Below are 288,358 nucleotides of genomic sequence, written 5' to 3' on the forward strand. Positions count from 1 at the left end.
CAAATTTAAAAATTTTTAATGTAGTCAAATCTATGGATCTTTGTTTTTATGCCTGGAAAATCCTTTTAAAACCAAAGATCAGATCAATATTCACTTACATTTCTCCTGATATTTTTTACTATTTGAATTTTTAGATTTAAGTCTTTAATAATCTGGAAGTTATTTTGAGAAGCTCTAAACTGATTTCCCCCCACCCAAATACCTAAATTTTTTTTCTAATATCCAAATAGCCAATTTTCCTGACATCATTACTGAACAGATATCCTTTTCCCACTAATCTCTGATGACAAATACATTATGTATTAAGCTCTTTTATAACCTAGGCTATATTGGGTCCTCTATTTTCTTTCATTCATCTGCCATTGGATTACCTTTGCCTTTGGATTTTTAACAGCAAATGGGTAATTCTCCACCAAAATTCACTCTTTCCAAATATTCAAAATATTTATGTTTTCAGATGAAATTTATTAACTACTTATTATAAAAGTAATGCATTATGAAGACAAGTTGTGGAAACTTTGAGAAAACATGAAAAAATATAAAGAATGAAACAAAACCCATACCAAATTCTATGACCATTAACATTTTGGAGTATAACTTCCCATCTTCTCTGTGTGTTTATGTATATATTATTTCTACAAATATTACTAAGCATACTGTTTTGTAAACTGCTGTTTAATCATCATATATGAGCATTTCACCATGTCATTAAATATTCCTTTGAAATATGATTTTTAATGACACATTAGCCGAGGCTTCTAGCATAAGGGTCGATGGCAGAGTGTCAGCAGGCAGCTCTCACAACCTCCTAGACTCAGTCATATCCTTTACTCAGTCATAGCAAACTAGCATTGAGGTCACCAATTGTTGTCACATGGATCAACATTGCATGCCTGCCACTGTCATACCTCCCAGCTTGAAATCAGCTGTTGGAAACTTGAAATTGGTTTTGACTGTAATTCACTGGATTATGAGTTTTGGAGCATTTGCCACCTATACCTCATCTATTAAGCATGTGTAAAAATGACTCAACCATCAGATATTAGGTAGCTAACAGATAGGCAAAAATGTAGGTTACTCACACAAGAACTAAATTTGAATTGATTTAGTTGTAAGAGATTCCTAGCACCATATTGCACAATCTTATTTTTGTGTTCCTTTAAAACTCACTAACTAGGGCTTCCCCAGTGGCGCAGTGGTTAAGAACCTGCCTGCCAATGCAGGAGACACAAGTTCGAGCCCTCGTCCGGGAAGATCCCACATGCTGTGGAGCAACTAAGCCCGTGCGCCACAACTACTGAGCCCACATGCCCTAGAGCCCGTGCTCTGCAAAAAGAGAAGCCACCACAATAAATGCGTGCACCGCAACGAAGAGTAGCCCCAGCTTGACACAACTAGAGAAAGCCTGCGTGCAGCCACAAAGACCCAATGCAGCCAAAAATAAATAAATAAATAAATTTTTAAAAATCATTAACTAATATAACTCGTTTATACTTTCCTTAGAAAAGGCTGAACAACTCTCATGAAAACAAAGCATATCCATGATTTTCTTAAAGATTTGGGGGAAGAATCCTTAACATTTGTGATAGAATATTTAAAACTCCTTGAGTTTTTCTTAAATTGCAGTGCAAATTTACTAAACTATATAAACTAGGGAGCTTTGAGCGTGGTATTGAGGGCTACATGTAGCTGAGATCCCAAGAAAGCAAAGGGTAAATTTCTAGAACAAGTCATGCAGATATATTTATAAGCACTTTCCAAGGTATGGGAACATAGGCTTATCTCTAACAAAGTTTCACCAGGCCTGAGTGTTTATCTTTACTCTCTCACACCCTATACACACAAACACATACACACGTAGTACATATACTTAAAACTTCATAAAATAGGAATTATCTTTTTTTTTCACTTACCTTTCCACAGAAGTGTTGCTTACTGAATTCCAAGATGTAAAATATAATAAATGCCAAAGCCTTGAAGTATATGGTTACTTAGGATCTGAGTTTCCCTCTGTTTCAAGGGAATTAAAAGCTGGAATCTGAGAGCAAAAAGCTCAGGGAAGGGACTCTGGATGGACTTCCCCTGTGCTTCATCTGAACAATTTTTTAGTAAACTGCCCAGCCCAGCCCCTACTGATTAGGTGTAGAATTCTCTGCCATTCAGTACAAAGTTTTTCCTCTGGAACAAGCATATTATCAATGAGTCATTTCCTCCAATTGTTAGACTTTCCTCAATATTTTCTTGTTTACTTAAGCCATCCATGGAAGACCCTAAAATCAACTTATGTTGGAGACTCCCTGATACTCTTTAGTTTGTAAAACAATTTCCTGCATATTTTGTTATCTTGAATATTTATATCCTCATTGCTTATTCCTTTTGTGTATTTTGCTTTGGAATACATTTGCCTAGTTTATTTTTAGAACTGCTAATTTTGTAATCTATCTTTTGGATATTACATGGTAAGTGTGAATATGACACTAATTTCATAGGGAAAAGTGCATTAAAATTCTTTAAACTTCTTAGGCATTCAAAAATAGAACTTTAAGAAGCTTGTTTAAAACATCTAATATGCAGAATCAAATTCTTTCCCCAAACCACACCCTCCATACCTCATGTTATCAAATTATTCTGGTAAAAACTTAAGCCAGGGCTTCCCTGGTGGCGCAGTGGTTAGGAATCTCCTGCCAATGCAGGGGACACGGGTTCGAGCCCTGGTCGGGGAAGATCCCATGTGCCGTGGAGCAACTAAGCCCGTACGCCACAACTACTGAGCCTGCGCTCTAGAGCCCACGTGCCACAACTACTGAAGCCCGCGTGCCTAGAGTCCATGCTCTGCAACAAGAGAAGCCACCACAATGAGAAACCCGCACACTGCAACAAAGAGTAGCCCCTGCTTGTCACAACTAGAGAAAGGCCACGTGCAGCAACAAAGATCCAACGCAGCCAAAAATAAATAAATAAATATTAAAAACCCCACAAAACTTAAGCCAGCAAGAGACTGGAAAGGCAAGAGGAGACAAGAAGTAGGTTTCTCATATGCAAATTATACTGTGTTTTTATTTAGTTAAGTAACTTTCTTCTATGATACATAAAGTTCATCATTATTTAGGTAATCTTAGGAGACAAATATATTTTGCTAATGGGGTTGTACTATTACTCCTAACACCTCACAACTTAAAAATAATTTTAGCTTTCATAATGTCTTCACAGATATTGAACTTTTGATCCTAAATGCTTTTCACAAGTTTTTTCTTACAGAATGTACTGACACTGAAATGTTTACTGAAATGTTTGCTTATTGTGATTAATTTCGAGTTTCCACAAATGAAATGTTATAAATGGGAAGAAAACATTGGAAAATTAGAAAGAACATATACTTGTCTCCTGTTTTTGTTGTTGTTGTTCACAGTTCTTTTTTTTTTAAACATTTAAAAAAAATACATATTTATTTATTTATTTTGGCTGCCCGGGTCTTTGTTGTGGCATGCGGACTTCTTAATTTCGGCATGCTTGCAGGATCTAGTTCCCTGACCATGGATCGAACCCGGGTCCCCTGCATTGGGAGTGAGGGGTCTTAACTACTGGACCACCAGGGAAGTCCCAGTTCTTTTCGTCATAGATATTTTTCCTCTCCTTTTTTCACAAGAAAAGTTAAATATATTACCTGACATATACAGTTAAATTTTATCTTGGAAATAGCAACAAATGTGGTTCAGCTGATGCTTCTGTGAGGACCAATGAGTTAAATGAAAGTTGCAGACTATTGCTTGACACCAAGATGAGGAAAAGGATGCTAATTCCCAGTCACCATGCACTTCTCCACTGACATTTCTGGTCTCCTGCCCACCATCCCTTTAGATAGTCTTATCTCCTGGGTGATTACGGAGGTTTTGTCCGCAACATACTCCAGGGTCTAGGAGGAGATGAGTGTACCGCAGCAGCTGTCTCTCATTTGTTGTTGTTGAAGTCACAACTTGAAAAAAAGCAATCTTTGATGTTACCATTTACCATAAATTTTTCGTCAGCTGCAAATTATTTCCTACCTCATCCCTGAATCTTAAAAACACATATGAAACATTGTTGGCTTGCCTTGCACTGTCTTTTCGTTTTAAGTGAGTATTTTGCTCCTAAATATAGGCAGAAATTTTACAAATTTCGATTGATCTTACCACTAATAACATAGGATGTGTTGTTTTGGTTTTTTAATTTAGGATTTGGAGGCCAGGGTCTCAAAGGAGGGTTACTGAGCATTGCAGCTGCACAGAACACTGATATTCACATTTTCTCTTTCCTTACCCTCTATCTTTATCTTCCATTGGGAAAGTGAACATAGCATTAAGCATAGTAACAAGCCTCACCAACCAAACACCAGAACAATACAAAAGTGACTCTGAAAAGGACTCAAAGTCTTCCCATATGAGTGGAAAAGCATACTGTTTCGACAGTCATTTGATTTTATTTCTCCTCCTCCAAAGAAATAGACATGCAAATAGACATTTGTACTATTATTATGTACCAAGGTTTACATTTTTTGAAAATACAGAGCTTTATAATATCAATGTTATATCTTATGCTGTGTATGTAAGAGTTATGCATGTATTTTAATTTTAATTATTAAGGACACAGTTTTGCATGCAAAATCAAGCAATGTATGAAAGTTTTTTTGTAAGAAATCTGTTTTGGAGGCACTACCTTATGGAAAAACGTAAGCCTTTCAATCTTCTTTGATGCAATACATTCATCACCTGGTGGCAACTTACTAGAAACCCAGTGCATGTAGTAAAGAAAAAACTCACCCCAAAAGTATTTTGAGAATTATCTATAAAGAAAAATGTGGTAGGTTTTGTGTAATTTTTTAAAAAATAAACTTATTTTATTTATTTATTTTTGGCTGCGTTGGGTCTTTGTTGCTGTGCGCAGGATTTCTCTAGTTGTGGCGAGCGGGGGCTACTCTTTGTTGCGGTGCGTGGGCTTCTCATTGCAGTGGCTTCTCTTGTGGAGCACAGGCTCTAGGTGCACAGGCTTCAGTAGTTGTGGCACGCAGGCTCAGTAGTTGTGGCGTGTGGGCTTAGTTGCTCCGCAGCATGTGTGATCTTCCCTGACCAGGGATCGAACCTGTGTGCCTGCATTGGCAGGCAATTCTTAACCACTGCGCCACCAGGGAAGCCCTGTAATATTTTTTATGTCCTTAAAAATCACTTTTATTTTTGTTACAAAACAATTATTTACTCTCAAGAGAAACAATAGAAAATATAAATAATAATAGAGAAGTAATGAGTCTCCCCTATTTCCACCACCAGCCAAGGATAACTGCTGCTAACATTTTGGGTATATATTCGTTTAGAATGTTTCTATGCATACACATACACATTTTTTTCTAACAGAAACCATCTTTGTTTTTGAAATTTCCTATTTTATTAATGCTCCTATCTTTATCAACTGTTCTTTGAATCAGTACACTGGGCATGGATACTGGTTGATGATCTGAGAAAGAACCCATCATTGCCTGCCAAACCCACCTAATCTTGGAACTCATAAACATCCCCAGTATCCAAATAGATGGTTAAACCCCAGGACCTCATGATCCAAGGTGACCCATTTATAGCTCAAAAAAGTTAAACCAGGCTAATCAGATTGTTATGCTGAGTTCAGAAAATGAGAAACAGATGGGCCAGTTAGTAAGTTTGACAAAAGCAAAATGAATAAGTAAATAAATAATGATTTAAAAGCGATATTGTGAGATGCTGTCACGAAGTAGAGTTGGGCTCAAACAAACCAAGGCAAGTCAAAACCTCTTAAAAGTCAAGTTAGTAGGAAGGTGTAGAAAAGATATAGGAAAGGATGTGGGGAGCCAGACAAACTGGCCATGTTTCAAAGTGATACTGATAGAATTAAAATCTGATTTTGTCATGTTTCTGCTTAAATACCCGTAAGGTAGCTTCATAGACCCTTTGTGATCTGATACCATCCTGTCACTCCTTGCCACTATCAGAATGCTGGAGTCATGTTTTGTTTCATCTGTGCAGAGTTTTCCTATATCTAGAACAGTCAGTTCTTCTGAGTAGCCTTCTCTGATTCCTAGACGATGACAGGTGGTCCTGCTATGTGCTTCCATAGCACCATGTAACCTCCAAGGCTGCAGGGCCCAACACCTAACATAGCACCTGGATCATAATAGGCCTTCAGTGACTATATAAAGCACCAAGAGAGAAGCAGACATTCCACAAGTCTGTGTGAGATTCCATGTGACCAAAGAAAGAAGGCAATGAAAAGAAAGAGCACCCAGATGTGGCTCATATGTAATCAATATTTAAAAGAAAATTTTTTTAAAAGTACTGGTTCAGTTGTTAAATTTAAATTAAAAATAATTCAGTTCCTCAGTTGTACTAGACACATTTGAAGTGCTCGATAGTCACTTGTGTCTGATGTTGAACAATATAGCTATAGACAACTGTGAGAGTTTTTAGCAGCTAAATAAAAAGTCAAAAGTGGCATCCTAGGAAGATTTGTTATCAGTAAAATACAGAGTGAATTGAAGGATGTGAGAGAGAAGAGAGAGAGAGGCTAGATCTGGAATGAATTACATGTGGGTACTAGAATGGTAGCAGCGGGGTGTTAAGAGGAGTGGGCAAATCTGAGAGATGTTTCAAAGAAATAATTGGTATGCCTCGATGACTGATTGGCAATGAGAGAAGAAAAAACTATTCAAGAGTGGTAGCCAGGGACTTCCCTGGTGGCACAGTGGTTGAGAATCCGTGTGCCAATGCAGGGGACACAGGTTCAATCCCTGGTCTGGGAAGATCCCACATGCTGTGGAGCAACAAAGCCCACACACCACAACTTCTGAGCCTGCACTCTAGAGCCCACGAGCTACAACTACTGAGCCCGCTTACCCTAGAGCCCGTGCTCCACAAAAAGAGAAGCCACCGCAATAAACCTGCACACCACAACGAAGAGTAGCCCCCGCTTGCCTCAACTAGAGAAAGCCCGTGTGCAGCAACGAAGACCCAATGCAGCCAAAAAAAAAAAAAAAGAGTGGTAGCCAGCCTCCAAACTGCCCTCAATGATCCTTGCCTCCTAGTATTCACACCCTGGTGGGTGTAGTCCCCTCCCACACTGTACTGGGGTAGTATGTGTGACCTATAGAATAAGGCAGTAGTGATGGTACATCACTTCCAAGATTAAGTTATAAGCGATATGGTGGCTTCCATCTTGGTGGTTCTCTCTTTTGGATCACTTACTCTGGAAGAAGCCAGCTGCTATATTGTGAGCAGCCCTATGGAGAAGCCCCTATGGCGAGGGACTGAAGGCTGCCAACAAGCTTGTCAGTGAGTTTGGAACTGGGTCCTTCTGCCCCAGTTGAGCATTCAGATGACCACGGTCCCAGCCAACACCTTGACTGCAACCTCAGCAAAGACTCTAAGCCAGAACCACCAAGCTAAGCCTCTCTCTGATTCCTGAGTCTCAGAATCAGAGAGATAAGAAATGTTTGTTGTTTTAAGCTGCTAAACTTGGGGTAATTTGTAACAGCAATTGATAATTATTGCATCAAACCTTAATAAAAAGATGACCCAATTTAAAAATGAGCAAGAGATTTGAACAGCCACTTTACAAAAGAAGATAATAAGTATACGAAAAAGTGCTCAATATCATTAGATACAAGGGAAATGTAAATGAAAACCACAATGAGATAATACTATACACACACCAGCAAGATAAAATTAAAAAGACTGACAGCACAAAACTGTCTCTATACATTTGCTTATTCTAGACTTATTCCATTATTAATGGAATCATACAAAATATGGTTGATTGTGGCTAGCTTCTTTTCACTTTGCAGGGTTTTCAAAGTTCATCCATGTGGTAGCTTGTATCAGCAGTTCATTTCTTTTTATTGTCAAATAATATTTTATTGTGTGGCTATATCACTTAAAAAAATCCACCAGTTAGACATATGGGCCAACTTTTTAGTGATTATGAATAATGCTTCTATAAAGATTTGTGTGGATTATGTCTTCATTTCCTTTGGGTGTATATCCAGGAGAGGAATTGCTAGGTCTCATGGTAACTCTATGTTTAACCATTTGAGGGACTGTCAGACTTTTTTTCTGAAATGGCCATAGCATTTTACATTCCTACCAGCAGTGTATTCAGGATTCCAAATTCTCCACCAACACCTGTTATTCTCTGTCTTTTTGATAGCCATCCTAGTAGGTGCGAAGTCATATCTTATCTTGGTCTTGATTTGCACTTCCCTGATGGCCAAGCATGTTGAGCACCTTGTCATATGATTATTGATCATTTGTACATCTTCTTTGGAGAACTGTCATTTTTTTTTCATAAATTTATTTATTTATTTTTGGCTGTGTTGGGTCTTTGTTGCTGCACGTGGGCTTTCTCTAGTTGTGGCGAGTGGGGGCTACTCTTTGTTGCGGTGCACGGGCTTCTCGTTGCGGTGGCTTCTCTTGCTGCGGAGCACAGGCTCTAGGCGCACGGGCTTCAGTAGTTGTGGTGCAGGGGCTTAGTTGCTCTGCAGCATGTGGGATCTCCCCAGACCAGGGATTGAACACGTGCCCCAGCATTGGCAGGCAGATTCTTACCCAATGTGCCACCAGGGAAGTCCCAGGAGAACTGTCTTTTCAATCCATCGTCCATCTAAAAAATAGGGCTATTTGCCGTTTTTTATTATTGAGTTGTAATAGTTCTTTACATATTGTAGATACTGGCTCCTTATCAAATATATCATTTGCAGATTTGTTTCCCATTCTATGGATTGTCTGCAACTAGAATCCTTAGTCCAAAATAATACAAACATTTTTGAGAAAGGTCCTGGGTTACATAATTTGCCCAAATTCACTAAACTATTCACTAAACTAGCACACTAAATGAGTGTGCTAAAGGCAGGTCAGGACCGACATAACTTGTGGGGCTTAGTGCAAAATGAAAATGCAGAGTCCCTTGTTCAAAATTTATTACAAGCAGAGCATTAAACCAAAGGCAGATTCCGTCTAAGCATGGGGCCTTGTGAGACACAGGTTACACACACATGAAGCTAGGGGCACAGGGAAGATTTGAATCTTGGGCTTGCAGGAAAGCCCTTGGTCTTTCCAGTAAACCATGCTGATGATTGTTCATTTTTTGTGCACACTGAATGAGGGTGATGTCAAAAAGCAATTTCCCACAGCAGGTTAAAAACTGAATTGTAGGTCAGGAGTTCTTTCTGTGATGCCAGTTTGCCCTCTGTTCAATGGGTATTTGGATAATTATATTTGACTAGGTAGAAAGGTAATTTTTGACCAAAGGCTTGACAGTATATTCTCAGATGTTAACTTGCTAAGGCTAACTCCTTTAAATTCCCTCTCTCTGAAATTCTTCCCTGAATTCCTCCTTCCTGATAAATGTGTCAGTGGTTCAGTGGTGATGAAATGTTTGCTGCTGGACATCTGGGTGTATCTGGACGCAGAGAAACATTCTTCTGTATCTATATAATAGTTGATACTAGTGGTTGAGTTAAATTTTAGTTTCATTGAAGAGTAGGCTACTTTCTAGATGCAATTTTATGCTTTTGCTGATAACAGTAATTTTTAGTTTAGTTGAAGACATATATATCACCTCTTAAGGAGACAATTCTTGTCTGTCATTAAGGAAGATTGGGGAACTATAACTTTTCCAAAAAACCGGAAATATCTCAATACTAATATGAAAGAAATTCTGCTATGTTAGGCTAGGAATAAATTACAGTAAATGTCCTCCTCTTATCACGTGTATTTCATCTGCTTGATTCTCAGAATAGAATACTAATCTTAGGGACTTCCCTGGCGGTCCAGTGGTTCGATCCCTGGTTGGGGAACTAAGATCCCGCAAGCCGCACACCACAGCCAAAAAAAAAAAAGAATACTAAGTTTACTTTTTAAATGTTGTTTGGCCGCACCGTAGGGCATGCGGGATCTTAGTTCCTCAACCAGGGATGCAACCCCTGCCCCTTGCAGTGGAAGAGCGGAGTCTTAACCACTGGACCGCCAGGGAAGTCCCAAGTTTACATTTTCAGTTTTAAAAAAATCTTAAGATTCCAGAAAAGTATTTCCTGTCAGTCTCTGCTAGTCAAACTAAGCTGTCTAGGTCACTTGGGTTTTTCCCAGGAGAGCCCCAAGCGAGCACACTCTACCCTCCGGTTCAGCCCGCCTCTGCTCTCTGACCTCTCCTTCAGCCCTGCCCCGCCTCGCCCACCGCCTACACCCCGGCCCCGCCCCTCCCCAGGCCACGCCCCTTCCCACCTCCCATCTCCCGCAACCATTTCCTCAGTAGGTGGCTCTCGCCCCGCCCCTCAGCGACGCGCCGCGGTAAAGTCGTGCCCTAGGCCTCTCTAGCCCTCTGGAGGACTTGCAGTCTGTGTCCGGCGGCGCCGGGCGGCGGTGGGCGGGTCTGACGTGTGGCGTGAAGAGCCAAGCGAGCGGGCTGCCAGGTCGGGATTGTTTTAGGCTCGAGTGTTTTGGCGATGGGGCTGCGGGAGATGTGGAGACTCATGTCGAGGTGAGTGAGCGAGCGGTCTAGGGCAGGTTCATCGGCTGCGCTCGCCCGGGTGGAAAAGGTCAGGGCGGTGGGGACTGGCTGGCCTTGACGTTTCGAGTCGCCCTTGGAGGCGCAGCTCTCAGACCCGAGTCCCGACCCGCCTGGACCACCCTCAGCCCTCTTCTGGGTCTCGGTGTCACTCCTTCTAGCACCTTCTTTGCAGCATCACCTTCGTTTTCTGCCTCTCTGGCCCTTAATGCAGACTTGACCCCCGTTTCTTTCCTTTTTCAAAGTTGAGTAAGTTTGGGGGACACGCAGGGTTTCACCTTGGGGGAATTTTGTGGCATGTTTTGTGCTGCTAACAAACGCTCGTGCTTTGCCAGTTGTTATCTGTGCTTGTGGTGTGATTGTTGTTCAGCTGTGTCGCGTAGTTCCAGCGTTAGTGCAGCTGTCTGGAACTTTGAGGCGAGTGTTGCGGCCGCACAGCTTGGCTTGGGGGAGTATGTGTGCAAACGTGTTTAACTTTTGAAAGTGCTACTCAATGCAGCTTGAGCTCAGCTGAGGCAATCTGGTATCAATCACTGTAGGAAGTTAGGCTGGAGCAGTCTTGAGGCCTACCGCCTGCCCCCGTGCATTACCAGGTTTCAGCTCAGGCTGCTTGAAGGGAGAACCGGCTAATTGCCTCACAGCTGAAATTCCTGGGGGGTTTTAGTCTTGGATTTTTCTTTAGGGCAAAGGGATGGGAGTGGTTTTTTGATTTAAGAATACTTTCAGTTTTAGGGCAATGTGTCTAGTTGTTTTAACCTTGTATCCATGCACTTGGTTATTCAGTATTTGAAGAAAAATCGAAGAGTTGCTTTCCTTCTTCGTTGTTTTTTTTTTTTTAATACCTTGAAATTAGTTGTCTCTGTGCCTCTAACCAGCTCACAGAGGAACTTGGCAGATATAAAGAAAATCGGTACATATAATCAGTGCTGATGCTTTTTTGAAGCTGTGAGCAAATACCGCGTTAATTGAGAAACAAATTGGGAAGACATGTTAACTTTGTTAACAAAGTTAACAAAATTAACTGACTTGGGAAAGAATCTGTCATTCCCAGAGTTCAGATTGGCTTTGTTGCACGCGCAGTTGCAAGGTGCAGACTGATTAGGCGAGTCCTGGCCTGGTTTGGGGGCTTTGATCGGAGCTGCCTTTTCCAGGGCCAGCCCTGGAGTGGGTATTACCCTGGCAAAGCAGAGACCTGAGGCCAGTATCATCCAGTCTTGACAGCCTAATTACAAATGTACTAAGGAACAGGGTGCCACAGTTTTCTGAGAGGAACTAGGGCCCCTGTGCTGTGGTTGACATTGTTGGGCAGTCCTTGAACCCTGGCTTCCCTTGGCTTTTCTGTCACTGTCTTGCTTTCCTACTACCGCTCCCCACTACTTATCTTGCCCTAGTGCCAATACAGCCCTTGGAATTTTTTGTTATTGTTGTAGTTCCCCAGTAAAGTACCTCTCTCTGAAGATAGCTCTCAAATTTGTATGTCTAACCTTGATTTATCCTGAGCTCTAGTACTAGTCACAACCACCTGAATGTCTCTTTTGCACCTCAAATATACATTTGCACATAAGTGCAACCCTTATTCCTCCTCTGCACTTTCAACTTCATAGCATTATCTATTCTTCTAGATTCCTAAAGTTATCTAAGTTCTCGCACACTCCCAATCCTTATCTCTTCCTGCTGATTTGAATTTGAACATTCCTCTCATTTATCACTTGTTCTTTTTGCAGAAACTTGATTAATGGACTTATCTCTTCCCAATTTGAATAGGTTCTGCACATGACTGCCAGATTAATCTTGCTGAAGTTTACTTAAGTGCCTTCCATTCCTCTGCTCAAAAGCTCTTAGAGGTGTTCTCCTACCTATGGAATTAAATAAAAAGTTCCCAGCCTGGGTTTCAAAGATTAGGCCCCAGTTTAGTTCATGAATTCAACAATACTTACTGTCCTGTTATAGCTCCTGGGAGATAGTGTTCTAGGCACATCTGTTATCCTGTAGCCAACCTGGACTACTTGTTCTTTTTTTTTTTTTTAAAGATTTTTTTGATGTAGACCATTTTTAAAGTCTTTATTGAATTTGTTACAATATTGCTTCTGTTTTATGTTTTGATTTTTTGGCTGTGAGGCATGTGGGATCTTAGCTCCCCCACCAGGGATCCCAAGGGTCGAACCCACATCCCCTGCATTGGAAGGCGAATTCTTAACCACTGGACTGCCAGGGAAGTCCCTGGACTACTTGTTCTTATTGTTTTTAACTTCAGGTCATTGAAGTTCGAGGAGATCAGATGAGAAACAAATATTTAAACAAAAGTAATATCTAGTTATCAAGTCTGTTAAGTGTCTTAAAGGAAAAGAGAGCCAGGTTTAGAAAGGAAGAGGGGCTCAGGGAGCCTCTTCAAAGAGACTGATCTTTAAGCTGTTAATAGTGTTTATTCCCTTCTTCATCTCCTCTGTGTTGTGCTGAACTATATTGTTTTGGTTTGCTTCTTGGGCTGCCTGTCTTCTCTTTCTTTTACTTCTGTGTAGTTGTTTCTGAAGGCTCAATATTTGATTCTCTGTTATTTTTATTATTTTTTAGTCGAACAGTCACAAACCCAAATGCAGATGCCCAGAAGGAATGGTGCTGGCTAGGTGGCAGCAGTGGGGATTAGTGGGGAGCTAGTGAGCAATAGAGAACGCTCTCTCTAAAGGCAGCTTTTCAGCCTGTGTGTCGTTGTAGAGTGTAGACCCAGGGTTTCCAGAACTACCAGTTTGTCTGGAAAAGCTGGAAAGCTGCGTTTTTAAGTGAAATCTCTTGATTTTAAAGTGTCTGTCATTTTAAAACACTGCTAACCAAACACATTTGTAGGCTCAAGCAGCCTTCAGGCCATAGTTTTCAACTGTAGCTTTCTCACTTATTCCTCATAGAGAGCTTAAAGGTTCTTAGGCCTCAGTGATTGTCTATACATGTGACTTCCTGAAATGTCTTTAGTTCTAACTTTTCTTTCAAACTCCAGTCTTTCTTCTCTACTCACTGTTGAATATTTCTACTTAGGTCATTACAACCTCAAATTCAAAATGGAATTCATATTTCATCCTACAAACTAGCTAGTTTCCTTCCCAAGCTTTTCAGTACCTATTTCTCCTAGCTCCCCTGGCATGAAATCTTGTCGTTTTTGGCATAATTCTTTTTCTTTTCCATTGAATTTTTACTTCTTAATAACTCACTAAATCATTGCCTTGTTTCCACAGCTGGTGTTCATCAGTTCATGCCTGAGTTACTTGGCCTTGGACTTGATTTTCTGTTCTATTCACATTCTACCATGCCTAGTTCTGCTGTAATAATCTTCATTAAGTACTATTTTTATTATATCGTCATCTGAAACAGTTTCATGAAAAGTTAATTTTGTAAGCCCATGTGTGCTTTATTGGATAATCAGAAATCTTCTAAACGGTAAGGTTCTCATCCTTCTAAGACAGTCGTTTTTAGCAAGTATGAGGATCACCTGGAGGGTTTGTTAAAAATAGATTTATGAGCCTTACCCCACAGTGTCTGATTCAGTAGGTGTGGAATGGGGCAAAGCATTTGCATTTCTGACAGGTTCCCAGGTAAACTGATTGTGTAGGTCCAGGAACCACACTTTCAGAACAACTGCTGCAAGCAGCCAAGTTGACCATCACCTGAAGGAAATAAGCCTGATAAAGTGAATTAGTAAATTAGTAGTAGCTGTAATGTGCATGTCTCTTCCCTTCCACCAGATGGCACTTTGGGAGTCAAAAGGAAGGAAAGAGACCATAAATTCAGAATTACTTAGAGAGTCTGAACATGCAAATAAATTTCTGAGATATAAAAGTTAATACCAGATTTTAAATAATAGCTGAGCATAAATCGGAACATATAGAAGGAATATGATTGTATAGAATCTGGCAGGGAACTTAGTTGTACTTAGGTTTGTTTTCTATTTTGCTTTATAGTAACTGGTCCAGAGGTTTTTTTTGACCTGTAAATGCCATACACAGTGGTTCAAACTTGCGTTTGGTAGGTTTACATTAACTTTTCTGAGTGAAATAAAATTCTATCTCATATATAAAACTGGGACTTGAAGCCAGGCCTTGTGTTTCTCTTTGTTTATTCTTTATGCTGCAGGTAGTACTTAAACTGTTACATGAAACCTGCCAATCTGGCAGCATCCTCATTAGCCTTGAACTGGCATTTGGGTATTGGCCATTAAGGAATTCAAAGTTATTCTGGATCTAAAGAAATTAGTGCTTAAATTTTTTGATACTTAATTTTTCTTTTAGGAAGTTTTTTGAGTTAAGTTGAAAAAAATTTTAGAAGTGGTGCTTTAGGGTAAGTATAGTGCAGATTTTAAAAGTCTATATGAAATCTCTATTTTAAAAATACCCCTAAATAAGAATCTGTCACTTCAGGTTAACTTTTTTTTTTTTGAAGTGGATCATTTTTAAAGTCTTTATTGAATTTGTTACAATATTGCTTCTGTTTTATGTTTTGGTTTTTTGGCCGAGAAGCATGTGGGATCTTAGCTCCCTGACCAGAAATTGAACCCACACCCGCTGCTTTGGAAGGCGAAGTCTTAACCACTGGACCACCAGGGAAGCCCTCCAGGTTAATTTTTATAAAGTATTGATTTTAATGACAACTTGTCTGAACTTTGGAATCTTTTGGGGAGCTTCAAACAAAATATCTATGTCTGTGTCCCATCTCCAGAGTTTGATAATTGGTCTTGGATGTGACTGGGGCTTTGGAATGTTTACAGTAGTCCCAAGTGATTCTACTGTGCAGACTAGTTGTGGAATTACTGGCTTAGGATAAGAATATTTTACTTGTGGTAACGCAAATTCAAAATACGCTAGTCCAGGAATGTGAAGTGTGACTGACTTAAATTAGTGATTTTCCTCTTTTTTTGTAGTAGTATTCAATTTGAATGTAATAGAAAATGAAAGTAATACAAATTCTGAAAAGTTAGATTACAAATATTTTTATGAATTCAGTCAACTAGAATGTGGTTACAAGTGGTAACACTGGTCATATTGCCCTTTTTCCTAATGTCTCAGCTAAACTTTTGTCCTTCAAATAATCTCAAGGTATCCTTGAAAAATTAATAAGTTGGCAGTTTATCAGGTCCATCAGATAGTATCTGTGTCTTTGCATATGTACAGCTCCTGTCAGGCTGCTGCTGCTACTACTGATCTCAGCTTTGACCTCTCTCCAGATATCTTAAATCTAACTTCTTGTATCCCAGTACAGGTTTCCCCTGCTATCTGAAAGTAGAGCATTTCTGTGAAACCTCGCATAAGCCGAAATGGTGTAAAGTGAAAAGCAGTTATCTTATGACACATCTTGCTAATGGATGTACAAAACAAATTGAGATAAAGCACAGAGGCTCCCACAGTTCAAGTCTTTGGTCACTTGGTGCTGAGATGCAGAGTGCAGTTACTGCGGAAGGAGCTCAGTGGTGCCACTCTCACTGCTCGGGGTGCATGCTGCCTCTGTAACATCTCGCTTCAAAACAAACACTGAACGCTCTTTTTGCTCTTCACCTTTTTTCATAAAAGTGATAATCCTCTTTGGATTTCTTTGGATTAGTGAAAACAGGTGCTGATGTAGGTCTTTGGAAAAAGCAAAGTGGTGTAAAGCGAACTTTTTTTTTTCTTCTGTATGTGGGCCTTTCACTGTTGCGCCCTCTCCCGCTGCGGAGCATAGGCTCTGGACGCGCAGGCCCAGTGGCCATGGCTCATGGACCCAGCCGCTCCGCGGCATGTGGGATCTTCCTGGACCGGGGCACGAACCCATGTCCCCTGTATCGGCAGGCGGACTCTCAACCACTGCGCCACCAGGGAAGCCTTGTAAAGCGAACTTTTGAAAAGCAGGAGATGCCTGTATCTTCCTAATTATGGTATTTTTATATGCATCTCTCTCACTAAACTTTGAGTTCCTCAAAGGCAAGAACAATGACTTTTGGGGAACTTTTTTAAAGACCCAAAGCTTAAAGATACAATTTGATGGATTTTCATGAACATACTCATTTCAGTGGCACCTGGATCAAGAAACAAGATAGTACCAGCATCTAGAAGCCCTCTTTATGCCCTCTCCAGTCACTACCCTCCCCCATGTTGCTTTACTTTTACTTTTACTTTAATTAGAAAGTATCAATACACGAAGTACTTAAATGTACTATATTTTGAAGTCTAAAGTGAACTTTTATATATGTGAACAGTCCTGTAACCATCATGATAGAGACAACTTCCAACACTCCATGTTTCCTCATGCCCCTTCCCAGCTTCCCCCACCCTCCACCATTCTTCTGTTATTATCGATCACTTTTGCTAAGTTGTATCTTAAGCTTTGTATTCCTAGGCTAGCAAACACTTTTAAAATAACAGACTTAGAGTTGTATTGTATTTGTTTTGTAGCCAGTTTTCTTTTCGTAACTTCTGTCATGACTGTTTTTCTATGTCATAACTATTATTTAAATATTTTTAAATACATATATATTTTTGGCTATGTAATGGTTTTGTATAGATGACAGTTTTAAAAATATTACTAAATTGTTAGATACTTTGTTTCCAGTTTTTTCCTTATGTAAATAATTGTTGCAGACATCTTTGTAAATCAAACTTTGATCGTGTCTGAAGTTTCCTTAATACAAATGCCTGTGAAATTACTAGGTCTAAGGGTATGATCATTTTAAAGATTGTGGGTCCGTATTTCCAGTGTGCCTACTGGAAAGGCATTACCGATTTATATGTCTCACAGCAATGTCTGAGAATGCCTATTGCATCCTTATCAAACTTCTTTTAAACTAGCAGTTTTCTTTAACTTCTTTTATTTTTATTTTTTTTAATTATTTATTTTATTTTTGGCTGCGTTGGGTCTTCGTTGCTGTGCGTGGGCTTTCTCTAGTTGCGGCGAGCGGGGCTACTGTTCGTTGTGGTGTGCAGGCTTCTCATTGCGGTGGCTTCTCTTGTTGTGGAGCACAGGCTCTAGGTGCACAGGCTTCAGTAGTTGTGGCTCGCGGGTTCTAGAGTGCAGGCTCAGTATTTGTGGCACACGGGCTTAGTTGCTCTGTGGCATGTGAGATCTTCCCGGACCAGGGCTTGAACCCATGTCCCCTGCATTGGCAGGCGGATTCTTAACCACTGCGCTGCCAGGGAAGCCCTTAACTTTTTTAAAAAAAGCAGTTTTAGGTTTACAGAGAAAATTAGCAGAAAATTTTGACCAATGTATAATGACAAGTCTCTGCGATTACAACCGTACAGATTAGTTTTACTGCCCTAAACATCCCACGTGCTCCACTTGTTCTTTCCTTTCTTCCTCCCTCCCCTAAACCTGTGATATCCACTGATCTTTTTCCTGTCTCCATAGTTTTCACAATGTTCTGTGGTTGGAATCATACAGTATATAGCCTTTTCAGATTGACTGCTTTTGCTTAGCAGTGTGCATTTAAGGTTCCTCTTTTTTTTTTTTTTTTGTGGAAAGATAGCTTGTTTCTTTTTATTGCTGAGTAATATTTCATTGTATAGATGTACCACAGTTTGTTTATCCATTCAGCTATTGAAGGACCTCTTGGTTACTTCCACATTTGGGCTATTATGAATAAAGCTACCATAAACATTCATGTGTAGGTGGACATAAGTTTTCAACTACTTTGGGTAAATACCAAGGAGTGCAGTTGCTGGGTCATATGGTAGAAGCGTATGTTTAGTTTTGTAAGAAACTGCCAGATTTTCTTTCAAAGTGGCTGTACCATTCTGTGTTCCTACCACAATGCATGAGAATTAAACTTTTTTAAAAAATACTTTTTGTTTTAATAACTTTTCAAAGAAGCTAAAGCAAACAAAAGGGAATGTAGTATTTATACAGTGAAACATGACTACCCACATTACTGTGTTCATTGTATTCTACATTTGTTTCAGGTTTAATTCATCTAAAAGGACTAATATCATACTGCAGCATTTGGTAAGTTTGGACTTTGTTTTGCTGGCATTATTAGATTATAATGTGCAATTTAAAATGTTGTTCTTAGGGAAGTAGAGAAATACTGGCAGATTTCATTGATCTTGGTACACTTTGGTTTCCAATTTTATAGTGTCAAAACTTGACTCATACAACTTGTTGGAGGTGGCATAGGTTATGGATAAGAGGATGGATCTTCAAGTCAGAATGCCTGGGTTTAAATAATGGGTCCACTACTTAATCTTGGGCAGATTACTTGGTCTCTTTCAGCCTCCTTTTTTGATATATAAAAAATGGGGATAATAGTATCCATCTTAGAGTGCTTATGAATAATAAATAATTCATTAAAAAATCTAGCATAGTGCTTGGCATATAATAATCATCTTATACATGTTAGCTACTATTGTACTAGTAGTACCATTCCAAAGCTTAGATGGTATTAGTTGATCACACTGCAAGGAAGAAATGATTTTTATTCATTTTTCTGTATCTTTGCTACAGATTGAATGTGTCCCCCTGAAATTCATATGTTGAAATCTAATTGCCAGTGTGTTGATATTTGGAGGTGGGGCCTTTAAGAGGTGATTGGGTCAGGAAGGCAGAGCTCTCATGAGTGGGATCAGTGCCTTTATAAAAGAGACACCAGAGAAATCCCTCACCTTTTCTGCCTTCTGAGGGAGGATGCAGCGAGTAGACAGCCATCTATGAACTGGGAAATTGGACTTAACCAGACACTGAATCTGCAGACGTGTTTTTTTCTTTTCTTTTCTTTTCTTTTTTTTTTTTTTTTTGCGGTACGCGGGCCTCTCACTGTTGTGGCCTCTCCCATTGCGGAGCACAGGCTCCGGATGCGCAGGCTCAGCGGCCATGGCTTATGGGCCCAGCCGCTCCGCGGTATGTGGGATCTTCCCGGACTCGGGCACGAACCTGTGTCCCTGCATCGGCAGGTGGACTCTCAACCACTGTGCCGTCAGGGAAGCCCTCTGCAGACGTCTTGATCTTGACTTCCCAGCCTCCAGAATTGTGAGAATTAAATGTTGTATAAGTTACCCAGTCTGTGGTATTTTTGTTATAGCAGCCTGAACGGACTAAGACACCCTCATCTATGCAGTAGGTCCTTATTACTTATCTAGTTTATATATAGTGGTGTATATGTGTCAATCCCAATCTCCCAATCTATCCCTCCCCCCCGTACCCCCTGGTAACCATAAGTTTGCCAAACAACTTACTTTTATTTCAAAACTTCAGTAAAGTCAGAGCAAAATATTAACGTAAAGTCTAAAATTTTTCATTCCTATGGTCAGAAAAATTGTATTTTACCCATAAATGGTAATAATGTCAGTAACGGCATAAGTCTCTCTGTGTCTCTTCTTACATATTTTAGAATTCAAGTCTACAATACTAAAAATTTGTAAGCATTTACCTGCATCTCTTACTCCCTGGGCAAATTTCTGAGACAGTAGACTTAAAGTCTGATACCGAGATGTGAATGTGGTCCCTAAAGGATTAGAACAATGGCCTGGATATCATAGAATCATGTTATTGTACGATAATTCAGAAATTTCTTGGTTTAGCGTTTCTCAACAGTGTTTCTGTTAAGTGCTTTCAATAAAAGAGTTGTATAGTCAAAAAAAAAGACACTCTCATGCAGCCTGACGAGTACCTTGCATGTAAAAAGGACAAGTCACTCAGATACAGCACTTATGGTATTATGCCAGGTGCTATTCTAAGTATTAGCTCAGTTGATTCTCATAGTCTTACAGAGCAGATACTACAGGTCCTTTATCTGCAATTCTGAAACCTCAAAATCATAAGTTTGTGTTTGGTTTGGGGTTAGTTTGTGGTAAATGCATTTGATGGCAAAATATGATCTGAACATACTTGTGAAACTCTTTTTGTCCATATCCTAACTAGTGTTTAATACTCATGGTTTGGTGCAGAAGTAGTAAAGCATTTGGTTACAGTGTACTGAACCAGCCTCCACTTAGGATGTTTTATATACTTTGCAATATGTACTGTGTTACCTTTCCAAAATCTAGAAAATTTTCTGAATTCTGAAATGCATCTGGACCCAAGGGGTTTGGGTAAGGGGGTTATGGTCTTATCCCTATTTAATGGATCAGAATTTAAGGGACAGAGAGGCTAAGTAGTATGCCCCAGTGTCACACATCTGGTAAACAGGAGGTGGGATTTGAATCCAGGTTATCTGGCTCCATAGACTACCTACTGCACTCTACAGCCTGTGGCAGAGTGAACACTAAGTAACTATTGCATAGTGTTTCTCAGTTCAGCCTACACAGAGATGGGCATATGAAAACTGGAATATCTTACCCTTATTTATTTTAGTCAGCTGATATACATGGGAGCTGAGGAATTTCCTGGAAAAAGAACTTAGAACAATGTTATTGTTCATATTTAGATTCATATTTAGATATGCGCACAAGTGGAATAGAAAGACATGACAGTCCAGATTCCATGGGGCTGTGTGACCTGGGGCATAAACCACATTGAAGAAAGGAAGGTAAACTGGACTCTCATCAGGGCCTGAAGACTGAATGGTTCTAGCTCCCAATGTTGGCTTTTACATGTGCTTCAGAGATTGAGAAGTTGTACCCCAAGAATTCCTCCTGTGACCCTTCTAAGAGAGCTGATAGAGCAAGAGACTTTTTTACTTCATAGCGGAGTGATGGAAATATGCCATTGATGGCAGAACTGTAGGCAGCGTTATGAGAAATGGATAGGACTGACTTGTGATAGTAGTGTGACATTCCTTGTGACCCTTCAAAGATATTAGATGGACCTGAACCTGGAAAGGAGGCAAAAGTTCTGCATTTCTGCAGATAGTTTGTCAAGCTAATGCAAGCTAGTAGGACCTATTAATGAAGTCTCCTTTATATTCATAGGCTGATTTGGACATATTTTTACAACAAAAATATTCATAGAAAAATTTTTTTTCTTTTTCCATAATGTTTAACACTCTTACACAGCGTTTAATTTAATATGCAGAAGCTCATTTTTTCCATATAATTTTGACCTGGACATGGAGAAGACTTTTTTCCATCAGAAAGTAGTTCTTTTCAGTATGAAGGTATACTGGTTGGACTGCATGAACTGAAACTGCACATGTCATTTCATGACAGCAATCATATTCATATTCTGTATGTGCAGATGATCTAGAATCAATATCAACCAATTTATAATCTATGCCTTTTGAACAGACATACATTAAGTGCTTGCTTTGTATATGCAAAGAACTTGACTGATGTCGACTTTGTAACCAGTGAAAGCTTACTGGAGCACAGTCATTTATTTGATCTGGGCCTTGAAGCATGATTAGGGTTTCAATAGGTAGAGATGGGAAGTAGTGAGAGTTCATATAGTAACGCTAAATGTGATTCTTTTATCTCCATTTTGTAAACACAGTAGTTGAGGCTCTGAGACTAGCTTGTCTGAGGGTGTATAGTAGTAGTGAGTGGCAAAACTAATGTTTGAGTCCATCTGACTCCAAAATCTGTTTTCTTTGTATTATGCAATATGTTTATTCCTGTGGCAAGAGCTGTGAGGTAGGAGAATGGAGGCTACACTCGGCTTTCTGAGTCTCCATTGTAAGGAGTGCTGTGCAATGGTGGGTCTGGAGAGTTTACCTGGGATCAGATGTGGACAGACTTGAAGGCCATGTCAAGAAAAGTTGGATGTTTTTGAAATTAATGGCGAGTCATGGAACATTTTTGAATGGGATTAACAAGATTAGAATTGGGCTTTAGCAAAATTTCTCTGAACGCAGTGTGAAGGATAAACCGTCTGGCAAAAATTCTGGAAATCTGCCGAAAAGGAAAATTATAATAATGCCATATGGCTAGGGCAATGAGAGTAGAAAGTAATGGATAGAATCATTTTAGAACTAGTTTCTCTGGTATTTGGTAACTACTTCAAGTTGTTGGCAGAGACGTGAGGAGAACAGTTAGGAATCAACACCAACATTTTGTGCTTGGTTGACTGAGAAAATGGTGATACCTTTACCTGATGTAGGGAACAGAGGAGGAGAGACAGATTTGTTGGAGAGAAATTTCTTGGTAAATTTGGTTTTTAACAAGTTGAGTTTGGGGTGCCACGTAGGTACTCCTGTAATTGTAGCAGGCATTTGGAATAAGGGCCTGGGCTTCTGGAAAATAAAGGTATAGATGCAGGTTTGAGCCAGCTGTTTAGAGGTAATAATTGAAGATGGGAAGTAGCTGATATCACAGAATGTGGGAGCTAGAGCACAGCTGAGGACAGTTTGAGAAATTCTCTATAAACCATTTCCATATGGACGAATTTACTGACCCAGTTTGAAATCAGGAAGGATTGAGTGAAGCTTGAGTAATCAGCATTTATTAAATGGTTTTTGATCCTATGAATCGTACTTATATTGTGCTTTGGTGTCATATTTGTGTTATAATAATTTAAATTTAATGGCATTCTTTAATATTGGCTGGAAATGGATGACATGTCAAAATAAATCATATTCTGCAAAAGTTAGGATGTTTCCCTGGGTATGTCTTTCAGTTGTTACTTAGTTCAGTGGCAGTGAATGTCACATATAGTGAAAGGTATGTGCTTGAGATTGGGATTTGGGTATCCACAGTGTGAAGCTTATTTTAGGCTTGTGTTACAGCAGGACTGCATTAGTAGAATGAAGGATTATTCATTCAGCTTATTAAACATTTTTTGGATACCTGCTATGTGTCACGCACTTGATTTTCCTCAGAGGAAAGGCTTATTTCTCTCAATGTTTGTGAAGTCTCTGACTGTGTTTTCCAAAATGTAACCTGAAAAATACAAGTCCCAAGAGATAGCTGTTCCATGAAAAATAAAAAGTTCTTTAATCAAGTGAGAACTATGCTGCTCATTGTATTTTAAAAGTTTACATTGCGTATTTGCCTATTAAAGACTGAAAAGTCTTATAGGAATTAAACTTTATATTGGTTTAAGTTTTTCCCAAGCTTATTTAACCATGGGCCATTTTCTCCTTCAACATAGATGCAATAAACATCTCTTTGCACACTTTAGGAAATATTGCTACTATGGATTTTGCCAGAATAGTTCCATATTCCAGCAGAGTGGATGTTCTAAGTTATTTTATTTATTTTTAAAATTTATTTATTTTTGGCTGCGTTGGGTCTTCGTTGCTGTGTGCGGGCTTTCTCTAGTTGCGGTGAGTGGGGGCTACTCTTTGTTGTAGTGCATGGGCTTCTCATTGCGTTGGCTTCTGTTGCAGAGCACGGGCCTTAGAGCATGCGGGCTTCAGTAGTTGTGGCTCGCGGGCTCAGTAGTTGTGGCTCATGGAGTCTAGAGGGCAGGCTCAGTAGTTGTGGCGCATGGGCTTAGTTGCTCTGTGGCATGTGGAATCTTCCCAGATCAGGGCTCGAACCCGTGTCCCCTGCATTGGCAGGTGGATTCTTAACCACTGCACCACCAGGGAAGTCCTCTAAGTTATTTTTGTCTCAGGGATATTATTTTGGCAGACTTCATGCATTCAATTCAGCACAGGGCTGTGTGTTGATGGTTTCCATGCATTTTAGCAAGTTTCCTTCACATATATGCATTGAATGGATGTTCTCCTTACCCCTTCTGTCCCACCCCCCCACCTCCAAATTTGGGTTGTATGAGAAGTTCATTTCTGACTCTAGTCTCTGTAATCTTTCCTAATATGAGAAATTTCTCTTCATAGAAGCCTTTTCTAGGTTTTAACTAAAAGTTCATGATATTTTTGGAAAAGAGATTTTTTTCTGCAGAATTAATTAACATACATAAATGACACTAATACTGCAGACTTCATCTTTTTCCCTTCTGCTCTTTTGCGTGAATTTTTTTTTTTTTTTTTTTTTTTTTTTGCGGTACGCGGGCCTCTCACTGCTGCGGCCTCTCCCGCCGCAGAGCACAGGCTCCGGACGCGCAGGCCCAGCGACCATGGCTCACGGGCCCAGCCGCTCCGTGGCACGTGGGGTCCTCCCAGACCGGGGCACGAACCCGTGCCCCCCGCATCGGCAGGCGGACTCCCAACCACTGCGCCACCAGGGAAGCCCTGCGTGAATGTTTTTGATTAATGCACCAATAGTTGTTTTCAGGTTTTAAGAAGGCCATGAAATTTTCAGGTGGGGGAAAAAAGATCCTTTGTTCATTAATTTTACCATTCTAGTGGCTTTTTTTTTGGCCATGCTGGGTGGCATGAGGGATCCTAGTTCCACACCAGGGATGGAACCCGCACCCCTTGCAGTGGAAGTGTGGCATCTTAACCACTGAACTGCCGGGGTAGTCCCTCTAGTGGCTTTTAACAGACGATTATGTAATATTCTTTGCTCAAAGTCTGACCCTCTGTAAATGTCCTGCAAAAATACTTCACCTAAGTGCTGGAAAGTCGATGCTTAAAGATATTCCTGCATCCATTGTAATAGCAAAAATTGTAAATTACCCAGTGCTAATCAGTAGGGGACTGATTAAATTGATATCGAAGAATGAACAGCTGTTAAAAATAAGTGGGTAGGATGAGTGTGCAATCGGCAAAATCCGTACTAGGGAACTCTATAGGTTAAAAGGCCTGGTTTTTTTCAACGAATTGTGAAGAAAAGAAAGGAATGGAGGCAGAACCTTTAGATTTTAAAAGACTTGAAAGATATATCCATTTAAAAAAAATGGATAGATGATGTTTATGGATGTACACTTTGTGTTTATCATAAAAACCAAGACAGTTGTTACTTTTGAAGGGAGGGTGAGGGCTATGATCGGAATGGGGCAAGTGAAGGGCTTTCGGTCTGGCTAGACAACGTTGGGTCTGGGATAGGATTTTACCCCAATAACAAGTTAGTAGTTAGCTTGTTACTATTCCATGGATGCTGGCAAAAGATATGCAACCCTTGAGTTAGAGACAAAGGACATCATTATTAGTTACCCAATTAGCAGCATTGAGCTTCAGGTTTGTATTGGTTCCCTTGCTCCCACAGGGGTGACAGAAGGCCCAAATGAATGCATTCATATGCAGTGGGTTGCACTACAGGACAGCAGTACTGAATGGGGAACCTGCCGGTTTGTAACACACTGTAAGCAAGCCTGCTCTCTGTCCCGGAGGGAGACTTTACATTTTCTTCAAAGTTTCTCGCAGCAAATACAGTCCTGAAAAATGACCCAGGTGAAGAGCATTCAGGCCCTTGGATCCATGAAATACACAGCAGTAAAGTGCAGGGAAGCCTCAGGACCCATGGTAGATGGTTTCTCCCTACAGCCAGTCAGCTCATTGCAGATGTAATTAGTTAAGATGAGGTCGTACTGAAGTAGGAATTACTGGGGTAATTCAATATAATTTATCCTTATATAAAGGGAAAATTTGGAGACATATATACATGGAGAATGCCGTGTGAATATTGCAGTTATGCTGCAACAAGTCAAGGAATTATCAGAAACTAGGAGAGAGGCCTGGAACAGAACCCTCCCCTAGTGCCTTCAGAGAGAGTGTGGTCCTGCTGACACCTTGATCTCAGACTTCTAGCCTCCAGAACTGAGACAATAACTTTCTGTTTAAGCCTAAGCGTAGTTTGTGGTACTTTGTTGTGATAGCCCTAGCAAAGAAATACAGTTATCATGTTACATTTGTCAAAATTAAGAACATTGCTATATTAGTATTAACTTTATACTTTTTGGATTTCACCAGTTTTTCCATCAATTTTCTGTTCCAAAATCCAATCCAGGATACCACATGGCATTTCTTTGTCATGTCTTCTTAGTTTCTTCTGGTCTGTGACAGTTTATCAGTCTTTCCTTATTTTTCATGACCTTGGCAGTTTGGAGGAACACTGGCCAAGTAGCCTGCAGAATAGCCTCTAATCTGGGCTTGTGTCTGTTTTTTGTTGTTGTTGTTCTGTTTTTTCTTTTTTTTTTTGATGACTAGCCTGTAGTTAAAAGGTTTCTGGAGAGAATATCACAAAGGAAAAGCCCCTTCTCATCGCATATCAGGGAGTATCTGTGGGTTTTGACATATGCCTTAGGGAGTACATGACATCCTCATGACACAGCTGGTGATGCTGACCTTTATCATGTGGTTAAGGTGGTGTTTGTTGGGTTTCTCCTCTCTAAAGTTACCATTTTTCCCTTTTCTACTCTGTTCTTTGGAAGCATGTCAGTAAGTTCAGCCCACAGTCAGACGGTGAGGGGGCTAAGCTTTACCTCCTGGAAGGGGGATTTCTACATAAATTATTTTGAATTCTTTTGTGGGTAAGATCATCTCATCTCCCCCATTGACTTATTCAGTTATATATATCAGTGTGGACTCGTGGATATTTATTTTATTCTTTGGATTATAATTGAACAGCACATTACTTATTCTGTTACTCACATTGTTTCAACTTTGGCCATTAGGAATTCCTTCATTTTGGCTTCTTGTGTCCCTTTGATATGACCTTTTCCTTTTAATTTTCAATTTTTTATAAATTGAAAATTACTACTTTCTGATACTGGAAGATGATCTCTGGCTCTGGAATCAGCCATTTCTCCAAGGAGCTCTGGTTGCCTTTATTGGAAAATTGCATTTAGAAATCAAGATCTGAGTCTGGGAATGCCCCTAGCTACTGGAGTGTCACGGTTTTCTCTTGGGGATAGAACTACAGTAATGTATATATCTGTAGTAGAATACATATGCTGTATACTGTTTACTGTCCCATGTATACATAAATAGCGATAATGTATACATAAATAGCGATAATGTATACATAAATAGCGATGTGTTTCTGTGTTTATCCTCTGTTATATTAATATATATCCTCTTAATATATATTAAGAAAACATGTTCATACTGCTGTCTCTGACTTTAATCCAGTACCACAGGGCAGGCTTCATTCTAGCCTTCCCTTCTTGCTTGTCTCTAACTCTCCTCCTGACCAGTGAGAGCCTGGTTCTCACTGACCACCCTCCATTACTTGTTTTTTTTTAAATTTTTAAAATACAGTATGTACCTTTTTTTAAAAAAAATATTTATTTTTGGCCGTGTTGGGTCTTCATTGCTGCGCGTGGGCTTTCTCTAGTTGCGGCGAGTGGGGGCTACTCTTTGTTGTGGTGCACGGGCTTCTCATTGTGGTGGCTTCTCTTGTTGTGGAGCACGGGGTTCTAGGTGCATGGGCTTCGGTAGTTGCAGCACACGGGCTCGGTAGTTGCAGCACATGGGCTCGGTAGTTGCAGCACATGGACTCAGTAGTTGCGGCACGCAGGCCCTAGAGGGCATGGGCTTAAGTAGTTGTGGAGCGTGGGCTCAGTAGTTGCAGTGCGTGGGCTCTAGGGCGCACGGGCTTCAGTAGTTGTGGCACGCGGGCATCAGTAGCTGTGGCTCGTGGGCTCTAGAGTACAGGGTCAGTAGTTGTGGCACACAGGCTTAGTTGCTCCACGGCATGTGGGATCTTCCCAGACCAGGGCTTGAACCTGTGTCCCCTGCATTGGCAGGTAGATTCTTAACCACTGGACCACCAGGGAAGTCCACATTACTTGCTTAACCTCAGTATACATGCAAAGCAGTTTCGAACAAATTTACTAACTAGAGCATTGGTTGACATACAGGTTTTTTTGTATATTTCCTTACAGCTTGCAATCAAATGACTGTTTTCTAAAGTTACTTAGGTCAGCTTTCCTGCCACCATCCTCACGATTTCACTTCAGTGTGCTTGTCATACGTGTGTGGTTTGGTTACATTTATTTGCCACAGTCTGCATTCCATGTTGGAATCCCCTGACACTGGGTGATTTTTAAAAAATATATATAGTTTGTATACATTCAGATTCACTCTCTGTACATTTCTTTGGGTTTTGACAGATGCATAAATCATGCATTCATTACCCAAAGTCCATGCAGAACAGCCCCATCCCCCTAAAACTTCTGCTGTCCTTCCCCTCTGTAGGCAGTCACTTCGCCTGCTCCCCAACACTGACCTTTGTTATGCCCCTATAGTTTTGTTTTCTACAGAACATCATATGAATGGAATCATACAATATATAGGCTTTTGTGTCTGCATTCTTTCACTTGGCAAAACGCATTTAAGATTCACCTGTGCTGTTGCATGAACTGATAACGTAGTCCTTATCACTGAATAGTATTCCATTGTTTGGATATACCACAGTTTATTCATTTCCCTGTTGAAGAGCATCTTGGTTGCCTTCAGGTTTTAGTGAGTAAGAATAAAACTGCTACACCTGTTTGTGTACAGGTTTTTGTGTGAACATAAGTTTTTAATTCACTTGGGTAAATATCTAAGGGTATGATAGCTGGGTTTTATGGTAAGTCCATGTGTAACTTTATACAAGTTTACCAAATTATCTTCTGTAGTGGCTGTACCATTTTGCAATTCCACCAACGAAGAACGAGTGTTCCTGTTGTTCTGCATCCTTGGCAACGTGTTATTGTCTGTTTTTGGATTTTAGCCATTTTAATATGTATGTAGTGGTAGCTTATTGTGGTTTTAAATTGCATTTTCCTAATGAGAAATGATGTTGAGCATTTCATGTGTTTTTTTGCCATTCCTATATTTTCCTTGAAGCTCTTCAGTTTTTTTTTTGCCCATTTTAATATTGGGTTGTTTGTTTTCTTATTGAGTTTTAAGAGTTTTTTATACAGTTGACCCTTGAGCAAGGTGGGGGTTAGGGTCACTGATTTTCTGTGGAGTTGAAAAATCCGAGTATAATTTTATAATCAGCCCTCTACAACTGAGGTTCCTTCTCTGCACCTGTGGATTTAACCAGCTGGGGATCATGTAGTACTATAGTATTTACTATTGAAAAACATTTGAGTGTAAGTGGACCTGCACAGTTCAAATCTGTGTTGTTCAAGGGTCAGCTGTATATTTTGTATGCAAATTCTTTATCAGATATGTGATAGGCAAATATTTTCTTCTAATTTCTGGTTTGTCTTTTCGTTCACTTTATCTTTTGCAGAGCAGAAGTTTTAAATATGATGAAATTCAGTTTATCAATGTTTTCTTTTGTGGATCATGCTTTTGGTGTTGTATCCCATTAATCCTTAATGTATGGAAGGCACTGTGAACCAGAGTCCAGGGGTGTGGCCCTCATAAGTGTTCCTGTCCCTTCTCTGGGGGTGGGCTGCCTTTTTCCCCCCCTTTTCCTTTGTCCCCTGTTCCTTTTCTCCAGCTGTGATTGGTAAACACTAAGGTCAGTAGGCTATGGTTTTGAAGTACTTCTCCCTTGGGATTAAGGGTCTTATTTTATAGGCCTCCATCCCATTTCCCCACTGTGTTGGGCCTCCACCAGAACCCTATGCTACCAGCTTTGAAGGCTCTCTCTCCCATGAAGATTTAGCCTTTTGTTCTGTGTGGAAGATGAGGGGAAAGGCTTTAGTTGTGCCTGCTGTTTCCCTCCCCCAGCCAGCACCACACGGGGGAGCTTTCTCCAGTCTTCCCTGGGAGAACCTGCTTGGGTTCCAGGAGGAAAAGCCAGCAAGAATGGGAGCTCCCCCCATGACTGTGACACCTGCCACCCCCAGGAGCTCCACACTATCACACTTGCCCACACTTGACCTCTAGCAAGTCATTAAACATTCTAGTTAATCTTCCTTAGGGCTTCTGCCTGAGCTAAGCAAATATACTGGTCCTGCATCTCCCTGAAGGCACCTGTCTCTCCAGATTTTATTACGGGGCTGTTTGCCCTGTGACCTCCTGTCTCTGAGTTCACCAAAGCCATTAATTTTCAGTCTGTTCACCTTTTTTTCTTGTTACAAGGTCAGGAGACGCATCTTTTCAGCTCTCAACATCTCTGAGCTGAAACCAAATAATAGAGTTTTAAAGGATTGTCTCTGATATTAGGTGGTAATTTATGTGAAGTTGTTCAGTGGAAACAGTCATGAAACTTTTTGTGGTTTTTTTGGGGGTGCTGGCAAATCTGACTTGGTTCAAGCAAAAAAGAAATTTAGTTAGTATGGAGAGAGATGAAAGTTTATTAATACTTGTGTGTAACATGTTTGTATAATATGAAATCTGTTTTACTTTAAAATTTAGAATGATGTACGTATCTGAAAAGTACAGCTTTTTAGTCTATCATCTGTCTTTTCATATGAGTAAGGGTTTAATCAAGGAAGTAGAACCACTGAGTATTGAAGGGGAGCAAAATAAGCCACTCCAAAATATGCCCCTTGCCTCACTCACCATGGTGCGTGAGGCCCTAAGAACTGTATAGACAAGTTCTTTACAAGTATATGCTTTTGTAAGCTCATTCTATAATCTGGCCTTAAACTACTTATTCTGCCTACTTTCCTATCACTCATTTTCTCAATCAGCCTTTATTCCACTCATGTTTAACATCTTAACATTTCCAGATATTCACTGTTCATGTTTTAGAATGTGTTACTCTCCAGGATTTTCACCCCTCTTTTTCTTGGCATATATCAAGGCCTAGCTCAAATATCACCTTTCTTTCCCCCAAGTTGTTGGTAGCTATTGTAGTCAGAATTATTTGCCCTCTCTATTCATCTTTGATTTCCAAGTACCTAACATATTGCTTGGTATACAGTAATAAAGATTTAGGAGTATTTCATAGTCCAAGAAATTCTAGGACTGGGTTCTATGTTATTTTTATTTTTTTAGAAACAAATTTTTAAATTTATTTTTGGCTGCGTTGGGTCTTCGTTGCTGTGCGAGGGCCTTCTCTAGTTGTGGCGAGCGAGGGCTACTCTTTGTTGCAGTGTGCGGGCTTCTCATTGCGGTGGCTTTACTTGTAGCGGAGCACGGGTTCTAGGCACGCCCGGGCTTCAGTAGTTGTGGCACACGGGCTCAGTAGTTGTGGCATACGGGCTTAGTTGCTCCGTGGCATGTGGGATCTTCCCAGACCAGGGATTGAACCCATGTCCCCTGCATTGGCAGATGGATTCTGAACCACTGCGCCACCAGGGAAGTCCCATGGACTGGGTTCTATTTTAAATCAGTTGACTAAGTTCACTCAGAAATAAAAATTAAGAGATTTAAGAGGTATATGTAGTTTGCTTTGGAATTGTCTATCTACAGAGTCCAAATAACTTTAGAAAACTTTGTCAGATGTACTGAGTTATCCATTCGATTAGCCAACCTAAACATTGTGTGAAAGATTTGCATTTAATATATGTTTTGTTGTTGACTTGTGACAAAAACTTAATGAATTTTTTCCTAAAGTTTATTCTTTGTTTACACAGAGAATGTCTAAGCACACAGATGTAGCAGCAGAAGTCCTATTGGAAAGAAAAGGTTGTGCAGGAGTGATAACACTAAACAGACCAAAGTTCCTAAATGCACTGAATCTTAGTATGATTCGGCAGATTTATCCACAGCTAAAGGTTTGTAATTTTCTTAAAGCAATCATATGGATCCTTCTGAAAGTATGTCCTTAGAGAATATTTCTGATATTCTCTCCCATAGAATCACTTGGCTGTCTGGGATCAGCGCCCAAGCCCCATTGCTTATAGAGTCCTCAGCGCTTTCCTAAGTAGTTTTCCTGGAGCACCCCTACTGACAGGGAGTTCACTGCCTCAGAAGACAGCCTCTTCCACTTTCACAAGGCTCCAAGTTTCTTCTTATGTTCTGCCCCTCTTTATTTTATTTTTCCAACCTGACGATATATTAGGCCCATATTTTTTCACCTTGGTCTCAAAGTTGTCGTGGCAAAGATTTCAGTTGCCATCATCAAACTTGGATCACAGAATGCACTCATGTAGCAACTTTGTTGGGATAGCCTCTAATTTATGTCAGAAAAGAAAATGAAGTTGGGATCCATTCTTCTGGATGTTTTATAAAGCTTATGCCTTATGCTTTGTATGTATCCACATACATCTATATATACACATGTGTTTATGTGCATGTGGATATATCATTAATGAGTTTGTATTTATGATATGCTTATACCATCTTCTTTTACATTTGGATAGAAGTGGGAACAAGATCCGGAAACTTTCCTGATCATCATAAAGGGAGCTGGTGGAAAGGCTTTCTGTGCTGGAGGTGATATCAGAGGTAAAAACTTTTTTCCCTTCTCACCTAAATGCTTTTGTCCCCCAATAAAACTGATAAGGTATTAGCAAATTTTTGTGGTACTTTGCTTTACTTTCTAGAATTGTTTTTTGTTAAACTGTTATACATTTTTAGTGTGGTTAGCTTAGAAAAAGAAAACATTTAAAGACTTACCTCTTGTAGTTAATAGAAAAATGAGAATAGCAGCTGTTTTTTTTTTTTAACTACATACGTGCCCTTCAGGTATCTTGTCTCTTTCCCTGAATCATCCTGAACAAAATGTCCAGTTATGGTACGTGATTCTGCTTTTTATTTTAGAATAGCTGTTATTAAGCAATTGTTTATCACATAAGCCTGACAACCTGGCCATGTTGAGTGACTTGCCATTCTCCAAACATGACATGCTCTCACGTATTTCCATGACTTTGTGCTTTCCCATTGTTCATCATCCCAAAGCAAGAATGCACTTAATTGTAGTATTTATCCTATTATATTATCAATATTTTTTGTGTGTTTAAATTAACATGCTGAGATAAATAAAAAGATTAATTCTCCTTATCTTTCTAATTATTTAGGTCAATCTGTACATATTTAACTATTAAAAACAAAAGGTAAAAGAGAGAAGAAATGTTATTACCACTGGTTGTCAGTATTTTATATATACTGAAAACTTTTCAGTATTTATATATACTGAAAACATTTTGAGTTTTGTTTCTTATGGAATTGGTAGGTTCCTGGGATGGTTTTTTTCTTTGTGTTTTTTTTTTTATATTTTTTGTATTGTGTTAAGATGATAATGTTCAGGTTGATCTATTTACCATATTTATAATCTTATGTAAACCATTACATTTGAAATAGGAAGAAACAAACTTGATTCAGGACATAATTTCAAATATCTATTAAATTTAAAATAACTGAGTTTTAAAATTTCACTTTAAAATTTTCAGTTGCTTCGACTGACTTGTTAACTGAATCGTTTTATGAATTTGTTTTGCCCACTACTTAAATATTTTTAAAACATTGTTTTTCAGCCTGGAATTAATCTTTCCTCAAGAGCTGGGCTTTTGATCTTGTCAGTTTGCAGATGGGCAGAGCCTTATGTATTGATTTTAGCTTCTTCTGACTGTGAGCTATTTTTGCATATAGGCCTAACTTTACATTACTGTTTGGAAATACAGTTAAAAATTCTAGAATTATTCTAGTTCACATGTATAAGCAACAGATTTCAATTCTAGGAAATTTAGTTTCTTTTAAACATCATAGTCCAAGACAGTAAGTGGACACTCTGAAAAATAAATTTTTTTTTGTAATTTATTTATTTTATTTTTGGCTGTCTTGGGTCTTCAGTGCTGCCCACGGGCTTTCTCTAGTTGTGGTGAGCGGGGGGGCTACTCTTTGTTGCAGTGCGCGGGCTCCTCATCGTGGTGGCTTCCCTTGTTGCAGAGAACAGGCTCTAGGCTCACGGGCTTCAGTAATTGTGGCTCATGGGCTCCAGTAATTGTGGCTCATGGGCTTTATAGCGCAGGCTCAGTAGTTGTGGCACATGGGATTAGCTGCATGTGGGATCTTCCCAGACCAGGGCCCAAACCCATGTCCCCTGCATTGCCAGGTGGATTCCCAACCACTGCGCCACCAGGGAAGCCCTGACAAAAAATTTTTAAATGATGTTACTAAACATCATTTAATTTATATGGAACTGATTGGTTAGAATAAGATTAGAAGGAAATCTCAGAAGATTTCTGAGATAAAAGAGATTTATTCCACAGGCAGTGCAATTTACGCTCCTTTTCTTTTAGTATTGGGGAGAAATGAAAGATAATAGATGAGGGTTTTAGGGGTTTTATCGGTGAAAGCCTCAGAATGACAAAACTAGATATCAAACCTTTTTTTATTTTTAAAATATTTATTTATTTGGCCACCCCATGTGGCTTGCAGGATCTTAGTTCCCCAACCAGGGCCTGAACCTGGGCCACGGCAGTGAAAGCACTGAGTCCTAACCACTGGACCACCCAGGAATTCCCCAAACCTTTTTTTTTAAAAACCAAGAAAAAAAGTCAATATTTGGTTGGAACATTTTGAAGGAAGCTATATCAGAGTTCTGAAGTTAGTCTAAAAATCTATTAATAGTCAACAATTTTTATGTAACTCTTTCCCATAAAAGAAGTAAATGTATATATTATATATTTAATTTGTATTTTAGTAGGTAATTGTCATAGGACTTAGACAAGAAAAGCATATGAGCTTGAAGTGTATGGAAGAGAGGTTTGATGGTGGTTTTGACATTGACTATAGTAGGAGTATAGTAGATTGGACTGTGGAACTCTGGATAATAGAAAATTGCAACAGAAATGAAACCATTTGATTGTTATTTATTATCAAGATATTTACTGAGCACCTGCTTATGAAGACAGGCATTTGTATGCTGTAGCAATATCTTTGAGAGGTTATATTTCCATTGATATTAATAAATAAGGATATTACTGTCTCATTTACCTTTTTAGCCTCACCTTTTACCATTCGCCTTTAGTCTTTTAAAACTACTTATTTTTTAATTTTATTCTTTCTTGCCTGTGTGCCTTTGTAGGTACTCCTTTCTCTACTCAGAACTTTTCACTTTTCAGAACTTTTCACATTTAGGAAATCCTTACCTGTTGTTCACATTTGGCTCAGGGTTCTCTCTTCTGGGAAGCCTTTTTTTTTTTTTAATTATTTTTTTTGGGGGTGCATCGTGTGCCATGCAGGATCTTAGTTCCCTGACCAGAGATCGAACCTGTGGCCCCTGCAGTGGAAGCATGGAGTCCTAACCACTGGACTGCCAGGGAAGTCCCTGGGAAGGCTTCTTTTAATTACATCTCTTATGCTCACATTCCCACGGCACCCCAACCTTAGAGTGGGCATGACACAAGGAGTGTAGCTCAGTAGTCTGTCTTATAGTCTGAACTCCAGGGCAGCCGTCTTATATTGCTGTCTTGTTATCTACAGCACTGAAAACAGTGTGTGGTACCTGGTAGATGCTCAGCAAATGTTCCATGGTGAAATGAATGTGGCAGAAGTATTTAACTAGATGGAATATATAGAACTCTGTGTGTGTGTGCATGCACATGTGCATATATCTCTTTGTGTGTATATGTATAATGTACTTTGTGTTAAGATATATTACCAAAGGAAACATGTATCCAGCAAACATTCATTTAGGTGCTACAGAAAATAGTCAAAAGAAAATGCATTTTGTACCAATATGTAACTTATAAGTTAAGTATAACACTTTGTAAGAAGTTCTGAATAAGAATTTTTGCCTTGAAGTTTTGACATTGGACTATGGATTTGAGGCTAACTATAGTATGTCCGTGGCATAGGTGACTTCAGAACCTTAACAAACCATTCTAGACTTTCCCCCTGGTACTTACTATCACATTATTTAAAATTTTTCTATTTGACTGTATTGACTGGAAAACACTTTTTGTGATTTGTAATCCTTCTTTTTTCTTTTTTTATTGTAGTGATCTCAGAAGCTAGAAAGGCAAATCAGAAGATAGCTCAAGATTTCTTCAGAGAAGAATATATGCTGAACAATGCTATTGGTATGTGTGCTCTGCTGAGAGCTTTGAAAATGGAGTCAAGGCATAAGCTGCACAGTATGGATTGTTAAAATGTAATCAACAGACACTCTTGTTTAATCTTTTATATACTTTGTGCCAGGAATAAACTTGATTAAAGTAGTCTGACTGCTCATTCCAGAACAATTCATACTTGATTATTAAATAGGGTATACTTAACTACTATTTGCCATATAATCAATATGGAAACATGGATTCTGATCATATGGTTGGCTTTCTTGGAAAACAAAAAGCTTGGGTGCCAGTTTTCTCTATAAAATGAAGTGTCATTTTTCTGAATTCTTGAGGAACTCTGGGATGAAATTTCTTTATAGTCATCATTCCAGATTTCATTGGAAGTGACACAGTAGTTCCATTTATCAAGCATGTGTTTCAAATGTTAAATTACAGGGAATAATATAATAAATACTTGTGTACCCACCAGCCCAGAATGAATAGACCACTATATTTTATTTTTGCTTGATGTTTTGAAATTTATTTAAATTAAATAGAATACTATGAGTTTTAAAATTATTGTTCAGTCTACTTCATTGCTTGCTTCAGTGCCATTTCTTTCTCTCTCCAGAAGCAACCAGTATCCCTCCTCAGAAGCAACCATTGTCATTAGTTTTTAGCACATCCAGTTAGACTGTACTTTATATTTTTACTACATATTTATGAACAAAAGTAGTATTACTTTATGTTTTTGAAAGTTGCATAAGTACTTTCTTACTGTATATACCATTCCATAAGTTTTTGATAACATGGAATGTAACTGTTCTTATATTATTCAATTATCCCATATTACTTAATCTGTTCTATATTAGTGGTTATTTTAGATTATTTCAGCTTTTTACTAATACAGATTCTTACACCCTTATATGTACACCCTTAGTGCCCATGTGCAAAAATTTCTAGAAATAATAGAAGTCGAATGGATGGATCATAGAGTTTATGTATCTTCAGTGTGTTTCCAAATTCTTCTCTAAAGTATAAGACTTTATTTTCTACATGTCCTTTCTATCACTTTTTGTTTTTAAACTTTGCATGCTTTATATCTTATTGTGGTTTTAATTTGTACTTCATTGGACGCAGGTAAAGTAGAAGGTGTTTATGTTAATCATTTATATTTTCTTTTCAGTTTCATGCTTTGTTTATCTTTCTTTTGGATTGTCTTTTTCTTACTGATTTTATAGGTCTTTATGTATTCTGATGCTTCACTTTTGTAGATCATATATATTATAAATACACTTCTCTCAGTCTGCTACTTTATCTTTTGATATATACAAGTTTTTGTTTGAGATGAAATGTATTCTTTTCCTTTATGATTTCTGCTATTTGCATTTTAAAAACGCTTAATAACATGGAGGTCTTTAAGATGTTCTTTTATATTTTCTTTTAATAGTTTGTTTCTTTATACTCTAAGTCTTTAAAGTGCTTGGAATTTTTTTGCATGTGACATCATCTAACTTTTACTTTTCAGCTAGAAAGCCAGAAGTTGTAATGCCTTTGATTGAATAGGCCTTGTTTTCCTCACTGGTTTTAATGATACTTCTATCATATATCAAGTTCTTATATGTGACCGGGTCTGTTTCTGGGCAACTTTGTTCATTGGCCTATTTGTCTGTACATATGGTAAAACTACAGTGTCAAAATTATTATAGCTTTAAGATATGTCTCTCTCTGATAGGACAAGTTACCCTTGTTTTCTTTCAAGATTTTCTTGGCTACTCTTGGACTTTTGATTTTTCAAATGAATTTTTTTTTTTTTTTTTTAAATTCAAATGAATTTTAAAATTATTTTGATATTTAATAAGCTTATGCAGTCATCGCCATTAATCTGTTTTAGAACATTTTCATCAGATTGACTTTCATGTCCTTTCATAATGTTTTATAATTTTCTCCATAAAGAAAAAAAATATTTTTTAATTGTTATTTTTAGACAGCTTATTTTTTTGTTACTACATTTAATAGAAATTTTTCTTATTACATTTTCTAATTGACTATTTCTAGCATGTAGAAATGCTTTTGATTTTAGTATTTTGTTCTTACATCCAGCAACCTTGCTGAAATTTATTATCAGTTCTAATGATGTTTCTGTAGGTTCTCTTGGCTTTTCTACATTGGTAATTCTACCATCTACACATAATTTTTTTCATCTCTTTCCAGTCTGTATACTTATGACTTTTCTTGTTATACTTTGGCTAGGACCTCTATTATAATGCTGAATGATTGCAGTGTTGTCTTATTTCTGATGTCCATGGGAAAGCTTTTAAAATTTCATTCTTTAGTATATAATCATTTTATAGACACTTTTTACCAAGTTACAGATGTTACTTCTATTCCAAATTTGTTAGGGGTATTTTCTTTTGTTTGTTCAGTTGTAGTGGTCCAGTGCTTAAGCATCCACTTTTCTGACTTTTTCTCTTCCTCTCATGGGTAGGAGCTTACTGAGTTTTAGGATCAGCAGATAGAGTTTTTCTAGCTATGTTTTACAAATCATATAGCTCTTCCTACCGTGAGGCTTTATGCAGGTATTAACTCATAGCATGTTATGTGTGGCCCATGTTATTCCTGACTCAGAACAGATACACACACACACACTCACTCATAATCTTTGGCTGTAGCTTCCACACAGCTATTAGCTCTGAGTTTATTTGTTTCTGGGACCTGAAGATTTCCCTTGTTTGGCTTTGAACTTGGATATACATTGACAAAAAAATTTTTCTCTAGAATTTTTATGTCTTTGAGGTAGGAGTGGGGAGACGAGGCTGTTTCCCAATTTAACTCAGTGAGCCACATTGAATGGAGAGCTCTCATTTCTTTGAGTCCATAATTCTACAGATCAGGTTTTACTTAGGATGTTTTATTCATTCTAAAAATTCACACCAGCGCTGTCCAATAGTACTTTCTGTAATGATAAAAGTATTCTGTTTCTGTGCTGTGCAATATGTCACTACTAGCCACACATGGCTAATGAGCACTTGAAATGGGGCTACTGTGATCAGTAAACTGAATTTTACCTTTGTTTAATGGTAATTAATTATAATCTAAATAACTACATTTGGCTATTGGCTACTATATTAGACAGTGCAGTTCTATACTGAATAAAAGGAGAGGGGAGAAAATCTCTAAGCAGTTTGAGAAGAATTTGGTAAAATGGTAATATACAGAGAGAAAGCCTTCCAGATATAATCTCTATACATTGTAATGACATATTTTAGTCGTTAAGGAATTTGACAGATTCTGGCCTTGTGTACCTGCATCAATTAGCTTCTGATATTTCATATCTAAAATATATGTATCTGTAGCTGAAATGGTATATTTGTATGCATGTCTACTCCAATCAATAGAGATATTTGTTTCCATTGTTTCTAGGGAATTATAGTTAAAAATTGAGGGCTGTGGAAGTCCTTGTTAAATTAGAATTGTACTTCAGTGGCTCATTTGGCAGATTGGGAATATTTATAGAATTGCTAGATGGATCAAAACTATACTTTTATATTGGTCTTTGGTAAGGAAGTTATATTTGCAACAAGCTGTAATAGAAGTACAGTGATTTATATTATGTTGTGTGCAACTTCCTCTTCAGAGGGAAAGGAACCGAGTAAAAGTTTACAGGATTTTTGAGCTGGAAGGAACTTCCGAGGCAAGTCTCATCATTTAATAGATAGGGAAACTTATCTATATATTATATACATGATAGACACATGTATGGTAGGCATATATACGTATAACTTACATGCGTATATGTGTATACACATATATATATTGAGTTGCCAGTATATAAGCATCTAATGCCAGTATATATATTAAATATAGTTGAATTGCCAGTTAATGACAAAGCTGAGACTAAAATTTGGGTCTTTTAACTCCCAGTCCTTGCTTTTTCCTGTATGCTGCACTTCTCTTTGTATCCAGATACTTCTTTAGATGTATAGAAGACAAATTATGTTCTTTAAAATACAACTGTGTTACATAAACATCAGTGGCTTATAAGGCAAATATTGTTTTTCTCAATAGTTGAGTTATATAGGCCTTCATCTGTTTCAAATTGAGGTGTTGAGTTTTTCATAATAATGAATAGATGATCAGGATTGTGTATGGACTGATGTTTTAAAAAGAACATATTTTATAAGCCATATGTTTAGTCTACTTTGATATTTCTTGCAAAAATTTCTTAGGGAAAATACTCAGAGTTCATGTAACATGTGATTTTTGGAAAAATAAAATGTATTTTAAGCATTGTAACTAATTACAGCTCTGTTTCTTTTAGATTCTTGCCAGAAACCATATATTGCACTTATTCATGGAATTACAATGGGTGGGGTAAGTAGACTGTTTACTCTTATCATTGTTATGTGAGCTATATTAAAAATAAGTTAATTATTAAACAGAAGTGAGACAATGAATGTAATACAATAGAAGTTGAAATGAATCATGTTTGGAGCTTTGCAGGTTTGGGATATAATATTTGCTTCACCCAAAAAAATACATTCTTAATTATGTTCTATGCTATTTCAGCTTCTTGAATTAGTAAGCTTTCTTAACTAACAAAATTGATTCTTTTTTTTCTTATGTAGAGGCCTTTTTCTACTTATAAGTAAACAGATTGCTTTCAACAGCTTCAGAAAAGAAACTGGAATGTTGAGGGTTTTTTAGACTCTGAATAGTGGAGATGTGGTTCCTAAGTTGTATCTACTGCACAAAATCTCACTTTAGTGAAAGTGTTTGGATACTTTTTGAAGTTCTCTGCAAGTGCATTTCTATCAGTTGACAAATCTTTGTAATAGCACAGATGCAAAATAAATAAATCTTAGATTTCACTGGCTTTGAATAGTTTTATAGGGAGTTGGAGAGAACATGAAATAATTACAGAAAAAGTGTTCCAATGTGTGGCACTGGCTACAACAAAGACAAGCCTTTAAAGAAGTGAGAGGTCAGAATAGGTCTTCATGGCAGGAAGAGGTAGGATTGAAGAAGGTAGTAGGAAGCTGAAGGGTGGAATTTCAAAGATTGAACTTGTTAAGTATTTCAAACATTTAGTCATTGGGAGATGTCCCCCTCTTTCTAGGAAAACCACACACTAGATGAAGTCTCTTGGGCACTTGGAATTGCTTAGATCTTTCTTTTTGAGTTTGTTTTATTGAAGTATAGTTGATTTACAATATTGTGTTAATTTCTGCTATACAGCCAAGTGATTCAGTTATACATATATATATATTCTTTTTCATATTCTTTTCCCTTATGGTTTATGACAGGATATTGAATACAGTTCCCTGTGCTATACAGTGGGACCTTGTTGTTTATCCATTCTGCACATAATAGTTTGCATCTGTTAATCCCACACACCCTATCCATCAGAACTGCTTAGATCCTGCACATCATTTTGGGAAAGGGCTTCCATTAGCACCTGTGGTTAGGAGCAGGATCAAGGGCAGTCTGTACCTCTCAGCTTGTGGCAGATACTGAGCGTGAGTTGATTGTGCTTTCTTTGTCAATAAAGTGCTAAGATGGGAAAAATAAGAGCTCCCTGAAAAAATTCTGCAGAACAAAAGGAAGGAACATAATCTGAAGCTTTGAAGGAAGAGCCCCCTGTGAATGTGAAAGGAACCAGAAAAAAATGAAAACAAACAAAAAAACATTGGGCATACTTAATAAACATGTAAAATGATGTGGCTCCAATGAAATAGGAAAGACAGCCCATAATTAGACAACAAGCTTAGATGAAAGGGCAGCAGGTTACAAGGGGGAACAGGCAACATAGGAAGGATGACTGGAAACTAAAATGCAATAGCAGAACCTGACATTCCACTTTGAAGGTCATAGATAAGAAGGAGTTGAATTTCATATTACAGTTAATGAACTTGTGTCTGTGGAGGACAAACTTGAGAAGCTCTCACCAAGAAAGGACAAGGATAAAAATGATGAGAACAAACATTAGTCAAACTCTAAGGGTGGAGCCCAGTAGTATGTGTTTTAATAAGTCCTCCAAGTGATTGAGTCATGTTAAGTGGGAACTAGTGCCCAAGACATCGATTGTATGTAATGAATTAACTGCATTCATATTTCTGCCCTGTGATTCTAGAATGGTACCAGTTATATACCATGCTTGGAAAAACTGAGAAAATAGTTAAGTCTTTTGCAGTGATCTCTGGTTCAGATGACGAGCCCCTCAGTGAGAAAGGTTCTTTTATATTACATATTGTCAGCCCTGCCCCTAAAAAAAAAAAACAAACCTATGTGTCTTTTCTTCTATCAGGTCTGCCACCTACAACTCCCCATATGTAGTCTACATCTAATTCATCTTTAAAGACTGAAAGTTCTACCCTATATTTTTTAACAGTCTTAAATACCACTATGATTAGGTGTGATTTTTTTTCCTTCATTGACTCAGTGCATTCAATCTTTACTCCAAATTTGGCATTTATTCTTTATTGTCAGTTATTATGAAATATGCCCAAGTATATTAGATGGTCTATAAAGGTGAGGACTACTCTTTTTTTTTTAGCATGCTCATAACAACTAGGGAATGCACAGTATATATTTAATAAATTGTTTATTTAAAAAACTCTGCTTTAAAAAACATTTTTGTAGCCTTTGAAGGAGTAAAATTTACAGACTGGAAGTGAATCAGTTCTTTTTTCTTGTAATGGGATTTTATATGTATCTTGGTTTTGAAGACTAACTTTTCATGTCTCATTTACAAACGTTGCTTAATATAAGACTCAGTGAACTCTAGCTTTTGAACATGTAAGCCTCTAGATCTTTAGCTCTCAACCTTGGCTGCATTTTCAATCACTTGAGAGTCTTTCAGAAATCCTGGTGCCCAGGCTTTACTTACCTCCTGAACCATTAACCACATATTAGAGCAGGACTCGGGTATTTTTAAAGCTCCCTTGTAATCCCAATATGAAACTAAGGTTAGGAACTGCTGAACTTACTAGCAATTCCCAACTAGTGTATAGTTCAGTGTTAGCTGTGGACCTTTTTCAAAAAGGCAGTGGTTCTCACAGGTTAGCTCATATCAAAATCCAAGAGCTGGAAGGCAGTGGTTCTCCCAGGTTAGTTTGTATCAGAATCCAAGAGCTTGTTAAAAGGCAGAGTCGGGACTTCGCTGGTGGTGCAGTGGTTAAGAATCCACTTGCTAATGCTGGGGACACGGGTTTGATCCCTGGTCCGGGAAGATCCCACATGCCGCAGAGCAACTAAGCACGTGCACCACAACTGCGGAGCCTGCGCTCTAGAGCCCACGCGCTGCAACTACTGAAGCTGTGTGCTCTAGGGCCCACATGCTGCAACTACTGAAGCCCACGTGCCTAGAGCCCACGCTCCACAACAAGAGAAGACACTTCAATGAGAACCCCGCGCACCACAATGAAGAGTAGCTCTCGCTCACCGCAACTAGAGAAAGCCCGTGCGCAGCAACAAAGACCCAACACAGCCAAAAATAAATATAAAAAATAAATAAATAAATAAAGATGGACTTAAAAAAAAAAAGGCTGACTTCTCTCACCCCCCCAGTTCCAGTTTAGTCAGTTTGAAGTGTGGCCTAAGAATTTGCATTTCTAAAAGTTCCCAGATGATGTTGATGATGCTCGTGATAGTGGGGGTGCCTCACTTTAGGAACCACTGCCATAAAGTGTTGAGAACATGCAGTTTGTTAATTCAAAAGGCCTTTATTTTCAGAATTTTTAGTAGAATTTTAGTATTATAGGTAATTGTTTTATGGATACGTTTTAAATCCTAATATAAAAGTATGAGACTAAGATAGGGCAAATATAGCTTACAAAAAGGTAGCCAAATAGTTTTGTCTCTGTCTTTATCTTGATTCTGATCAATGAATTGTTTCTTATAAGAAAGAATTATAAGAAAACTTGAACAATCCAAAAGATGGCGCCATAGAGCTTGATTTTTATTTAATTTTATTTTTTCTTTTTTACTATGGAAAAAAATATTTTTCCAGCAATGAAAATGACAGTTTTACTGTCTCTTGTTGTTTACCATGAAGAGTAACACAGCACTTTGTAGAGGGGATAACTAAATTCTATTATGTTTTAGATTTCAGAAATTCAAATGTTTACTTGATATTTTGGTATACAGTAAAATAAAAATGTTTCTGAGTTGTTGTCCACTTGGTTAATTAAAAGTATGTAAGATTATGTCATTACAATGTTTTTGAAAGAGACGAAAAATTTTTTGAATAGCAATTTGAAAGAATAGTTCATTGTTTCCTAAAAAGGAAGAATTTTAATTTCCTTTACCCTTTATTTTAAAAATCTAGTCATATTTTCTCAAGTTAATATATAACGGAAAGGCAAATTTGCTTTAAAAGTTAAAATTAATTTTAAGTAGATATAGAACAGAAAAAATCCTTATTTTTATTCTGTATGTGTAGTACTGCCTACATTTCCCTCCCAATTGAATTGGATTTAAAAAACTTTTACGTTTCTTTCCTTTTCCTTCTTCCCTTTCTTTGTCCCTTCCTCTCTCCCTTCCTCCCTTTTCTCTTCCCACCAATGCATTTTACAGTAGAAACAAAATTAGCTCCCCCAAGCCAACTCAAAATACGTTTACAATATGGTATTGTTTTTGTGTTTCTCAAAGTGTCCTAAAGATGCTGCAAGCAAAAGAGTTTTGTGATCAATATAATGGAAAATTAAAAGTTTTAAGGCATACTTTAGAAGGGATATACTCTAATGAATAGAGAAGGAGTGGGAACTGGATTGGAAACAGTGAGCATATACAATCTCCAAACGACTTTTTGGGATACAAACCAGCCACGTGGAAAACTGACTAGTGCTCAGTTAGATGGGAGCTACTGAATCAGATTGAGTTTAGCCACAATTAATGTCACTGAGACATGTTCTTATGAGAAGAATTACTACAAAATGATGTAGTATTTGCATATAACCTATGCATATCCTCCTATATACTTTAAATCATCTCTAGGTTACTTATACGGTGTAAATGCTGTGAAAATACAATGTAAATAGTTCCTGTTGCACAGCAAAATTCAAATCTTGCTTTTCGGAACTTTCTGGAGTTTTTTTCTCAATATTTTGAATTCACAGTTGGTTAAATCTGTGGGTGTGGAGGGCTGAGTGTATTTTGGATATTAACCCCTGATCAGTTATATGGTTTGCAGATATTTTCTCCCATGTCATAGGTTGCCTTTTCATTTGTTGATGATTTCCTTTGCTGTGTAGAAGCTTCTATTTGATACAGTTCACGTTTATTTTTGCTTTTTTGCCTTTGCATTTGGTGTCAATCCCCCAAATCATTGCCAAGACCAGTATGAAGGAGCTTATTCCTTATGTTTTCTTCTAGGAGTTTTATGATTTCAGGTCTTACATTCAAGTCTAATCCATTTTGAGCTGGTTTTTGTGTATAAAGTGAGGTTTAGTTTCATTTTTTTCCGTGTGGATATCTGGTTTTCCCAACACCATTTATTGAAGAGATAGTCCTTTCCCCATTGTATATTCTTGACTCCTTTGTTGAAAATTAATTGACTGTATTGTGTAGTTTTATTTTGGGGTGCATTCTCTCTCTCTCTATTTTTTTTTTTTTGGTTCCACTGGTCTATGTGTCTGTTTTTATGCCAATACCATAGTGTTTTGATGACTGTAGCTTTATAATATGATTTGAAGTCAGGAAGTGTGATGCTTCCAGCTTTGTTTTTCTTTCTCAAAGTTTCTTTGGCTATTTGAGGTCTTGATTATTCTGTATCTGTGAAAAATGCCATTGGAATTTTGACAGAGATTACATTGAGTTTGTAGATTGCTTTGGGTAATATGGACATTTAAACAATATTCATCCGATCAGTGAGCACAGAATATCTTTCCATAATATGTGTCTTCTTCAGTTTCTTTCATCAATGTCTTAGAGTTGTGAGTGTATAGCTCTTTCACCTCCTTGGTTAAATTTATTCTTAGGTATTTTATTCTTTTTGATCCAGTTGTAAATGGGATTGTTTTCTTAATTTCTCTCTCTGAAAGTTATTTGTGTACAGAAACACAACTGATTTTTGTGTATTAATTTTGTATCCTGCAACTTTACTGAATTTGTTTACTAGTTTTTAACATTTTTTTTGTGGCATCTTTAGGGTTTCCTATATATAATATCATGTCATCTTCAGATAGTTTTACTTCCTTTCTGATTTTGATCCTTTTATTTATTCTTCTTGCCAAATTGCTCTGGCTAGGACTTTCTGTGGTGAATAAAAGTGGTGAGAGTGGGCATCCTTGTCTTACTTCTGATCATAGAGGAAAAGCATTCAGCTTTTCACTGTTGAGTATGATGTTAGCTGTGGGCTTGTCATATATGGACTTTATTATGTTGAGGTACATTCCATCTATACCTAGTTTGTTGAGGATTTTTATCATAAAAGAATGTTGAATTTCATCAAATGCTTTTTCTGCATCTATTGAGATGATCATATGATTTTTATCCTTCATTTTGTTAATGTGGTGCATCACGTTGATTTCACATACGTTGAACCATTCTTGCATCTCAGGAGTAAATCCTACTTAATCATGGTATATGATCCTTTTAATGTATTGTTGAATTCAGTTTCCTGATATGTTGTTAAGGATTTTTCCATCTGTGTTCATCAGGAATATTGTCCTGTAATTTTCTTTCCTTACAGTGTTTTTGTCTAATAAGAATGGTAGACATTCTTACTGCTAAGGCTGCTTGTGTAGATCAAGGTTACTTGATTTCAGATACATGAATATGAGACAGGTATGCATTGAACCTCTGATTCTTATTTGTTCTTTGTCGGTTTAAGGTGGAAGCAGCCAGTTGTTAACTGTGATGAAACTAGACCTGAAGCAAATGTGCAAAGATAAAGGATGATCAGTCAGGGACTTCCCTGGCAGTCTAGTGATTAAGAATTTGCCTTCCAATGCAGGGGGTGCGGGTTTGATCCCTGGTCGGGGAGCTAGGATCCCACGTGCCACCCAGTCAAAAAACCAAAACGTAAAACAGAAGCAATATTGCAACAAATTCAATGAAGACTTTAAAAATGATCCACATCAAAAAAATCTTAAAAAAAAAAAAAGAAAAGAAAAAGGTTGATCAGTCAGAGACTAAAGGAAGGTACTGCAGTGCAGTTGCCCTGGGAACTAAAACTAAAAGGACTATACTGACAGGCAAAGTTGTGTTGTGGAGAAAGCAATAAAATATATTAAGAGAGGAAGAATAATCAAATAAAAAGGATATGGGGAATTCCCTGGCGGTTACAGTGGTTAGGACTTGGTGCTTTCACTGCCAGGGTCCAGGTTAGATCCCTGGTCAGGGAACTAAGATCCCGTGGCGTGGCCAAAAAATAAGATATGAAAAAGAGCCTCCTTTAAGACTGAAGATTAATAACACGGCAGGATCTGTGAAAGGAAGAATAGAGAAGAAATTTCCCTTGGATTTCTAAGTGTTCAGAATATGTACTTATGTGCATTCATTTTCAGTTGTGTTCACTGTCGGCATTTCTCCAAGCCTGGATGGAGATCTTTTTCTTGATAGAGAAAGGGAGGTGCCTCCCTTTCCCCCATGGGATTCTCTCTACTTAGATTTCCTTCTGCTTTATTAGGGGAGAGTAAGGGTTGCTTTTAGTTGCAGAATTTCTCATAATAGATTTTTAGGGTTATTTAGTTTCTCAGTGAGCCTTTTTCACAGGTAAGCATTGGGTTTTATTTTTCAATACACAGTGGATTACCCTTTAACAAATGTTCCTATGCTGTTTAACTGCATCTCATCTCTTGTCTGTCTTACTAGATAGAGCCCTTTATTCTCTCCTTGCCTCTACTCTTTTAACCCTGGCTTTTAGCCCAAACATATCTAAGTAGAGAATCGGAAAGTGCTTCCATTTACTAACCAGGAACTTGGCTTTACTGCCTGCCCCTGCCCCACCTCCATCCCCATTTTAAGGTATTGATTTCTGGGAAGTAGAACGTTTACTTTCCAGGAGTGTGGGTATTCTGGGCAACTTTCACAGACTTGCAGATTCTCAGATCTACAGGGAGTTCTTTTCCATTTCCTTGGCCATTTCCTGTGGGCATATTGGTCAGGTTTTTGGTTCATTTCCTTTTTAAATGTGAAAGCACCCTAGGTTCTTGGTCAAGTGACAGGCACCTTTCCTCTGTGCCATTCTCATCCTGCCTCCATTTTATCCCCACTATGTTGGGTTGGATGATTTGTGGTCTAGAGGGCTCTGTGTCTTATTGAGGAGGCATCAGATTATTTCACAGAGAAGAAAGGGGCAGAGGAGCTCCTTTTGCCCATAAAATGAGCTCATTCTCTTAAGGATATATGGAGGTAGGAGATTTGAGACTAACTAGACGTTCATTATGATTTTAGCAATAATATGAGGTTGTTATCAGCTATTTCACCCAACCAGCAAAAAGTACTGGATGTCTGCTATGTACTACATACTGGTTAGGCTCTAGGGATAGAATAGTGAGCAAGATAGATATATTTTCTTTCCTTATGGACCTTACTGTCTTGTGAGGCAGGTACAGAGTTGCTGGGAATACATAAGAGTACCGGCCTCAACTGTGTGGGTATGTCTGAGTACTTTAGTGATGGAGATGGTGTAGGGAAAGCACCCTGGAGGAAGTTTTATTTAAGCTGAGACTTAAAGAGGAATCAGCCAGGGACAAACAAGGTGGGATAGTGGAGGAATGCGCTATGGTTGGTACAAGCGTGTTAAGGGGTTGATGCAGTGTAGAAGAATAGTGTGTGAGTGAGAAGATAATAGTATATGTGAAGATGAGAGAATTCATGTTTGGGAAAGTTAAGTGTGCCTAGATTTGGGAGTATGAAGGAGATAGCGGTTCAGTTCTGAGGTTAGAGAGGTAAGCAAGAAGCCAGATCAGTCCTCTTAGACATAAGTTGTTTATCCTGAGATCAAGAGGGAGAGCCTTTTTTTTTTTTTTTTTTTTTGCGGTACGCGGGCCTCTCACTGTTGTGGCCTCTCCTGTTGCGGAGCACAGGCTCCGGACGTGCAGGCTCAGCGGCCATGGCTCACGGGCCTAGCCTCTCCGCGGCATGTGGGATCTTCCCGGACCGGGGCACGAACCCGTGTCCCCTGCATTGGCAGGTGGACTCCCAACCACTGCGCCACCAGGGAAGCCCAGGGAGAGCCATTTTAAAGTGCTTTTAGCCAGGAAAATGGCTTGAATGGTGCATTTTAGACAGAGAACTCCCTTGTGGGAGGAACAGGTTGTAGGGAGGTTAGGATTGGTTGTAAAGAGATTATTCAGGAAGCTCTTGCAGGGTTCCAGGTGGGAGATTATGGTGATTTTGAACTAGCATGGAGATTATGAAGGGGGGCGGAAATTAGATAGATTTAACGGAGTTACTTAGGAGGAGACTTGGTGGGATTTGATGATGTATTGGATGTGAGAGAGAAAGGGGAGAAGGAGGCAAGGATGACTTCCAGGTTTCTATACTGGGCAGTGGGATGAATGGTGGACTGTTTACTTAAGATTCGGGAGAAAGTGTGGCTGGGGAGTGGGTTGGGAAGAGTGAAGGGAGATGAGTTTAATTTGTTAGGTGTGAAATACCTGTGGCCTTATCCACGTGGGAGTGTTTTGTCTGAACAAAAGTGTTTTGTCGGTTATGCACATCTGGAACTCAGGGTGCTGCTTGGGCAGGAAGTATAACTTTAGGACTTACAGAGGCACAGTATGCTCCAAAGTGTGTGCTTCTGCAACATGAATTAGCTCATAAGTGATTGGTAAATGGGAAAATGATGTTAAGATAATGCAAAAATTATATTGATTCATATACAGTTTTTTTTCTAGGCAAGGGGAGATAGGATAGTGGCAGTAGATATATAATCATCTAGACAGGAAAAGAGTGCTTAATTACCTCAGTTGCTGTACTGTGAATAGGCATTCTCTTGTCTGTATTTTAAGAAAATTAAAAAAAAAAAACCCACACAAACAAATGCCTGTTTCTGGGTGGACCTCCACCGTAAGGTGAACCCTCAGCTCTTGGCACTTGGTGTTTAATGGCGGTCCCACTGGCTTATAGCTGCACTTACACTGCTTTGTCTCAGCATGTGCCAGTTCTGCTCTGATTAAAGTATTGCCATTCTTTCCACTTTATTGTTGTGCATTTTAAATATCTGCACTGGCATTCTCTGTTCATATTGAGCTGGTGCTCCTAATCAAGTCCCTGGCCTGCGACCATTTATTCTTTCTGTTAGCACTCAGAATACAAAGTTGCATAGGTTTTGAGCGGACTGCCGAAACTCTATTTTTCTTATAAGCTCTGTGCAGTTTTGTAGAGCCTGAGGATTTTTTTCAGTAACTCATCATGTTATAGCAGAGAAACTTGTATTGAAAATTGGTCAGTAGAAAAGATAATGCAAGGAAATGTGACAGAAATAGAGTGACAACCAAAGTAAGTCCAGAATGGAATACACAAAAATGTTTATTGGCCAGAGGCAGAACAAGGAACCTATAAAAGACATTGAAAAAGGGGGGCCCAGAGGGGCAAACCAGAAGAGTGGACTTGTCATGGGAACCTTCAAGTTGGCTTTTGTGCCCCAGAAATCTTTGAGAGTTTCTTTGCTTTGTGGCAAAGAACCATATTCCAGGTTTGTTTTGTACATTTTATTCAACAGACCTAAAATAGGGTGTTTTTCCAAGGCAGCCCTGGTTACTTTTAGTAGGAAATGATGGTTAGCAATAATAACCTGGGCACTAGTTAAGTTGGTAATTGTTTATAGGCCTTTTTGAAGAGAACTAAGAATATGTGTTTTATTTTTAAGAGAAAATAGGTCCTAGATCCTGAATTCAGTACTTCCTATTCAAATTTAGATTCTTACTTCTTTGATATTTGTAACTTTCTTCTCATGTATGTTGAAAATCTTTATTTAAAAAAAATAATATTAAGATTGTGACAAATTTGCTTTGTCCTAATGTGTATAATAGTTTCAGAATAACAATAAATGTTATTATGAAGAATAGTCACTTGAAATACTGTCTTTGCCCTATACCAAAATTTTTTAGTAACTTAGCTTTTTCATACTTTTCCAGAGTATTCAACTTGGTTCTCATGAAATAACTCTTTATTTATGACTGACGTTTGGTAAACTCTGAACTCAACAGATCAGAGAAGTATCAGGTATATCAAAAAGTAGCCAGAAGGCTTCCCTGGTGGCACAGTGGTTGAGAATCCACCTGCCAATGCAGGGGACACGGGTTTGAGCCCTGGTCCGGGAAGATCCCACATGCCATGCAATGTGACTAAGCCCGTGTGCCACAACTACTGAGCCTGTGCTCTAGAGCCCATGCTCCGTAACAAGAGAAGCCACTGCAATGAGAAACCCGTGGGCACCGCAACGAAGAGTAGCCCCTGCTTGCCCAAAGACCCAATGCAGCCAAAAATAAAATAAATAAATTTATATATAAAAAAAGTAGCCAGAGAGTAGCTTTCAGGATGCTAGTTAATACAGATATTAGTTTTACAGAGTTAAGGGAAATTGTTGGTAAATCTGAGGTCAATTAAGAGTACTCCTGTTATAATAGTTCTTCTTGTTTGAATATATGATATAAGGCAGTGGTTTCTTAGAGCTTCTCTTTTTAAACATCTATTAAATATGATTGGGATTGACATACACACTAATCTGTATAAAATAGGTAACTAATAAGAACCTGCTGTATAAAAATAAAATTCAAAAAAATAAATATAATAGACATTTAAAATATAATATGTGGTATGTTATAATATATTGGGGGAATGTGCTTATTTAGGCAAAAACCTTGAGCAGGAATCCAGGAGGTACGTAAGAGTTATTTCTAATTTATGTTTTGTTTTTTTAATTAATTAATTAATTTATGGCTGCGTTCGGGCTGTGTTGGGTCTTTATTGCTGCGCGGGCTACTCTCGTTGTGGTGCACTGGCTTCTTATTGCGGTGGCTTCTTTGTTGCAGAGCACGGGCTCTAGGCACGTGGGCTCAGTAGTTGCAGTGTGTGGGCTTCAGTAGTTGTGCCTTGCGGGCTCTAGAGCGCAGGCTCAGTAGTTGTGGCGCACGGGCTTCGTTGCTCCACAGCCTGTGGGATTTTCCTGGACCAGGGCTCGAACCCGTGTCCCCTGCATTGGCAGGCGGATTCTTAACCACTGCGCCACCAGGGAAGCCCTCTAATTTATGTTTTAATGTATGATGTACCAGAATTATATTTCTGCTCACTGGCTTTTTTAAAAATTGAGGTATAATTGACATATAATGTTTTAGGTGACAACATAATGATTTGATGTATGTATATGTTGTGAAACCATAAGTTAACACTCATCACTACACATATTTGAAAACAATTTTTTTCATATAACTTTTAAGATTTACTCTCAGCAGTTTTCAAATATCTCTCTGATATTTCTGTTTAAAGTAAAACTGTACCTCCAAGGATGGTAGACTGTTAATTCATAAATAAATTAAATATTTCTACCGCAATTATTTGTTTCTGCTGAATATAATTTTTGTCCAAAAATAACATGAATTATATGAATCCAAAGCAGGATAATGTAAATGCTCTCTGTAGTCTATCAGAATACATTAATAGGGCTTCCCTGGTGGTGCAGTGGTTGAGAGTCGGCCTGCTGATGCAGGGGACACGGGTTCGTGCCCCGGTCTGGGAAGATCCCACATGCCGCGGAACAGCTAGGCCTGTGAGCCATGGCTGCTGAGCCTGCGTGTCCGGAGCCTGTGCTCCGCAACGGGAGAGGCCATGACAGTGAGAGGCCCGCGTACCGAAAATACAAAAAACATTAATATTATGTAATCGGTATGTTAATACTATTAATATGCAATATTAGTCTGTTAATATTAATGTGAGAAGCATAATAAAAATAACTGTTTTTACTGGGTAGGCTGCTAATCTAAGGCATGTGGTCCCAGAGATACATTATGAAACTTATTTTATGATTATGATATTAACTTTTATACCATAGTGACATAATGTGTGATGAAAATCTATTTGAATTTCTAACAGAAATATATACCTAATTTCAAAGAACCATTTATAATCTTGAATGATGGTGAGAGAAGACTCTCATGTACTCACTGATACTGAGATGCAGTGTTCATTCTGGACAGGAGCTTACTCATTCTCTCTGATTAGAATTTAAATTCGTGACTCTTTGTGTGAGCATTTGTCACATCACCCCATTGTATGCCTTTCTGAGTTTGTTTTCTTTACTGTGGTTGTTGGCGCTGGTTACTCTGGAACATTTATTTTTATTTTCATTTGGCTCAAAAAGACTATTGTGAAACAATTTCAATTAGTAATATAGTACAGAGAACTCCAGTGTATCCTTCATCCACATTCCCTATTATTTCCGCATTTGTTTTATTTTCTCTTCTTCTCTCCCACATGTGTCTATGGATAATTTTTTTCTGAACCATTTGAAAGTTGAAGACATGATAATTCTTTATTGCTAAATTTTTCAGTGTGTATTACTTAAGAATAAGACACCAAAATCAGGGAATTTAACACTGATGTATTATTATCTGGAACATTTCTTTTTCAGGCACCAAATTAAATTGTTCTACATGTGTTTTTGTTTTTGTGTTGGGGGATTAATCTTGCCATTAGTATAAATCATGGAGTAATGGACTATATATTAAATTAACTTTAAAAATCTGTATAATTATCAATTTTTTAAAATGTGCTTTTTGTCTAGAATAGTAATATTATCTGGAAATATAGAAGTGATACTCATTTCTAGTTACTGATAAGCATATTTGCATTTTGAAGGATTTAATTGTGCTTTTTAAGTAATTATAATGAGATCTTCTTTAAAAGCTTTAAAGCTATACCAGCCTTTTTCCTTTGTTGAACAGTGAAAACTCATCTGGCTCTAGTCTCTTAATTAAAAAAAAAAAGTCTTAGATTGCCTGAGTTTTGCATTTAAGAATGCCAAACTTTAAACAAGTAGGATACGAGTTTGACTGCATTCATATGTTCAGTTACTTATGCTTATCCATATTAATATTCTCTGTACTAGATTATAAATATGGGTCAGATTCATTTTACTTTATCTTCACAGTATCAGTATAGTACTGCAATGAAGATTGTTTAATAATAATCCAAGTAAAAAACAATGTCGGAATGCTTGAGACACCATAACTATAAGGCACAGAAGGATTAAATGTAAGATAATAGAAAAAGTGTTTACCAACGCTAAAATAACTGATGCAGCTATTTTAATATCAAATAAGGTACTATGGCAAAAGCTTTTACTTGATATAGGACATTTCATAGTTATAATAAACAGGTATGACAAATCAAAATTTGTATGTCCTGTGAATCTTTCTGTTGTGTATTTTTTCTCTTAGGCTTTAGTCATGTGGTCTTATGTCAGATTATTTCTAATTGAGCGCTGGTTATTTCTAATTGAGTTATTTCTACTTGAGTATTATTTGAGCCCTGATATGGCGTAATCTTCCTACCATCGTTTCTAGTAGGAACCTAGGCTAAGGGCACTAGCAATCCCAGATCATCTCAATCCCGTCAGGAATGGGAGTATTTGAAGCTGAGCATTTGAATCCAGGCCACCCTAACTTCTAATGTGTAACATTTTGGGGCCCAGTTCAGCAAGCCCTCAATTTCGGTTCTTATTCTCTTAGCAGATAGGGCTTAGTTCAGTCTGTTGAAAGCTATTCAGCTTTTCACCTTCTTAAGTTCAGTGTAGTCAGATCCTGAAAGTAATTTTATTGACTCTAATCAGCTATAGAAAGATATTTTATAAATGCTTGTCTAAAACTCTCAATTTATAGCTATATGAAGCTGAACAGAATTGCTTAATGAGTTTCATAATGTACAGTATTACACTGAGAAACAATGGGAACAAACCTCTGCCTCTGTGAAATAACTCTACTGGTGTGATATTTTCAAACATTTAAAAATGTTTAATCTTGCAAAAAAGTAGAAAGCCCTTAAAGGGGAAATAGACAAAACCACAATCCTAGGAGAAGATTTGAACATACTTCTTTCAATGACAGATGAAGCAGAGACATAAACAGTATATGTACATATATACACATACATTTTACATGCATGCACATGGTTTGAACATGGTCCAATAAACAATCCAATTAACATGGACTCAGTAACTGTAGATTTCATGTTCAATTCATGTATGCATGGAACATTTACCAAAATTGGCCATAGAGTTAGTCTCAGCATATTCCAAAGGATTAATCTTACAGACTGTTCTCTGGCCTCAGTGGAATTAAGCTAGTAATCAATAATAGACAGAAAATCCTGAATGTTTGGAACATGTTTCTGCTACACTTTGAGGGTATGGAAGGATTACTTAAATTACACTAAATGGATTACACTAAATGTACCATAAACAAACGTAACCGATTCGATTGTGCTAAAATTAAGAAGCTCTGTTCATTCCAAGACATCATTAAGAGAGTGAAAAGGCGAGCCACAGACTGGAAAATAGGTATTTGGAATACAGTCCCTTGTTCTCAGCAGGGGATTGGTTCCAGGACCCCCATCCGATGCTAAAACCCAAGGATGCTCAAGTCCATTGTATAAAATAGCATAGTATTTGCATGTAACATACACACATCCTCCCATATATTTTAAATCATCCCTAGATTACTTACAATACCTAACACAGTGTAAATGCTATGTAAGTAGTTGTAGACGGTGTAAATGCTATGTAAATAGGTGTTGGTATGCAGCAAATTCCAGTTTTGTTTTTTGGAACTTTTTGTTGGAATTTTTTAGAAAATAGTTTTGGTCTGTGGTTAGTTGAATCTGCAGATGAGGAGCCATGAATATGGAGGGCTGACTATACATATATTTGACAAGAAATCACATGAAGGATGTAGAAAGAATTTCTACCTATCAATAAGAAAGTCCAATGGAAAAATGAGCAATAGATTAGACATTTCATAAAGAGAATATGCAGATGACCAAAACATGACAAAGCACTCAATTGCATTAATCAGCAAGAAAAGGAGAACTGAAACCACAATGAAATACTAACATATACTCACTAGAATGGCTAAAATATTTTCTATGTGAGTCTGTTTCTGTTTTGTAAATAAATTTATTCGTATTATTTTTTTAGATTTCATATGTAAGTGATGTATGATATTTGTCTTTCTCTGTCTCACTTCACTTAGAATGATAATCTCTAGGTCCATCCGTGTTTCTGCAAATGGCATTTCATTCTTTTTTATGGCTGGGTAGTATTCTATTGTATATATATACCACATCTTTATCCATTCATCTGTTGAGGGACATTTAGGTTGCTACCATGTCTTGGCTATTGTAAATAATGCTGCTTTGAACATTGGGGTGTATGTACCTTTTTGAATTAGAGTTTTTGTCTTTTCCGGATATATGCCCAGAAGTGGAATTGCTGGATCATATGGTAACTCTATTTTTAGTTTTTTAAGGAACCTCCATCTGTCCTCTGTAGTGTTTGAACCAATTTACATTCCCACCAACAGTGTATAAGGGTTCCATTTTCTCCACACCCTCTCCAGCATTTATTATTCGTAGACTTTTTCATGATGGCCATTCTGACTGGTGTGAGGTGATACCTCATGGTAGTTTTGATTTGCATTTCTCTAATAATTAGTGATGTTGAGCATATTTTCATGTGCCTGTTGGCCATCTGTATAGAATGGCTAAAATGTGAAAGACAATTTCAAGCATTGGTGAAGATATGGAATACAAACTCATATTGCTACTGGAGTAGAAATTGGTATGACTGCTTTGGAAAATTGTTTGATCTCGTCTTTTAAATTTGATTGAATTAATACTCTGACCCAACAGTTTTACAACCCAACCAAAATGTATGTACTTATGCCCCAAAAGACATGTGTAAGAATGGTCATTGAATCGTTATTTGCAGTAGCCCCAAACTGAAAAACCTAACTAGCTATTCACAGTAGAATGAAAATAGTTTATTCATACAAAGGAATGCTGTACAATGAAAGAAATTATTGCTACACACATGAATAAATCTTGCAAACATAACATTGACTGAAGTCAAATAAATAATACTCTATGGCTCTATTTATATCAAGATCAAAACCTGAAAAAGTTAATCTCATTTTGTTAGAAGTCAAGATAGTAGTTACCTGAAGGATGGGGAGGGAGTAGTGGCTGACAGGGTGCATAAAAGAATTTCTGATAATTTTTATCTGGGTTTTGGTTACAAGGATGTGTTCATTTTGGGATAATTCACTGGACCTGTGTGCTAGCTGTTTGTACTATTTGTGTACTTTCGATTGTATATTATATGTCAATTAAGAGGAAAAAAAAAGCCGGTGTGGCTGACAAGAGTGAAAGTGAGGAAAGTGGAGAATGGTAGACCATAAGATCAGGGAGATAGAAAGGGACCAGATCACGTAGGGCCTTATCAGCCAGGATGAGGAATTTCAGTAATATTTTAATGGGATGGGGAGTCACTGGAGAGTTTTGGGCAGGAGAATGACATGAACTGATTTACATTTAATAAGTTTACTTGGCTGTTGTGCAGAGGATGGATTGTGGCAAAAACAGAAGCAAGAGAGACTAACCCAGGCACGAGATGATAGTGACTTCACCTAGGGTTGCAACAGTGGCGATGAAGTGGCTCAATCCAAGATATATTTTGAAGTTAGTGCTATCAAGACTGATTCATAGGGCTTCCCTGGTGGCGCAGTGGTTGAGAGTCCGCCTGCCGATGCAGGAGACACGGGTTCGTGCCCCGGTCCAGGAAGATCCCACATGCCGCGGAGCGGCTGGGCCCGTGAGCCATGGCCGCTGAGCCTGCGCGTCCGGAGCTTGTGCTCCGCAACGGGAGAGGCCACAACAGTGAGTGGCCCGCGTACCGCAAAAAAAAAAAAAAAAAAAGGAAAAAAAGGTTCGTAGATTAGATTGTAAGATCAGAAAGAAAGGATGATGCTGAAATTTTTGGCCTGAGCAGCTAGGTGAATGATGGTGCTATTTGCTGAGATGGAAAAGACTGAGGGAGCAGCATGTTCAAAGAGAAATCAAGAGGTTTACTTGTGATGCATGAACATTGAGATACATATTAGATGTTTAGGTGGAGATGTTAAGTAAACAGCTAGATATAAAATTCTAGAGAAATCAGGGGTGGGAAAACAATTTGTCGTTAATGTTACAGTGCTTAAAATCTTGGGGCTCTTGGAAGAGATCACCTGGGGAATGAATAGAAAGAACAGAGTACAGGTGAAGTGGAGTAGAGGGATGATATCTGATCATTGGGGCAGATCAACATTTTGATGTCAGGGAGAAGAGAAAGAACAACTAATGAGTTAGAAGGAAAACCAGGAGAGTGTAGTGTCTCAAAGCCAAGTCAGGTGTTTCCTGAAGTAGAGAGTGAGCCACTGTCAAATGCTACAGAGATTTATAATTATGTGATAAATGAAATTTGACTGCTGGGTTGGGTAGGATGCAGGGAGAGTATTTGAGGAGAGTTAGGAATTGGAATAAATTTTACATTTGGGGAATGAATCTGTATAACCGGTTGTTAATATAATAAAACTTGAAGACTGAAGCCTTTTTAGTCTAGCAAAGGAGTATCTGCTAAGATTAATGGTTAATAGTATGTAATGGTAAATTTTGGAAATTTCAAGGGGGATTTAATATAAGCAACCTATAATGGATTCTTTTATATAAGATACAAAAATTAGATATGAATCTGCCATGAGAGTGCTACACCCCTTTCAACGTGGATCAGTATTTATGTCCTTAGTATCTCCAAGTCAGGTGGCTTGAATTTTCCCAGTCTTCATTTCATCTTAATTGAAAGGCATTTTAAATTGGCTCCTGATGGTACTGGTGTCAATGACCTCTTATTTGGAAAGCTTTTCATTAATAACTTCTTACTAAAATTTTGAAGTCTTTGACTTTGTTCATTATTTTATCAGCCATGGCTGAAACAAAATAACTGAATCAATGAATATGGGATCTATAGCTTCTACATGAAAGAGTACAGGGCTTATAAATTTCTTTCTTTCTTGAATTTAGGGGGTAGGGAGGGCCCTCTGTAGAGAATTTGGGCTGTTAGTGGTTCTTTTGCAAAGGAGTGAGGGTTCCAGAAGATAGAATGGGAATGACTATCAGGGAGAGCAGTGTTAGGAAAAAGCACACAGCAGTATTGGGATGAATTTATTAGAGGCCAAAGGCCTAAGACAGCTATTGTGTGATGCTGAATCATGACAGAATCTGGGTCTGGTTCTAACTGAAAATGTGGTGAAGAGACATTTTTAATTGAAAAGAACAGGCACTCACCCAAACAGATCCAGAAAAGAGAAGGGAGCAGTTAAGAGACAAGTGCAGGGAACAAATGGGAATCCAAAGACAAAAACGCAACCTAGCTTGTCTTCCTGAAAATTGAACTGCAAGTGTGGGCTTAAGGCAAGTTTGAGTAGTGCATTTGCCTGTTTTTCTCTCTCCAGCTATTCCTGTTTGCTTTGTTCTCTGTGTTGTACAGGCTACATGCACTAAACAATCTAATAGAAGTTCTGAATAATGTGAAAAACATAACATAGGAAATGTATGTCACAATGTGAGCACAGACAAACTTGGATACTTTGTAAACACATGTATACCTCTTATTTTATTCAAATATATCTGTTGATTCAGAGATGACTGTTAAGTTTGTCATTTTCAGTGACATTCAACAAGTCAGAAACAGACTTTCAGCCAAATCTTTTTATTTTGTAACTTGTGTTTAGTAATGGATTTTTAAGAGTTAAATAGTTACTAAGTGTTGTATCTGAGAAAAATGATGTTGCTAATTTTATTTGATGAACTATGTGAATAAATAAAATGTGTTAATATCCTATTTAAGGCTACTGAAATTTGCTAGAATAGCTTGGTTATGCTTTTTTGATGATTGGTTCCACTAAGAATACTCAGTGGTTCTGGGAAGAGTCAGTATTCTATAATGCTGCATCTAGTTTGAAATAAGAGGTAATTGGGGAAGAGGACCTGAAGCATAACACAGGATACTAATCAAAAACATTTTAGCTAAAACAAATCTGTTCCAGATATCAGGGATACCCATGTACTTTTCACCCAGAAAGTTCTTCTGAAATTGTGTGGTTTAGGGTTTCCCTCCCGTCTATCTCCTGAAATTCCTTTAAAGAAATTCTTTATGAAGAATTATATATAATATATATTATGTATATCTTTGTATATGATATAATTTACTTGCTTTATAATGTTTGTGAATGTGAGGTTTTTTTTTTAATGCCCGCAGTATTTTTAAAACAATTTTTTGCCTTTTCCCTAGGGAGTTGGTCTCTCAGTTCATGGGCTATTCCGAGTGGCTACTGAAAAGTCTCTTTTTGCAATGCCAGAAACAGCAATAGGTAAAAAAAAAACAAAAAAAAAAAACCCAAATTTTTCATAATTACTTTTACAATTATCGCCTTTTGATACATTTCAGATTACAGTTATTGAAGGAATTGATGGAATCTTGTATGAAAGAACTTTTAAAAATAAATTATAATAGGAAGATACCTAAAAGTTTATATTAGCTCATACTTGTATCTGAAAACACAAAGGCAAGCATATTTAAACTGGAGACACTAGCGCACTGTAGTCGATTTTATTTATTTATTCTTATTGAAGTATAGTTGATTTACAATGTTGTGTTAATTTCTGCTGTACATGTCTTTAATTTTAGATGAAAGATTATTAGAGGAAATATCTTGCATTCAGATCTGTGCTCCATTTTGAGTTAACTTTTGTGTGTGGTGAGAGGTATGGATCAAAGGTATAGATCAAAGTTTATTATTTTGCATAGGGAGATAAAATCATTCCCACATCATTTTTTGGGAAAAGCTACTATTTCTCCACTGATTGCCTTTGCACCTTTGTATGTGCTGATCTTGGTGCCAACACCACACTGTCTTGATTACTGTTGCTTTATAGTAAGTCTTGATCAAGTAATGATAATCCGCTAATTTTGTTCTTTGTTTTTCTTTCAAGTTGTTTTGGCTCTATAGATCCTTTGTATTTCTATGTGAATTTTAGAGTGATTTTGTAAGTTTCAACAAAAAGGCCTGTTAGAATTTTTATTTGGATTGTCTAGGATCTATCAATTTAGGGAGAATTGATATCTTAACAATGTTGAGTCTTCAGACCTGTGAGCAAGGTATATCTTTCCATTTATTTAGGTCTTCTTTAATTTCCCTAAGCCATGTTTTGTAGTTTTCAGTTTCTTATACATCTTTTGTCAGATTTTTCCTTAAGTATTTCATATTTTTCAATGATATTATAAATGATATTTTTAAAATCTAGTTCTGATGTTAGTTATCAATATATAGAAATATAATTGAGTTTTGAACTTTGTATCCTGCAAACTTGATAAACTAACTTATTCTAGTAGATTTTTTGTAGATTGAATTGGATTTTCTAAATAGATAATTATGTTGTTTACAAATAAAGTACATTTTACTTTTTTCTTTCCCATCTGGATACTTTTTATTTTTATTTTTTCTTGCCTTATTCCACTGGGTAGAACCTCCAATACAATGTTGAACAAATACGTTGAGAGTGGGCCTTCTTGCCTTGTTTGGGATCTTAGGGGGAAAACATTCAGTCCTTCACCAATTAAGTATGATATTAGGTATAAGTTTTCATAGGTGCCCCTTATCAGGATGAGGAACTTTCCTTCTGTTCCTAGATTTCTGAGGGGTTTTATTAGGAATGGACTTTGGATTTTGTAATTTTTTTCAGCATGTGTTGAGATGATCATTGGTTTTTCTTTTTTAGTTTGTTAAGTGAGGATTACTTTGATTGGTTTTTTAACATTAAAGTAACCCTGCTTTGCTGGAATAAATCTCACTCTTGTATGATGTGTCCTACTTTTTATATGGTGTTGGGTTTGATACACAAAAATTTTATTTGGAATTTTTGCATCTATGTTCATGAGGGATATTGGTCTGTAGTTTTCTGGTAACATCATTTTGATTGCTTCATTTTGGTATCTGTGTAATGCTGGGTTCATTTCTGGAAAAGTTCAGGTAGAATTGATTCTTTTTTTTCTTTTTTCTTTTTTTTCATGTGTTTGGTAGAATTCACCAGTGAAGCCATCTAGGCCTAGAGTTTTCTTTGTGGAGAGGTTTTTAACTACAAATTCAAAATCTTTAATAGATGTAGGCTATTCAAGTTATCTGGGTTTTTTTGCACAAACTTTAGTAATTTGGGTCTTTTAAGGAGTTTGTCCATTTATTAGCATAAAATTCATTTCCTTATTATCTTTTTAGTATCTGTAGAATCTATAGTAATACCTGGCTCTCTCATCCTTTTTTTTTTGGTCATGCCATGCAGCATTTGGGATCTTAGTTCCCTGACCAGGGATCAAACCCGTGCCCCCTGCATTGGGAGCGTGGAGTTTTAACCACTGGACTGCCAGGGAAGTCCCTCTCTCATTCTTTTTTTTTTTTTTTTTTTTTTTTTTGCAGTATGCGGGCCTCTCACTGTTGTGGCCTCTCCCATTGCGGAGCACAGGCTCCGGATGCGCAGGCTCAGCGGCCATGGCTTATGGGCCCAGCCGCTCCGCGGTATGTGGGATCTTCCCGTACCGGGCACGAGCCCATGTCCCCTGCGTCGGCAGGCGGACTCTCAACCACTGCGCCACCAGGGAAGCCCTCTCATTCTTGATATTAGTAATTTGTCTTCTCTTTTTTTTTCTGATCACTCTAATTAGAGGTTTATTAATTGATCTCAAAAGAAGTTTTTTGATTTTCTGTTTTATTGATTTCTGCTCTGATATTTATTACTTCCTTCTACTTACTTGAAGTTTTATCTCCTTTCTCTAGTCTCCTAAGGTGAAACCTGAGGTCATTGATATGAGACCCAGGTATAGAATTCTATTCTGATGTTTAAATGTCAGTACTTTAAAGATTTTGCTACACCATCTCATTTATGTTGTTTTCCATGAGAAATCTGCTCTTATCCTTATCTTCGTTCCTCTGTAAATAAGTGTCTTTTTTTTTTTTTTCTTTTTTACTTTCTCTGGCTGCTCTTAAGATTTTCTGCTGATCACTTGTTTTGGTGTGCTTTGATCCCTTGATTATGACGTACCTTTTTGTAGCTTTCTTCCTGTTTCTTATGATTGTATTTATTGGGCTAGTTAGGTTTATAGTTTTTGTCAGATTTGGAAATTTTGACATTATTTCTTCAGATATTTTTCTGTCCCCCCCATTTCCTTTTCAGGAACTCCATTTAAACTTTCGTTAAGCTCACTCATGTATTGTTGATTTTTTTTTTATTTCTTTTTTTTATTTTAGATATTTGCTATTCATGTGTTTTCAAGTTTGCTAATCCTTTCTTTTGCAAAGTCAAAACTGCCCTTAATCCCATTCAGGTATTTTTTACTTATACATTCATCTTAGTTTTCATCTATAGTAGTATCATTTGGGTCTTCTTAAAAATATATTTTATTTTTTAAATTTTATTTATTTTATTGATTTATTTTTGGCTGTGTTTGGGTCTTTGTTGCTGTGCGTCGGCTTTCTCTAGTTGCGGAGAGTGGAGGCTACTCTTCATTGCGGTGTGTGGGCTTCTCATTGCAGTGGCTTCTCTTGTTGTGGAGCACGGGCTCTAGGCACATGGGCTTCAGTAGTTGTGGCATGTGGACTCAGAGTTTGTGGCTTGTGGGCTGTAGAGTGCAGGCTCAGTAGTTGTGGCTCACAGGCTTAGTTGCTCCGCGGCATGTGGATCTTCCCAGGCCAGGGCTCGAACCTGTGTCCCCTGCATTGGCAGGCGGATTCTTAACCACTGCGCCACCAGGGAAACCCCTCTTATTTGCTTTTATTTAACTTTTTGAACATATGGTATATGTTTATTATAACTGTGTTGATGTCCTTGTTTGCTAATTTTTATGTTTATGTCAGTTCTGGGTCAGTTTTTCTCATTTTGTTTTTTTGTTTTGTTTTATTTGTCTTTATAGATAATGTTACAACATTTCAAACTTTATTCAAACACACCAGTGGTGGCAAAGAGCACAAACAAGTGACAGGCACGATTGCTAACGCCAGGATCAAAGGCCAGGAAGGAGCTCGAGAGAGCCTGTTGGTCCCTGCCTTCCCCACACCTTGCTGTCACTTTCGGGTTTTTTTTTTTTTTTTTACTGGCGTATAGTTGCTTTACACTGCTGTGTCAATTTCTGCTGTACAGCAAAGTGAATCAGCCATATGTATATATATGACCCTTCTTGTTTGTATTTCCTGCCCATTTTGGTCACCACAGAGCACTGAGTAGAGTGCTGTGCTATACAGTAGGTCCTCATTAGTTATCTATTTTATACATAATAGTGTATATATGTCAATCCCAGTCTCCCAATTCATCCCCCCCACCTTTTCCCCCTTGGTGTCCATACGTTTGTTCTCTACATCTGTGTCTCTATTTCTGCTTTGCAAGTAAGATTATCTATACCATTTTTCTAGATTCCACATATATGTGTTGATATACGATATTTGTTTTTCTCTTTCTGACTTACTTTACTCCAAATGACAGTCTCTAGGTTTTTCCACATCTCTGCAACAGTTCTGGATCAATTTTGATTGATTGTTTTATCATGTCATCATGGGTGGCAATTTCTTGCTTTTTTAGATTCCTGGTAATTTTTGACTGGATTCTAGACATTGTAAGTTTTACTTTGTTGAGTGCTGGATATTTTTGTATAGATGGTTCCCAACTTATGGTGGTCTGACTTACAATTTTTTGATTTTATGATTTTACAATGGTGCAAAAGCAATATACATGTAGTAGAAACTGTACTTTGAATTTTGACCTTTTCTTTGGCCGGCCATATCCGGTACCATACTCTCATGTGATGCTGGGCAGTGGCAGCAAGCCATAGCTCCTATGCAGCCACACAATCACAAGGATAAATAACTGATACTTAGAACCTTTTCTTTTTCACTTTTAGCATAACAGTCAATAAATTATATGAGATATTCAGCACTTTATTATAAAATAGGTCTTGTGTTAGATGATCTTGCCCAACTTTAGGCTAATGCAAGTGTTCTGAGCACATTTAAGATAGGCTAGGCTAAGCTATGATGTTTGGAAGTTAGGTGTATTAAATGCATTTTTGTCTTATGGTATTTTCAACTTATGATTTGTGATGGATTTATCAGGATGTAACCCCAATGTAAATTGAGGAAGATCTATATTCTTATAAATATTCTTGAGCTTGCTTCTGGGATGAGGTTATGTTACTTGGAAACAGTTTGTTCCTTTCAGGTCTTTTAGGTTTTTTTAAATTTTTTATTATTATTTTTTTTAGATGCAAGGTTGGAGCAGTGCTCAGGCTAGGGCTAATTATTTCCTACTACTGAAATGAGACCCTTCTTTGCCTTCTACTCAGTGCCCCCACGAATCCTGAGTTCTCACAGTCTGATTGGTGGGAACAGGCACTATTCTCAGCCCCGTGTAGGTTCCCAGTACTGTTCTCTATAATCCTTTCCTGTGGTTCTTTCCATAACCTCAGGCAGTTTCTTCATACACATGTACTGATCAGTACCAAGCTGAGGACTTAAGGGAGACACTCTGCAGATCTCCAGAGTTTTCTCTCTGTGCAGCTCTCTCCTCTCTGGTACTCTCTTCTGGGAATTCTGTCTGCCTCAGTCTCCCTGGATTCTTAGCTTTATTCCCCTCAAATCAAGGGCTGTTCTGGGCCTGGACATTCTCTCAAGGCTTTAAGCTGGAGCTTTTGTAGAGTTTACCTCACTTGTTTTCAGATATTCACAGATCACTTACCTTTATTCCCTGATGGTCCAGTTTGTTGAAAACTGATATTTCGTATATTTTCTATAGTTATTTCAAGTAGGAGAGTAAAGTTAGTCCCTCTTACTCCATCTTACCCAAAGTGTAATTCTCCTGGATGGCTACTTTAGATTAGATGGTTAAAGAGGTTTTCCAAGGAGATGTCCTTTAGGTTGAGATTTGAATGACAAGAGGGAAGGAGCTATATTAATATCTTAGAACAGAACACTGTGGTGTTAAGAAGTTAGTCTAAAGCAAGAATAAAGCTTTACCGGCTCAAGAAACCACATAGAGTCAACTATCTGAATCAAGGGCAGGAGTGTTATACTGTGCTCTTCAAGAGGTACACAGGGACCTCTGGTGAAGAGTTTGGATTTAAACCTAAACATTACGGGAAACTGTGGGAGAGTTTAAAGCAGGGAGTGGCATGGTCTGGTTTACATTTTAATGCCGTCATTCTGGCTGCTTTAAGGATAATGGATTGTATGGGGTGCAAGAGTAGAGAGGCTTGTTAGGAGGTCATTACATTAATCTAGAGCTCTGCTGTCTGATACTGTAGCCACTAACCACAGATGGCTACTTAATATAAATTAAATTTAAATAAATTCAGTTCCTCAGTTGCAAAGTGTTTAATAGCCACATCTGGTTAGTGGCAGCATAGATTATAGAACATTTTCATCATCATAGAAAATTCTGTTGGATAGCACAGGTCTAGAGAGAGATAATTTTAAGCTTGGAGTAATATGGAGCTATAGAGTTGGAATAGAGTGGATAGATTTAGAAAATGTTTTGGAGTTAACTTGCTTGCTGATATAATGAATCAGGAATAACTCCAAGGTGTTTAGGTAGTGCTACTAGGTGGATGAGGCCAATTAGGGAAGGAACAGTATGGTTGGAGGGATGAGAATCAGGAGTTGTGTTTTTGCCATGTTGTATCTGGGATGCTTATTATCTATGTGGCTAAATCTAGAATGCAGATTTGAGAGTTTGTATTCAAGGGAAAAAGGCATAACTAGATAGACAGATTTGGGACTGTATTGGTCTGCTAGGGCTGCCATAACAAAATACCAAGACTGGGTAGCTTAAACAACATTTATTTCTCCCAGTCCTGGAAGCTGGAAGTCCAACATCAAGGTATTGGCAGGTTTGGTTTCACCCAGGGCCCCTGTCCTTGGCTTGTAGACAGCTGCCTTCTCTCTGTACTCACATGGCCTTTCCTCTGTGTGTGCCCTCAGTGTCTCTTCCTCTTACAAGGACACCAGGCCTATTAGATAAGGCCCCCACTCTTATAACCTCACTTAACCTTAATTACCTCTTTAGAGGTCCTTTTCTCCAAATTGTCACATTGTGGGGTTAGGACTTCAGCTTAAGAATTTTGGGACACAATTCCATCCCTAACCGGGACTGATCTGCATATAGATATTATCTAAAGCTATAAGAGCTAAGGAAATGCGTGTGTGGGGTATCGGAGAGCCTCAGATGAGGCCTAGGCACAGCAGTGGGCACAGGTCCAGCAAGGGAGGTGGAGCCAGTAAGGGGAACTGGAAAGAAGCAGCCATTGAGGCAAAGGGCGAAGAGGGAGAATGTGGGGCCCTGGAACACACAGAAGTGTTTTCACTTGGGCAGAGTGCTCCTGAGGTTCAGCAGCAGGTAGGAATGGATATTGAGGAACAGAAAGACGACCAGAGTGGCTGGAGTATAGTGAGTGAGTAGTAAGAGATGTAATTGAAAAAGTGGTCAGGGGCCTTGATGTTAGTTAGTGTGTTAGTTTTTTTTTTTAATTAATTAATTAATTTATTTATTTTTTTCGGTATGCGGGCCTCTCACTGTTGTGGCCTCTCCTGTTGCGGAGCACAGGCTCCAGACGCGCAGGCTCAGGGGCCTTGATGTTAGTTAGTGTGTTAGTTTTTTTTTTTAATTAATTAATTAATTTTATTTATTTATTTATTTATTTAATTTATTTATTTATTTATTTTAGTTAGGGTGTTAGGTTTTTTTTTTAATTAATTAATTAATTTATTTATTTTTTTCGGTATGCGGGCCTCTCACTGTTGTGGCCTCTCCCGTTGCGAAGCACAGGCTCCAGACGCGCAGGCTCAGCGGCCATGGCTCACGGGCCCAGCCGCTCCGCAGCATGTGGGATCTTCCTGGACCGGGGCACGAACCTGCGTCCCCTGCATCAGCAGGCGGACTCTCAACCACTGCACCACCAGGGGAGCCCCCTAGGAACTTTTTGACAAGTAGAACTGGGAAGAATTTGAATGCTTCTATTTTTATCTGAATTAATTGAAGCAATTTTCAAATAGATAGGTGGATTATAAACCTAGAGGGTCACAATTGTTTAAGGAGCTCTTAAACACCAAAAAGTAGTGTACTGGCAAGTATTTGCATATATGCTATTTTTAGTTGTTGCCGGTAGAGAGAATAAGGGAATTTAAAAAATACTCATGGTTAAGAGTAAGTGCAAGTGATTTAATTAGGTACAAACTTGTTCATTTAGTAGGACTAATGGTTATCACATCACTTTAAGTATCTTGAATATTAGATAATTGACTGTTTGGACATTGATTAAATGGTAATAATAATTTATCACATAATAGCCTTAGATTACATATATTTTTTCCTGTGCTTATCATTTGGAAAGAAAATATTGTTTCAGTCTTTACCTACATTGGAGACTCTTAAAAAGTAGTAGTAGAGATGAGTAATTTAAGTAATATTTATCAAGTAGTTATATCCAGAACATTGTGTCGTCATATCCTTTATTGAGTTCTATAGAAATGAAACATGAAAAATTTGAAAAGTACCCCAATTAAGTTAGCACGATTTATAGCAAGTCTTTTGTGACATTGATTGCATTGTGTAGTACGTTGTAGTACTGTGGTATAGTAATAATATTTTTACTGTAGAGTCAGACTCCAGAGAAAAATGGCTCTTTGATCTCAAGTAAAGAGAGCTGAATTTATCTTTTTCATTTGAATCATTGTCTCTTTTTGTTTTTAATTACAGGGCTATTCCCTGATGTGGGTGGAGGTTATTTCTTGCCACGTCTTCAAGGAAAACTTGGGTGCTTCCTTGCATTAACAGGATTCAGGCTGAAAGGAAGAGATGTGTATGCAGCAGGAATTGCTACACACTTTGTAGATTCTGAAAAGGTAATTACTTGGATGATTGCATTTTGTGTTGTTTGGAATAGCTCATGGGGAGGCAGTATGAGTGGTTGAGATTACAGGCTTTGGTCTACATGGGTCTGAACCCTACATGTACCTTTAAAGCTGTGTGACCCTGGGTAAGCTCTCCAATCCTCATTTCCTCATATGCAAAATGGAAATAATTATATCTGGATCCAGGGCTGTTTTGCCTGGTACCTTCAGTGAATATTTTTTAATGAATAATTATAGTCTGTGTAAAAAAAAAAGTAATATTTTAAGAAAGTCTAATATATAAAAATCTGAATTTATGTATTAAAAAATAGGCTTTTATAAAGATATTTTTGAAAGATTCTTTTGTTAGTTTCCCTAGTGCATTTAAAAGTTTGTAAAATATGGTCTTAAAAACTCTTCTGAAGGGTATCTGTTGTAAGGGACACATATTACTTACCTTGGTCTTAAAACATTTTTCTTAAACAGCACGGTCAGTTTTCTTAGCCCAGGATAGCACAGTGGCAAAGGATGTGCAGATGGACAGCCTGGTTTTAAATCTTAGCTTGAATTTATCCTCTTTAGCCCCAGTTTTCTCATATCCACGTTGAGGACGGCAGTTTTATCATAGCAGTTGAAAGTCATTGTGTTAAATGTAACAGAAGGGCCAGTTCAAGGTGGTTTTGCCTTAGAACTCCCAGCAAGAGATTTGGGATTTTTCTGCTTCAGCTGGCTTAGCTCAGTCTTATTGGACTGGCTTGTGCCTGAACCACATGGGTGGGTGGAATACACTGGCTAATCTATCCTAGCTAATGTGCTCCATCCCTGGAACTGTGGGATAAAGTCAGTTTCCCAGGAAACCCATGGATTTCTGATCTTGAGGTAGGGGTGTTATGGGATAGGGGAAGGAATGCTATTAAAATGTATGAAGTATACAAAGTTGAAAGTTGTCCCCTTAACACTGTTACGAGGGCCTTCCATCACATTTGCCTGAATTTTCAGATATTTCTCTTTTTTAGATCTTTATGGGCATCCTTGGTCACATTGAGTAGGTGGCTGTCTCATTCTTCCCTTGAGCTGTAACAGGAAGCAAACATGGGCACTCCATTATTTGCCCTTGATTATAGTGGAATTTGGTTAAGGATGGGCGAGAGAGCTGATCCACAGCCCTTTCCTCTCTTAGTCAGATTGCCCAGTAATACATGCAGTGCATAGCCTACCATTTACAGGGCCTGTAGTGCATAACAGAAATGAATAATACACATTGGGAATGGGGCTAGAGGTGGGTACAAAAGATAAAAAACCATCTGTATCATCTGACAGAGTAAAGTATGGAAAGTGTACAAACAGAATACAAAGAAAGGATTCAACGCATTGAATCCATTGAAGGAAGAGCTTACTTATAAGAAAGGACTGGAAGTTTTCTCATAGAGGTTGCAGTTCAGCTGGGCCTTAAGATAAGTATTGTCAGGAGAAGTTTTTCTGGATAGAGGAGACTTTAATGAGCAAGCCCCATAGGGGTAGGAAAGCATTAGCTGTGTTTTAGAAACAGTAAAAAGTCCAATTGGCTGAGTGTAGGAAGAGGTATATGAGGGATATAGGGAAAAGCTGTTGGAGGACAGAGGGAACGAAAAGTACCCACTGAACTGAGAAGGTATCTTGAGACCAAAAAATGAGGCAGGCGGCTCCATATAATCAGTGGATCAGTCTGTTAGAGGGTCACTTATGCTCAGGGTGGCATTGGGTGCACAGTGATCTGGCAGCATTCGCAACTGCACTCTGCACTGCTGAGGGGCCACTGGGATAGTTTTATAGTTGACCTTCGGGTATGGGGATATGTGCTTGGAAACAGGACATGCATTCCTAAATTGGGATTTATGAATGGGTAACTCGTCTCTTGGGCACTGGGAATACATACGTCAGTGAGAGTCTTCATCATTGTTTGGGGACTAACAGAGCATGGAGGCCACTTGGTCCTAATGAATATTAAACAATGTCTATTAACTATTGATACAAAGCCCTTGATGACAGAGAAGTGATTTACCACACAGTACAGTCCTGGGAAGGGTTAGTGGAAGGACAGGAGGAACTGTATGGGCCCAAGATGGTGTCAGTTATGCTAATAGCCATACAAGAGTTAAGTGTGGCTATATTATAGACCTGTGCATTGACTATAGTAGCCATTAGTCACATGTGGCAATTTTCGTTAAAGTTAATTAAAATAAAATTTATAATTGGGATCTTTAGTTACAACACTACATTTCAAGTGCTCAATAGCTAGAGGGAAACAAAGATGAATGTCTCTATTTCTCCTCTTCAATTTCTTTTGTATTTATCCATTCCTTGTAAGGCAGCATTTACTTTATGGGAATGTGTGTGCCTTCAACTTCAGTGAAAATTGCCTTCATTGATTCAGCTGAAGGGAGAGCATCATAATTTTAAGACAAGGATTTTTAAAAAGAATATAAGATTTCTAAAGAAAAAAAATTCTGTGTTGCTGTGGTGTTTTAAATGTTTTCCTTTTCCCCCCCCCGTAGTTGGGCATGTTAGAAGAAGATTTGTTAGCCCTGAAATCTCCTTCGAAAGAAAATATTGCAGATGTCTTAGAAACTTACCATGCAAAGGTAATCTTGTCAGTATTCTAACCTCAGATTTTAATTCATGGGGAAGGGGAAGTGACTGAAAAATTAGCAGTTGGTGAATATTATAGTTTGTGGATATAAATAAATGTACTGGGATTTATTTACTTTAAAGCTTGTTGGGAGTATCAGTGCTTCACAATCATTAGGATGGCCATCTGAGAAGATGATTTCTTTACATGCAACTACACAGCTTGTTTTCTCATTGCTGGTGAATTTCAGTGCATAGCCTTGTGGTTGGCCCTTGCAAGGGCTTTTTACAACACACTGTGACATTTGTGTAATGGAGGTTCAGTGTTGATGCTATTTGTGGAGCTGCTAAAGTGAAACTCTGGTCTATATCAAAATATTATAACATACAATGCAGTGTTTTCTTTTAATTCCTTTTGTTGTCTAACTTAAATTCTCTTTTAAGAGCCAAGAATCTATAAAAATGCTACATGGCTTCTAGTTAAACATGTTAGATGCCATATATGCTCCCTCCTGAAACCCCACTAAAATTGTAGGAAAGGAATAAGAAAGGCAGGAATCCACAAAGAGAAATAGAACAGAAAAGGAGACAGTGGCAGGCATGAGATGTCAGGATTTTGGAAGCTTGAAAGTGGAATGATGAGGGCAACTACTTTAGACCTGAGAACACCGAACTCAGTGGGGGAAGCCAATAAGAAATAAGCCAGTTCTTTCTGTAGACTCTTTGTAGGGTGTCAGCTCCCTTTGACAGGCCTCGCTGGCTAAGGGCAGGGATAGGTGAGGTGCTCTACTGAAAAGAGGCAGAACATATTAAATGGGAAGAATTTTGGCCTCTTTTCCTAGTTGGTTTCCAGAACTCTTACGTACCATCTATCTAAGTTTGGGCAGCCATAACAAAAATACCGTAGGCTTGGTGGCTTAAACAGCAGAAATTTCTCACAGTTCTGGAGGCTGGAAGGTCCAAGATCAAGGTGCCAGCCTATTAGGTTCCTGGTGAGGAACCTCTTCCTGTTTTGCAGATGAATGCCTTCCTGCTGTGTCCTCACATAGCAGAGAGAGAAAGTGAGCTCTCTCAGGTCTCTGCTTATAAGGGTGCTAATCCCATCCTGAGGGCTCCATCCTTTTGACTTAATTACCTCCCAAAGGCGTCACCCCCAGATACTATCACATTGGGATTAAGATTTCAACATGAATTTTGTGGGGGCACAAACATTGAGTCAGTAGCACCATCCTACTCCCAAGCAGTTCATTAGAAGCAAAAGAAAACCTGTAGCTATTGACATTCGAGCACCCCTCTATGAAAAAAACATCCAGGCCTGATCATCTCATAATGCATCAGACAATTGATAGTCCCATAACTGCAATTGACATTACACACAAAGCTTCCTAATTTTAGTGCTTCACATAGAATAACAAGGATTGCCAGGCATTAAAAACTGGAGATTGGCTAAAATAAAGAATGTACTTGAAGGAAGTAGGCAGTGCAAGGAGAAGAAGGAACCCTAACAATTATAGGTTTGGTTTTTTTTTTTATCTTCAGATAAGAGGAAAATATTTCATCTGTGAAATAAGAACAGATGTTACGAAGAGAAATAGTTAAAGACTAAAAAGAAATTTAAAATGTGACAGCGAAATGGGGGAAAACCTCACAACAGCTTAGATTAAAATTGATGGATGAGGAAGACTCTAAGAGGATAATAAGGTGGAAAATGGAGAGAAAAGAAAACTTGGTATTATTCCAGGACGTCCAAACCTGTTAGGAATTTGTAACAGAGGAGAGGAAATATTTAGAGAAATGGTAACCGCCCCCTGACAAAATTACCCAGAACAGAAGAACGTGAGTACAGATTCATGGGCCCTGAATAGTTAGTGTATGAATATGAATACAGAGCATGTGAGCATTTCATCAGATTTTGTCAAAGCATCTGATAGTCTCTTACGTTGTCAAATTGGGTAAACGTGGGATGGATTATAGCGTGGGGGGGTTGAGGCGCCTTCCCAAGGAGTTCTGTTAAATGTTTGGGTATTAGGCTGTAAGTGAAGCCGTCTTGGCCTTCTCTTAGTCAGTGTTTTCCTCAGTGATTTGGATGAGAATGTTGATGGTGTTTTGATCAGACTGATTTGAAACTAAGAAACTAAGTTAAATTAGGTAAACATGTTTGTGAAAAAAAAAACCAAGTTCAGAGTGATCTGTTTAATAGTAAAAATGTGAAATTTGATAGATGTGTTGGGAAACCCTCCATGTGTTTTCCTTTCCTTCTCACTACTACGACATTCACAACACTCCTGACTCCAGACGTTGTTGGTTTTCCACACATCAGGCAGTTCTCCACGACACAAGCTGGGTGTCTTGTGATTCCTTTCAATGCTGACACTGTCTACCTGAGGTTTGCATCAGATCCCACAACTTAACGGGCCCAGTCCCACAAGTTGGACCCTACTTTACACACCAGTCACAAATCCCAGGTTGTCACCTGTACTTCTCACTGACTGGCAATAAATTGGGGTTCTCGTGACCCCCTCCTTGGGTTTGATAATTTGCTAGAATGACTCACAGATCTCAGGGAAACACTTAACATTCATTGGTTTATTATGAAGGATACGAATGCACAGCTTGATGAAGAGATACATAGGGTGGGGTCCAGAGGGCCCTCAAGCCCAGGAGCTTCTGTCCCCATGAAGTTGGGGTGAGCCACTCACTCTCCCTGCATGTTCATTAACCTAGAAACTCTCCAAACCCCATCCTTCGGAGTTTTTATGACAGCTTCATTATGTAGGCACGATTGATTAAATCATTGACATTGGTGATCGAACTCAACCTCCAGCCCTTTCCGCCTCACTGGAGGTGGAGATGGGGGAGGTGTGGGATTAGATAGTGGAGTATGGCACTGCAACTTCCCTTGGTTGGTTCCCCTGGCAACCAGCCCCCATCCTTAGGGCTTTCCTATAGTCACCTCAGTAACAAACAAAGGTGTGATTGAAAGGGGGCTTGTTGTGAATAACAAAAGACAGCCATTTCACCTTTATTTCAGGAACCAAAGACAAAAGACCATATACTATAACAAAAGGTGATCTACTTAGAGATTTTCATGGGTTTTTGGGAGCTGTGAGCCTGGAACAAAAGGCCAAATATATGGACGGAGACCAAATACATATTTTTTATTTTAAATCACAGTATCACAATAGAGGTAATTGTATTTCAGTCCAGGGTACCAAATTCATAAGTACAGGATGGGAGAAATGTAGCCTACAATGGCACCAGTTTTAAAAAAGTTTTAACTGCCCAGTGTCAATCACAGCATAATAGGACTGCCCCCAAACTAACCTAGAGTTAGGCCTGTTATTAAAAGCATTGTATCCAAAACAAGGGTATGCGGAACCTTGTTGTACTTTGCTATGATTCAGCCACGTCTGCAGCTAAGGTACATGTACCACACTTTAAGAATGACCTTGATAAACTGGAATTTGTACATAAGAAGGACCTGGATTGTGAGGGGACTCAAAACTGCACTGTGTGAGAAAAGATTAACTCAAGGGGGATTAACTAGAACTATAAACACGAAAGGGCTGATTTTTGGTTCAAAAAAATTTTTTTTTAATCCTAATTATAGTTGTTCAAGCACTTATGAGTTCTTTTCTGAGGTAGTGTTTTTTTTCCCCTGGAGGTCAGTGCTGTGGGGATATCGGGGATATAAGCCTGTGTTTAGACTCATTGCTATCATGGAAAGAAGAAATCGCTTACACATTGTAGTGTTTTTTTTTCCCCCTGGAGATCAGTGCTGCGGGGATATCGGGGATGTGGTAGGGATTTCTATATCAGACAGAAATTGGGGCAGGATGACTTCTTAGGTCCCTTGAAATCCTTAAATTCATTGACACACTTTAATGATGACATAATAATATATAATGGCATACAAATAAAAATACAAGAACATTTTTTGCTGTTGATAGTTTTAAGAGCTATTCTGGAATAATACATAGTGTCTGAATTTTGAACATATGGTAGTAGTTATTTATGAGACTGGATGTAATTTGAGTGAAAGTTGCAATCTGCCACAAAATACATCATTAAATATGGTGAAAATTTTAAGAATTTTTAAGATTTGAGTTGCATCAAATTAATTAAAGGTTTTTATTTTCAAACAGTCCAAGATTGATCAAGACAAGTCTTTTATACTTGAGGAACACATGGACAAAATAAACAGGTACTTAAAGAGAGGTGTCAATTATATGTTCCTTTGGAAAGACTATATTAAATTGAATTTACTACTGATGCTGTAATTGTGCTGTGTTTGAGAATGCACCAAATTCTGAGATCAGATAACACAGTGTTTTTTTTTAGTTACCTTTGAAAGTAGCTTCCTGCCCACTCCTTCAGGGGGAAATAAACTCATTAAATTTAAGTAATCTATCATGCTGATTCATTTTAGTGCAAAACATTTCGTTAATGGGGAAGAGAGTGTAGAAAATAACAATTGAATTAACTTATCTTTTATCATTGTAAAGTCATCTTCTCTGAAGGTCTTATCAAGCTGATCAGCAAAAGGTTTTGTGCAATGATTTGAGAGACTGACAGACTGACTTAAACACAACAAGAGGAGAAAAACTGTTGGAAAATAAGGCAACTATCATTACGTTTTAGAAGCATCAGTTTTTGACAGTTAAGACATCATTTACTTATGTATGATAGATGCAAGAAAGCAGAAGAGAAAATGTAAGCTTTATTTCCCATTAGTGAAGGTAGACTGCAAATACCCAGAGAAACAATATTCTATTTCATCATCCTGTAATATAGGTTGGAAATTTTTTCATTCTTGAAATAGGGTTTAGGGGAAGCCTGTGTTTAGACTCATTGCTATCATGGAAAGAAGAAATCACTTACACATTGTTGAAATCTTATGTTTCCTTTTCTTTCATAGTTGGTTCTCAGCCAATACTGTGGAACAGATTATTGAAAATTTACAGCAAGATGGTTCATCTTTTGCCCTAGAGCAGCTGAAGGTAATGTATAGATTGTTTCCGCCATGAGCGTGGTGAATTCTTGTGATAGGGAAGCCTCTGAGGGGTGTCAGAGCTCCGTGATGGTGACATAGTGCACTGCACAGTTTTTTTTTTGAACTCAGTTGAGCTCCAGAAAGTAGTTCCACAAAACCTTTACCTAAACCCAAATGCCTTGTCTACCTGCTGGATATTGATAACAAAGCTAAGCTGTTTTTAGGTCTTTTTGACTATAACAGAGAAGGACTTCATAAGCATGCTTCATCTCCAGTAGTCCTCCTTGTCTTGAGGGAGAAATGTTCAGGGGTGTTTTTATTAGAAGGGTTGGATCAATGGGGAACAGTCACCTTATAATATATTGCAGTTGTGACATTAGTCTGTAAGTTCTATTTAATGTGCAACACATCAGTATATGGTCTTTTTAGCAGTAGATTTAATAAGAAAGTGATCCTTTCTAAACTAACAAGAGGCTCCATCTACAGCCATAGGCAAGTCCTAAGCAGTGTTTCTCAGTGTTAGGTACACTTTGATCTTTCTTCAACATGACTCAACTGGTAACAGCGGAAGAAAAGCTGTTTTTGTGTAAATGAGTGCATATTGGATACTGACATTCATGGAACTATCATGTGACTGTGAAACTTGGGGTACTTTAGACTTCTAGACAAAGGAAAGAAAATGTATGTTTCCTTTTACTAGAAAGAAAAGGTGGTTTCTCTTTATCTGGTAGTATTTTTCAATTTACAGGTATAGTTATAGCATTTCAGTTGTCAGGTAACTTACTGACAAAAAATTTAAATTAAATCTTACCTGTGAAGATGGAAACATTTCCTCATTCTTAAGGGAATATTAATTTGTCTCTTAGGATCTTATTTAGTATTGGAATTCTATTAACTTTCAAGGATAGGCATAAATTAGAGTAAGAAGACCAGCCATATATTTCCCTAACTCACAAAAGTAATGTTACTGTTTCAGGAATGTTTGCATAAATGTAGATAACCATTTTATATTTCAAGGATTCTGACTTGAAAGTTGGTTCTCTTGTTTTCAGAGCAATATAGAAACCAGCATTCCTGTTTGTTTGTTTGTTTTTTCAGCAATAGGGTTAAGTATGCACTTAGCAATTTCATTTGAAAATAGTCATGCAGCACATTACCTCATAGGCTATATATTGAATACGATAAAAGCAGTACAGATAAGCAACTAACCATATTATTTTAAAACCACTGGCCTACCCCAAAACTGAGGGATAGGACTCAGATGGTCTTCCAGTTTTCCTCCCATTTCTCTGGCGATATGTTTATTCTGCATTCAGAAGAGGGTACTTGGCAAGCCACCTATCACAGCTAGGATCAGCATAAGCACCCTCACTGGAAGGACCGATTTTCATTTTTATTCAGTTGACCTGCTCTGTTGAATGAATGTGGCTCCACAGTATTAGTATCTGCTGGGAGTAACATGATGTGGGGATCAGAAATTCCCACTGAGGCTTCCCTGACAGAGACTTAGAAATAGGGCTTCTTTTAATTATGTCAGCCAGAAACACACACCAAGAAACAACCCTGAAGGAGAAGACAGTTGTTAGTGCTTCAGTGACAGGTTTGCAGATCACATGTTTGAACAACTTTTAAAGAAGATTCTAACACTTGTGTCAGTAAACCTCAAGGATTGCTCCTGACCCTGTGGACTCTTCAGGGATTCCTGTCTTCCTTCTGCAGGTCCCAATGATCTAGTCTGTATTGATGTTTGAAGTTGCAACCATCTACTCCATGTCTTAGGGGTTCCTTTCTCTCTAGGATTGTCCATCGGGAAGGACCTAATCTTTTCAACATACTTGCTTATCATTAAATAAAAACATACAGTTTTTCTTTAATCCTTTCTTTAGATTTTTAACTACCAGTCACTATAGGATAACATACGGGCTAAAAAAACTGACAAATATGGGGAAGTTGTAAAGAAGTTCCATCTTTACAACTGATGGAATTTTCGTAGTACCTTATTTTATGGCTTCTAATGTCCTTTCTTAGATTTTCCTCCTAAGTTCCAATACACTTTTTTTTTTCTTTTTTTAAATAATGCTGTGGGTTGGAATTCATCAAATCTCCTTTTAATCACTCTTTTGGTGTAGGTTGTTCATGGTGCCAAGCAATCCATGTAAACTAATGGGCTATTTAAATGCCCTGATGGGTAACCTGTATTAGAGAAACCTTAACCAAAGACTCCCATTGCGGTATTCTTGTGTGTGTGTATGTGTGTGTGTTGTGGTCAAATACATGTAACGTAAAACTTAACATCCGAACCATTTTAAAGTGTATATTTCAGTATTGTTAAGTATATTCACGTTGTTGTGCAATCAGTCTCCAGAATATTTTCAACTTGCATAACTGAAACTTTATACCCATTAAACAGTAACTCCCTATTTCCTTCTCCTCCCAGTCTCTGGCAGCCACCATTCTGCTTTCCTTTTCTGTAGATTTGACTACAATGGACAGCTTGCATAGGTGGAATCATACAGCATTTTTCCTATTGTGACTAGCTTATTTCACTTAACCATGACGTTTCAGGTTTCACCCATGTTGTAGCAGGTACCAGAATTTCATTTTTTTTTAAGGCTCAGTAATATTCCATTGTATGTTTATGCCACATTTTATTTATCCATCCATCTGTTGATGGGCATTTGGGTTGCTTCTACCTTTTAGGTCTTGTTAATATCACTGCTATGAACATGGGTTTACAAATATCTGCTTTTAATTCTTTGAATACATACTCAGAAGTGGAATTGCTGCATCACATGGTAATTCTATTTTTAATGTGTTGAGGACTTCCACACTCTTTTCCATAGCAGATGCGCCATTTTATGTTCCCACTGACAGCAGTGCACAGAGGTTCCAGTTTTTCTGCATCCTTGCCAACACTTGTTATTTTCTGTCTTTAAAAGAAAAAAAAAAGCCATCCTAATGGCTGGGGGGTGATAGCTCATTGTGGGTTTTTTTTGTTTTTGTTTTTTGGCCACGCCACGCGGCTTGCAGGATCTTAGTTCCCTTACCAGAGATTGAACCCGTGCCCTTGGCAGTGAAAGCGTGGAGTCCTAACCACTGGACCACCAGGGAATTCCCTCATTGTGGTTTTAATTTTCATTTCCCTAATGGTTGGTGATATTAAACATCTTTGCATATGCTGATTGGCCATTTATATTTTCTTTGGAGATATGTTTAAGTTCTTTGCTCACTTTTTAATTGAGTTTTTTGTTGTTGTTGTTGACTTGTAGGAAGTGCTCTCCTGTTTCAATCTCCCTTTTCTGGTAATGAGACTAGCAAGCTTGCCAAAGTACAGAAGGTTCTTCAGGGCCAATGAGAGAAGTATTTCTTTTCCAGAATTACAAGTGATGTCAGTAATCAAAGGAATCATGGTTAGAAGCGGTTGAGACGACCTCCCTTGCCTCAACTCTCAGCAAGGATACTAATCCAAGGAAGGAATTTAAATGGGTCACCAGTCCTTAGGAGGTCTGGGGAATGAAGTCCACGGCCCAGAGAGGCAGAGAAACAAGAGCAGAGAGCAGTGAGTCAAATTAGTGTCCAGGGAGGTGGTCCTGAGCAAATGGCCAGGGAAACCAGTGCTGCTTTTGACTTGTCTTCTAGGTGTTTTCTTGTTATTGATGTAGGATATCCTGCTGTGTTAAAGGCTTAGAGAGAGGGTGTATACTTTGCTTTTCCAGTACTAGAAAACTCTTATTAGATTTTTTGGGATTTCTTCTTTCTAATCACTAATGTGAGATTTATGTATTTTTTTATTTTAAAATGCTCGTTTCATGAAGAGTAAATGAAACTCAGTTTTTACTTGAAGAAGTTAACATACAAGACTATGACAGGCCTCTATAAAGAATTCATGCACTGAAAAATTGGAGGAAAAATAGGAAAACTAAGAAAGATAACCAGGGCATAGATTTTAAGAAAGAGGAGCAGCAAAGTATTAAAACGAGAAATTAAACTTAAAAGATTACTAATCTTTCTGTAAGCTTTGAGAATTACCTGTATACTGTACTATTTAAAAATAAAGTGACCGATATTCAAGAAAATTGCTACAGGAATTGTTCTGCTGTAAACAACTAGAAAACTGGACAAAACGTATGAAACAAGTATTTGTAGACATTGGACAATGCAGGCAGCACATGTGATTCCTGAGAGAAGGGAAACAAACAAGAGAGGCCTAAGATTGACTCAGCTTTCTTCCTGCAGGAGTTTCCAGAATATTGATCTGTACGTGTTATGGGTAAAACTCCACAAGAGCAGGGAAAGAGTCACAGGAAAGCAATAGTCTGAACAGTTAGCAAGTCTCACACAGGTCTGGGAAGTGTTCATATTCCCATCAGCCAGAAGATTTACATTTTAGTAGTGGGCATAAATTAATACTAGAGTAATACTTGCTCTGAACGCCCAAGGTAATTCAGTGGGGAAAAGATAGTCTTTTCAACAAATGGTTCTGGAACAATTGGATATCCATATGCAAGGAAAAAAAAAGTTATTGACTCTTACCTTGCCCTTGTAGGAGAGAAAAAAATTCTCTATCCTCTTAGGTTCTCTGGCTGGGCCTAAGAATCAAACTGACATAGATTAACAGGAGAAGAGTATACAAATTTTATTAAATTTTTACATGTACATGGCTGTCTGTGCAAGAGAATGAAAACCTGAAGAATGACCAGAGCAGGAAGCTTGTATACCTTTTAGACAAAGAAACAATAAATTTGTTAAGAATTGACAAGGCAAATAACTTTTGGCTAGGAGTAGTAAATGGTGAAGAAGTAACTAGGAAGATAAGGGTTAATTTAAGAAGGTTAGTCTGTACAGATTTCTTGGCCCCAAATTCCCTATCTCTGGTGATCAGAATGGCTTCCTTCCTCCTGGCACAGGGAGGGTACCTTTCACGTGGGGGTTGTATCTCCTGCTTTCAGGAAGAAAAGGAGGGTCAGAGTGCCCTTCTTACACCTATTGTTTCCCAGGTGCCTTTAACTCAAAATAATCAATATGACAACATGGCGTTATCTTGGGGTGACATGCTTTGAGCTCCTTCACACTATATGCAATTCAAAATGTATTATGAACTTAAATGTAAGCACTAAAACTATACCACTCTAAAGGAAAACATAGGAGAAAATCTTGGTGACCTTGGGCTAGCTAAGATTTTCTTTTTAATGCAAAAAGCTGGAACTGCAGAAGAAAAAAATTGATAAATCTTTATTATAATTAAACACTTTTCCTCTTTGAAAGACACTATCAGAAAAATGAGGAAGCAACAGATTGGGAGGAAGTATTTGTAAAACATGTATCTGATAACAGGACTTTAATCCACCACATATACAATATAAGAATGTAAACAGCACAACTAAAAATGGGAAATCTAGACATGTCACCGAAGAAGATACATGAATGGCCAGGAAGCACATGAAAAAATGCTCAAGATCTTTAATCTTTAGGAAAAGGCAAATTAAAACCACAGTGAGATATTGCTTTGCATCCATTAGAGTGGCTGAGATTTAAAAGGTTGACAGTACCAACACCAAATGTTGGTAAAGATGTGTAGCACTTACAACTTGCATATTGCTGGCAGGAACGCAGTTTGGCAGTTTCTTATAAAGTTAAATGTACACTTACTGTAAGATCCAACAATCCCACTTCTAGGGATTTACCCAAGAAAAATGTAAACTTTTGTCCACACCGTTGCTTTACTCACATGTCCATAGTGACTTTATAATAGCCCCAAACTGGAAACAATCTGATCCCTAATTGAATGAGTAAACAGATTGTGGTATATTCATACAGTAGAATATTATACTCAGCTATAAGAAGGGATGAGCTGATACATTAAACAGCTTGGATGAATCTCAGAAGCATTATGCCAAGTGAAAGGAGGCAGACACAAGGACTACCTACTGTGTGATTTTATTTTTATGAAATTCTGGAAAAGGCAAAACTGTAGGCCCAGAAAACAAATCAGCTGCCCAGGGATAGAACTGAGGGAAGTAGAACTCTTTGGGGTGATGGAAATGTTCTAGATCTTGATTGTGGGGTAGTTGTACAACTGTATACATCTATCAAAATTTATGGACCTATGCACTTAAAATGAGTGAATTTTATCATATGTAAATTACATCTCAGTAAAACTAATTATTTAAAAAATAAAATGATATGCCAAATTATGTTTAAAAAACAGTTTGACCTGTAGAAGTGGGCATTATATTTGCTGAAGGTACCTATTACACTGTGCAGTTAATTGCTATTAATAAGAGTAACTGAATGGCAGTGTTGATGGATGCATTGTTCCTTTGGGAAAGAGTACAATAAACCTTAAGGGGAAAATACATCCATCTATGTAGACAGGAAGAGAAAACAGTTTCCAGTCCACTGATGGAGCTTAGTGACCCTTAAGTGCTATCATGAACATTTAGGATATCATCAAACAGGAGTACCTGCATCTTTAGATACTGTCTTTACATTTTTTTTTAATTGTTAATGCTTTTAAGAAATTACCGGAAAAATCTTAAGGTTGCAAAAAGCACTCTTCTTGGACTGGTTCTAAGCCTTTTATAAGAGGAAAGAAATATTAGTGCCCATTTCTTTAAAACAATATGACCCTCCAGAATGGTGAAAAAATATTTAAAAACAAAAATATGTCTGTGAAGCTGCAGTATTCGGTGAAGTAGACCAACTCGTTTAGGTATTTTGTGTTTCTATTGTATTTTTGGTCAATCTGAACATTTCTGGAAAAGATTTATAGATATAAGTGCATAATGTATAAGATGATTATTTAGAAAAATATTCACAATTCATAGCAAAACATAACTCTTAACTACAGTTGATATAAACTAGTTAAAAAAATCAAAGACCTGTTTAACAGACAGGATATAACAGGGGCTTATGCCGCTTGGTTTTAAAATAACAGATGATGTGATTTACTGTGGCTTAAATTCTACCTTCTACTTAATTTCATTCAATCCCAAGGACAAATGCTAAGAAATAGTTCCCTTTTAAGCCTTAAAACAGCACAACAAAGCTTCGGGTATTTAGTGGCAGTGTTGAACACCATAGAAATGACAGTGTTATTCCATAAAGACCTCTACCTGCTTGTCCCTGTCCCCATTATGTGTCCTTTTCTCTCTACTGCTCCTGTCTTTTTGCTCTATTGAGTGCCATCTACAGCAGACTATAAGCTGCTGAGAAGCTTGCTTACTCCTGTATTTCCAGACACCTGTCACAGAGCATTTCACATGGTAGGTATGATGAATGAATGGGTAAGGTGCTGTGCTGCCACTGAGTTTCAAAAGTGAAAATTCAGTACCTGTTCTCAGAGGGAGTTCACAATTCAGTGGAATAGACACATAAACAAAATACGGTAAGTGCTACTAAGCTAGAGGCTTGCACAAATTATTGTGGGTGTCCAGAAAATGATGGAAGGAGTCTTAAAGGCTTCACAGAGGAGACCTCTGAGCAGAGAATTAAAGATGGGAATGAGTTGTCAAGTGGCAAAGGGTATATCAGACAGAACAAAGCACATACTCAAAGGACAAATGTTAGGAGAATGCAGAGCTGGGAACAAGGAGTAAAGTGTCAGAAAATACGGCCAAAAAGATGATTGCAACCAGACTGTGAGGAGCCTTATGTTAAACTAAAGAGCTTGAATTCAGTGAATTTTTTTCTGAGTGTGTATGTATTTTAAGAATTCATTGTTTTTTGAAGTACAGGAAAGTTATAATGTATAGCTGAAAAATTTTTACAACATAAACATAAGGAACACCCAGAATAAATTAGGCACTCGATATGTCTTATTGAGTCCCATCCCAGTCACTACCTCTCCCTAGGCTAACCATATACTGATTTTTAACACCATAGATTTTGTTTTGAGTTATATATAAAATCATAGTTTTCTGTCTGTCTTTTGCTCAGCATTGTATTTGTGAGGTTCACCAGTGTTGTATGTAGCAGTGGTTTGTTTTCATTGCTTTAAGTTATTCCATGGTGTGATATATCACATTTTATTTATTTATTTCTACTGTTCGTGGACATTTGGGGTTGTTTGTAGGTTTTTACTGTTAGAAATAATGCTGCTATGAACAATTTTGTCTGTGTCTTTTGTTAACAAAGATATGGATTTCTGTATATACCCAGGAGTAGTACTGCAAAGTCATCACATGTTGTTAAAAGATACACTAAAGCATATTAAGAATTTTGATAGGGCTTCCTTGGTGGCACAGTGGTTGAGAGTCCGCCTGCTGATGCAGGGGACACGGGTTCGTGCCCCGGTCCGGGAAGATCCCGCATGACACGGAGCGGCTGGGCCCGTGAGCCATGGCCCCTGAGCCTGCGCGTCCGGACCCTGTGCTCCGCAACGGGAGAGGCCACAACAGTGAGAGGCCCGTGTACCGCCAAAAAAAAAAAAAATTTGATAGTTTTTTTGAGCAAAAATTGATCTAAATCAGGCAGCACCAAAGCAGAAGTGGTAAGAAAAGCTCTACTGATATGAGCTTAGGGGAAGCCTTTTATGCAGAGGAGGTGGAAGCAAAGCAAGGAAATATTGATTGGCTGTAGCTTAAGCAGTTGCTTTAGTTGGGAAAGGCTAATTGGCTATTTATGATTGGCTGTCCTTAGGTTTCGATTTTTAACCTTGAGGCATTACAGGCTTAGATTTTGATTTGCTTACAGTCTACTAAAGCAGTAAGGGCACCTCAGTTAGATGGCCTCTGTTTAATTTAAAGCATGTACATTGATCTTAGTAGTTACTGTCAAAAAGTTTTCCAATATGGTTGTACAAATTTACATTGGATAATAAGTTGCTCTACATTCTCACCAACACTTGATATTATCTGTCTTTTTCATATTCGTCATTCTGGTGTATGTAAAATAGCATTGCATAGTGGTTTTAATTTGCATCCATGATTACTAATGGGGTTGAGCATCAATTCATACCTTTATTGGCTGTGGTATCCTTCCTTGCGAAGTGCCTATTAAATCTTTTTTATTATTACTGTTAGTTTGTAGGAATTATTTCTATCTTCTGCTAATTAAGTCCTTTATCCAGTACATGTACTACATATATCTTCCTCCTATCTGTTACTTGCCTTTTTTCTATCTTAATGGTGGCATTTATTGAACAGAAATTTTCTGTTCAAAATGTGGAGAAGATGTCCTGAAGATCTGGGGCAGATCCATAACGGTCCATAAATGAGAGATTTCATTACAAACTCTTTACATTAACCAACTATAATGTAGAACAGGAGTTTGTTATTTTGGGCTTTTGAGATCTGTTGTTTTAACTATGTTTATGTTCTTAACGGCCTTTTTAAAAAGTGATTGGATATACTATTTTAGATTTTTCTTAAGTTAAAAATCCAACTGTATAAAGTGTTTCTAATTATAGTATTCCTTAGTTTTTTATTTTCTAAGTGTCATTTGCCCTCGTAGAAAACATTGTTTCTACTCAAAATTGTTTTCTACATGCTTTCAAATAATTTGTTTTGACCTGTTTTGCACTGATTTATTTCTCTTGTGCCTTGCAAGTATTTTAAAGTATCAGCTATTCAAATTAAATAATTTTCTATAGTATAATATGAGCAAATGATTTATCCTTCTCCTCTGACCTCTATAATGTACATTGAACACTTCTTAAGTGGTTACTGTCTGTGGCTTACTTAAACTTTTATCTTGACGGCATTTTTAACGGTTCAACGAAGTTTTTACACGTAGTGAATTTGGTTTTTTAATGGAATGATTAGAAAGTTCATCTCATAATATATTAATAGATTGGAAATATGCTGTAGCCATTTTTCAGAGGAGAGTAAAATTACACCCATTTGTATTTTTCCTATACTTTATGTATTCTTTTGAGTTAAATGAAGAATAAGCTAATTTGTTGCCTTTAATTAGCTTCTTAAGCTCTCATTTCCTGTTCATTGTCTTTACCCTGTATGTAATGTAAGTCAGTATCAGCTCTATTTTTTATTGCATTTTTAAAAAGTAAAATGATCTAAATTTACTTGAATTCCTGTTAGTGTTCCTTCTTTTGAGATTAAAACTGGCAGAGCCTAGACTTTTAAAGAATGTTATACATGATATCCTTTTTTATAAAGGAAAGAACTCAAGAGATCATTTTCTAAGATCACTTAGTGAATCAGAGAAATAGTTGTTATAGCCCTTGAGTCAACTCTGAGTCCACTTGGTAGAAGTTTTCTAATTGTAATCAGTAGGCTTGCTGAATACTGTTTTTCTCTTGATAATTCATGTCAGACTGTATATTATCGAGTGTTCTGGCACTCCTGAGGAGAGGGTGAGCGGCATTATCCTGAGTTTTCCTTTTGTGGCAAATTTCCTAGGACTTAATAAATAAAACTTAACCAAAAGAAGCGTTCCTAGGATTCTTACCCAAAAGGCAGTGATTATAGTGCTTATAATGCTTAGAGTGCAAGGACCGTGTGCTGTTGATTATTCTCTCCCCTGAAGTGTCTAATGCATAATACATGCTCAGTAATATTGTTGAATTGAGATGAGAATGTGAATCATTTGATAAAAATAAAGGAAAAAAGAAGTTGGCTATTTGATATACAGGAGACAACTAATCTTCAAAGGGTCAGATAAATTGGTTAGAACACTGACCAGTGTTCCTCTAATACGCAGAAATGTGTCCATTCAGTTAGTTGTATGGGTGGGTGCAGGGCTGTATCCATACACATTTCTGGCTTAGCTAAAGATCCAAGTCCTAATCATTATCAAAATTTCCAAAACAGTCTGTGTTCCCTTTATCATGAATGAAGCTATGTTAGCTCCTTTAATGCTCTTCCATCATCCCTTCTTTGATTCCTCTAACACGGGGGTCCCAAAGCCCTGGGCTGCTGACTGGTACCAGTCCTCGGCCTGTTAGGAACCGGGCCGCACAGCAGGAGGTGAGCGGCGGGCGAGCCAGCGAAGCTTCATCTGCCGCCTTCCATCATCCCCCCATCCTTGGTGTTACTGCCTGAACATCCCCCCCACCCCGTCGTGGAAAAATTGTCTTCCACGAAGCCAGTCCCTGGTGCCAAAAGGGTTGGGTACCACTGCTCTAATATGTCCCACTTCCTTGTCAAGGGAAACATCCCCATCTGTGGTCTTATTTCATCCTTTTCTGCCTACTCTAGGAACTAATTGCATCAGCCATCTCCCTCTTTCAGTATCTTCAGTTTTACCTTCTTGAGTTAGTGGCATATTTTCTTCTATCATTTTCAAAGCTTTCCTAGCCTTACAAAAAAGCCTTCCCTTGACTCTGTTTTTCCTCAAGCTACTCTCCTGACTTTGTCTTCCTCTTTGCCATTGAAATTACACAAACAAGGTTTTTTTAATAAATAAATTTATTTATTTTTTATTTATTTATTTTTGGCTTCATTGGGTCTTCGTTGCCACGTGGGCTTTCTCTAGTTGCTGAGAGCGGGGGCTCCTCTTCGTTGCAGTGGCTTCTCGTGTTGTGGAGCATGGGCTCTAGGCGCGTGGGCTTCAGTAGTGTGGCTCGTGGGCTTCAGTAGTTGTGGCTCGCGTGCTCTAGAGTGCAGGCCCAGCAGTTGTGGCACACGGGCTTAGTTGCTTCGCAGCATGTGGGATCTTCCCGGACCAAGGCTCGAACCCATGTCCCCTGCATTGGCAGGAAGATTCTTAACCACTGAGCCACCAGGGAAGTCCCCACAAAAAAGTTTTTATTCACTTCTTCACCTGACACAATGTCCTCTCCTCCATCTTTGTTCTTTTTGACGTTTCTTCAGCCTTTGACCTTCTTAACTACTTTTATAGCCTCATATAGTATGAGGAGGTAGGCTTTGGAGCTGGCTGGCTTAGGTTTGGATTCCTGCTCTGTGTGACCTTGGACAGATTCATGAGTCTGGTTTCCTCATTTGTAAAATGTGCATATGTGTGAACATACTTGCCTGAGAGCTAAGGAAAATGTGCTCAATTCCTTCCCTTCCTTGATTTGCTTGCTTTCTGACACGTTGCACTATCCTGTATTGCCATGCCATTTATGAAGTGGGTAATATTTATCATCTTCATTTCGCAAATGAGGAAACTAAGGTCAATCATGTAGGAGGCAGCGGAGCTGAGATTCCACCTCAGAGCTGTCTCACTCTGGAGTCCAAAACCTTAGCCTCTGTGCTGAAGTGCCAGCATATTGAGTGGTTGGAGACGACAGTTTCTTCTTCTGTTATCTGTCTTATGAAAACATCTTTTAATATTTCATGAAATGTCTGAACCAACGGAGCCTTTGTAATGAAATTTTCTTCCCATTTTTTTTCTAGTTTGTGTATATGGCACAAGCACAACTGGGGACCTTAAGTGGCCTTTCTTATGAAATTAGTTGGTAGCCAGGTGAGGAAGTATGGTGAGAGACAGAGTTTTGTGTCTAGATGGCACATAAAGTACCAAACTAAGAATTGAGGACACAGGCAGTTAATCATAACAGTAGTACTGAGTGAGGTGCGTAATTGTGAGCTTGCACACCGCAGCCCTGTTGGAAAGGGAATTGTAGCTTCATTGTTTTTGCAGACCAGAAAAGATAGAAGGTAGCTGTGTCCCTCCCTGAAGTACACCTTTTAGCATTGTGAATGAAGTTCTTCTAGATCTTCATTGTGATAACATGAGCATTGCTCTGACCAGAGAAAACTACTGGGTTTGGAAATGAAATGGACGCATTACCTACTTGGCTATGGAAAGGATGGGCCCCCAGCACAGTATGTGGACTGCTGCAGGGTGCCATCATCCTCGTGGCCTGCACCCAGAAAGGTGAGAACATGGAGTAGGAGCTCTGTCAGGGCATTGAGTGGGATCGTGTCCATACAGCACTGAGGGCAGAAGCATGAGTTCCTGCGAATATGAACTAGATTCATAAAAGACTTAATTGTTTCTCTCTCCTTCTCATCTTCTCTTCAGCATTGTGGCTGTAGGTAGGGTACTGATCTTCCCTCAACTTTTCCTGTACAGTAGTCATCTATTTAAGCTCTGGCAACTGCTTGGTAAGATACTGCCCTACCCTCTCAGTCTGTTCTCTGAATCTGTTGCCAGACTTGAGGATGATACAGAGAACCTGGAATCTTGATGTGGGGAGAGTTCTTTGAACTCAAAAAGTGAAATTCATACCTTTGAGACAGTCGCTCAAAAACATGCCTGCAAACTATATATTGCAATTACAAAGGAAAGGGCAGGCCTCAGATTTATACGCATGTAATGGGACCTCCTGCAGCAGCTGTTGCATTCACAGCCATACACATGTATTGGAACATCAGTAATAACATCTTTAAATTCAGAAGGAGGTGGCATAGCACTGTAGCCAAGGAGTCAGGCCTATATTTCTTATTTTATCAAATATTTAAGTACTAGAGAAGACCACGTCACAATACCTTGAATTATTGTCTCTCTCTTTACTTCCAAGGTAAGTGGATTTATTTTTAGGTGAAGACTATAGTTAAGACACTTTTCTAGAGTCACAAAGTGGGAAGGAGGAGCTACTGTATTTCTACTCTTTCACTTTCTTTATATTAGAAAGTGAAATGTCTGTCCTCTGATACATTAGTGCTTTGTGAGATGTGTATTAGTTTTATTTAGGCCTAATCACTGCTTGCTTATTATGTAGTTGAGATGATAATTTATGTCAGGCAGGCTACAAAATGTCGATGTACTTTATTACTTCAGTTATGGATATAGGATTTCTTCCACTTGCAGAATGATCTGTTTTGTTGTACCGGATTAGAAAATTTTGTTTGGTGCTTTGGCAGGATTAGGCTAAGGCATAATCTTATTTTTATGAGACTTTGTTGTATGAAAGTATTGTTAAGGAGCAAATTTTAATATGATTTATATCAAAACTCAGCTAGTTTATCATAAGCAGGAAAGGAACTATTGGGCTAAAACTAGTAAATTTTTTCTCTAATAGGTAATTAATAAAATGTCTCCAACATCCCTAAAGATCACACTAAGGCAACTCATGGAGGGGTCTTCCAAGACCTTGCAGGAAGTATTAACTATGGAATATCGGCTGAGTCAAGCTTGTATGGTAAGAATTTTTCTTTGAAGTATTGTCATTTTCTAGTTATGAAAGTCATATATGTTCACTGTAAAGCATGTAAAATATAGAAAATTTATAAACAAGAAAATTGAAACTATCTATAAATCGACTCTATGAAAATACAACAGGCCAGTTAGCTTAAGGCACGTGGGAATATTGCTCACAGATTGTTAATAAGCCTTTATGAAACAGCAGTTACCTTTGCATGTAATTGTAAGAAGGACTCTAACCTCATGTGAAATTCAGAATAGAAATTTTAACCATTTTACAGGCATAGTCTCTGACCTTGGGCAAGAAGCATAAATTCTCTAAATCTAAATGCACAAAGAGAAGTTATTAGTCTTTTATATGTTTTAATTAATAGATTAGCATTGAAAATACCATTATAGATACACTTAAAATAGGCAATAATCACATAGAATATTATTGATTTCATGAAATATTTCAGAGTCATACTGATTTATTCTTACAGATGAAGTCTTTTTTTTAATTTTTTTTTTAATTTTCTGTGGTACGTGGGCCTCTCACTGTTGCAGTCTCTCCCATTGTGGAGCACAGGCTCCGGACACACAGGCCCAGCGGCCATGGCCCACGGGCCCAGCCACTCCGCGGCATGTGGGATCCTCCCGGACGGGGGCACGAACCCATGTCCCCTGCATCGGCAGGTGGACTGTCAACCACTGTGCCACCAGGGAAGCCCCCCCAGATAAACTCTAAAAAAAAAAAAAAAAAAAAATTATTTATTTATTTAGGCTGTGCCGGGTCTTTGTTGCGGCATGTGGGATCTTTCAGTTGCGGCATGCCGACTTATTAGTTGCAGCATGTGGACACTCAGTTGCGGCATGCAAACTCTTCAGTTGCAGCATGCACGTGGGATCTAGTACCCTCACCAGGGATCAAACACAGGCCCCCTGCATTGGGAGCACAGAGTCTTACCTGGTGGACCACCAGGGGAGTCCCCAGATAAACTCTTTTAAAGCAGAATTATCTCTTTTGTGTTATGTGTAGAGGACCCTTAGATTAATACGCTCATGGCCTAAAGGAAACATTATGTTTAATAACTAGAAAGCAGACATACCTAATGGTCTTCGATGTCCTGAAATAGTGAAGATATTCAAAATAGTTCATCCAACCATAAATTAAGCTCTATTAGTCATATATTGAGGTCACTCCATAGGATGTAAATGGCAGCTGAGGTCTTTTGTTTATTATGAGTAGGTACTATGCTAGGCACTTTACGTGCATTCTCTCAGTTAAATATTACACTGTCTGTAGAAGGCAGGTACTATTATTGTTTCCACTTTACAGATGAGGAAACAGTGGCATAGAAAAGTAAAGTAACCCGCCTAAGGTGGTGCATCTGTTAAGTGGCAGAGACATGGCGTGTGAAACCAGATGGTCACGCTCCTGACCCCTACCCAGTACACTTCACCCAGTCCCTGTTTTTCACTGTACATTTAGTGTACTGCCTGGATTGATTGAGTCCTTCCTTCCTTCATTCTCTCAGCAAATATGTTTAGCTATGTGCCAGGCACTGTGCTAAGTATTATGCTGTTGTATGTCCTTGTTCTCATGGGATTTATAGCCTCCTGAGACTATAAAGAACAAGTAAACAAAATAAGTAAAATAATTACAAATTGTGGTAAGTGCTGTAGAGGAAACCTACAGGGTTGGTGATAGAATGATGTGAGGACAAGAGGGAATGGGGGAAGCAAAGGGAAAGCTTTAAATAAGTAGGTCCAGGAAGACATCTTTGAGATGTCAGCTCATCAGTGACCTGAAGGGTGAGAAATGAGAATGTTGAAAAGCCTCGTGGGTTTCAGCAGGGGGTGATTTGGTTTTAGGAAGGTAATTATTGCTACTGAATGATGATGGAGTTGGGGAGAGGATTCAGAGTGGATGTAGAGATCAGATATGAGTTTACTGCAGTAATCCAGGTGCAGAATAGTAGTGGCTTAGACTAGAGTGGCAGTGGAGAGAAGTAAATGGATTTGAGACAAATGTAGGAGATAGAATTGATAGGCCTTGATGGATATGAAGGAAAGAACACATTTAGGAGTTGGAACTTAGAGGTGTGGGTTACAGATTTAAGTCTGAGAGACATTAACGCCAATTTAAAAAAAGAACACTTTGGAGATTTATTTACTTAACAAATAAGAGTGCTTACCATGTGCTAGGCACTAATATATAGGTAAACAAAACAGAGACATCCCTGCCCTCCTGGAACTTACTTTATAGTGGGGGAGATAGACTATAAACAGATAAATTTGTAAAATATGTAGTATATTATTACAGGTGCTAAGGAGCACAAGTTAATCGGGAAGGAGGGTATGGAATACAGGGGGACAGGAGTTGAACTTGTAGATAGGAAGACCAGAGAAGACCTCACTGAGATGATGTTCTTTGAGTGAAAACCTGAAAGAAGTGTGGGAGCGAGCCATGCACTATCTGGAGGGCATCTGACGTACAGAGCTCTGAGGTGAGGGGTGGCCTTCCTGTTCTAGGAACTGCAGTGGGGCCTTGCTGATGGAGTGGGGCAGGGGTGGTCGGGGAGTGAGAAAGAAAGGAGGTCAGGGCGGACAGCATAGGGAAGGGCTGTGCAGAGCATACATGGCCGTGGAGGTCTTTATAAGACTTTGGCTTTTGTTCTGAGTAAAATGGGAAGGCACTGGATGTTTTCTGAGCAGAGGAGGGACAGGATCTTATTTTTAACAGAATTGATCACTCAGGCACTGATGTGTTGAGTTTAGAGTGGATAAGATCATATAGAAGGAAAATGAGCAGTGGAAGAGAAAATGGACAGAGGTGGGAGAACCAGGAGAGCGTGGTGTCATGAAAGCAGGAGAGGAGTGTTTCAAGGAGGAGGGAACACTGCCAGAGCCTCTAGTAGACGAGGATAAAGGCATGCTTTGCGTTTGGCAATACTGAAGTTACAGATGATTTTGGCAAGCCATCTCAGGGGTGTGTGGAGGCAGAAGTTGCAGTGTGGTAAGCTGGAGGGGAAGTGAGTAAATGGGATGTGAAGAATTGAAGACTGTGCACAACCCTTTCTTCTTGAAACAGAAATAGGGTAGAAGCTGGGACTGTGGAATCAAGTGAGATTTCCTTTGGAAGATACTAGAACATGTTTGTAAATGATTGGGAATGAGCCAATAGGGAAAAAGGATTATGTTGATGATACTAATAATAGTTAACATTTACTGAACACTTAACTGTGTGTCAGATGCTGTGCTGGAATGTGGATTAAGATAATTTTAGGATGGATGTGTTGATATTACCATTTCATATAAGGAAACTGGGAGTTAGAGAAATTACTAGCCCAAGGTCACATAGTTACTGTGTAGTAGAGCCAGGAGGTGAACCCAGGACATTTGAACTGCATGCACTCAACCACTAAGTTATACTGCCTACATTGATGATGGCAGGAAAAGAGAGACAGGTGACCTTCTCAGGCTTAGTCCTTGAGAAGAGGGCATATGAATGGGAAGGCAGGGGAGGATTGGCCTTTGGCAGGGGTGGGTCCCTTCCTCCTTAGACGGGAAAGGGAAGGCATGTGCAGATGGCTGTAGTTGGGCTGCAGATGTTTTGGTGGGAAGAAGAGAATGTTCTGTCTTAGGGCGTCTTTTTTCCTTTTTTTAAAATAAAGTAGAAGGTTAACTCATTAGCTGGAGAATATAGTGTAAAGAGTAGAACTTGCTAGGGGAAGAGGTTGAGGGGACAGAAGACAGTTGAAGTCATTATCTTGCATTGGGGAAGAGAACATGGATTGTGAGGCAGTTTTCCATGCCTGTTTGAGATTTGTGATCATGAATTTTAAACGAAGCCAGTCACAGTTGTATGATTTTTCTGCAGTAAGATTTTAGCTGCTCGAACACAGGCAGAGGTAAATAGTAGGGTTCAGCTGGTGCTGAGATTTTGCCAAGATAGAATAAAGGGCGGGGGGAAAGGCTTGAGGGAGATAAGGGCGTTTTCAAGAAAAAAAAAAAATGACCGCATTAATGAACTGGGGAAACTGGGCTGGATGAAGAGCAGAGTGAAGCCAAAACAAATGGTGAGAAAGTCGCGTAGATCAGTGCAGCTCAGTTAAATCAGGGATTTGTAGCAGTGGAGATATTTGAGTAAATAAGAAAAGGAGGAGGTGATCAGAGTGGGTTCTCAGAGGTGGTCCAGTCTCTGAATGTCATGGCTCAGGGTGTGGCCACGGAATGGGGGCTAAAGTGGCTGGAAGAGAGGAGATGATCAGGAATGAAGATGCCCAGAAATTCTGCATTTAATCTTGATTTTCTTTCAGAGAGGCCATGACTTTCATGAAGGTGTTAGGGCAGGTAAGTGACAGTTGTTTCCTTCCTGGCTATTATGGAAATAGGATTTTTGAGCAGATACTGTTAAAGAAAAAAAAAAGATGATGGTTGTTTGATTAGTGAAAATCAAACTTTTATAAAAATTGCAAAGTGTTTTTTTTGAATATTACCAACTGGCATATGAGGGAAGACCAGTCTTTGAAACCAGTATTGTTTAAAAAATTCCAATAATGTGGCCACCGCTCCCTAATGTATATATAAGAGGTAATCATTCTCCTACAGTCACATGGACTCCCTCTGCTAAGTGCAGCATGAGTTTGTAAATTAATTCTGCTGCTGAAGCCTTTGCAAGGTACGTTTATTCTCCTGCAGAAAGGCCTGAAGTCCCCTCTAAAATCCCAGCTGTGTTGGACCCTACCATCCACCTCTTTGCCTGAACCTAGCAGTTAAACATTGACATTGAGAAAAAAACATGGCATAATTAGTAACATATGCTACTATTATTAATTTCTATTTTTGCTTATCATCTTCAAAGTAAGAATATTAAGAAAAAGCTAGTGAAGTAGTTGATTTTTTTTGTTCCTAGCAAATCTGCAACCATTTCTTTTTGTGTATAAGTCCATATGCCTATAAATAGTAGCTGTCATTTATGTTGTATAAAATGAGTTGTTTCACTCTGCTTGTATTTTACATATCTAATTTTCTTATGTTTTTATTTATCACTTTAATATAGTACAGACTCTAGATATACTTTATCTGAATAAAAGGTTATGCTCTCTGAGCTGTAAGCTTCAATAAACACTGGTCACTGTGGTAGAATTCTCTTCATTTCTGGCATGATATAGTATAAGAAAGAAACAAATCCTTTCAGAGGACACGTGGAGTTGAGTCAGAGGAAATGGCTATATGTTTTATAGAAAACATGCATTCATCCTACTAATTCCCTGCAAATTCTTGCTGCATGTGGATCAGAGCTTAGACCTCTGATATTAGGAGGACCTGTGTGCTACTTGGATTATGTTGCTAAAGTATTCATTCATTATATGTTATAGCAGCCCTTCTTAAACTTAGAAAAGAAAGGTATTATCTTTTAGATATCCTGTCAATTATTTTAAGGAAAAAGAGCTGAAACCAAGCAGCACCGAAGTTCTGATTCATAGCCCAGGTGCTTATCAAGCTACTTTTTAATTAAGAGAAAGTATGTACCCTCATCTTTCAGCATAACGTCTTTATTCAGAAAGCAGTATCTATTCTGGGTAAAACTGTTAAGATGTTCTTACATAACCAAATGTTTGCTACAATTTACTAATTATAAAGTATGTTACCGAATTAGATAAAATAAACTATCAAATTAGGGGAATGGCTGGAAAAAATTCTTACTTTTAACATCTAGAATAAACTTCTTCCTTTAGAAGAATTTACAGGAAAAAATTTTTTAAAGGATTATCTCAGAAGAGCTAGAGAGCTACCAACTGGAATTTGAGTGGGTGCCTCATGAAACCTGAAAAACCTGAGTTGTCTACACGGCAAGAACTTGTTTTATCTATGCTAGAATAAAAATTTTGTTAGTTTGAAATTAAATAACATGCAAATTTGATTAATATTCTCTTTCCATTTGACCTTCAGTGGACTGTCAAGGAGGTAGATAGCATTGACCCAGAGAGCTTTTAGGGAAGAGATTCTTGTAGAAAGAATGCTCCAGGATTGTTTTTATTTACTCTGTCCAGGGAATGTAAAACTTTCAAACTGGCAGGGATCATAACATCAGTGTTCAGTATCACCACTTATCTGACGCTGGAATCCTATAGTTAGGCAGCCAAACCTTGAGAACCTCCAGTATCCACATTTTAATTATGCATAAAGCCCCCTTCCCTCTACCTTCTGAGGCAGCCTACTGCCTTTGGTTCCCAGATTGCTTCTTTAACTATTTCGCCTTTTAGTGATTAACTCATTTTTTAAGGTTTTGTAGGCTTTGTATGTTTAAATACTTTAATTCCCCACAAGAATTACGCACATTTTAAGCATGGCTGAAATTCCTTACCACAGCCAGACTAGGTACAGCCCCGTTCTCTTTCTTGTTTTTAATTTTTTGAGATAATTGTAGATTCAAATGCAGTGTAAAAAATAATATGGAGAGATCCTGCATACCCCCCACCCAGTTTCCCAAATGGTAACATTTGTATAACTGTAGTATACTATCACAACCAGGAAATTGACATTCTCCTCCCTTTTTAAAGGAGGTTATGGATTGATTGCCTCATACTTAAAATCCTGTGGGGATACTGTGTGGCTACACCAAGTGATGACTACACTGAAATAAGAGAAGCAGAGCTTCTCATGATAACCTGAAGGTGGTCTGGTATTTTAATTCAGTGTGAGCTAGAAGATTCAGCAAAACAGTTGTATCCACATTTAATTATGTATAAAGTCCCTTTCCCTGTACCTCAAGTAAGTTTCCTCTCAGTTCAATGTGGAGGAGGTTAGAAGACAGATCTGGGCCCTACCCACTCTCCTGCCTTACCTTTAAGCCACACCAACTCTGGTTTTACCTCTTTTATAAAGAGCTAAAGAGAGATTTCATTTATTATATTATTAGAAAAACAAAAAAGAGTTCTAAGGCTTAAACCACTGGATTAGTTCAGCAGACTGTATTCAAGCTAGAGACATCAGGCCTAGCAGGTGAGGTCATCATCCAATCTGTGAGGGCTTAATTTAAGGGGAAAAAGAAAAAGGGACACATACAAAAATTTCAACTTTGCAGAAAAAGATGTGCTATAGAAAAATATGCCTAGTCCAAGGTAGTTTGTGTCAATTCAGTAATTAAAATCTGGTAATAACCAAAGAGAATACTAACGTTTCTTATGTCTTGACAGTTTTAATAGATAAAGACCAGAGTCCGAAGTGGAAACCAGCTGATCTAAAAGAAGTTACTGATGAAGCTTTGAATAATCACTTCAAATCTCTGGGAAGTAATGATTTGAAATTTTGAAGAGACTGGATTTTTAAAGTATTATTTTGGAGCAGAGTTGGCAAACTATGGCACATGGGCCAAAGCCAACCTGCTGCCTTTTTTTTTTTTCATATATCCCTCAGCTAAGAATGGTTTCTGCATTTTTAAATGGTTGGAGAAAGAAATCAAAGACCAGTATTGTGTGGCATGTGAAAATTACATGAAATTCAAATATCATTGTCCATAAATAAAACTTTATGGGAACATGGCTTTACTCATCTGTTGACATATCTGTGGCTGCTTTGAGTAGTTGCAGTAGAGATTATAAGGCCTGCAAAGCCTAAAATATTTACTGTCTGGTCCTTTTCAGAAAAATGTTGCCAGCCCTATTTTAAAAGATGGGAAAATTTGAAGGTCTTAGATTCTTGAGTTAGTATATCTAATGGAAATGGGAACTTTATGTTTTGGCTTAGGGTATTGGTTTTTAATGTTGATTAAGTAAACTTATGTATAGGTTATAAAAAATAAGAACTGAAATTTTTTTGCATACTGTGTTAACACTTCATAGAATTTTCTCCATATATAAATCTGTTTTAAAATAATTATGAGTTTCTGTAGCTGAAGTGTTCCTTTTATAATGATAGAAATCTCAGGCAGAGGAAAGCTTATTATGAGGTTGTCTTTCCAGTATTATTGACTCAGCCTTGGCTTTTTCTGAAGTTAACCAGAATCTCTTCCTATGGGGAAAGTAAAAGCATTATTTCTTGTTGTTTAGAGTATTTGCTAATCTGGCAGAATGAGGCATTAGAAAACTCTAATCTCTAAGATAGAGACACTCTGCCTTCTGCAATTTACATCAGACTTTTGTGTGATAACAGTAATTTGTTCTTACACAGTTCAAATCAGGAGAAGGACTTGAAAACAAGAGGACTTCTGTTCAAAATAGAAGTACCTTCAGTAATTGGTGCTGTTGACAAAATAAGTTTTTTTAAGGTACACAACTGTGGATGTTCCAGACTTGGAACATTAATGTCTAGGTAAGAATTATTTTTAAATTAAAGATCAGCTTATGATTTACTTTATAGCTTGGTACAATTTTTCCATAATTCCAAACCCCTCAGAAACTAAGAGAACTTTAGTTCTCTTAGTTTAGAATGAAAAGCAGGCAGAACTGGAAAAGACATCAAAGATTATATCCTGCACCCTTCTCATAGATGAGGAAATTGCAGTCCAGAAGGTATTGCTTTAAATTTTCTGTTCTCAATATACTTAACATGAAGCATTTTTCTTCCCCCCAAAATTAGGAACATATTTGGAAAAAAGATGCCATGATAATGAACATGTTTACATTTATATTCTTAAAGCTTCTAAATGTGGATGTGAATGATCTAAGAAAATACTTGTGTAAATGGACTTTTATTTTCTTTGTATTTGCTAGAAATGCAGAAAATGTTAAGTCCTTTATGTTAAAAAATTTGAAATCACACAATGGTGAAAAGCATTTGCTTGCTTCAATTAAATAAGGACTCATAACTAGTTAATTGCAACTAGACTTTTATTGAACAGTTAGGAAAAATGTTTTCACAAAAATATTTGGGAAAAAATATACCATTTCATAGCTAAGTCTTACAGTGAAGAGATTTGCTAACAAAAGTTGTGTTTTGCCAAGTAAGATGTAGGGAATACATCTGAGCCTGTGCCCACTGCTCCAAGGAAGACATGTCCAGTTTGGTCACACAAATACAGGATGGGGGCATTATGATTAAGCAAACAATTTATTTGTTAGAACTTTGTTTTTAAATTACTGTTCCTTGACATTATTTATAATTTGTCTCTAACTTTTGATTTCTCAAACTATATAATTACAGAAGTATAGTTCCCCCATCTCATACAATGCCAGTGATACTGAGTAAGATATATGAGTGTCATCTACTTCATTCAACATGTCTCTTTTTAATACTTATAAGGCAGTTTGACACAAATGATTCCTTTGGGACTAAGATAATTTTTATCCCCTTCAAAATTGTGCTTTAAGTGCTAATAACCATAGGTAGTTTGCAAAGAACTGATAAGGCAATGGAAAGTGGAGAACTGTCAGGTCAAAGGCCTGTGACTGAAAGGTAATAACTAGCTTTCAAAAGACACTGAACTGGGAAGGGAGCAGTGAAGCACATGTGTGGGGTTATGTGAGTTTTCTTAATGAGGAATCAGCACATTTCTCTCTGCTAATCTGCTGCTTCCAGAGTTGCCCCCTGCAGGTTCTTTGTCATGCTGGTGGCACTCATCTGCCCCTCTACTGGATGTTCTTGAGGGAGAAGATTCAGTGGTTGGGCACATGTGAGCGTGGTAAAGAACGGAACGGAACTTGGCTACTGTGTCCTTCCCCTCAGATGAAAACACTGGAAACTTGTTTTTGGAGCCTGACGTGAGTGTTGTTTCTTGGGCCCTCTTTTCCCCATTTTCTTTTCCCTTATAATTTGGCCACTATTCTTATTTCTTCTGTGTTTGTGATCTAAGTTGGAACAAATGTTTCCCATTCCAGTAGCTAATAATTCTTTCAGTCTTCTGTTCTCCTTCCTTCTCAAGCAGCCCTTCTACTCTTTCTTCATGAAAGACCTTCAAAATGAAGTAAATCCAATATTTAAAGATGAAGGTATGTAAGAAGTTGAATTATCGTATCAAAGATGTTCTCATTTATCTTGTCATCTAGGCCAAACTATATCTTGATAACAATCATACGCAGTATATTTGTTGATCCAGCTCTTTCCTGCCTGCCCCCAACTTGGTTTATCCACTAACTCACTGATTATGCAAGCCTTTGTAGTTCCGTGTCCATGGTTTGACATATTATACAGCATACGTCTCCGTAAGTGTCTGTATGTCACAAGATACTACACTGTTAAAGTGAGTCAGGGACAAAGGGGTGGTGCTCAGTGACAAAACCCTATTGCCATAGTATCAGAGAGGGTGGCAACAGAGATTAGACCCTTAGATACGGGTCTGGCAGGCCTGCCTGTATTTTACCCCTAGAAAATAGAGGCCCAGGGCAAAGGAGGAACCTGAGATCAAAATATTTAGATATAATCAAAGCCTACTAGTCTATGTCCCTATGTATGCTGAAAAATTTAGTGTGATGCGCTGCTTTTATATGGCTTTGTGTTCTCACCGTAGTATGTATTATCTTATATACTTACTTATATCTTTTAAACAGCAGTGACCTTGCAGCAAAAGTACCTGATGTAAAATATAAAATGAATGAAAAACGGCAACATCTAGGCTTTTGTCTGAGTCATTAGTATAAGCACTCATAAACCTAAATTTTTCTTCATGAGCTGGAAATATGTTTTGCACTTTTTGGAAACTTTCTGTTCTTAGCCTTGTAACTTCAGATCCTTGTATAAACAGGGGTGGTAGGTTTTCTATTTTGTAAAGTTGCTAGATTGTAAGTACAACAGGACAGTACAAACCCTGGGATTAGGTGAAAGTTAAATGACCAGTTGTCCAAAGGCACCTGAAAAGTGGCACACCACTTACTTCAAAAGAATTTTCTTTGCCAATTTACCTTGGAGAATTCAGTCTATTTGATTGTGGGTTTCAGAGTATAACTGCTAAAATTAGAGGTAGCAATTCTGCCTGCTTATAAGGTCATACACATTTATGTCATTAGAGGTCACAAGCCTTTTTCTGCCTTTCTTTAGATTTCAATGACAAGGGTCTGTTGTATCTTAATAAAAGGATCTAATTGCATGGGCTTAAATAATTCCTATTCCAGTTAAACTCAATGTGTGGCAAATCTTGATGAAAAGATACTTGTAAAGATTCAGTCTCAATTATCTTACAAGTTACATCTTCTAGTACCTTCTTCCCCCTTTCCTGAATTTTCTGTTACCATTGATCTTAAACAGTACTTAAAAAAAAAAAAAAAAGGCTTCCTAAAAAAGTAGCCAAATTTATGAAAATAGTATAGTATATGGCTATAAATGCCCCATGGGCTTTGTTACCATTAAAAATACACATGAGTATTCCCTTTGGAAGAGTATTTGATCTTTTGTAATAACTATAAATTCTTATGCATAATCTGGTCCCACAGTAATCTGAATGGTGATTGCCCATGTACCAGCCCCTTGCATCTGTGAGACAGTAAAGCTTAACATACACGCAGCACTGAGACCAGGTTCTTCTTTCCACCTTGCCAACTAGGGCTTCTATTACTTTACAGTTTTCTGGATTGCTGTTTATAAAAGCTCCCCTGCTTGTTTCCTTGTATAGTAATATCACTGGGCTACCTAATTCAATGCAATAAACATTGTCATGACTTCTGTAAATTGTATATTGTTAAGATGCTTATATGCAAAGCCTGAGTCATCCAGTAACAGGTGTGATTAGTTAGGGCGCTGAGGTTCAAGGTGATGGTTATGCTTTTCATCTACAAAAGTAAATATCTTATTAAGGACATAGTTCACGGTGGACCTCTTCCACATGGGTTGCTTTCTAATGCTTGGTCATTTGTGTTAAGAAGGGGAGGGATCCTTGACTCAAAAGATTTTGGCAAACAAGACCCACTGTTAACAGCTATGGCTTGAGTGCCCAGGCAATTCCCTTTCCCAGGCATTTCAAGAAAATCCTTTTCATATCTTGGGTTTTTTTTTGTATAAATTGACAAATATTTTAAAAGAATGTCTTTAAAATGACCATTTTGAAAACACAGGTTTTAAATAAATTAAATTCTTTAAAGAATTTTAAAAATTCTTATTTCTTTGGTGATGGCATTGTTGCCTCTGGAAGTGGTGTGACACAGCTGATTACTGTGGCACCAGAGGACTTACATTTAACCCTTTAATGACTAAAATCCAAGACCAAGCAGATAGAAATTGCTGTTAATGTAGAACTGCTTAAAACACTTCATTTTAGGTATTCTTAGACTCTTGATGGCTATCAAAATATTTTTCTTTACACCCAGATGGAGTTATTTGTATTTATTCACACCAGTTTTTGCTGTTGTTTCATGTATTTAAACTAGCACCAACTTTATCCACAGTTGGAGAAAGTGTCATCATCCTACACACAGCGTCAAGGCCCCTCACTCTCAATATATGGGATGTCATAGTACTTGAGGTGGTTGCCAGCCCACTGCTGCAAGGCATCACTCAAGATTTCCTGGGACAGGCGGTGTGCAAATTCAAAGACCACAATTTCAGGCCCTAGGGGTTCCTTCACTTCCTCTTTGACATTAACTAGAGAAGGCATCCTGAGTAGAAGTCTCTCTTCAGGCATAAAGTTTTCTTCACTTTCATGCCTCTTCTCACTCTCGAGTGTGGTGGGAAATGGGAAAGTTTGCTTTGATTTCATGCAGCCCATGTTATGAAGAGCTTTGACTGAGTCAAGGAAAGCAGTAGCAAAGACTACTTCAACAGCGTCTTTGGAAAACACCAAGCATTTGTCCACTTGATATTGAGCAGTGCTTTTCCTCTCCAGGCTACTTCAGAAATCAATGTTCCCTTTCACCAATCTTCACATATAGTTTATCTGTCAAGAGAAGGGAAGTTTCATTTTGAAGTCATAGAATGCAAACTACTGTACGATTAGGTAGCAAGTAGAAACAAATCTTTACCACTTTCATCACTTGGAGGAAATGTAAGGTAACAACAGCTTTATCTTAATAGAAAGAAAAGATAATCATCTAAAAATGGCATTTAGAAATAGGAAAATGTCTTTTCAAGATCAGGCAAATTTTATAAAACTGACAACAAACTTTTGCTACCTTGGATTTATTTATGTACACCAGGGCTCAGCAAACTGTAGCCTTCGGGCCAAATTCTAGCTGCCTGTTTTTTCAAATATAGTTTATTTGAACATAGGCATGCTCATTTGTTACGTATTGTCTATGGCTACTTTCATGCTTTAGTGGCAGAGTTTAGTTGTGACAGAGACTGTGTGGTTTGCAAGCCTAAAATATTTACTCTGGCCCTTTGGAGTAAATATTTTCTGACTGACTGACTCTGATCTATACTGTTGAGGGAAACAAGCATATCAAAATTTGCTCCTGCCTCAAACATCATGAGCCTGCGTCCCTTGGTCACACATTTAAAACTCAAAGAGTAGGACCGAATGATGGTCTTTCTTTACACTAGGGCCAACTCTAAACAACACAAGTTAGACATGGCAAAGCCACCTATTTTTCCTTCTAAATTAGATATTACGAAATTATGAAGCAAGGACAAGATGGTGGAGTAGAATGACGTGAGCTCACCTCGTCTCACAAAAACACCAAAATCACAATTGCTGAATGATCATCAACAGAAAAACACTGGAAGCTACCAAAAAAGATATCTTACACACAAAAACGAAGAAGCCACAATGAGACGGTAGAAAGGGTGCACTTGCAATAAAATCAACTCCCGTATCTGCCAGGTGGGTGACCCACAAACTAGAAAATAATTATCTCGCAGAGGTTCTCCCACAGGAGTGAAAGTCATGAGCCCTACACCAGAACCCCCAGCCTGGGGGTCTGGCATCAGGAGGAGGAGCCCCCAGAGCATCTGGCTTTGAAGGCCAGTGGGGTGTGATCACAGGAATTCGACAGGACAGGCAGAAAAAGAAACTCCCCTCTTGGAAGGGTGTACACAAGGTCTCATGTGCACCAGGATCCAGTGGAAAAAGCAGTGGCCCCACAGGATCCTGGACCAGACCTACCTGCTGGTATTGGAGGGTCTCCTGTGGAGGCAAGGGGGGCGGCTCTGGCTCACTGTGGGGACAAAGACACTGGTGGTGGTGCTAGTTCTGGGGAGTACTCGGTGTGAGCCCTCCTGGAGGCCCCCACTTTCTCACCAAGACCTGGTCCCACTCAACAGGCTGCAGGCTCCAGTATGGGGAAGCCTCAGGCCAAACAACCAACAGGATGGGAAGACAGCCCATCAGCAGATGGGCTGCCTAAAGTCTTCCTGAGCCCATAGCTGCCTGCCAGACACACCCCTTGACCACCAGAGGGACAAGACCCAGTTCCTCCCACCAGGAAGCCTGCACAAGCCTCTTAGACCAGCCTCATCCACCAGGGGGCAGACAGCAGGAACAAGAGGAACTACAACCCTGCAGCTTGTGGAGTGGAAACTGCAATCACAGAAAGACACAATGACAGAGGAAAATTCCCATACAAAGGATCAAGAAAAAAGCCCAGAAGAACAACTAAAGGAAGTGAAGATAGGCAATCTACCCCAAAAAATAATTCAGAGTAATGATAGTAAAGATGATCCAAAGTCTTGGCAAAAGAATAGAGGCACAGAACAAGAAGATACAAGAAATGTATAATAAAGAGCTAGAAGATCTACTAAAGAACAAACAGAGATGAACAATACAATAACTGAGAGGAAAAATACACTAGAAGAAATCAGTAGCAGAATGAGGCAGAAGAATGGATAAGTGAGCTAGAAGACAGAATGGTGGAAATCAAAGATAAAATATTGAAACAAGTGAAAAGCAACAAATAACATACAAGGCAATACCCATAAGGCTACAAGCTGATTTATCAGCAGAAACTCTGCAGGACAGAAGGGAGTGGCATGATTATATTCAAACTGATGAAAGGGAAGAACCTACAACCAAGAACAGCCAGCAAGGCTCTCATTCAGATTCGACAGAGAAATCAAAAGCTTTACAGACAAGCAAAAGCTAAAAGAATTCAGCACTGTCAGACCAGCTTTGCAACAAATGCTAAAGGAACTTATCAAGGCAGGAAAAAAAAAAAAAAGACTACAACTAGAAACAAGAAAACTACAAATGGAAAAGCTCACCGGTAAAGGCAAACACACAGTAAAGGTAGGAAATCATCCAACACAAATATGATATCAAAACCAGCAATCATGAGAAGAGTACAAATGCAGGATATTAAAAATGCATTTGATATTAAAAGACCAGCAACTTAAAACAATCTTATTTATATAGAGAGTGCTATATCAAAACCTCATGGTAACCGCAAACCGAAAATCTATGATAGATATACACACACAGAAAAAGAAAAAGGGATCCAAACACAACATTAAAGATAGTCACCAAATCACAAAAGAACAAAAGAAGGGGAGAAAAAAAGACCTACAAAAACAAATCCAACACAATTAACAAAATGGCCATAAGAACACACATATCGATAATTACCTTAAATGTAAATGGATTAAATGCTCCAACCAAAAGACATAGACTGGCTGAATGGATACAAAAACAAGACCTGTATATAAGCTGTCTACAAGAGACCCACTTCAGACCTAGGGACACAAACAGACTGAAAGTGAGGAGATGGAAAAAGGTATTCTATGCATATGGGAATCAAAAGAAAGCTGGAGTAACAATACTCAGACAAAATAGACTTTAAAATAAAGACTTACAAACGATAAGGAAGGACACTACATAATGATCAAGGGATCAATCCAAGAAGATATAACAAGTGTAAATATATATGCACCCAACATAGGAGCACCTCAGTATATAAGGCAAATAGGAACAGCCATAAAAGAAGAAATCAACAGTAACACAATAATAGTGGGGGAATTTTCATACCCCACTGTCATCAATGGACAGATCAGACAGAAAATCAATAAGGAAACAAATGCCTTAAATAACACATTAGACCAGATGGACTTAATTGATATTTATAGAGCATTCCATCCAAAAGCAGCAGAATACACATTCTTTCCGAGTGCACATGGATCATTCTCCAGGATTGATCCATGCTGGGCCACAAAGCAAACCTCAGTAAATTTTGGAAAACTGAAATCATATCAAGCATCCTTTCCAACCACAACGCTATTAGATTAGAAATAAACTACAAGAAAAAACCCTTAAAAAACACAAACACACGGAGGCTAAACAATATGCTACTAAACAATCAATGGATCACTGAAGAAATCAAAGAGAAAATCAAAAAATACCTAGAGAAAAATGAAAGTAAAAGCACAACGATCCAAAACCTATGGAACGCAGCAAAAGCAGTTCTAAGAGGGAAGTTTATATAGCAATACAATCTTATGTCAGGAAACAAATAAACCACCTAACCTTACACATAAAGCAACTAGAGAAGAATAAACAAAACCCAAAGTTAGTAGAAAGAAAGAAATAAAAATCAGAGCAGAAATAAATAGAAACAAAGAGCAGAAATAAATAGAAACAAAGAAAACAATGAAAAAATCAATGAAACTAAAAGCTGGTTCTCTGAAAAGATAAAATTGATAAACCTTTAGCCAGATTCACCAAGAAAAAAAGGGAGAGAGCTCAAATCAATAAAATTAGAAATGAAAAAGGAGAGGTTACAACAGACACCACAGATATACAATAGATAATAAGTGACTGCTACAAGTAACTATATGCCAATAAAATGGACAATCTAGAAGAACTGGACAAATTTTTTTTCTCTCTTTTTAAAAAAGTTTTGGCCATGCCCCACATCATGTGGGCTCTTAGTTCCCTGACCAGGGATCGAACCTGTACCCCGCTGCATTGGAAGCATGGAGTCTTCACCACTGGACCACCAGGGAAGTTCCCTGGACAAATTCTTAAGAAGGTAACAATCTTCTAAGACTGAACCAGGAAGAAACAGAAAATATGAATAGACCAATCACAAGTACTGAAATTGAAACTGTGATTAAAAAACTCCCAACAATCAAAAAAGTCCAGAACCAGGTGGCTTCACAGGTGAATTCTATCAAACTTTTAGAGAAGAGTTAACACCTGTCTTTCTGTAACTCTTCCAAAAAACTGCAGAGGAAGGAACACTCCCAAGCTCATTCTACTTGGCCACCATCACCCTGATACCAAAACCAGACAAAGATATCACACAAAAAAGAAAATTACAGGTGAATATCACTGATGAACATAGATGCAAAAATCTGCAACAAAATACTAGCAAACAGAATCCAACAACACATTAAAAGGATCATACACCATAATCAAGTGGGATTATCCCAGGGATGCAAGGATTCTTCAATATATGCTAATCAATCAATGTGATACACCATATTAACAAACTGAAGAATAAAAACCATATGATCATCTCAACAGATGCAGAAAAAGCTTTTGACAAAATTCAAAACCCAGTTATGATAAAAACTCTCCAAAAAGTGGGCATAGAGGGAATGTACCTCAACATAATAAAGGCCGTATATGACAAACCTACAGCTAACATCATACTCAATCATGAAAAGCTGAAAGCATTTCCTCTAAGATCAGGAACAAGACAAGGATGTCTACTCTGGCCACTTCTATTCAACATAGTATTTTGGAAGTCCCAGCTACAGCAATCAGAGAAGGAAAAGAAAATAAAAGGAATGCAAATTGGAAAAGAAGAAATAAAATTGTCACTGTTAGCCGATGACATGATACTATACATAGAAAATCCTAAAGATGCTACCAGAAGACTACGAGAGCTCATCAATGAATCTGGTTAAATTGCAGGTTACAAAATTAATACACAGAAATCTCTTGCATTCTTATACACTAACAATAAAAGACAAGAAGGAGAAATTAAGAAAACAATCCCATTGGCCATTGCATCAAAAGAACAAAATACCTAGGAGTAAACCTACCTAAGGAGGCAGAAGACCTGTACTCAGAAAACTATAAGATACTAATGAAAGAAATAGAAGATGACACAAACAGATGGACCATGTTTTTGGATTGGAAGAATCAATATTGTCAAAAATTACTATACTTTCCAAGGCAATCTAAAGATTTAGTGCAATCCATATCAAATTACAAATGGCATTTTTCACAGAACCAGATCAAATAATTTCACAATTTGTATGGGACACAAAAGACCCCGAATAGCCAAAGCAATTGAGAAAGAAAAACGGAGCTGGAGGAAAATCAGGCTCCCTGACTTCAGACTATCCTACAAAGCTACAGTCATCAAAACAGTATGGTACTGACAGAAAAACAGAAATATAGATCAATGGAACAGGATAGAAAGCCTAGAAATAAACCCATGCACCTATGGTCAATCAATCTACAACAAAGGAGGCAAGACTATACAGTGGAGGAAAGACATCCTCTTCAATAAGTGGTGCTGGGAAGACTGGACAGTTACATGTAGAAGAATGAAATTAGAACATTAACACCATACACAAAAATAAATTCAAAATGGATTAAAGACCTAAATGTAAGACCTGATAATATAAAACTCTTAGAGGAAAACATAGGCAGAACAGTCTTTGACATAAATTAAAGCAAGATCTTTTTTGATCTGTCTCCTAGAATAACAGAAATAAAAACAAAAATAAACAAATGGGACCTAATTAAACTCAAGCTTTTGCACAGCAAAGGAAACCATAAACAAAACAAAAAGACAGTCCTCAGAATGGGAGAAAATATTTGCAAACAATGCAACTGACAAGGGATTACTCTCCAAAATATACAAACTGCTCGTGCAGCTCAATGTCAAAGAAACAGACAACCCAGTCAAAAAATGGGCATAAGACCTAAATAGACATTCCTCCAAAGAAGACATACAGATGGCTAAGAGACATATGAAAAGATGGTCCACATAGCTAATTATTAGAGAAATGCAAATCAAAACTATAATGAGATGTCTCTCACACCAGTCAGAATGGCCATCACCAAAAAGTCTACAAATAACGGATGCTGGAGAGAGTGTGGAGAAAAAGGAACACTCCTACGCTGTTGGTGGGAATGTAAATTGGTGCAGACACTACAGAGAACAGTATGGCATTTCTTTAAAAAACTAAAAACAGAGCTACCATGTGATCCAGCAATCCTACTCCTGGGCATATATCTGGAGAAAAACATGGTTCCAAAGGATACATGCACCCCAGTGTTCACTACAGCTCTGTTTACAGTAGCCAAGACATGGAAGCAACCTAAATGTTCATCGACATATGAATGGATAAAAAAGATGTGGTACATATATACAATGGAATATTACTCAGCCATTGAAAAGAATGAAATAATGCCATTTGCAGCAACATGGATGGACCTGGAGATTATCATACTAAGTGAGGTAAGTCAGACAGAAAAAGACAAACATCATATGACATCACTTGTATGTGGAATCTAAAAAAGAAAAATGATACAAATGAACTTATTTACAAAACAGAAACAAACTCACAGAAAACAAACTTATGGTTACCAAAAGGGAAAGGTGGGGGGGGGGATAAATTGGGAGTTTGGGATTGACATATACACTACTATATATAAAATAGATAACCAACCAAATATTATGAAAAGCTTAGATTAATTTGAAATTAGCTTAAAAGTTTCTCCCCCTAAATATCTTGTTTGATGTTTGGACAGTCAATAGGGTACAATGCTTGTGATGTACCTTCCAAACTTCCCAATGGAATGTTGTCACTGAATGAACTTATCTAAGATAAGACTTAAGGGTAAGTAAAACAGTACAAACTTCACTGGAGGGAGGCCTAGCCATAAGAAAGTGCAGGCAAAGACTCTATAAATGAGGTTGTGATCCCTGACTATATCGTAGTTTTTGGACCAAAAACAGCTGTAAAAATTCATGAAATGAAACTCCATTGATTATTTCTGAAACTACTGATCTTAAGGTAAAAACTAGCATGCATTTAATTTATTTCTTAATAGTTGATAAGAAGTCCAAAAAAGGTGACCTTTGTCCAAGTCAGTACTAAGTATTTTTTAGATTTAAGTTTTATCCAATTTCTCCCATAATATACTCCTTCCCCACCTCTACTACTTATAAGGATGATATGGAGGGTTGGAAAGGAAATCCAGCTCTCTGCTTCTGATTACCTTTAGTTCTATATGCCTTTGCTATATGCTCCAGAGATGCATTTCAAAAAGGGCATAAGAGATGTGTGTGATGTATCTGGTTTACTAGACTGAACTCCTAGAAGACAGGAACTGGCCTGGTTGTGCACCTCTAACATGTAATGACTCAACGTAGTATCTGTTTTGTACTATGAGGGATTGTTAAGGGAACTGAACTTAGTTAACCTGAAAACGATTAGAATGCAATGAATGTCAGACAAATAAAAGTCCATGAGGAGAATCATGAGAACATTCTGTGTTTTCTAAGATCTTTGGTTTTGCAAAAGCAGCTTTATTTTACCATGATAAAAGTAGTGCCAGATTTGCCCTCACACCAAAAATAACTTTAAACCTGGACAAAATGTATGTGGGCAGCTATTTTCAGACATTGAACAACAGCACAGGATTCTGATCCCCAAAAGAAGGGAAACACATGATGTTAAACCCCACAACTGATCATCTTGAGATTCTGCCTGAGAATCTGATTCAAGCAGAGGGGCAATTCTGCTGTGCTACAGAGGAAGAGGCTGAGATACTGAAGCAGGTGAAATTACAAAGGAGTTCAAGAGTAAAAGGAGCTGGAAGGGAGGCAGAAATTTGCATGGGGTCTCACTGAAGCCGAGCAGGACCCTGCAGGGCCTTCCTAGGGACAGACCCGTGTGTCCTTGGCCTCTAGTTTATAGAAAAGCTTTAGCCTCCTAGGCCTTCCCCAAGTGCCAAAGAGCAAATGCAGAAACAAAGGAAAACAGTCAAGCAAGACAAAATAATAATAGCTTAGCCATGAAACAAAGTCAAGGACCTTTAGTTCCTCTTCAAGGGATATAGATATATGTATATGTACAACTGAATAGATACATGTATATATATAACTGAATCACTCTGCTGTACACCTGAAACTAATACAGTGTTAATTAACTATACTCCAATATAAAATAAAAACTTTAAAAAAAGACAATATCCAACAACAAAAAAGAAATTTGAGACCACTTTAGGAGTGAACTTTAGAGCAGAGGTTGACAAAACTTTTTGTTAATGGGCTAGCTAATATATAATTTAGGTTTCTGAGCCATATGGTCTATGTTATACTACTCAGGTCTGTTGTAGTGCAGAGCCAGCCATAGCTAATACGTAAACAAATTGGCAATGGTTTTTATGTTCCAATAAAACCTAATTTACGAAAACAGGCAGCCAGCCCACAGGCCATACTGGGCTAAGTTCAAACAAACAGTTCCATTCTAACAAAGAATAAAATTCAATACCATTCAAAGGAAGATGGCATAATCCAAATTCCTATGGGAAGTAATATCCACAATGTCTGTCATACAATAAAAAATTACTAATAATGCAAAGAAGCAGGAAAATGTGCCCCAAGTTCAAGAAAAAAAAAAGTTACTAGAAACAGATCCCCAAATGACCTAGCACTTGGTAGTTAAGAGAACTCAGTAGAACTGTAAAGCAGCTATTTAAATAAGTTCAAGGACATAAAGGAAAAATCATAGAGTGAACAAATAGAGAATCTCAGCAGAGAAATGGAAATTGTAACAAAACACACAAAAAGTAAATTCAAGAACTAAAATGAAAAACTCACTGTGTGGGCTGTTTGGCATTGGAGAAGAAAGATTAGTGAGCTTGAACATCTATAGACATAGCCAATCTGAAAAAGGGGGAAAATGATTTTAAAGAACTTAACAGAGAAACAACTAAAAAGATAATGTAAGTATGACTTAAAAACAATGAGGCATTAGATACATTTAACCCAGAAGAAGGCAGGAAAGGATGAACATGGGAAGGAAAAAAAAATGGGACAATTAGAAATCAGCAAAGTGGCTGACTTAAACCCATAGATATCAAAAATTACTTGAAAAAAAATGGACTAAAAATTTCAATTAAAAGGCAGACTGTACCGCAAAAAAAAAAAAAAAAGGCAGACTAGTTAAATAAGATCCAACCCACACAAATGCAGTCAACTGATCTTTGACAAAGGAGCAAAGATAATACAATGGAGTAAAGACAGCCTTTTCAATATGTGCTGGAACAGCTGGACATTCACATATTAAAAAAAAAAAATCTAGACAGACCTAACACCTTTCCCAGAAATTAAAGTGAATCATAGACCTAAATATAAAGCAAACCATAAGACTCTTAGAAGATAACACCCAGGAGTTAAATCTAGAGAAATCTAAATGACCTTGGGTTTGGCAATGACCTTTTAGATACATCAAAGGCATGATTCATGAAAGAAATAATTGATAAATTGGACTTTATCAAAATTAAAAACTTCTGCTCTGTGTAAGACACTGCCCAGAAAATGAAAAGACAAGCCACAGACTGGGAGGCAGACTGGGAAAAGATATTTGCAAAAGCATATCTGATAAAGGATTGTTTATCCAAAATACACAAAGGAGTCTTTAAAACAACAATAAGAAAACAACCTGATTAAAAAATGGACACCAGATCTGAAAAAACACCTCACCAGAGAAGACATACTGATGGCAAATAAGCATGTGAAAAAAATATTTAACATCATATATCATTAGGGAGTTGCATTTTTAAATGACATTGCGATACCACTACAACCTATATGAATGGCAAAAATCCAAAACACTGACAACGCAAAATGCTAATGAGGATGTGGAGCAACAGAACTCATTCATTGCTGGCGGGAATGCAAAATTGTACAGCCACTGTGGGAGACAGTTTGGCAGTTTCTTACAAAACTAAACATACTCCTGCCATATGATCCAGCAATCACACTCCCTGGTATTTACCCAAATGAGTTGAAAAACTATGTTCACACAAAAACTTATATATGGATATTTATGGCAGTTTTATTCATAATTGCAGAAATTGGAAGCAACCAAGATGTCCTTCAGGAGTTGAATGGATGAACAGTGGTCTATCCAGACAATGGAATATTATTCAGTGCTAAAAAGAAATGAGTTATCAAGCCATGAAAAGAAAAGGAAGAACCGTAAATGCATATTACTAAGCCAGAGAAGCCAAGCTTTACAACTGTATGACATTCTGGAAAAGTCAAAACTATGGAGACAGTAAAAAGCCCAGGGGTTACCAGGGGTTAGAGAGGAGGGAAGGTTGAATAGGTGGACACAGAATTTTTAGGGCGGTGAACTACTCTGCATTATACTACAGTGGTGGATACGTGCCATTATACAATTGTCAAAACCCACAGAATGTACAACACCAAGAATGAACCCTAATGTAAACTACAGACTTTGAGTGATCATATGTCAGTGTAGGTTCATTGACTATAACACTCTGGAGTGGGATGTTGATAGTGGGTGAGGCTTGTGTGTTGGAGGGGGCGAGGGGAGTGGGAAGGGGGTAACTGTACTCCCTGCTCAGTTTTGCTGTGAATCTAAAACTGCTCTAAAAAAGAAAGTCTATTAAAAAAATCCAGCTATATGCTACCTATAAGAGATATACTTTAAATACAAATATACAGGTTGCAAACAAGAGGGTTGGAAAAGACATACAATGCAAACAAGAAGTATAAAAAGTTGCTGTGGCTGTATGACTATCAGACAACGCAGACTTCAGAGACCATTAGTATTACCAGAAATAGGGACATTTTATGTGTCAGTTAGGAGAAGACATGATAATCATAAATGTATATGTAACTAATAACAGAGCTTCAAAATACATTAAGGAAAAACTGACAGAATTAAAGGCAGAAATAAACATTACTCTCTCCGTAACGGATAGAATATTCAAAGGAAAAAATAAGGAATTCAAGTTTTGAACAACACTATGATGTCACTTGAGGTAACTGTCATTTATAGAAGACTATTCCCAACAACTGTAGGATACATATTCTTATAAAATGCATATAGAACATTCACCAAGACAGACTACACGATGATCTCAACAGATTTCAAAAGCTTGGAATCTTATATTTTCCAACCACCACAGAATTAAATAAAAAATAAAAAATAATAAAAATAATAAAATATCCAGGAACACCCCAAATACTTGGAAACTAAATATCACATCTTTAAATAACCCATGGGGCAAAGAAGAAATCACAAGGAAATTAACATATATTTTCAACCAAATAATAGAAACCACAACATATCAAAAATTTTTAAATGCATCATTAAAGTTTAGAGGGATATTGATAGATTTAAATTCTTGTGACAGAAAAGAAGAAAGGATTAAATCGGTGATCTAAGCTTTCACCTTAAAAAGCTAGAAAAAGAAAAGTAAATTAAACCCAAAGTAGAAGGAAGGGAATAATGTAGATGAGAGCAGAAAACAAAGCAAAGGAAAAGGGCCAATAATGGAGAAAAATCAATGGAACCAATGGTGGTTCCTTAAAAAGATCTAATAAAATAGATAAGTCTCTATCTAGTCTGATCAAGAAAAATGAGAGGACACACAGAACCAAGATGTGTGTAGGAAAAAGGACATTACTACAGATTCCATATACATTAAAAGACCAAGAAGGGAATATTATGAACTTTATACATACCAAATTACCAAAACTGGCACAAGAGAAAACAGAAAGTCTGATAGCTGTATATCAATGAAAGAAATTGGATTTGTACCTTAAACCTTTCCAAACCTTTCCAAGAAGAGAACTCCAGGCTCAAATGGCAGCTCTAAAGCTCTAAATTCTTTCAAACTTTTCAGAAAGAAATAATACCAATCTTACCCAAACTCCAGAAAATAGAGGAAGAGGATTCCAAATCCATTCTATATGAAGTCAGGATTTCCCCAAGCAAAGACAGTTCAAGAAAAGAACACTCTACAAGCCAATATCCCTCGTGAACACAGACCCAGATATCATTTTTTTAAATGGCAAATTGAATCCGGCATATATAAAATGGTTACTACATCATGACCAAGTGGGATTTATACCAGAATGCAATGTAAATTTTGAATGTAACATTCAAAACTCAATACATATAATTCACTGTTAATATAAAAAAGAACACCAGATGATCATCTCAATAGATACAAAAAAAATTTGATAAAACAACCATTCATGATAAAAATTCTCAGCAAACTAGCAATAGGAGAGACTTCCTCAAACTAATGTTAAGTGTAATGGTGAAAGACTGAACAACTTTTTCTATGATAGGAACTAGGCAACAATGTTTATTCTCACAATTTTTATTTAATATTGTACTAGAGGGAAGAAAGAAATACAGAGTATAAAGGTCGTCAGAAAAAAAAAACTGCCTTTACTTGCAGATGACAAGACTGTATATGTAAAAAATCCTAAGGATTATATATGAAAAAATTACTAGAACTAATAAATAATTTTAGCAAGGTCTCATGATACAAAATTAATATATAAAAATCAACTGTACTTCTGTATACTTAGTAATTGAAAGATGAAGTTAGTGCCATTTGCAATAGTATAAAAAATATGAACACTTAGGGATACATTTAATAAAATGTATGAAAGAAAACTACATTGTATGTTGTATATGCAGTATGTAAATAATACAAATTGTTACTGAGAAAAAGAAACTAAATAAACAGATAGTGTTCATGATCTCGAAGATAATATTGTTAAGATGTCAATTCTCCCCCAATTTTTATATATATTATATAAGCATATGTGTGTGTGTGTGTGTGTATATATATATATATATATGAGCACAATTCCAGGAGGCTTTTTTGTAGACATTGACAAACTGATTCTAAAATTCCATTCAAAATCCCAGCAGGATTTGTTATAGATATAAACATGCTGATTCTAAACTATATATGGAAATGTAAAGAAATGAGAATAGCCAAAACAATTTTGAGAAAGATCAAAGTTGGAAGACTCACATTAACCACTTTTAAGAATGATTAAAAGCTACAGTAACCAAGACAGTGCTATATTGGTGAAAGGCCAGACACACAAATCTATGGAATATAAGAGTCCAAAAACAGACCCACAAAAATATGGTCTTTTTTTTTTTTTTTTTTTTTGCGGTACGTGGGCCTCTTACTGTTGTGGCCTCTCCCGTTGCGGAGCACAGGCTCCGGACACGCAGGCTCAGCGGCCATGGCTCACAGGCCCAGCCGCTCCGCGGCACGTGGGATCTTCCTGGACCATGGCATGAACCCGTGTCCCCTGCATCAGCAGGCAGACTCTCAACCACTGCACCACCAGGGAAGCCCGGTCAATTGATTTTTGACAAATGTGCAAAAATAATTCAATGCAAAAGTAATTTTTTCAACAAATGGAACTAGAACAACTGGACAGCCACATGCCCGCCCCCCCCGCCAAAAAAGATCTATACCTTACCCTTTATACAAAAAATTAACTCAAAAGGAGTCATAGATCTAAATGTAAAATATAAGACTTTTACAAGACGATACAGAAAATATTCATGATATTGGATTTGGCAAAGAGTTTCTAGATACGACACCAAAAGCATAAACCATAAAAAAAAAATTGATACCCTTGACTAAATCAAAATTGAGAACTTTTGCTCTGAGAAGAACACAGTTAAGGAAATAAAAAGATGAGGCCCAGATGGGGAGAAAAATATTTGCAAATCATTTGCCCAAAAAATGACTTCAATCTAGAATAAATAACTATCAAAAGTCAACAGTGAGAAAGCAACCCAATTTTTAAAATGGGCAAAAGATTTGTACAGACTTTTCACCCAAGACATCATCTATGGATGGCAAGTAAGTACATGAAAAGATGCTCAACATACTGGCCTTAGAAAAATGCAAAGTAAAACCATGATATGGTACATCTGTACATCTATTAAAATGGGTAAAATTTTTTAAAAAATAATACCAAGTGCTGGTAAGTATGCAGAGCAACTGGAACTTTCTTTCATACATTGCTAGTGGGAATGCAAAATAAGCCACTCTGGAAAATAGCTTAGCATTTTCTTATAAAGTTGGAACATCCACTTACCATATAACCCAACCCACCTAGGTATTTAGAGAAATGAAATTTGTGTTCACATAAAAAGCTTTATGCAGATATTTATCACAGTTTTATTCATAATTGCCAAAAGCTGAAAGCAATAAAGATACTGATACCAACATCGATGACTCTTAAAGGTGTTATGCTGATTGAAAGATGCCAGTCTTAAAACTCTTTCATGTTGCATGATTCTATGTATTGCATAATGCATGATTCTGGAAAAGGCAAAACTATAGGGACAGATAACATGTGGCTTTTAAGGGTTAGGGTAAGAGGAGAATGTGACTACAAAGAGGCAGCAAAAGGGAATTTTTTTGGGTGGTAGAACCATTATATATCCTGATTGTCATAGTGGCTATACAAATCTATACATATATCAAAACTCAGAGAATTAGTCACCAAAATAAAGTCAGTTTTACTGTATGTAAATTAAAAATTAAAAAGGTATTTTCAAAACAACAATACCAGGACTTCCCTGGTGGTGCAGTGGTTAAGAATCCGCCTGCCAATGCAGGGGACATGGGTTCGAGCCCTGGTCTGGGAAGATCCCACATGCTGTGGAGCAACTAAGCCCGTGCTCCACAACTACTGAGCCTGCGCTCTAGAGCAGCGGTCCTCAACCTTTTTGGCACCAGGGACCAGTTTCGTGGAAGGCAATTTTTCCATGGACGGGGCGGAGGGAGAAGGTTCAGGCGGTAATGTGAGCACTGGGGAGCGATGGCGAGCGGCAGATGAAGCTTTGCTCGCTCGCCTGCCGCTCACCTTCTGCTGTGCGGCCCGGGGGTTGGGGACCCCTGTTCTAGAGCCTGCAAGTCACAACGACTGAGCCTGTGTACTGCAACTACTGAGCCTACGCACCACAACTACTGAAGCTCATGTGCTCTAGGGCCCGCATGCCACAACTACTGAGCCCACATGCTGCAACTACTGAAGCCCACGCGCCTAGAGCCTGTGCTCCGCAACAAGAGAAGCCACTGCAATGAGAAGCCCACGCATTGCAACGAAAAGTAGCCCCTGCTTGCTGCAACTAGAGAAAGCCTGCGCACAGCAACGAAGACCCAACACAGCCAAAAAACAAAACAAAACACAACAATACCATTATACACTCATTAGGATTGCTAAAATTAAAAAGCCCAGCAATGCCTAGTGTTGGCGAGGATGTGGAATGCATATATTGCTGGTGTGAGTGGAAAACAGTACAACCACTTTAAAGAACTGAACCCACCATTTTATTTCTAGGTATTTATTTAAGACAAATGCAAACATGTCTGCAAAAAACTGGTATACCAATGTCCAGAGCAGCTTTACTCCCAACAGCCAAAGCTGGAAACAACTCAAATGTCTATCAATAGGTGAATAGATAAGCAAATGGGGGATATATCCATAAAAGTGAGCATGGAGCTCCCATTCCTAATTCAGTGTTCTTCTGGGAATAACAGTTGCTGTAATAATACTTTATCTGATCATGGCTTATAGTATTTAAGTGTTAAACATCCTCCCTCTCTTGAATTTATAGAACCTCCCTCCCCACTTCTAGTTTTGATGTTAATTCTGGCAAACAAAGACCAGTGTAGCTTCCTCCCAGGGTCTCTTGTTACTCTCTGCTCATTGTCCCAGTCCTTGACCTGGTCTCCATCAGCAGGCACATTATGGCTTGGAGCTTCCCAGGCTGCCAGAGACCACTACCTAGGACTAGCTGTCAACTCTGGCCTTCAGGTCCTATCTTGGATAAAACAACACTGATACGTTCATGCCATTATGTAATCAACTGCTCCAGTAACTGTCTAATGGAATTACTCATCATCACATGCTTAGAAAAGATGCAGTTTCCCTGATAGAACAGCATTGGTAACCCCATATTTTTGTTAATCAGATTTTAATTCTGTGATTTCTGTTCTACAGAAGCCTCTTGAGATTTATCATGAGTAAGGAAGAGTGATCCTGAAAGGAAAGTCAGAGACAAAAACAAACAAAAAGTTTATCCTACTACTGTTCATGGTAGCAGCTATTCAAACACTTGACAGACATCTTAAAAGGCAATGATAGGGAGTTCCCTGGTGGCCTGGTGGATTCAGCGCTTTCACTGCTGTGGCCTAGGTTCAATCCCTTGTTGGGAAACTGAGATCCTGCCAGCCGCGTGGCGTGGCCATAAATAAGTAAGGAAATAATAAATAAATAAATAAAATTATAGATGTGAACTAATAAGGAAATGTGAATAAAATGACCTTTAAAAAAAGGCAACGATAATCCCAACCTGTATAGCACTGAAGAATAAGCTTTGTATAATTTCATTACCCCTAATAAGATAGTTGATTCATCATGAAGAAATAAAGTTTCAACAATGTTAGCTAGTAATGCAAGTCAGTAGTTGAGCAGATTATATAATTGGTTTTCTTAGGACAGCATGTGGGATGACCTCTTCTAAGTTAATTTTTAGACTGTATTATTCATCAGTCAGGTTGGAAAGTTACCATGGCTATCAGTTGAAGGTATGATACATTAATGCTGGATATTAGCCAAAAAAAAGTATTTTGGCTCTCTTGTCAATGTAACTAGCTGATACAGAAGTATAAAATATTTTTTAAACACACTTTTGAAAAATACTGAAAATCAATTTATTTTATACTATAGTTTAAAATCTTAAGATACATAAAGAGCTGTCAGTGAGAACGTTCCTTAACCATCTAGCCAGTATTTATTGAGTTTCTACTATGTGTTCAACACCAATATCCATCAGTATAAGTGCTTTCAAAATTTATTTAACAAAATAAAATCAAAGGGAGATAGAGTGAGAATGAGATGACAACTTATTCAGGCTATAATTAGTGCAGATGCCCAGAAAGGATCCTTAGTTTTACCCTTGTCCTAATATGTGAAGTGGCCATTTGTTCATGCCACTGCCAGTAAAAATAAAATATAAAGATGCCTTTTCTCCCATCACTCCCTCCCCCAAATCCCAACACACATACATATATACATACACATCAGAGTCATACGTAAAGAAAAGACAGCCCCATTTACTTGGTTCCCTCAATGTTACTTTGAAGTCTCAAAGCACTGAGTATATAAAGAGTATATAGACCCTTCCCTCAGGAATGGGTCTAGCCACTACAGGGTCTTCTATTAGATCTTTCAAACAGAAGATGCAGTTTACTGCAGTCCATAGTTCATCTTGGAGCTGTGGACCACCGTCCTGCATACAGTGTCATCAGATTGAGCCTGGTTTGTAAGCTCCCTGGGAATATGCCAGGGAAGGTGCCACAAAAAAAGCCAAAACTTGAATATGAGTGGGGGCCAGACCATACAGTTCTAGCAAAAAAAAGTAACTTCCAAAATCTGCTCTGGAAATGAACAGCCTGCAAAATCCCTGAAAGTCTTTCTTAAATATTAGATTAACAGAAATGCTTATTACTGTTGTCCTACTTCAGATAATCTTCTAAGCCTTTAAACAGGTTTTAAGACATTTTATATCTCAAGTTATACCTTAAAATGGGCCCTAGCCCTGAATTAATGCAAATATCTATATAATATCGATAAAAACCACATTATAGTCTTTAAAAGCATAATGAATATACTGTCTTTCAAATTTCAATGTAGATGCAATTAATTAAAATGCGAATTCATTAAAAAATATAACTGAGTTCATTTAAAAACAATAACGGGGCTTCCCTGGTGGCTCAGTGGTTGAGAGTCCGCCTGCCGATGCAGGGGACACGGTTCGTGCCCCGGTTCGGGAAGATCCCACAGGCCGCGGAGCAGCTGGGCCCGTGAGCCATGGCCACTGAGCCTGCGCGTCCAGAGCCTGTGCTCTGCAACGGGAGAGGCCACAACAGTGTGAGGCCCGCGTACCGCAAAAAAAAATAATAAAAAAAAATTTAAAAAAATAAAAATAACGAAGTTCCTAACAGAAGCTTTGTCGTTATTTGTTCTCTAATATTGGATACTAAGAGTATATTTTCCTTCTTGTAGGGGTCCATGAAAATTGGACAGTAAACAGAGGACTTTGTAATGGTAATACTGACAGTCACTGACCTAGACTATAAATTCATAACAGGATCAAATGACACCAGTTAAACTGGCAAATAGAAATGAACTCAAATTTAATACTCACAAAAAAGTAAAAGCTAGAAAATACAGCAAATGTGATTTTGGTCCGTCTGAAGGTCACCTCAGGGGCACTACTGTACAGTCTTTGGAAACTTAGTAGCTGCTTTCGTCCTCAGGCACACAGAACACATGCTGTGTGCAGCTGCTCAACACCAGGGCAGTCACAGGAGGCTCTTCATGAAGTCACATTTGGGGCCAAATTTTGTCAATGGAGAGGCAGAGAAAATAACATTGATAAATGAAAGGACGATCTAAGAGATTCTAATAAACCTGAGCAGAGCTGTGTGGTATGACTTCATCCGTAAACTGGGAATCTACCTCAGACGTTCATCATAAAAACTGTGAGCTTCTACACGTGAAGCACCTAGAACCGCCTTGGAACATGGAAGGTGTTCAAGTGTTCAGTAAGTATTATTTCCTTTCCTTCTCTCTCTTAGATTGTCCCCTAAACCTACTAACATCAAATTATTATTTTAAGTGCTTTAGTTATTATGTTTTAGGATTATAATTAAGGAAAGAGAATTATAACCTAAGAATGCTGACGGTCATTTGGGAATTAAAGAGTTAGAATTGGGCGCCAGATCTAAGTCAGGGGTCAGTGCTTCATCTCATTTACCAGGTCCTCCGGGCAGAGAAGGGAAACAAACAGGCTTAACTCTGGGTACAAGTCTGGCTTCACCTGACCACTCCTATTTATGACTACAGATATTGAATTCAGTCTGCAGTAATTCCTCCAGCCCTGTAATCTAAATACTTGCAGGAAATGAAAAGTAGCTTCTGATGAACTAGTTGTAGAAAACCTGATCTAGATCACCACTGAGACTGTAAAACATTTAAACATTATATTCTGTACTAATTTCTCAGTCACGTCATGTCCTAACTAAATGACACAACTGTACTCATGACACATGAATTAAGCTCTGTAAAATTCTGAAGGCAGTTCCTTACGCAACTGTTGTTAAATGGAAGTGAGGGGTGGAGGGAACAGGGTAACAGTGTCAGAATGTTGCCTTTAGTTTGTTACAACTGGACTATTTAGATCCTGTAGCAGAAACTAGGTTATCTGAGCCCAAATCAGAACATGAAACTAATAAAACATAAAAATGAATGCTCAGTCCTCAATTCATTATAATTTGAAAATCATGATCCACTCATCCTTATATACTAAGCCAATTACTTACTCCATAAACTCCAATATCAGATTTGTAAAATGCTTTCTCTTTCAAAAGGGCTTTCTTATTTTTTCCCTCCTTATTCACACATATATTCTCTTTAAAAACTGACCCACTCTTAAGTGTCTATCTCAAGTACACTTCTGTGTAAAGGCGTTCCCACTACCTAATATTACTCTGTCCCTCTCTTGGGTTTCCATAACGTATTTATCTCCATCACTGTACTTTTCTCATTCTGCTTGTTTACAAGTCTGTGCCTAGACTCTCAAAGGCAGGAATATGGCCATACCACTTAAACTCTTTCTGAAAGAAGATGGGTAATAAGTAATTGTTTATCTTTGTATCTCACTTCTATATGCCTAGCATAATGAAGGGCCTCAGTAAATGTTAATTGATTTAAATAATTTAAGTCTAGATATTTTAAATAAAATTCCAGTCCTCTTAGAAAGAGAGCAACACAGCGTGTACAGCCCTAAGTTACAAATGATAACCAAGTGTCTGGGGCTTTTCAGAGTAAATTATCCATCTACCTCTGTTTCTGTTGAGCATATCTCATTTGCATTTTCCCTTTTCCTGTTTCCCTGGTGTCTTATAATTAATTTATACAACAGAAAGGAATTATTTTTCCTTATTTTACAAAATACATTGATGTATAACTCTATATGTAAACAGGTTAAATATCCTGCCTGGGGAAGCATGTGACCTTGATGACATTGTATGAGAGACCAAGTGCACTGCCTGTTCTAAAATCCGTATCTTTTGATCCTAGTGTCAGGGATCTTGCTGCTGTATCACAGTGCCTTCCTTCCACATTTCATGACATGTGCTAATTCAAGTAAACTGCCTAATTATGGAACAATTTATTTTACAAACCCATTCTTCAAAAAAACTGTCTTAAAGTGGACGTGGTGCAATGGACACTCAAATACAGATGTTAGTAGTGCAAATTGGTTCAACAGTAGCATAACAATTCATGTTAAAAGCCCTAACCCAAATATTGCACTTTGAGAAATCTATCCTAAAGAAACAATCAGAGTTGTAGACACATATTTATACATAAAAATTTTCATGAAAGCCCTTTTATAATAAGAAAAGTTGAAAATAACCTGAATGTCCAACAATAAGAGGTTTGTTATCATATGTCTATATCCTGGAATATTATGGAACTATTAATAACTACAGCAGATAGTCTCTAAAATGGCCTTCAACAATCCCTGCCTGCTGGAATTCCCACGCCTTGTTTAATCCCCTCCCCTTAAATACAGGACTAATGACTCACTTCTACCAAGAATATAGCAAATGCCATGGGATGTCACTTCCAAGACTGGGTTTCAAAGAAACCATGACTTCTGTCTTGCATTCATTCTCCCACTGTAATGGAAGCCAACTGCTGTGTTGTGAGCAGCCCTACAGAGAGGCCCATAAAGCAAGAAATTGAAGGAAATCTCTCTATGGCAGTGTGCAAGGAAGGGATTGTCCCTCAGTTAAGCCTTCAGATAAAGACTATAGCCCCAACTGACAAAATGATTGCGAAAGACTTTGAAGCAGAGGTACTCAGTTAAGCCGTACCCAGATTCCTGATCAACAGGAACTGTGAAATAATTTTATGTTATTTTAAGTAATTAATTTTTTTTTTTTTTTTTTTTTTTGCGATACGCGGGCCTCTCACTATTGTGGCCTCTCCCGTTGCGGAGCACAGGCTCCGGACGCGCAGGCTCGGCGGCCATGGCTCAGGGGCCCAGCCGCTCCGCGGCATGTGGGATCTTCCCGGACCGGGGCAGGAAGCCGTGTCCTCTGCATCGGCAGGCAGACTCCCAACCACTGAGCCACCAGGGAAACCCAGTAATTAAGTTTTAGGGTAGTTCATGATACAAAAATAAATAATAACTTTAAAAAATATTTAGTAACATGAGGAAATGTTCACATGTTAACTTTTAAAATTACTGGTCAAATGGTTTATTTATCCATAGCAAAACAATTTAAAAACTCAGCCTGTTAATAACAAAAATATTGTTTAAAAACAGACTGTGTACTCACTATTTGTTATTCGAACTAATAATTTCCTACAACATTTCCATTCATTGAAAATATTTTCAAGACTGTTATAAGCCTGCCTTGTAATATCATACAATTTTAAGTATAATTATCATTAGCTAAAGAAATGACACCAAACATTGACGATATTACAATCTGCCTCCTAAAATATAGTAGAAAAGTTTACAAAGATTAGATTCTTCCAAGTCTTCAGAATTTATAGTTAATTTTTAAAAGCATAAGACTATAATATACATGTATGATTCCAATTTTTAAAATATATATGGTTGAAAAAGAATAGAAAACAGGAAGACATCAACAGTGTTTCTCTTTGGATGGTGGGATTATAGGTAATTTAAATTTTTCTTTACGCTCTTCTCTGTTTCCCAATTTTTTTCAAATGCATATATTATTTTTTATCATCAGAAATATCTTTTACAAAAAAGTCAAACTAATAACTCAATATAATACATTTTACTGCTTCAAACCAAGATTTAATGCTAATAAGAGACTCAACCATTTTTCAAAGAGACAGAATAGCACTGGACCCATAACAAGATCTAGGCGATAGCACTCAATTAGCAAGTAAAAAGTCAATAAAACTATAGTATATCTAATTCTTTTTTTTTTTAAAGAAGAAGACTTCATGCTGAGTCAGATGAGAGTTAAATTAATGCAGGATTCAGAAGCAAGAACAAGTTTCTGAGGGGATATGATAGATGTGCTCCATAGCACTGGTTCCTGAAGGTCAGTGTTTACAAATAAATTAGAATATTAAAAAGCTGAGCAACTCCTGTATCTCTCATAAACTCAATATTTATCATCTGTGATCTACCTAAACATGCTTGAACCTTACATTCTAGCCCATATCAACTTTGGGGGCCGTGTTTTTCTATATACAGTATAAAGTATGCTTTTTATTAAAGCTATATGTACGGGAAGAAGGGAAAAGTTTTTTCAGATTTTAGGATTTGGTAAGCAAAATTATTTTTTGTCAAGCCATTTCTCATTTCTCTGAGTGCAGACAGGTCATTCATCCAAGATCCTGACAAGGTTCTTTTAAAAAATGACACCTTAAAAAAAAAAAAAAAATGACACCTTGTTATTACAAAATACCAAACTTAAAAGGCTCCACTAAACAAAATGACTTCATACTCAAAATCAACGCATAAAATCTTTTTCTCATAGAGTTTTCTTTGAACTTCACTGGGCTCAAGGAGAGAAATTTATCATGTACAGCAAACGTGTCATTTTGAGCTCAGAAAAGTCAGAAAAACCAACAGATTCTACCCAGAGTTCTTCACATAACTTTTGTCTAAAAAAAGGTAGAGGAATTTAATTGGCTATGTGACCACAGGAGTTTTTCTTTGCTTCTTTGAGACTCTGCTTCCTCATCTCTAAACTGAGGGTAATAATGCCTGCCCCAAATTCCTCTGAATAGTGATAAAGGAAAAACATAAAGCACCACAGAAATGCAGCAGCTATTCTGCTACTATTATTACTAAACTGATAATGAGGTAAGAGGAAGGATGAAAACACTGTGAAAAGGAAGGAAAAGATGACATTTGAGTAGATTATTTTGGGTAATTCACACTCCCTGGTTCTGAACAGTTCTTCCAGTCCCCTCCACAAAAGTCCACCCACAAGAAACACATCAGATACCCCAATCTCAAAACTTCCTTAAAGGTGGAAACCATATACTCCAAAACAATCCTAAAAAATGTAGATCCTTGTGGAATTACATTTCAGTATGAATGCATATCCCATTCCACTGGAATGGATGATGTATCTGTCAGTCTCTCTCACAAGCCCGTGAATTCACGGAGGGTAGACACTTTGCCTCACCCGAAGCCCGAACTTTAATAAGTAGTTTCTAATTTGAGGTTGGTCCGAAATACCTAAATCTTGCTCATTTTAATTGATCAAACAATCTTAACTGACATTTTTCTGAGCCACTAAATTTTATTTATCTCAATTGTCATTAAAGAATTTGAGAGGGATCACAGTTTGTCACGACAATGCATAAGGCTTGTTTTGAGCCAAAGGCAATTAGCTCTCTGCCCTCCACCTTTTTTGTCCAAAAGCAGGGCATAAATTCCCCTTTGTAAATGTTGTCTCCGTCTCCTATACCAAGAAGAGAACCACTCTGGAGACAATTCTTATCTGCAAAACAAACAACCCTTATTTATCATACATTTCCTAGCCACCCTCTCAGAACTCACTGTCATGCCAGAAGGCCAACCGCCTTTCCTCAGTCTAGCCCCTTTCCACACTGTATCACCCTTTGTTAAGATGATACAGAAGTCCGCAATTCTAACCATTTCCTTGAATCACGTTTCTTTGTGAACTCCCATGCGTACATAGGTAATTAATTTTTTTCTCCTGTTAATCTATTATCAGTTTGATCTTCAGGCCCAGCCAATGACCCTAAGAGAGGAGAGGAAGATGATTTTTTTCCTTCCCTACATATTCAAGATTAGTTAATCTTTACGTTATGTAGTGGAACCACCTCAAATATTTTAGAACAAGTAGGAGGCATAAATATTAAAAGTGTTAAGTGCTATGCACCAAATTAAATTCCAGGCAGTAGTACACGAAATTCTGAATGCTTAAAAGAACCATTATTCTTATAATGGAGACATGGAAAAACATGGTATCCAAACCCACTTGGACTCTGGGTCAAAGGACCAAGAATTTTGAAAGTTTTGCTATTTAAATTTTGGTAATTTTTTCATAATACATATACCACACTCCTAAGGAGTCATTATAGAGTTCCTACTCTCTGTAGCTGATGGTATAATATTTCAGGGTGGGGAGTGGAGGTAAGGTGGGGCAGAGGTACATTTAATTTAAACAAAAAAGAGAGATATATGTATACACACTGCTGATTCACTTTGCTGTACAGTAGAAACTAACACAACATTGTAAAGCAACTATACTCCAATAAAAATTTTAAAAAATTAAAAAAGTAAAAAAAGTAAATAAGAAACCGCCCCCCAATATTTTTTTTAAAAAGCCTTTCTACCTACTGGATATAATTTCTCACTAATCCAAGGAAACTTCCTCCCCCGTCAAGCTATTATCCTTACCGCACACACCCATGCTCATTTTCTCCTTCTGGCCTTCCCTTAGGTTGAAAAATACCACCTGCCCCATATCTCCACCCAGCACCCTTTCCCCTCTTCCCTGCGTAAACCACATCTGTGCCATTTTCAAGGCTAGGGGAATCCCCGTCTCCTTCAGGCAGACTTCCTAGAATTCCTCAAACCTTTATCCAGAATTCTTCTTGAACTCCTGTCCAGCCTATTTAATTTCTAAATGCTCCCTCCCCAAATGAGATTAAAGATTCCTCAAGGGCAGTAGCCATTTCTCCTTTTGCTATTTTGCACAGAACAGTTCTCCACATAGAGGCACTTAATGAATGCTAATTAAAGTCCGGCTATTTATCAAATATCCATGTGCTTCAAAGTGTGTTAGATGCCGGGGATAAAACAGTGAACTACACATAGTTCTACCTCTTTCAGGGCACTTACAACAAGCAAAAGCCACAAAGTCCCAGTAGTATTAGGGCCAGTGTTTCGTTTAGCCAGTGTAATGTTCCAACTGCTCTGAATTAGAATAGCTCTAAGCTGGGCATTCACTCTCCAGTTCAGGACTCTGTACACTCTCTTGTGTCTGGCACCCATACAGCTTCACTAATTTATGTTATCTTCAGCCCCTTGTGAAACATCCTTTATTTCACAACTCTTAATTTATAAGGAATAAATTAATTCTTAAAGTACAGACTCTTCCTATATCAGATACTGACTAGTTATTTATTACTCCCCAAACTTTCAACATTAGAATGCCATTCTATTCATATCACTCTTACTATGGAAAACAGGCTCCAGTTAAAAAAAAAAAAATCCAAATCCAAGGCAGATGGTATATTAATTAGAGAAAGAAAACAGAACTGCTCAGCAACTGTTTTGCTTTCTTAAAAGCAAATGATCTTTAAGCTGGAAAGGACAGAAGAAACCTCTTTAAGAGAGAACCAAGGTACAAGCAGAAGAAGTCACTTTAAAAGAATTCACGTCTTCAGAATCTGGTGAATTATATTCCAGGGAGAATTGGCAGATGTAAGCACAGAAATATTCTGACAGCCTCAGAAAAACATGGAGAAGGAGGGAAGTCTCAAGAGGCTAGAGACTCAAATACACTTTTTCCCACTAATTTTTTAAAAATTCAAAACTGAAGGAAAAAAATAGAATTCCTAGGCATTACAAACCAGTTAATTTGATACCAATCTGGCAAAATTCAAGATTTAATCAGAAAACGGGGAATATTCAGGGGGAAAAATACTGGGGATTTCAAGGAACTAGGAGTTTATTAAGAATCAGTAATTTTTAAACTAACATCATTTACTTTTGTGGTAGACCAGAGAATATTCAAGATCTTTAATTTAAGCAAAGCATTTGATTAAAATTATTCCCATAATGTCCTTATGAAGAAGACTGACCTATGGGCTAGAACAGTTTAATCTGAAGGACAGTGCTGGCTGAGTTCAGCTGATTAATTTGTCTCAGCAATATCTACTGAGGGCCAAATAGATTCCCAACCAGTACTGTACTTGGCACTTTCAGTACATTACTTTGAACTCTAACAATTACCTGAACGGCAGATGTTCCTAACCTCATTGTATTGATATGGAAAAGAAGTTTCTCAAGGTCAGTAGCCAGGCTCCAAAAGTCCAGGACTTTCTATGTGCCACGGGCTTCTAGATGTGCCACCATGGCAAAAAGACCTGTCCCATGTATTACCAATGACTCGAATGTCTGGTGAACAAACTCACCACATGTGCAGGTGACACAAAATCAGAAGGCAGAGTTAACATGATGAATGCCACAATCAAGATTAAAACACATCTAACAAACTGGAAACTGGAGAGAGGCTTAAAGTAATACAAGACAAGAAAAAAAATGTTCATATTCAAGCAATTTTTAACTGCATAATTAAAGAATGAATAAAGCCTACCTTGACAGCAAAGTGTGTGTGGGGTCGTGGTGGTGAGTGTTTTAGTCAACTTTGGTGTATTTACTACAAAAGCCGATTAAAAATTAGATGATTTTCAATAGCTAGTGGGAAGCAGCCACGTAGCACAGGGAGATCAGCTTGGTGCTTTGTGACCACTTAGAGGGGTGGGATAGGGAGGGTGAGGGGGCAGGGAGACACAAGAGGGAGGGGATATGGAGATATATGTATACGTATAGCTGATTCACTTTGTTATAAAGCAGAAACTAACATAACACTGTAGAGCAATTATACTCCAATAAAGATGTTAAAATTAATTAAACCAAAAAAAAGTAAGAACATCAAAAAGAAATTACATGATTTTGTTTGAAGATAGGAATTCATTGCACTCTGCATTGTTCAGACTAGATTGAATTAATGCATTCAATTTTGGGCTAAGGATCTTTAGCACAGAGAAAGGTCTTAGGTAAGGAAGGAAACATTAAAGTGAATATTATTTGGTGAAGATAACTAACATTTACTGACTTCCGGGCAATTATGCTAAGTATTATGAACATTATCTCATTTGATTCTCACAACAACCCTACAGGTAGATGGAGTATATCATTATTCCCATTCTACAGATGAGGAAGCCAAAGCTCAGGGATCTGAAAGGCTGTCAAGTAAAGGAGACGAAAGACTTACTCTGTACCACCTAGACTTTTCATTTCTTAACAGTTTTTTGGTCATAGACTCTTTCAGATGGATGAAAGTTTTAGATCTTCTCTGCTGAAAAATTCTACATATAATTTCACGAGTTGGAGGGCTATTGGCAAAAGTAGGATTAATGAGAAACAGGTCCAAGGAAGCAGTTGTCAGTTCAGTGTAACCAAGGCCTTGCTAACAATAACAGAAAGGAGGGATACCTCACAATGCAGTGAGCTCCCTGTCACTGAAACTGCTCCCTCAAAGTGTGGCTGGTCTGTTGGGAGTGCAACAGAGGGAATGTTAAAATGGATTGGAGGTTGGTCTGTGATTTTAAAGTACCCTGTTGTTATAAGATTGTGGGCCTAGTAAGTAATTTTTGTTTGATGGCAAAACAAAGAAGTTAAAAACTGAAGTTACTGTTTTAACAGACCATTCTGCTGAATACATCAGGGAGAATACCTAAATGTTAATGTTATTTCCCATCTATATATATGGTACCTATATCAGGTACTTGAAAACAGCCTCATCCAAAAATCAAAGGTATATTCAACTGTTGATCTTGATGTGATTTATACTTTGTCATAATCAAAGTAAACTCCTTATTCCTCTGAATTCTTAACTAAAATGTTCCCTAAGATAAATACCATAAATACCAGATCCTAAAACGATGGGGTCTTTGATGAGAACTTTTACTAGTTTATAATTTTTGTTAACCTAATTCCATAAAGGATGGGGAGGGGGCAGACGGGAAACATAAGAGAAACAAACTCCGATTGTTCTGCTCTGCTTCTCAGATCCCTTCGCTAACAGCTGAAGGATCTTACCGTCAACTCTGCTTTATTTCCCATGTGCATCATAATTCACCTCGAGTTTCAGGCTCCCACCGCTCAAAAAGGAGCTCACACTTTGCTCCTGACATGCCATTCAGAGCACAAGCTTGACAGCTTGGCATACAAATTAAGTGTTCATAGGCAAATCTTCTACCTGAAAATCTTTACTCTTCAGGCAGAAAGGATCGGGTGGAAGGTGAAACTGCCAACTCATAAAGCAAAACCTTGAATTTGAGGGCTCAGAACAAGGTGGAAGGAGCGGGGGCCAAGTTCTTTAATTAGGAGCCGGAGGCACGAGGCTCTAGCCGAGGCAGCTGGCCGAGAAAGGTCCGGCTTAATCAAAGCCTCCTGTAACTCACAGGTTTCTGCCACTGAAAATCAAAAAAGGCAAAACTGACGAGCAGAGACCTATGGACACACGCAGGTCGCCCACCTCCCAGGTGTTCACTTACTCTACACGTCGGCGGGCAGCCGCGCGCCGCTCGGGCGTCTGGACGGCGGCGGGGACCGAGCAGGCACCCGGCGCTCCTGCAGCTCCGGGGCCGGCGCTGCCCCGCGGTGGGTCGGCGTCTGGGCGGGCGGCGAGCTGAGCCCCGGGCCAAAGCGGAGTGCGGTCCAGCTGCAAGGGCAGCGCCGCCGCCTTCTCACCAGCGGCCGACTCAGTCAAGTGGCAGCATTTGGAGGACGGGGTGTCCTTCGGTCGCGCTCCGGGCTCCTCCTCCCGCCGCCGCGCCCGCCGCGCGCTCCTGGCGGGTTCGCGCCCCGCACCCGGGCGACGGGTCCCGCAGGTGGCGGCCGAGGGCGCTCGGCTCCAGGGCGCGCCCTCCGCGGGCCGCACTCGAGTAACGGGCGGCGGGCGCAGCCACGGTCACGTCCGCAAGCGCCGGTCCGGGGCAGGGGCGGAGCTGGCCCGTGAAGCTGCTGGGTCGGGCCACCGCCCTCACGGCCACCCTAAATACACTACCCAGACTGCGGTCATTCCCCAGCCCGGCAGGAATTAGACCCCCAAATTTCGAAGAAAACATAAGCGAGCAAGTCACTTCACTTCCCTGGCCCCTGACGGAGCTCCCTGGGCTGCTAACCGTCCTGGGCTCTGCCCAGGTGAGAGGAGGTGCTGGTGTCTGGGCGGGGGCCTGCCGTGGGGTGAACCGGTGCTCGCGGCCCCCGCGCGGAGCCCATGTGCAGGTGAACTCGCGGCAGCCTCACCGAGGCCTTCCCATCTAGGGGTTCCGGCGCCCGGGTCCATGCTTAGCAGCCAAACCCGCTTTGACCTAAAACTCCACGCGGTTTAGGCGTAGGTCAGGGACTCTGCCCTTCCTAACTAGCTTGCACCCTGAGTATGCAGAGCAAAAGCGCTTGATGTAATTTTAAAAGGACACATTCATTTGGTACTTCTCTATCCAGAAATACTGAAGAACATTTTCCAAGCATGTTTCTCCTTAAAACACCACTAACAAAACATCCTTTTCTCGCTTTTTTTTTTGGCACTTAAGTCTCTATCTCAAAACATGGCCATTATTCAGTTGTGTTTCCTTTCGCATTCCACGTGATGCCTGTATCTTTCCAGCATGATTCCTAGCAATAATAAAAGCCCCAAGAGAACTACAAAAGAACCATTATTTTAGTTGTGTTCTACAATGGATTAGTCATGCAAAATTCACGCCTGAAGAGACGTTGGTGTTAACTTCACCTGACTCCTTTACATTACAAGTGAGGACACTGAAGCCCAGAGTCCAGTGGCAAAACTAAATGTGAAAAAGAAAGACTGGAACCTCCACAGCTCACAGTCTGTAGACTAACATGAGGGTTAGCTCTCTAAAGGTATAACATAGTAAAGAATATGCTTAGATTGCAGAGGGATTGAGAAGCATAAATTATACAAAATCTAGTTCAGATATTTTTAGACTTTAAATGAATCAAACATTCCTGTTTATTACTATGCTTAAATTAACTAAGGCAACTTTTACGTACGGACAGTAGCTCAGAAATGTAATTTTGCTTCATGATAATATTAATGGATTGGAGTAGGCACATTCTGACAATCACAGAATGTGAATATACTTATATTAACTGTTTTGTCTGATCATTATCAATTTCTAACGTACTCCAGTTGACTACAAGTATTTAGTTCTATATATTTCAGGCATATCATGCTAAATAATTATGATCAAATGCAAGGTTCCACCTTTAGGCCTAATTCTTCACTGAAGGTATCACTGCTTTCCCTCTCCCTTCGCACTTTAAGCTTTTACCAACCTAGTACTGCAATGGTCCATAAGAGACCTCTGGGTTCCACACTGAGAGATCAGTATCAGTCTATGACGTGCTCAAGGTGAGAAAAGAGAAACTTAAAAATTTGTACTTTTACTTCCCAGTTATCAGAGCAGTAAAGGGCGAAGAATGAGGCTCTGGCGTCCACCAGAAAAGAAAGACCTTTTGAACACGTACATTCCTGTGTCTCACACAGTTCAGAGATAGGCTGTACCATCTTTACCAAGTATTAGTTCCCTGCGTCGGCCAGACTCAGGCCAGGCCCTCCCTCCACCATCCCGGGTCTGGCCAATACGGAGAAAAACCCAGGAGCAGCCCTCTCCTCTCTCTGCGGGTCTTCCCGGGCCGGTACCTCACTAGGACCCCGGGTCTGGGGCGGTGCTCAAAGGCTGCGCCGCGAAAGGCAAGGCTTCGCTGGGGCTCCTGGGCGGCCGGGTGGGTTTACCAGGCACTTCGGATGAACTTGGCCACAGACTATGCTTCTCCAAGCTCCTCCGAGAGACGGCCTGCTTCCAGCCTTAGGACATCAAAAGGTGACCGGGTCCTTGGCCTCTCCTCAGGACTCTAGGCCGTACTTCCGGTCAAGATGGTACCGCCTGTTAAGCCTCGAGGGAAGATGCCTCGGGGAAACGTGGCGCCCTCTGCTGCCGGAGCCCAAAAATGCTGGCTTTCCTCTCAGGCACCCAGCCAGGAGCTGGGAGTCAAGGCCCCATCGTTTCTGCCCTCCTATTATCCTCTCACCCTGGCTGCAGCAAGAGCGGAGGAGGTGGGTACACAGAGCTCCTCAAACCGATGGTGGCAGAGACCGACTGTAGGGTTTTGAAAGTGTGCGGAATACACCTTTTAAAAAGCTGGAGAGTAAAGTGAGAAAGAGCGGGAAGGACCCTGAAGAGGGCCTAATTCGAACGTGGTTAAGGTGAGGGTGCCTGCGCGATAGCAGTGTTTAATGTATTTTCTTTTTACCAGAAGAGCATGGAAAATAAAAATCATAAAACCAGTGATGAGAAAATACTAGAATTCGAACACAAGTGATCTGACACCACAGCCCATACTATTGACAGGGACGAGGTATACTGAGCTGGATTGAGGACTGCATGCCAATAGTAAACCTGCAATTAATGCGATTAAATCCAGGCGCCCCCCGCCCCATACACTTTCCCTCCTAAAGAAATCCCATTTCCACTCCCAGCGCCCTAAAACTTCCACTTCCACTCCAGACAGGTCAGAGAGAGGGAGGTAGCTGACCCCCTCCACTGGTTTTTCTATTTAAACACTGAGAACCTCAAACTTCCATTTCTGCTTCAGGAGGACCAGTCAAAGCATACACCTCTGGGAGAAGCATGGAGGGCATGCCAGCCAGGTGGAGGGAACCTCCTCTTGAAAAGAACTCTAAGTAGTGAAATGATGAGACTCCGTCAGAAGGGATCTGGGCCCTGGGACTCACCTCTCTGCCACTAGGGCTCTTCCTAGCATATCAGTCAAATGCCATCTGTTTTCTGATAGTGAAGTGATGAGGACAGGATAGGTGGATGGAAGAATCTGGGAGTGTTCACGCAGAGGCAAGAGCATGCATGTATGTAAGAGAGTTATCAAAGTCACAGAAAAAATTTATAAAGAATAGAAAAACGACTGAGGAGATAGAAAAAAATATATCATTATGATATACCATTATGGGGTATGAACCCTGATAGAATAGCACCTGGGTATGATCTATGAGCAAACTCATTTTAACCTTTTGAATTTCATAATGATAAGCCTCTGTTATGATAAAGAAATTAATAATTTTGTTTTCCACATACAAAATTTGAAATTCTACCTCCTTTTTTCTCATACAGTGGTCTACTACTATTAGTGACAGTTTTAGGTGGTTGTGAGTGGAAATGGGATTTCTTTTCAAGGGGAAGCATATAGGGTGGTTTGATTTAATTCTACTAATTGCAACTTTACTATTTGGTAATCCAGCTCAATATTTCTCTCCTGTCTACTATAGGAAAAAAACAAAACAAAACACTTTTAGTGTTTACTGGGAAGCAGAGCTATTTCCTACATATATTTTTCACTGATCCAGGTTTTATGTGCTATTTTTTATATGTTCAGGCTAAAATGGTTTCTCCAAAACAGTGAACTTATCTTGTATGTGCTAAGATTTTATCTAGATTATGCTGAGAGACCCAGATATCTCCTCTGAGTAGGTGACAAACACATTTTCGTGTCACACCCTAGACTAGGGTTTTAGGATGCAAAGCTTTAAAAATTCAGCAGCAGAAATGGCATATTGATTCTTTAACACTTTCTGTAGCCCAAGATATATGAACATGTTTCTTGATGAAGAACTAGCTGTAGATACAAAAATGGTGTCATCCTGGACCTTTTCCTGCACCCTCTGTACTACCCACAGTTGTTTCTATGCCAGAGCAGCCTTCACAATCTTGCTGTAAACCTTAATCACACTGTTGTGAAAGACCTCTGTTTGTTTAACATTTGCCCAGAATCAAGGAATAAATCATCAGATTACCCGACCAGCTAAACAGGTAAAAATGTACACCTATGAGAGTTTCCTATTTTGATATTTTAATATATATCATGATATGTTTGAAAGTTCATATGCCCAAAATAAACGTTCACAGCTGTACTTTAGGCCATTCTAACCTTACTCACTACGTCACTGAAATGAGAAATGATTAACATTATCTCCCTCATATGGAAGACAGTCAAATCACCCCCTTGTACCTTCTCTTTCCTTGAGGGAAGGAAGTGTATTTAACTTTTTCTCATAAGATTTCCTTTACTCACATTTGCCAGGCTTTTCTAGACCTAATCTGGTTCTCCAAATTATATGTCTGGCAACCCAAATTAAGGGAACATTCCAAATAAGAGTTTAACAATGCCGAGCATTAGAGTATTACAGAACGATATTTCCCTACCTTGTATTGTATAATCCAATTGTTTATTATATTAACAACTATTTAGGTTGACAACCATGCCATAAGTCTATTTCTTTTTCCCACTTGTCTTGTTTTTCCTTAAGGTTTTTCTGCGTTCTGAGTTTAGGCCTTTAAGTTTACTGATGTGCATTTGTCAGTAAATAAGCTTCAGAGTAACCTATACAAAATCTGTCTGAAGATCTTTACACTAAACTTAAATGCATTTTGGAGTCTATATGTCTCTTGTAAAAGTAGATTTAACAGTCCCCAAAGAGGCAGAAATGTGTTGGAAATAAATGAACACCTTATTTTTTTTATTGTTGTTGTTTTTATGGTTATCTATATTTGTTTTCCCCTCTAGATTCTGAGTATCATGAGGACAGGAACCATGTACTTTATGTATTTTATGTGCTACTTATTTCTAGCACCTGGCATATGGAAGGCATTAAATCTTGTTGAATTAAATGTTATTTCTCTGTTTTGGTGCTTTCTATAGTTTCATCCCATTTCAAACAGAGAAAACATTACTGCTTAGACCCATGAATCCAAGCTTCTGTAAGTCTTCTTTACCTACCTTTATTCTAACATTAAGATAGGGCCAACTTCTCTAGAAAGTGTAGATATAAGACATTGTTAAAAATCTGATAAATACTGCAGTAATCATTGCACCAACATTTATTATTTCAAATGTCATACTGTAGTGCATGTTTTGTTTTTTTACTTAGGGCATATGTGCCTTTCAATATGAATCACTTTCTATTGTCTCAATACCCTGGTTTATTAAAAACAATTTGTTGGGGACTTCCCTCGTGGTGCAGTGGTAAAGAATCCGCCTTACAATGCAGGGGATGTGGGTTCGATCCCTGGTCAGGGAACTAAGATTCCACATGCCACGGGACAACTAAGCCCGTGGGCCACAACTACTGAGTTCACATGCCTCAACTACAGCCTGTGTGCCACAAACTGCAGAGCCCATGTGCTCTGGAACCCATGTGCCACAACTACAGAGTCCATGTGCCCTGGAGCATGCCACCACAACTAGAGAAGAGCAAACCCACAGGCCACAACTAGAGAGAAGCCCGTGCACCAAAACGAAGAGCCCAGGTGCTGCAACGAAAGATCCTGCATGCCTCAACGAAGATCCTGCATGCCGCAACTAAGACCCGACGCAGCCAAAAATAAATAAAACTTTATAACAAACAAAAAACAACAACAACAAAAAACCAATCTGTCCAAATTTGATTAAAATAGTTCAGTTTCCCCTGGAATTCTGGATTTTCACATATTTGTTTATTAGCTCATAATTTTAAAATTAAAGCCAAATATTTGATAAATATACCTTGAAAATAGGCATAGCTACATAAAGACAGTAGGATGTTTATTCTGGAGAAGCTAGGGGAATTAGAATAGATATCTAAGGGGTATTCAAATGGCTGAGGGGCTATACTTAATCTACATTGCTCTGCTGGACATTATTAGAAACACTAGGAAGAAGTCATGGCAGGCATATTTGGATTTGATTAAGAAAGGACTGTCTATTGGTTACAGCTTACAACAGAATGGACTGTTCAGCAAAAGAATGAACTTCCCCTTAAATCAGAAGTTACATGATCTATCTGGAATGTTATAATGGATATTTCTAACAAAAATAGCAAAATTCCACATCCTCTAAGAAAATCCCTCCAAAGCCAAGATTCTATAATCTTAGGAGTTGTTCTGCAGTATGAATACATGTGAACTTGGCCTTTGGACTGCATCCAATCCAGCACTAGAGCCATTATCTTGATGTCTTACTGTTTGTGCCGTCTACAGGGACAGAGAGACAGACCCCTGATGTGTCCTTGGCTAAGGAGGCAGTTTAGCGTCTTTTAGACATTCTTCCTTAAAAGCAAATCAACCAACAAATGCTGTATAAATTGGTACTCAAAGAATTCGCGCTAATTCAACATAAGAAACTGGCTATCTACCAAGGGATATTTTATGGCTTGTGATATTTCACTGAACAGCTAACCTCATTTGCTACAGTGCAGACCTACTATAACTTAGAGATAATAACGATAATTACTATTTATTGAGCACCTACTATGTACTGGGACCCACAATAGCCATCCACATGCTATCTCATTTAATCCTCACAATAAGATAAGGTAACTGTTAATATATGGTAGAACTTGAATTTGAACCCAGGCCTAAGTCCAAAGCCAGTGTTCCTTCTACTATTCTATATTGCTTTCCAACTTCTCAGTTGTCCACATAATGGCCTGTTCAATCTCGCCATAGTTCCACACAGCAGTCCTCCTATCCAACTCTTAATCCCTCAACTCTGATGGGCAGTATCTATTACTAAGGTATTGAGATTTGGAAAGAAGATGGGTTGTTACCAAAACTGATGAACTTGTGGTCATAGAATATCTGGCTTGAATATGTTGATAGAGGATGCATTCTGAACAACTATATTTTCCATGGCCTCTATATTTCTGGGCAAGGATCTATTCCATGGACTCTATGTTTCATATCACACATGCAATACCTACAGAAAGTCAGCTGTAGAGATAAGACAGTCATGAAATACTAAAGAATAGCTATAATCAAACCAACTAGTAAATACATACTAGTGTATAGAGGACAGAATATACTGTAAAATGTAAATCATAAGAGGTCAGTGAAAAGTGGGTGAGTTTTGGCTAGGGTCATGAGACAAGCATAGAATTTTAATGGTTGAAAGAAGAGGATGGGTGTTCAGTTGATGCTATACCCACAGGGGTGGCAATGAGCTTGGAACACATATGAATGGGAAGAAAATGAATCTTTGAGAAATAGCTAGCAAGGCATGGGGCCCACTGATGTCAAGCTAGGGTGATTTGTTTAGACAAATAACAGACAGCCGCTGGAAGTTCTTAAATTGTAAAGTGATATAATAAAAATTGTCCTTGAATAGAGTAGATTTAGGATTAATGTGGCAACTCTGAGCAAGTAGAGATTAGTAGCACAAGCCAATCATGTCGCACTTACCATAATGCCTGAGAGAATGAAAAAGCATTCATAAAATATGTTTTGTTTTTCCCAAAGACTTACTTTTTCCTTCACAAACTTAGTCTATCTGTGGTTATTCTTGCCAACTACCAAGATCTGAAACTCTTAAAGCTTAATGGAATCACTGTACATTGAGTTTAAGTATTTCAAGTAATAGGAAATTTGCTCGGGCCAAAAAAAAAAAAAAGTATCTACCAATTATATGTTTATAGAGTGGAATTGAAGAAAAACTGAATCACTCAGTCTGCTCAGTAAAAATAAGATAAAGTTTTTAGCTGAGTCTGAAAGAACTGGGAATTTAAGAAGAGAAAGTCTTTTGTTTTTAGAACTTTAAACTTTTTTACAATGAACATTGATTACACTTGGAATCAGAAAAAAATCCAATAAAACAATTTTCATTTTGAAAAGAAAAGTTAAATAGTTTTGGGATACCTCTAAGAAACCATGATCATGTTAAGGGGTCCTTGTTTAGGAATTAGCTGCTAGTACAGTTTTGCCACCTCTTTTAGCTTCATTTTCAGGCCTTGCTTGACTTTCAGTAAAATATTTTAGACAGTAGAGAGTTTCACTGTTTACCTTTTTAAAAAAATTTTATTTGCATGTTGTAATAGAGAATTAGAATTATTGGTGCAAGAGGCAATCTATGGATAATCTATGACCTAAACCAAAGGAGATAGGTGCTTTAAACCATTTCATTGCCTTCCAAGAGGTCCTCCTAATGGACTACTTGCTATTGAGCTAAACTGACCATCTCGATTTAAGGGATTAGCTTCCAATTAAAAACAGTTACTGGGGGTCCATCAGATATTTAAATTAAAATTCTTTCCCAGGAGAACGCCTAGCTCAGTTCCAGAAAGAGTTCAGTTACTGGGACATTACTACTTTATCAGATCTAGGATTACCCAGTCTTTATGTACAAGGAAGTTCAACACACATCATTTTCAGTCAACATCCCAGATTCCTAACCAGCCTGATCTAAGAACTGAGATTGACTCTACAAGTCTAATTTAAATAAAGAGACCAGAAAAGAGTGACTCTACCTAGGGTGAAGTACCATAGAGCATCTGTACGACAATTGCATCATCCCAGTTTTAGGCTTGGATCTCAGCTCCCATTTCCTCCCATGCATAAGGCCAAGAACACCCCTCCTATCACTGTGAGTGAATTACAACCTAAGCAGCTAGGCTTTAGGGTCTATTTCTGGGTGTGATGAACCCTGCCCTTCTTGCCGCACTTATGCTCACCCCCCTCTTGATGTCAGCTTCTATGCATACGACTCTAGTTTTCAGTTTCTTCTTTTTTGGGAGGTACCCGGGAATTTCCGTTCCTTTTTTGTGAGGCCACTATACATTTACATTTGTTATTTGAATTTAGCATGTCTGCTTGTTTAGAGAGTAATGAGTGGTGTTCAGTCCTCATTTTGCTAGAACTGGAGGTCCCCATTTGCTCTTCACCATACTCCAGTCTAGCTTCTACCCCCACCATTCTAAGATGCCTGTTCCTGTCAAAGTCACCAATGTTTTCTGTATCATCAAAATCAATGGACATTTCTTCGTCTGTATCTTAATCTTTAGTGCATTCGTAAGAGCTGACCAGTCCCTTCTTCCTGAAACACTTTTAGCTTATGTAACGCTGATTTCCTTCCTGTGTCTCTAGCTGCTCCTACTCTTCTGATTAATCTCTAAATATTGTTGTCCCTCAGGGCCTGCTGTAGATTCTCTTCTCTTCTTTCTCTGCAATATTTCTTCAAGGGAGTTTATCTATTTGCATTGCTTTAATATCTTCCTTATGCCAGTAACTCCCAAATTTACATGTCCTGCTTTGGATGCCTAACAGGCACCTCAAATTTAACATGTCAAAAACAGAACTCTTGATACCCGTTCTCCAAATATGGTCCTCCTCTGGTCTTCTCCAACTCAATAAATGGTAACTAGTGGCTAAAATCAAACTTAGGAGTCATTTTCAGTTCTCCTACTTGTATTTCCCCTCCTCCCATTATATATAGTTCACTACCTGTTACCTGGACTATCTCCTCCTCAATCTTACCCATACAACTGGTTCCCTCTCTCACTAGGTCCTAGCCACACTTGTCTCTTTCTCCACCTCAGGGCCTTCATACCTTCTATTTTCTCTGTTTTTCCTACTTTTTCACTTGGCTGTCTCCTTCACATCTTTCATGTCTCAGTTCAAATGTCACCTCTTTGGGGGAGACTTTCTTGACTAGTCTATCTTAAGGCAGCCTTCTCTCTATAACCAGCTACTGTCTTATACATCACACTGTTTATTTCCTTCATAGTCTTTATCACTACTTGAAATTACCTTATTTGTTTTTATCTGCCTTCTCTAGAACATGAGATCCATGAAAAGAGTAACTTTTAATAGTATTTAAACATTATCTACCAGTGCCTAGAATAATAGTAGCTGGCATACAGTAGGCACTAAAAATACTTCTTGAGCAAATAAAAACAAGATACTTCCACTTCCAATTATAGCAGACTAGTTTACATTATACCAACTCTCCCCATGAGAACAACTATAAAATTTGGATAGAACATAAAAAAAAAATCAAGACTGAAAGTATCCAAAAACTATCAAGGCAGCCAAGCCTCAAGGAGCCAAGATCCTGATTTGAATAGAAATGCTGAGAAATGAGCCTGGTATTTTTGACGCCTTTGCAATTTGTAAGCAACAGCCTAGAGGCTGAGAATCTTTCATTCACCTCACGGAGTTTGGGAGTTGGAACTGCTGAAGAGGTACACTCCAGGAATAACCAGAATAAACCAGGAATAAAGTGAAAGTAAATCAGCTCTCACAAACTCAGTAAGCCCAGTCTTGATTAGCTCAATACATTATGTAGTCTTTCCCAGTCTAACAGACTGCAAAAGCATCATCCAGAGTCTCAAATTATTCCTAAAATTTTCAAATCACAATGTCTGACATTCAATTAAATATTACCACACATATTCTGAACACAAAGACCAAAGTAAAGACTAAGAGAAAAATGGGAAAAATAAGTAGATCTACAAGCGTTCCAAACACAGATTATAAAATAACTATGATTAATAAGGTCAAAAATAGAAGCCCACATAGAATCATTGTTTTAAATCAGATAGAAACTTTAGAACAGAAAAAGGCAATAACTAAAATTAAGAACTCAGGGACTTCCCTGGTGGTCCAGTGGTTAAGACTCCGCACTTCCAATGCAGGGGACGTGGGTTCGATCTGTGGTCAGGTAACTAAGATCCCACATGCCGTGTGGTGTGGGAAATAAATAAATAAAAGTATAAAATTCAGAACTCAAACAGATAGATTGAATGCAGATTAAGGCACTAATAAGAGGAATAGTGAAGAGGAAGACTGGACAGCAGAAAATATCCAGACTGAATCTTCAAATATTAAAAAGATAAAAAATGATGAAAAAATGTAAGAGAATTATGAGACAAGATGAAAATATGTATCATAGGTGAAATTAGAGTCCTAGGAGAGGATAGAGAGAATAGGGCATAAGTGATATTTGAATAGTAATGGGAAAGCATTTTCCAAAACTGATGAAAGATACCAAGCCACAGATTCAAGATCCTCCATGAACACCAAGCAGGATAAAGTCCAATAAAATCACATCTAAGCACATAATAATAAAACTGCTGAAAAACAACAACAAACAGAAGATCTCAGAGGAGCAAAGGAAAAGATACATCAGCAATAATAGTATTTACAGCTGGCTTTGAATAGAACTGATGAAAGCTAAAAGACAATAGAATGACAACATCAAAGTATTGAAAAAAACCTGCCAACATATTAGTAATTTTTCATCACCTTGGGTAGGCAAATATTTCTTAAACAGAATACAAAAAGCATATCCATAAAGAAAAGATTGATAAATAGTATCAAACTAAAAGTAAGAACTTCTTTTCATGAAATGATACCATTAAGAATGAATATGCATACCATATCATAGGAAAAGATATTTGCAATAAAGGTATCTTATACAGGACTCATGTATAAAATAAAAAGAACTCCTGCAAGAAAAAGACAGATAACCCAATTTTTAAAATGGGCTAAAAACTTCAATGGGCACTTTACAAAAGAGGATGACTAAATGGCCAACAAACATGAAAATGTGCTCAACATTATTAGTCACTATGAACTGCAAATTAAGACCAAAATAAGATACCACTAGACACCCATCAGAATCAAGAAAACACCAAATGTTAGTTAGGATGATAAGCAACTGGAACTCTCATATACTGCAAATGGGAGGAAAATTGGTACAATCACTTTGGATGATGTTTGGCATTATTACCTAAAGAAAAATATATGCTTATCATATGATTTGGAAATTACATTCCTAATAAAATGCATGCACATGTTCACCAAGAGACAAGAATATTCACAACATCATTATTTATGATAGGTCCAAAATTAGAAACGCTCATCACTATTAGAACCACATCTGGCAATTACTGTGCACTCAATGAATCTAAGTTTTATTACTATTCTTTTTAGCCTGTGAAAGTCTTTCCATATTTTGTAGATTCCAAAAAACCTGCCCAGCTGAGAACCAAAAACATCTACTCAGAAATATCTAACTAAATATAATAATTGCCTAAATATAAATTTATTAAATATAATAAATGCCTGAATAAAATAATTATTACCTCAGGGATTGTTAAAATTTTACGGTAGAATTAATCACTGAATTTTTTTCTTCCAAGTACCAGAATTCTAACATTAGGCATAAATTAGATTCAACTTTATTTTTAGGAGGCATAAAGACTCTTTTCCCTATTGAACTGCAGAAATAAGTTTTTCAAATAAATATCTTGCAAAGAGAAGGAAAGTTTTTTGTTTGTTATTTCACTATGAATCACCAATTAACATCTTCTGTTTCACAGACAAAAGTTGGAAAAAATAACTTGAAGTTATCAGGTTCACAAAACTATCGTAAGTCTCCTTCAGCAGTTGTGAGCCCAACTGAATGGTTTCTGCATAGATCTTAGAGCCTTGCTTTTTCAAAGCCTCTCATGCTCCCTTTCTAAATGATGGATGAAAAAGATTTAATAGATGCAATCTTAATCCTAAGAAGCACTGGTTTAAAAAATGTATACACACACAATGCAAACTGGAACTTAGTATAATGTGATTGGTTAAAATTCTTACATATTCTCACTGAAAATGGGGAAACAAGGATCCACAGTTAGTGGCAAAGGAACTAGTCATAATCTAAATGATTGATTTAGGAGCTCTTTTCCCTATCCTTCCATTACATTTTATATATGTGTCCGTAACAAGAAATACTTAATTGTAAAGAATGGTTTGTATTTATGTATCCTCACTCAAATGGCAGAGATGATGTCTTTTCATTAGTATGTCCAATTCCTAGTTGAGTGCCTGGCATCTAGTAGGAACTTAAGATATGTCATATAGATGAAAACTAAAGGAAGCTATAAATACATTAGGGAGAACTGTGAATTCCAAGCCAAGATCTCAGATTTGTAAATCACAGGGCAAGACAAAATTTTGTAGGACTTGATATCCCCTGGATGACCTAATAGAAATCAAATCCTAAAACTGTAAAGTCAAAAAACACACCAGTTGGATGATGCCTACCTTAAGATGATCCAGTAATCTGTTTCAACCCTGGAACAGGCTTGCTCATATTTACCATAATGTACTCTCCTGCTAACTTTCTAACAGTATTTCCTTGTAAAATAACTTTTATTCTTTTCTTTCTAGTGGAATAAAAAAATAAATTTACTCTCAAATATCTAGACAAAGAGGCAAATACTTAAAATGATAAATTTACCATCACTGTTTTCCAGACTAGAAATATCTTCATTAAAATGCTTCCTTAAAATTTGCTCCCATGTGCACAACATCTTAAGCAAGAAAAATCCAAAGGAATCCTCTGATATGCCTATCAGAACTTAAGTTTGCATTGTGTTTATTATCAATAAACCTTACACAAGACTCTTAGTCATCTTAGTTATTTTCCTGGTATTTTGTTAAGTAAGCATGGGGATATTATCATTCCAATTTTACTGAAGGAGGAATTAGAAGGCATAAAGCCCTCCTGCCTTACCTCTGCAGTCATAAATGTAGTAGAAATTACAGTCCAACTTGTTTCTCTCAGGTGTTGCCTTTGTGGCTCTATTAGCAATTCAGCAATTCTATTTTCCTTTCCAAAGCTTCTTTTCATAGAGTTCTAATTATACATTTCACTTCTGTATACGTTCCACATTTATGGCTTCTTTTCCTTCCAAAGATTTTCACTCCATTTTTTTCCAACTACTTCATTGCCTAGGGTGATTGAGAAGAATATTCTGCTTAAACAGAAAGTTATCATAGAACCACTATATGCATAACCAATTTTTTAAAAAGTTATTGTATTAGAACAAAAAATTTACTTATATTACTACTCAGATTTTCAAAGAAAATAACTTCTCTATTTCCTGCAACCTATCCTATCCTAATTTCCTAATTAATCTCCACTCCAACAGGGAGCAGCCTGAAGGCAAGGGTGGGATTTTGGGAAGTAACCATGTGTGATCCAGAGGAGTCTCTGGGTTTAAATCTCATGTCCTCTGCACCAGAAGGGAGCATCCTAGGTAGCAATGTGCTTGAAGAAACTTGATTAACAGGGCTGTCGACTAGCAACTAGGTTAATAACCTTAATTTTGGAATTGTTGATCTGAAGCCATTTCTTTTTTTCTGGCAGAGATTAGAGAGTAGAACCAATAGTCTTCTAAGGTCACTCTTGCTTCCTGAGAACAAACTCATATCCTCTGATTAGAGGTCTTTTCTTTTTGGAGGCTGAGAGAAAAAATCACGTAACCTGTTTAACCAAAAGTAAGTTTGGAACGCACTCCTATTTTAATGCACTCGCAAATATTTTCTTATGCAACAAGGGAACACTTCCACTGCTCAGCGCCTGCTTCTGCACAAGCATCTGTAACAGGGAAAGTCTATATTGAGTTGCTGCATTTTTTTTATCTCATAACTGATTCCTGCCCCCGGAGTCAAAGGCTGATGAAAGGTCAACAAAAATAAAAACTAATGATCTGTTTTAGAGTGAGTCTATCAGAGCTCTCCACAAGACAACATGACAATAGTAAAGAATGGAATGGTTATGTCTAGAGTCCACTGCTACTTGTTTAGAATATAGGCCTGAGAAACCCAGATGGGTTGTTTATTGAAAATAAATCTAGTATAATTTTAGATGGAATGTCTATTAAATTAATAGGTTGCCACTTGGTTAGAGTAAAGAAATGCATTTTAAATGCTGTTATAAACTACATTCTGGATTCAACCATATTGGACCACCCCTGTGGGGCTGATTTAAGGCAAACAAAATGACTAGTTAATATGTCACCATAGGAAGTGTTAGTGATCTTTTCAGGCAAGGATTTCTGGAGGTAAGGTCTTCAAGCACCAGCACCATCACTGAAATTAGTGGGAGCCTCTTCTAAAGAGCAGCTAAAATTTGGTTTCTTCTCTACAGCTGGCCCCCCTCCTATTACAGCAGCTGACAACACGGGCAGACAGCCTTGGATATCCGGCTATTCCCGCAACAACTTTAGCAAGAATGAGAAAAGCAAGGCATGAGTCCTATTTTAGAATTATCCTCAGTTCTAAGCAGTAGCATCAGAAAATTACCCTCACTGTAAACTGAAGATGGTTTGAGACATCAGAAAACCATTGACAATTGATTAAACGGTTTTCTCCTCTCATATTTGCCTGCACTTTTCCATTTTTTGGGCAGATGGAACAATATGACAACAATTCTATATGCCAGCCAAGCAGCTTCAACAATCAACATTTTATCAATTAAGTTTTGGTTTCTTCTAGCATATTTCAAAGCATATTATAGATACCATATGACTTCATGCATAGACCCAAAGAAGTTATTTCCTCCACACATACACTACTGTACCATAAACTATAACAAATAGGGCTTGAAAAAAACATAACCAAAATACCATCATTATAGCTAACAAAAACTACAATTATTCCCTAATGCCACATGAAAATATCCATGTCCAGTGTACCTGTTTGACCTAAATCTCTCTCTTAAATTTGATTTGCTCTTATTAGGATCCAAACAAGCATCTTACATAGCACTAGCTGAAATATAATATAATCCTCTTTTTTAGCTATAAAAAAGATATAAAAAAGATATAAAAAGATATAAAAAGATATAAAAAAGATATAAAAAAGATATCTTTGTTATTCCTTTGATGAAAAGATTGGATTATCTGTCCTGTAGAATTATTCACATTCTGTATATGTCTGTATGCATCCTATTCTGAACACACCATGTATATTTTTAAGAAAAAAGTTTAATTTAATTATAAATGTAATTATCAAGAGAACTGAATTAAAGTCCTGGTTTTGTCCCTAAATAATTGGGAAACTTCAAACATTTTTAAGTCTCTTAGAGACTATTTGCTCTATAGGATTTTCTAATGACTCATCTAAGAGCAAATGAAAGTGACATTTTAACATTCTTCATATGTCAGTATTTTATTAACTTTACTTTCACTTAAGAGTACAAGTGACTGGGACTTCTCTGGTGGCGCTGTGGTTAAGAATCCACCTGCCAAGGCAGGGGACACAGGTTCGAGCCCGGGTCCGGGAAGATCCCACATGCCACGGAGCAACTAAGCCCGTGCGCCACAACCACTGAAGCCCGCGCGACTAGAGCCCATGATCTGCAACAAGACAAGCCACTGCAATAAGAAGCGGGTGCACTGTAACAAAGAGGACCCCCCCCCGCCGCTCGCAGCAACTAGAGAAAGCCCGCACGTAGAAATGAAGACTCAATGCAGCCAAAAAAAAAGAGTACAAGTGATTGATCAGAAATTAAACTAATTCTATCAGTTCTTTTAAGATTAAGCAGGAAAAAAATCAGTATGTCTTTCAAAGATGAAACCTTTTAATATTTTGATATATTTCCTTTCAATCTCATATTTTATAGTAAATGTCTATATGAATACTCTATACAGTGGTTCTTATACATATGTATTTCCATAAGATGACTTTTATTTCACATAACATTAAATAGGATTGACTTTTCTACAATTACTGACTATAAATTTATAGAATTTAACTGAATGAAACTATATTTTCATTTAGGGAAACAATCTGGAACATGATATATTTCTTTCCGATTTAAAGCAAGTATGATTAGACTTTTATGTAACTGCAAATGGATATGGGGCATCATTAGGAAATGTTACTGTTATATTAAGAAATAAGTTAGTTATCCATGGGATTAATATACTTTATCTGTCTTAGAATCTTTCAAACATTTATCATCCCTCATGCTGAAATCTTTTGTGGTTATTATTTATTATCTACCTTTAATTTTCAAAGCCTAATCCTCTTAAAAATACCCCAAATGAATAAATAGACCTAATTACATAAAACACTTTGTCTTAATGTCACTTTACCTAGTCAGTGAAGGTTAAACACAAAAGTCTAGTCATATTTGCATTAAATGAGAAAGAAGTATGTCCTAAAATTCCAATTTGTTTCCCATTCCATGAGTCAACACACAAGTTTCATTTAATCATATCTTATAAATATCATGGGAGAAAACACATCTCAAAATATACCCTTTTGGCATAGGATATGGGAAGCTATGCAATTTTCACACAAACTATAAATAAAAGGTCAGGAAACTAATATTTAAGGGTTGGTATTTTGAAGTGGGAGATCCCCAAAGAAGAACATGGACTGATAAGTCTAGGACCATGGATTAAAAACACTTCTTCTAGGACTACTGCCATCAAGGCAGGTAGGAAAAACTGGAGTACAGCATGGGTATAATAGAACGATGTCCAAGGGCAGTTCATGAATGAACTGGGTTCATCAACCCACTCCGAGGCTTTGAATACGCAGTTGTTTTCAAAGCAACTTAATTTAAGAAACAGAAGCTAAAAAGATCAAAGTAACTTGAGATTGAAAGTCATATCAAAACTTGATCCATAAAAAGGTCAACTGGTTCCTGATTGTCCTTCTTAAAAAGTTCGTGACTTTGAAAATGAACCTCCACTGTCAGAGTAACTGCCTGGATCTAAAGAACTATCTCAACTCTTGGGGCTTCCCTGGCGCAGTGGTTGGGCGTCTGCCTGCCAATGTGGGGGACATGGGTTTGATCCCTCGTCTGGGAGGATCCCACATGCTGTGGAGTGGCCGAGCCCGTGCGCCACAACTGCTGAGCCTGCGCTCTGGGGCCCGCAAGCCACAACTACTGAGACTGTGAGCCACAACTACTGAAGCCTGTGTGCCTGGAGCCTGTGCTCCACAATGAGGGAGGCAACCGCAGTGAGGGGCCCCCACACCACAGCAAGGAGTGGCCCCCGCTCTCCGTGGCTGGGGAAAGCCCGCGCACAGCAACGGAGACCCAATGCAGCCACAAACAAACAAATAAACAAACAAATAAATAAACACTATAAAAAAAATCTCAACTCCTAATTGAAACATTAACAGAAAGTGTTCAATAAAGTTTTATTTGCAATGAAATTCCAAACTCATACATTACTTCTGGTTTGGCACTGGCAAATTCCAGTTCATAATACCTTAATGTTTTCCGATAAAGACAGCAGTTGGAGAAGTTAAAGAACAATTAGGGCCAACAATGGCTCTTAAGAATAGATTACTGCAACTTGAATTTTTTCACATTTCTTCATTGGCTTCCTTGATACTTTCCCCTCCTGTGTATGGCAAAAGTCTGGTTTTGTGAGTCACTGAATTCAGCCTTTTCTCTCTTTTTTTTTTAATTAATTAATTTATTTTTGGCTGCGTTGGGTCTTCGCTACTGTTCGTGGGCTTTTCATTGCAGTGGCTTCACTTGTTGCACAGCACGGGCTCTAGGCATGCGGGCTTCAGTAGTTGTGGCTCACGGGCTTCAGTAGTTGTGGCTCACTGGCTCTAGAGCGCAGGCTCAGTAGTTGTGGAACATGGGCTTAGTTGCTCCGCGGCACGTGGGATCTTGCCGGACCAGGGCTCGAACCTGTGTTCCCTGCACTGGCAGGCAGATTCTTAACCACTGCGCCACCAGGGAAGCCCCTTCAGGCTTTTTTCTTAAAGTGATCTCTCAGTCTGAGATATTGAATGTTACTGGCAAGTTCTACTACTTTACGTCATGTTGGCTAGAAGAATGTGGTTACAAAGCAGTCCCCAGCCAAGGACCTTAGGGACAAGAGAACTTGGAACACCAAGCTTCACAATACAAAGGGAGCTCAAAGAAATGAGTTCTACTCACAGCCAAATACGACAGAACTGTGACACGCTAGCAGCTCTACTTCACAAATCAAAATAGTTCATGTCCTGAATTTGATGAAAAAAACCCAAGCATCTCCAGAAATTGAGTCCAAATAGTTTAGCTCATAACCAAAGAGTGAATATTTTATACTCACAAAAATACGATTGTTAGAAAGTGAGAACACAACAGCTCAGCAAAATAGTATTCATCAACCTAGAACTCCCATGAACCTCCTTGGAGGTCCTGCCCTGCAGCTCCACCACTGTCTCCAGGCCCATATAAAAAAACTCCCGAGACAAGTCCGACTGCCTGGGCCCCTTAGGCAGTTACACCACCAATAGAATTTGTACTAAATTGGGTGGAGGCCAATCACTGCTAATCATAACTCTCAAGCAGAGGGAGAGAGGCAAGTACTCAATCCCAGCTAAAACCACCTACCTTCTCTAGTTCTTTTATTCCTGTCCTCTGTTTTCTCAGCCTGGTAAATCCCACTACCATCCTTCATCTCAGCTCCTTTCACTGCAGCCTTTGGAATCCTAATCCCCGTCTAGTCAACCTCCTACATCCTCATCTTATCATAGGAGTCTCTCTACCTCCAGGCCCTAAGGGAAACCCGGTCCTCCTCTGACGACAGCCCTTCTCCTGCAGCCCTCCCTCCAAAACAGATATAAGATTCTCTGCCCACACATGTCTCCAAATATGAGCATTTTCCCCACTTCTTGAGGCTTCTGCCGTGGGATCATACTCTCTGCTATGCTTCATCGCCCTTTTATTTTATTTATTTTCTTAAAAATTAGTTTATTTATTTATTTTTTGGTTACATCTCTCAGCTTGTGGGATCTCAGTTCCCCGACCGGGGATTGAACCCAGGCCACAACAGTGAAAGCCCAGAATTCTAACCCCTAGGCCATCAGCGAACTTCCTTCATCACCCTTCTAGATCAGCCTCTTACACACTTTCCCTTGTTCAGTGGGAGCATGGGGGCTTGGTTTCACCCTTCTTCTCCACCCCAGTGTCTGCATAATGCTAGAGATGATGTTATCCATGGAGAACAGAATTTAAAAAAAGATAAACTTCTTTAATGATATTATAAGACTGTGGAGCTCCTCAGGAATTTATAATTTAATCAATAAAATTAAAAATAACATTACAGTTTGTGTATAACAAAATTCATTTAAAATATGTAAATATTTATACAGGAATGTCAAAAAATTCTCACTGGTTCCTCATCAATAAGTGAAACACATTTTAATTTGCTTCAAATTAATTAATGTAAGAAATGGTATGTCAGCACATTTAAGTGAAATTTAAGATCCCTGCTTGTCGAGGGGTCTGCATACATATTAAAATAAAGATTCAATTTAACTTCTGCTAAAAAAACCTTTGCTTTCATGACCTGATGTTTACAGTCTTACATATTAAGTCTTAAATATCATCACCATACCTTCTCGTTAGCATTAACTTTTTAAGTTCTAGAGACACGGGGGAAATAATTTTAAGGTGGATTTATAGAAATATTATCATTGTTATGTCCCCATTAACTTAGTTTTTTTTTCCCCACAATGGATATCACTTTCCTTTCCCTCAATCCTGCATGCTTATTTAAAAAATAATGCAATTAAAAATTAAAAACCAAGGTAAATGGGCTTCCCTGGTGGCGCAGTGGTTGAGAGTCCACCTGCCAATGCAGGGGACACGGGTTCGTGCCCCGGTCCGGGAAGATCCCACATGCCGCGGAGCCGCTAGGCCCGTGAGCCATGGCCGCTGAGCCTGCACGTCCAGAGCCTGTGCTCCACAACGGGAGAGGCCACAACAGTGAGAGGCCCGCGTACCAAAAAAAAAAGTCAGTAAAAACCAAGGTAAAAATAAAAATCACAAAGAATCCACTCTTCTCCTCAGATAATCATTCTTTCATAAATAGCTGTATGGGATTAGAGGCTACATAATTTTTTTTTTTTACCATGAATAGTAAATTTACTTCTTCCATAAGAAATAGTTACTTCATGTGCAACCCTCCATACTTTTATGGTATACAAACATAGTCTAGAGATATAGCATGCTATGGAGGTTGTGTGCAACTGAAATATCATTTTTGTTATACATCAAATATCTGCGTGTACTGGGATCTATTTTTGAGCTCTCTAATCTGTTCTCTGACTTGTCTCTTTCTAAGCCCAAACCAAAGCCAATAAGGAGGTCATGATATGCTTCAATCATATGAAGCAAGTCATTCTTTACTGGTCTTATTTACATTTATAATTCCAATAACCTTTAAGATCACTTTATCCACCCCCCATCTTATTCACATTTAAATTAGAATTGTATTACATTTGCTTAATTTGGGGAGAATTCATGTTTTTATGATATTAAATCTATCTAAAAATAGATATTGTTTAACATCTTTGTATAAAATTTTTTCAGATGATCCATTGTTATCTTTTTCTCTTTTATAACTTGTTGCTAGTACAGAAAAAAGTAATTTATTTTTATCTCTCTACCTTAGGTCAAATTCAACTTTAGTATTTCAATGTAATTCTAAACCTTTCTCCCTGTTCCAGCTGTCCTCGTTCTCACCAGACATCCTTATTTCCTACTTCATTAAAAAAACTCAGGTTGGGCTTCCCTGGTGGCGCAGTGGTTGAGAGTCCGCCTGCCAATGCAGGGGACACGGGTTCGTGCCCCGGTACGGGAAGATCCCACATGCCGCGGAGCAGCTGGGCCTGTGAGCCATGGCCGCTGAGCCTGCGCGTCCGGAGCCTGTGCTCCGCAACGGGAGAGGCCACAACAGTGAGAGGCCCGCGTACAGCAAAAAAAAAAAAAAAAAAAAAAAAAAAAAAAACCTCAGGTTATCAGCTTTCCAGACTCCTCTGTGCACAATCACCTATATTCATACCCATTCTTAATACCTTTCCTCCATTTAAAAAAAATTATTTATTATTATTATTATTTTTGTTGCATTGGGTCTTCATTGCTGTGGTTGGGTTTTCTCTAGTTGCTGTGAGCGGGGGCTACTCTTCGTTGTGGTGCATGGGCTTCTCATTGCTGTGCCTTCTCTTGTTGTGGAGCACAGGCTCTAGGTGCATGGGCTTCAGTAGTTGTGGCTCGTGGGCTCTAGAGCGTACGCTCACTAGCTGTGGCACATGGGCTTAGTTGCTCCGAGGCATCTAAGAATTGTGGGAGCTTCCCAGACCAGGGATCGGACCCATGTCCCCTGCATTGGCAGGTGGATTCTTAACCACTGGGCCACCAGGGAAGTCCCGTTTCCTCTGTTTTTGAAGGATGAAATTTATTCCCTCCTCTTCAAATCCAGGCTTTATTGACTCCAAATCTTTCAACTTCCTTGAGGACCCTGCTCCGTTAGTTATGCCCCTTTCTCTCCTGCATCTTCTACCTCTGCTTCTTTTTTCTTTTCTTCAGTCTCTGTACTCTCTTAAATTCCACTTTTCTTTTGTGGAGAGGCTACTTTAATTCTCTTGGCCAGATTGTACAGCCATTCAGCCATTTCCAACCATCAGAAATACATTATTCTGATTGTTAGCTTTTCTCCTATGCTCTCTTAACTTAGGCTAAAGCTATGGCTCTATCAGGTTAGAGTGAGAAGAAAGGGCAAGGGTCTGGCTTCCAGCACCTCCAAGTCCCCTCTCTCGCTCTTCTGTATTTGAGGCAAAGTGCAGAAGGAGGGGAGAGAAAAATATCTCCTCCCTTGACTGGGGAAAACTGCAGTTCTGTGTGTTGGGTGTCCCTGCTTCTGTGGCCAACACCCAATGGCCATCAGTGTTCTCTGGGGAGCACATGTTCAAATGCTGGCTTTCTCTTCTACTGCATGCACGCTTGCCATCTGGTTCTATAAGAATGAAGTCACTAGCCACTGCAGTCACTGACCTTCAACACACCCTGAAAAGAGTTCAGGGTGGAGAACCGGGATGAGGCACTCTGTGTTCTGGGAAAAACTGGCAGAAGAAGGCCTTCAGATAAATATTTTCAGGAGAAAACTTTATGAACCCAATTTCTTATATCTTCTCATGCTTAGAAAAGCACTAAATCATTAACTAAGATATCTGTACCTTGTGACTTACAGCAACCTTCTACCGAGATGTGTGCTTGATTGCATGTACCCCCTTCACTAAAATCATATGTATACTGACTTCCCCCTACTTTTTTAGAGCAGTTCCTCAGAGCTATCTGAGAGGCTATCTCCTGGGCTATAGTCCTCAGTAAGCCTCAAATAAAAGAGCCTCATAGCTCTCACATTATGCTTTTTTTTTTTTGCAGTCGACACATGGATTCTTAAGTAAGGCTTGGAAAAGCATCTCTCTACTGCACAGTTTCTTCACGGGGCAGATCTGCCTACAGGCATATATCTCTTCTCCATGAAATTTGCTTTGGCCAGTGGAACATAAGAAGATGTGACTTTTGGGTTTTGTGTGCATGATACAGGTCATACTTCTATTGTAAAGCAAAACCGAGCCCTATACTGTAAACAAGATGCACTCCAGAGGCAATGCAATTCAGTAAAGATCAAACTAAAAGGATGAACAAACAAAAAGAAAGCATGGGCAGTGATTTTGATATCAGTGAGTACAGAACTGAAATCAAATAGCAATTTTAAAAGACTTTTTTTTTTAATGCTAAGGGTAAGAATTCACAAGGAATATAAGATATGAATACCTATGTACCAAATAACTTAGCAGTAACTTTCATGAAGTAAAAACCTATAGACTATACAAGGAGAAACAGAAATGCACTACAAATAGGACACTTTAATTTACTTTCCAATACAAAATATATCAAATAGTCACAAAAAAAGATACAAAAAGATGGGAAATAATCACAAAAACAAAAGGGATTATAAAGCTACTTTGCACAACTCTATGAAAAATAAATAAATGGATAATTTTCCAGGAAAAAGTAATCTACCAAAACTTACCCCAGCAGATTTAGGAATTCTACTGAGCTTGATTTCCACTGAAATTGATAAATTAGGTTGTAGTAGCCTGAGCATAGTAAAGAGTATCAAGGTTAAACATTATAAGATAATACTAAAGTTGTATATTGGAACTGAGGGAAATCCTAAAGAAGTGGTTGCAAACTAGTTTAATTGTTGTTATATGTATTGCAAATATCTACTCCACCCCCTAAAAAGTGCCATTATCTAGTCTAACAGAGGAATCTTTAGAGAGTAGGTAATTCTAATGCTATTTAAACTGTCCAGATCTCAGAAAAATGAAAACTTCCCAATTATTTTATAAATTACAACATTGATACTAAAACCTGATAGACTGCAAAAAGATGATGAATTATACTTATGAATATCATTTCAAAAAGACAAAATATTAATAAACAGCACTTTAAGAGAATAATCTGTCATAATCAAATTAGGTTCCTCCCTACCTCCTGTACAAGAATGTCAGAATAGTTCAATAGTACAAAATTTAGTCATGTATTTTAGCATATGAATAAATCCATAGAAAAAATTACGTTTATATATATAGTCATAGAAAAGGAAGTTGACAAAAACCAAATCCACCCTTGATTTAAAAAAAAAAAACACACTCAAAATAAAAGTGGATGAAAACTTCATTTATATGATTCTACATATTATATCTCAGCCCTAAGGCTAACATACTTCCTAATGGAGAAACACTGAAGATATTCCTCCTAAAGTCAGGAACTAGACAAAGATGCCCACAATGATCACTACTACTTCACACTAATTAATTGCCTAATACTTCCAAAACCATAGAAAATTAAAGGTACAAAAATTGGAAAAAAATTTAAATTATCTCCATATTTGCAGATGGTATGATTGTACACCTGAAAAGTCCAGAGATAGCAAATGAAAATGACTACTAAAGAGAATTCATCAAGGTAATAAGATATAAAATGGTTAATATACAGAAGTTAATCAATCAATTAAAATAACAAACAATGACAGAAATAATGGGATAAGTAGACCCCCAGAACCTAAAGGAGAATCTTTCTAATGCAAAGAATATACAAGTTAACTTGGGAGGATATGGAGAAAAAAGAACCCTTGAACACTGTTGGTGAGAATGTAACCTGGTACAGCCGCTATGGAAAACAGTATGGAGGTTCATCAAAAACTTAAAAATAGAACTACCATATGGTTCAGCAATCCCACTCCTGGACATATATCTGGAGAAAACCATAATTCAAAAAGTTAACATGCACCCCAACGTTCATTGCAGCACTATTTATAATAGCCGGGACACGGAAACAAGCTAAATGTCCATTGACAGAGGAGTAGATAAAGATGTGGTACATACATACAATGGAATATTACTCTGCCATAAAAAGAATGAAATGTCATTTGCAGCAACATGGATGGACCTAGAGATTATCATACTAAGTGAAGTAGGTCAGACAGAGAAAGACAAATATATGATATCACTTACATGTGGACTCTAAAAAAATGCTACAAATGAACTTATTTACAAAACAGAAACAGACTCACAGTCTTCAAAAACAAATTTATCATTACCAAAGGGGAAAGGCAGAGGGGGAGGGATAAATTAGGAGTTTGGGATTAACATATACATGCTACTATATATAAAATAATCAACAAGGACCTACTGTATAGCACAGGGAACTCTACGCAATAGTCTGTTATAACCTAAATGGAAAAAGAATCTGAAAAAGAACAGATATATGTATAACTGAATCACTTTGCTGTACACCTGAAACTAACACAACACTGTAAATCAACTACACTCCAATATAAAATAAAAATTAAAAAAAAAACAACTTAAAAATAGAACTACTATATGATCCAGCAATTCCACTTCTGGGTAATTTTCTGAAGGAAACAAAAACACTAACTTGAAAAGATACTCCCATGCTTATTGCAGCATTATTCACAAGAGCCAAGATATGGAAGAAACCTAAGTGTCCATTGATGGATGAATGGACAAAGCAGATGCTGAATAAATATTTTTATTTTTATTTTTACTTATAATAATTCAGCCATAAAAATAAGGAAATCCTGCCATTTGGACCTTGAGAGCATTATGCTGAGTGAAATAACTTGGAGAAAGACAAATATTGTATGATCTTACTTATATGTGGAACCAAAACCAAAACAAAAACAAAAAAACCCTGAACTCATAGATACAGAGAACAGATTGGTGGTTGCCAGAGGTAGGGGGTGAGGTGGGCAAAATGGGTGAAGGGGGTCAAAAAGTACAAACTTCCAGTTATAAAATAAATAAGCTGGGAATGTGATGTACAGCACGGTGACTATAATTAATACTGTATTGTATATTTGAAAGTAAGAAAGTAGATCTTAAAAGTTCTTATCACTAGAAAAAAAAAGTGTAACTCTGTGGTGATGGATGTTAACTAGATTTATTGTGACCTCATTTTGCAATACATACATATATTGAATCATTATGTTGTACACCTGAAACTAATAACTAAATGTTACATTTCAATTATATTGCAATAAAAAAATTCTAAGTTAACTTGGATTAATGTAAAGATGTACTGTGTTCTTTAATGGGAAGACTTAATATCATAAAGCAGTGTATCATTTTTATAAATTATCAAGGAACAAACATAATAAGAATACAGATTATTTTCTGGAGCTAGATAAACCAATTTTAAAGTGCACCGGAAAAAAAAAAGAAAAGTGAACAAAGAAGAACAGCCTGGAAAATTCTGATAAAGAGCAATAAGGGTACTACCCCTACCAGATATGTAAACATACTATAATGCATCAATAATTAAAAGTATAGGATTGGCTCATGAAAAGACTAATCAAACAGAATAGAAAGCCCAGAGATAGACTTGAATACCTACGGGAATTTAGTGCACAATGAGGACTGCACATCAAATCAAACAGTAAAGATAGACCTTTTTTTTTTTTTAAGATAGACTTTTTGATAAATAGTGTTGGGAAAACTGGGTAGCAATTTGGAAAAAAATAAAGCAGGTTCCATAGTGATGCAATGTATCAAGTTAAACAAATAGGTCCAAATGGATCAAACTTTAAATGTAAAAAAAAAAAAAGAAATTATAGAAGTATTAGAAAACAACATAGGTGGTTTTTATTATAACCTTGGGAAAGTACCTTATCATAACCATTTAACTATGACTCAAATTTTGGAAAGGCTAACAGTTAAAAGTAAACACAAATAAACACTTGTGCATGTCAGAAATACACCATTAGCAGAGTTAAAACAAATATAACAAAATAGGAAAGACATTTGCAACTCATAGCACATACTGAATGCTTACATTCTCAACAGACATTAAAAACTTTTAGGAATAGAGAAGAAAAAGACCAACTTTTTAGAAAAGTAAGCAAAAGATATGAACGGAAAGGTCACAGAAATAAAACCAATAGCATAGCCACTAAACATATGAGATGGTGCTAACTTCACTAGTAAAAATGCAAATTAATATTACCCTGAGCTATAATTCCTCAACTATCAGATTGGCAAAATCCAAAAGTCTTACAACACACTGTTGGAGAGGCTATGGGGAAATGGACACTTTCAAACATTGCTGGAAGGTGTAGAAAATGGAATAACCATCAGGAAGGAATTTCTGGAATTATCTACCAAAATTTCAGATGACTTTACTCCTGATGTAATGATCTAATTTCCAGGAATCTCATACATATGTGCATGTATGTGTATATATATATGTGTGTGTGTGTATATATATATATATACAGGCAGATATAGATATCATATATAACATACATACATACATGTATATACATGTGCGTGCCTATCTATATATCTGTGCTAATTTGAAATGACAGTTGTGCTAGGTTATCCTTTGCAGAATTGTTTGTAAAAGCAAAAGACAAGAACAGAGCATCCAGCAGTAGGGGACTGGCTGAATAAATCATGGTATATAAAAAACTGTGAATCCACAAGAAAGATTAAGGAAGAGCTCTATCAACTACTGACTTGGAGACATCTCTAGAATAAATTTTGATGTTAAAAAAAGCAACGAATAAAGAGTGTATATTTTAGGCTATCTTTTTTATAAGAATACATTCATATTTGCTTGTTTTTGCATAAAGAAATACTGAAAGGACAAAAAATAAACTAATAAAAATGGTAATCTATAGTAGCTAGAGGAAAAAGGGTGAAAAGGCACAGGCAGGAATGAGACTTCTATAAATTCTTTTTTTTTTAAAATTTATTTTATTTATTTATTTTTGGCTGTGTTTGGGTCTTTGTGGCTGCACGCGGGCTTCCTCTAGTTGTGGTGAGCGGGGGCTACTCTTCCTTGCGGCGTGCGGGCTTTTCACTGTGGTGGCTTCTCTTGTGGTGGAGCCAGGGCTCTAGACGCACGGGCTTCAGTAGTTGTGGCATGTGGGCTCAGTAGTTGTGGCTCGCGGGCTCTAGAGGGAGGGAAGCCCTATAAATTCTTTTTATATATTTTGATATTTGAATCAAAAAATTAAAACTGATAAAAATATAAAGTTTTCTTAAAATGTGCTGCCGGACTTCCCTGGTGGTGCAGTGGTTAGGAATCTGCCTGCCAACGCAGGGGACATGGGTTCGAGCCCTGGTCCAGGAAGATCCCACATGCTGTGGAGCAACTAAGCCCATGTGCCACAACTACTGAGCCTGCGCTCTAGAGCTCACGAGCCACAACTACTGAGCCCATGTGCCACAACTACTGAAGCCCACGTGCCTAGAGCCCATGCTCAGCAACGAGAAGCCACTGCAATAAGAAGCCCACGCACCGCAATGAAGACCCAATGCAGCCAAAAATAAACAAATACATTTATTAAAAAAAAACGAATCTGGTGCCAACTTTTAGAGCAAAGATATCTGGGTAAACTTTAGCAAAGTAACACAGTTTTAGATGATTATATGAGGAAATTACCAATCTTTACTTCCAATTTGCCAAACTTTTATTAGGGTATTTTACTTTTTAGTGGAAGGTGAGAACTTAAAAAACTTGACAAAATCAAATTTTAATGAAATCCTTTATGTCAGGTACTGAGGATACAATAAGAATACAAGTTCTTGCTCTCAAGGAGTTCAGACTTATAGGGGAGACCAAAAATAAGCATGTGATTATACAGCATAAGAGCACCAAGAGCTCTACACAACATGTAACATGCTTAACTACCTTCTTTGCTAAGGCAGTCTTCCTAGCAGAGACGGGAGACAAGCCAGACTCTAAAGGATGACTAGGAGCTTGAAGGGGATCCCGGGAAGTGGGGGCGTTTCAAGCACAGGCACCAGTAAGTGCCACCATCCGTGCTGCTTTCCTATTCTTACAGGATTAAATTTCAAGTTCATTAGCATCAAAGCAACCTTTCACAACCTGGCTCGTGCCCATCTTTCCATCCTCATATTCTACCACCCTGGAGGCCTGGACATGTGTAGGTGTGGTAGGAATTAGAAAGAAATTGCGGTCAGAGGAGTTTATTGGCATATGGGATGTCTCACGTAGGGTGGCCCCTGGAGTCGTGGATGTCAGGAGCTCTGAAGGAGTTGCGGAAGCTGAGCTAATCAACAGGAGATAGCAGGAGTCTCGGGTAGAGAGAAAAACTGTGACCCAGGGGGACTACACTCAATAAATATTGCAGAACAAGGCCTACGTGAATGTGACTTCAATTACCGAGTAAGTACTGTGTTCCAAATGCTGTCCTCAGAGAGATCTTTTAAATGCATAAGTAGTGTTACACCCTTGCTTAAAGTCATTGCTTCTCATTGCATTTAAAATGAAAACTCCTTCATCTGGACTTCACGTTCAGGTCCCACAAATTCGGTCCCCAGCCTACATCTCTAACCACACTCTGCCTCTCACAAAGCCCTCTGCAATCCCCTCTGTCTGCAATGCCCTCTCCATCCTTCGCTCCATTGCCTAAAACCTACCTATCCTGCTGTTCTCACTTTAAATGTCACCTCCTAAGGCCTTGCCTCCTGACCACCTCTCCACCATCTAAATTATACCTCTAAAAACCTTTGTTACAACACCCTATATTTTCTTTCATATTCGATTTTGTCATTATGTATATATATTCGACTTTCTTGCCTCATGAAACCACAAGCTCCACGAGAAGGAACTGTTTTGTTCAGTACTTAGAAAAGTGCCTGGCACATGGTAATCAGCAAAGATTTGTAAAAAGAATAAGTTTAATCTCCATAGCCTTGTAAAAATGATCCCTCTTTTTCAGATGTGGAAATTGAGGCTCAGAAATGTTGGATGATCTATCCAACATCTCAAAATATGGGTCCAAATCCAAATCTCATGATTCTAAATGCTATGTTGTCTCCCAAATGAAGAAGGGCTTCTCATGAAAATAAGAAAGGTCTGGAAGTGGCCTAGGTGGCTAAAGTGGATGACAGCCTGTCTCCTGGCTCTGGTTTATGAGATTATGGTATGGACAAAGAGCAGGCTCTGTTTGAGAGGGTTGGAAATGAATAAGGTCCAAAATAAAGATGCGAAGGAATATTCTGTAAATAGGTTGAGGGAAGTGGGTTTGCAAAGGAATAGGGCTTTCAGAGGATCCTGTGGAATTGACTTAAGAGACTGGACGGCAGTAAGAAAATGAGCAGGGAGAGAGGGTGAGACTTCCAAGCAGCCACGGGGATCAAAGAATGGATGGATGGTTGACTGAATGATGTGAATACGTTGGGAAGTATCTGGGGACTCTGGAAATAAGCAGCTTGGACAGTAAGAGGGGCTGAACTATCAGGAGTATCCGGAAGTACTCAGCCAGTGTGAGGCTACAGTACTGACTACATTCCTTCTCGCTGGAGAGACTTCTCCACTAATATGGCCTGTCTGCCCCTCATCAAGTTCTGGCACAACCCCTGGTTCCTCTGGAAACTCCTGCTTCACTGCTATTAGCTGAGCTGTATCCTGCTGCAAGGACCAGGGGCAAGAAAATAAATCTCCATCAGCAGTGGAAGCAGAAACGGTGACTATACAAGAAGGCCAGGGATAGGTTTTTCAGGAGAAAAGTTCAAATTTGAGAGTTTCTGGGTCATGTTTAACACCACATCCTACGCTCTTAGAAGTGGGTGTAAATGTGGGTATAGTCCTAGACCACTCGAGAATGTGTCAGGTCTAAAAGGCACAGAAAGGAATGTTTTTAAAAATCACCAAAGCTCCTGACTTCATAAATACTCCACTGTAGTTAAAAAAAATCTATATATTTATGTTATATTCAGAGATGGGTAAAAAGTAATAATATTAGGTTTATTGTGTCGATCACTAAAAAGCAAAATATCTAATATTAGAAGTTGTTAAGAAAAACTCTACCTTAAAACTGAAATCCAAACAATCCACAACAGATGTCCTATGAGGTGTGTAGAAATAGGCGAAGGCTCCTGAAAGGCGGCAGCAGCTGGCTCCCAACCACCCTTTGCCTAGAGACAGTTGCTAGGCAACACTAGATTTGCTCACAAATGCACTTTTTACCCAAGGATAAGTATTATGATAACACACACACTGCCTCCCAATCAATTTTTCTGCTCCTGTTTCATTAAAGGCAAGAGACTCTGGTAAACATTATTGATGATGGCTAATAGTCTCCTGGACACTGAATTGTGCTGGGCTCTTTCCTGGACAAAAACATTATTTTTGCCTTCTAGGTCTAGGGGGATTTAGAAAAGCCTGAAAGCCAAATATTTCCTTTGTTCTCAATTTCTTTGAGTCTGAGTGCAAATGCTGTCCAGGAAGCAGAAAGATGGAATAATGGATCTGAGACTCATTTTCTTTCAAGTTCTTTTGTTGACTCATAAAAAAACGAATACCGCCACTCAATTTAAACTCACTTTAAAAATATTTAGTAGACAGAGAATTTGAAATATGTAAAGAAAACAAAGATGTGATCATTCTAGAATTTTAAGGTTTTACCTTTGTTTTGTATTGATGCTAGTGAAGTGCTCAGTAACACAACAATAAAAGGTGAGAGTATGATTGGCCTTGTTCTGAATGGTGCTCTTTCTACAGCCGCTGCCAAATCATTTATTGGATGTATTCCCATCACCTGCACTCAACACTTCTAAAACAAACATATCTTTTCCTCAAAGCAGTTGTGCTTCTAATATTCTCATTTTCGCTAAAAGCACCATCACATTTCTGGTCCTTCAGACTTAAAATCTTGGCGCTATAATTCCCTCCTCCCCATGTATTCTTCATGTCTAATGACCAAATCTTGCTTCTTATTCCTTTTGCTCTCTCTTCTACTGAGCCATCCTGTCTATTAATGATTTCCTTTATCACTTTATTCCATTTTCTCCACAAATATGTATATATATTCTCTATTCCTCACAGTTAAAGCTAACATTTTTTAGTCTATAATTGAGAGGAACCAATCTCAGCCCTTCAACTGTCCAACAAGCCTCTGCTCTAGTCACCCCATGCCTTCCTCAAAGTTCCTGAAACTTAGGAGACATGATCCCTGCTTTCCTCTGTCCCTCTCCAAACGTTTACCACTGCCTGTAAGTCTATTTTACCTGGAATACTCTTAATGCTTTTATCTCTAATCATTCCCCAATTTAGTTATCCCATGAAACTATTCTAAATTCCCATTTCTTCCATAAAGCTTTCCTCAATTCTCCACACTCATACTGATAGAATGCCCTCACTAGTAACTTCCTTTAAAAAAATTTTTTTTTTAATTGAAGCATAGTTGATTTACAATGTTGTGTTAGTTTCTGGTGTACAGCAAAATGATTCAATTATACATATATATTTATATTCTTTTTCATATTCTCTTCCATTATGGTTTATCACAGGACATTGAATATAGTTCCCTGTGCTATACAGTAGGACCTTGTTGTTTATCCATCCTATATATAATAGTTTACATCTGCTAACCCCAAACTCCCACCCCTGACCTTGGCAACCACATGTCTGTTCTCTATGCCTGTGATTCTGTTTCTGTTTCGTACATAAATTCATTTGTCTCATATTTTAGATTCTACATATACTCACTAGCAACTTTCAAGTCAGTCAGTTGGCATCTCCATACATTCTAGAATGTTATCAGTCAAGAATCTTAACTCATAATAAGAGTTGATACTTACATAGTGCTTATTCTGTATCAAGCACTAATCTAAATACATATAATAAATTCAATTATTCATATCAACTTTATGAAGTAGAAATTATTATAATTCCTGTTTTTGAATGAGGAAATTGGGGCACAGAGAGGCTATATAGTCTGCCCACTTAGTAAGTGGCAAAGTTGGGAATCAAACCCAGACACAATGGTTCCATAGTCCATATGCTCTAAACCACTAATCCTTACTATAGGTTCCTTCTAGTTCAAAAATTCCTACACATTATCTAGATCTGCCTCATAATTTGACCAAAGAGAAACCAAGGAGGAGAGATATTCAGTTACAAAAAGTTACACAAAGCAGTGTTTTTCAAAATTTAATGTGAATCACCTGGGGGTCTTTAAAATGTAGATTCTAATTCCGTAGATACAGGATGAAGACTGAGATGCTACATTTTTAACAAGTCCCCACGTGTTACTGATTTGACTGGTCTGTGTAGCTCACAATGAGTGACAAGAACAAAGAGAAATGCAAGCTGAGACTGGAACTCAGTTTTGACTTATTCTATCCACTGTTATCCCAAACATTATGCTAATAGGTAAGGAGGGAGAAAAATGTACCTGAGAGAATTTACTGGGAAAAAATTTACTTCATTTTGAATCACCTTCTTGCAATCATGAATGGCAAGTAAATTTTATGATGCTTTTTTTCACATATATTTTAATTTTGTAGTAGTATAAAAAGCATTGAGCGGGCTTCCCTGGTGGCGCAGTGGTTGAGAGTCCGCCTGCCGATGCAGGGGACATGGGTTCGTGCCCTGGTCCGGGAAGATCCCACATGCCGTGGAGCGGCTGGGCCCGTGAGCCATGGCCGCTAAGCCTGCATGTCTGGAGCCTGTGCTCCGCAACAGGAGAGGCCACAACAGTGAGAGGCCCGCGTACCGCAAAATAAAAAAATAAAAAAAAGCATTGAGCTTGTCCAAGATTTATCATCCATAAATTCATTATTCACTTCTCTACACCCCATTGATTTATTGCTCTAGGTAGTGACTTGGGGATATGGTATTGAAGGAGGAAAGAGTATGTGGTAGGAAAACAGGCTTTCCAAGACCCAAATAAACTGGAGTCAAGATACCACTCATGAATATTTGGGCATTCATTCTGTTTTTTCCTCTGAATGAGCTTGACACTGAGTTAGACTAGAAAACCAGAGTACCAGATGTCAATTTTTTTTTCCAATAGGGGCATATATTTCCTAAGGGCTTCCTAAATAGTAATATATGCCCCTGGTATGAAAAGTACAAGACAAAATTAAGCTTCCCAGATCTGGAAGGACTTACCTTGTGCAGCTAGTGTTAACAGTGGTAAATCCCTCTTTTGGGAAGCTGCACTAAGAAATGCCAGGAAATGTGGCCATTAAGACTTGCATTAAGTCTGTGTGACCTTGGCCAAATACACAAATACATCAGAAACTTGAGGACGGTGAGTGTCTATGTTCTCTTTCTAGCCATCTACCATCTATTTAAACCCATAAAGTGAAAAAAAAAGGGAGCATGCCAATTCTTTTGATGTCATTTATATATATTATGTCCATCATTTAAGTAAAAACTACTTACTTTCCCCCTCTTTTTCCTACCACTCTTACCCTCCCCAAATCTGTGATTCTGTGCGTCAAAATATGTTTGCTTTGTCTTCCCTTACCTAAAGTCCTAATTCTGTAACTTATTCTAGTGTATCCTTAAACAATTCTGTATCCAGGAGCTTTTCCTGAAGATCTAAGGTAATAACATTAACCACTAACTGAAGATTTTGTTGTTGTTGTTGTTAGAGAAGGACATAAAATAGAACATACTCCTTATATTTATTTTAGATATAGTTAGAATGCCAGATAAAATAGCTCTTTGAGAGCTGAAAAATAAACCTTATAGATTTCTCTCATACATGAGAACTAAGGCATTATTCAAGGATAAGCTTTTCTTAAAGGACACTATTAAGATGCTTTCAGATCCCTGTAGTAGTTTATACATATTTACACAACATGATTTTTTGTTAATAAAATTTTAACTATAGAATGATACTTTCCAGTATACAATGTACCCTCATTTTTCATACATTACTTCTGGAGCACTTAATAAACCTGAATTATCGAAGACATTATTGTTTTAAAAAAGATTTTAAGGGTCATCAAAAGTATCTCATATCATATATTTTACATAGCTTTAAGTAATCCATTGAAAATCAATGGCTTTGAGACCTGCCATGTTGTTTTATTAATTTGCTTCCTGCTTCCAAAATATAATTAAGTGTATTGGGGAAGGGAGATTTATTTTGTTTCCCTAACAGTATTACACTAATTAATTTATAGAAAAGCATTTTGCCCCATGAACTTTTTTTTTAATTGAGGTACAGTTGATTTACAATGCTATATTAGTTTCATGTGTACAACATAACTGATTCAAAATTTTTATAGATTATACTCCATTTATATTTATTATAAAATATTGGCTATATTTCCTGGGCTGTACAATATATCCTTGTAGCTTATTTAGTTTGTGCTTCTTAATCCCCTACCCCTATCTTGCTCCTTCCCTCTTCCCTCTCCCCACTGGGAACCACTAGTTTGTTCTTTATATCTGTGAGTCTGTTTCTTTTTGTTATATTCTCTAGTTTATTTTTCAGGTTCCATATTAAGTGATAACATACAGTATTGGTCTTTCTCTGTCTGACTTATTTCACTAAGCATAATACCCTCTGGGTCCATCCATGTTGTTGCAAGTCCCATGAACTTTTATTTTAGTAGAAATTGCCTTTAGAGTGCCATGTCAGTCACCATGATCTATGTGTGACAGATTTCGCAATATACATCCCCAAAGAGTGGTAGAAAAAGAGAAAGCTCTCACAGATAACTCATTATTCCAGCATTGATTTCTGCATTGATCAGAGTGGCTAATTTCTTGGCTCACCCCATTTAACTCAGGTCCTCATTTGTCCTTTGTAGAAAGCTGTTTTAAAGAGCACAAGAGAATCTAAAACCATTTCATTAGGGTGACATCGGAGACCAAAAAATCCTAAGAATTATGTAGAGGACATCATTTCACTGACTGAGATGGGCTTCATGTGGTCAACCCACTTCAGTAAGTCTTATAATCATGAGCTATCTGCTTGTGGCAATGCTATACAGTCATATACTCCAAACTCAGGAGCATATAAATTTGAAAGAATTAGGACATTTTCTGAAAATGTATTTGAATTAAATATGGAAGAGTTGAGATGAAGAAAGAATTTAAAAGCTAATGATATTATCTCTTGATAACCCTTATGAAAGCACAAGACTGATTTTATCACATATGGAATAAGCAGACTTCACACTCAAATACCAAGCTTTGCCAGAAAAAGAAACAAAGAAAAAAATCACAGGTAAAGTTTTGCAAGTAAAATAAAGCTATATAAAAGGAAAGTTAAGGGATTTCCCTGATGGTCCAGTGGTTAAGACTCCACGCTTCCACTGCAGGGGGCATGGGTTCGATCCCTGGTCAGGGAACTAAGATCCTATATACTGCGGGTGTGGCCAAAAAAAACCCAGTTAATATAATCTAACAGAATTAGAGTGCTAGGGAACAAGGATGATCTGACAATGAAAATCAAGAAACAATGATTGAACTATTAATAATTTTAAGTATATGATTAAAAAGATTGATGAGAAATGAGGAAAATTGAGATAAGATTCAAGCAGACTTTTAAAATGAGATTAGAATATACAGTAATTAAAAGATTCAAATTGTCATACACAGATATCTCCTGGATATTCTATACTTTGTGTAAGAAAAGTGATCACAGCAAGAATAAAGACTCAGCATGATTGTATCAATAAATTTTTCCATATTAATGCAAACTAATATGAAATAGTAATTGATACAACTAGTAATAAGCATTTCTAAGAAATAAAAGCTACATCAAACTGTAAAAAACTGGGGGAATTCCCTGGTGGTCCAATGGTTAGGGCTCTGCACTTCCATTGAGGTGGGCCTGGGTTCCATCACTGCTTGGGCAACTAAGATCACACAAACCATACCAAACCAAACCAAACCAAACAAGAACCCACAACTGTAAAAAGCTGAACATTATAATGAGAATGATATTTAGAACCATGTTACATGCAAAATTTAATTAATTTGGATTACAGAATAGTGTGATTTGAATTGCTTCAAACACAAAAATAAAAGCAACTAAAAGTCTGCCCTAAAATAGGACTGATTAAACAAGCAAATAAGGGAAATTAGTCCAACTAGTGTGAGAAGATAAGATACACTGGTCCCATCAAGGTCTTACTGCACCTTTTTTTTAAATTAAAAAAAATTTTTTTCTTTTTTTTTAAATTTATTTTTCATATTGGAGTATATTTGATTTATAATGTTGTGTTACTGCATCTTTAAAGAGAAACTAAGAGATGTGATCAGAAGTGTCAGACAAGGTAGAAAATGTTACATCAGGTGAACAGCTTCAGGAATCCGATTAAGTTATCCTTTCTTCGTTTCTAGCCCACTTAACATGATTTGAAGGACGGTCTACACAAGGAGGGCACCAGCACACTTGTCTGTGCGTTCATTCCCACTTTGAATTCAAATGCAGCATTCATCAATGGCCCAGCCACTTTTTTTCAATAACAAACTCACCACTAGGTTGCAGTCTTAGCTCAACAGCTCCTTTAAGAACAAACTACTATGTATAAAATAAATACGTACAAGGATATATTGTAAAACACAGGTAACATAGTCAATATTTTATAATAAATATAAATGGAATATAACCTTTAAAAGTTGTGAATCACTATGTTGTACACCTGAAACATATAATACTGTACGTCAATTATACCTAAAAAAAAAAAATTCCATTCACAAGCAGTTAACCATTTAGTGGTTAAACACATAATACTTCTCTCTTGAGACAAGAGCTGATGCAAGCCACATTCAGTTTATCAATCAGTTCACTGGCCAATCTAGATTCCGTGCAGATATATTGTTTTTCAAGAGCATCAAAACTCACAAATTGCCTATCAAAATGTTCTCACTCATCAGCAGGCAGCCTCCTTAAGAGCTTTCTTCCATTACAAGTGCATAATCACGCAGCCAAAAAAAATCATTCTTTGGGTATTTTAAGCCTCTAGTTTCAACATAGGACAAATGGTTAAATAACAGTATATAATTATCTTTCTCTTTGTTTCCATTGCTTGTATTGGGTCCTGAGACCTCCATGTAAGAGTCAGCCTTGCTGTGCTGACTCCTTTGAAAAGTCCACCTGTCTGTAACCATTGTCAGCACTTCCAGTAGTAGTTTCTCAAACAAACTTCAGGAAATAATCATTCTTTAAACTATAAATGCAAGAATAAATAAATATTACAGAAAATTTATCATATATCCTCTTTAAATAACTATTATAGGCCATAGTCCAGGTAAAAGAGCGATGAGTCCAGGAGCAGGCAGTGAGATATGTGTGAATGAGTAAAGCATTGAGTACTTTATTATTGTTTAAATCCTCAATTACTACAAATAAACCCACTTGATCAGTATGAATCTGGAATTTAAACGCTAAATGATACAAATAGATATATGTCAAAGTGTGTTAAGAACCAGTTAAGTGTGTTAAGAACCAGTTATTGGTTTGTTTGGAGAAAAGACTGAGATATTGATAAACTTTAGGTAATGCCCTTGGTTCAGTAAGTTAAGGGTAACCACCAGTAGAATAAAAGTAGAATGAGTAACTTTCAAAACAGCAGAAGCACATTTGATTATACAATAAATGGTAGGAAAGGAGAAAAAGAAACAAAACTCAGGAAGAAAGCATGGTGTCTTTTACTAGCTTCCCTCAAAGAAGAGAGCCTGAATCAAGGTCTTGTATGCAGGCAGTTTACTTTGGAAAAGAATCCCAAGGAACAGGAATAAGGGACTGACAAGAGTGAAACTGAGAAGGAGGGCAAGTCTACTTAAGAGTGCATTACTGAGTTGATCAGCATGGGGCTCAATCCACTAGGGTCTTCTGAGGAGCCATGTAGAATGCACTTCAGAATTATATACCCAAGGGGTAGAAGAGAGGAACATTTATTCTTCAGCTCATCTGCTTCGTTGATCAAGGGATACTCAGTTTTTAACTCATCTGAAATTCTTGGTTTGCCCATGTCACAGTGGTGAGAGGTTCTTGCAGGTGTCCCAGGCAGTGGTGGTAGAAAAGGCCAAGAGTAGAAAGCAGGAGATCCATAGTACAGCTGAGACAGCATGCTGTCAGGTTATACCTTTATGCAGGTGGTGGCTTCAACAATGATTGAAGTAAAAAGATGAGGCAAAAGATGGCAGCAATAATTGTAATGATAGTCATTGCAAACAGGTTCAACTCATTAGGTTAAAGAAATGCAGTACTATGTTATTTAAACTTCAAAGGATACATATCAAAATATTAATATACTCTGCCTCCAAAGACTTGACACTATATTTTCTGACTCGAATGCAGCAAAATTAGAATGGAAAAATATTTACAATATTCACAAGGTTGTCCTCCTCCTCCTTTTTTGGTTATAGCAAAGTATATTACTGGATGAGTCCTTCTGTTGAAAAAAACTAAATATACTGGATACATAATTTTTGAAAATCTTCTTAAAATTAATGAAGAGCTGACAAGATTGTAAGAAATTAGCAGGCAAAGCCTGAAGGGGACAGAGGAACATAAGGAGGTAAACCAATACAGAGTCCTCTTTTGGCCTGAAGGTGTTTGCCAATCCCAGTAAATTTGAACTTTCATGTTGACAACTTCATTTGAATGAGAAGATCAGAAAAAAAAGAAGCTCAGTGTCAGACAAGGTGAGGAATCTAATAATAGACACTTCGCACAATGAGCTGGGATCTCAAAGACTTACTCTGAGACTAAGGGTTAACTAGAAACAAACCAGCACATATGTGGTATTACAGTATACATTTCCATCATTGAGGTAGACCAAGGGACTTGATTCAATGTGGCCCTGTTATGGTGATATAATTAATGTTCCTAGGTATCTGGCAGAAGCCAATTCAAAACCTCTCTGGAAAAAATAACTATTCTAGATCTCAGAATTTTCTGTAATATTTCTTAAGTACAATGGCTACAAGGCAGCCAAAGATAACCAAGTTAATAAACAAAATACTACAAACAAGAACAGGGAAAAACAACAGACAAAAGAAACAGATTTGTAAACATTCAGATACCAGAATTATCAGCCAAAGGCTATAAAACAACTATGCTTAAATAAATAAAAGATAAATTTTGGGGAGAAAGTCTGCAGGGAAGAAAAACCTATAAAACCAGATAGATCATATTCAAAAGGAAGAAAACAAAACCTCTAGCACTGAAAAATACAATGTCCCAAATTAAGAACTCAGTGGATAGGTTAAATAGTAGATTACAAACAGCTGAAGAGAGAACTGGTATAAGATAAGGAAGAATAAAATACACAGAATGCAGCCCTGGGAGATAAAAAGATAGGATATGTAAAAGAAAGGGTAACATATTTAAAGGATAGAATAGAAGGTCTAACATGTTTAAAGGATAGAATAGAAGGTCTAACATAATCAATTGGAGTCTCAGATGGAAAGAAGAGAGAGACCAATATTTTAAAATATAACTGAGAATTTTACAGAATTTATGAAAGACACCATTCTATATATTCAAGAAACCCAAATAACCAACAGGCAAACTTATAGCTGACTTGTACAGCAACAATGGAAGCCAAAAGGAAGTAAAATGGTATCTCTGTTACACTGAAAAATAATAGTCAAACTAGATTCAGCAACAATATTTTTCAAGAATAAAGACAAAATAAAGTCATTTTGTGACAAAAACGAAAGCATGTATCATCAATATACTCATAGTAAAGAAAATTCTAAAGCATCTATAGAAGGATGAACAATGAAGAAAATGATAAATATGTAGGTAAACCTATATAAACAATGAGTGATATAAAACAACAGTAATAATGTCTTGCAAGGTTTAAAAATTATGTATTTTTCCTGTAATGGTGAACCTGGTAATTCCAATCAATGAGAACAAATAGAAAAGCCGGTATCAGGGAGCCTGTGAAGAATTACAGGGCCAAGGTCCAGGAAAAGAAGGAAACACAAATAGGAAGCCTGCTGTCTGGAACATCTATTAATTTCTGAAGGATCAGCTAATAGGCTAAAAGCTGAAATGAACTTTTCATAGACTCATAGGGTTAGCAGCATAAAGACAAGTTCAAGCAATTAAATGGTAATATGGGGCTAGTAACACCCCCAGCTTCAGGTGGCATCCCCAAATGGTACACTCTAGGAGTAAGTGAACTAAAATAGAAGAGCCAGTTTCAAATCACCTTAATAACTGATTGAATTAAAATAATCTGAGATCACTAGTACCTCTGGACACTTGCCTGCAAGGGTAAATCCTCTTTAGAAGAAAAATAGCATCATTCTGGCCCTCAAAATTTTCTACAATTTTTCATAGTCAATTCCAGCACTCAATCTAAAAAACAAGGCATACTAGAAAACATGCTAAAATAGTAAGAGAAATAATAGATAAATAGAAAGAGATATAGAGGATACAGATATTATCAGCTATGGGTACTTAAAATAACATTTAATCTTTTCAAGGAACTACAAAAAAGATTTAGAATTTTGACAGGGAACTAAAAACTATACAAAAGAGCTGAATAGAAATTCTAGAACTGAGAAGTACAATAACAAAGCAATGGATTGTTTTCAAGGCAGTTTAAGCACAGCTTAAGAAAGAATTAATGAACTAGAATACAGACCACAAGAAAATATCCAAACTGAAGGATGGAGAGAAAAAAAGAATGAAAAGTAGAGAAAACAGTGTGAAAGACAGAAATTACAGTGGAATAGCTTGTTATACATGTAATTGGAGTTCCAAAAAGAGAGGAGGGAGAAAATGGGACAGAAACAACATTTGAAGAGATGATGGCTGATAATTTTTCAAAAACAAGAACAAGCCACAGATTCAAAAGAATGATGAAGTGAAAGCAGAATAAACATAAAGGAAACACAATAAGGCATATAATTGTAAAACTGCTAAAACAAGGGCAAAGAGAAAAAAAAATCTTAAGAACAGACTACCCACACACACACAGCAATACAATTCACAGCTGTCTTCACAACAGGAAAGAAAAAAAAAAAAAACCAGAAGAGGGACTTCCCTGGCAGTCCAGTGGTTAAGACTCCGAGCTTCCACTGTAGAGGGTGTGGTTCAATCCCTGGTCAGGGAACTAAGATCCCACATGCCACACGCCAAAAAAAAAAGCCAGATTATTTTCCCCCCGCTCTGGCTGGTCACAGAAGATGAAGTCAGAGATACAAAGCATAAGGAAGATTTGATTTGCTGTTTCTGAATTGAAGATGAAGAAGACTGCATGACAAGGAATGTGGGCAGCGTCTAGGAGATAAGAGTGGTTCTGGTTGATAGCGAGCAAGGAAATAGGACTTCAAGCCTACCATAGCAAGAAGAGAGGGCAGACATCAGAAGCAAGAAGAACTACAATCCTGCAGCCTGTGGAACAAAAACCACGTTCACAGAAAGACAGACAAGATGAAAAGGCAGAGGGCTATGTACCAGATGAAGGAACAAGATAAAACCCCAGAAAAACAAATGAATCGAGTGGAGATAGGCAACCTTCCAGAAAAAGAATTCAGAATGCTGATAGTGAAGATGATCCAGGACCTCGGAAGAAGAATGGAGGCAAAGAAATGTTTAAAAATGACCTAGAAGAATTAGAGAACAAACAAACAGAGATGAACAATACAATAACTGAAATGAAAACTACACTAGAAGGAATCAATAGCAGAATAACTGAGGCAGAAGAATGAATAAGTGACCTGGAAACGGAACGGTGGAATTCACTGCTGTGGAACAGAATAAAGAAAAAATAATGAAAAGAAACGAAGACAGCCTAAGAGGCCTCTGGGACAACATTAAATGCACCAACATTCGCATTATAGGGGTCCCAGAAGGAGATGAGAGAGAGAAAGGACCTGTGAAAATATTTGAAGAGATTATAGTTGAAAACTTCTCTCACATGGGAAAGGAAATAGCCACCCAAGTCCAGGAAGTGCAGAGACTCCCATACAGGATAAACTCAAGGAAAAAATGCCGAGACACATAGTAATCAAACTGGCAAAAACTAAAGACAAAGAAAAATTATTGAGAGCAGCAAGGGAAAAACGACAAATATCATACAAGGGAACTCCCGTAAGGTTAACAGCTGATTTCTCAGCAGAAACTCTACAAGCCAAAAGGGAGTGGCATGACATATTTAAAGTGATGAAATGGAAGAACCTACAACCAAGATTACTCTACCCGGTAAGGATCTCATTCAGATTCGATGGAGAAATCAAAACAAAAGCTAACAGGCATCAGCACCATCAAACCAGCTCTACAACAAATACTAAAGGAACTTCTCTAAGTGGGAAACACAAGAGAAGAAAAGGACCTACAAAAACAAACCCAAAACAATTAAGAAAAGAGTCATAGGAACATACATATCGATAATTACCTGAATGGATTAAATGCTCCAACCAAAAGACACAAACTGGCTGAATGGGTATAAAAAGAAGACCCGTATATATGCTGTCTACAAGAGACCCACTTCAGACCTAGGGACACATCCACACTGAAAGCGAGGGGATGGAAAAAGATATTCCATGCAAATGGAAATCAAAAGAAAGCTGGAGTAGCAATACTCATATCAGATAAAATAGACTTTAAAATAAAGAATGTTACAAGACACGAGGAATGACACTATATAATCATCAATGGATCAAGCCAAGAAGAAGATATAACAATTATAAATATATATGCACCCAACATAGGAGCACCTCAATACATAAGGCAACTGCTAACAGCTATAAAAGAGGAAATTGACAGTAACACAATAATAGTGGGAGACTTTAACACCTCACTTACAGCAATGGACAGATCATCCAAACATAAAATTACTGAGGAAACACAAGCTTTAAATGACACAATAGACCAGATAGATTTAACTGATATTTATAGGACATTCCATCCAAAAACAGCAGATTACACTTTCTTCTCAAGAGCACACAGAACATTCTCCAGGATAGATCACATCCTGGGTCACAAATCAAGTCTCAGTAAATTTAAGAAAAATGAAATCATATCAAGCATCTTTTCTGACCACAATGCTATGAGATTAGAAATCAATTACAGGGGAAAAAAATGTAAAGAAAACAAACATATGGAGGCTGAACAATACGTTACTAAATAACCAAGAGGTCACTGAAGAAATCAAAGAGGAAATCAAAAAATACCTAGAGACAAATGACAATGAAAACACGACGATCCAAAACCTATGGGATGCAGCAAAAGCAGTTCTAAGAGGGAAGTTTATAGCTATACAAGCCTACCTCAAGAAATGGGCTTCCCTGGTGGCGCAGTCGTTGAGAGTCTGGCTGCCGATGCAGGGGATGTGGGTTCAAGCCCCGGTCCGGGAAGATCCCACGTGCCGTGGAGCAGCTGGGCCCATGAGCCATGGCCGCTGAGCCTGCGCGTCCAGAGCCTGTGCTCTGCAATGGGAGAGGCCACAACAGTGAGAGACCTGCATACCGCAAAAAAAAAAAAAGAAACAAGAAAAATCTCAAATAAACAATCTAACCTTACACTTAAAGGAACTAGAGAAAGAAGAACAAACAAAACCCAGAGTTAGCAGAAGGAAAGAAATCATAAAGATCAGAGCAGAAATAAATGAAATAGAAACAAAGAAAACAATAGCAAAGTTCAATAAAACGAAAAGCTGGTTCTTTGAGAAGATAAACAAAATTGATAAACCATTAGCCAAACTCATCAAGAAAAAGGAGAGGACTCAAATCAATAAAATTAGAAATGAAAAAGGAGAAGTTACAACAGACACTGCAGAAATATAAAGCATCCTAAGAGACTACTACAAGCAACTCTATGCCAAAAAAATGGACAAACTGCAAGAAATGGACAAATCCTTAGACAGGTATAACCTTCCAAGACTGAACCAGCAAGAAATAGAAAATATACACAGACCAATCACAAGTAATGAAATTGAAACTGTGATTAAAAATCTACCAACAAACAGGGGCTTCCCTGGTGGCGCAGTGGTTGAGAGTCTGCCTGCCAATGCAGGGGACATGGCTTCGTGCCCCGGTCCAGGAAGATCCCACATGCTGCGGAGTGGCTGGGCCCATGAGCCATGGCTGCTGAGCCTGTGCATCCAGAGCCTGTGCTCCACAACAGGAGAGGCCACAATAGTGAGAGGCCCACGTACCACAAAAAATAAATAAATAAAATAAAAATAGAAATCTACCAACAAACAAAAGTCCAGTACCAGATGGTTTCACAGGTGAATTCTATCAAACATTTAGAGAAGAGCTAACACCCATCCTTCTCAAAGTCTTCCAAAAAATTGCAGAGGACAGAACATACCCATTCTATGAGGCCATGATCACCCTGATACCAAAACCAGACAAAGATACTACAAAAAAAGACAATTACTGATTAATATCACTGATGAATATAGGTGCAAAAATCCTCAACAAAATACTAGCAAACAGAATCCAACAATACAATGAAAGGATCATACACCATGATCAAGTGGGATTCATCCCAGGGATGAAAGGATTCTTCAATATACGGATATCAATGTGATATACCATACTAACAAACTGAAGAATAAAAACCATATGATCATCTCAATAGATGAAGAAAAAGCTTTTGACAAAATTCAACACCCATTTATGATAAAAACACTCCAGAAAGTGGGCATAGAGGGAACCTACCTCAACATAATAAAGGCCATATACAACAAACCCACTGAAAACATCATTCACAATGGTGAAAAACTGAAACCATTTCCTCTAAGATCAGGAACAAGACAAGGATGTCCACTCTCACCACTATTATTCAACATAGTTTTGGAAGTCCTAGCCACAGCAATCAGAGAAGAAAAAAAAAATAAAAGGAATACAAATTGGAAAAGAAGAAGTAAAACTGTCACTGTTGGCAGATGACATGATACTATACATAGAGAATCCTAAAGATGCCACCAGAAAACTACTAGAGCTAATCAATGAATTTGGTAAAGTTGCAGGATACAAAACTAATGCACAGAAATCTCTTGCATTCCTATACACCAATGATGAAAAATCTGAAAGAGATATTAAGGAAACACTCCCATTTACCATTGCAACAAAAAGAATAAAATACCTAGGAATAAACCTACCTAGGGAGAAAAAAGACCTGTATGCAGAAAACTATAAGACACTGATGAAAGAAATGAAAGATGATACAAAGAGATGGAGAGAAATATCATGTTCTTTGATTGGGAGAATCAATATTGTGAAAATGACTATACTACCCAAAGCAATCTATAGATTCAATGCAATCCCTATTAAATTACCAATGGCATTTTTTACGGAACTAGAAAAAAAAATCTTAAAACTTGTATGGAGACACAAAAGACCCCGAATAGCCAAAGCAGTCTTGAGGGAAAAAAACGGAGCAGGAGGAATCAGACTCCTTGACTTCAGACTATACTACAAAGCTACATTAATCAAGACAATATGGTACTGGCACAAAAACAGAAACACAGATCAATGAAACAGGATAGCAAGCCCAGAGATAAACCCACGCACCTGTGGTCAACTAATCTATGACAAAGGAGGCAAGGATATACAATGGAGAAAGGACAGTCTCTTCAGTAAGTGGTGCTGGGAAAACTGGACAGCTGCATGTAAAAGAATGAAATTAGAACACTCCCTAACACAATACACAAAAATAAACTCAAAATGGATTAGAGACCTAAATGTAAGGATACTATAAAACTCTTAGAGGAAAACATAGGAAGAACACTCTGATATAAATCACAGCAAGATCTTTTTTGATCCACCTCCTAGCGTAATGGAAATAAAAACAAAAATAAACAAATGGGACTAATGAAACTTAAAAGCTTTTGCACAACAAAGGAAACCATAAACAGACGAAAAGACAACCCTCAGAATGGGAGAAAATATTTTCAAACGAATCAACAGACAAAGGATTCATCTCCAAAGTATATAAACAGCTCAAGCAGCTCAATATTAAAAAAACAAACAACCCAATTGAAAAACGAGCAGAAGACCTAAATAGACATTTCTCCAAAGAAGACATAAAGATGGCCAAGAAGCACACGAAAAGCTGCTCATCATCACTAATTATTAGAGAAATGCAAATCAAAACTACAATGAGGTATCACCTCACACCAGTCAGAATGGGCATCATCAGGAAATCTACAAACAACAAATGCTGGAGAAGGTGTGGAGAAAAGGGAACCCTCTTGCACTGTTGGTGGGAATGTAAATTGATACAGCCACTATGGAGAACAGTATGGAGGTTCCTTAAAAAACTAAAAGTAGAATTGTCATATGACCCAGCAATCCCACTACTGGGCATATACCCAGAGAAAACCATAATTCAAAAAGACACATGCACCCCAATGTGCATTGAAGCACTACTTACAATAGCCAGGTCATGGAAGCAACCTAAATGCCCATCGACAGACGAATGGATAAAGAAGATGTGGTACATATATACAATGGAATATTACTCAGCCATAAAAAGGAACAAAATTGGGTCATTTGTAGAGACGTGGATGAATCCAGAGACTGTCATACCGAGTGAAGTAAGTCAGAAGGAGATAAACAAATATTGTATATTAACGCATATATGTGGAACCTAGAAAAATGGTACAGATGAAGTGGTTTGCAGGGCAGAAATTGAGACACAGAAGTAGAGAACAAATGTATGGACACCAAGCAGGGAGAGCCGCGGACGGGTGGTGGTGGGATGAACTGGAGATTGGGAATGACATGTATACACTAATATGTATAAAATGGACAACTAATAAGAACCTGCTGTATAAAAAAATAAATTAAATTAAATTTAAAAAAAGCCAGAGGACAATGAAATGATAGCTTTGAAGGGTTGGGGAAAAAATCCCATAACCAACTAAAATGTCCTCAAAAATAAGCATTAAATAAGGACATTTTCAGAGAAATAAAGCTGAGAGAACCAGTCACCAAAAGACCCATTCTAAATGCAGAAGAAAAATGATACCATATGGAGGCTCGGGGACGTAGGAGAGAATGAAAAGTGAACAATAAAATATATGGGTAAATTAAATAAATTATAAATAAAATTGACTGCAAACACACAACTTCTTTTGAATAGAAAAGTGTGTGTATACATACATTATCTCCGTACATATATGCCTGTATATGTATACATGCATGCATGCTTATCTATATATGCATGTACATGCATATATATATACACACACATATATGAATGTATACTATGTTGAGTGTCTTTTAGTGAGACTCTTGCCCATTCTATTGAGTTGTCCCTCTCTCAGTAACTGATATAAACAAATTAAAGGGAAATCACGAGGAAAATTTCAAAATATTAGAACTGAAAGGCTTATTAAGAGAAAAAGGGAGGAAGATGTAAACAGCAATATACAGAACAAAAAAGTTAAAGTAGACAAAAGAATAACAGATTTTTTAAATTATGAAGGAATACCATAAATGAATTAGTAAATTTGAAAAGTTGATGAAATGAAAACAAATATTGGAAAAAGATAAAATTTCAAAATTACCCAAGTAAAAGAAAACTTGAATAGACCAATAGGCTCTAAGAAAATATAATCAATTATTTTAAAAAAACTTTAAAAATTGGCTAAGCCTAGACTGTTTTACAGGTAAGATCCACAAGAAACCCATAATCTCCAATTAGTGGAAAAGCTCTTCAATTAATTTTATAATACTAGTATACTCTTCATACAAAAATCTAAGGATAGGAGAAGAAAAGGAAATTATGGGCAATTTCACATATAAACATTGATGCAATGTTTAAACAAAATATTAAATAATAGAATCCAGTGTGCTATAAATAACAACAATAGCAACAAAACATCATGATCAAGTAGGCTTCATACCAGGAAGGTAAAGTCTAAAGGAGGGAAGGTATATGTCCAACTCAATCGATGTAGAAAAACATTTTGATGAAGTCCAAAAGCTATGTATGATAAAAAACTCTTAACAAAACTAGAAATAGGAAGGAATTCCCTTACTTTGATAAAGTTATCTATCAAAAACCTATAGCAAGAATCACATTAATGGAAAAACTTAAAAAGCATTCCCTTTACATTCAGGAACAAGATGAAGATCCTCCTTATTGATACAGAACACTGTAGGTCCTGGCCAATAAAAGACAAAGCCAAAAATAAATAAATAAAAAGAAGTAAGAGGTAGGCTAGCAAATTAGCATATCAAAATTTGTGGCATTCCACTTTCCAACAATTAGAAAATAAGATATCACAACAGTAACAAAAACACTAATAAGTGTCTCTACATAAATCAACAACAAATACATAAGGAAAATCTATTCTTTAAAATTCTCTAAAGGTTAAACATAAGGTTACAAGATTTTATTAAAATTTACAAGTAAGGCCTGAATAATTGGAGAGATGTACTATGTTTATGACTGGAATCATGACTCAGGCAGAAGTGAGAAGGAAAAATGTTATTCTAAATATAGGAATGTGAAATCTAAAAACATAATGTTGAATGAAAAAATAAACAGAAGTGAATTTTGTTCAATTTATGTAAAATTTATAAACAAACAGAAAGACTATACTATGTATTTTAAAGAATATATATGTGCTCATTTACACACACACACACACACACACACACACATACACATTGCTAGTATGAACTCTATTTCTTGATCATGAGGTGTTTTTTATACATACCCATATATTCTTTCTTTTTTCTATTTTTTTTTTTTGCGTTACGTGGGCCTCACTGTCGTGGCCTCTCCCATTGCAGAGCACAGGCTCCGGATGCGCAGGCTCAGCGGCCACGGCTCACGGGCCCAGCCACTCCGCGGCATGTGGGATCTTCCCGGACCGGGGCACGAACCCGTGTCCCCTGCATCGGCAGGCGGACTCCCAACCACTGCGCCACCAGGGAGGCCCATTCTTTCTATTTTAAGGACAAACGTTAAAGACAAAGGGAGGCTTATTACTGCCGGCAGAGGTGCCTTAAATGGTGACCTAGTCTGGTCCTGAAAGACTTAATCTCTCTAAATACCTAGCTTAGTTTACCTAGGGTTGAAAGAGATGATGCTGGCACACTCGCAAAGAATGATAATAAAAATCCTCCAAATGCATTTACAGTGTAATATCATACCTCTGCTTGTGTTTATTAATGCACTACCAGGTGATGGCTAATGGACAAGGGGCATGCCGAGGCTCAGTCTCCTATTTGAGATGATGTCCTACTCAGTAACCCGATTACCAGGAATGGGACACAGCCATGAGAAGGAATCTGATTTCGTTTTGCAAAGTAACAGACAGATTCCAACTCAGGTTGTGTTTTGTTTTCAAGGTACGCATTTTGACGAGGTATCTGGGTCACCTGCCAGCTCCCATGCATCCCTCAATTTGTAATCTCCTTGCTGTGTCCACACACAGATCAGACCTTTTCCTGGACTCTGAGGGCTTCTCTGTCCTCCTAGAGATCTAAATCACCTGCCCTTACCATAGAATCAGAATCAATGCTTTCCAGTTCTTGACCAATTATCTTTAGAAAGATTAGGAGTCATAAAGAAATTGTTCTGATCTTGCATCCTGTCTTTGAGCTTCTAAGTGCTCTGCGAGTTAGACCCTGGGACACAGTGGAAGCCCCCTGCTTCAACTGGTGTGCCCCATATATTTTTTTTTAACATCTTTATTGGAGTATAATTGCTTTACAATGTTGTGTTAGTTTCTGCTGTATAACAAAATCAATCAGCTATACGTATACATATATCCTCATATGCCCTCCCTCTTGCCTCTCCCTTCCATCCTCCCTATTCCACCCCTCTAGGTGGTCACAAAGCACCGAGCTGATCTCCCTGTGCTATGCAGCTGCTTCCCACTAGCTATCTATTTTACATTTGGTAGTGTATATATGTCCATGCTACTCTCTCACTTCATCCCAGCTTACCTTTCCCCCTCCCTGTGTCCTCAAGTCCATTCTCTATGTCTGCGTCTTTATTCCTGTCCTGCCCCTAGGTTCTTCAGAACCTTTTTTTTTTTTTAGATTCCATACATATGTGTTAGCACACAGTATTTGTTTTTCTCTTTCTGACTTACTTCACTCTGTATGACAGACTCTAGGTCCATCCACCTCACTACAAATAACTCAATTTCATTTCTTTTTATGGCTGAGTAATATTCCATTGTATACATGTGCCACATCTTCTTTATCCATTCATCTGTTGATGGACACTTAGGTTGCTTCCATGCCCTGGCTATTGTAAATAGAGCTGCAATGAACATTTTGGTACATGACTCTTTTTGAATTATGGTTTTCTCAGGGTATATGCCCAGTAGTGGGATTGCTGGGTCATATGACAATTCTACTTTTAGTTTTTTAAGGAACCTCCATACTGTTCTCCATAGTGGCTGTATCAATTTACATTCCCACCAACAGTGCAAGAGGGTTCCCTTTTCTCCACACCCTCTCCAGCATTTATTGTTTGTAGATTTTTTGATGATGGCCATTCTGACTGGTGTGAGGTGATACCTCATTGTAGTTTTGATTTGCATTTCTCTAATGATTAGTGATGTTGAGCATCCTTTCACGTGTTTGTTGTCAATCTGTATATCTTCTTTGGAGAAATGTCTATTTAGGTCTTCTGCCCATTTTTGGATTGGGTTGTTTGTTTTTTTGATATTGAGCTACATGAGCTACTTGTATACTTTGGAGATTAATCCTTTTTAATCTTCTCCTCAGGCCAACTTATGTGTGTAACAGAGGCTGAGGTTCGTTCTCAGAGATGGTAAACATAGCAGCACAAAGTCCCAGCATCCATTAACAGCGGTAAGACATGGCCAGAAGCATTTCATTCCCCAGCTTTATCTTCCTAAACATTACACATTACAACTTCTAGATCATTTTTGAGACCAGGTGAATTCATGGCAATAAATACTGATGCTCTTTATGTTACACAGTCATCCTACATAAGAGAAGGAAATAAATTGCAATTTTTCTTATTATTCTACTAAAGTATCCACTACTGTATTTGTTTACCTTATTTGATATCATTGTTATCAATTTTCTTTATTGTAACTTTGATTTCAACTTACATCTGAGCAGAGTCTGGGCTGAAGCAAAAGGCCTAAAAGAAGCAAAGGGCCTTTAAAGAAAAAATATTTAATTCACTCCTTGATGTCTAAGGGAAAATAAATAGTGGACAGCAGGATGTGAAGACCACTGTTTTGTATGGATCTGGAAAACAATGCTCTCTATTCTCTGGGAGAATTTGAATACAGTGATGCCACGGGGAGGCTTGGCAGTTTTCTAGGTGATTTATTGTCTTACAATGTGATATTTTGTCTGAATATTGTCAGTTTTCAAGATAAAGGTAATTTTCATCTTACTGAAAAATGGCTTAACATTTCTTGGCCAAATACAGCCTCATTATGTGATATTTATGGGAGCAGGAGGTATGACTGAGTGGCCCAGGCATTCTGATGTTGGGCCACTGTATTGTTGTTATTTTCTATTGATCTCACCATACACTAGGCCAGTGGTTTTCAAAATGTGGTTCCCGGGTCAACAGCATTAGTATCACATGAGAACTTGTGAAAATGCAAATTCTCGGGCCCTACACCAGACCTACTGGATCAGGAACTCTGGAGTTGGGGGTCCAGCAATCTCTGTTTTAAGAGAAACCCCAGGTAATCCTGATGCTTGCTAAAGTTTGAAAGCCACTGCCCTAGGTCAATTATACCCTCAATATGTAGCATCCACGGTAGCACCAGGGAGGGCTAAATGAACCAAATTTTCTGATGCTGGGCTATTGCATTTTGTTATCAAATTTCCTGGGGCTCAGAGGGCAAGTCCACATCTTGAAGTTACAGTTTCATTAGAAGAAAATGGACAGTTCTACTTCGAGAACTCTGGAAGAGGAAGATCCTGGGATAGGTAATAGGGACTTAGGAGGGCACCCTAGTTTGTAGATGAGTGGGATTATTTCCTCCTCTCTAGCCTGGTGATTATGTGGGCCTTGGGGAGTGGAGGGAAATGTCTGTTCCTCTTAGGACAGAGTGGCCAGGTGAAGAAGAGTGCCCTGCCCAGTGGATGGGATATGGTGGAGCCACATCCCAGCAGAGGATTGGCTGGAAATGCAACTGTCCACCCCATGCAGAGGGATATCGTGAGACTACCGTCAGCAGAGGTGGTAGTATGGTGGTCTATTGAGGAAGGAGCCTGTGACAGTTTTTGGGATACTGTCAGCAAAAACCTGAGAAAATAGTATAGAGGCTAAAGGCAGGTTGGCTGCTGCAGGCAATGTAACAATGTAATGTTGGCAAAGCAAATGAAGGTTATACCCACAGGCTGGGGAAACCTGGACACACATTCACACCTGCCGCATGGCCTCGATACCACAAACTCCTTCACCTCTTGTTTGCTGACCTCTGATTCTAACATTGACTGCCTGCTTTTCCTATATCTCACAACACACCTACCTTTTCCCCTTAGCCCTGGCACTATAATATATACAAATCAATGAGATTTGAAAGACAGGAAATACAATTTCACAGTTAATTCAAAGGTATTATAAAAATACATCTTATTAATACAGATTATTCCTCCATATCTCCTACAGTATTATAAACCAGCACCTATGAAGTAATCAGAAACTAAAGAAAGCAGAAATCCCACATAAGAATTTTGAGAGAGATAGCTAGGCTTTGCCCTTTTCCAGTAAGAATTTGAGAAAGTGAGGCAAATTTCAGAGTCCCAGCCAACCTGTTAGGCCTCTTTGACTTTTGTTTGAGAGTCTGAATTTTATGTTTAACATTTTTAAGAAGAAACTATTTTCTGCTCCTTTATCTTGAAATGAGGCCTTCGTGGAATTGTACTGGGAATCCTAAGGAGTTGAGAAGAAAAACAAACCAACATGGATGGGCAATATAGTATCTACTACCTGCTCCATCGCTTGCTTTCTATTCTCCCTAAACATCTTAATCCTCCATTCTCTTTCTGATCCCAACAGACCACTGCTACACATGTCTTATGGGTTTTATATCTAGGCTGCCAAGGGAAACATCTTGTCTGAGATCTTCCCTGACTTGTGCCCCCTAAATCCAGTAATTTCAATGACCTCAGCATTCCTTCAGGGGATGTACACATTCTACAGGGAGGGGTTGCCATATAGGCACCAAGAATAATTCCCAGCTAAATCATAGGGAATTGCATGTGGTCTTTCCAAACCTTTCTATAGGAAATTTTTTTGTAATAACAAATTTATCTTTCTTTATGTAACTGGAATTAATTACATTGGTTAATATATCTATTTAAGTAGTAAAATTTGGACAACTTCTCTATTTTGACATGGAGCAGAAACTGTATCACCAGAAGAGTTTAGTGGCAAAGGTACTAGAGTATCAGCAGAGAGTTAACTTGGGCAAGTTACTTAACTTCTCCAGGCCCTCATTTCTTCATCCATAAAGTGAGGGAATTAGACTCTGATCTTTAACAATATTTAATACTCATTAAGGTCAAGTCCAGACATAAATATTTTTGATGCTGTAAAATTCAATTTGATCTGTTCTTTTGTATCACCTCACATTGTCTAGTTGAGTTTCTTTGCACAGAATACTAATAAGTGTTACTGGATGACTTCTTAGACCATGTTTCCAAAACTGTGTCCTGGCATTGCTTTTTTGAGACACCCATGCCTGACTTTGTATCACTCTACTCTTTCAGCAATGCGCTTCTGGAACAAGCAGTACTCAGGCTGGTGAAGGATGAGGCTGGACATCATCCTGAAATCAAATAGACTCATCTAAATAGCCTACTCCTACTGGCAAACCAGCCCAATTCCGTATTTCTCAAACTGAAATAAAAACCCACTTCACTTCCTCCTCCAGCTTGAAGTCCTGAGACCAAGTACATGTGGATAAATAATAAGACAAAAAACAATAACAGAACAAGTTTAATGAAAACTTGTTTTAAATAATTGCCTGTTTCATGCCAGATGTTCAGTCAGATACTTTAAATATCTTTTTAATTTACTATATTAACAACCCGGCGAAGTAAATATTATTCTTCCCATTTTACAGATGAAGACATGGTCTCAGAGGAATTTGGTGACTTGTCAAAGGTCCCACATTAGTTAAGGCAGAATCAATTAGAACCCAAGTCAGTTTGAATGCTCTTCCCACTACATCACGCTGCCTCTCATGTTTTAGATATTGACTAATAAACATGCAATAGCCTAGACATTTGAGTAAAAAGAACTTTATTCCACATAAATATGGCCCTTCTCTTCAGTACACCTAGCTGTGGCCCACACCGTTGCCAAAGATTACTTAGCAGTCTCTAATTTCAACTCCTCTCTCCAGCTTATGTTTCTTGTTGGCAGAATAGTAGGATCTAGGAATAGAATCTCCTCTGTTGGGTGAATTTAAGCTGTTTCTCAGTGATGGTCACCACTTAACATTACCACAGCAAAAAACATACCTCCTGAGTTGCTAGACAGTTGTTTACCCTAAATCCTAATGAGATAACATGTTTTGGTGAACTATTAGTACTTTTTTTTTGAGACAGAGATAAAGAGTATAGTCACCTAAAAGCATTTTGTTGAACCGGTTGCACTTCTTGGATATTCAGGATGATGTTGATTGCTACAAGGTACTTTATTTGGACTGTGATTAGGATTTGCTCAGCTAAGGATTCGTCTGGATCCAAGAGCTAAAGACCTTATGGCTGCCAAATTCAGAATCATCCATGAGTGTAGAAAATAGGTGATAAGGAGAGAGGCTAGACAATGTTTAAACTATCAATGTTCAAGAGCTAGACAACAGTTAGGAACAGAGAAGTCGACAGAAGTAGGATAGGACAAACAGGTATTGGACAGTCAGAATAAGGATTACGATAAGTACTTCCAGATAATGGCACAGATGGTTGGAAATGTAAGAAGGAGCTTTTCCTAGGGTAGGAATGACAGCAATTCAGTAAAACTGAGTACATTTTGTAAAAGTAAGAGTATATTTGGAATATATAAACTGGCAACCTCCAGTGACAAAATTTTCAGATATCCTTAGAGCTCAGTGCCATTTAGCTCCTCAGACCAGATACTATAGAGGCACAGAAGGCCAGTTAGATGTAAGCATAGAAATACAAGTCAATCCTAGTATGATGTTTCTATAGTTTTAATTTTTATGATATTTCCTATTACATACCTTATAAATAAGACACATAATATACTCTTAAAAGTTTTTATTAAAATATAGTTGATTTACAATGTTGTGTTACTTTCAGGTGTACGGCAAAGTCATTCAGATATATATATATATATATATATATATATATGTATATATATTTAGATTCTTTTCCATTATAGGTTATTATAAGATATTGCTATAGTTCCCTGTGTTATACAAGTAGGTCCTTATTGTTTATCTATTTTATACATAGTAGTGTATATATGTTAATCCCAAACTCCTAATTTTCTCCCCTTTTCCCCTTTGGTAACCATAAGGTTTTCTATGTCTGTGGATCTATTTCTGTTCTGTAAATAAGTTCATTTGTATCATTTTTTTAGATTCCACATATAAGCGATATCATATGATATTTGTCTTTCTCTGTCTGACTTACTTCACATAGTATGAGAACCTCTAGGTCCGTCTGTGTTGCTGCAAATGAAGAAACATAATATACTCTTGCCTCTTTTGCTACAGCTTAAAAAGTTTATAAGTTAGGTGCTAATCTTGTCATACCATATGAATACTGCAATTAAGTTCCATTGTTCCTACTTATGCTCTTGCATTAGTTCTTTGTCATTCATTCCAGTCCTCATTCATTCATTGTTCAAGCACTTATTTCTGGCACTTTCTCTGTGCCAGGAAATCTGCTAGATGCTAGAGGAAGAGATGAGTAAGAGTAAGAGAGTAAGAGATGCTAGAGTAAGAGATGAGTAACTCCCCATCGCCAAGGAGTTCTATTCACTGGGATAATCAGATTCACAAACACATAACCCCGATACAGTGTGACAATGCTAGGGCAGAGATACACCTGCAGTTTGCCAGGATTTTAGAGACAGGAGTAGCATGGCAACATTACTAGGAAGCCTTGAGGGTCCACTGAGAATGGAGACTGAATTTGCAGTGGCACCAACTCACTCTGCTGCTAGAGAAAAACCACAAAATACATCAGTCATAAAGCAAGGAAACCAAGTGGATTTACAAGAGACCTAGAGATTTGCAAGGTAGGTAGGGCAGGAAAAAAAGGGATCAAGAAATATGGGGTACTTTTCATGAAAAAGCTCAGTCTAAAGTAGCTAGGCAAGAAAGAAAGCTAAAAGAGGTCAGGGGAGTTTGCAGATCAGAAGAAAAGAAGAAGGATCAAAGAAACCAGAGGTCTCAATGAGATCTTAAGGACCAGAACAGAGGGAGACAGTGAATTAGGCACTTTGGTTCAATAAATCAATCAGCCCACAATCAGAGTATTCATAAAACTTATTACTCTAACAGTAAAAGGAAGTGAAAGAAATTATTAATCATTACTCTAGGCAGCAGGTGTAAACTGGAATGACCCTAGGATGCCCAGTTGCCCTGTCAATAATCCATATGCTAGACATTGTGCTAGGTACTGGGAGTAAGGTGGAAAACAAGGCAGAAATTGTGCCTATCATCATGGAGCTTATAGTCATATAGGAATGATAAACATTGAACAAGACATTATTACTGGGATGAATGTTGCTGAAAAGAGAGGTGAAGGAGCCATGAGAGTTTATTACACAGGAAACCAATGTCTTCCCAGAGGTCAGCAAAGGGTTGCTGAGATTGCAAAGATGAGTAGGAGTTTGAAGGCGGAGAAGTGAGGTATGAGTGCACAGGCAGAGGGAAGAACGTTTACTAAGGCCTTGGGATGGGAAAGAACATTACATTTGATTTCTAAATTCTAATAGATTTGTAAAAATCCTTATCATCTTTTTTCTTGTTGTTCTCTTATGTTTTATTCTCCTTCCTTCATTGCTTTGAACATTTTAAACATACCTTGTGGGCTTCCCTGGTGGCGCAGTGGTTGAGAGTCCTCCTGCCGATGCAGGGGACATGGGTTTGTGCCCCGGTCCGGGAGGATCACACATGCCGCGGAGCGGCGGGGCCCGTGAGCCATGGCCGCTGAGCCTGCGCGTCCGGAGACTGTGCTCCGCAATGGGAGAGGCCACAACGGTGAGAGGCCCACTTACTGCAAAAAAATAAAACAAAACATACTTTGTAAACATTTCTTTCAGGTTGTTCTACTCTTTCAAGCTTTGGCTATTTCTTTCATCTGCTGTCTCTCATGGATAGTTGTTTGTTTTATGGTATGATTTATAATTTGTGACTATGATGTCATTAGAAGAGCGTTCTCTATGGGGAAGTAGTCTACAGAGTGCTATTCTTCTGTCTCAACTTGAGCAAAAGAATCAGATTTCTTTTCAGGCTGATTTCCCAGATTCAGGTCCCTTCACACAGGGAATGCGATTTAGACTCTCCATCTGTGTGTGGCACAGACCTGGGGTTTTGATTTCTTGCAGGTGAGGTTTTCTCATTTGTGATCCTGGAATATTATAAACGTTCTTGTTTATATGGGCTAATGGGAAGAGTTCCCTTAGTCTTCATTTCAAAGTCAGCACAACCTTTGTGACCCCCAGATTTATCTAAATAGCTCAGTTCAAGCTTTCCTCCTAGGGTCTGGAGCACGGACCCTCCCTCCACTGCAGTTAGTTGTTGGAACCAGTTCCAGCATGTAAGGCCTGTATCTGGTTCCAACAATTCTATAAGCTGTTTGGGCCTAAGAGTCTGCTTAGCACCCTGACTTGAAGTTTCCTCTTTAATTCGGACATTTGGGGGACTCTCTTGGTTTCAAGCTGAGACACATACTTAAAGAAGTTTTAGCCATATTTTATTCTGTGTTTAGACCAGAAGAGTAAAGAATTATTTTGCATCAGCTCATGTTATGATATGGTAAATCTGAGAAACTGTTTTAAAAAAGTATTCATTCATCCAAAAAATATTTATGGAGTACCTACGATGTTCTAAGGATTACAGGACTGAAAGGCAGAAAGTGAGGGGAGAGGGGCATGAGATAAAGAATGAGAGTTGTGAAAACTATGTTAAGAATCTGGATTTTTCTTGAGAGCAGAAGGGCAGCTATTGAAAGATTTTAAAATAAGTTTGCATTTTTAAAATGCATAGTGGAGAATGGATTGGAGCCCAAAAAAAATAGATGTGGGAGGAAGTGTTCATAGTTCAGTGTGTGATGACAGTGGCTTAAACTGGACAGTGAGGACAGATAAAAGTGAATGGACTTAAGAGATATTCAGGTAATTGATTTAGTAATACTTGCTTATGGACTTAATTGGGGAAGGGAGAGAGATGAGTCAAATATCAATCCCAGGTGCTTGGCTTGAGTGTCTGAGTGGTTGTTAATGGCATTTAATGAGATAGAAAGTACAAGGATAAGGAACAAATTTGATGGAAAATATCTCAAGTTCAGTTTGGGGGATGTTGAGTTTAAGGCAGCAGACAGCCCAGTGGTGATATCAAGTAAGAAGTAGGCTATTTGGGTTGGGGACTCAGAGCATAAGTCTGAGCTGGAAATGAAAAGAAAACTGAATTTTGTGGAGTAGATGAAGTTCCCTGAAGAGAGAGGGTAGAGTGATCCTAAAATTCACATGGAACCACAAAAGACCCCAAATTCCCAAAGCAATTTTGAGAAAAAAGAACAAAGCTAGTGGTATCACCCTCCCAGATTTCAGACAATACTAACTGTCATCAAAACAGTATGGTACTGGCACAGAAACAGACATATAGATCAATGGAATAGGAGAGAAAGCCCAGAAATAAACCCACACACCTATGATCAATTAATCTATGACAGGAGGCAAGAATATACAGTGGAGAAAAGACATCCTCTTCAACAAGTGGTGCTGGGAAAACTGGACAGCTACATGTAAAACAATGATAGAACATTTCCTCACACCAAATACAAACATAAACTCAAAATGGATTAAAAATCTAAGTGTAAGACCAGAAACAATACAACCCCCAGAAGAGAACATAGGTAGAACACTCTTTGACATAAATCGTAGCAATATTTGGATCTTGCTCCTAAGGCAAAAGAAATAAAAGCAAAAATAAATAAACAAATGGGACCTAATTAAACTTAAAAGCTTTTTCATAGCAAAGGAAACCACTGACAAAAGGAAAAGACAAGCTACGGAATAGGAGAAAATATTTGTACATGATATGACCAAAAGAGTTAATATCCTAACTATATAAACAGTTCCTATAACTCAGTATCAAAAAACAAACAACCCAGTCAAAAAAAAAATGGGCAGAAGACCTGAATAGTCATTTTTCCAAAGAAGACTTACAGATGGTTGTTAACAGGCACATAAAAAGAAGCTCAACTGTCGTTAATTATTAGAGAAATGCAAATCAAAACCACAATGAGATATCACTTCACACCTGTCATAATGGTTGTCACCAAAAAGTGTCCAAATAACAAATGTTGGCGAGGATGTAGAGAAAAGGGAACTATTTGTTTTTTTTTTTTTTTGACCGCACCATGCAGCATGTGGGATCTTCCCTGACCAGAGATTAAACACGTGCCCCCTGCACTGGAAGCACAGAGTCTTAACCACTGGACCACCAGGGAAGTCTGAGAAAAGGGAACTGCTGTGCATTGTTGGTGGGAATGTAAATTGGTGTAGCTACTATGGAAAACAGTATGGAGAAGCAAAAAACTAAAAATAGACTTCCATATGATCCAGCAATTCCACTCCTTGATATCTATCCAAAAAAGTTGAACACACTAATTTGAAAAGATACAGGCACCCCAATGTTCATAGCAGCACTATTTACAATGTTAAGATATGGGAGCAACCCAAGTGTCCATCAACAGACAAATGAATAAAAAAAGATGTGACATATATATATATATATATATATATATACATAAAATGAAATGTTACTCAGCCATAAAAAGAAATTTTGTCATTTGCAGCAACGTGGATGGACCTAGAGAATATTATTCTTAGTGAAATAAATCAGACAAAGATGAATACTGTATGTTATCACTTATCTGTAGAATCAAAAACTATGAATGAATGAATATAGCAAAACAGGAATAGACTCATAGATATAGAAATCTAATGGTTACCAGAGGTGAGAGATAAGGGAGGAGGGGCAAGTTAGGGGTGTGGGATTAAGAGATACAAACTACTATGTATAAAATAGATAAGCAACAGGATATATTATATAGCACAGGGAATTATAGCCATTATCTTTTAATAACTTTTACTGGAGTATAATCTGTAAAAATACTGAATAACTATGCTGTACACCTAATATTGTAAATTAATATTGACACTAATATTGTAAATTAAATATACTTCAATAAAACAAAGAAATAAACAAAAACAAGAGAGCGTGGACTGAAAAGAGAAGAGGGTTTGTAATCCACCTTGAGGAATTCCATCACCTAATGGTAGGGTAGAGGTAAAGAAGAGCCAAGAAAAGAACAGCTGGAAGGAAATGTTATAACAAGGGTAGCTTTTTTCTCCTAAAGGAGGAATGGAGGGGCTTCCCTGGTGGTGCAGTGGTTAAGAATTCGCCTGCCAATGCAGGGGACACGGGTTCGAGCCGTGTCCCACACGCCAGGAGCAACTAAGCCCGTGCGCCACAATTACTGAACCTGCACTCTAGAGCCCACAAGCCACATCTACTGAACCCACGTGCCACAACTACTGAAGCCCGTGCGTCTAGAGCCGATGCTCCGCAGCAAGAGAAGCCACCGCAGTGAGAAGCCCGTGCACCACAATAAAGAGTAGCCCCCATTCACTACAACTAGAGAAAGCCCACACGCAGCAACAAAGACCCAATGCAGCCAAAAATAAATAAATTTAAAAAAAAGAAGGAATGGATTGAGAATATTTGATGATAGGAAGGACATCAAAGAGAAGACTGAAGTCACTATGAGAGGAAGGACAACTGCCAACATAAAGTTCCTGAGAAGCTGGAAGGGGATAGGAATTAAGGGCAGAGGTAAAAGAATTGGTCTTTGACAGGGGGCAGCACTGTAGCAAGAGGGAAGGAAGACAGAATGGGGACAGATGCAGATAGTTTTGTAAAGTTGATTTTTGAAAGGTTGTAGTAGTTCTCTGATAGTGTGTTACTTTCTGTGTAAAGCAGAAGGTGAGTTCATCTGCTCCCTGTAATATGGTAGGCAGAAGGGCAGAGGCTTGAGGAAAGTTTAAGATTGAACTGACTATAAAGACACACTGGGCTTTCCAGGGAATGTTGACAGCTCAGAAATCTGCTAGTTTATATGACTTTTCTCTACTAGTGTTCTTCAGTCTGGGTACAAACACAGAGAAGACACGTAGCTGGATTCATTCAGATTGGGCTTTGTCAGCTTGAGGCTTTGACAGGTGCCACAAAAAGACAATGAAGTAAGGTAAATTAGAATATTGACAGGAAATTGGCCAATATGATGGCTTATAGAATATACACTGGATAAGGGAGGAAACTAAATATAGGAAGGAGATGATGAGAGGAAGATAGTAGAATGGTGCTAGGGTCTGAATGTTTGTGTTCTGCCAAAATTCATATGTTGAAATTCTAACCCCTGGATGATGGTATTAGGAAGTAGGGCTTTTGTGGGGGGGGCGGTGCTTAAGTCATGAGGATGGGATCCTCATGGATGGAATTAGTGCCCTTATAAAAGAGACTCCAGAGGGTTCCCTAGCCCCTTCCACCTTGTGAGCACAGAGAGAGGAAGTGCCAGCTATGAACCCAGGAGAAGACTCTCCCCCAACTATGCTGGCACCCTAATCTCAGACTTCTAGCCTCTAGAACTGTGGGAAATAATTTTTTGTTGTTTATAGGCTACCTGGTCTGTGGTATTTTGTTATAGTAACAATAACAAAGACAAATAGTCAATGTACTGAAAGTTGCAAGTGAAGTAGTGGTAGATCCAAGTGAGCAGGCCAAAAAGATCAGAGTCTACAAACTAAGAATGTGAAGTTTCTAGAAGTGGTTTCAAAGGTGGAACTTTCCAGTGATGAGTTCCAGAGTTTGAATCTGGGAATGGTGGCTGTAATAGTCAGGACAATATAAGCTATTCTGCATTAAAAGATTGACTCCAATCTCAGATAAAAATCTCAAGTAAAACAAAGCTTTATTTATCACTCATGCTGTTTTATTTTGAAATGCTGCCATTTCAACATATAGCTTCCAGGTTTCTACGGCAGGGGATGAAAAAACTGTACTGAGTTCTTACATGCTTTGGTCTGGAAGCGAAACATGTCACTTCAGCTCACAATCCTTTGTCCAGAAGTAGTCATATAGCCCCATCTATTTGCAGTGGGGCTGGGAAATTTAAAAGAGCACATGGATATTTAGTGAGCAATAAATGTCTCTCCACAGTAGCTGAGATGGATGAAGGAGGAGATGATTAAAAATAAAGTGATTACGGAATGTCATCCTTGATGACTGCTGGAGTGTGGTAGAAAGGAAAACTGAATGAGGGGCTATAGCCTTCAGTGAAGGGGGCGGGCAGTTCCAAGCTGGTAAATGACAGCAATGAGAAGAGAGTTGAATGGTGAGTCTTAAAGAAAAGTGGGATTTTTCCCTGGGTGGAGAAGCAAGTGCCAAGCAGAATGCACTTGGAAACAATAAAGAAATTTATCACTTGGGCAACAGGAATCCAGCCATTCCATTAGACCTCATGGGAGCCAGGACTATTGCTCAATAAAGTCTTATGGAGAGATAAGAATTGCCACCCAGCTGATCTTCATAAACATGGAATGTTGTTTGGGTAGAAGGAAATTATTTCTGAATATTAATTGATATTTTTCCTTGTATTTCTTTCTCCCCTTTTGTGTTTGTCCCTATAAAGAGCTAGTTTGTGCTCATTGCCTCAAGGTAAGGATTGTGGCAAGCTGGGAAGCAAAGGACCTGAAACACTACTCTTAAGTTCTAGTCTACAGATAGTCTAGGCCATGACAAGAATGGAAAGGTGTGGGGGGCAGAACAATGGCTCCCCCAAAGATGTCCATGTCCTAATCCCTGGAACCCATGAATGTGGTAGGCTACACTGCAAGGGGGAAAAAAGATTGCAGATGAATTAAGATTACTAATCAGCTGACCTTAAATTAAGGAGATTTAAATGTAATCACAAGCATCTGTGAATACGGATGAGGGAGGCAAAAGAGTCGGTGTCAGACTTATGCAGCATGAAAAGACCTGACTGGCCATCACTGGCTTTGGAGATGGAAGGAGGCCATGAACCAAGAAATGTGGGCCATCTTTAGAAGCTGGAAAAGGAAAAGAAGTGACTTCTCCCCTACTGCCCTCAGAGGGCACACAGCTCTGCCCAAACCCTGATTTTAGCCCAGTGAGACCCATTTCAGACTTCTGAACTCTAGAACTCTAAGATAAATTTGTGCAGTGATATGTTACAGCTGTAGTAGGAAACTAATACAAAGGGCACAGAAAAAGTTTTGAGAGTTTTAAGTTTGAGGAGGAAATTATCTGGGAAGAGGAAAGATCAAGCAATATCAGAGCACAAGCATACATCGAACATGGAGATTAGTTAATAGCAGAGAGAAAAGCCAACATAGAGGCAGGCAGCAAACTCCCTGAAACAGGGTTATGTGATCTGTGCTTCGTACCTGGCAACGTGCAGGGAGACAGCGAGACCCCCATGGAGAACGGCTGTGTGCTGTTAGTCAGAGGCACCTTAATTAGCTTCAGGAAGAGTTCATTTTATTTTGGCCAATAGTACTTTGTCCTTTTTTCCAGTGTTATACCCATAATATTCTTTTTGTTTTCTGTGGTGATTTTGTGATGTGCTAACCTGGCTAGCTGAACTAAACTTCTTGGGTTTCCTTTCCTGTAGATTAGCGTGGGCCCCAAGAGAAAGTCTGTTTTTTTTTTTGGCCACTGCGGCCTGTGGAATCTTAGTTCTCTGACCAGGGATGAACCCATGCCCCCTGAAGTGGAAGTGCGGAGTCTTATCCACTGGGCCACCAGGGAAGTCCCCCCAAGAGAGATTCTTGTGGGCGATGTGGAGGGCAGAGGGAAGGAGCAGCTCAACTGCGGGTCACTTACCTTCTGGCTCTCCTCAATGGCGTGAGGCCCAGGACGCTGCTTGAAACGGCCTCACCTTCCTCTGGCTCTTCCGCTTCTCCGAATCCTGCGCCAGGTGTGGGTGAAAGACCCGGCTTCTACAGGCCACGCCCCCTACCAGGGGCAGCTGCAACAAGAGCTGACGCAGGTTCATCCTGTGGGCTCCGTCTCAAGCTGTGGGTTCTGGCTGGTTCTTGCTCTCTCCTACATTATATCCATCTTTCCTTCCCATATGCCTGCCATGGACTTCAAGTTCCAGGTTCAGATGTGAAGACAACAGCCTTACAGAGACTGCTTAACTAGCTCCCCCATTAAGCAAGGTCAAATCCCTGTAATAAATACTTTCAATATGATATGATATAAGATAATGTATATGACAGGTGGCCAACAGGCACATGAAAAGATGCTAAGCATCTCTAATTATTAGAGAAATGCTAATCAAAACTACAATGAGGTATCACCTCACACTGGTCAGAATGGCCATCAGCTAAAAGTCTATAAATAATAAATACTGGAGAAGGTGTGGAGAAAAGGGAATTCTCCTACACTGTTGGTATGAATGTAAACTGGTGCAGCCACTGTGGAAAACAGCATAGAGGTTCCTCAAAAAACTAAAAATAGAGTTGCCATATGATCCAGCAATCCCACTCCTGGGCATATATCCAGAAAAGACGAAAACTCTAATTCAAAAAGATACATGCACCCCGATGTTCATAGCAGCACTATTTATAATAGCCAAGCCAATGGAAGCAACCAAGTGTCCATCAACAGATGAATGGATAAAGAAGTGGTACATACGTACAATGGAATATTATTCAGCCATAAAATGAATGAAATATTGGCATTTGCAGCAACATGGATGAACCTAGAGATTATCATACTGAGTGAAGTACGTCAGACAGAGAAAGATAAATATTATATGACATCACTTACATGTGTAATCTGAAAAATAATACAAATGAATTTACTTACAAAAGAGAAACAGTCTCACAGACATAGAAACCAAACTTATGGTTACCAAAGGGGAAAGGGATGGGGGATAAATTAGGAATATGGGATTAACAGATTCACACTACTATATAAAAAATAAACAACAAGGATTTACTGTATAGCACAGGGAACTGTATTCAATATCTTGTAATAACCTATAATGGAAAACAAATGAAAAAATATATATAACGGAATCACTTTGCTGTACACCTGAAACTAACACAACATTGTAAATCAACTATACTTTAATAAATAAACAAGATAATGTATATGTATACAGATGCCCCGCTCCTCTGAACCCTTGAGTTTCCATCATATTTGTTTCTGATGTTAACCAAAAATTCTTTTCAACTCCTGCGATTTGTAGGAATTATATTTAGTGCCTCTCATGGATTATTACCCTGGTCATTTACTCTTTTATCCCTCACTTTCTCCAAATACTATTTTTATTGGATCAGCAGAATGTGAATGACTCATTCAGAAAGTAATCATTTGTTTCCTACTTAAAGCTATCTTTAAAACGCCTCTCCTCACCTCTCCTCTAACACCCTCCCAAAAGCCTTGAAAGGATCATTCAAAATACATAACGGATACAATGCTAAAAAGGAACCAGTGATCCATGAATAAATTATGAATAGTGACAGAAGGCAATGTTTATGATTCAGCTCAATAGACTTTGCTGGCAAGAAAACATCCTGTAATTAATCCTTTGATTGCTGGAAAACATGGTTCACAATAAAAAATGAAGTAATCCTGCACATACAGCCAGAAACATAAGAACAAACACTTGTAAACTTAGAACTCCACTTTCTGGGCCCACTTTTAAACAAAATTTAAAACTGCATGGAAAGAGTGGGAGATCTGATAGTCAGATAGGCCGGGGTTGAAATCATGGTTCTGGCATTCTGTAGCTCTGTGATTTTAAGCTGATGATTTAACTTTCAGAAGCTCAGTTTTCTTATCTACAAAATGGCAGTAATAGTATCAACCTCATAGAATTGCAGAAAAGATTAGAGATAATATGTAATATTATAATGATTATATGATAGATATAGATAATAGATATAGATAGATAGATATAGATATAGATAATATGCACATAAAAGGCACTAGGGGTCACTACCTTTTATTATTAAACACCCCAAATAGCACATGCACCCCCTTTGTTAATACCTTTGAAAAATATATATCTCTGAAAATGATGTCCTAGAAAATCCCTACAGGTTAGTGCATATATACTTTCCAATTGCTTAAGCCCGCTCATCTTACTTTCCAGCCACAAGATCCACATTCACCCAAATTTTGTCTACAGAATCTGAGGTCAAACTAAAGCAATGTAGGAGCTTGCCCTCTTCATGGCTGGGGGAAGATGGAAGCTCTTGGCAGGAATTAGAGCTTTAGAGAAAGCAAGGCCCTCATCCTTAGTCAGAGACCTGCTACCTAAGTAGCTGCACTGAGTGCCCGGTCACCAGACAGGGGAAGACAGAAAGAGGGCAGGCCCTTCCTGGCCCAGTTTGGAGGTGAGTGGGTGAGTAGATGGCTTTCCTCTCTGACTGCCTCCAGATGTTTTCCCACCTTCTTCTGTAAGTTCCCATGGTCAGGTTGCCAAGCCAGGGAAATCCCAAAGTGAAAATACACTGACAGCTGTGTTTAGAATCTACTAACAACACAATGAGACACAGGGCCAAATCTGACCTGGAGATTACAGGAAACTTATCCCCAAAAGACTGAATGAAAATGAAGAGATCACATAAATTAAAATGACCCCCAAATAGAGTGAAATTCTGGATGAAGAAAGGAAGACATGAAAACAAAACATTATCCTGTTGCAGACAATAGTTTAAAAAAGTCTGGGGCCAAGGGTACAAACCTTTACTTCTATAACCTTAAACAAAACTCTATTTCCCCCTAACTATGCTACAAGGCATCCAAGAATATTTATTTTCTGATTGTTGCCACATGTATTATTGTTACTTTAGGTTAGGATTTAATGACTTTTTAAAAGCTGTAAACATGCCCTGATATGCATCTGTACATATATGTCTACCTATATATATATATATTTCTACCTATGGTTTGAGGTTTCTGTAGATGTGTGATCCAGAAGAGCATCATCTTTATGAATAGAGACATTATTATAGTCTTAAAAATGAAAAATCGACAACAAAGCCTTTCTAGCAATGAGCCCAATGTAAGTGAAATTCTATTCACAGAAGTTACAATTAGACAATAGAATTCTGCTTTTAACAGCCAATCCTCTCCTCTGATCAGGTACAGAGCTATCTCCGGAACAAGGAGACAACATTTTTATAGATCAGACAGACAATGAGTTCTTAAAAGGCTATTACTCTGGGTTGTCAAGGATTTGGAGGACACAGCCGCTTCTGAATATTCCTGCTAGACACCTAAATCAACATACCTTTCTAAAGGATAATTTGGAAAAATGATTCTAATTCTTAAAAATGTATTTATTAAAAATATATGTGTGTGTATTTACAAAATGATTTACCATCAAGGATATGTTTTGAAATGCTATTATGACAGAAATTTCAAAGAACCTAAATGTCTTACAGTAGATTATTGATTAAATAGTCAAATAGTAATATGATATAATATATATAGTCATTAAATAATCATGTATAAAAATATTTAGTGACTTGGGAAAATATTCACATTGTAGTCAGTTAGTTTTAGTTATTTACTGAGTAGATAAACCAAAATGTTAACAGTAATTATTCCTAAATGAAGGAATTATGAATGGTTTTTATTTTATTGTTGTACTTTCTATATTTTATAATTTTCCATGATGAATATGTTATTACTTCAAAATCATATTCTGTCAGGTATTAAAAACCATTTTAGAAACCCAGAATTTTAAGCGTATTTATATTGGTTTATGAAAATTATTCAAAAACACATAAGCTATAAAATAAATTATGACAATAAATTTATGGAATATATTTATATTTGCATTTATTATTAGAATCATGAAATCGCGTAGTCGAAAGGGATCATAGGGATAGTCTGGTACAAAAAACATTTGGCCTCTAGAATTTTAAGAGACATAGTTTACACCATCGATTAGGCTGTTGTAATCACCAATATACGTTATGGCCTCTTTAGTCCTTAAAATGGTTTCACTTGGGCCATTCGTGATTTTTTTTAATAAAAGAGGATAAACTCTACTAGTTTGATAAAAATAAATTATCTTTTACTTTAAGAGACAGAAACAGTTTCTTACCTTGATAAATAGGTCACTTGTGACATATTTCAGTACAGCTTGAATAAATTCCTTTGAATTGTTATCAAAATATCACAGCATTAGGATTCCGGTGAGATAACAGACTTTCTGAAATAAATTCATATATAAGATGTCAAACTGGAAATTCTGCTAATAATTTTTTAGTCTTTTAGAACTAAACTTAAAATGAATTTCTATTTCCATCCCTGAATGCAAACGTACACCACTGAGAGGTTATCTGATCTACACATTAAAAGATTTCTTTTTAAACGTAATACATGGTTGAATTTTCATAGGCATTTTCTATACTTGGAAATACTAGGCAAAAACTCAGTTCTCAATTATGTGGGTGGTTCTTCTACCAATGTGGTAGCAACTGTACAGTAAAAATACCCAAGTCTTTTCACAGAGGATATATCTTTATGACACAATTTTATTTTTACCTACTAATTTTATTTTTATTTTATTTATGTATTTTGTTTTTGTTTTTTTTTCTGCGGTACGCGAGCCTCTCACTGTTGTGGCCTCTCCCGTTGTGGAGCACAGGCTCCGGACGCTCAGGCTCAGCGGCCGTGGCTCACGGGCCCAGCCGCTCTGCGGCATGTGGGATCTTCCCGGACCGGGGCACGAACCCGTGTCCCCTGCATCAGCAGGTGGACTCTCAACCACTGCGCCACCAGGGAAGCCCTACTTTTATTTTTAATATGTGCCAGGTACTGTGCTAGATGCTGGGGATACATCTGCAGTAGGACAGAGTATATTCCTATGGGCTAGAGTGTATTCCTAAAATCAAGCAGGCAATGAGATTATAGTGTGCTGAGTACAATACTATGCTAAGGGAAGTGCTAGTGCTAGGAGAGAAGTTGGATGGGACACTGGTAGAAACCCTTTGCAGGACCTGTTCAGCTCACACACCTTTCCCTGGGAACTGCCTTCTACCTTTGCATCCCAGTCTTATCTATACTATGTACCTCCAACCCAGGCCACGGATGACTGGACAAGAGGTACACACTTGACCCAGGCTGGAACTCCTCCGGAGTGAATTTTATCAGTTAGCTGTGGCAGCTAAATAAGTATGATCATGTAAAATCAGAACCAAGGTGGTAGTCTGAGGTTATATGCAAGTGGAGAGAAGAAGGCTGCCCTGCAGAAGTCTGGAGAGGACAGTGGACTCAATCCACTTGGGAAGAATTGCTTCCAAGATGGCTCACTAATGTGGTCAGCAAGTTGGTACTGGCTGTTGTCAGGAGACCTCAGTTCCTCCCCACAGCGCTGCTTGAGGAATGGCAGCTGTCTTCCCCACAGCGAGCAATCCAGGAGACCCAGGTAGAAGCTGTAATGCCTTCCATGACCTTGTAGCAGAAGTCACATACCATGACTTTCACTGTATTTGTCACCAGGTCATCCCTGATTCACTGTGGAAGGAGACTACGGAAGGCTTTCCTTACTTATTAACAGGTGGAAAGAAACACAATGATCTGCCTAGACTAGGACTTTAGAATAATAATATTGGAAATGGCAGCAGTAGCTAGCGCTGCCCCTGAGAGGCACAATGTCAATCTTTCTCAAAGAGGCAGGCAGGTATGTATGAGAAGCGAAATGGGAGATGAGGTTAAATGTGCCTACCATACATTTGTAAGAACTATTTTGGGCTAAGCAGTGTCGTGATAAGGGTGCCACATACATCATGCCAACGGACCAGAGACATTGCGTTTCATGGTATAAGAAGTTAGCTTTCTTTGGTTCCTGGCACAATGGAGCCATTGTCAGGTTTTGCATAGAGTTTGGGGAGAGGCCTTAGGGAAGACTCAACCCCTCTGGAGTAGTCCTAACTTGAATCATAGCTCTAAAGAGTCCTAATATTTAGGATTTAAGACTAAGGACTTAATCGCAAAACTTTCTGGGAGTAACACTGACATTGTTGGATGCCTGCCTTTCAGCATCTCAGACACAGTGATTGATCTCTGACTCTCTATGTTATATGTACAGTCACTATGTTTTCAGAGCAAAAACATATGGTATAATCTGACAATGGACAGGGTACTTGAAATTAGAGCTGTCATTGAAATTCTTACCCTACTCTTGGATACATGAACTCGTCCTTTTATGTATATAGCAAAATAACTATGGGGGAGTATAACCAATGAATAGACTTCTAGAATTCTCAGGGATGGGTGGATTCTAGAGAAGGTGAATGCATTTTCTTAGGTGTTCATAGATTTTAAAAAATAGGATTGAATTTTGTGCTTTGTTTTAATATAATCTCATATATTTAAAGAAATATATACTATTTTAAATTCATCACAATTTTAAGAGGTGAAAAATCTGACATAGCTAATTAAAATAAAATAAATTCTCCTGAAGGACCTCTACATCAATGGAGGTAAATGATCTCCTGTGACTGGAAAATTAAATACAATGAAGGAAAAGAAACAGAAGAAGAAAACACTTGCAGTGGGTTTTCTGAATACATTTGAAGATCACTTCAGATAATACCTGGGTGCAGAGAGGGTCTGTGTGGCCTCAAACAGAAAATCAAGACAAAGGGTAGATGTGATGTCCAGAATAAACTACATTAAAGAGATTCAGACTTAGGACTCGATGGGACTATAGTGACCCCTGCTGGAGCCTATCTTTTTATTTTTAAACTCAAGAACCCAAGTCAGGGCCTGTGTAAGGATAATTACAATTTTCACATAATAATTGAGTTTGAAAGCTGGAAGAAGGCTTAGAGAGCATCTAGCATTCTCTCTTTATTTCATAACTGATGAAACAGGCCTTTAGCCCACAGAGTTTAAATGACTTGTTTTAGGTCACAGAGCTGGGATTACCGGGAAATAAAGACATCTGCCCAGTTCTTGGGCCTGTTTATACAAGTGGAGTTTTCTGTCACAACAAATAAAAGTATCTAAAACACACAAAATGAGGAGGCCAAGCAAAATCTCAGGAACTTAAACTGACTTTAAAATAAACTATTCACTTGATTTGGTTAGCTAAGACTCAGTTTTGCTGAAAAGAGAAATTTCTAATCCATACTAACATGACATTCATTTTTTTATCTTTCCTCTTTGGGCTTTATGAGCTTATACAACATCATATCAGAATCAAATGTATTTTTGGAATGTTAAGTTGTTCTGTCCTATGTTCCCCACCCCGGCTGTTTTGATACATTTGAAATATTTCTTTGGGCTTGAGTATGCTTTTTATGTCCTTGCCTGTTGTTCATCTGTAAAAATCTCCTGCTATTATACTAAGAAAAAGGACAAAAATAAAATCACACATATGGGAATTGTTCTTACACCAGGATTCTCTGGAAAGCCTGACTCTGACTCTTACCTTCTACTCACTGCGCTGGGGTCACCGGTTCCTGAGTGCTCTGCTTCTTCATCTTTCTCCCTTCAATAAACACCTCTCTTCCTCCACTTCATAAATCAGAGCTCCCAAGACATATCATGACCATGGGGTTTGTGCATTCATTCTCCTATTATTGTACTGGGAGGCAAGTTCCTGGTCCCTGCTTATATTCTTAGGTAGTATGGGCAAAGCCACTTTTCTCCTTCTACATTTTTAGTTCTGTGATCTTTAAATGAGTACAATATTGGCTATATCTACTTCACAGTGTTTCAGTGAGGTTCAAATAAGATAAAGTATTTGAAAGAGCTTTAAAAAACAAAGAATTATGTATAGGATAGTTTCTGAGATATTATTTTTATTATTTTCTTTGTAATTTTTTTCTTCTCCAACTATTCAAGCAGATAGCCAGATTCTTATTTATTTTTTTTAACTTGGGGAATTTTTTGCATGGGGCAAACTTAAGCTATCTGAGGTTTAAAAATTTCCTCTTATGTTTTATAGAAAAGATTATGCTAGGAACCCTAGAGAAGGAAGGAAGAGGAGGGATTTAAGCAATGAGAACAAGATAGAAGTTTGTTCCATTCAGACTAGAAAGGGTATAGAGGCTTATTGCTTTCACACCGTACAGCCTGCTCTGAGGCTGCCCCTGAGAAGGTGGCAACACCTCAGGGTAGAAGACTTCATGATGTAGATATTAAAACCTGACTGTCGGGCTTCCCTGGTGGCGCAGTGGTTGAGAGTCCGCCTGCCGATGCAGGAGACGCGGGTTCGTGCCCCGGTCTGGGAGGATCCCACATGCCGCGGAGCGGCTGGGCCCGTGAGCCATGGCTGCTGAGCCTGCGCGTCCAGAACCTGTGCTCCGCAACGCGAGAGGCCACAACAGTGAGAGGCCCGCGTGCCGCAAAAACAAACAACAAAACCTGACTGTCTACTCTGCTTGGCAGAGAGATGGACAGAAGTAGAAATCTACATCGGCTAAGGAGTCAGGGGCTTGAAGAAACAGGATTAGGAGATTGGTTAAAAGGAAGTCTGAAGCAGAGTTATACGGATGGACCTCTCAGAGTGGGCAGCGTGAGGATATTTGTGTCGTATAAAGAAGCTTACTAAAAGGTATCCGTTGAAAAAGATCCTCAGTAATCAAGTAAACAGTATGACCAATCTTGTGGATATCAGTCACCCTGGTGCTTGGTAATGGGCCTGGCAAGAGTGTGGGCTCAGGAATATAGGCTTCCCTTCACCCAGGCTGATCTGGCTACTTACTCTCATCAACAGCAGAAATCCACATTGAGCTCCTAAAATGGCATCAGTTCTAGGACTTGTCAGCCACCTAATGGCAGACCGATTACACTGAACCTCTATTGTCATGGAGGAAAGACACCACGTGGATTTGGATTTGCCTTCTCTGCCTATAGTGTTTCTGCTAGAGTAAACTGCTTTGTTTACTTTCCTAGAGCCCCATAAAATATTCCTTTTGACTAAGGAACTCCATTAAAAGAGTAAGAATTGGGGGCTTCCTTGGTGGCACAGTGGTTGGGAATCCGCCTGCCAATGCAGGGGACATGGGTTCAAGCCCTGGTCCGGGAGGATCCCACATGCCGCGGAGCAACTGAGCCCGTGCGCCACAGCTGCTGTGCCTGCACTCTAGAGCCCGTGAGCCACGACTGCTGAGCCCACGTGCCACAACTACTGGGGCCCGCGTGCCTAGAGCCCGTGCTCCGCAACGGGAGAGGCCACGGCAATGAGAGGCCCGCGCACCACAACGGAGACTGGCCCCCCCTCGCGGCAACCAGAGAGGGCCCATGCCCAGCGGCGAAGACCCAGCACAGCCAAAAATAAATAAATTTTTTTTTAAAAAAAAGAATAAGAATTGAAGACATGGTTTCACGTCCATAGGGAGAAGCTGCCTTGATAGAATGGTGGAATGATCTATTGACAACACACGTATGTTACCACTTGTGGGACTGTCCTCCAAGTTATACTGAATTCTCTAAGCCAGCAACCAATATATAATGCTATTTCTCCCATAGCCAGGCTAGTTATAATATAGAATTATAATGAGTTGTGGCCCCTTCATTATAACTGCTAATGACCTAATCACATAACTCCAGCCCCACAATGTTATGCTCTTAGCTTCCAAGGGAGGAATACCTCTTCTAGGAAACACCAGAAGAGTTCCACTGAATGGCAGCTGAGACTGCCACATCAGCCACTTGAGTTCTTCATGCCACCGAACCAGAAAGCAAAAAAGGGGATTACTGTATTGGCTGGTGCAATTAATTCTAATCATAAAGTAGGAGAAGGGTTAGTACTACACAGCAAAGGGAGGGAGGACTATGTCTGGAAGCCCAGGGATTTTCTGGGCAACTCTTAGTACTCCCATGTCCATGGTAAAATCTACTAGATTAGAGCAACCCAAGCCAAGCAAGGACCATTAATGGTTCAGCTTTTTCAGGGATGGAAGTTTAGGTCACCCTAACTGACAATCACAACTAGCTAAAGTATTATCTGAAGACAAAGGGAACAGGGGAAAGGTAGTGGACGAAGGGACTTGCAAATACAAACTATGGCCCATAAACTGTGTAGAAATAAGGACTATAATCATCAGGCATATATATTTTTTCTTTTCCTTTTCTTCCCTGAAGTCTTCAGTATCTGAATCTAATTATGGAATAGGCCTGGGTCTGGAAGCCATGAGAAGTAGTGAGCTTGACCTTGAGGAGATTCCTTAAACTCTGACAAATCGACTACCTCAGGTAATATTAAAGCAGGTTATAAGGCAGAGAGAGACTAAGATTATCAGACAGAGGAGGAAGGATTGCTTCTATTGACAATTAAGACTCAGTGGGATTTGGCGATTCAAGGCAGCTGGATTTGTTAGAACTTATCCAAGTATTCCCGTTCTCAGGATCCCACTCTCCTAATCAATGCCTAGAAAGCCTGCATAAAGTTGCAGAATCAAACTTAGGTTTGTCTTTTACGTACCTCAGCCCCACTGAAATAAGACTTTCTTTAGGTAGTCAAGGAAGATTTTTGATTCTCTGACAGTGCCCAGAATTAAAAATGTAAATTTCTGATTCTGTCACTTCCTTTAAATAAGCTTTCCAGTGCAATCAGAACCACCCCACAGCTCTTATAATTTCCACTGTAACAGCCACGAAGTCTCCTAAATTCTTGTCATTAAAAGGCACCCAATTCCAGGAAACAGTGTGATCATTTGAGGAACATTTTGTCACTGCAGGGTAATGGACCACCAGTGTCCTGTCTGCCACTGACAGTGAGATCACTACTGATTTCAAATCTAACCTATGTATATGTTAACGTACACTATATGCTCATATTACATGCTAGGTTGCTTGGGAGGAAACGGGATACAAATGAAGGAAAGAAATGGGCCCTGACCTCAAGTATGTTGTGATCTTATAATCAGTAGCTAAAAGAGTTCTGCTAAACTCTGGAAGGCAAAACAGCATTCCTCTCGCTAGATGACCAATGGGCATAATATTTGTTAAGCTGAGTTAGAGAGGAAAGAAGCAGTTTCTTTGAGTCCCAAGTAGAGACCCATATTTCTCATAGAAATAATGTTGTAAATGATGGCTATGTTTACACACTAATTCTTCAAAGCCTATTGGCCCCAAAAGGTTATTGAAGTACAGTGCTATTTGTATATAAAATATAGTCTATTTCTGGCAAAATTACGAATAAGCTTTAAGTGAATAACCAGGAAGCCTAATTACCATCCAGGCATTGTTTCTATTGTAAAATATATTTCAGATCTAATATAAAACATTAAAAATATTCTTCCCCTTTCCCTCCCACCTAAGCATACATACCATACCCTGGCATCTGAGGCTAAAAGGGAATCCTCCCTTCCTGGTCACCTCTCAACAATGCCATGTGGCCTGACAGTTAAGGAATCATCCCTGCTGGCTTGGGGAGCGATCGGCAGGGGGCACGGGAGGCAGAGAGGGCCTTCTCAAGGCACTGTGTGCAGACTGCCCCCCATACTAGGCTACCAGAGGCAGCGTTCACTCCATTTGTTCCAAGATAGAATCCTCTTCTCAAAGACACCTTTTACTTCTTTCAGAATCAGTACTTGACAAAATGCTAAATAACTTGCCAAGGGCCACTCAGCAAGAAAGTATCAAAGCTAAGGTTCAAAGTTGGTCTCTCTTACTCCAAAGCTCACATTCCTTCCTCAGTGTTATTTAGTACTTTCTAGGAAATACACTCACTTTAAAAATAGTCCACCAGACACATTTCCCACCAATTTACCCTGATAAATGAAAGCATGCCTTACCTCAAGCTTCCTATTCACTTTTGAGAGTTATGGTCTCAAAGCAGACAGCACATTAAAGTCACCTGGGCTCTATTCCAGACCAATTAAATTAGAATGGGGGGGTAGGGCTTTTTTTTTAAGTTCCCCATTTTATTCCAATGCACTCCCAGGTTTGAGAACCAGTGGTGTTTGAGTATCAGACCTAGGCTTGAAGTTGAGAGCTATAATATGCTGGCTGTTTTAGCAAGGTACTTAGTGTTATATTTTTAAAAAATTCATGCATGTTAGAGAGAATGTATTTGAGCACCTCACATTTGTGTCTGGCAAGTAGTAGAAACACAATAAATGGCAGCATTAAAACTGGACACTGCTATAGGGAAAAGAAAGCGGGGTTGGAGTTGGATAGAACTGATTTCAAATCCAAGCGTTACTATTTTTAGTCTTTCATAAGTTAAATATTCTGTGGCTTGGTTTCTTAGTTTGTATAACAGTTATAATAATTCCTATCTCATAGAATTGTGAGAATTAAGTAAAACGTTTGTGAAACAGCTGGCACATTCCTTCCATTGTCTGTAATCTATGCTAGTAAAACAGCCATTGAAAACAGTTACAGAATGTTCCTTAAGTTTAGAAATATTCTGTTTTAGATGTGGAAATGTATACATTCTGTGTTTAGTATAACAAATAACAGTGTAGATTCTGTTTATTCTATACTATTCCATACTCTGCTCTGAAGAATAAAGCATCAAGATTTGAGGATTGGGTATGATAAAGGGGCTTATTGAAGAGAGGGCAGGTGGAGCCCATGGGGCCAATGAGCTGGGACAGAAATGCAGGCATCTGGACTCTTCCATCCATGCTATGAGGAAGAGCTGTTACCCGATCCAAGTACAGATCGAAGTGGCCCAGAACACAAGGGGGGAGCCAGACTAGACTGTCATGACTGCCTTCATGAAATTGGGCCTGGAACAGCCGTTAGCCGCTTATGTCTCAGCGCTGTCAGTGTTGCCGTAGGGGGCTGCAATCAAGATGGAACGTGTCAGTGGTGTTAAAACAAACATCCCTGCTCCAACTTGAGAGCAAAGTCTATAAATAGTAGATCTGGACATGGCTCACACCAGACTCTTGTGTAATTATTTGTCTTCACGGGATGTGCCTGGCACAAAGGGCTAAGAAGTCTGGAACGGTGCCCGACATATACAAAGTACTCAATAATGCTTCTTGAATTGAACTGACCTGTGTCCTCTGCCTGGGACACTTTTCTGACTGGAACTAGACGTTACGATTTATTGGGTCCTCCCAACTGCCTGGCCCTGTACTAGGCACTTTATATAGAGATCATCTCATTCATCTGGCAAATCCTTGCCCATCCTTCAAGATCTAGCTCAAATGTCACCTATTCTGTTAAACCTTCTTGACTCTCTGTGCTTTTGCACTGACAGCTCTTTGCTCAAGCTTCAGAAGAGCACTTACCACCTTCTACTTTAACATATCTGTTTACAAGTCTGTCTTCCCCACTGGAATGTGAGGTCATCAGGGGCATCATGTCTTTATTACTTTTTTTTGTTAGTGGTACTTAGCACAGCATCTGATGAAATTAATTTTCAAAACTCGCTTGCAACTCTGCTGACTAAATAATGTCATGCTGAATACATTTATTTTTTAAAAAATGACATCCTTCTACACATAGAGCCAGCTGATATTTTTATATAACTGAGGAAGAAGGACAACTTTTTATATAACTGAGGAAGAATGAATTCTGAATCACAGAATTTGAAATGGTTAAGAGTGAGATCTGAGGCCTATCTGCACACACCAGCTGTGAGAATCAGCACCTCACAGGAAGTGCCTGATATGCTTCCACTAGCACCTTCCTTGGGACCATATTGGTGTTCTCAGGATATCTATAGTACCTGGTAACTGTCTTCTGGCAGGACCTATGGGCTGCAACAAAGAAAGAGAAACATGAGAGGATTTCTACATAAACACACTAACACACACACACCCCTCACTTTTCATTAAAGCATTATCACCTGAAATCTTAAACTCTAGTTATAAAATGGAGAAATAACACTTGCCTTATAGATGTAGTGAGGATTAATGAAATAATGTATATGAAGTATCTGATTCAGTGACTAATTTATTGCTAGCTAAAAAAAGTGGTAGCTATTTTATTATCCCTCAACCAAGAAATAGTCTATTAACCTTCCAGCTTTCTGACTCCTTTATTGCCATTGAACAGTGTGGAGCTGGGAACTTATCAAGAAAAATTCCTCGAGTCCCAGATGTTTGACATGAGCAAGTGGTTGAGTGATGGTGCCATGTAGTGAAATGGAGAGGACTGGGTGGGGAGGAGAGTATTGGTAACTGGGCATGTTAAATTAGAAATTCGTATCAACTATCCAAAAGGGCTGTAACAGACTGTTGAATATGAGTCTGGAGCAAACATCAGCAAATATTTAATATTAAAGTCATAGGATTAGATGAAATATCTATGGAGAAAGCATACATATATTAAATGTAACTTTTCTTTTTTTCATAGTTATAAAATCTGTTCTAAATTTTGCTTTTTCTACTTAGTATATTATATTCATCTTTCTACATCAGTATATACACATAGATTTGCCTGGATATACTACAATTTATTTAATTTATTTTTAATTATTGGACATGTAGGGATTTTCAACTTTTCAATATTATATACTCTACAAATATTTTTGAGAGTTTGTGCAAGTTGATCTGAGGGGAAAATCCTAGAAAACATAATTGCTGGGTCAAAGGGCATGGCACATTTAAAATTTTGAAAGAGAATGTCAAAATGCCCTACAAAGTGGATAAAAATTAACATTTACACCCCCACCAAGAGGGAGAGAGGGGGTTATTTTCCATTGCTATTCTAGCACTTGAATGAGAAATGGTATTTCACTGACATTTTGATGTTATTCTTACTTATGAGTGGGGCTGAACATCTTTTCATGGGTTTATTGGAAATTTGTATTTCTTTTTTGTCATTTTTCTAATGGGTTGTTAACTTTTTTCTTATTCTTAAGGGTAACTGAAGGTAAGAGAAATTTAGCCTTCTTCCCCTCATAAGTGTTTCATTTCCCCCTCTTTGTAATGTCTGTCTTCCAAGGGGACTTCTACATCAGGCCACATTTGTTATCTGGTACTGTACTTGCCTTCCTGCTGTAAACAATTAGAAAACAGGATAAAATATACAAAACAACTCTTTCAGAAACTGGACACAGACAGAATAAGACTGTGATCCCTAAGAGAAGGGAAACAAATGAATGATCCATAAAATTGCCCTGGAGGCACATTTTGGATCACAATACGGAGAAGTGAAGCCAAGCCAAGTACAATAATCTTGCTAAGTTGGGGAAACAGATATCAGAAACAGGGGAGGCAGAGGACGCTGGATGTTGTGGGGTGGGGTGCCAGAGAGGAGGGAGTTATTCAAAGGAAGACTCCAGAAATCTGCACAGGGTTCCCTTGAATCTGAAACAGGCTGCAAATAAATAGAGTTAAACTTTATGGGCCAGGCAAAGAACAACCAGGGAACTGTAAGTTGAACACTTCTGCAAGGTCACAAAGGGCTCCAAGTTCTGACCAGCCAGAGTAGAAGGCTTGTTGAGTATCCAGGGCATTAAATGACCTCAAATAGGTCATATGTTCCTAATTAGATTAAACTAGGCCTGGACTAAAGGCTACTGTAGACCCACCCTAGCCAACTTGAAAGTCAGCCTCAAAAACATCAAGCTGATCTACAAGTAACTTACCTGCTTGTCTAAACCAACTTCAACACCCATTAAAGAAAGACAATGATATTTAGACACTCTATAACATAGCATTTACAATTCCCTACACCCAATAAAAAATTAGCAGACATACAAATGTGCATGAAAATGTGACTTAAAATGAGGAGAAAAAAACAATCCATATAATAGACACACACAAAAAAGACATGGATGATGGAATTTGGAGATAAGAATTTTAAAAGTCATTATAAATATGCTCAAAGTTTTAAAAGAAAACATGAACATAATAAGGAAAGAAATGGAAGATATAAAAAAAAACCAAATGGATTTTCTAGGGATGAAATACAATATCTGAAATGAAAATGTCATTTGAGGAGATTAATAGATGATTAGACACTGCAGAAAAAAAAAATCAATGATCCAGAAAGATAGCAAACAGCTGTCAAAACTGAGGCACACAGAGAAAAAGAGAGTGAAAAATACATTAACAGAGCCTCTGTGACCTGTGGGACAACATCAAATTGTCTAATTAATATATGTACAATTACAGTCCTAGAAAGGAATAGGGAAGAAAAAATATATGAGTAATAATGGTTAGACTTTTTCCAAAACTGATGAAAGCTCTAAACCCCCAAATCCAGAAAAGCCAATGAACCACAGGCAGAATTAACAGAAAGAAAACCACATCAAGGCACACCATATTAAAACTGCTGAGAACCAATGATAAAGAAAATGTCTTAAAAGTAGTCAAAGAAAAAGACATACTACATACAAGAACAATGATAAATATTACCACTGATGTCTATCAGAAACAATGCAATGTAGAGGACAATAAAAGGACATCTTTAAAATACTTGAAGGAAAATAATGGTAATAGAGAATTTTACACCCAGTGAAAATATCCCTCAAGAATAAAAGTGAAAAATGCCTTTTTTTGAGACAAAAAAACCCTGAAAGACTGTTTCACCAACAGTCCTGAAGTAAAACAAATGTTCAAAAAATGTTTTCACGCTGAAGGAAAATGATTTCATATAGAAACTTCAATCTACACCAGTGATTCTCAACTGTTGACAGTTTTGTCCCCTGGGTAACATCTGCCAATGTCTGGAGACATTTTTGGTTAGCATGACTTGGGGGAGAGTTATTATTGGCATCTAATAAGTAGAGCCAGGGCTGCTGCTAAACATCCCACAATGCATAGGACAGCCACCCACAGCAAAGAATTATCCAGCCCAAAGGGTTAATAGTGCTGAGTGTGAGAAATCCTGGTCTACACAAGGGAATGAAGAGTGCTAGAATTAATAAATATATGCATAGACATAAAGACTTTTTAAATAAAATTAATTGTTAAAGGCAAAAATAGTAACAATGTATTAGGGAATATATAACACGGGTAGAGGTAAAATGCATGACAGCAACTACACAACTGGATGGGACAGGAGAAATGGAAGTACATTGTTATGAGGTTCTTACATTATACATTAAGCAGTAAAATATAATTAATTGGAAGGTAGACTGTGATAAGTTAAAGATGCATATTATATAACTCTAGAGCAACCACTACATAAATGAAACAATCAGGCATAATGAATAAATCACTAAAAAATACTTAGTATGAAAGAAGATGGAAAAAGAAGAAAAATGGAACAAAGAACAGGTGTGACAAATAGAAAACAAATAGCAACGTGCTAGACTTAAACCATATTGATAGCTGCATTAAATGGAAATAATCTAAATATTCCCAATAGAAGGCTACGGTTGCAAGATTAGATTTAAAAAGCAAGACCAAATTATATCTGGTCTACAAGAAACCCACTTTATTTTATTTTTGTAATGTTTTTCTTTTTCTTTTCTTTTTGGCTGCACCACATGGCTTACAGGATTTCAGTTCCCCAACCAGGGATTGAACCCAGACCATGGCAGTGAAAGCACCAAATCCTAACCACTAGACCACCAGGGAACTCCCAAGAAACCCACTTTAAAAATAAAGACACAGATAGGTTGAAAGTAAATGGATGGGAAAAGATACACCATGCAAACACTGATCCTAAGAAACCTGGAGTGGCTATATTAATACCAGGCAAAGCAGATTTCAGGACAGGGAATATTACCAGATATAAAGAGGGACATTTCATAACCACAAAAAAAGTCAATTTAATTAATCACGAAAGCATAACTATTGTAGATATGTATTTCATCCAATTACAGAGCTTCGAAATACATGAAGCAAAAATTGACAGAACTTCAAGACTCCTCTCCTAGTAATTGACAGAGTAAGTAGATAGAAAATAAGTAAGGTTATACATAACTTAAACAACCTACTTGACCTAATTGACACCTTGAACCCTAAACTCAACAACAACAGGATACACATTCTTTTCAAGTGCTCCTGAAACATTCATCCAGATAAACCATCTGCTAGGCCATAAAACCAGCTTCAAAGAATGAAAAAGGATTGCAATCATACAGAGTATGTTCTCTGATTAGAATAGAATTAAACTAGAAATCAGTAACAAAAATATATTTAGAAAATCTCCAAATATTTGGAAACTGAACAACATACTTGTAAATAATCAAGAGGTCAAAGAAATAATCACAAGAAAATTGGAAAATATTTTGTATTGTGCATGACTTTGTTTGATGTTTTCTTTGCCATGCTGAAATTTAAACTTTTATCTGGGCACATTTACCAAGTTACAATAGAAAAGATTGATAAACAGGCCTAGCTAATTTTAAATTTCATCATGGCAAAGAAAACCTCAAACTAACTCATGGACCTACACATCCTTGGACTATATGATATCCAGTCCAAAATTTACATTATGGTATTTAAAAAACACTCACATTTTACTCTCATACTGTTTCATTTTTGAGATTTAAATTTTTGATGAATATGAAATTGTTCCTATCTTCCTGGAGATTACAATCTAGTGGCCGGGGGTCCAAGTGGCTATATCTGTCCCAATGCCAATACATAATCGATCTATTTAATGGCCTAACTTAAAATGACACTTTTATCACTTAAGTAGTTTTCTTACATGCTTGTGTCTATTTTTCATTCTTTTTTTCTGTTTCACTTCTCTTTTTATTCTTCTATAAATACTGTGCTATTTTAAATTACCGGTCCTTAAAATGTTTTCATATCCATTAGTGCTAATTCCCTCTCATTCCTCTTTCTTATCAACATTTACCTAGCTATTCTGAAATATTTGTTACATTTAAAAATTAACTGATGTTTTAACTGGAAATTACTTTGCACTTATAGACTAAAGAGAACGACATTTATACATCATTGAGTCTTCCTATTCAAGAACAGGGTATGTCTTTCCATTTATTATTTGAGTTGTAATATTTTCTTCATATGGAGCAGTGGTTTTTTACCCTGGTTGTACATTATAATCACTTAGACAGTTTAAAAAAATACAGATGTTTAGGCCCCATCAGCAAAGGCTTAACTGGTTTGGTGTAGAGCACAGGAGCTCTGTATTTATTAAGAGCTTAACCCCAGTCAGGGTTAAGAACTAGCAAGGTAGGGCCTGCATACTTCTAGCTGAAGTCTCTCCTTGGGTGTTTTCACTTGCCTTGGCTTAGTTTTGGCTGTTATTTTGAATGGCATCTTTTTTGTTCATTATATTTTCTAATTGACTACTTTTTGTATAAAGAAAATCTATGATTTCAGAGTGCATTAGTTTTGTAATATACCACCTTACTGAATTTCATATACATATTTTTGTCAATTATTTATATTTTATAGGCATTAAATTATACCACCTGCAAAAATAATGACAACTTTGCCTTTTCTTGTCCTATATGTATGCCTTATTCCATTATCTTGTGTATTTGTGTTGGCTAATAATTCCAGAAAAGTAACAGGTAATAGTTACGGCTGAGGGTATCTTTAGCATACTTCTGATTTTAATGAGAATATGCACAGTGTTTCGTCATTAGCATTAATGCTGGTTTATCACTTCAAGAAAATATCCATCTACTAGTATTTTACTGAAAGTTTTTAAATAAGGAATGGTCCTAATTAAAGGACTCCTATTTAAACTCTATCAAGGGCTTTACAGGAATAAATTAAGATGATCTTGTTTTTTCCCCCCCTTTCTAAATACCTAATAATATGTTGAAAGAGATTTCAGATATTGAACCTTGTTTGCACTGCTGGAATGACTGGTCTTCATTACAGTATATTGTTCTTTCAATGTACTGCAGAATTCTACTTGCTAATATTTAATTTAAAATTTTGGGTCAGTTTTCTTTTCTTGCTTTCATTGCCAGGTGTTAGCATCCACATTAAATTTAAATTTAAATTAAATTTAAATTAAATTTAAATTTTTTGGTGTTAGCATCCACATTAAATTTAAATTAAATTTAAATTTTTTGGTAAGCTTTCTGAATTTATTTTTACTCTTTAATTTACTAAAATTCTAGAACAGTGGCTTTCAGGGTATTTTTATTGTGACCCAGAGTAAGAAATGCATCTTTAAAAGAAGATCTGGCATAAACACATGCACTGTAACAAAAGTTTCAAATAGTAATACTTGCTCTATGAGTATGCACTCTATAGTATTCTATTTCAGTAAAAAAAATGCCTATCTCAAAACACTATTTTGAAAAATACTGTATGTCATTTGAAGAATCATCTATACACTGGTGCTTTTCAGAGAGTAGCTCTCTGGTAATTATTCCATTTTCTTCCTTGTTTGTGTTTTTTTCTAGACAATCTATATATTAATTTCACACAGGTCTTCAAATTTATTTGCATAATAATTTTGCAGTATACTCTTTTAATTCTTTAATTCTCTCACGGAGTCTGTATATCATTTCTCTTTCTCCTTTCTGATTTAGAATATTTGTGCCTTCTTTGGAACTTCTAATATTGACTGGCTTAGCTAGTGTATTGGGTTTTTTTTTTTCTCCTTAAGGAAACAGGCCATAGGTTCATATTATCAGTTCTACTGCTTTGCTGTTTCTGATTTTACCTTTTTATTTCTCTTCTGCTTTTTAAGGTTTAATCTGCAGTCTGTTTTGTAGTTCATTTTCTACTTTTTTGAGTTACATACTATGTTATTTTTCTTCTTTCTTGTGTTCATGTTTGAAACCATGACTATCTGAACACAGCGGTCATATTCTACAGGTTTTGGTGTGTAATGTTTTAATTAGTATTTTGTACACATTCTGTACTATCAGTTTTATTTCCTCTTTATACCAAAGGTTGTTTTAAATAGTTTTCATATTTCCAAGTAGTGGAGATGTTCATTTTTATTTTGGTCATTCTTTTTTTGTTAAATTTCATGGTTTTCAGAAAATGTGGTCTGGATTATTTCTAATTTTTGGAATTAATTGAGGGGTGTGTGTGTGTGTGTGTGTGTGTGTGTGTATGCAGGCCAATGTATAGTCAATTTGGTAAATGTTTCATGAGCTTTTAAAAATAAGATTGATTTTCAGTTAACAGGATATCTATTTCATCAACCTCACTGACTTCACTGTTCAAATACATCCTTACCAAATTTTGATGGCTTGATTCATGAAGTGAATTAAATTAGGCCACTACTATTTTGTTTCTGATCATCTTTCTTGTAGTTCTGAAGTTTTTCTTCATGTATTTTTAGTATAATATTATTCAGTGATTTAAGATTTATGAAAGGTATATCCTTTCTGTAGACCCTTTACCATCATAACATTTCCTCCTTCATCTTGTATTATACTTTCTGCCTTAAATGTCATCCTGTCTGACTAATATCATGACCCCAGCTTTCTTTTTGTTAGCATTTGCTTGGCAGACCTTTTCACACTTTTTTCTCTCTAGTTTTCTAGTCATTTTGCTTTAGATCTTCCTCTGTGTACATCATATATACCTATCCCTCCCTTTACAAAAGTTAAATTTATAAAGTTTCAATTTAAAAAATATATCTAATACAAATCAGTATTAGTGATATGAATATTGTTAGGCACTACTGGTATTATTGTTATTAGATATTGATAATGATTTTAATATTCAGTATATATTAAGCACTTACTTGGCACCAGGCACTGTTCTTGGTACTTTACACTATTATCTCATGTAGTCCTCACAACTTGACTAACATTTCCATTTTGCAGATGAGGAAATGAAGGTTTCTTAATTTGTCCAAAGTCAGAGAGCTCACAGTTACTGGCTGGCAAATGTGTTTATTTATTCATAGGTTTTGGAGAGGGGAGGTTTTATAATCTTGTTTCCAGTCTCCTATTTATTCTCCACTTTGTACTAGTAAGTATCCCATGTACCTACCATTCCAGCTACACCCAAGAAACGGTTGGTTTGGCCCTTAGTCCATACTCTATTCCATAACTTTGCACTTGCTCAAGTGCTGTTTATAACTATTACCCACTCCTCTCTAGGGGTAGGGCAATGTTGTACATAAATATACTCAGCGCCTACCCACAACCAAACAGTGAGTGTTAAATAAATATGTGATGAAATGAAATTCTAAGCAGAGTCTTTACCACATTTTATCAAGTATTTAAATTTCACCTGTGCTCCAAACCGATGGATACCAAGGGGGGAAAGCAGCACGGAGTGGGGCGGGGGGGGGGGCGGGAAATGGGAGATTGGGATTGACATATATACACTAATATGTATAAAACTGATAACTAATAAGAACCTGCTCTATAGTACAGGGAACTCCACTTCGCTGTACAGTACAAACTAACACAACACTGTAAAACAACTATACCCCAATATAAATAAATAAATAAATAAATAAATTTCACCTGTTCTCTCATTGGATTTCTCCTCTGAGTCTGAGTGATGATGGAAAATATTAGATTTATTCATATTTAAAATTAAGGTTGAATATTTGATTGTATTACAGTGGATATAAATTCATTGTACATGTAAAAATGTCCAATATTTAACACAGATTTTGATTCTTAATAATAGTAATGCCTTACTTATGGATTTTATCAGTAAATTCTGGGATGTTATAAAAAAAGAAGGAAGATATATAAAATTGAATTCAAGGTTTAACCTGAAGTCCCTTAGAAAAATTTATAGTACAGGTGATGTAGTTCTTAGAGCTTCCAGCAGGGGCCAGAATGTTCATGTTTATGGACATTCACATTAAATGACAATGTTTTTACTGTAATTCAAGATTGTATCTATTTTTAAACCAATAAGAAAGTCAGATAGAACTTTTTATAGTTAAAATTACTAAAAACTTCTGACTTATTAATTTAAAATTTCAAGAATATAAATATATAATTCAAAATAGCGAAAAATGAGTTTGACAGAAGTAGTAATGTTCTGTAACAAAAGGCTAACCCCTAATATCTGAGCAAATAGGTATACAAAGTACTTTTAGTCAGTAGACACTAAAACCCCTACACTAATTGCCAAACTCAGGTCACTGGGTCTTTCAGTTGCCAAGCCAGACTATGGACTGGGTCCAAGAACAAAGGGCACCACTGTGGCGTTGACCCAGGAAATTGGGCACTGACCCTATTTGTTAATTTTAGAATATTAAAAAACTTCCTAACTCAATATAAGAGAAGTACTGGTGCTTCCAAAGTATTTCAATGCAAATTGCCTTTGTGAATCAAATAAATTGTTTTTAATTTAATTCTAATTTAAGTCATGTAACCTTTCTCTGGACCTCAGTTTCTCCATCTGTTCAGGAGTACATTAGATATGATAATCTACTAAAATTCAATTTTTTTTTCCTTAGACAAAAAGCATCTTTTTTTTCCTGTCTCTAGTTCTTGGCATAGTCTCTGTCACAAACCAGGTGCTCAGCAAATGTTTAATGAACAAATAAATGAATAAATAAACAAATGAATAAACTTTTAGAGAGGTCTTTCTAGGAATTTACAAAAGAATTTGGAAACAGAATGCCTTTGAAAGCCAATCTTCTGCGAATTATGAAAAACAATGCTTTAGGCAATTCCAAGGAAATAAGAAAACATTTTCTGAATACTCTTGAAAAGAACTGAATTCTTTCATGGCTATCACTACTTCCAAGTCACTAACTGAGTAAAGAGGGAGTTAATTTTTTTAAAGTGTTTTAAGACTTTAAAATCTAACTCTAAAACAAATTAAAACATTTTTTTTATGTGCTGAAACATATTCTGTATTGAGTCAATGGTTTACAAAGTTCCCCCAGAACAAAACCCTGAAAATTGCAAGATTTTCTCTTGGGGAGTGGTTGTTTGCTGGAAGGCTTATCTTAATAATAAGGGAGGGTAAATATTTCAAAACTAAAGGTGTAATTGTGCCAATTCAATCTATATTGTCACCTGCTCCAGAAACCATGTGCTTGTTCTAAGATAAATAAAACCATCATGAAGGAAATCAGTCATCAAAAATAATGAAAATGAACTTCTTATACTCAGTTTCTCATTTGTAAATTTTTAAAATTTTACTTCATTAAACTCGGGGACAAATGTATAACTGCAGGCAGAAGTTTCTGTGCCTTCTTAATCCAGAGAGGTGGGCAGTGGTGTGGAAGTTTAGACCAAAAGTGAGCATGTAGGGGCTTCCCTGGTCGCGCAGTGCTTGAGAGTTCGCCTGCCGATGCAGGGGACACGGGTTCATGCCCCGGTCCGGGAGGATCCCACATGCCGCGGAGTGGCTGGGCCCGTGGGCCATGGCCGCTGAGCCTGCGCATCCTGCGCATCCGGAGCCTGTGCACCACAACGGGAGAGGCCGCGGCAGTGAGAGGCCCGCGTACCAAAAAAAAAAAAAAAAGTGAGCATGTAGGTATAGCAAATTTGAAAGCCCAACTAGAGACTGCTATATATTATATCAAGGAATCTGAGACATCCCTGCATGCTATCTCACTGCATGTACATTCAACAGAAACAAAAATAAAATTCAAGTCCAGTAAAAGGGGCTAAAATTAGTGAATCACGGGCTTTTTCCAGACACCAGCCACTGCCTTTGGGCAAAGGACTTAAGTAGCTATGCTTACTTTCTATTAATAGAATAAAGAAATTATTTGAGCCAGGTCCTCAAAGATTGAATAATGTAAAGATTCATTCTCAAGGAAAAACAATTTTTTCGAGAACTCTCATAGATAAAAGTCAACCCCTATCACTTTAGATGACACTTGAAGCCAACTTGAGTATAGTAAAAAACTCAATTGTAAACACTTTTGAAAATAACACTGTAGACATTGTATTTGTAGCCACTGTATAAAATGAAGACATCAAAAATAGAAGGTGGTTATCTGAATGATCCAGAATATACATCAAAAACTAGGTTTTATAAATGATACAAATGAACCTATTTACAAAACAGAAAGAGTCACAGATGTAGAAAACAAACTTATGGTTATCAAGGGGGAAAGGGGGGGGAGGGATAAATTGGGAGATTTGGATTGACATATACACACTATTATATATAAAATAGATAACTAGTAAGAACCTACTGTATAGCACAGGGAACTCTACTCAATACTCTGTAATGACCTATACAGGAACAGAATCTAAAAAAGAGTGGATATATGTATATGTATGACTGATTCACTTTGCTGTACAGCAGAAACTAACACACCATTGTAAGTCAACTATACTCCAATAAAAATTAATTTTAAAAACTAAGTATACATTTTGAAATTACTTATGGAACTCATAGACACCCCTGGGAAGCTAAGGTTGGTTGGAAAGAGCATTCTGGGAAATAGGTTGATTTCTGGCCCACCTGGGTTGGCTATTCAAGGAGCTATGCCTTGGGGTAAACTGAGGCAATAAACTCTATCCCAGTTACAGGGGAAAATGCCTTCCTGCTGGTATAAGGAGAAAGCAGGGAGAGAAGGAGTACTTTACAACAAAGAATATGGATAAGGAGGAGACTGTAACACGTATAATCAGTTCACAGTCTCCCTACCGGGTCAAGGCCAAGAAGATTGTTCGGCCTTTGCCTTGCCTACACAGGCGCGCACACACACACACACACACACACACACACACACACACACACACACACTGCCCTTTTGAGATTTCTTTTCTGCTCTCTGGCTGCTTTTGACTCAATTTGAACTAAATAGAACCTGTGTTGGGTAAGGGCTCTGGTAGTCTTAAATAGTGGTATCACAGCAAGCATGGGCACTCCCTAGCAAGGTCTTGTTAATAGTTACACAGTGTCTCTGCATAGTCACAGATCATTGAATGCAAAAGTTCCAGTGGAATGTTCGAGTGTTCGGTGCGCTAGCACAGAACTGCTAGAGGTGGCAAGGACACACAGGGACCTCCCAGTACTGGTACTCTCTACGAGGGCGAGTAAGAGGGAACCCAATAGAAATGTTATGAACCACAGAGCAACCCGAAAACACAACAAGAGCCATTTACAAAGTCTATAAATATAAACATAACAATATATTATGAATATAAAACTATACCTACTGAAAAATTAGAAAGTCGAACTTTCTTGTATTTAAGGAGACATTCATTCATTTATTGGTTCCGTTATCAGTAAACACATTTGAGAATTGTAATAATCTATATAATTAACACTAAGTCTTTTGAGTCTAGTCTCTTTTCAATGGAAAAAAGAGGAAGCAAAATTATAACTTAATTTTTATTCTTTGTATTTCAAATGTATAATGAATAAACTAGAGTTCCCACTTCGGAAAGGAAGGAAGAGAGAAAGCACATTTTGAAGCTTTCCTGAATTAATACTACCTCTAAAGGACAATGGAATGCAAACGTTTTGTTAACTGGGACATTATTATGACACACTGCCATAATATGAATGTTATCACCTCAAGACTGACCTGAAAACCAACTAAAGAAATCCCTCAAGACCAGATTGCAGCCTACACCCTAGAACTGACAAATGTTGTGCAAATGTCCTCTAGAGAACCTACAAGTTAGTAGTTGGTGATTATAAAACAATAAAATTTATATTTCTGCTCTTGGCAATAATTATGTATCAGTAAATAAATACAGTGTCTAAAAATAACCATGTTTGAGGTCTCATTAAAAGTACAACCATAGGGGCTTCCCTGGTGGCGCAGTGGTTGAAAGTCCGCCTGCCAATGCAGGGGACACGGGTTCGTGCCCCGGTCTGGGAGGATCCCACATGCTGCGAAGCAGCTAGGCCCGTGAGCCATGGCCGCTGAGCCTGCGCTTCCGGAGCCTGTGCTCCACAGCGGGAGAGGCCACAACAGTGAAAGGCCCGTGTACCGCAAAAAAAAAAAAAAAAAAAAGTACAACTATAGATATTAAGATGAGAGGACTTCAAGTTAGAGGGGAAAAAAATTCAACTGAAGCAATATAAAATGTATTACTTTGGGGGAAAGTGTGGTCTGGGGATCCCTGGAGTGAAGACCCTTTCAGAGAGTCTGTGGAGTAAAAACTATTTTCATAACAATGCTAATATTTTCTTGCTACTCTCATTTTTTCTTATATGTATAGTGGGGTTTTTCCGGAGGCTCTGTGATATGTGACGGCATCATCACTTTGTCAGCAAATAGAATATATGCTTGCATGTATCTGTATTCTAATATTTCTCATTTTTAATTTATAATACGTTAAATATTGATAGATATGACCCACACAAACAAAAGCTTTTGAGGATCCTAAATAACTTTTCAGAGTAAAGGAATCTTGAGACCAAGAAGTCTGAGAACTACTGTTTTAGGTGATACACCTCAAGTTAAATGGCACAGCTCATCAAATTTCTTCCTGTTTTATATTGAAGAGACTAGATTGTAGGCTTCACGAAGACAGTGACTATTTCTGTCTGGCTCACTGTTTTCTCCTCAGAATCTAGCATGGTACCAGGCACACAATAGGCATTAGAATGTTTCATAAAATAATAAATGAATTAATACAGTTAACACTCAAACAGCGCAGGGGTTAGGAGTGCCAACTGGTCTTCCAGTTGAAAATCTGCATATAACTTTACAGTTAGCCCTCTGTATCCAAGGTTCTTGCATCTGAGGATTCAACCAACTACAGATGGTGTAGTACCGTAGTACACATTTAGCGAAAAATGTGCATATAAGTGGACCCTCTCAGGCCAAACCCGTGTTGTCCAAGGGTCCACAGTACATACATACATGCATACATGCATTCATAAGTGAAGGCCTTGCCAAATGACTTATTCAAGGTCACATAAAATGTCAGCAACAAATCCAGAACTATATTCCAGATCTCCTGTCTGCTACTCCTATACTGTTACTCCCTGGCTCAAGGATACTTTTGTTTTTGTTCACTTTTGTTCTGTAATCTATTGAAAGCATGGATAATCAGGTATTGCCACTGTGAGATGACTACCTCTCTCATGCTGTTATGTGAGTTGAGCACTAGACAATTTTTTTCTGGCCTTAAGCATAATCAGAACAGTGTGTTACCAAAGGGCTATCATCACAAGGAAGTGGCAAGAGTGATCAGATAAAATACAACTTTCTGGTTTTTTCCCACAGCAGAGTTGAATTTTTCATGATTCATTCTTATTCTAATTCCTAGTCTCCTCCTTTCTTTGGCCACATCATTAAACTTCTGGCAAGCTTTTACGTTAATGCACTCAGTAGTTCCCAGACTGCAAAGAGGAAAACCATAAATGTTTTTTGGGAAATATGCCTTGTACTCTCAAAGTTGTTTTGAAACATCCCCCCTGGTATTTGTAAGAGAGAAGAGAGAAGTTTGCTTCCTATCTTACTTATGGTTACAGAAATGTAAGGCCCACCCAGTACAAAGAAGCACAGTGGGAAAGAAAAATACAAGTCTTGTGAAGAGGTGAACTGGCCACCTAAATTGACTCCTGTGAGAAACTGCTTTCAAAGATGGCAAACCTAAGACAAAGCCAAAAAGCTGGTCGGCCATGCCCTCCCATCAACTAGAAGGAATTCTCTACTCACTCATCCTAATGACACAGTCCTGTCTTCATGAAAGCAGCCAGAGCCAGACCTCCAGCAGTCAGACCACGGTGAAGGTTCCTACTGCTGGCGAACCTTCTTGCTCTGGGGCCTTGGGAAGGTTGCTGTCACTGACACTGGAGAAGGCATATATGTTCTTGAAACTTCTTGAGAACCTCTTAACTCATTCATCACTGATGTCTAGAGGCGTTGATTGAATATAGTTGATTCTCAATATTCATAGTAGTTACGTTCTATCAAGTCACTGCTGACACTGAATGAGTGATTACTGAGCCACTGCTCCTAGGGGAAACACGAGGTTACATCCTGTCAGCATCTGGTCACATTTTCGTCAACCAATCAATATATAACCTTGCTTTAGGTGCATTTCTGTTTTAAAATATCTTAGTTAATATATATTGCTGATTCATTAACATTGGATTCACAGCCAAAAGCCCTATAACTGAAGCCTGAACAAAGCTTACATAACACACATATTTTTCCATAAGGAAATTTTTTCCCAAAGTTCTATCACAACCTTCTTTTTCAAAAATTGTGGTAAAATACACATAACAAAATTGACTATTTAACCACTTTTAACTGTACAGTTCAGTGGCCTTAAGTACATTTACACTGTTGTGCTACCATGAGCAACAGCCATCACCAGAACTTTTTGATCTTCCCAATTGAAAACTCTGTATCTATTGAACAGTGGCTTTCCCCCATCACACCCCACCCCTCCTCCAGTCCCTGGCAACCACCATTCTATTTACTTTTCATCACAGCCTCCCTGTGCCTAGGAGCACAGCACTTCAGCACTATGCTTGGGGGCCACTTTGAACGCAGAATCACCCCCAAAAAACCATGCAAAAATGTGAAAAAAAATGGTGCTATATAGATTGTAAAAAGGGCACTTATTAAGCATAAGTGCTGAAACAAGGCAGAGAATTGCCTTGGTTGACCTGAACTGGGATCCTGTGTGTTGGAAGCCTCAAATTTTTTGCTGCGCTGTGCATGTGCGTGAATGACTACAAAAGCGCCATGAGTATTGATTACGGAGTAAAAAATAAGTTTCGGCAATGAGACAAATTTGCAAACATGGAATCCGTGAGTAATAAGCATCGACCATGTGGAAATGATGACCTTTGTTTCCTCTATTCCAGGTAGTAAGAATAAACAGCTGAAATGTGCCTTGTGATAGGGCTGCCTTAGAACATTTTACTAGAGAGCTAGCCTACGTGAATTGATAATTGGCAGCTACAAACTGAAGCAGTTCTAGTTCATGTGGAGGATAAATTTAAGCATAGTCTCAAACCCCTCTGCATGAAACAAAGACCAAGTACTCAAGTACTAGTTATCAATCACTTACTGTGTGACAGGCAGAATACTCAGCAATTTACATGTATTATTGAATTACATCCCCTCCAAAACTCTATGAGGAAACTGAAGGTTAGAGAAGTTAAGTATCTCATCCATTATTACATAGTTAGAAGTGGCAAAATTGAGATTTGAACTCAGGTCTATCTGACTGCAGAACCTGAGGTCCCAACTGCTATGCAATTCTAATAGAGTTAAAAAAAAAAAAAAGATTTGATTTACTCAGAAGTATATAGAAGCATATGTTACAATCATTATAACATTACAAAGATTTATATGCTGAAAAATAAATTTACCAAACAAATAAAACTTTATAAGCCTGATCTAATACTGCTCCACAACAAACAATATCTGAAACCTTTCAGGGCATCTGGTTTGTGTCTGGTTTTCCTTAATCTTTAATGATGGGCAAATCTAATGCATTATGTAAGGCCATTTTTTCTCAAGAGATGTAGATACCTCTTAAGAATTTGATGAAAATGCATTAACTTTTCAGGCTACTGAGTTGCATTTTAGTGCACTGAGGCAGTAAATTAGTGTACAATGTGCAAAAGTAGTGACCTAAAAAAATGAATATTTGATATGAACCACTGCATTCTCTTGGAAAAGAAAGTAATGGATTAACTCTCTCAGGAGTCCTTAGCTTCCCCAAAAGAAGTAGGAAGAATAAATCTCCTGTGGCCTGGAAACAGCTTCTGTTTCTCGCTGGCTATGTTTGTTTAGCTTTTTAATAGTTCATTTGATTAGATCTTGTGGCTCCCAAAGCTAAGGTTGAGAGTTTGATCCCTACAGAGGCCACTTAAATTTAGAGAACAAAAAGCTCTATTCTCTGCTCCCAGACCTTACCCCAAATCCCTGCCAGGTGTCTGCCCTCTGGTCAAATGAGAAACTGGCAAAGGGGTGCAAACCTAGCACAGTTGGGAAATAGAAAAATGGGCACCCTTTATTATGGTGCTCCTTTCCTTTTATGTGTCCACAATATTTGGATATAATTTATAGAGAGTAGATACTATGGTTTTTCTTTTACCCCTGGAAATCTGAGGAAAACTTCATTACCAGTCATAAAATTCATTATCTTAAGCTTATTCTAAGTTCTTCTAAGCTTATTCTAAGTTCAGATAGCTGACATTATCCTCTTGGTAATAAACAACGAAAAAACACATCCTCAAAGCAATATTAATCTGCAACTTTGGGATAGGAAATAATAGTAATCAGTCAAAAACTGAACACAATTTTCATATGAATAAAAGATATTAAATTATTTAAAAATAATTTCATGAGCAGTTTAATATTAAAGTAAGTATGATTTTCATTATGTGTTAAGAATTTATTCAGGAAAACAAGTTTCTCAAATTATAGCCAAAAATCTTTTACTAGTATCACTATCTTAACTTTAAATTTAAATCTGTATTTCCCTAATTACACAGTACTAAAAATAATTTACTACAACAAATAAAAATCCTTTTACTTCAAATCCTTGCCTAAATAATATAAAATCATTTTATTTTTTGAGGAAAAGACATTTCAACTTTTTAAGTATGAAGTGTAAATTAAGATTTACTTATTTAAATTACAATTTTAAAGTTTCACATATAAAGATGAACAAGATCTAAGTGTAGTTTATATTATTGTTAAAATAGATTTTAATTTTTCAAATGTCACATATATCTTTCATTATTTGTAGATTTATTTCTTTTATGAAGTAGTCAAATGAATCAGCTCACCCTTGACTGTAACAAAATACTGTTTGGTGACTTGTGACAGACAGGGTTTTAACCTCTGACAGCGAGATTCATTGTGGAGCAAGAGCCAATCATAGATCCTGACGACACTTGTCTCATCAAAGTTGGAATATAAAAAGCCACTTGGAATACAGTATAAAAGATTCACTGGTGTGGCAAGTTGTCTCTCAGACTGTGCAGGCATTAACATTTTGCTTGGCATTACTCAAAAGCAAAAGAAAAGTAAAAGGAAGAAATAAGAACAAGGAAAAAGATTGTATTGATTTTAAAATCATGCAAAAACTGCAAATCTATGTTTGTATTTACCTATTTATGCTGATTGTTGCTGGTCCAGTGGATCTGAATGAGAACAGCGAGCAAAAGGAAAATGTGGAAAAAGAGGGGCTGTGTAATGCATGTATGTGGAGACAAAACACTAAATCCTCAAGACTAGAAGCCATAAAAATCCAAATCCTCAGTAAACTTCGCCTGGAAACAGCTCCTAACATCAGCAAAGATGCTATAAGACAACTTTTGCCCAAAGCTCCTCCACTCCGGGAACTGATTGATCAGTACGATGTCCAGAGAGATGACAGCAGTGACGGCTCCTTGGAAGATGATGATTACCACGCTACGACGGAAACGGTCATTACCATGCCCACAGAGTGTGAGTAGTCCTATTAGTGTAGAGCAACAGTTCTGCTGACTGTTGTTCTAGTGTTTATGAGAAACCGATCTATTTTCAGGCTCTTTTAACAAGCTGTTGGCTTGTATGTAAGTAGGAGGGAAAAGAGTTTCTTCTTTTTCGAGATTTCATGAGAAATATACTAATGAGACTGAAAGCTGCTGCATAATTTGTTTCCTTAGAGAGCTAAAAGGCTAAAAATAAAATGCTTGCATAGCATTAATGTTATACAGTTTAATGTGACAACTATAACATGCTTATGCTTTCACAGCTTAATACACCAAGGTAAGGATTGGGAGATACTACAAGCAACGTGAAAAACTTGAAATTTTTTAACTACATGAAATTTCATAACTGCATTTGGTTGTCTGAAATATGCATTTATAATAACAGGTTTTTTCATAATAAAGAGAACTGGAAAGAAATTTGTAGATGTTGAAGCCTATGTGGGCATTTGCTGAACACCTAGAATGACTTCTGTTATTCAAAACTATTTCTCACAGTGTCTTTATGTTCTTCACAAATTAGAGTTATCTAATTTTGAAAGCTATTACAACACTGGAAAATATGAAAAAATATTTTTTATAAATTTAATGTATTACTAAGAGCAATGATGAAGTAAACATAGCATAATAATAATCATGAGCTAATTATCAGAAAATGCTAAGAAATAAACATTTTAATTGAGTAGGCTATGGCTCACAAAGTCCATGGTACTATTGGTCAAATAGTACCAGAGGGGGTATGGTCTAGTACCATGGTACTAGACCATGGTACTATTGTTGAAAGTACCCGATCTGCATATTTCCAGGCAGGCACATGCTTAATAACCTCCTAAAGTATTATTTTACTCTTCATAGGAGGGAGGACTATTACCTGTAATATCTACATTGCTTCTGGAAGATAATATACGTCATACCATTCCTGTTGCAGGCAGTTCAAAACTATACTCAAGGAAAGTGGGACAGGCACCTTAACAGAGAAGGCATGACAAGAAAGAGTTTTGTGCCATATGTCTGTGATCTTGCTTTATAGAGTGGTTTACCCACTTTAAACTGGACTCAAAACAGTTTCAAAATACTGTTTTTCTTATTAAGTAATTAGGTTATAATGCAACGAATAATTTTCCTTTAAGACTGTGCTATCAGATAATCCTGGAGTAGATCTGCCTTATTTATAAACAATCTTGGAAAACCAAAAGGAAAGAAATTTCTAAGTGCTTCTGCTTACAATGACAGCCTGGCCCTAAAGACAGTGTTTTCTAAGTTTTGAGATAGCCTGAATGCAACATTTAGATTTTGGTGCTACTTACCTGCTAGTTTTGTTCCTTTAAAAGGCTATCCCAGCACCCAAACATAACAGATGTACTATATTTTCTACTAATTCCTGAGGCTCAGTTGCTCAGTGTCTTGTCCCCAGGTAATTCAGGCCTGGGGGAAGGGTTCCTTCTTCCAGACTGATTGGTACAGCTGCTCAGTAAGTGTAACTACTCAGATTCCCAAAGAATTCTAAGTGGATGTTCCTCCACAGTTTCTCTTGTTCTCTCTAATCATCATCATCTTAAAATTTCATCCACTTTTCATTCCTTAATAGAATTTTCCTTAGTCCACAGTTCTCTGGAGAGGAAGTAGGTTCCTCCTAAACAGCTGAAAAAACATACATCTAAGAAAATCTGAAAAGCTATAGTAATTATTTTATTTGATAGTTTTCTGAGTTATGAATGAAATTCTACAGATTTTTTTTCATTTTAAAAGACTAAATGTGCACACATTATTCCAATAAACATGCTCATTGATTAATATGGAGGACTTCATGCATCTGTCATGAAAAATGATTTCAGTAACTCTTTTTTTTCTTATTCATTTATAGCTGATCTTCTAATGCAAGTGGAAGGAAAACCCAAATGTTGCTTCTTTAAATTTAGCTCTAAAATACAATACAATAAAGTAGTAAAGGCCCAACTGTGGATATATCTGAGGCCAGTCAAGACTCCTACAACAGTGTTTGTGCAAATCCTGAGACTCATCAAACCCATGAAAGACGGTACAAGGTATACTGGAATCCGATCTCTGAAACTTGACATGAACCCAGGCACTGGTATTTGGCAGAGCATTGATGTGAAGACAGTGTTGCAAAATTGGCTCAAACAACCTGAATCCAACTTAGGCATTGAAATCAAAGCTTTAGATGAGAATGGGCATGATCTTGCTGTAACCTTCCCAGGACCAGGAGAAGATGGGCTGGTAAGTGATTACTGAAAATAACATTCTAAAAACCTTATGTTTTTATTCATAATGTGAATGAATAGTAGTGGAAAACAACTACCAATTTCCTATGCTCATAAGCCGGACAAAGGTATCTTACCCCAATGGTAGCCCTGTACCCAATAAAAGTAGGTGTCCAATTTCATATCCTATGAAACACTCTCTTGATACTTTTAGTTTGCATGAGGACTTAAAGAAAAAAGTTACACCATAGTCCTTAACTTCTTAAGGAATTATTTTGAATTGGGAATGAAATATAAAGTGCTTTTCATTGATGTGCTATATGATTATATAAATAAAAACATGAAGTCTTCATAGTGGATTCTAGGACATACCCAAAAAAACATTTTTTTCCCTAGAAGAGTGCCAAAGGTGTTAACATTTTTTTTGGCTTAATAAAGTGGAAAAAATAAACTCTAAAAATTATAATTGAAATAAAATGCTTTTAATTATAGCAACTAACTAAATACAATATGTTTAGACTTATATGCTATTACATATAGTATATTTAAGATCCCTCAAGATAAATGTTCCTTATTTTCTAGGCTGTTAATGCACTGATGTATATGTGGATTACTCTGTGAATTACCCCTAATAAAATTTAAAATTTCGGGGTAGTTAACCTGTACCAACAAGCTTATTTCTGAACTGTCTTACTATTCTTCTGCAAGAGTTTACTTAGGTAATGCCAACTAATTTAATATCAGGTCAAACAGAAGACAATGCCTTATATATTATAAAAATTAATAAAAACCATTTAAAACCTAGTATAAATTTAGAGTTACTCACTCTTCTGGCTTATCTATGCTTGTGTTTACTTCTGTTTTCAAAAACTTATTTAATGTGACCATATCTTTTACTTCCATTTATTGATATAATTTACAACAAAAGATTATACTTGTAAGCAATGTGTTAGCTTTTCAGTTTTTAAATGGTCTTGTTTGTAAAGAATATATAATTAGTAAGTCATATCTACTTTAAATGAAAACATATTCTTTAAGAGATTATACAATTTTCCAAGTGATCTATTTTTCTTTAAATATGCTACATAAAATGTTACTGACTCCCAAAATGATGTTATTATTTTTTATAATCTTAAATACCAATAATTACCAGGTCTATTTTGATTTTGATACAGGATAAAAACTACTATTAATTATTTAGGAATGTGTTCTTTTTTATAGACAGCATTTTAATGATCAAAGTTGGTGATGTGACAGAGGTTTTATTTATTATTAAACAGATGGTTAATAAGATGTATTCCTCAGACTTTTCCATATAAAAGGAAAAATGTCTCAAATGCATGAAAAGATTGGGGTGGGGGAAGGATTAGCAAATTATTGTTTAAATATCTGAACAGCAACATTTTTCAGTGAAAGAATAAAGGAAATATTATCGTATCTTCTTCTGAATCTGTCCCTCCCTCTCTTGGAGTTGGTTGTTCCAACCCAATATACCTACCACTACCTTCATCACCCTACCTTCCTTTTTCCCATTACAATCTGTACAGTGCTGGGTGGTAACTATTTTGGTTTGGTGTTAATATCCAAGGATCCCTGAATAAGATCTAGTGAATGGAGGATGGATGAGTATACCTATCCCTCCAGGAGTCATCAGACATATTTAGCCACCATATTTAACCAACAAGCAGGAAGAGAGAAGCTAGCTTTTCCCCTTCCTCGTTTCTTCACTCCTCCCTCTCTCTTCTGCTCCATCTCTCCCTTTCTTGCCGTCAATATTTTCAGAGCATCTATTATGTGCCAGGCATTCAGATACTCAAACTGGGGAAAACAAGAATAAGCAAGACAAAGATTTGACCACAGGGGAATCTGTATTGCTGCTATAGTCTTTTGAGCCATAAGGGAAGTATCAAGCCTAGTATAAATGAAAATTCCTTAATGCTGTGGCAACATTAAAACATAAAAACAAATGTGGCAGAAGCAAAATGATTAGTTTCTTTCTTCAACAACGACTGCTTGAGGTAGGAAGGTGTTTCAGGATCTATTACTAACTCTTCTTTCCTTTTCACACAGAATCCCTTTTTAGAAGTCAAGGTAACAGACACACCAAAAAGATCCAGGAGAGATTTTGGACTCGACTGTGATGAGCACTCCACAGAATCTCGATGCTGTCGTTACCCTCTAACTGTGGATTTTGAAGCTTTTGGATGGGATTGGATTATTGCACCTAAAAGATATAAGGCCAATTACTGCTCTGGAGAGTGTGAATTTGTATTTTTACAAAAATATCCTCATACCCATCTTGTGCACCAAGCAAACCCCAGAGGTTCAGCAGGCCCCTGTTGTACTCCCACAAAGATGTCTCCAATTAATATGCTATATTTTAATGGCAAAGAACAAATAATATATGGGAAAATTCCAGCCATGGTAGTAGATCGCTGTGGGTGCTCATGAGATTTATACTTGTTTCATAACTTCCTAAAAAGTGGAAGGTCTTCCCCTCAACAATTTTGAAACTGTGAAATTATGTACCACAGGCTGTAAGCCTAGAGCATGCTACAGTCACTTACGCATAAGCTACAGTATATGAACTAAAAGAGAGAATATATGCAACGGTTGGCATTTAACCATCAAAACAAATCATACAATAAAAAGTTTTATGATTTCCGGAGTTTTTTAACTTGGAGATCAAATTCCATTTATGTTCATATATATCATAACATATGCAGGTAAATGAAAGCAATTCTCCTTGTGTTCTAGTGAATTAAAGGAGTATGCTTTAAAGTCTATTTCTTTACAGTTTCATTTAATATTTACAGAAAAATCTATATGTAGTATTGGTAAAATGCAGGATTGTTATATACCATTATTTGAATCATCCTTAAACACTTGAATTTATATTGTATGATAGCATACTTGGTAAGATAAGATTCCACAAAAATAGGGATGGTACACCATGTGCAAGTTCCCATTCCTATTCCGATTGATACAGTGCATTAACAATTCATGCCAATGGTGCTAATACAATAGGCTGAATGGCTGATGTTATCAGGTTTATCAAATAAAATACATTCAGTAAAGTAATGTTTCTCCTTTCTTCAGGTGCATTTTCATACTCCTCCAAATGGGGAATGGATTTTCTTTAATGAAAGAAAAATCATTTTTCTAGGTCTGGATTCAATTCTGTAGCATACTTGGAGAAACTGCATTTACAAGGCAGCCAAAAAGTATTCATTTTTATCAAAATTTCAAAATTATAGCCTGCCTTTGCAACACTGCAGTTTTTATGATGAAATAATGGAAATGACTGATTCTATCAATATTGTATAAAAAGACTTTGAAACAATTGCATTTATATAATATGTATACAATATTGTTTTGTAAATAAATGTCTCCTTTTTTATTTACTTTGGTATATTTTTACAGTAAGCACATTTCAAATTAAGTATTAAGGCACAGAGACATTTCATATATGACAGAAAAGCAAATGCTTATATTTCGGAGAAAATTAGCTGATTAAATGTGGTCTTAAAACTCCATATGCTAATGGTTAGATGGTTATATTACAATCATTTTATATTTTTTTACATTATTAACATTCACTTACGGATTCATGATGGCTGTAAAATGTGAATGTGAAATTTCAGTGGTTTACTATCATTGTATTCAAATCTCAACGTTCCATTATTTTAATACTTATAAATATTATTAAGCATACCAAAATGATTTAACTCTATTATCTGAAATCAGAAAAATAAACTGATGATATCTTAAGAATTGTTAATTTTATTTTATAATTTGATAATGAATATATTTCTACATATATTTACTTCTATTTTGTAAATTAGGATTTTGTTAATCAAATACATTATACTTATGCTAAGTAAAATTATTTCCTACATCTAATGTGTAGAAACAATATAAATTATATTAAAGTGTTTTCATGTTTTTTGAAAGACACAACAGTTTTATGTTATAATGATTAATTCTGGATTTTTGGTTTTCACTTTATTGTAAAAGTTTAATGATTTAGCACAAAAGTTTGGTTTAGAAATTTTAGGTCTGCTACTCTAGTTTCTCATGAGTGAAATTCCTGTTAAATTGGTTCTGGTCAAGTTGCTTTAAACATACAAAAGCAAGGGCTAGTTACATCTGTTTCATTTCTCTTTATCTTGACCTGAAAACTATTTATATGTTTTCATAGGTTCAATTTCCAAATGCATTGCAGTTGGCAAGGGTATATGGTCCTAGAGTTACAAGTTCTACTGAAGCCACAGGGACACAGGGAAACTGCATTTTTTTCCTAGCACTTAATGATACTGGCACATTTATCTGAGTTTTGGGGGCACAAATTTTCAAACTGAATTGAAAAATAATTATAAAGTGCCTAGAATCCATCCCTGGCCAATTTAATAGCTTAGCTCTAAAGCAGTGACTATGTCTAATGGGGGAGGCGATTAAAATTTTGTTTAGTGTTATGGTTCTTAAATAAATAATTTATAATTATTATAACCATGAAATATATTACAGCAATTTACACTCATACAAACAAAGTGCAGTACTTTTTCTAATTCTGATACTGACATATTTAACACTGACAAGGCTGGAGCTGTAAGGGAGTTGCCCCTGTGTGGGGAGGAGCCAGCTGCAGTGACGGGGTAAGGCCACTTTTCAGTTGCACATATCAGAACATACTTCTTCCAGGGCCATGAATATACATGACCTTAAAGTCTGGATCAGCAGGCCCATTAACACACCTTAGGCTCTGGAGCACAAATAACTGGGGACCTTGATCCCTACAGTGGGAACTGTGAGGAAGGAACACCCTCCGTTTCCAAGGACCCAGTTTCAGGATTCCCCAACCTTTATATTCACCCTTACCATGGAGCCCCAGGATCACACCACTAACCTCTCCATTTGGTGGCCCACTTCAAAACCCATATGACCATGAAAGAAAGCATCAGGACCAATTTGTTTTGTGACAAGACCTAGGCATTTCTTTTTCTATTTTGCCTAGGTCCTAGGAATGGCAAAGGCGCTCTGCTATTCTGCCTATGGGCATGTCACTTTCATTTTCAGCACCCCAAGAATATTCACTTGTGATATGTGACACTAATCCCTGAAATTTTCAGAAAACATTAGGTAAAGTTCAATGTAGTGTATCAGTTTTAATATTCTGAATGTTTTGTAATACTTCTCATACTTCCCACAAACCTATGTTAGTTAAAAAAAACACAGTAAAAAATAAAAACAAACAAAAAAACCCTTTCAGACTCTATGGTTCCTTTTGTATTCAAGTTGGTTTTCGCACTTCTGTAGAAAACTTTATTTTCTTAAAATAAAAAGGCAATATTTTGACATTGACAGTAGCTAGATTAGAACTCAATTATTCTATACCCCAAACGAAAACAAATCTATTTCACTTTAAACCACCATATACTCATTTAAGAATGTCAATGACCCTTTTGGGTCTTGTGGGACACTCTCACCAGGAAAAAGAAAACTCACAATTTTGCATATAATTTCAGGGAGCTCAGGGTCTTCTTAGAGCTCATTCATAGAATCTAGTTTATTTTCCTTCTTAAGATAAAAATTATGAAGTAATGAAGTATACTTATAAGGGCCTGCTTCCCAATTAATTAGTTTTAATCCTTAACCAATTGAATGTTTGAAAAGGAAAATAAGTATCAAATCGGCCTGGATGTCTTAACATGGCTAAAACACTTGCTAATTACCAAAACATTCTATGTTTCTTTTTTTTTTTTTACGGTACACGGGCCTCTCACCGCTGCAGCCTCTCCCGTTGCGGAGCACAGGCTCCGGAAGTGCAGGCCCAGCGGCCATGGCTCACGGGCCCAGCAGTTCCGCGGCACGTGGGATCCTCCCGGACCAGGGCACGAACCCGTGTCCCCCGCATCGGCAGGCGGACTCTCAGCCACTGCGCCACCCGGGAAACCCTCTATGTTTCTTAAAGATCATCCAATCATCAACTGGCAAGTCTGTGATAGATTAAACTAGACAACTGAATAAAAAGCACTTCAAATTATGAACTCACATTCTTCTTATGTGTCAAAACCAAAATCATAAATCATCAGGGCTTCTGATGTCTGGATGTCAGAATTAGGAGGGTATGAGATGATAATATTTACTGAGCACCAGATTTGTGCTAGGAACTTTCCTGACACACTCAATGTAGGAGACATTACTGTCCCCAGTTTACAGAAGAGAACTCTGAGACAATAGGAGATACCTCAGTGGCTGGTCTGAATTTGAATTCAGAGCAGTTCAACACAATGATTCATTGCTCTGGTTACACCAATTCTTCAACAAGTCCTAATGAAAGAGTGAAACTATATTTTTTAATGTATAATTTGTAATATACCCTTATATATGTTCAGCATTGGTTTCTGCAAATGTTGTGTGGCTGCATTTTAATAAGGAAGGTTAGAGTTGGTATTATGAGAAGGTGGAAGAAGAGCAGGTGATTAGCAAAGCAGAGAAATGTACAAACAGATAGAAGTGGGTCAATGTCATAGGATGTGACAGATGGAATAGACCTTAGAGATCATCTAATTTACACATGACAGAACTGAGGTCTAAAGAGAGGGTTGCCCAAAGTCATAAAGTGAATTGGTTCAAAAACTGAGACAAGAGTTCTGAAATGCTAGAGTAGAGTGGATGGTGGGTCAGAGTGAGAAGAATGATTCCAAAAGACAAAATGCAGGAGAGCTAAAAACAAAAAAAGAGCTCTGAGTCATGGTTTGTCAGCTGGGGAATGTCAATACTGGGCACTAACTAAAAGTCCGTAGGATTATAACAGTTCACATCTATCTTTTATCAGCCTGGAGATTATCTTGGACAAATAGACTCTAATGGGAAATCTATGGTAGTATGTGACTAAAACCACTACTTTACTGTGTACAGTGATACAAATTGAAATAATAATTAATAACTTTCAAAGTCCCCTCACATTAATGATGTAATTTTATCTTCATAATGCTGGAAGTATTATTATTATGCCCATTTCATAGAGGGAACTGAGGTTAAATTAAATTAATCAAATTGCCCAAAGAAATGTAGCATTTATATTTGTACATTAATTATATAAGAGATAGAAATAGTGAGCTTCCCTGGTGGCGCAGTGGTTGAGAGTCCGCCTGCCGATGCAGGGGACACGGGTTCGTGCCCCGGTCCGGGAAGATTCCACATGCCGTGGAGCTGCTGGGCCCGTGACCCATGGCCGCTGAGCCTGCGCATCCGGAGCCTGTGCTCTGCAACGGGAGAGGCCACAGTGGTGAGAGGGCTGCGTACGGCAAAAAAAAAAAAAGAAATAGAAATAGAAATCAAATAGTTACACTTGTTTGATCATTCATTCCAATACTACTCATTAAAAATGTAGCATGATAAAAAAAATTCCATTTAAAATATCAAATGATCACTTTAAAAAATAAGACACATGGATACTATCCAGTAATATAACTAAGAAATTAAACCATAGGCTAAAATGTGATAAGCAAGTCATGACTTGCCTGGCACATGACGTATAGTGTTGAAATTTCATTTGCATGGTCATTCAGTTCCAATTTACACACTGCAAAACATATCAAATTAAACTATACTAATTTTGGTCATCCCTGAGTACGATGTCGAGCAATGAGAAGTGGTACTAAATTTAGTTCATTCATGCCTAGGTGGAATTTTGCAGAGGAAGTCTTTGAAAAATTAATACATTTTCATTAGATAGCATTCATTTATAACAAGATTATCTTTGTTACAATTTAAAACACTAGATAGAGAGATTATTTACATATATTTTACTAGATTACCTACCAAAAACTTCAATGAATACCACATCCTGTCAAGAACACAGGATGTTCTTGAATGTAAGACTTGACATATGAAACTGCCTAATTTATCCGACAAGCATAAGATGTATGTGTAATAATAATGATAGACAACTCCCTAATCCTCTGTTACAATGGTTGAGTAGTTCACTTCAGCTATGGTTTAACATCACACTAAGTATTCCTGATACAGAAATACACAGTTTGGCAATGAAGCAAAAAAATACATATTAAGTTTTCATTGATTATAATTTTAGATTACTGTAAGATAGAAAAGTTTTTTTAACAGTATGATGCTATTATTTTTATTCTATAATAAAGGTGATTATTAAACACACATATATTTACTTTCTTGAAAAATTGACTTTAATAACATTTTCTTTTATTAGTTCTGCATACTCACTATAGGCAAAACACTATTCACTGGAATTAACTTACAGAGATCTAAAACATATTCCCAGATTCTGATCTTAATGAGATCTGTTGGAGAGTTCTCCTGAGAAGGGCCAACAGATAAACTTGATTCAATTAATCTTAAAGGTAAGCTTTACACCAAACATATGAAGAGATTAACCTACTAATTCACATTTTTAATGTCTTCCTAACCATTCAAGATTATTTGATTAAAAACGTTCTTCCTATAATGTTATGTTCTTTTTTTTTTTTCTAACATCTTATGAAGGACCCTATTCAGAACAAAATCTGATTATGCGGTTTTGGCCATGGATCCTCCACAAGACTTTCCCAGATCCGCTCCCACGGACACTAACTCTGACTAAGAAGCCAAACGTCTCTTGGCTCTATTCCCATGGAACTCAGAATTTTGGCATTACCTCTCCACTAGCCAAAAACAAAACATGTCAATACAGGAACGTCCGCCTACATCATGACATCAGATCCTCATAATGCTGAGATAGAATTCTGAAAGTGAAAATCAAGCATAAAACACCAATTTACTGAGCACACTAAAGTGACTGTGGGAGAAAACCCAAATCGTTAAATGGAAACAATCAGGCAGTCATTGAGGCAACTGCTTGGCTTGAGCTGCAAGAATATCTTCCTGAAAAGCTGCATACTTCTCAGCAACTTAAGAAATGGCATGAGTTATGTGGCTGCCTGCACCCTAAGTAAAGGATTCTACTGAGGAAACTTAGCCATCTTGGGCTCTGAACCAGGCCAGGTGCCATGGGATAGAAACTAGAGCAAAAAAGAACAAATGACAGTACTGCTTCCCACTTGTAGATGTTCCCTGGCAGCAAGTAAAATTGTCCCAGCAAGTCTAAAATCTATCAGGACCTATGTCTTATGCGTTAGTGAATTTAAGTTCCTTACAGCTCCAGAGTCAGAAAAAATGCCAAGGAAGTTGCATAGGACTGATGGGAAGCTAGCTAGGTTCCCATCTACTCAGGCCAGGATGCTTCCCTATGACTGAAATACCTTGCACCAACTGGGACTCTCCTGGGTGAATAGCCCTCCACTGCAGTGCCAGCAGAGCTCTCTCCTTTCCTGACAGAGGTGGGTAGACTGTGAATAGTGAGCCCCACCTTGCTTTTGCCAGAGGTTTGAACAAAGAATCCTGGTATTGGCCAAAGAGAGAAGTGTCATTTCAGAATTTGTGCCAAAGGCTGGAATTTGGCTTTATATCTGTTGGTACAACACGTATTGTGTTGACACAATGTATCTGTTAACCAGGTACATTACCTGGTTAGTGTCCTTGGGCCTCATATATCCTGTTCAGACTGGCAAGAAATAAACTGCCTGTTGGACCTTGGACAAGAAGCATGAGCATTTACTTACAAGGGAAAAGCGCATTACATAGATATTAATATCTCCATTTTTAGAATGATGAAATTGAGGTTCAGAGATGATTGTAATTAAGTGACTAAGACAGGTGCATACATGATGGGAGAAATACACATACAAATGTAGAACTAACACAACATTGTAAATCAACTTTACTTCAATTAAAAAAGTAAAAATTAAAAAGGGACCTACTCTCCTTGCTAAGCAAATAAGTAAATAAATAAAACTAAAAAGGGACATACTATATAGTATGGGAAACTATACTCAATATTTTGTAAAATATAAGGGAAAAGAGTCTGAAAATAATATATATATATAGGAATATATATAAGTATATATATATAAAAGAATATATATATATAAACTGAATCACTGTGCTGTACACCTGAAAGTAACATAATATTGTAAATCAACTATACTTCAATTTAAAAAAGATAAAATAGAATAAAATAGCCAAAAAAAAACCCCAACATGTAGAAGTACAGTTTTTCAGCTATTAGTTCAGGTGTGAAAAAATGTAATTTTCTACTTGTTGTAGAACTGACATCAGCTTTTACCTCAAGCCCATTTGTGCTGTATCACCATTTCTACTTTACAGAGGCACTGTCATGTCAATGGGAACTGCTCTAATAATGCTTGTCATGTCCATGGATCTCACCCAGAAAATGATGAACGATATCCCCTTATCCTCAAGTCTCCAAACTCAGAGGAGGAGTGTAATGTGTCTCTCTTCTTTACGTCCAGCTCAGCCTATGAAGTAGGGCATCAAAAAAGATCACTGTCTAAAACTTCTCTCTTCCCATCAAATTCACTCCTATCATAAGCTCATGAGATCTTTATGTGAGAAGATATAGGAATAGGTTCCAGCTATCTGGATCTATTTACTAACACTTTATATTTCATACCTGAACCCTAGACCTTTGAACTTAAAATTTTGTTAAAACTACTATCTTTTTTTTCCTGATTCTGATCTGAAAAGTACCTCCTGGAAAAATGTAACCTTTTAATAAATCACAGTGTTCATTCTAATAATAAAAATGTAGATTAAAATTACATACTATCCTTTCATCTACAAATATACTAAATTTTTATGTTAATATCTATTGTTATTAGTAAGGTGATCAGCAATGAACACTCTAAATAATATTGCCTATAGAAAGGCCCTGACCAGTTGCCTTCCAATATTTAACAAGATCCTTAAAAGGTTCTCTACAGTAATTTTACTTCTAAAATTTTATGCAAAGAAACAAAGATGCAAATGTTTATGTAAAATCACAATGTTATTTACTATTTTTTAATATTGGAAATAATGTATCCAACAATAAGGAATGGTTACATTGATTATGATAGGTAACAATAGCATATTAAAATTTAAAGTCAACCTGAGGGCCCAGTAAACACCAGGAGGATGAAAGAGAGAGGGAGAAAGAATCTAAGTCTTCACTGATATTATTGAGCTACTGATCTTACTTTACCTAGAGCTGCCTTACATCTGGAATTATATGAGATAATTGATTTTTCTACTGTTTTAAGCCATATTTGAATTGGAGTTTCTATTATTTACAGCTGAAAGTATTCCAAATAAATAAACATGTGTATAGCATATGTGTACATACATGTATCAGGTATATATGATTATCTTTAATTCTGATATTGCCAATTTGTACCCTGTAGAGGTTGTACCAATTTATATTTCTATTAACAATGTATGAAGTTACCTATTTCCGCACACCCTCATCATTCCTAGTTCCAGTATGATAGGTAAAAAATGATCACGATTTTCACGGCACTTTTCTTATTTTGAGTGAGGTTATTAATCTTTTTATATTTAAGGATTATCTGTATTTCCTTTTCTGTTAACTATTTGCTTTTATCCTTTGCTTATTTTTTCTATTACGTTGTTAATATTAAAACAAAACCTATATATATATGTTCTTAGGAAATTCGCTACTATTGGGGAATTCCCTGGTGGCCCAGTGCTTAGGACTCAGCACTTTCACTGCTGGGGCCGTGTTAAATCTGTGGTCGGGGAACTAAGCGTTCACAAGCCCCAGGGTCCAGTCAAAAAAAAAAAAAAATTAGCTACAACTATTTCTTCCCAGATTTTCATCTGTCTTTTGACTTTGTGGTTTCTTGGTTTTTAATGCAGAATTTAAAATGTTTGTATGATGTTACATATTTTAGTCTTTTTTTATGGTTTCCAATTTTTTTCTTTTTCTTCTTTTTGGCCATGCCACGTGGCTTGCAGGTTCTTAGTTTCCAGACCACGGATTGAACCTGGGCCACGGCAGTGAAAGTGCTGAGTCTTAACCACTGGACAGCCAGGGGAATTCCCTGGCTTCCATTTCTTTTGCCATACTTAGAGCTTTTTATACTATGTGTTTATATTTTTAATGTATCTTATAATTTCTTCTAATACATTTACGGCTTGTTATTTACTTTTGAATTCTTTAATCCATCTCAACTCTTATTTCATCATAGTGTGATGTAGGAATCCAATTTATTTTTCTTCAGATGACTATCCATTTGTCACCATTTACAATACTATCTTTCCCCTAGTGATTTGAAATGTGGAATGGTGCTAACTGGCCACTTACCCTGACCACATGGATCCTTAGAGGCAAAAAGTCATTTTTATAGAATTTAGCAATAATAGAGGATGCCTAGGGTCAAATCAGTCATCCTCTTGAAATCTAACTACAATCAGTACAGATGAATATGAAAACAGTAGCATGATTGATGATAACAGGTTTTCTGTCCAGTCAAAAATGACCAGATGTATTCATGCATATTCATATTCGCGCATTTATTCCATCAAAATTTTTAAGAGTCTGGTATTGTCATATTTTAATTCCTGCTTCATTTTAGGTGTGGGACATTTAGCCCACAACAACCAAGTCTATCCAGGACAGTGTCCCTCACCTCTCCTGAAGCTAAGAGCCCTACTCTCCAGGGAAAAAGTATACATCCCTCCTCCCCCAGTCACAAAGACTTCTCAGTCACGCCACCCAATATATCATTCAGCCTCCTGAAGGAGCAATATTTTTCCCTCCACTGTCATCAGAAGAGGAGGGCAAGAAAATTATTCAGAATGTCTCTGGTACTTTTCCTCTGAAATAACATAGTAATTCTGTTCATAGTTGTGTGATATCCTATCAAATTTTACCCATTCATTGAGTCCTAAATACTACTGTAGGAACTGTAGAGAGAGGAGAGGAGAGGAATAAATCATGCTTCTTTTTCGAGGAACTCACAGTCTAGTGAGAGCAGAAAAGCACACAGTCAACTTTACTAAAATGTGACAAATGGTTTACACAGGGTGCTGTGGGAGAGAAGAGGAAAGTCATCTCAGCCACACTGGGAGTTCACCGAAGACTTAAAGGAGAAGGTGACATTAGCAATGTCTTTAATAATGAATAAAAGTTTGATGGATGAGTAAGGAGAATAAGATAAGTGAGAAAGAAAAAGGAAGAAGGGCATTCCAAAGCAAGGCCGCCCCCTCCAACACACATACACATGAATGCAGGCATGAAAGAGCATGATGCCTGCCAGGTCCTGTGAGTATTTCAGAATGGTTGGATGGATAGGGCCTTGGGCAGTGAGTGACAAGCAATGAGGCTCTAGGGGAAGACTGAATAGACTGAACCAGGACATGCCTTGTATGTCTTTCTTTGGAGTTTGTACTTGATATTGTCAGTGACGAGAGCTAGTGAAACTTTTTACATAGGGAGCAACATGGTTAGAAGTGCCTTTTTTTTTAAACTCATTTTTTTTGAACTTTGCAACAGGTTTTTATTTTTGCTTTATATCTATTACAGTGTTTGAAACCTAATGAAATACATTTTTTCTTCAAATTTGGATGTGTATATAAATAGCATTTGTCTGGACTCAGCACACTCAATGCCATGGTTTCTTGGCCTGTACCTGCTCTGAAATCATCAAGCTTTGCCTGTCTACCCACAGGTCCTGAGAACACGGAAGACAAGAGCCAGAGTAAAAAACCCATTTTAAATAAGGTATTTACAATTTTTTGTGCCAAGGTCTCTCCCTTTCAATGTCAGATGAAGCCTATATATCCCTCCTCAGAATAATGATTTAAATTATTTTTAATTGTTTAAATAAATCGTTTAAATTATAATATATAATTATGTATATAATTATAAAATATTTTAAATGTGTCATATAATAAAATCTGATAGCACAGAAACTTACTAAAATGAATAACAACATCTAGTAGTTAGTTGAATAACCATAATAATTGAAAAGCAGTGACATGACCGAAAGGAGTTAATACCCCAAATACATAAACAATTCATACAGCTCAACATCCAAAACACAAACAACCTAATTAAAAAATGGGCAGAAGATCTGAATAGACATTTTGTGAAGAAGATATACAGATAATCAACAGGCACATGAAAAGATGCTCAACATTGCTAATCATCAGAGAAATGCAAACCAAAACCACAATGAGATATCACCTCATACCTGTCAAAACGACTATCATCAAAAAGCCTGGAGGGGTGGGACAGGGAGGGTGGGAGGGAGGGAGACGCAATAGGGAAGAGATATGGGAACATATGTATAACTGATTCACTTTGTTATAAAGCAGAAACTAACACACCATTGTAAAGCAATTATACTCCAATAAAGATGTAAAAAAGACCACAAACAACAAATGTTGGTGAGGATGTAGAGAAAAGGGAACCCTTGCACACTGTTTGCTGGGAGTGTAAATTGCTGCAGCCACTATGGAAAACAGTACGGAGGTTCCTTAAAAACCTAAAAATAGAACTATCACATGATCCAGAAATTCCACTCCTGGGTATATATCTGTAGAAGATAAAAACACTAATTCGAAGATACGTGCACCCCAAAGTTTATAGCAACATTATTTACAATAGCCAAGATATGGAAGAAACCTAAGTGTCCAGTGACAGATAAATGGATAAAGAAGATGTGGTACATCTATACAATAGACCATTACTCAGACATTAAAAAAAAAATGAAATTTTGCCACTTGCAACAACATGAATGGACCTGGAGAGCACTATGTTTAATGAAATAAGTTGGACAGAGAAAGACAAGTACTGTATGGTATCACTCGTATGTGGAATATAAAAAATACAACAAACAAATGAATATAACAAAACAGAAAAACTCACAGATATAGAGAACAAGCTAGTGGTTACCAAGGTGGAGAGGGAAGATAGAGGTAGGGGATTAAGAAGTACAAACTACTATGTATAAAAGAAATAAGTTACAAGGATATATTGCACAGACAGAGAATATAGCCAATATTTTATAATAACTTTAAATAGAGTATAATCTATAAAACACTGAATCACTATGTTGTACACCTAAAACTAATATAATATTGTAAATCAATTATGCTTCAATAAAGATAAATAAATTAAATAAATAAAAGTAGTGATGAGCATATATGAGATACCTGCAACAGCTACAATTTGATATGAAATATTTGTGATTTATGTTGGTGACATGGTGTTAGATATTATGAAGAGTTTTGTGCTTTCAAGCCTATATTCAAAATGGAAAGAAATACTAAATTTTAATTAAATGTGAGCAAAAATAAAGATATAATTTTTCCCATCCAACTCTCAGATCCTCTGAATTCTACACAATAGTATAAATTAAGGAGCCTAGGGGTGGAAATAGGGACAATGAATTCAATTAGAAATCTATCTGACTAGTCTAGAGGAGAAGTGATGATGGTATGAGTAGTAATAGCTAATATTAATTGAGCAATTACTATATTCCAGGCACTGTTCAAAGTGCTTTATATGGTATTTCATCTACAGACTTAGGGCCATTATTAACCTGTATTTTACAGGCAAAGAGACAGAAGAACAGAGTGCTAAGGAAATTTATTCAGTTCACACAGCTAGTTAGTAGCAGAACTAGGTTTTGAACTGGGATAATTTGACTCCAGAACCTCACTCTTATCCACTACTGGGGCAGTAGAAATAGTGGTAGAAAATGAATTAGAAGCATATGGGAAATAGGATGAACAAGACCCAGAGAAGGAGGGAGAGAGGGGAATCTACAGAGAAGTCCAGGTGAAGTGGGGACATTGTAAAAATATTTGCCACCCATTTTTTTTCCTTCTTGGTAATCCTTCCCTCCCCTCACCCATTTAGGCATTAAGGGTAAATCATGAGGCTAAGGATTATCGCTCCTGGAAAAGTCGAGAAAATACTAACTAGGAAATTGAGATATGATATTATTTTTTTTCTGGACCAAAGGAGAGAGAAAGGCAGTGAAAAAGGGAGAAATCGCATCCAAATACGCTTGCTCCTTTTGGGGGTCAAAAATTGGCTGAAAGAGGTAAGTAGAGTAGAAAAATCCAGACAAATCTGAGAGAATCAAAGAACGTTGGGGCTGGTGCCCTGATTCCTATGTAGCAATGGAAGGTCAGAAAGCTTTAAGAGAATTCCTCTGCTTGACATGGTCCTATATCTAATGTGATGTCAGAGCAGTTGAGTAGCAATGACTAAGAAGGTACCTAGACTAAGGGCATCCACATTTGATCCTGAACTCTCCAGATAGTTTGTGAGAAAGTATCCAAGAGCCACCAGGTCTCCAGGGGAGGACAGCTTGTTGAATGTGCTGCTGGATTGGTTGCTAGGTAGAGATGAGGATGACAAAGTACAGGGGCCTCTTAACTGAAGTCAATAGTACTGTCATCAATAACACGTGTCAGAACAATGCTCCAAACACCAGGTGAAAACAGCAATATATCAGTGCCCATACATACAGGATGCTCAGTCACCGGGGAGCCCAGCTAAATTAAAGCAGATGCAAGAGGAAAAGATGAGGCCCTGAGACCAGGCAACACAAACCATGTAAAGAAGAAGGCTAGGAGGGAGGACCAGAAAACACTCTTTAATGCCAGGAAGCTGGGTGAGCTTCTCTGCTCAGATTCATTTAGAAAAGCAGAATAGGGGGAGGGGGAGAGCCCTTCTGAAGTGAGAAACACTGAAAAAGTAATAAGCCCCCCCCAAACCCTAAATTTTTTGTGATGTCTAATTTAGTTGTATTTTTTAAATTGTGGTTAAAAAAAAACACGTAACATAAAATTTACCACCTTGGCTTCTCTGGTGGCGCAGTGGTTGAGAATCTGCCTGCCAATGCAGGGGACACAGGTTCGAGCCCTGGTCTGGGAAGATCCAACATGCCGGAGCAACTAGGCCCGTGAGCCACAGCTACTGAGCCTGCGCATCTGGAGCCTATGCTCTGCAACAAGAGAGGCCGCAGTAGTGAGAGGCCCGCGCACTGTGATGAAGAGTGGCCCCCGCTTGCCGCAACTAGAGAAAGCCCTCGCACAGAAACGAAGACCCAACACAGCCAAAAATAAATAAATAAATATTTTTTTAAAAAAATTTACCACCTTATACATATATACAATGCAATATTACTCAGCCATAAAAAGGAACGAAATTGAGTCATTTGTAGAGACGTGGATGGATCTAGAATCTGTCATACAGAGTAAAGTAAATCAGAAAGAGAAAAACAAACATCATATATTAACGCATATATGTGGAACCTAGAAAAAAGGTACAGATGAACCCGTTTGCAGGGCAGAAATAGAGACACAGATGTAGAGGACAAACCTATGGACACCAAGGGCGGGGAAGCGGCGGAGGAGGGTGGTGGTGGTGGATGAAATGGGAGATTGGGATTGACATGTAGACACTGATGTGTATAAAATGGATGACTAACAAAGACCTGCTGTATAAAAAAATAAATAAAATTAAATTTAAAAAAATTTACCACCTTAGCATTTTTAATTGTGCATTTCGGTAAAGTTAACTATATTCACATGTTATGCAACGATCTCTAGAATTTTTTTTTATCTCATAAAAACGGAAACTTTATACACATTGAACAACTCCCTATTCCCATCACCGTCCCCACCACCACCACCTACAACCTCTGGCCAACACCATTCTACTTTCTGTTTCTATGAGTTTTGAGTACTTTAGATATGTCGTATAAGTGGAATCATACAGTATTTATCTTTTTTTTTAAAGTCTTTATTGAATTTGTTACAATATTGCTTCTGTTTTGTTTATTTGGCAGCAAGGCATGTGGGATCCTAGGTCCCCGACCAGGGATCGAACACACACCCCCTGCATTGGAAGGTGAAGTCTTAACCACTGGGCTGCCAGGGAAGTCCCCAGTACTTATCTTTAAAAAGCCTAAAAATTTCCCTAGAAAACAGGTAACTTTGATTGGCAAGCTTAAGCATTTTCCATCATTAGAAGGAGAGGAGGTTTAAAAGCAAGATGAGATCAGATAAAGAAAATAACGAAAGCTACATCTCTTCAACCCCAGTTTCTGACATTACAACTCTAGCCCACTAGATGTGGGGTCACATCACGGACCCTAAGAAAGAAAGTGATTCATCAAACTCTGGTGCTTGACTCTCAGGCTCAAGAGCAGCATGAATATCACTGAGCCCTGTCTCATGTGAAGCTAACATAGCTCCACTATCGTTTTTTCAGTCCTTTTAAACTGTTTTTTAACTCCCACATTACTAGCTGTAGGTATTCCTTCTACCCTTGCTTTGGAATTCAGTCTCTAAATATGTCCCAATTCACTGCATTTAAGACTTTAGCTGTCTCTGCCTTCCCCCTCAAAAAGTCTCAATACTTTGAAAATGCAGTGTCCAAGCAAAGGTCCAAGTTCCCCATAGGATTTTTTTCCCCCAAATTTCTGGCCCTGGCCTCAGGATGACTTGGATCTCTAAGATTTATAATCACTCTATGTTGCAGATGTAGGCTGTGTCTAAAATCTTGGGCATCCTAGAGAGGTTCTAAATGACTACAGCATTTGGTGTAAATAAATATTACTGTGGGACTGTGTCCATCTTCCAGTCTATGTAGCTATGGCAAAGAATCAGATCAAGTCTTAGAAAGCCAATCAAGTCTGATTACTCTGTGGGTAGACTTCAAGGATGTCTGATCCCTGGGGGTTGAGTCATTTCAGGTCTCACTGGAACTTTCTCTCAGTTAAAGGAATCATTTGGCCTTCTCTGAAAATAAAATGAGACTTCATACCTTCTTAGTTGACAGTTGCGTTGTGCTATGGATTTCAAAGATAGATATAATATATAAATGTTTCTTTTATAAATTGCCAAAATGTATTTAATAGCAGAGAGTAATTCCTGTGTGTTTATATTGCAGATTAAATAATGCTTCACCTTGCAGTTCCAGCAGTCTTAATTTTATCTGTTATGTTTAGAAGGTACACTAGATACAGATCTTGCAAAGGTTTTATGGTCTGTAGTACTCAAGTAATGGCAGTTGAAAATGACATTTTGCTAATAATAATACATCTGAATCCATTCTACACCATACCAAAGGAATAACTAAATAAAGCACTTTTAATTTTCTAATAAAATTGAAAATAGGTCATAGTCTTAAATCCAGGACCTTTCAAAACTTTGATGACAAAAAATAAATACTGTCAAGAATCTGGAACTCTTGACTTAATCAAATTATTTCACCACGTCAAAGGATAATGTACTAGGATGCCACTGTTTACACTTTCTTTCCAAAATACTTAATGAAAATGATAGTTTTTAATGTAAAAAGAACCTATTTTAACGCTACAAATGAGGCTTGTTTCTTCAGTGTCAGCTTCGTTTAACCAGAAAAATGAATCTTCTGGGTTCTGCAGTCTTGTAGGATATAGCCTGATGCAAGCCCTGACTTTCCTAAATCCAAACACGCTACAAAGATCAAGTCAGCTGCGCTGTGCTGTGGCTCACCGCCACATTGTGATTTGGGGAGCACATAGTTGGCCAGGTTGCACTGTGCTCTGTCCAAGACAACTCTAGCCAGGATCTTGCCAGCAGTAGGCAGCAATATGTCTTGATAGTTGCCTCAGTGAGTCTTATTGCTTGGAGTAATAAAAATAACCAAGCACTTTAGATCAAAGATTTATTATAACAGAAATGTAAAACTCAAAAAAATTAGATAATTTTCTTAAACTTTTGCACTGAAGTGCACTGAATTTTTCACTGCAGTGGTGTGCCCACTTTGGAAAACAGTTTGTCCATTTCTTATAAAAGTAAACTTATTCATCCTATGAGCTAGAAATTCCATTTACCCAAGAGAAATAAATACACATATCTACGGAAAAGCCCAAATGCGAACATTCAAAGTTGTTTCACTCATGATAGCCTAAAACAGGAAACAACCTCAATGTCCATTACCTGCTGAAAGGATAAACTAATTGTGGTACATCCATAAAACAGAGAACAACTGAACAATGACTGATACATGCAGCAACGTGGAGGAATCTCATAACATAATCTCTTATGTTAAACGGAAGAAGCCAGACACAAAAGGCTCCATACTGTTTGAATCCACTTATATTACATTCTAGACAAAGGCAGTATACTAGGAACAGAAACAAATCAGTGGTTGCTAGAAGGTGAGGGTGGGTAAAGAGATTGACCGCAAAGTGGCGGGAGGGAAATTTTTATGGTAATGGAAATATTCTATATCTTAAACACATGCACAACTGTGTATGTGTGTCCCAACTCTTCAAACTTTACACTTTAAAAGGGTACATTTATTTCATACAAATAAGACCTCAATAAATCTGCCTTTTGGAAAATTGGGTAGGGACAATGAGTTGGGGAATAGATGAAACAAGACTGGCCATGGGCCGAAATGATTAAATCTGGGTAATAGGTCACTGGGGATTCACTAAACTATTCTACTTCTGAATATGTTTAAACTTTTCAATAATTAACAGTTAAAAATTTTTTTGCACCATAGACTGCTAGGCTTGTGTCATTTATAGTCCTCCAATCATCTTGCCCCACTTTTCCCTGTGCCAAAGAATAAAACTTGTGGAACCCCACACAACTGATCAAAGAAAAAAGTCCATTAGCTATTTTTTCAACATTTGTATATGTATATATACAAATACATATATATACAAGCACACACACACATACACACACACACACACACACACACACATATACAAATTAACAATCATGAAAACTACCTTAAAAGACACAGTCAATTAAATTATGGTCAGGATTTTTTAAATTAAGTTCATTAGAGGCAAAAATACGTAAATACACCTCTATATTTATTGCTATAGGTCTTTAAATTTTGTAAAAAAGTTATTTATTTATTTATTTATTTTTGGCTGCATTGGGTCTTCGTTGCTGTACGTGGACTTTCTCTAGTTGCAGCGAGTGGGGGCTACTCTTCATTGCGGTGAGTAGTTATGGTTCACAAGCTCTAGAGCACAGGCTCAGTAGTTGTGGCACATGGGCTTAGTTGCTCTGCAGCATGTGGGATCTTCCCAGACCAGGGCTCAAACCCATGTCCCTGCATCGGCAGGTGGATTCTTAACTGCTGCACCAGAAGGGAAGCCCTAAAAATTTTTTTAAGTTAGTTGATTTAAAAAGTTTTATTGAAACATGTATTTCTTTTTTTCATTTTTACATTTTTATTGAAGTATAGTTGATTTACAATGTTTCAGATGTACAGCAAAGTAATTCAGTTATACATATATTTATCTATTCTTTTTCAGTTTCTTTTCCATTATCGGTTATTACAAGATATTGAATATAGTTCCCTGTGCTATATAGCAGGTCCATGTTTATCTATTTTATATATAGTAGTGTGTATCTGTTAATCCCAAATTCCAAATTTATCCCTCCTCCTTTTCTTCTTTGGTAACCATAAGTTTGTTTTCTATGTCTGTGAGTCTATTTCTGTTTTGTAAATAAGTTCATTTGTATCATTTTTTTTAGATTCCACATATAAGTGATATCATACAGTATTTGCCTTTCTCTGTCTTACTTCACTTAGTATGATAATCTCTAGCTCCACCCATGTTGCTGCAAAAGGCATTATGTCATTCTTTTTTATGGCTGAGTAATACTCAGTTGTATGTATATACCACATCTTCTTTATCCATTAATCTGTTGGACGTTTAGGCTGTTTCCATGTCTTGGCTGTTGTAAATAGTGCTGGTATGAATACTGGGGTATGTGTATCTTTTCGAGTTAGAGTTTTCTCTAGATATATATGCCCAGGAGTGCGATTGCTGGACGATATAGTAACTCTGTTTGTAGTTTTTTAAGGAACCTCCATAGTGTCTGCACCAGTTTACATTCCCACCAACAATGTAGCAGGGTTCCCTTTTCTCTACACCCTCTCCAGCATTTATTATTTATAGACTTTTAAAAATATTTATTTATTTGGTTGCATGGTGTCTTAGTTGTGGCAGGTGGGCTCCTTAGTTGCAGCATGAAGTCTCCTTAGTTGTGACATGTGAACTCTTAGTTGTGGCATCCATGTGGGATCTAGTTCCCTGACCAGAAATCGAACCTGGGCCCCCTGCACTGGGAGCACTGAGTCCAATCCACTGCACCACCAGGGAAGTCCCTATTTATAGACTTTTTGATGATGGCCATTCTGACCAGTGTGAGGTGATACCTCATTGTGGTTTTGATTTGCATTTCTCTAATAATTAGTGATATTGAGCATTCTTTCATGTGCCTGTTGGTTATCTGTATGTCTTCTTTGGAAAAGTTTCTATTTAGGTCTTCTGCAAATTTTTTAATTGGATTTTTTTTTAAATGTTGAGCTGTATGAGTTGTTTGTATTGAATATATTTTGGAGATTAATCCCTTGTTGGTGACATCATTGCAAATATTTTCTCCTATTCCATAGGTTGTCTGTTTTGTGTATGGTTTCCTTTGCTGTGCAAAAGCTTTTAAGTTTAATTAGGTTTTATTTGTTTATTTTTGTTTCCATTTCTCTAGGAGTCAGATCCAAAAAAAATATTGCTGCAATTTACGTCAAGTGTCCTGCCTATGTTTTCCTCTAGTAGTTTTATAGTATCCAGTCTTATATTTAGGTTTTTAATCCATTTTGAGTTTATTTTTGTATATAGTGTTAGAGGATGTTCTAATTTCATTCTTTTACATGTAGCTGTCCAGTTTTCCCAGCACCACTTATTGAAGAGACTCTCTTTTCTCCATTGTATATTCTTGCCTCCTTTGTCGTAGATTAATTGACCATAAGTGCCTGCATTTATTTCTAGTCTTTCTATCCTGTACCATTGATCTATATTTCTGATTTTGTGCCAGTACCACACTGTTTTGATTACTGTAGCTTTATAGTATAGTCTGAAGTCAGGACACCCAATTCCTCCAGCTCCATTCTTCTTTCTCAAGATTACTTTGGCTTTTCAGGGTCTTTTGTGTTTCCACACAAATTAAAAATTTTTTTGTTCTAGTTCTGTGAAAAATGCCATTAGTAATTTGATAAGGATTGTACTGAATCTGTAGATTGCCTGGGTATTATGGTCATTCTAACAATACTGATTCTTTCAATCCAAGAACACAGTATATCTTTCCATTTGTGTGGTCTTCAATTTCTCTCATCACTGTGTTATATAGTTTTTGGAGTATAGGTCTTTTGCCTCCTAGGTAGGTTTAAACCTATCTAAACCTACCTACAGGTCTTTCAGAATTCATCTATGTATGAGACAAAACATTTATTTATTTATTTACTGAATATTTATTTTTATTTTTTTGGCTGTGCTGTGGAGCTTACAGAATCTTAGTTCCCCGACCAGAGATTGAACCCAGGCCACAGTGAAAGAGCCAAGTCCTAACCACTGGATAGCCAGGGAACTCCCACAAAACATTTATTTAAATGCAACAGAAATGAAAAGAATTAAGCTGTAATTATTCATGCAACCATTCATTCAATATACAGCTCTTAAGTGTCTACTACATGTTAAACACATAGTAATAGCTCCTTCAAGGAACCCATAAATACAAAATACAACCAGCTACAACACAATTGCTGAGTGTGTGGAAAGAAAAATTAATACTACCTAGAGTGCAGAGTGGATATGGTTGAGGAGAGATGGTGAGAGGACCAGAAAAGAATCTACAGACACTCTAAACCTAGAAATTTGAGCTAGAATTTTACTTGGCCAGGAGAGAGGTGTGGATGGGAGGGTAGGGAAGAAGGGAGAAAGAAAGGGAGCAGATTCTAGAGAGATATGAAGTCAGAAGCACAAAGCACATCTGGGGACTGCTTGGAGTAATTACACAGAAGCAGCAAAGCAAAACTGAATAATTCATTTATAATCAGCCCAATCTGTTACTGTCAAGTCCATGAACTGTGCAATTTATAAGTGCATATTGCTAATGAATTCATGAATTTATTCCACAGATAAATTGGTTTTGTCCCATGGTCACAAGATATGTCCACAACTTTTTTTTTTTTTTTTTGCGGTACACGAGCCTCTCACTGTTGTGGCCTCTCCCGTTGCGGAGCACAGGCTCTGGACACACAGGCTCAGTGGCCATGGCTCACGGGTCTAGCCGCTCCGCGGCATGTGGGATCTTCCCGGACCGGGGCACGAACTCGTGTCCCCTGCATCGGCAGGCAGACTCTCAACCACTGCGCCACCAGGGAAGCCCTGTCCACAACTCTTGTCAGCTAGTCTATGAAAGTATGCTACTAACCTTGAGGCAAGACTCTGGATATACATTTATTGCCTCTGTTGGAAAACCAATGAAAACTTCATGCCATCATTATTTTTGCCTCTGAATGCATGTATTTAAGATTTGTTCTTCTTAGCCTTTCCTTAGCATTCTGGAAGGAGTTGTAGAAGGAGAGAATAATTTGCTAGTTAAATTTAAGAGACTACATAACCACTAACTAGGAGTACTACTAAGTCACTTCCTAAGCAGACAATCATGAGAGTAGAAACTTGCAACTGACAAAATTATTAGATTAGCATTAAAGTACTAATTGGCTTCTTTGTTCCACCCAGCTAAAATCTTGTTGTTGGCAGGGTTGAGACTAAATTCATGAATATAGCCCCGCATACCATCATGCTCCTTTACTGAGGAAAAAGAATTATTTTCACTATATGATACCAGTGAGGATGAACACTTTTCTTTCTCCTCTCCTTCACCCGCTACCAACTAGGGAGGATTAAGTGGGCTGGTATTATTTCTGACTCTCTATTATCTAAAGCAACAATCTTTGAATGACAAATGTTAACTACACTGGAAGACAATTCTTTCAGTAATATTTAATTATGAATGAGGTAAATTCTTAAACATTTAAGAGCATCTTGATGCTTCTACATTAAATTCCAAGGAGAGAATAAATTAGAGGAATGAGTCTACTAATCCCTGTAGGTGATAAGAAGTAGCAACTTGATGCTTTATATTATTTGATGGTTCAAAAGATAGACAAAACATTTCACCAACAAAAAAAAACCTCAGATGTAATAATAAAGGACTCTACTGTGAAAAACCACACATGGTCAATTTTAGGAGTAAAGTAATCTAGTCAAAGGAGCAGGCCCGAAGACACTTTTCTACTACACAAGCACACTTGAGCCTATTTAAAAAGGAACATTAGTAGGGGTGAAGAGAGTTCAGGTCAGTTAGTCCTTGGCACCTCAATCAAGATTGCCAGCATAGTTATCAATTAATGTTGCAGTGGTTTCAGTAATGCATACACGTGTCAAATAGGAACTATACTGAGCCTGCCACTTCATTTTACACACAATCCTGAACACCTGTCAGGTCGTGATGATTTTTCAGTCAGTACTGACCCAGGATACATTTTAACAGGTGACAGGCTTTGGATCAAATTACCAATTCCCTGAGGCATCCAGTCCTCCCAATCCTAAGTATTTTTGGCATGATTTATATGTTCTTTAGCTTCCTTTATAATGTAATTTAAAGTTATGTCAATTCTAGTACTATTCTTGAAATGTGAGAAAATGCCTAGTGTTCAGTTTTTTAAATCTCCTTAACAGAAAACTATAAGCAATAGGACGTAAAGGAAAAACAATAAGCAAACTATAAGCAATAGGACGTAAAGGTTTTTTATTATTGTTTTAACACTCTACTAAACAAAAGCAGGCAGTTCTTGCTGGTCTCATAAATTAGATATGAAATTTCAGCAGTCTGAATTTAAATGTCTGAAGACTGCTGATTTATAAAGATAAGGTAAAAACTAATTATCACGGGATTCAAGACCCTTCACAATCAGATTTTGGTTGCTTTCCCAGACTTTACCTCTCTATACTGACCTTCCCTACTGCACACCTCATACAACTGACTACTCAAGTACACATAATTTCCAGGAAACACTGATCATTTCCATACCTTCAAGCCTTTGTTAATATTATTCCTTCTGCCTGAAATACCCATCCCCACTCTGCCTGGCAAAATCCTCAAACTTCTTACCTCTCACTTCTTTTGTTTCTTAGCAGATGAAGATAACCTGTACACCATGAGGAAAAGGGAAGCCAGTGTCCCCCTTTTGTACATGCTAGAGAACTGAGTTATCCTTGATGACATTATCCTTTACTGCTCCAAATCTAGTCTATCACTAAAACTTGTTAGTGTTCTTAAAATCTCAGAATCCATTCACTTTTCATTTCCACTGCAATCTAGCTAAGCAAAGGCACCATCATATCTCGCCTAGACAACTACAGGTAAGATTAACTGGTTTCTCTGCTTTTACACTTCTCTGTCTCCAAATGCAAATCCAGAAGGCACCAAAGTGCCTCTTCCAAGGCTGATATTGGAAATCCAGGTTCACAATCTAGGCATATTGCAATGAGCCAGATGTTAAACCTAAGTTAGTAAATCTAAATTTAGCACATCTATAGGAGGAGTCTGATGGAAAGCTGAAGTCTATGTGAGGAGCTGAAAAGTAGTTATGGGGAACTGGTAATTTTAAGTAGGTGTGAGTTTGAATAAATTCCCAAGACAGAACTGGCTACCTGTCACTTCCACAAATGTCCAGATGAGTCTTCTTGCGGAAGTGGTATCTGAACCCAAAAGAATGCCAAAGGAAACAATGTAGTGAGAGACAAGAACAAGGACATACTTGGGAGACCCTAATATTAAAGGGATAGGAAGAGAAACCAGAAAGCTGGCAATAAGAGAAAGAGGGGAGGCAAGAAAGTAGTGTGTGTGTGTATTTATTTTTATTATAAAATTCGATTATTCTAGAAGGCCTAGATAATAGAATTCTAGATTAAAAAATATATACTGAGGTAAAGTAAAAAATATTTACTTAGGTAAATATATACTTAGGTAAAGCTGGCATTTGTGTATGGGAAGAAGAAGGGCTATAAAAATCAGGGGCAGGGGTATTATTAAAGAAGCAAGTACAATAATGCTGGCATGAGGTGATTCTGTACCAATAAAATGGTAACTATATTTAAATATTACTGTATTTGTTATATACATATGTAGCATAGAGGATCTTAGAAATAGAACTCTCAGACATGTTATCCTATGAACCTGCTTTTCTGAAGGATAAACAGTCTTTTAATGAAACAAGAGATAATTTTTAAAACTTTTTCTAACGCCTATAAAAACCATACAATACAAAAAATAAAAAATAGAAAGTAAAAATCATCCAGAATCCCCCTACATGGCCATAATGTAAACATTTGGGTAAACATTCTTCTAAAACATGTATATTCTTCCTCTCCGTCTCTGTCCCACCCCCACCCCCCACCCCCCGTGCCCCGCACACACTCTTTTACGTATATCGTAGGGGTCAGCAAGCTGGTTGTCTCTTTTTGTAAATGAAGATTTACTGGAACACAGCCAATGCTCCCTTGTCTACGCATTGTCTGTGGCTACTTCCGCACAACAACAGGAGAGTTGAGTAGTATGACAGAGACTGTATGACCCACAAAACTTAAAATATTTACTGCCTGGCCTTTTACAGCAAAAGTGTGCCAAACTTGATAGGCAGAATCATACCACACCTGCTATATTATAACCTGTTTTTTCGCTCAACAATATATCATTAATATTTGTACAGATCAGTAAATATAGATCACCATTTTAATGGCTGCATGGAATTTCATTATATAAAGAAGCCATAGTTTATTTAATAAATTTCTACTGATGGCTGTTTAGAGTTCTAATTCTTCTATATTATAATCGATGCTGCCACAAAACCTGTACATGGACATCTGACCACACTTGATTGTCTTCTTAAGGTAAATTCTTAGAGATAGGATTGCGGGGTCAAAATCTCCATATATTTTATTGATACATTTGATACATTTTTCCAACCTGCTTTCCAGAATAAATTGAAATAATTTTCATCCTTATCACTAGAGAATGAAAGTGTACATTGTTTCTATTCCCTTGCCAATCCTGAGGATAAGCAAGTATTTTGAATCTTTGAAAAAAAAAGATATATCAGTTGTTTCCATTTGTATTGTTTGATTCTTATGAGGTAAAATATCTTTCATGAATGATTATTGGTCATTTATGCTTCTCTCTTTGTGAATTATGGATTGCATTGCTTTATATTTACATAAAAATGTACTTCATTTACCTTGCCAATTTTTCTGTTGGAGCATTTTTAAACTGATTTGTAAGTGTGCCATATGTTAAATGATTCAACAAATATCTACTGAAGATTTAGAGACATAAGGGATATGGCTATACTCCATACAAAGAGGAAAATAGGTATGGTTCCTGCCTTCACAGTCACATCTAGTAAAGAAAGGAGCTGTCATTTTGTCTGACATATAAAACGCAAAGACATTCCTAAAATTCAGTGAGTTGTTTTATAAACATTTCCTAGGAAGAGCAACATCCTGAAAAAGTCAAATCAATTCATTTGACAATTAATCTAATCGTGGGAAACCTGGCTTTTCTCTAAAGCCTGTACATTAATTAAGAATCCTACTGATCAAGTTCTTAAAAGTTCCTAGCAAGTTAATGCTAGTTTTTTGCAGTCATAATAGTCATTTTTTTTCATTTTTCTAATTCTTATATACCCCAAACAATACAGAAAAAATATAAGGGAGAAAGTAAAAACCACCTAAAATATGCTTTTATGTTTTTTTTCACTTCTCCTCACTAGTTATCGTCACGTCTGAAGCATATGGCAGGGAACGAGGATAATAACAAGCTAATCAAAGAAAGGGAAATTAAGGAAAATCAGAAAATAAGGCAAATCTGTGCAGAGAGCAGCAGAATATAATAGAACAAGCACCCTCTGCTCCTGAGGTTTCTTCTGGGGTTACGAAAAACAGGCAGTTAAGAATTGAATTTCATACACAAAATCACATTTTGAAATTCTACAATGCTGGGTCTGATCATTTGCTATAATTTCACAAAATAAAAGAAATAAAAATGCATCCTCACATTTACATGTATAGATTCTAAACAATATTGTTACACATGAAAGAATTTAAAGAAATTCCATTCTTTCATTACCTGTTATAAAACTTAATAGCAGGCTACCATCTGCTTATAGTTCTTGCAAAATGTATAAGGGAAATTGATAATCAAACACCACTGATGACAGATATTTATATCAAATTCACATAACTATTCCTAATTATAAATATAGATATACATTCCAGGATTATCCACAAGTATGTACTCCTATTAATACTTATTGCAGTTACATATGCACATTGAAAGGAGATATGCCCTTTCACCTTTCATGTACTACTTAGAAATATTAGAGTATCACCAGCTGCCATAAAGGTCACACTGAATTTTGGGTGCTAACTGTGGCAGACTTATGTACATCACTTTATTTAAAAATAAGGGTGTTGTTTTAAATCTTCATTATAATCTAATTCCTCCTGCTTAAATGGAAACTAAAACAAAGTTTAGTAAGAGGCCATGTTTATATGTACTCCTCCCTCTATGAAAAATGTGATTGGTATATACAGCATGCGAAACCTGATAGAAAAATTAGTTAGCTGAAACCTCAGGTCAAGTTTGATCTCTAGTACACAGCACCACATGATTCCCACTGACTCTATTAAGAGTAGAGCATTGTGCATGCATGTCCCAGGCTTGGATTTGGAACATAATGTGGCATGTGGGGTGAGGGCAAGGGTTAGGGGGCAAGAAATATTACTCTTTTAACAAATGGTGTTGAGTATAAAGTTAATGCTAAGGTACATAATCTTTCCAAGGGCCAATTTAAGTACTTATATTTCAGTGCATGCAATAACATTGTTCCCAAATTCTAATCGTGGAATTTTCAACCTGGGTTACACTGAAGTTTATAGTTGAAATATATATAAAGGATGTAAGTAAATTAATATGTTTCATTGAAAAGTAAAATTTCTCATATTTTTAGAAACTTAAGTACTTTAACATGAAAAAATTCATTAAGTTACAGCTACGCTATACTGACTCCCCCAAAATGCCATTTGCTTTCACATCTTGGTGCCATGGCTCCTGCTTTTTCCTTTCAACTGAATTTCCTCCAATATTCTCTGTTTCAAAAGCCTTTTCCGTGCCTAAAATATAAACCATTTCCTCTAAGAAGGCATCCTCTTTCTGTCCTCCAAGCTGAATTTATTCTTTCCTCTGTCTTCTTTCAGGACTTTACCTGTAATCTCTGTTCACCACCTAGTACGTTATGCCTCAAGGCATAGTTTGCACTTCAGCCCCTCTTGCTAGCTTGGCTTACAAGTAGTAGATTGTAAACTACTTGAAAGAAATGGTTTTCTTAATTTAGGCATTCTGTGAAGTGCCTAGCACACTAAATGACCAAAATGTTCATTCAATTTAATTCAATAAACCTTTACTAAGAACCTGCTGTGTGTAAGACAGCATGCCAGTGTGCCAGGAACTTTTCATTGACACTCAGCTCCTACATATTCACACTTCTGTATTCCCCCTTGAATCACTGGGACTAGTAGCTTGAAAATGACATTTTCCAAAGCCTATTGCCAAGTCAGTTCTGGTTAGATTCTGTCATTTGAAGGCACTCACATAAGATCAGAAGGCAGGAATTAGATAGGAGCCATTCCTTTGTTTGTTTCTGGCAGCTGTAAAGCCTCCCAGGTATAATAAGGCCATTAGGAGTGTGGGCTCCCAGTCTCTGTTAAACACAATCTTTCCTCTATGTTCCTCTCACCCTTTGAACCACTTCCCTATATTAAAACCTTCTATGTTGAAATACCTAACTTGTTTTCCTAACTGAACTCTAACTAATATAGCTGGATACCAGGGATGCAAAGATTTCACAGCTAGCTAGAGGAGGAGATGACAAACTTTTTCTGTAACAGCAACTTAGTAAATATTATTTTAGGTTTTGTGGGCTACATATTGTCTCTGTCATAAATTCTCCCTCTCTCTCTTTCTTAACAACTCTTTGAAAAGTTAAAACCAATTAAAAAACAATAAATTGTTCTAAAAAGAAAAATATTTAAAGCCATTCTTAGTTCCAGGGTATATAAAAACGGGGAGCAGGGGGCTGTGGGATTTGGCCTGTTGAATGTAGCCCACACTCCTAATGGCCACATCAGAGGACAAGAGGATCTGAAGGTAACAAGGGGCCAGATTCTGAAGCACCTGTGTGCCCTGCTAAAGATTTTGAACTTTATCCTGTACTAAATAGTGGGTGACTGAAAATTCAAATTTGCAAGTAGTCCAAATACTTTTAGAATCACTCTAATATTAACATAGAGTATTAATAAAAAAGAGATAAGACTTGAAGCAGTGAGATTAAATTTGATGTTGACACCCTGAATGGATATTTGAGAGATAAAACTGATAAGATATTAGTGACCAGTTGGATGTGAGAGCTAAAATGGAAAGAGGTGTCTAAAAAGAATATACCTCCACCATGGACAATTGGATAGAGAGAGTGACGTCAAAAGTAGAGACTAGAAATACAGGAAAAGAAGCAGGTTTCACATCTAAGATAATAAATTCTTTTTCTGACATGTTAAATAAGCACTGAATACAGAACAACCAAGAGAATACGCCTAATAGAAGGTGAGAAATATGTCTAGTAAGATTGAGCAAAAGATATAAATTTGGCAGGCACTAGTGTGCAGAGGGTAGCTGATACACTGGGGACTTCAACATTCCAAGGAAAGGCTGAAGATGGAAGGTAGAAGGCATAAGAGGTTTTATGAAGACAACCAGGAGAGCAATATATTTCAAAAGAGAAGATATGGTGGCTAAGGAAGATGGTAGTGGAAATCTGAATCACAAAACCTCCCTTCCTTAAAAAACATAATAAAATGAATAACAGCAAAAGTAAAATAAACCAAAATTAAAACAACCAAATCAGAAAAATATATACCAATAGCACTCAGACTAAGAATGACACAAAACCTCATACTATAAAAATGAACAATTATTATCCAGATAAGAAGAAAGAAGATTCTAATAACTAACAGTTGGTAACAAATCCCACTGCCATACTTGGCACAGGAGGAATAAGAGGAGTGGGTAAACTCTGAAAACTCTCACCAATACTTCCTAACTTGAAGGGCAGCAAATTGAGAGGATTATTATACAACCAAAGGAAATAGCAGAGTATTCCTTTTGCAATACATGCCACTCCCCACTATCAAAGATAAATAACAGAGAGATAAGGGGAATTTGGGGATTTGCCATTTTGGTGTTTCTTTTTCTGTAATTTTTAAAAATATCTTTATTGGAGTATAATTGCTTTATAATGCTGTGTTAGTTTCTGCTTTATAACAAAGTGAATCAGCTATGTGTATACATATATCCCCATATCCCCTCCCTCTTGCGTCTCCCTCCCACCCTCCCTATCCCACCCCTGTAGGTCGTCACAAAGCATCGAGCTGATCTCCCTGCTCTATGCTGCTGCTTCCCACTAGCCATCCATTTTTACATTTGGTAGTGTATATATGTCAATGCTACTCTCTTTTTTTGATTGTGTGTGTGAGTGTGTGCATGTGTGTACACGCACCTGCATGCACGCACTCCAGAAACAGAAATATAATGACCAGAGCTAACTACCTCCAGTAATAAACAGTGATTTGCCAGATAAAGAAATAAAAACAAGAAATACTAAGGGGACAGCCCTTGAAAATAAATCTTCATCTGATAGAATGAATAGCTGCGTACTATAATGTACTAATAACATCTTTAACCAGAACCCTTAGGTTTTTGCTCATCTCCAGAAATGACTGTCCTTGTTAGAATCAAAAGTTTGACATTCACCCTGAATAGGAGATTATGAAATCCAAAAGATTTCTGTCTAGGTAAAGTAAAATCTAGTACAGAATTATTAATTAATTACCAAAAAAAGAATAGAAAGTAAATAGTAGAGAGTAAATCCAACTATCATGATGGTCTACAGACACAGCTAAGTATTCTCTGACCACCCACACCTCCACTTTGAACAGCACAAATGAAAAAGAAAAAACTTTTTTCGTAAATGAGTGATGAACACATGGAAGTTCATTATATTATTTCCCAAACCCCTCAATTCACGAATTAAAAAAATGTAATCAGATGGAATATGAGCCACAAATAACCTGCCTTCAAACTGAAGTTCTATGGGAAAAATATAAACATGGCCTTTCAAAGTGGGAAGGAATTGAGGAATGAAAAGAGCACAACTGCTAGAAATAAAGGAAAACTTATGGAGGGAGGGAGAGGAGAGAGGAAAGATAACATGCAATAAACAGATAAAAAAATACATTCTGAAAGTAAACATCCCTCCAGGAAACAGAATAAAATTTTCAACAAATCTCTCATATTAAAGAGAGCATGAAATCTGTAAAGTAAGAAAAAATTTAAAAGATCATAACACAGTCAAATTAGGTTAGAATGAAGACTGATGAGCTAAGAAGAGGAACTGAGGATGAAAACAATAATACTATGGTACTAATAAATAGAAATACTAAAATTAAAATAGATAATACTGTAAACTTAATTGCTAAAGAGGAGGAAGGGCTTTAAAAATTGCCAAAGAATGACGGAAAAGGCAGGAAAATCAAATCAACTATAGAGAAAACAAACACACATCTAATAGAAGACAAACACACATTCATTAGTGAATGGGGGAAAAATGGGTTGAGGTTTTATCTAGAGAACTTCAAACACAGGGCAATAAACCTGCGCTTCTAATTATATAGGAAATGAGGATACACTGAGTAATTTGAATGTGTGTGGAAAGGGTAGAGGTGATAGGGAGGGTAGTTAAAACTAACGTGATAAGAGATGTATGTTAACAACAGTAAACTGGCAGATGTATCAGAGAAGACATGAATTGGAGGTTGGAAGATCAGTAAGCAGATGGTTGAATTTAATAAATTTGTGTGGTTTAAAAGAATAAGTGTACTTGGGCTTCCCTGGTGGCGCAGTGGTTGAGAGTCCGCCTGCCGATGCAGGGGACACGGGTTCGTGCCCCAGTCCGGGAAGATCCCACATGCCGCGGAGCAACTAGGCCCGTGAGCCATGGCTGCTGAGCCTGCGCGTCCGGAGCCTGTGCTCCCCAACAGGAGAGGCCACAGCAGTGAGAGGCCCGCGTACCGAAAAAAAATAAAAAGAATAAGTGTGCTTGACTTTTATTTTGCCTTGCTTGGTAGTTCCTTATTTGCCCAGACATGGAAAAATCTGGGCCAGTTTCATCTTATCTATAACCTACTGATAAATGATTGGACCTTGTAGAAAAGTATTTTCCAATGCAGTTAGAATAGTTATTTGGATCTTCAAATCTTACTTAGAAACTAGAAAAGTCCCCCAACCAATCTCAACCTTGTATACCATATTAGTAATAAGTATAGACAGAAGAGATAGCAATGTAAGAAACAGTTGGGAAGAAGTAATTATATTCAACCAAAACTAAGATGTGCAATTCAAACACAAAGATACAAAAAGAAGGATTAATTTTTAAATAATTTCAAATTCTCTGGTTTGCAATGCTGCTGATTCCCTGGTTTGAAGACATAACTGTAATTTCTCTAGACGTTCATCATTTTAAAGGGATTATAAATATATTTAGAGATTCTCCTTTACAACGAGGCAAAAGATACATAGGTATAGTACATCAAGAGTCTAGGTTAGAAATAATGAAGGATTGGATTATTAGATGTATGTGGGATTAGAACCAGAAGTTTATAGTTGACTCTAGAATCAATCTGACTGAATTCAAGTGCACATTGGGGGTTCTTCAAGCCTAGAATAGGACCTAAACAAATGATATGTGTGCACTGATCTTCAATGACATAATTTTGAATATGCCTCAACATGCTTTTTCTTAGGACATGCAGTCTAGATATACTTAGTACAGTTTAGCATTGCATAGCATTTGTGCCCATTCTACAGTTAAACAAGGTATATATAAATATGGCTTTATTTGTACCCTTGTACATAGTAGAAAGAACTGGTCATCTTGAAAAATTAATATAAATCAGTTTTGCAAATATTATCTTGGTTTCTCACTCAAAAAGACTTTTAAGATTCCAAGTGTATATTAGCCAGGTAACTGCTTGATCTAGGCTCATATCCCTAGGAGGCCCACATTTACCAGGATGCTGTCCAGTGACAACAGCTCCAGTAGGAACACCATAGTAGTCAGAATGATTCCCTGCCATCTCTTGCTTACACACACATGCCATTTACATTGGCATGACATCAAATACATTTACTACTGTATCTAGTGCCCCCTGGAGGATATCTTGGATTTTATAAGGCAACAATAGTATAGATTTACAGGTATGGGTAAATTATCATAAGGAAAAATGGGTATTTTTCCCTCTTACTTTGATGGAGTTTTGACAGCCTCTCAGAAAACATCTAAAAATTACAATTACAATTAACTTAGAAAATGTTATAACCTAACTAATACATCTTCATTTAAGGCTTTTAAAATAAAACCAGGAAATATATATACATTACTTACAGGATAGTAAATATGATATTTTGAGGCTCTGTTTATGCTCCAAAAGAAATCTAAGCAGCTTTTCCTTTTCCTTAAATTTCTGATAAAATAATCCTGTTAAAACTAAAGAGCTTGTTCTAGTATGAGAAATTTAAATTTTAAAAATTTGACTTTTTAAAATAAAAAGAGAATATTGGAATAAAAAGAGACGAATTTTTCCTCAAAATGATTAATACTTATAGTATTTCTCAAGCTTTCCCATCAAAGTATCTCTTTTTTCTTCTGGTTTTACTGAGGTATAATTGACATACAACATTGTATTAATTTTCGATGTACAACATGATCGTTTGATCCACTGGAAAATGGTTATCACAATAAATTTTAAGTAAAATGTTAGGAAATACAACACAGCAATGTTTCAAAAGAACAGTATCATCAAGTAAGTTTTTTTATTTGCGGTACGCGAGCCTCTCACTGTTGTGGCCTCTCCCGTTGCGGAGCAACAGGCTCCGGACGCGCAAGCTCAGCGGCCATGGCTCACGAACACAGCCGCTCCGCGGCACGTGGGATCTTCGCGGACCGAGGCACGAACGCGCATCCCCTGCATCGGCAGGCGGACTCTCAACCACTGCGCCACCAGGGAAGCCCATCAAGTAAGTTTTACGGGGGCTTGCCTCGTGGCGCACTGGTTGGGAGTCCGCCTGTTGATGCAGGGGAGGCGGGTTCATGCTCCGGTCCGGGAGGATCCCACATGCCGCGTAGCGGCTTGGCCCGTGAGCCATGGCCGCTGAGCCTGCGCGTCCGGGGCCTGTGCTCCGCAACAGGAGAGGCCACAACAGTGAGAGGCCCACGTACCGCAAAAAAAAAAAAAAAAAAAAAAAGAATACAAGCATCAAGAAATCTATTAACATAACTTCTTTTATTTTCACATCTTTATTGGAGTATAAATGCTTTACAATGTTCTGTTAGTTTCTGCTGTACAACAAAGTGAAGCAGCTGTATGTATACATATATTCCCATATACCCTCCCTCTCACCCTCCCTATTCCATCCCTCTAGGTTATCACAAAGCATCAAATTGATCTCCTTGTGCTATGCAGCAGCTTCCCACTAGCCATCAGTTTTACATTTGGTGGTGTATATATGTCAATGCTACTCTCTCACATCATCCCAGCTCCCCCTTTGCACCCTGTGCCCTCATCCGTTCTCTGCATCTAGGTCTTTATTCCTGCCCTACCACTACGTTCATCAGTACCGCTTTTTAAAATTCCATATATATGCATTAGCATACAGTATTTGTTTTTCTCTTTCTTACTTACTTCACTCTGTATGACAGATTCTAGGTCCATCCACCTCACTACAAATAACTCAATTTCGTTTCTCCTCATGGCTGAGTAATATTCCATTGTACATATGTGCCACATCTTCTTTATCATTCATCTTTCGATGGACATTTGGTTGCTTCCATGTCCTGGCTACTGTAAATAGTACTGCAATGAACACTGCGGTACATTTCTCTTTTTGAATTATGGTTTTCTCTGGGTATATGCCCAGCAGTGGGATTGCTGGGTCATATGGTAGTTCTATTTTTAGTTTTTGAAGGAACCTCCATACTGTTCTCCATAGTGGCTATATCAATTTACATTCCCACCAACAGTGCAAGAGGGTTCCCTTTTCTCCACACCTTCTCCAGCATTTATTGTTTGTAGATTTTTTGATGATGGCCATTCTGACCACTGTGAGGTGATACCTCATTGTGGTTTTGACTTGCATTTCTCTAATGATTAGTGATATTGTATTTCTTGGTCATCTATATGTCTTCTTTGGAGAAATGTCTATTTAGGTCTTCTGCCCATTTTTGGATTGCATTCCTTCTTTTTGTGACATTGAGCTGCATGAGCTGCTTGTATATTTTGGAGATAAATCCTTTGTCAGTTGCTTCGTTTGCAAATATTTTCTCTTATTCGGAGGGTTGTCTTTTCGTCTTGTTTATGGTTTCCTTTGCTGTGCAAAAGCTTTTAAGTTTCATTATGTCCTATTTGTTTATTTTTGTTTTTATTTCCCTTACTCTAGAAGGTGGGTCAGAAAGGATCTTGCTGTGATTTATGTCACGGAGTGTTCTGCTTATGTTTTTCTCTAAGAGTTTTATAGTGTCTGGCCTTACATTTAGGTCTTTAAGCCATTTTGAGTTTATTTTTGTGTATGGTATTAGGATGTGTTCTAATTTCATTCTTTTACATGTATCTATCCATTTTTCCCAGCACCACTTATTGAAGAGGCTGTCTTTTCTCCATTGTATATTCTTGCCTCCTTTGTCAAAGATAAGGTGACCATATGTGTGTGGGTTAATCTCTGGACTTTCTATCCTGTTCCACTGATTCATATTTCTGTTTTTGTGCCAGTACCATATTGTCTTGATTACTGTAGCTTTGTAGTATAGTCTGAAGTCAGGGAGTCTGATTCCTCCAGCTCTGTTTTTCTTTCTTAAGATTGCTTTGGCTATTCAGGGTCTTCTGTGCTTCCATACAAATTGTAAAATTTCTTGTTCTAGTTCTGTGAAAAATGTCACTGATAATTTGATAGGGATTGCATTGAACCTGTAGATTGCTTTGGGTAGTATAGTCATTTTCAATATATTGATTCTTCCAATCCAGGAGCATGGTATACCTCGCCATCTGTTTATGTTATATTTGATTTCTTTCATCAGTGTTTTATAGTTTTCTGAGTACAGGTTTTTTGCCTCCTTAGGTAGGTTTATTCCTAGGTATTTTATTCTTTTTGTTGCAATGGTTAATGGGATTATTTCCTTAATTTCTCTTTCTGATCTTTCATTGTTAGTGTATAGGAATGCAAGATATTTCTGTGTATTAATTTTGTATCCTGCAACTTTACCAAATTTATTGATTAGCTCTAGTAGTTTTTTGGTGGCATCTTTAGGATTGTCTATGTATAGTATTCATTGGCAAACAGTGACAGTTTTACTTCTTTTCCAGTTTGTACTTTTTATTTCTTTTTCTTCTCTGATTGCTATGGCTAGGACTTCCAAAACTATGCTGAATAATAGTGGTGAGAGTGAACATCCTTGTCTTGTTCCTGATCTTAAGAGGAAATGCTGTCAGTTTTTTACCACTGAGAATGATGTTTGCTGTGGGTTTGTCGTATATGGCTTTTATTTTGTCAAAATAGCTTCCCTCTAGGCCCACTTTCTGAAGAATTTTTATCATAAATGGGTATTGAATTTTGTCAAAACCTTTTTCTGAACCTATTGAGATGATCATATGATTTTTATTCTTTTTTTGTTAATATGGTGTATCACATTGATTATTTTGTGTATATTGAAGAATCCTTGCATCCCCGGGATAAATCCCACTTGATCATGGTGTATGATCCTTTTTTTTTTTTTTTTTCCTGTACTAGGGCCTCTCACGGTTTTGGCCTCTTCTGTTGCAGAGCACAGGCTCAGCGGCCATGGCTCACAGGCCAAGCTGCTCCGCGGCATGTGGGATCTTCCTGGACCGGGGCATGAACCCGTGTACCCTGCATCAGCAGGCGGACTCTCTACCACTGCACCACCAGGGAAGCCCTTATGATCTTTTTAATGTTCTGTTGGATTCTGTTTGCTAGTATTTTGTTGTGGATTTTTGTGTCTATGTTCATCGGTGATATTGGTCTATAATTTTGTTTTGTGATAACTTTGTCTGGTTTTGGTATCAGGGTGATGGTGGCCTCACAGAACGAGTTTGGGAGTGTTCCTCCCTCCACGATTTTTTGGAAGAGTTTGAGAAGGACAGGTGTTAGCTCTTCTCTAAATGTTTCATAGAATTCACCTGTGAAGCCATCTGGTCCTGGACTTCTGTTTCTTGGAAGATTTTTAATTACAGTTTCAATCTTATTGCCTGTGATTGTTCAGTTTATATTTTCTAATTCTTCCTGGTTCAATCTTGGAAAATTGTACTTTCCCAAGAATTTGTCCATTTCTTCCAGGTTGTCTATTTTATTTGCATATATTTGCTTGTAGTAGTCTCTTATAATCTTTTGCATTTCTGAGGTGCCAGTTGTAACCTCTCCTTTTGCATTTATAATTTTATTGATTTAAGTCCTCTCCCTTTTTTTCTTGATGGGTCTGGCTAAAGGTTTATCCATTTTGTTTATCTTCTCAAAGAACTAATGTTTAGTTTTATTGATCTTTGCTATTGCTTTGTTTCTATTTCATTTATTTCTGCTCTGATCTTTATGATTTCTTTCCTTCTACTAACTTTGGGTATTTTTTGTTCTTCTTTCTCTAGTTGCTTTGGGTGTAAGGTTAGATTGTTATTTGAGATTTTTCTTGTTTCTTGAGATGAAACTGAATTGCTATGAACTTCCCTCTTAGAACTGCTTTTGCTGCACCCCATAGGTTTTTGGATTGTCGTGTTTCCATTGCCATTTGTTTCTGGGTATTTTTTAATTTCTTATTTGATTTCTTCAGTGATCTCTTGGTTATTTAGCAGTGTACTGTTTAGCCTCCATGTATTTGGTTTTTTTTACTGTTTTTTTCCAGTAATTGATTTCTAATCTCAGAGCATTGTGGTCAGAAAAGATGCTTGATAGGACTTCAGTTTTCTTACATTTTCCAAGGCTTGATTTGTGACGGAAGATGTGATCTATTCTGGAGGACATTCCGGGTGCACTTGAGAAGAAAGTGTATTCTTCTACTTTCAGGTAGAATGTCCTAGAAATATCAATTAAGTCTATCTGGTCTATTGTGTCATTTAAAGCGTGTGTTTCCTTATTTACTTTCTGTCTGGATGATCTATTGGTGTAAGTGGGGTGTTAAAGTCCCCCACAATTATTGTGTTACTGTTGATTTCTCCTTTTATGGCTGTTAGCATTTGCCTTATGTATTGAGGTGCTCCTATGTTGGGTGCATAAATATTTATAATTGTTATGTTTTCTTCTTGGATTGATCTGATCATTATGTAGTGTCCTTCCTTAACTCTTGTAACAGTCTTTATTTTAACGTCTATTTTATTTTATATGAGCATTGCTACTCCAGCTTTCTTTTGATTTCCATTTGCATGGAATATCTTTTTCCATCCCCTCATTTTCAGTCTGTATGTGTCCCTAGCTCTGTAGTGGGTTTCTTGTAGACAGCATATATAAGGGTCTTGTTTTTGTATACATTCAGCCAGTCCATTTCTTTTGTTGGAGCATTTAATCCATTTACATTTAAGGTAATTATTGATATGTACATTCCTATTACCATTTTCTTAATTGTTTTGGATTTGTTATTGTAGGTCTTTTCCTTCTCTTGTGTTTCCTGCCTGGAGAAGTTCCTTTAGCATTTGTTTTAAAGCTGGTTTGGTGGTGCTGAATTCTCTTAGCTTTTGCTTGTCTGTAAAGATTTTAATGTCTCCATCGAATCTGCTATAAACTAATTGGTATAGGAACTGTTCTTTAATTTTTTTGAAATAAGGTAGGAAAAAAATTTTGTTAGATGAAATTAGGTGATGATTGATTATAAATGGAATAAATAATTCATCAGATTTACTTAATAAAATAGGTTTTAAATACTCTGTCTAATATTACAAAATGTGAAAGAAAGTAGGTGCAAGTCTTATTGGTGAGTTTTATCTAATGTGTTTTGAAAAATTTGGTAGCACCAAAAAAATTTTTTTCAGTTACATTTTAAAAAGTCAGCACCAGTAAACTTAACTGCTTTGGCTTTTCAAAGAGGCTTTTCTTTTCTGCTACTGACATGTCCTAGGAATAAGTAACGAGAACAGCTAGAATTTTTAATGCTTAACTGTATAAAATCACTGTTTTTAGCTTTCAATATTTCTTATTAATGCTTTCCTTGCTTTGCTCCTTTTGTGTACATATTAACTGATAACAGCTGGGGGCATAGAAAAGTCACAGTCCTTAAATGGAAATCATCACTAGTCTCACCATGTTATTCTATGATACATATGCATTCAAAACATCCCAACTTGGGCCAAATTACCACACTCCTAACCCACTTCTTACCCATAACATAAATAGAGAAGACAGAGAAATTCCCTGTGGATTGTGGTAACTTGATTAATCATTAAAACTAAGTCCTCCCATAGACTTCCTTGGTGGCGCAGTGGTTAAGAATATGCCTGCCAATGCAGGGTACACGGGCTCGAGCCCTGGTCCGGGAACATCCCACATGCTGTGGAGCAACTAAGCCTGTGCGCCACAACCACTGAGCCTGCACTCTAGAGCCTGCAAGCCACAACTACTGAGCCCACACACCTAGAGCCCATGCTCTGCAACAAGAGAAGCCACCACAATGAGAAGACCACGCACTGCAACAAAGAGTAGCTCCCACTCACTGCAACTAGAGAAAGCCCATGCGCAGCAACAAGGACCCAAAACAGCCAAAAATAAATTAATTAATTAAAAAAAAGAAAAACTAAGTCCTCCCCTTTGCTTAGAGCTTAGAGTGTGAACCATTTATGTGTGTGCTTTTGTAAAGTGAGACAAGGGCTGTTAGGAACTCAGGCAAGTTCACACTCAAGTTAATCTTTGCAAATAGCTGGAAGTGGAGAATCTGGAAATTGATTCTTTTTAAATGATCCATGTTTTTGTATCCCTAGAAAGTTTTCACATCTCTAATAGGCACCCTACCCCAGCTTGAAGATTCCTGATAAAGTGCATTCCTCTCCTGTGGTAAAATGTATACTGTGTTGTGGTTATCTGATATTTTCAACCAAATCATTGAAAATTTCATAGTAAGATCTTGCTCAGAAGGTCTGCTTATCTAAATTCTTATATTAGGATCTCTTCCTAATACATTATACGAATCCTGTTCCCCAGAATTCTGCTTCCAGCTAGCTTTTAAGTAGAGCTGCTCACTGAGTCATCTACTTTGAGAAGGAAGTTGTGGCTTGTTGGCTCATATATTTGACTGTGAGTCTGGGGGAGATCTATCTCAGAAAATGTCTATTACTCAGTTATGCTCCAGAAATGGTGTCAAGGAATGCTAACCCTATAACTGCAATTCTTCCAATCCTCTGATAGAATCTTTTCACAGATCAATCACTCATTCATCTTATAAGTGATAAGAACATTCTGCTATATTTATTTTTACTTCTAACTAGACATACTGGAATGTTTAAATGGTCATCCTTAGATAATTTTAGTGCTCATTTGCACCTACAGTGGATGATAATAGAAACTCATATGTACTGAGCACCAGTATAGTACATCAGATATTATAAAGAAAGAAGGCTAAAGGGACAAAAATTCAGATTAGAAACAGTGTCTGCCTCCTTTCTTCCCAATCCCAACTAAATTGACCAAGGAAAATGTAAAAGTAAGGAAAAGTTGAGTTGGCGCTTAAAGCTAAGGGAAGAATACCAGATGCTACAAATGTTGAAAATATTTGGACTTCTAACCTAAAGGAGGACACTCAAGAAAGCTTGGCATTCACTTCCACAAGAAAACAGCATTGCCTTTTGAGAATACAGGAAGGTACACACTAAACGCTACAGTCATCTCTTCTAATTTAGGAGTAGAGAAAGGAAAAACCATGAGATTAATAGGGAACATGCCCTACAATGAAAAAATATAAAGACTGTGGCAGGACTTGGTAGGTACCAGCATCTGGGGTAAGTAGAAGTCCTGTCCTAACGGGACATTACTGTGGCAGAGATGGGAGTGGAAGGAGGTTGAGGAAAAGGTGGTGAAATTAGTCCCAGAGTGGCAGACCTAATACCTTAAGCAACTAAACCTAAAGGAGTGTCCTTTGACTTGAACCCATCAAAACAACCAATAAAAATCAGTGTCTCTCCCTCCCCGAAAGGGATACCCACTCAAAATTTTGCACTAGAATAACCTCTTCCTCTTCCTCCTCTTCCTCTTTTTGCATCTGCTGCTTCTGCTGCTTCTTTGCTGGTTCTGATTCCTCTGCAAGGGAGGGAAGTAGAGCACAAATGCCCTGAAGCCCATAATAAAATAAGTACAATCATATAATATAATCACATAATCATATGCTCTAAATGGAAATCAGGTGACATCTGGGGCAAAGGTATGTAAAACAGGTGCTTTGTTGCTCTCAAAATGAAAGGATGAATAAACATAAACAATAAAACAATATGGTTTAAAAGAAAATATTTCTTGATACAAAAGAAAGAGAATATTATTCCTTAAGAGGAAGGAAGGTACACTTTTGAAATAGATCTGTTGAAGAATTGCAATAAGTGATAAGGTAAGAGATATAAAAAGGAGGAGATCATAAAAGGCCTTAATGGCTCATTGTAAAGGTTTCGACTTTTATTCTGTATTAGATTAAAACCAGAGGAGGATCTGGAGTAGAATACTGAGATTATCTAACTTACATTTGCACATACTCACACTGGCTGCTAGGTTGAATGTACTGATACACTGAGAATAGACTCTTCCACAAGAATGGAAACAGAGAGATGGATCATATGTCACTGCAATAACCCATGCCAAAAAAAAAAAATAAATGATGACATCTTGGACCAGGTTAAATCAATGACAACTGTGAGAAGTGATCAGATTCTGGAAATCGTGAAGTTAGAGTTAAAAAGATTCGGTGGCATAATAGATCTGCGGTGCAAAAGTCAATTAAATTTATTATATAACTACTAATAATAGCTTGGAAGACAATTTTAAATGGAATATATTTCTTTCCCCAGTAATTCTATTTTAGGAGTTTAATCTATGGAAATACTCATATAAATCCCCAAAGATATACTATTTACAATAGCAGAAATTTGGAAATCATATAAATGTCAAAAAAGGAACTGTTTAAATAAATTATGGTAGAATGATATAAGTGAATAATATGTAAATATTCTGAAAAAGCATTAGCTCTATAAGCACTGACATGGAGGAATATTAATAAAGGTTAAATTAGAAAATATGGAAGAAAAATGTTATCTACATAAGTGTCTTCTTAAATATCCAAAATGAACTTTAAAAAATTGTAAACTAAAAAGGAGTCAGTAAGGAATCCAGATGAAAGAGCAAATTACAAAAGCCAATAGAGTTCCTATTAGAAAATGTAATGAGAGATATCATTTTCCATTTTTAATTGCAATTTAAAACCATCACATATCTCAGGAATAAAACTAACAAGAAACACTGAATACCTTTAAGAAAACAAACTAGGAAACTTAATGAATAACCTAAAAGACCCAGGACTCCAGGAAGATGACAGTAATGGAGCAATGGTGGCATAGTTTTTGAATATTTCTGAATCCCCACATGAAAACAGAAAGAACAGCTAAATAGAAAAATTAAAACCCTATGGACACTTATCAGAAAATTGGGTGACAAAGTATTCCCAGAAAACCCAAAAATCAAACACTTGAGGACAGACCTTAAGACCTGTAAAAATTTGGCATCTATGAAAGTAAAGACAGAGAGAAAAATAAACCATCTGATGGATCTGAGAACCAAAGTAAACAACAGGTATTCAATGGAAAGTGGTGAGTCAATCTGAGAAAAGCAGATAATGGGTGAATACAAAGGGTCCATGATAAGGGCTGGAGCTGACTAGTCCTACTGATTCATAAAATGGAGCTACTAGTGTTGCCTTCTGGGATAGTTCTCCACACTGAGGAGAAACTAACAAGACTAAGGATATGAAAAATAGAGATGAAGAAAAGAGAAGGTCCAGATAAAAGCAGAGGGAGGGGTTTCTGGCTATGGTCTACTGATGAACTCAGCAAATACTCTACCCAAAAAGTATCTATAAATCTGGAGAAATTTACAAAAATAACCATTTCAGTACTTTGAAAATCAAACAAAGACATATGACAGTCTGAGAAGCATTTTTATGCTTGTAATACTGCTGAACTTCAGGTAAGAACAGTGGGAATCTGTGGTGTTCCGGTCTGAGGCTGCTCCTACCACATCTCCTGCCTTGATCTATGAGGAAGTTCTGCCAGATGGGGCAAGTTCTGAGGACTGGCAGCTTCTCTGCTACCTTCAGTGGGGGACCACTTGATTTGGAATGCTGGATGATGCCCATGGTAAGTGGTACTGCTGATGGAAGTGACTTCCAAAGACTGACCAGTGGGAGAGGGCAACAGCTTGACTCTACTTGCCTAAGGTTGTGGTCCTGGTTGGGGCAAGCATATTATTGACTGAGGATATATATATATTTTTTTCAGCAAAAACAGAAAAATATGAGACATGCAAAGAAATAGGAAAGTGAGATCCATACTTAGAAAAAAAGTAGTCACTAGAAACTATGTCTTAGTGTCCACGGGTGCTCCAGATGTTGTATTTAACAAAGATTTTAAAGCAGCTACTATAAACATGTTCAAAGAACTAAAAGAAACCATGTATAAAAGAATTAAAGTATGAAAACAAAGAATCAACAGACAGAAATTCTTGATATGTATACAGAAATTATTTTTTAAAAAAGAAACAAATAGAAATTCTGGAGTTGAAGATTACAATAAATAAAATAAAATTCACTATAGGGGCTCACCAGCATATTTGAGATGGCAGAAGAAAAGACGAGAGAACTTGTTGATAAGCAATGGAAATTATACAATCTGAAGAACAGAAAGAACAAGGGTTGAAGAAAAGAAAATAGAGCCTCAGAGACCTGTAGGACAACATCAATGGTACTAACATACATGTAAAGGGAGTCCTTGAAAAAGTACAGAATAAAAGGGCAGAGCTCACCAGGAATTCTGGTCTGAAGTGTCGGTGCAAGGCCTCTGCCCACGGCAACCTATGAGCAAGTGAAACTAGAGGGAGCACAAAGGAAAACACAAGGTACTACAGACCTGCCTCTCTGCCCTGGAAGCATGCTTGCAGCCTGTTTCTCCAGGCCTTCAGACTTGGGTCTTGGACTGGAACTAAACCACCAGCTCTCCTGGACCTCCAAATTGAAGAGGTACTTCTCAGCCTCCAAAACTGACCACGTGGCTGACGGGTATCACAGCCGGGTGTCAGGCCTGAGCCTCTGAGGTGGGAGAGCCAAGTTCAGGATATTGTACCACCAGAGACCTCCCAGCCCAAGTAATATCAATTGGTGAGAGCTCTCCCAGAGATGTCTGTCTCAACGCTAAGACCCAGCTCCACTCAACGACCAGCAAGCTCCAGTGCTGGACACCACATGCCAAAAAACTAGCAAGACAGGAACAAAACCCCACCCAGTAGCAGAAAGGCTGCTTAAAATCATGATAAGTTCACAGACACCCCAAACACACCACTGGATGCAGTCCTGCCTACCAGAAAGACAAGATCCAACTTCATCCACCAGAACACAGGCACCAGTCCCCTCCACCAGGAAGCCTGCACAACCCACTACCAACCTTACCCACTGGGGGAAGACACCAAAAACAACGGGAACTGCAAACTTGCAGCCTGTGAAAAGGAGACCCCAAACACAGTAAGTTAAGCAAAATGAGAAGACAGAGAAACACACAGCAGATGAAGGAGCAAGATAAAAACCCACCAGACCAAACAAATGAAGAGGAAACAGGCAGTCTACCTGAAAAAGAATTCAGAGTAATGATAATAAAGATGATCCAAAATCTTGGAAATAGAATGGAGAAAATACAAGAAATGTTTAACAAGGACCTAGAAGAACTAAAGAGCAAACAAACAATGATAAACAACACAATAAATGAAATTTAAAATTCTCTAGAAGGAATCAATAGCAGAATAACTGAGGCAGAAGAACGGATAAGTGACCTGGGAGATAAAATAGTGGAAATAACTACCGCAGAGCAGAATAAAGAAAAAAGAATGAAAAGAATTGAGGACAGTCTCAGAGACCTCTGGGACAACATTAAATGCACCAACATTCAAATTATAGGGGTCCCAGAAGAAGAAGAGAAAAAGAAAGGGGCTGAGAAAATATTTGAAGAGATTATAGTTGAACTTCCCTAATATGGGAAAGGAAAGAGTCAGTCAAGTCCAGGAAGTGCAGAGAGTCCCATACAGGATAAATCCAGGGAGAAACATGCCAAGACACATTAATGAAACTATCAAAAATTAAATACAAAGAAAAAATATTAAAAGCAGAAAGGGAAAAACAACAAATAACATACAAGGGAATCCCCATAAGGTTAACAGTTGATCTTTCAGCAGAAACTCTGCAAGCCAGAAGGGAGTGGCAGGACGTATTTAAAGTGATCAAAGGGAAGAACCTACAACCAAGATTACTCTACCTAGCAAGGATCTCATTAAGATTCGATGGAGAAATTAAAACCTTTTCAGACAAGCAAAAGCTAAGAGAATTCAGCACCACCAAACCAGCTTTAAAACAAATGCTAAAGGAACTTCTCTAGGCAGGAAACATAAGAAAAGGAAAAGACCTACAATAACAAATCCAAAACAATTAAGAAAATGGTAATAGGAATGTACATATCGATAATTACCTTAAATGTCAATGAATTAAATGCTCCAACCAAAAGACATAGACTGGCCAAATAGACACAAAAACAAGACCCGCATATATGCTGTCTACAAAAGACCCACTTCAGAGCTAGGGACACATACAGACTGAAAATAAGGGGATGGAAAAAGATATTTCATGCAAATGGAAATCAAAAGAAAGCTGGAGTAGCAATTCTCATACCAGACAAAATAGACTTTAAAATAAAGACTATTACAAGAGACAAAGAAGGACACTACATAATCATCAAGGGATCAATCCAAGAAGAAGATATAACAATTGTAAATATTTATGCACCCAACATAGGAGCACCTCAATACATAAGGCAAATGCTAACAGCCATAAAAGGGGAAATCGACAGTAACACAATCATAGTAGGGGACCTTAACACTCCACTTTCACCAATGGACATATCATCCACAATGAAAATAAATAAGGAAGCACAAGCTTTAAATGACACATTAAACAAGATGGACTTAATTGATATTTATAGGACATTCCATCTGAAAACAACAGAATACACTTTCCTCTCAAGTGCTCATGGAACATTCTCCAGGATAGAGCATATCTTGGGTCACAAATCAAGCCTTGGTAAATATAAGAAAATTGAAATCGTATCACGCATCTTTTCCAACCACAAGGCTATGAGACTAGATATCAATTACAGGAAAAAAACTGTAAAAAATACAAACACACGGAGCTAAACAATACACTATTAAATAACTAAGAGATCACTGAAGACATGAAAGAGGAAATCAAAAAATACCTAGAAACAAATGACAATGAAAGCACGACAATCCAAAACTTATGGGATGTAGCAAAAGCAGTTCTAAGAGGGAAGCTTACAGCAATACAATCCTATCTCAAGAACAAGAAACATCTCAAATAAACAACCTAACCTTACACCTAAAGCAATTAGAGAAAGAAGAACCAAAAAACCCCAATGTTAGCCAAAGGAAAGAAATCATAAAGATCAGATCAGAAATAAATAAAAAAGAAATGAAGGAAATGATAGCAAATATCAATAAAACTAAACAGTGGTTCTTTGAGAAGATAAACAAAATTGATAAACCATTAGCCAGACTCCTCAAGAAAAAAAAGGGAAAAGACTCAAATCAACAGAATTAGAAATGAAAAAGGGGAAATAAAAACTGACACTGCAGAAATACAAAGGATCATGAGAGATTACTACAAGCAACTACATGCTAATAAAATGGACAACTTGGAAGAAACGCTCAAATTCTTAGAAAGGCACAACCTTCTGAGACTGAACCAGGAAGAAATAGAAAATATAAACAGACCAAACACAAACACTGAAATTGAAACTGTGATTAAAAATCTTCCAAACAAAAGCCCAGGACCAGATGGCTTCACAGGCGAATTCTATCAAACATTTAGAGAAGAGCTAATACCTATCCTTCTCAAGCTCTTTCAAAATATAGCAGAGGGAGGAACACTCCCAAACTGATTCTATGAGACCACCATCACCCTGATACCAAAACCAGACAAAGATGTCACAAAAAAAGAAAACTACAGGCCAATATCACTGATGAACATAGATGCAAAAATCCCCAACAAAATACTAGCAAACAGTATCTAACAGCATATTAAAAGGACCACACACCATGATCAAGTGAGGTTTATCCCAGGAATGCAAGGATTCTTCAATATACTCATATCAATCAATGTGATAAACCATACAAACAAACTGAAGGAGAAAAACCATATGTTCATCTCAATAGACACAGAAAAAGCTTTTGACAAAATTCAACACCCATTTATGATAAAAAACCCTTCAGAAAGTAGGCATAGAGGGAACTTACCTCAACATATAAAAGGCCATATACAACAAACCCACAGCCAACATTGTTCTCAGTGGTGAAAAACTGAAAGCATTTCCACTAAGATCAGGAATAAGACAAGGTTGCCCACTCTCACCACTATGATTCAACATAGTTTTGGAAGTTCTAGCCACAGCAATCAGAGATGAAAAAGAAATAAAAGGAAACCAAATCAGAAAAGAAGTAAAACTGTCACTGTTTGCAGATGACTTGACACTATACATAGAGTATGCTAAAGATGCTACCAGAAAACTACTAGAGCTAATCAATGGATTTGGTAAAGTAGCAGGACACAAGATTAATGCATAGAAATCTCTTGCATCCTATACACTAATGATGAAAAGTCTGAAAGAGAAATTAAGGAAACACTCACATTTACCGTTGGAACAAAAAGAATAAAATACCTAGGAATAAACCTACCTAAGGAGGCAAAAGACCTGGATGCAGAAAACTATAAGACACTGATGAAAGAACTTAAAGATGATCCAAACAGATGGAGAGATATACCATGTTCTTGGATTGGAAGAATCAACACTGTGAAAATGACTCTACTACCCAAAGCAATCCACAGATACAGTGCAATCCCTATGAAACTACCAATGGCATTTTTCACGGAACTAGAACAAAAGATTTCACAATTCGTATGGAAACACAAAAGACACGAAATAGCCAAAGCAGTCTTTTTTAAAAATTCTTTTTTATTTACTTTTTATATAGCAGGTTCTTATTAGTTATCTATTTTATACATACTAATGTATATATGTCAAACCCAATCCCCCAATTCAAACCACCGCCACCCCCCACCGCCACTTTCCCCCTGGTGTCCATATGTTTGTTCTCTACATCTGTGTCTCTATTTCTGCCCTGCAAACCGGTTCATCTGTATCATTTTTCTAGGTTCCACATATATGCGTAAACATATGATATTTGGCCAAAGCAATCTTGAGAAAGAAAAACGGAGCTGGAGGAATCAGGCTCCCTGACTTCAGACTATACTACAAAGCTACAGTAATCAAGACAGTATGGTACTGGCACAAAGACAGAAATATAGATCAATGGAACAGGATAGAAAGCCCAGAGATAAACCCACGCACAGATGGTCACTTTATCTTTGATAAGGGAAGCAAGAATATATAATGGAGAAAAGACAGCCTCTTCAATAAGTGGTGCTGGGAAGGCTGGACAGATACATGTAAAAGAATGAAATTAGAACACTCCCTAACACCATACACAAAAATAAACTCAAAATGGATTAAAGACCTAAATGTAAGGCCAGACGCCATAAAACTCTTAGACGAAAACGTAGGAAGAACACTCTATGACATAAATAACAGCAAGATCCTTTTTGACCCACCCCCTAGAGTAATGGAAATAAAAACAAAAATAAACAAATGGGACCTAATGAAACTTCAAAGCTTTTCCACAGCAAAGAAAAGCATAAACAGAAAAGACAACCCTCAGAATGGGAGAAAGTATTTGCAAATGAAGCAACAGACAAAGAATTTATCTCCAAAATATACAAGAGCTCATGCAGCTCAATATCATAAAAACAAACAAGCCAATCCAAAAATGGGCAGAAGACCTAAACAGACATTTCTCCAAAGAAGACATACAGATGGCCAACAAATACATGAAAAGATGCTCAACATCACTAAGCATTAGAGAAATGCAAATCTAAATCACAATGAGGTATCACCTCACACTGGTCAGAATGGCCATCTTCAAAAAATCTACAAACAGTGAATGCTGGAGAGAGTGAGGAGCAAAGAGAATCCTCTTGCACTGTTGGTGCGAATGTAAATTGATACAGCCACTATGGAGAACAGTATGGAGGTTCCTTAAAAAACTAAAAATAGAACTACCATACGACCCAGCAATCCCACTGCTGGGCATATACCCTGAGAAAACCATAATTCATAAAGAGTCATGTACCACAGTGTTCATTGCAGCACTATTTATAATAGCCAGGACATGGAAGCAACCTAAGTGTCCACTGACAGATGAATGGATAAAGAAGATGTGGCACATATATACAATTGAATATTACTCAGCCATATAAAGAAATGAAATTGAGTTATTTGTAGTGAGGTGGATGGACCTAGAGTCTGTCATACAGAGAAAGTCAGTCAGAAAGAGAAAAACAAATATCGTGCCAACACATATATATGGAATCTAAAAAAAAAAAAAAAAAAAAAGGTTCTGAAGAACCTAGGGGCAGGACAGGAATAAAGACACAGATGTAGGGAATGGACTTGAGGATGGGGGAGGGGAAGGGTAAGCTGGGACGAAGTGAGAGAGTGGCATTGACATATATACACTATCAAACGTAAAATAGGTAGCTAGTGGGAAGCAGCCACATAGCACAGGGAGATCAGCTCAGTGCTTTGTGACCACCTAGAGGGATGGATAGGGATGGTGGGAGGGAGACAAAAGAGGGAGGGGATATGGAGATATATGTATACGTATAGCCGATTAACTTTGTTATACAGCAGAAACTAACACAACATTGTAAAGCAATTATACTCCAATAAAGATGTTTAAAAAAATAATAATAAAATAAAGTAAAAAAGCACTCCCCCCTAAAAAAAAGGTACTACAAACAAAAATGACTTTAAAAAAAAAGGGCAGAAAAATATTTGAAGTAATAATGGTAAAAGTTCCTGAATTTGAAGAAAAACATAAATCTATAGATCCAAGAAGCTCAGCAAACTCCAAGTAAGACAAATACAGAAAGATCCATAGACATATCATAGTTAAAATACTGAAAGACAAAAAGAAGTCTTAAAATCAACAAGAAGAAAACAACTCACCATATACAAAGGACCATCAATATAATTAACAATTGACTTGTCTTTGAAACACTGGAGGTCAGAAGGCAGTGGAATGACATATTCAAAGTACTGAAAGAAAAATCAGTCAACCAATAATTCTATATCCAACAGAACTAAGTTTCATGAATGAAGGTAACTTTCCAGAAGAGAAAGAATATCTTTACCCTAATATTTCCAAGAAAAGTCACAGAATTGAAACTTAGTTTGAACTGGCCTGGCTAGGGTCACATATGTATGCCTGGACCTCCACTCATAGGAAATGGACACAGAGAGGGTTCATCAAAGAATAATGGGATACTGTTACTCTAAGGGGAAATGAATTTGGGGCAGGCAAAAATAATAAGTTTTTGTCAGGTCACCTGTGGTGTGAGGATGAGCTGACACTGTGAGTTTTGAGGATAGCTGGCTTCGTTGTCTGTCCAGTGTTCATTCTCTCCCTCTTTTGGTAACAGCGAAATTTTTATTTGTGGAAATTATTTACCTCATGTAGTTAGTGAAACTGCCAATCACAGGATTCTCACCACACAACTTGGTCATGTTACCCAAGTTATCCAATCTCTCCTGGGAAATGTAATCATTAGGTCTGAGGTACAAGGACAAAAGGCGGTTGTAACTAAGTCACTCAATGGTATTGCCAGTAATATCCTGAGGATATCAAAAGGGATGGCTCAAGATATCCTATTTCTAGTATATCCAAAGGTATCTTGAATCCTGTACTTCTAGAAGTCTAGCTACTTAACTCTTACTTTGATTCTGTGAGCAAATAAGTATATACCTGTATATCTCCTTTTATGGTCTATATTAGGGCCAATTTCTGTTGCCTGCAGCCCCAAACTCTTACTACAACTGGACTGGTTTCATAGGCTTTCCTGAGCCCACATTACCTTAGATGTCAAAGAACAAAGTCAGGCTTTTGTTAAAATCCGTGCCCTGTCCTGAATAGTAATAAACCAAGAATCATTCTGTCATAGAAGGAGAACTGTGAGAGGTCATGGTCCAATAATGGACAGTACACTGACTTCAAATCTGGACTTGTGTACCCTTTACCTTCTCAGATACCTATTCCTGTGTGTGTCAAAAACAAAACAAAACTAGTCAGAGGCAGGACAAAATCAAATCAAATCAAATCAAATAATTCCCAGATAAACAAGTACTGAGAATATTCATTGCTAGTATACTTGCTTTACAAAAAATACTATAGAAAGTCCTCCAGGCTGACACCAGACTATGACTCAAATCCACAGAAAGAAAGAAAGGGCACTATAAATTGTGAATTTGTATACTAATATAAAAGACTCTAAAAATTTTTTTTTTCACACAAAGTTATGTTCTGACCACAAAGGAATTCAATTTAAAATTAACAAAGAAAAATATCTTTGAAATCCTGCAATATTTGGAAAGTAAAGACACTTCAAAATAATCCAGAAGTCAAAGTATAAATCACAAGGTATATTAGAAAATATCATAAACTGAATGAAAGCAAAAACACAACATACCAAAATTTATGGGATGCAGCTAAAGCAGTGCTTACAGTTACACTGACCAAGAAAATAAAGAGAAGACACAAATTACTGGAATCAGGAACGAAAGAGGTCACATCAATTCTAACTGTCTTACAGAAAGAGACTAAATAAAGGAATATCATAAACAACTTTATACCAATGAATTAGACAACTTTTATGAAATGGAAAAATGTCTAGAATGACACAAATGACAAAAATTAACTTAAAAAGAGGTAGAAAAACCTGAACAGATCTGTAACAAGAAAAGAGATTGAGTTAGTTATAAGTTTTCCCAAAAAGAAAAGTTCAGGCCCAGATGGTTTCTCTGGTGAACTCTATCAAATATTAAGAAGAAATAATACTAATTTTTAAAAACTCTTTCCGTAAACAGAAGGGAAGAAACACTTTCCCACTTATTCTATGAGGTCAGTGTTATGCTGATTCCAAAGCTAGACTAAGACATCACATTAAAAGTAGAGATGAATATCCCTCATAAACAAGACATAAACATCCTTAAAAAATACTAGCAAATGTAATCCAACAAGATATAACAAGGATTATACACCAGGACCCATTGGGATTTATCTCAGCAATGCAAGGTTGGCTTAACATTTGAAGATGAATTAGTGCAATACACTATATTAATATTATAGAATAAAAGACAAAAACCACATGATCATCTCAATAGGGGCATCAAAAATATTTGAAAACATCAAATATTTAATTCATGATAAAAACAAAAAACTCTCAACAACTCAGGAATAAGGAAAACATTCTCAATCTTATAAAGAACATTTACAAAAAATTCATAGCTGACATCATATGTAATGGTGAAAAACTTACACCTTCACTCTAAAATTTAAAAAAAAACAAGGCAAAAACATCTGCTTTCATCATTTATATCAACATTGTAATAGAGGTCCTGAAAGATACTGCAATGAGAGACAAAAATAAGTTAATGGCATCCAAATTGTAAAGGAAAAAGTAAAATTGTCTTCTTTTTCAAATTCTTTTGTTTATTCTATGCCCTTTGCAATTCTATATACATTTTAGGATCAGCTTGTCCATTTCTACAAAAAAAATCTGCTAGGATTTTGATAAGGATTGTATTGAATTTGTAGATCAATTTAGACAGAGGGTCATCTTGACAATATTGAGTTTTCCAATCTATGAATATGAAATCTCTCACTACTAATTTAGATCTTTAATTTCTCCCAGCAATGTTTTGAAGCTTTTCGTATACAAGTATTGCCATTCATTTCTTAAATTTATTTGAGTTCCTTGCTTGATTTATTTAGAAGTTGTAGTAAGTTTTTTGAGTATTCCTTGAGATTTTCTATATCCAGAATCAAGAAGACTTTCCTAGATAAGCCTGAACCTCTCTTAAAACAATACCCATATATATCATGGCTCTGTTATTAGGGGAATATAAGTTTAGAGTTGTTATACTTTCCTGCAGAATTTAATTTGTCTCATAGAAATATAACCACCTCAATGTTATTTTGATTATTTGCCTCGTATTTTTTTCTATTCTTTTTACTTTTAATCCTTCTATATTATGATGATTTTTAAATGGTGAATTTAGTTCATTACATTTATTGCGATTACTTATATTTATGAACTTGTTACTATAATCTTATTTTGTACTATTTGTCAGTGCTTTTCTCCTTTGCTTCTATTTCCTTCTTGTCTTTTTTTTTGGTGGTGGGGGTGGGGCGAGGAGGGGAATTAAGATTTTTAGGCTAAAAGTTATACACTGAATTTCCATTCTTTTTGTGGTTACCCTTAAGATTTTATCATAGGTGCTTAACAAAGTCTAACATAAGACACTGTCTTAGCTTTCTGAATTAATTAGGGAAAAGGCTAAGCTACTCAAAGACACAGTGGCTTAACAAAAAAACATTTCTCCTTTTGGTCCTGACATGAGTAGTCCAGATTAATAGGATGGCTCTGCTCCATAATATCACTCAGGGCTCTAGCCTGCTTCCATGTCATTGCGTCATCATCTACTAGGATGCTGTCCTCATCCATGTGGTTAACGCTGGATTGCTGCCACATCTACATTCTATAGGAACGAGAAAGAGAGAAAATCCCATGCAATTTTCTTTCAAACCATTGAGGCAGAAGTTGCACACAGCATTCCTAACAGCAAGTAGTCACATAGCAATATCTTGCTGCAAGTCAGAGTGGGAAATGTAGTCTCTTGCTGCTAAGACCAAGTACCTAGGAAGAAGGGAAGAATAGACCTTTTGAGGACAACTAGGAGGCTGGCCATCTAAACACCTATGCCTGCTTTCTTCACACACATTAAAAAAGACTTACTGCCTCTTTATGAACCATAATCCAAGATCCTATCTAGTCCAACATCCAAGACATCTAGGTGCTGCAAAATTCTCTCCATTCAGTTTATATGAGGCGCCTCTTAGTCCTGTGAAAAATATACTAATAGACAACTTATACAAACCTGAACCCTAATATACTATGATCTTTTGGATAAAGGAAGAATTGAAGATCTTTTAGATAAAGGAAGAATTGAACTACAGAGTAGTCACCTGCCCATAGAATGGAGAAAAATTATGCTGAGCAGGAATTATAAAGAACCCCTTAGCCTAGCAGTAAAGAAGGTTTCTTGGTTACATGCTGGTTCTAGTCTATTAGAAAAATTCCCCTATCAACTGCGGACTCTGCCTTTGCCTTCTAGACATTCTTCATTGTTCC

The 288,358-nt window shown here is 37.6% G+C and overlaps 3 protein-coding genes across 4 annotated transcripts; 2 read left to right on the forward strand and 1 right to left on the reverse strand.

Moving 5' to 3' along the window:
- The first annotated feature begins 10,371 nt into the window (after window positions 1-10,371).
- Window positions 10,372-98,207, forward strand: HIBCH (3-hydroxyisobutyryl-CoA hydrolase). Its single transcript, XM_030847749.3, has 14 exons — window positions 10,372-10,530; window positions 18,468-18,510; window positions 31,693-31,833; window positions 32,422-32,506; window positions 36,004-36,084; window positions 40,376-40,428; window positions 60,386-60,464; window positions 68,884-69,029; window positions 71,552-71,638; window positions 75,770-75,828; window positions 76,543-76,624; window positions 90,551-90,670; window positions 94,974-95,007; window positions 97,857-98,207. The coding sequence occupies exons 1-14, from the start codon at window positions 10,496-10,498 to the stop codon at window positions 97,970-97,972; spliced, it is 1,161 nt and encodes a 386-aa protein (XP_030703609.1). The 5' UTR covers window positions 10,372-10,495; the 3' UTR covers window positions 97,973-98,207.
- A 1,269-nt stretch (window positions 98,208-99,476) lies between these two features.
- C7H2orf88 (chromosome 7 C2orf88 homolog) lies at window positions 99,477-132,141 on the reverse strand. Of its 2 annotated transcripts, XM_060302145.1 has the most exons (3): window positions 131,910-132,141; window positions 112,302-112,367; window positions 99,477-103,459 (listed from the first exon to the last, which is right to left on the reverse strand). In XM_060302145.1, the coding sequence occupies exon 3, from the start codon at window positions 103,289-103,291 to the stop codon at window positions 103,004-103,006; it is 288 nt and encodes a 95-aa protein (XP_060158128.1). In that variant the 5' UTR covers window positions 103,292-103,459; window positions 112,302-112,367; window positions 131,910-132,141; the 3' UTR covers window positions 99,477-103,003. The 2 variants fall into 2 exon arrangements, with proteins under 2 accessions (XP_060158128.1, XP_060158127.1); XM_060302144.1 differs by lacking the exon at window positions 112,302-112,367.
- Window positions 132,142-228,963: 96,822 nt separating this feature from the next.
- On the forward strand, window positions 228,964-235,384 carry MSTN (myostatin). The gene is made up of 3 exons (XM_030847723.2): window positions 228,964-229,466; window positions 231,354-231,727; window positions 233,782-235,384. Exons 1-3 carry the CDS (start codon window positions 229,094-229,096, stop codon window positions 234,160-234,162), a joined length of 1,128 nt encoding a protein of 375 aa, XP_030703583.1. The 5' UTR covers window positions 228,964-229,093; the 3' UTR covers window positions 234,163-235,384.
- Window positions 235,385-288,358: the final 52,974 nt, after the last annotated feature.

The sequence above is a fragment of the Globicephala melas genome, chromosome 7 (assembly GCF_963455315.2).
Source record: "Globicephala melas chromosome 7, mGloMel1.2, whole genome shotgun sequence".
Lineage (NCBI taxonomy): Eukaryota > Metazoa > Chordata > Mammalia > Artiodactyla > Delphinidae > Globicephala > Globicephala melas.

Bases quoted from the DNA above. Each gene is read 5' to 3' on its own strand.
- HIBCH (XM_030847749.3), top strand. From the start codon at position 10,496: ATGGGGCTGCGGGAGATGTGGAGACTCATGTCGAG. The intron at 10,531-18,467 runs GTGAGTGAGCGA...CATTTGTTTCAG, and splicing joins ATGTGGAGACTCATGTCGAG to GTTTAATTCATCTAAAAGGA. The intron at 32,507-36,003 runs GTAAAAACTTTT...TTTTTATTGTAG, and splicing joins TGCTGGAGGTGATATCAGAG to TGATCTCAGAAGCTAGAAAG.
- MSTN (XM_030847723.2), top strand. From the start codon at position 229,094: ATGCAAAAACTGCAAATCTATGTTTGTATTTACCTATTTATGCTGATT. The intron at 229,467-231,353 runs GTGAGTAGTCCT...ATTCATTTATAG, and splicing joins CATTACCATGCCCACAGAGT to CTGATCTTCTAATGCAAGTG. The intron at 231,728-233,781 runs GTAAGTGATTAC...CTTTTCACACAG, and splicing joins GACCAGGAGAAGATGGGCTG to AATCCCTTTTTAGAAGTCAA.
- C7H2orf88 (XM_060302144.1), bottom strand. From the start codon at position 103,291: ATGGGCTGCATGAAATCAAAGCAAACTTTCCCATTTCCCACCACACTC.